Below are 285,805 nucleotides of genomic sequence, written 5' to 3'. Positions count from 1 at the left end.
AACAGGTTTTTCTTTCTTCTTCCTTTTCTTGCTGGATGGGGATTTGAAGGTGCTTGTGGTGCGCTGGAGGCGGTGCCCTTAAAAGACACTCATGCATCTCTCTCTGAGCACCAATGTTAGTCGCTGTAAATCAGGATTCTGGCACCTGCCAGGGCGACGGAGCAAAGCAAATCCTTTTTGTGTGCTTTCATTTTGTTTGATTTGGCACTTTTCTCTCTTTGTGCAATTTTCTTTTTTTGTGTGAAATTTGATCTTACAAAATGCATCAATCATGATTCTTTTCCTCCCCGTTACTATTTCCAATCCCCAAATCAGCTAATAAGTGCCGTAATGTATTTTCCTAAAATGTAAAACGTGCAAACTTGTAATAAAACGTATTCTGTTCGTGCAACGTGTCAAAACACTCTCCCGACAAAAGGTTTTTGGGAAACGCTCACTAGCTTAGCTCATGTAAACAAGTCTCACAGTAAAGGCCTATCACTGCATCACAACAGGAAGTAATCACAGGCGGGAAGGAGGGAAATATCAGCGGTAGCTTTGTGCTTACCAGAGGAATTAGAAACTGTATTTAATGTAGTGTCCTCTGGCCAATCAGGGACTTTGAAGGACAGAGATGACACCGAACTGACAAACAAACTGGGCGTGTGTGCGCTGTTTTATTTTTTTCCAACACAAATTCAGGTGAATATATCGGTTTAAGCCTCTAAAAACCATTGCTGCAAACCATACAGGCTGTGACAATGATATCTCCATCGAGGTGGATGGAATTGCTCTGACTTTTTCGAGAAGTTATGGCAACAACGACATGATTTATTGCTTTCGACACATGATGGATTCAAGTCAGCTGCCAGACTTCATCGCATTGTACGGCTGCCACACTCAGCTGGAATTCAAAAAAGGAAACTGGCCACGAAAGCAACAGATTTTGATGTTTATTCAAGGAAATGGTTCCTCTCAGAGTCCTAATGCAGCGGGCGCAGTGTTTTTGAAGTCTCCAGGATGGGGAAGCTTTGGGGGTCTAATGGCAGTATTAAGTGGGGTCACGGTGTGCAAACGTGTCCCGAGTGATCGTCCGTCAACAACAACATCTCTTGTTCTCCGAAAAACCGGCTCCTTGGCCTGATTGCGTGATCGCAAAGCCCGCAAACTCTCCAATTAGATTTCATGAAGGCCTTTGTTGTGGACGCAAGTGGAATGGGAAGTGAATTAATTTTGAGGGGGGGATTGGGTCCCACTTGAGGAGAAAAGGAAAGGGCTTCAGAGAACATCTGGCCAGTGATGGATGGAGCAAGTTTTTGGAGCGCGCTAACACAAGCGAGTGTTTTCAGTTACGCACGCTTAGTGAGGAAGTGTATGTGTGCGATGTTACTCTCAATCCACAGCTACAATTCACTGGTACTCATCTTTGCGGGAATTGCCATGCTGCATGAAATGCGCTCTTGTGCTTTCCTGGCACAGTGGCAATGTTTCCTGTGTGTCCTATACTCAGGTGAGCCGGGATGCTGCTCTTCAGAGGAGATCCAGAGAGCAGGCATCCATCCCTATAGAGACCCGGGCCAAAAAAAAGGAAGTCGCTTCGCTCCATTCTCGGTGGGCCAGTGAAGGAAAAGTACTGTAGAACAGAACAAGACATGGCAGCTTCTAATGGATGTTGAGTCCCAAAGAAAGTTCTGTTTCAACGGTATTCACAGCAAACCAATAACTTGGCTTGTAGGTCGAGCACTCATCTCCAATTTGTCTTTTTTTAAATTTACTTCATTGAAGATCCATTGTAAAAATACAAAATCACCAATTTTCCACATGGGCCATGACCTGAGAAGACTGGCTGGAACTAGACCTGGCTAGCAGTCCCAGTTGATGAGCTTGTCTCTTGCGTTTTGTTTTATGAAAGACTGTCTCCCCCTCTTTTGACAGTCCAAGTGGTGACGGATGAACAGCAGCAAACCAGACCTGACGGAGCGCTTTTGTCTTTGACTCCAAACACCTGATTGTTACTCAAATTGACAGTTTGATATCCTGAGAAAATATGTTTATTCCCTTTCTGCCGATGAGTTAGATGATAAAATTGATCTTCATGTTTCGTGTGCAGACACGAGAGCGGTATCAATCTTCTCATCGGATTTTCAGTAGCATAGCAAAATAGAGCATTTCCCAAAATGTCAAACTGTTTTATTATAGCATCAGTTTATTACCAAACTGGGCCTTGTGAAAAATATAAAAAATATGTGGAACGGAGAATATGGCTTTTGCGCTCGCCCCCCCCCCCACCCCCCACACACACCCAAACTTGTGGAACTTGAGAGTGCCGTTTGCCTTTCAATCACTTGATGCCAAGTTCTAATAACACGCTGCGACTGACTGCCCAAAGCGGCCCGTGCCAGCAAATGGCTTAACTCGCTGGAGTCATGTTGAAGTGTTATTCCAGAGTGTGTGCGAGAGGGCACGTCGTTCAGGCGGCAGTATCAAAACGCATAATGAGTTTTTGTGGTTTCATGTGGCTCTCAGGAATGTCTTATTGTGCCACACATACACACACACACGCACACACACTGCAAAGCTCTCTGATTTCATATTAGGCTGCTGTCACGCATTGATAAAGAGCTGCCAGCAGATGGCAACATTACAGCAGAGGGACAGTTCAGCAGCGATATGGCCTCTGTAGCTCCCACGGCCGTCGCAGACAGTCGCCTCTATTGTGATTGTGCAGGTGGCTGCCCTCCGTCCCCCTCTCCGTTTCCTCTGGAGCCCCTTGTGAAGGCGTTTGTTCCTCCATCATTGATTTGTCATTGGAACGCAGGGGCCTCTGGCGTCCTGTTCCTCTGATGAAGCATCTCGGGACGAGCCCCACGTGATCGAGCGCCGTTGTTTTATCTCGTTGTGTGTTCCTGGACACCAGCTCAGACTTTAGTGCGCAGCAGCCGGGGCCCTCCGCGCATCATCTGGCTCGCACATTTTCTCCCACACAGCCAATCTCGAAAACGAAGCAGCAACCTTGCAGGCGAGCCGCTCTGCCTTTTGGCTCCAGCTCATGCGTCTAGTTCTGTCTGTTCTGTTCTGCTCTGCCCCGGCCTTGACCTCAGATCCGTCCCAGGGTGGGATTGCGGCGGGATCGGACAGTGCAGGAGGGAGGAAAGAGGAAAAGGATATTGGAGGCGAAAAGGTCAAGAATGGTAGAGAAGCACAGGAACAAGACAATGGCCTGATGTATCCTTTAGTAATGAAGTCAAGTTAGAAGACAGGAGGAAAAAAGTGGAATGTTTTTTGGGAAATGAGGCCGTAAGCATTCAAGGAATTGAAGAAATAATGTAAAAAAAAAGTGACGGGTTAAAGCAAAGATGGGTAAAAAAAAGAATGCATTTGAATAACATCTTTGTAAATGACCAGAGTTAAATAAAACACAGTCAAATATATAAACCGGAGACCTGGAGAAGCATATAGGAGGAGGCGAGTGCCACGTTAGAAGATACAAAGGAAGAGCGGAAAATGAATGGAGTGATATTGATGTGGATCTAGGTGAGAGCAAGAGGAGACGGAGACGCACCCTGTCTGTCTGTAGAAACGGGAGGAGAAAAAACATATTGATGGAGTGAGAGTGGAAGAGCTGCATGAAGCGTGCACGGAGAGCAAAAGGCCAAGCAGGGGGAACGTAGAACAAAGCCGCCGGCACGGAGTTGGAAAGTAAAACATAAATATTCAGCTTCTTGGAGAAAGTGGGGAGGCAGTTCGTTCCAGATCGACTGACTTTTTGACAGGCATGAAAAACAAATACAAGACCGGTCATCTCTCCCACTGAGCTCACTCCTTTTGGGAAACGGGAGATCGGAGGTTGCATGCGAGTGCGAGAACGGTTGTGTGTAAGGACGGACGACTAAATCCAGTGGAAACATGATTGACTGGGGAGCGGCGGTGCTGGTGTCTGACAGGGTCTCCACGGACGGTTTGCGGTGAATGTTTGCGACGGCTAATGATGCTTTCTGCTAATACGGCTACAGCCAGCAGTCGATTAGCTTAGCTTAGCATAACGACTGGAAACTGGGGGATACCGATAGCCTGTTTCAAGTGGACAATTACCTCAAAATTGCACTTGAGTAAACATACATAGTCTTGTGACTGCTGTGTGTGTGTGTGTGGTGCGACCAAGGGACCATCCCCGGGCTGCTCACAGGGATTACCTCGGCCGCTGTGTTGAGCAATGACACTGCACAGATGTACAGCGGCGGTCGCAGCGCAGACATTGTGGCCCCTGTGAAGAGGCCGGGGTCTCTCCCCTTCTTAGAGGAAACCCTGATGCCTGACGAAGCTGTGTGGTCCCGGAGCGTGTTTGTGTAAAGTTTAAAGTGTATCGTAAGTGTGTTTACGCGCTATTTGTAAGAGTGTGAGGTGGAAAAGTGTGAGGTCCTGGGAAAAATAACGGCTGCTTTACATTGCGTGTAAATATACAGAGATCTGATACGGTGCAAGCTAAACTTCAGAAGTGCGTGTGACCGAGATTTGCTATAAAGCCGTGTTGATGGGTGTCAGTTCATAGTTTTGGCTGTTTGATGAGAGCTTCTTCAACCATGAAGATAACGTTTCTGGTTCATGACACTCTAGAGGTCTGAACTTGACTGTGAACTGAAAATGACCTCTCTATTTAAATGTGTATGCCCTCAAAAAGCCTGTACGGTCTTGTTATTCGTGTGCTGTGAAATGATGATCGTATGTCTGACCTCTGGAAACAATCACCCCCCCCCCCCATGAGAAAAATGCACCCGCAGGTCCCTGCGGTTTACGGCCGATGTCTCACCGTGGCGATGCATTTGAAGTGCCGCTGTGGAATTTCCGTCCCAGCATACCACTGCGTGGTGACATCTTCAACGCCGGTGTGTCTCGCTCTGCTCTAACTAGGGGGGGGGGGAAGAGTCTGAAAACTCTCAGCCCCCCCCCCCCCCCCCTGTCTCCCTGATGACAGGTATGCAGCTTGAAAAGTATTTGGCAACCGTGATCCTGGAAAAGTGCACATTTGACATTGAGCATGTCAGTCACCCCCCCCCCCCCCCACGGCTCCTCCTTCACATCAGCAGGACATACAGTAATGCCCCTTTTTTTTGTATTCTCGTGCAGTTTCTTCTCTCATCTCGCCGCGATTGGCTCCATAGCTGGAATAGTTGGGATTGTGGTGAACAGGTGGCCTGTGAAGCCACCTCGATGATATGACAGATCCTACGAAAGATCCTAAACTGTGTGTTCAGATCATTTAAGCACAGTGTTGAGAGACAGGTGGACTGACAGACAGAGGGTAAGGTGCAGGGCAGGTGAAACCTCGCGTATGCCTTACAGGTTATTGACGAGGTCTCTCGGCACACACGATCTCAGATAGTCCAGGATTGACATCTGTCGATATGTGATGCGCTGAAGGGCTCGCTGAAAGGTGTGTGTGTGTATTTGAAGCTGTGTGATCCTTCGTCACGGGATAGAATTGTCACCTTTAAAACCTAAATAACAGTTCGAGGCCTGAAGAGCCAAATCTCAAAATGTGAAGAGCAGAACATGATTTGTCTTCCCGTCTTCATCGTTAGTCATGTCGTGGCCCCTCAGATCGATCACTTGCATGGGTTCCGATCCCCAGGTTAGGAAACTAATGCTAATGATTGCTTTCATTCTTGATTCATGGAAAGTCAAAGAGCCTCTTTTGTGAAAGATATAACAGTTAAAAAAAAGGGAAAAGCAGAAGTTGATTTTATAAATTGCTGGTTTAATCTGCAATTAGTCGACCAATTGATGAATTAGCTTTTTGTTTCAGCAGTAATTAACTGTCTAATAAATGTGGCCTTTCTATCACTGTCAAATGGTTTTCAAACAGCTTTGTTTAATATGTTTTGCTGGGCAGAACTATTAAGTATTCAGCACCACTCAGCAGAAATCCTGAGTCATGCCTCAGCTAGGTCGTTTTCCCTTTTACGTCTTCGTTATTTTCACTCGAACCATCAATTTTCACTTCAGCTTTCCCTCAAAGTTTCTCTCCTCGGTTTTGAGGGTCCATTGTTTGGAATAATCCAAACATTACAGTATTTTGGTCAAAACAAAAAGTTTTTGTGAGGATCAGACGGCAACCTCTGCAGAAGTGCCGCTTAAACCTTTTACTAAATCTCTACTGGCCCTCAGGGGGCCACTCCTCTGGTTGCAAAAAGAAGTCCAACTGTCAATGAGAAAGATTCTCACTTGATTTATTACCTCGGTAAACACGAGTTTATGGTCTCAACCACCAGTTTCTAGTCGTTTTCAACACAACGTGATGTTCATTTAGTGAATTATGGACAACCGCCAAAAATGCCGTAGTCGAGACTTCAAAACTGCAGTCTGCAAACCACAGGGTGACGTCACGGTGACTACGTCCTCTTCTCATATTCAGTCTATGTGGAGGACCAGCGAACCCTTTCTCCTAAACCCAAGAAAGAACACCTCCATGTGAAACACCGGCTAACATTTGAAGTTCCTGCAGGGAAACATCTGTCTGGTCATCTGTCACACTCAATATTTCATACAACACTAACTCCAGGTGCACGCTACATCATCTCGACATCACTCGACCGAATGGATTTCAGTCAAACTTCAAGACTTCGGGACTTAATGTCACTAAAATGCAAAACAAAGTGACATAATGCCTGAACCGCACCGATGTCGACTTGTTTTCTTAATGCGGGTGGAAGATGGAATGAGGGGAGAGGCTTGCTGGATGTTTGCACTGACAAAACAATGGCGGGCTGTGTGTGTGTGCACGTTAGTACAAGGAGTGAGCGAGAGCCATTATGTGTTTTTAAGTTGGTGAAAGACGTGCGCGTGTGTGTGTCCGTGCGAGACAAGTGCGTTAGCTGACGTTGATTGGCAGGAGGGCGCAGCAGGAATGCAGCTCTCTGCGGGACCGGTACACACTTTCTATCATCGCATGAGAGGGTAATCGTTACAGGCACATCATTACATGATCAGAGGGCACAAAGTCTGTGCCAAATATGCACAGGCCTCGAGAATCTTTTTTTTTTGTTGCTGGTAAGGCCTAGTAGTGGTTGGGTGGAATGATAGAAAGAAAGACGGGTCATGATCAGAGAGAAAGAATGTATGATGCTAACAGGATGAAGATTTTAAGACGGGATTAGTTCGACGGGAGGGTGGGTAGCGGCTCGGATCAGTTTGTTCTCTGCGATCAGTGCTGGTCCGGTGGCCGGTAGCTTAGCACAGGAGCCGGAGCTGCGGGAAAGTGGCTAACCTCGACCGCAGGAGAATAAATGGGCTTCCCGGTAACGGTTTGTTTTAAATGAGTCATTTTTCATGGTTATAGGTAAATCATTTTGGATGAAGTGTAGAGATGTCTCAACCCTAACTAACACTTAAAGGCCGATTACACAGACATGAGTTCATCATCACTGTTCCAGTACCAAACATTGTCATGAAAAACTAATTCTGTCAATGGATTATCAAAGGAAAGGTGAAATAAAAAGGTTGCAATCTCAATTCAAATGTATTACGGCAAAATTGCAGAACAAATGCAATATAAGAGAGGGACGGATGTTTAGTACACATCGCGGTGATTGAACATCTACCCACAGAATGTGATGAGTCATGATCTTATCTGATCTGCAGTCTTCACACGCACTGCAGCGGACAAACGAGCCCATGTGTCCAGAAGACACAGCACGGACTGGATCATGTAAATGGTATAAAATCTGTAAAATATTGGCCAGGTGGGAGTTTTCCCACAGCACACAACATGTTAATGAGAAGCCAAAATTCCCAACAGTTGGTCGATCAATCACTTCAACATTTTGTCCGAGCACATTATCGCTCCACCTAAGTGTAACTGGCACCGGGCCTTTCCGCATAACAGGTTTGGAATTTATTGCACTTGCCCAAAGCTTACAAGATGCCAGTCTCTCACCTCGTATTGAATGATGCTCACTCACCCAGCGTTAATATCACAACGTGTGGTTGTAATTGCCGTGGCTTAATCTATGCTGACAACAAATACTTTTCCAGGGGAATATTTTCCTTCCAACCAGACTGAGCTTGCAGACCTCCAATTCATACAACAGATGTGGAATTGGGCAACGCTAACAAAACATTTCGGTTTACGGACCGCCGCGACACTGAAAGACAGCGACCCCCGATGCAACAAAGCAGGTACAGCAGAGGTATGAAGGTATTATTTGCGTGCGGCTCCAGCTGTTAAGTAACTGGATCTGCCGTCGTGTGCAGGTGTGTCAGGCTGACGCCGCCTCGGGGTGCAGCGGAGGATGTAGGTTCATGTTCAACAGTGTGTGCCAAAACTGTCTCGCTCCTCTTGAACGTATTTATTTTTTTACTTTTATCTGTGCATCCACGTGTGTCTGTAATGCAACCTGAGGTGATTCCTGCTCCAACATGCAACTCTCTTTTGGGTCGCTCCAAAAGTAAACACGCAAGTGTGAGCTTACACGTCTTATCTTTTCATTTCGTTGTCTCTGTTTCTATCTTCTTGATTTACGTCTTACGTGTTTGTGGTTATCAAGAAAGCCCAGCTAGCAGGGTAGAGGTATTGTGTTATCATAAATCCCCGTTTCATTTCCTCCGTGCTAGTCCCTGCACACTCACGGCTCAGGCTTAGCTCCACAGTGCGCTCTTGCATGCCCACCGGCTGACTCACTTAGCTCCCGCTGAGCCCTGCTCCTGAGTCTGGGAGGGTTCATCCACAGCCTCTCCCCTTTTCCTGGCTACCAGCCTACTTCAGCTCCCGGGCTTCCTGCTCCTCACAGGTCAAACGCAGTGTAGACGAGAAAGAGAGGGGAGACCGATGACGAGTGCACGAATAGGCCATAGATGCACGCCCTGTAAGGAGACCCCACCCTCTAGGTTGCCTCTTCCTCTGCGGTGCGGAGTGAAGGTGTGCATCAGGGCCACTGAGGGCAGGATGATTTCCTCGACCGCAGTGAGAGAGAGAGAAAAAGACAGAGAAACAGAAATATGGTAGTTTGCCCAGAGGTAAGCACATTCTGATGTCAGGAGAGTGAGGAGCACTCATGCTTATTTTACACCTGATTTAATAACGGTATCTGATTGGAACTCCCATCCAGGAAGGACTTTGTGACTGCCAATCGGTGTCTGACAGGTCAAAGGTTACATCCGTCGGACTGTCCCATCCAGCTGTGCAAAGTCGAGGGCATTTACTGTACGCAAGGAAGCCAGCTTTGCTGCAGGACCCTCACCTAACTTGCATGCCCAAGTTATCTGGATGACGCAAGTGAATCAGGGCAGATCCACCACTTGTGTCTCGTTAATATCAGGCACACCCAGCTGCTGTCATAATCCTACTGTGCTTCCACTCTCTCCTACTCAGTGGCAGCTTTCTGTAATATTAGAGATTCAAGATTGTTTACTTTAATTCTCTGAATAACTAGGTGATATTAACCCTGGTGCAAAGGTTCAGGCAACAACAATGCAATACAAATAATAAATAAAATACAGTGCAGTCCTGAAATAATAACGGGTTTCCCAAAGTAATAATCGTTGACAAATTCTGAAACCAGAACTAGAAAATATCACAGCTTGTGGTGCCAAACTCACTCCACAGTTTATTAAAGTCGTTTCTTTTTCCATCAGATGGAAAACATTTTATTACTCATATACTTATTGAGCTCTTGATCCAGGAGAAGGTGACCACTCAGTTTTAAATGAGTTTTCACACCATAAATGGTCTATAAACATTTCAGTTGTTGGTAGGAATGGACAAGAGAAGAGAGATAGAAATCAAAGAACTCTGCAACATCATTTTTGAGTGGACAAACGTTATGCTTTGGAAAGTATGAATGTTGCGGTTGTGTTTCCGTAGAGGCGACGTATTAGTTTCAGTAAAATTTAAGTCATTTTAGTCAAGTTATCGTCTAGTTCAGTAAGTAACATTAGCATCCGCAGCCGTGGTGGATCTATAAAGTATTCACTTTTTTAAAGCGAGTGCTTTTGGATGTTGCACTGATGACTGAAGCATCAGCAGTCATTGTGTGTGAAAGACAGATGCCAGGGCCAAGAGAAAATCGGTCTGTTACAAAAGTATGTATGCGTGTGTATGTATCTGTTTGTATATAAAGACATGTTTTAGGGATGACTGCTGCCATCCTTTGGATCCGCCACAGATCTAAAGCCATTGATAATGTCACGCTAACGTTGGCGTATCTTTTCATAAATGTTGACTTCTTATTAGGCTTATTTAGTTTTAGTCTGGTTTTCACTTTGACAAAAAGGTTGTCATCAAATAAAATTCATGCTGATGTCAGACTATTTCAGATCATATCTGCCGACTATAAAACTGATTTCAGAAAGAACATAAAGGTCACAATAGGACAGGCAGTGAAACACATTTCCCCTCTGTCATCGCTGTACTGTAGCTTGTAACGCTGCCGTCACTCACAACACCCCCCCCCCCATACTTCTCTGTCCTTTCCGTGACCCATAATTCCCTTCTTCCTGCCCACCTAACTCTTAAAGATTAACAGAGTGCTCACAACCTGTACACCTGCTAGAGGCATCGCATTTTATGGGCACCGGGGTAATCTCAGGGGTCCAGTTGGTTTTCTAATCCTTGGAAACAGAAATGGAGAGCCCGTCCAAGGGGCAGGCTGTTCTGTTATTGGAACAGCCGTTGTTCATCTTGGGAGGCCACCTGTATCAATATCAGAACTTACTGTGCCAAATGCAACTTATTGGATATCGTGTTTTTCTTGGCATTGCTGAGATGTTACCTTGATTATGGTTTGGGCTTTTGTCAAAGAGAATAGACAAACCAAAGGTTTTTGTAGAGGTTGTGCCCTCGTTCCAAAGCACAGAAGGGTGTTTGGTAGCAGCACCAGATAGCTATAAAGCTGTACTTGAAGCTTTCATTGCCCCCCCCCCCCCACTCTGACTTGAGATATACCCTCGGAATCTCTCAGTGTCACCTGGATATCTGTAGCCTATGTGAAACCCGCAGAATGCGAAGCCATCTCTGTTACACATGCCAACAACAATGGAAGGGCTGCTTGGACCACATTTTGAAGGTTTTTTGTTGCAGGGGCAATTTTGGAGCTATCAGATTGAAACTCAAGATGCCAGAGCAAGTCAATTCTGTCAGGAATTTTACAAAAAAAAACAACCTTTCATGGCCAGAGAATCTCTATCACAATGGAGTTGAGGATGCCGCGATTGGGTTTTAGCGTCTCAAATGTCTCCCGTCTTTAAAATACTTCGTGTCTAAATCTGAGGTTGCCTGTGACAAAGCTACTCCGGTATTTAGGTGGGCTGAATGTCTTTTGATAAGAAGCATGGTATTATATTTCCATAAGTAGATGAGTTGTTATGTTGGGGTGTAATACTATTCCTTTCATTTTAGAGGTACTGTTATCTGTTGTCATTGACTACGGTCCAAAACTCAATGGACCCTCTGATTTTCAGTTTTTCGGGTCTGGTGGCTACGTCTCCCTCGTGCACATTCATACTGTACTGCAGTATATTAACTTGAGATTCTCCACTTCTGACTGCGTGTAAGTAACACAGGCTGAACTAAATGATTTATGTGATACCTTCCTGTCTCTGTGTGTGTTAGCACTGTAAATCGAGCATGATCTATCTCCAAAAGAATCCTGCAGGATGGAGAGAGAGCGCAGAGTTTGCAGAAGCACTGCACACTCAGGTCATACCTGTTCCTCCCGACAATGAACCCTCGATTCAGTGCCTCAGCTTGTGTCGATTTTAGTGCTGCTGAGAGACGGCTTTCAACAACTTGGATGCTCTTATGTTTCATGCCACCAGGGGTTTGCTCTTCACTCTGGAAGGATAACTTTTCTTGCACAAGCTGAAGCCACAGCCAACAGGTTTTAAGAGACAGATCCCTCAAATCACAGGGGGAAGCTGCCTCAGCCAGCTAGCCGGTCAAGTTTGTCCGATTGAGAGTAGAACTGTAGTCGCTCTTTAGGGAAGGCATCAATATTGTAACACCATCAGGGCAGTTTCTGTCCACACAGTTCAAAAAAAGCCATCGGTAATGTTTTTTTTATCCAGTATTCATTTCAGAATACATCATGCTGTCTCCCATCAAACAAAGTTAATTGGTGCCCAATGGAGTAGGCTATGACATGATAGAAATTATATAATTCAATTTTTTTTTTAAATCTCTAGGCCTATGATGTCAAGTCAGCGTGCCCCAGAGTTATGATGGGGAACTAAAAAAGTCTTCCCATAGCTGCAACGGTGTTTTGTCAGTGCTCTTCTGTGAGCCTTGTGTGTTTATGACTCGCCTGTTTCTGAAAAGGGAAGGACACGGAGCGGGAGGCGCCCGGTGATTCTTCAGCAGGCGTGTACTGTAGCTGTGCCCGGCAGTGCCAAACCCCGCTCCCTGCTGAGATGACCCTGGGCACACGCTGCAGCTGTGCAAACACAGCCGCATTGCTGAGCACACACTCATGTTCAGGCTGAGCCAAATCCAATTATTTGCTTGCCTTGAGTTTAAAATTTCGTTTCATTTCAGTAGCGCATATTCAGCGAACTTTCCTCAGTGCGTATGAGCTGCGCTGCCAGGCTGAACAGGGCTGACAAACGCACCACTGTGGCTTTCCCCCTCTTCGATGTTTCTCTCGTGTGAACATTCCCCATGCTTGTCAGCTTAATTTCTCTGCTTTTCGCTCATTTTTTTTCTTCTGCCGTGACATTGGGTATCCCATTTAGTTTGAAGGAGAACCACCAAAGTCAACACGGAGGGGATGCGAGCCGCTCCACTGTCGGCCGGTGAGCAAAACACAGACGGCGGGCTAAAAAGTGTTTTTGTCAGGAGGGCTCAACCCATTTAAACACAAGCACCCAGCCTGTTGCGTTACCTTCAATGACCTGTTGTGCTTCAGGCCATCCTAAAATCCAAGAAATCCAAGAAGTCAGATGATCATACCATCATATCAAGTTTTAAGGAGACATTGAGGTTACTCACACACATCCTGCAGTCATGTAACAACATCAACATTCATTTGTAGTTTCTCACCTGACCTATAAAGTACAATACTCACTCTTCTTCTATTCCCGGTCTCAGAGAAGAGTTGTGATGGGGTGAAGCCAAAGCACATTCTGTAACAATGGCCAAAAACTATGAAAGTAAGAAGTGGTACTATAAACATAATTTTCCAACTTGCAACGTTGTGTAACTTCCCCTCAATCTCGAACATGTTTCCAGGTAAACCGTCTTGACACTGCACAGATTTTCCACTCTACATGATTCACCAGAACTTACAAGCTGGGAACGCTGCAGCCCCACTCAACTGATAAAATAGGTCAATTGAATCTCACTTGTGTCCAGCTTGGTGTCACTACAGGCGGCTCATTTGATCACTTGACCACGTATCTGCAGAATAAAAAGGCAGCTCCCTGCCTGCTTCGAGGAGAACAAGAGCAGGAGAAAAGTATTCGATTCCAGTTACAATGACACACACTAGAAGGCAACACGTTTTGCATGCCGTACTTATCCTCTCATGTAAAAATTACACATATTTGGAAACTGTCAGTGCACCACTGGAACAAGTCGAGCGTTATCTTAACTGACAATAGCTTGTTTAGGAAAGAATGTGTTCAATATTTTTGGGTGAGATCTGTACAGTAAACACCTACAACTCAGTCTTTCCATTCCAGATGAACTGGCGTGCCCCTCGCAGTATATATATATATATAAACTGACCGTACTAGATAGCAGGAGAAGCTACTTTTGGGTCTGCTGTTGCTTTGGAGCGAAATGATTTTCCTGAGATAACAGAGCGCTTGTTGGCTGGGCCCACAGGGAGCCCTCATGCAAAAACAAACATATGATATGCTGCCTCTCACCGTCGCTGGGCCCATATGGGAATGACCTGCCATGCATCGAATACAAACAGAAGTTCCTGGAATTTGCAAGTGTGTACATGCCAACAGAAAATCGAGGGGAAACGGAACAAACTCACAGCAAGCCTAGAAATCTCTATAAGGATATTACCATAGACACAGAGTGTAAACACGACATCATTTACATGACAGTCTCACGCATGCAGAACATAAAATTAGACAAACAGTCGTGGACCCGCACATGGTGTCAGATAAATCTCCACGGCGTGTTCAAGAGTTCAAATGGCTTTGTAATTAAGGTATTCTTGATCACAGATTTGCTGAAATACTTTTTTCCTGCTCCTTTAGTTTGTAGAGCATCTTTCAGTGTTGTTGTCCGTCAATCTTCTGGGATAATTGCACCCGCTGTAATCTCTGCATATTGACTGTCACGGGAGTTCACAGATAGGACCCAAACGCAAGACCACAGGAGACAGAAGTGAATGTTAAACAGGTTTTATTTATAGACAGGGGGGTGCAGGTGTGGAGCCCGTGGTCCGACACCCGAGTGGCAGATCGACAGTGTGATGTCCCGTGGCTCGACACTGGAGAGTTGACAGATCGACGGTGTGAGTCCCGTGGCTCGACACTGGAGGGCTGGTGAGTTGACGGCGTGAAGTCCCGTGGCTCGATACTGGAGTCGACAGAGTGTAATCCGTAGACCACAACGAGAGCAGAGCGGCGGAGCGCATCCACAAACACAAGGAGGGCAGAGCGGCGGAGTGTAATCCACAGACACAAGGAGGGCAGAGCGGCGGAGTGTAATCCACAGACACAAGGAGGGCAGAGGATGCCACGGGGTTTCAGCCGGTTAAAGACGGTACGACCTGACCCTCCCAGACTGCAGGGCCAGAGCTTATATAGTGGCAGGATACTCATTAAGGGGCCCTGAGTCTGGTGTGTCAGGCTGCAGGAGGTGATCAGCCTGAGTGTCCTCAGCCGTGCACGATTAAGGGTGCGGCCATGGGAGGTGTCTGGAGGCAGAGGACAAACACAGAGCACATGGCACACAATAACAGACAGGGGAATGACAGAGCACATGAGGAGAGGAGATCAGGGGACACACACACCGGGTCAGACAGGGATCCTGGATCCTGACAGTACCCCCCCCTTAAGGAACGGATTCCAGACGTAACACAAGACACAACACAGGGCGGGTGGAGGGGGTCCGGAGGAGGGATGTCCCCACAGCTACAAGGCCGACTAGGGTGGGCGGCGGGGGTCCGGAGGAGGGGTGACAGGATCTGACCCGCCACGGGGCCGCCGAAGAGCGTCGGCCACCGGTGCTCCGGCGGACGGCCGGGAGGGCAGAAGGGCTCCGGACACGGGTGCTCCGGCGGACGGCCGGGCGGGCGGAAGGGCTCCGGACACGGGTGCTCCGGCGGACGGCCGGGCGGGCGGAAGGGCTCCGGACACGGGTGCTCCGGCGGACGGCCGGGCGGGCGGAAGGGCTCCGGACACGGGTGCTCCGGCGGACGGCCGGGCGGGCGGAAGGGCTCTGGAGAATAGGATGCTGGTGCCGCAGTGGCAGGTACTGGAGGTCTCTGCTGCTCCGCGACGGCAGCGGGCACTGGAGGTCGCTGCTGCTCAGAGACGGCAGCGGGCACTGGAGGTCGCTGCTGCTCAGAGACGGCAGCGGGCACTGGAGGTCGCTGCCGCTCAGAGACGGCAACTGGAGGTCGTTGCGCCTCTGGGACGGCGGCCGGGTGTGGGAGAGGCTGCGGCACGGAGGCGGCGACAGGAACTGGAGCGGACTGCGGCGCTGAGGCGGCAGGAACTGGAGCGGGCTGCGGCGCTGAGGCGGCAGGAACTGAAGCGGGCTGCGGCGTAGAGGCGGCAGCGGCAGGAACTGGCGTAGAGGTGGCAGCGGCAGGAACTGGAGCTGGCGCTGCGGCGGCAGGAACTGGAGCGGGCTGCGGCGTAGAGGCGGCAGCAACTGGAGCTGGCGCTGCGGCGGCAGGAACTGGAGCGGGCTGCGGCGTAGAGGCGGCAGCAACTGGAGCTGGCGCTGCGGCGGCAGGAACTGGCGTAGAGGCGGCCGCGGCAGGAACTGGAGCTGGCGCTGCGGCGGGAACTGGGACTGCGGCGGCAGGAACTGGAGCTGCGGCGGCAGGAACTGGCGCTGCGGCGGTAGGAACTGGAGCTGCGGCGGCAGGAACTGGCGCTGGCCCTGCGGCGGCAGGAACTGGAGCTGCGGCGGCACGAACTGGAGCTGGCCCTGCGGCGGCAGGAACTGGAGCTGCGGCGGCAGGAACTGGAGCTGCGGCGGCAGGAACTGGAGCTGCGGCGGCAGGAACTGGAGCTGGCCCTGCGGCGGCAGGAACTGGAGCTAGCTGCGGCGAAGAGGTGACAGGAACAGGAGCCGGCTGCAATGCAGTCTGACTACGGGGAGCCGGAGTCGACCGGGCCACTGAGTGTTCCGCTACCCTTGCATGGCTCAGTCTCCGGCTGAGAAGGCGCTTGACCATATACTCAGAGTTCCCCAGAGGGTCAAAAACTCTCATCAGAGCAGTCACAAAGTCCACATACCCCACAGTATTAGGCTGGTCGCTGCTCACTGTGTACATGGCCCAGTCCAAAGCCCTTCCCCGCAGTAAGCAGACCACGTAAGACACCTTGGACCTGTCTGAGGCGAAAGTCAGGGGCTGTCGGTCAAACACCCGTTGGCATAGCAACAGGAAGCCTTGACACTTCCCCAGTGTTCCATCATAGGGACTCGGAGCCGGCACGGGGGATTCCCAGACCGGCGGAGCGAAGACAGGCGGGAACAGTGCGGGTGCTGGAACTGGTGGAGACTTGACTGTCCGGGCTAGTTCCTGCCCGCACCAGCCAACCCGAGAAACCTCAGCAGCGAAACGTCTCATCTCCTCCAGGGAACGTCTCGTCTCCTCCAGCAGCCTGGTAGTGCTGTACAGCGTAGCTGCTCCTGTGGTTGCTGGGTCCCCCTCAGAGACCTCAGCTTCCATGGATTGCAGGGCTTGACGCATCTTCATGAGCCTCTGCTGGTGTGCCTCCAGCTGCGTGCTATATCCGGCCAGCGTAGCTGCTCCTGTGGTTGCTGGGTCCATTATGGTCAGGTCGTTCTGTCACGGGAGTTCACAGATAGGACCCAAACGCAAGACCACAGGAGACAGAAGTGAATGTTAAACAGGTTTTATTTATAGACAGGGGGGTGCAGGTGTGGAGCCCGTGGTCCGACACCCGAGTGGCAGATCGACAGTGTGATGTCCCGTGGCTCGACACTGGAGAGTTGACAGATCGACGGTGTGAGTCCCGTGGCTCGACACTGGAGGGCTGGTGAGTTGACGGCGTGAAGTCCCGTGGCTCGATACTGGAGTCGACAGAGTGTAATCCGTAGACCACAACGAGAGCAGAGCGGCGGAGTGTAATCCACAGACACAAGGAGGGCAGAGGATGCCACGGGGTTTCAGCCGGTTAAAGACGGTACGACCTGACCCTCCCAGACTGCAGGGCCAGAGCTTATATAGTGGCAGGATACTCATTAAGGGGCCCTGAGTCTGGTGTGTCAGGCTGCAGGAGGTGATCAGCCTGAGTGTCCTCAGCCGTGCACGATTAAGGGTGCGGCCATGGGAGGTGTCTGGAGGCAGAGGACAAACACAGAGCACATGGCACACAATAACAGACAGGGGAATGACAGAGCACATGAGGAGAGGAGATCAGGGGACACACACACCGGGTCAGACAGGGATCCTGGATCCTGACATTGACAAGACAATGGACGGACAACATTAGGCTGTCAAATTATGTTGACTCTGCCATCGTAGACTGGTGGGGAAACACATCTCAGATATAGTTCCTTGGGGGGGATTGTCATATTTAAGAGGACCCTAGACAAATCGCTGGGTTTCCCCAGCTCGTCTGTCAGAGCGATGGTGATGTTGTGGTTTGTTTGGCTGCAGGAGAATGTCGAGTCAAGTGGAGATGTCTGGGAGCGTCTGCCAGACGGAGACTTGGGCTAAAAGTGAAGCATGTTATTGTCTGTATATATCTGAAACTGTTCACAGAAACATGGCACTTTTCTGGCCAAAGTTGCCTGTACATGTATCTAAGAATCTATTCCAAATTAATTGTAAAATATGTGTAAAATGTGGATTGATTGTATACAAATTTAATTAGTTGTGTTGACTTTACATACACAAGAGGCATACAGAGGCTCCTACACTGTAAGTTGTACTCTAAGTTTATCATCATTTCACTAGCTTAGGCCCCCACCTCGGCCGGAGCGAGCCTTCGTCGGTTGTTTGGAGTGTGAGGAATGGTTGATGGAGATTTGGCCTGATGTGGTTTGGGAGAGGCTTAGCTGAGGATCCACTGCGGCTCCCGGGCCTTGCAGAACCCCCAAAATAAGCCTGTGCGCTGGTCGGCAAGAACGAGTGAGGATTTGTGGGTCTAAAGATGGCGTTGGATATGGCCGAACCGATGTTGGACGGGTGTCTGCAGGAGGGCTGAACTCCTGGAATGGGAAACGAGAAAGCCATGGCGGCGTCTTTGAGCGCTGCGTGCCGGACAGCCAGAGTCGTCGGAGGCTCGTTCCCGAGCTGGGTCTGGAGCGAGCGAAGAAGGAGAGAGCTGGATTTACGTTTCCGTTGTCTACGTCAGGAGGTAGCGGGTCTCCCTCTGCCGCCGAGATGTGAGTAACAGGAGGACGGCCGTGAGTTCGTATTGTCTCAGATTCTGGCGGGTGGATGCAGCTGGTCGGCAAGGTGGAGATCACGGGTTTGGCTGCCCGGACCCTGTCGATGGCGGTTGGCGGCGTCCGTGGTGTACGTGCGTGGTGCGCGGCGTACGTGCGTGGTGTTCCGGTTGCGAGTGCAGAAAACGCGAGTGTGCCGAGGCTTAGAGTGGGTAGGTATTCATAGGAGTGTGGCCGGAAGTGGGCGAGTGGCTGAGGTGTGGTCCTGCTCCTGAAATTCAGCTAATTTTTATCTCCAATAGATATATCCTTTGCTGATGAATAAAAGATGAATAAAAATGAGGGAAGCAAACACTTAATGTCACAATCATAATTGTAGGTTTACCAGCCTAAATGCAGTGCTCACGTATCATTCTGAAACTACAGAGTATGTTGGCTTTGAAAAATGTAATCACCAAACAAATTCTCAAGGAAAATCCCCCAGAGCCATAAATCAATGACTTCTGTTCTATAATTTATAAAAAATATGGCTGCATCTCCTGAGTGTTGAAGGATGCGGTCGCTATCAAGCACACACTAAAGAGAATGCAATTCACAGAAAGTTTAGGTCTAAGTAACGGGCAGAAAACTTACTGGTTAATATCCCAAATTCTTTCCACCTTGTGCCCAGTGTGCGTTTGGCTTTTAGTAACGCAAAACACAATTTAAGAATGGAGGGTGGATGATGGAGCAGGGAGCTGGATAGTTAAAGATGCCACGCTACAGGCAGGGGCAGCATTTCATTACTTTGCCTCGCTGCCAGCCAGATGAGATCAGGGCTTGAGAATGCCACAGAATATGGAAATTAAGATCGTTCGACGGTCAGGGCAACTCCGCAAATGAGGGGCTTAATTTGGGAGCAGGAATGTAGCAGCGATTCGGCGGTAACCGCAGACGGCGCTCTGGAGAGGACCAGGGCTTTCGTGGTGCATGTTGATGTCGGCGAAAACGGTTTAGAGAACTCTGCGGAACAAATTTGCTGGCCCTCGCTGTGGTATGAGAATGGGTTCTTCACAGATAGAACTCATGCACTAGTAAAGAGTCCTTTGCAGTACCTTGCTGAACACCACCAAGGCTTAATCTTTTCGGGCCCTCAGTGATGTGCGGTCGTGATTCTGGCCAACAGCTTGCCAGGTTTGTTCTTTGTCCAGCTCAAAAGAAAACAGCGCTTTCTGGATTGGTCTTCTGGGAGGTCTGGCATGGACGGCTTTGCATGAATTTCGTGGTGGGATCCACGTTTGGGATATTGCCACTGTCAATTCTGCAGTGGCTTCCATTGGGATGTTGTATTGAATCCATGGGTCCAATTGGAGAAATTACCAGATCTTAGGATGCTACTTGATTTTGTGGCCCCTGAAAATTGTCCAAAGAGTTACCAAAATCCAGAATGTGCTGCACCACAGGTTCAGAAGACTTAGAATATTGAACAGACACATTTTTCTGACATATTGGCAATGTAGCCCAAATTTCTTGTTGTGGGATTTCCCAAATGTGTTTCAACAGACTCTTGAATAAGATACAAAAACGTGAACAGTGCACTTTTCATTTGAGATACCATTTCTGTTTATTTTTGAAATGGAAAAGTTGAGCTCCCGGGTCAGTATGAACTTCAAATGAGCTGGTTGAATGTTCTCAAACTTGTACTCCCACTCATTCACGATGAGATGTTTGTTCTTCGACTAAAAGGGCAGTTTGGTTCACAAGAATTACACTGATGCTCATCAAATAGAGCGTTATTTTGAATGCCTTATTAAAGTATAAAGTGACGGCAGTAAAAGTATATATATAGTGACATCTAAATTGTATTTTGATTGAATGGAAAGTTTTATTTTTTATATCGCCTCTCTGATGAGGGAAATGACTAAAACCTGAATGGAAAGTTAAGGAGAATTCCTGGGGCGCCTCTACAAAAAAACCCATATAAACCGTTATCATCAATCATCCAGTGACAGTCACCTTTATGTGTGAAAAATTACCCCGGTGTTTTGAATCAGTCGTGCAGCAGCACACATGCACTGAACAGTGAACTCGTTGGCCTGCTACATGTGGAACATTGTGTTGTAATTGTGCCACCCAGCTGTCAATTATAATCCTTCTACAAATTGATATGATGAAGGAGGACAGATGTTTGTATTTGTGTGTGTGTGTGCGCAGTATGCATTTATGAACAAAACTCTGAATGGAAATCCACTGCTAAGATATGTCTCTGTCCCTCTTTGTAGACGCTTTTGTCCGGGCGGGGGCGGTCTTTGTGTTTACACACAGCGTCGTTACTGATGGAATTTCGAGGTCACAGTCAATTAATGCCACTGAGAGACCCGCAGATCGGCCAATGACTCGATCGGACTATTGAAATGCTGAGATTGAGAGCTGTAACACAGCTGCTGCAGACTCCAGTCTGTCCATGTCTGATGGTTGGACTGCTGCCAGCGTTGTGTTAATGTGATAGTATGCAGCGTTCACTCTCACTATGCAGCAGGGACGGTTCTCAGTGATGCTTTCAGTTAGTTACACTACGTGTATGTGCTGGATATTGGACTGACTACTTATTTACACCAAACATACAGTATGCTTACAGATATCAACAAGAATGTCTACCGAGTTCAGTGGGATTCATCCTCTGGGGACCATGCATGTCTGATTGTCCCAAATCATCTGGTAGACATTGAGAGATTTCACTGGATGAGTGAATGTGATGACTAGCTGGAGGCTCTAGCGGAAAAGTCACGGTATTACCAAATTAATTGCGATTCATCCTTTGGGGACCATGAATTTATTTCCCCAAATTTCACGGCAATTCATCTTGTCGTTGTTGATATACTTCACTCTGAAGCCAATGCCGCGAGCATGACTGAAATGTTACTCAATGTTACTCTCGTCGGTTATATTTAATGTGCGCAATAGCTTTGACAGGTAAGGCTTTCCCTAAATAAATAGATAAGCCAAAAAGCTCTTTATATAATTTGACTTGGACTCGTTGCACCAGTTCAGGGAATTGGCCACAAACAGAAAAGCTTTATTTGATATGATCCTGTATTTATTTAGCTCAAATTTCCTCAGATAAGGTTGTTGTACTTCTCTTCATCTCTAAAACTTGTATACCTGCCCAGATGGTTTCTGGAGACCACCTATCCCTGCCCCCTCACTGTAATTGATATCATTTGTAAGCCTCTCTTTGTGGGAAACTAAAAGATGGATTTGGCCAATTTTCTTTTGAGCCTATAAGGTCTGGAAAGACAGAGGAGGTGGAGATGGATGATCTTGGGAAACTGACTCTGTCTCACCCTTTTTGAAAACGTGATTTGGACAAGATTGTCCACCCTCGCTTGCTTGAGTTTCAGACTCTTACATAACCTTCCCGCTTGCGTTACAAGCTGTAATCGGCTACAACAAAGGGCCAAGGCCATCCATCATGAGCAGAGGCAGTAGTCAGAGAAACAAGTGTTTTTTTATCTTTAAGTGGATGGAAGATGCAAACTGGGTGGATGTGATAAAGCAGAGCTATTATGTCAATCCTGAGTCCAGCTGAGGCTTTCACTCATTGGACTGCTAGCTTGGCACAGATTATGCTGGACCACAGGGAATTATCAAAGAATTTGAACCCAAAGACATGTCGTTTATTTTCGGTTATTTTATGTAGTCTTGACAAGCTACTTGTACTGTAAGTTCTCCTTCAACATCAATGTGCTGAAGCAATGAACATTACGAACATTATGTGTCTTCTCAGCCACAGAACTTCACTAAACAGCTTTTAGTCGCGCAATGACATTCCTTCTGTGAAGAACTCGCATTTTTTAAGAAACGACATGTGATGTTACCAGATCTGGTCTTCCCTTCCCTGCTCCGTCACTCTGCCCTCAACAGCATCACCATGGGAGCCTATGTGGTTCTGACAGTGATTTTTTTGTTGTTGCTGCTGTTACTGTACAACTAATGGGTTCGGTGTGTTATTCCCATCATCAGGCTCCTTTTCTTTATCTTTCAGAAGGGCCCGCTTTGACTTTGTTTGGACACAAGTAACACATCTAGTAGTCATTTCTCTGTCCAACAGCTGCGAGCCATCCAGTCTTATTTTAAAGCTGCATGAATGAGTGTTTTTGGCTACGTACTGTCGTGGCATAACTCCACAAAAAACGGATCATCACACACACATTTGATACTTTATTGACTTATGATGTTGATGAGTTGGCAAACAGTTTTGTATTCATGCACCCAGAGAAATGTAGCAACATCAGTGTTCACATGGAGTGCAGCTTTAAGAAATAAATCATTAGAAGAGAAATAACTCTGGTAAATTGTTTTTATCTGGCTACTTCATATAGAGCGCTGCGGAAATGACTCAATTATTTGGCATATTTGCACTTCAACGGATGCTTTAAATAAGGTCGGTGGTTAACACAAGCTTAAGCGATTTTAAAGTTTTGTTTTAGGATATAAAATACCCCTCTCCTGAATTTTGAAGCTTTTACATGTCTTAAAAGAGACGGTTGCTAACAAATGTCTAAATGAGAAAACATCATCACGCCAACTAGTCCGCCTGTACAGCCTTGTTGTGTACTTACTTCTGCCGATTTCATTCACGCTTCAAAAATCATACAAGTGGTGTTTATTTGAGAAGATTATTTTGCCGAACAAAACGTGTTTTAAACTTGTTTTTGCCAAAATGTTTATTTTCTGCAATGATCCAAAATCAAATCGAGAAATCCCTTTGGCTCTTTGTCGAGGGAACCAACGTGACTCCAGCGTTTCGACCAGTGAGTCTAAAATGATTCTTCATATTTGCCCGCATACCTTTTGGTTGCGTGAATATTTTCCTCATGGAGATAAATGCTGCAAATCCAGATTTGAAAGGAGGCCTCCTGTAACCACTACATCACTGACATCTGCACAGCTGCTTGACTTGTGTGTTTTTCTCTCACCAGCTCAAACATAAACACTTTCCCTATGATGCTTCTACTGTACAGAAGGATCCCACTCATGTCCCAATCCAACATTTCAGTGATATAACTGCCACTGAGGTTGCATCATGTCAGCACAGTGTCTGTGGTGTACAGTATGTAATGTATTCAGAAAAAAACACTTGGTTTCGTGGTCTTACAGTAAGGAACGCCATGCTGTTCCTTAGGCTGTCAAAGCTCTTTTGATGGCCTCATTAAAAACCTCCACATTAAATGTAATAGCAGTTGTTACCTGAGCGGAGAAACCGCACTGTGTCTGGTGCAAAGATTAATGTGAGCGGTGGAGCTATTTTTGCATTTTTGAGATGTCTCCCTGCTGGTTAATGTGTTACAAAAAGCACTGGATTTCCTAGCTCGCATCTGTTTGTATTGTAAGCCAGGAGAAGTCAGCACAGGGGTGTCCCACCACATAATTCGCCCCCCCGACTCCATGATGAGCCCTTGTGGCCCCCCCGCACAGGGTCGCTAGGTGGACTAACCTGTCTACTTAGCAGGAAACATGCTACCTGCTAATGTGGCACATTTGGACCGGTCAAGCGCTCGAGTTGCAGTCAGCTCGGGAAGTGAGGAATTGTGATTTATCGTAAGAGCACAGCCGGTGTGAGCATTACAGTATCTGGTCTCTGTTTGCGTTGCAGGCTGATATTCTGCGGTAGAGAAAGGGATTCTCTCAAAAGCCAGAGGATGGTTGAAGAAAAGAAACGGCTGGTGACAACTGTGGTATTAAATGATCGATGATGACCTCTTCAGATGACTGTTGCTTGATACAGGAAAGCCACAGGACGCAGGCAGTGGACTTAAATGTCACTTCAACCTTCTGACTGAAGGGTCTGTATCTGTAACCATCGATTGAGTTCCTTCTTATGAACTGAAGAGACGTTTACTTCACATCACAGATATGAGATGGTATGTTCTCGTCAAACTCCTTGCGAGAAAGTGATCTACGAAAGAATACTAACTTGTTCCTTGTAAAGTTCACGTCAATAATCCCACCATTCATGAATACCTAAAGCGCATTTATTAAATATGCACATTTGCAACACTTTGTGTTGCAACACTTTGTGTTGCAAATGTGAGGCTTTTAATTGTTGTCATGTGACAACAGTCAGGGTAGGCAGCATTCAATGGTGGCAGGTGTCGATGTCTTGATTCATCCTCTGCTTCCTGTCAGATGATAAACACCTAAAAGAGTAAAGCATAATAAACAGTTAGAACTTATGCAACCAAGGATTCATCATGTGGTGTTGGCTGATGTTACAGGACACAGGCTGAAGTCCAGTCAGTTGTGATAGCGGGCAGACGACGTACATAGGTTCACAAAGTACGTCACTCAGGCACCCTTGCTTACGTCTGAAGCAGGACTGTTTGCTTCTTGAAGAGCCCAATAAGACGACACTGATAACGGTGGCCATGTGAGGTTTTTACTGTTCTGCTTTGACAAGATAGTAATCGACCCGTGCAACAGACCCTGCATCAGCAACACCTCCTTTACCTTCAATCACTTTTTAGAGTCTGCAAATTATCTAAGAATTTACCAAAAGCTTTTTTTTTTGTGAGCATCTTTTTATTAGTTGGTACAAACTGTATGCAATTACCTAAGTAGGGTACAATTTAAAAAGTTAAATGACAACAATTTGAAGGTAGGCAGCAATTAAATACTTTTTTTCATCAGAATTATTGTATAGCTTCCCGGTGGACTTGAATTTGAGATTTGAAGCATTTTCTGTGACATTAATGAAGAACAGCTCTCACCTCTTTCTCCTTATTTGCTAACTCGGTCGCTGGTTTGTTGTCCAAGCGCTGTAAGTAGCCTCTAAGATCCTGGCAGGGTGGCATGTCGTCTCTGGGACCTGTCCATTGAGGATTTATGTCCATTGTCATCCTCCTGGCGTGCAGCCTGCTCCTCACAAAAGCCATCGTACCAGTCTTTGGAGCTCCTCTTCCTCACACTTTGATATTTTTGAGCCTCTTCGCCGTGTCTGTACCTGCACTGGACTGATGGGAGGCTGCGACGACGTTCAAGGGATATGACCGATCCCACTGCCATGGCTTTGAAGAAGCAGAAGTAAACGCCTCACAACCGAATGTGCTCCTGTGTCTGTTGTTCAAGCAGCACTGCACGGCCTGTCATGCAGCGTTCGAGTGTGGAGTGAAGAAACCGTGACGCTGCAAGTCAAGTGCTACGCGGTCAAAGTCTTGTGTTTATTGAGGGTATTTACACCATCAGCACTCTTATCCTCTCTGTCTCAAGTTTATAACACATCGGGCCAATGGAATTGTTGTTCGTCACATTATCTTTCTGACGTCTGTATGATCCTCTTCATTCTTCAACCATATAAGGGTGTGATGCCCCAAACATATGGGCTTACCATACTGGCCCATAACATGTCAAAATGAGTCCAAAAAGGCTGAACATTATAAAGTCTGCTGTTTGGCTCGTGTCATCCCCTTGGAAATGGATAAGGTGAGCTGCTAATTTGAACATGCCCCACTTGATCGGTGTCACATATAACTATCAATAAAAAATCCAGTCCATACTGCCATACATTATTGTTATTTTTATTATTATTTATTATTGTTATTTTTTTTGCACGAGCAACATGCTGTTTCATGGGGACTTTGAACGGCCGTGTCAAAGGACTGCACGCATCATGAGGAAGGTGCCACGCATCGTTATGAGGCATTAAAACATGAGAGTAACGGAGCGTGAACGCAAAGGGATGTGATGACAGCGGCAGGGAAATGTTTCATCTGTCAAAGGTAGGACCCCCCCCCCCCCCCCCCCCCCCCCGTCCCCTGAGGCTTTATTTCCCGTGCTGCTCAAGATGAGAAGTGGTTGGAGTTAAAGAGGGCAGCAATGAGACAGTTTGAGCTCCTTGCCACTCTTCTCCTCCTGCACAAGACTGCACTTGGGAGACGGACGTCAGTAAATCAAGTTGAGAGAAATCTGGCAGAGACATTCGGGGGAGAAGGTACATCTTCAAAGGCGGTTCGGAGGAAGAAAGTGACGACAACTACATAATCCATCAGGAATCAGAGAACGTGATGAAAGTGGTGTTTCACTTTTTTATTTGGTCTCCCAGAGAGCTTAGTCAGCTATAAAGAGCAAAGCAGTTTCCTATAAACACATTCAGCAGATATGTAGCGACATTAGCATTCATTTGGAGTTAAGTTGGAGTTAAGTTGGGTCAAATATCAAACTCAGTGCCCCATAATCCCATGGTCCCTTCATGGTGAGCGGAAACAATCCTCAAACGGATCGATTTGTGGGGGCCGCGGGACAGATATGGTCAAAAGTCCTGGGGTGAGAAAAAGGGGGCACCCTTTTTTACTATAGCTTTTGAAAGAGGAAGGGACAAGGAGGGGACACGAAGGCCACAATGTTTCCTCCTCCAAAATGTGTTAAGTGAAAGCGCGCATAAATCCCCTTGAAAGTGGATTAGCAAAAATATCTTTTCCTCTTCGGTTTCATTCAGACAGGAGCCAGTCTCGAAAAAGTGGTGTCCTTATCTAAACATTGGACGGAATCGTATTCAAAGGCAGCAGTGCACCAAACACAAGTCCAGGCTTTGGCCTAGTGCAGCATGGTAAAAGTCACTCGCTTTTCACAGTTTCCACCCAAACAGTGGACGCTGGCACCACGTTATAGGAAAGCTCAATGATAATATCAGGTTGGTGTTATTACTGTTGATTATGTGCTTTTGAAGACCTGACTTGACCCCGAGTTCACTTCCTCTCCTCTTCCCTGGTTGAGACGTGCTCTTTGAAATCGAACCCGCCTTGGAGGTTAATGAATCACCGGCCTGGTTCCCTGTTTTATTTTCAACCCTTGGCCTTTTGTCACATTGACGCACACATACGCACTCACACACTCACATTGGATTTGAGCCTGTAGTTTTGGAGATCGGGATGCCCGTCAGAGTTGGTTGTTTCAATCACCGCCGCCCTGCAAACCAGCACTGTGTGTTTTCTTAACCCCTGTCATGTTCATTTCAAAGAAACTCAAGCATTGCCTGAGTTGGTGCATGCATGTACAGAATCGAACACATTCACATTAGATCCCAGAGAGAAAAAATAATCAATGTATTGATGTTAAAGAAGGCTCCCCCATCAATCTATAGCTCACAGGACTTCAGATGACAACTGTGTCCTTTAAAAAATTACATTTTTATCATGCAACTCAGGTTTTATGATAGTTTTTCCTACAATACCTGCATTATGATTATGTTAAGTCAACGTGAACTGTTGTTTAAACCCGGACCTTTTTTTTTTTTTGCTACTTGGGGGCAGCAAACATAGCTGTAAACACAACAATGGCATATTATCAACTTATAAAGTTGTTTTTGGCTCATGTGTTAGCAAAGCAGTTTCCTATAAACACATTCAGCAGATATGTAGCGACATTAGCATTCATTTGGAGTTCTGTTCCTGGCTTCCAGGCAAATGTAAGTGTAATATTTACTCTTCTTCAACCACCAACTCCTGAGGGAAATATGAGGCTCTTTAGCAGTATAGCTAATTGGCCTTAAACGCAAAGTCTAAAACCAAAGGTTTGCTAGATGAAAAGACAAGGGATCCCCGAAGTCATGAGGATTTATCCTCTGGGGACGCCGAACGGCAATCCATTCAACAGATATTTCAGTCTGGACCAAAGCAGTGGACTTAGAGCTCGGCTGCTCGTGTTGCTATTGCAAACAGTGAAACATTTTGCAGCATTTGACCAAAACCTGTGACATTTCCCTTTACCTCCTGCCTACAATGTCTCTCTTGTACAGGAATGTCACGCTACCTGTATTGCGTATTGCGGATTTTGTCGGGGGCATCAACCCCCTGTCTTTACACGATAGTGTGACCCAGCACTTTGCACCCTCTTCTGAAATATCCAGTCCCCCTGCCGGACAGCCAGTTTAGTTTCTTTGCTTCGGGAAAAGGGTTTGGTAGATCCCCCTTTTGAGACGGCAGCGAGTGAGTGTAGCTGTCATGCACCATTAGCCTGTGGCTCAGCCTGGTTCCAGCGTATCGCACGGCCTTCAAGGAAGATGACAAGGAAATGGTTGTCAGATTTGTCTGGTGTTAAGACATTAAAAGGCTGAGAAAATCATTTCTGCAGACGGGTGTAAAAAAATCTCTTGAGAAAGAAGCAATCGGCATGTTCATCTCGACCGGGCCCCCGTTTAGCCTTGAGCGAGGACATCTGGTGACTTAAGTGGTTTTCAGCACATCTTAGCCGACACACACACGCATCAGCAAAGCTTCTCTTTAATAATTGTATGCATGACTTATGTTTGCTTTACCCCTGGCTTGTAGTTGTGCAACATTTACATTTTCAGCATCGATGGCAGAAAGGACACGCTTCAGCGGAGATCTCATATTATACTCAGGCAGCCAATAATTTGCCGTATTATGATAAAAGTTTTCCATATCACTTGTTTAGTTTCCCATGCTAAATGCATTCACGTCTGTCGGGTATATAGTTTAGAAGGTTTTAACTTCTGAGTCATTCTGAGAAACACATGCTGTCTTAAACTCCAGCAGTGTGTTTTACAAGTTTCTCACAGGTAACTTGAGTTTTTACACTCGCAGAGCCCAACACACAGCCGCTTTGCAGGTGACTAATTATAAATAGTCCAACATTACATTTGTTAAGCTGACTCTTTTATCTAAAGCAACGTCATTTTTTACTTTATGAGCTAAGTTACACTTAGCAAGTTAAACAGACAAACTAAAATGTTACGTGGTGGCCCAACAGCTGTCACATGTGCACATCCGTACCCCACAAAAGTCTGCTTGTACATTACGATCTACGTCATCTGAGGAGGCTTTTGCCCACATTTTGCTGCAGTAACTTATGTGTTGTTACAGATGCCTTACACAGTGTAAGTGACTGCAGCTAAGTGGTGCTGAGTGTTTGATTTGTCTTATTTCAGAGTCCACTCTGTGGCTCTTTCCCACACAAAGCTGCTGTAAGTTTTGCTGCAGTTTGTCCCAAAACTAAAAATCTGCAACACCCTACCATGCGAAAAACCCCTAAGTACCCCAAACCCACATCCCCTGCTCGGCTTCGCTCTGCCTTGGCAAAAGCCCGGGAGGCAGGCAGTTGACCCGGGTCATTACAGAGTGTTTATGACCCACGGAGAGCAGCTGAGGGCCTCCGCTCTGTCAATTTGTGCATCCTGGAGAATGCGGGCCCTGTTGTGCTGCTAATGGACCCTATTCCGTGATGCACCTCGACCCCCCCCCCCCCCCCCCCACCCGTCTCCCCGAAGAGCTATGTTACTTCGTCTTCTGATATCAGATCTCTTCTGCTGTGAATTCCCCCAGGGCCCGTAACGGTTCCCCTCATCAAGAAGGACGTGCAGTTGAGAGCACTAACCAAAAGAAGAAAAATAAAAACCCATAATGTTCACTCAACGATTGCAAATAGAGACATAAGTTATATTACAATATACTGACTTTCCCACCATCACCATTGCATGAAATAGCATGGTCCGGTGGAAACACTACGATATGAATAACAAAGGGCTTGTTGCATCATGGGCTTTGGTTTAGTGTATTTGGTTCCTCTTTTTTTTTTTTCCCCATATGGAAGATAGTTAAATAATAAGTGATAAAACATGGTTTGTATGTTTAAAGACCTGGTTTGTAACTTGTGTGTTGTTTTATTTTTCCGTGCACTACTTCTTTAGTTCTCACCGTGAACACCCAGCTGTCATATGCTCCTCTGGCTGCATCACACTGCCTCTGTGCCTCCGCGTATGTCTGTCGTCAAAAGGTGGCGTGTTGACCTGAAGGACGCCTCTGAAAGATTCTTTGTTTTTCAGGTTGTAGTTTGGGCCAACGATGGGGACGCAGTGTTCATCAGGGAATTCACTCTGATTCGACGAGACCACCTTGCGGAAGAGCCTCTCCATGATGCCAGCCAAAAACCAGAAGACCCCGTAAGTCCCTGTTAAAAAAAACAAAACTTCACTCATCGGTGAACTCCACCTGCTAACTTGTTCCCCCCTTTATAACTTAAATAAGAAATAAATTGAGATGTCAGCCAATGAATCTATTGCGGTGTGTTGACGTAACGCACCACACCAGAGGAGTGAAATCTCTGCCATGTTGCACCTCAGTAATGAACACAAGTGATTGATGATCGTGGGACACTGGGAGTGAAGGGCGGGCTGACGTAGCTTGATGTGAAACGTAGCTTGATGTGAAACAGGGCCGCACAGGCAAACACACGCACTTAACACATTCAAGGGTGGGGTGGCTTCTTTTTATGTGCATCGCATTACTCCCACTCTGTCATCACCTTTGATGAGACACGAGTCCCGGCCGTAGCAGTTTTCTTGAGCTAATATCTCACCCAGATGTTTTTATCTAATTAGGTGGGAGGGAGGGGTTGAGCTGCCGACGTCCGGTTGGCCCATCTCTTTGTTCCTGGTGCAGCTTGAGAGGGATCTCTGAAAGTATTATGTTGTCATCAGGAATGCTATCTTAGCATGTGTATTTGCTGTGAGGACATTATGTTGTTGACCTGGTTTACATGCACTTTCTTGCATGCAGGACGTCCTCCATCGGGTGAAAGGGGAACAAGTCCTGCTTACACACCTTTCACAAGCCTCCACGCTTGAGGATCACGAGGGCTTCCGTGAACATTCACATGTGCAGGATAGCCTTACAGATCGGCGGTGGCCAGAGGTCCTCTTCAGTTTTAAGAGGGGATCAGAGATCATTCTGGTCCTGGACTCGTTCTCTATTATTAAGTGCAATATTCATGTTAACTGTCATACCAAGTGACATATATTTGCCAGTGTTTTGTGCCATCTTTGCTTTTTACATGCCTCTTTTATATCCCCAAAGGCAGATTTAATGGAAAAAGCATTTAAAAACAATCAGAAGGCAAGAATGTAAGCGGCGTGGTACATGCTCAGAGTACTGTAGTTATAAACCACAAACGGCTGTATTTACAGCATTTGGATTTCATCTTGTAACCAAGCAGCAGTGTGATTTATGATGTGCTGACCTCGAGCAAATTTTTGAATTTGCATCAGCAAGTGGTTTTCAAACCAAACCTCTCACAAACAGACAGTTATATATCGACTTCCACGTACTGTATTCATGCCTTCCAGGCCTCAGTTGCTCTTTTTCGGGTTTCATTGTAGTGAATATGGTTGCATTATTATTTTGCCATCAACACACAGGTGCCAGAAAAGGTGCATCGGTAGCGAGAGAGTATCTCATTCACCTTTTTCTGTCAATTAAAGGAAGAGTTTACTCTTTTGGGAGATTCACTTATTTGCTTTCTTTCTAATAATAGTGTCACTTCTCCCTCAGTTAGGGTTGTCTGCAATATTCTGTCTCTGTTGAACAGGCAGAATGCTGCCCTTTGACCTTTTAAATCTGATGCCGTTATACGAAAGAAAGGACGAAGGGAGACTGGCAGTGTCGGATGTCTCTTACGGGATGAACTTTTTAAACAGGATGTAACAGCCTCCAAGTTTTATCGCACATTCATTTGTGAGACAGGTTAAAAGGTTTCTTCAACGGAATTGCCATCCTTTGCTACACGTATGATGCTAACGTGTCTTCATATGCGGACCTTGCAGACTCCCAGGAGCCATACTTGTGATTCCTCTCAGCACTCGAGTCGTTTCGGGTCTCGCCCGTGGCGCTGTTCTGTGTCGGATCTTGGTTCAATATTAAGTTTGATTCCAAGCCAAGACAAACGCAGCTTAATTAGCGAGCAACCCAGGGGGCGGATCTCAGACTCCAAAGCGTATTCGCTTTCTCCAGTTGAACTTTCATGAGCATGTGCCAGGGTCGGTTGGTGGGCAATAAGGCTGACCTCCCCAGCACCCTTTACCCCGTCCCTCAAGAGGGCCACAGATGAATTGTTCTCTCCGAAGGAAAGTGTTTTTCCTGGCAGCCTCAGCACGAGCTTGACTTCGACGGAACGGAGCCGTCGTTAACAGCTTAGGCCTAACATACCTTTGTAAATTAACCCGTATTTATTATGCGATGGCAAGCTTGTGCTGTAGAGCTTCAACGATGTCAGCGTTCATAAACAAATATCAATTATTAGGTTGAGCGGTTCCTGAATCAAAGTGCGTGGGGGGTCTGATGGCTAAAATGTTGGCCTTCGAGTTTTTTTTCTTCTTCTCCGTAACAAGACTGAATGAGTACGACCGTGAAGATAAACAGAAAAGCTGGTCATAAATCTCTCTCCGACGATTCCCACTCATTGTTTGGCCATGAATGAATGTTTCCAGCAGCTTTGAGAGCAGCAACTAACTCAAAACCTGCAAAAAAAGGTTTCAAAACGTTTTTTATTTGCGTTGTCAGATTAATTTAACTGCGGGGAACTAATCTATGACTGTTTATCTCCGTAGAACTCTTACGGTTAAAGCAGTGCTTGAAAGCCATTTATTTCAGATTTAACTTTCCGTCCCGAGGGTGATGATGATGCACAGCTAAGGTGGCAGCGACTGCCCAACCTTGGGGTGATTGAAAGCGAAAAAAAGAATGGAGGACAGAGTATGGTAAACTTCTAATCTTTGTCGGAAAGTGAAATTGAGAGTCGGGGGAAACAGCCTTTCGGAAAAAAAAGAATCGTCGATCGAGAGACGCACCACACGGTTTTCTCCTCAGCTGGCTGCTGTCTAGACGGCAAATGTGATCATACTGTCAACAGACAGCTTTAAAAGTGGGTTCCTGAAAGGTGATCCGCCATTTACCGGATGTGTGCATGTGTCAAGTTTCAAGCTGTGAAATTGAAGTTTCCCAACAGCAGCACTAACCTCCATAATCGTATTCGCCAGTTGCTAATTTAAAATATTGATTCGTGCAGCTATAAAGTAAAAGAATAACATTTGTTTTTCTCAAGAGCTTACTTGGTCTCTAATTATTATTTCTAAAAAGCTATATACCTAAAGTAAAGGAGTTGGACGTACAAACGACTGCACACAGCAGTAGAGACAGAAGTACGCAGAGTACTTCTAAGTAGTTCCTTTGCTCTGCAAGCGCTCCTAAACTCCACTGAGGGTCAGGCACTGCTTGCTGCTCTTGGTCACACGTAGTGCTATTCACACCAATGACAGCCAGGATATTATGGGTTGTGACAGTGAAGTGTTTGGTAATGACGGTCATTAGAGCCCCACTTTGCAGCAATGACTTGAGGCCCGGTGTGTGAGGACACTTCCACTTTGCCTGTCTGCGCACGTCTCATGGAATGACGGTTACATCCTTTTTGCATTGTTGTTTTATTTACTCACCTTTTTTTCTTTCTGTGAAGATGTTCGATGTTTCCTGAGGCGCGTCTTCCTCTCTCACTTCATCACATGCCAAGCAAGTCGGGCCTTAATGTTTTACCTCAGGCAGTAACCGTCTGGGGCCTTTTTTTTTTTTTTTTTTACTTTTCTTTTAAAAAACCTTCGGGGTGAACAAGTGCTGAGACGGTTCTGCCCTTCGGCAGGGTGTCAGGGTTCGGAGTAATTGAGGTCAGGCGAGTGGGGGGCCTAGGGCCAGTCGGGGTGGCAAGCAAGGGGGGGGGGCGCTCAGTGTCCGAGGGAGAGAGGCCCATCGCTCAGCTGCACGCCGTCTTGGCAGCTGTGTTTTGCGTGGAGCGCCAGGTGGAAAGGGCAATGGTCTCGCACAATTAAACACTTCATTTGTCTTCATTAAAAGGATGGGCATGTTAGTTTTGGCAGGCTGAGAGGATGTTTAGGCTTACGGGGTTTCTTTCCCCCCCACTACGTGCTGTGCCCCCTGGTGTTAACAGCACTTCAAGTTAAAGCTTTAAGAAAAATGCTTTCTTATAGCCAGTGCATGTAACCGTGATAGCCTTAAAGGTACCCAGTGGAGTTTGTGACCACTAGAAGTGCTATCGGGCAAGGTAAGAGAGAGTGAATTGTCGCTAAACGCTTACCGGCTGCTAGCTGAAGCTACATATTTACTGTACAGATGAGAGTGATATCAATCTTATCTGTCTCAAACAAGCGTATTTTCCCAAAATGTGGAACGACTCCTTTAACCTAGAAATCCTTGGATCAAGTTATTCAAGCTGTCACATACAACCATATGCAAATCTTTCTTTCTTCAAAATCGAAAAAGAAAAAAAATGGAATGCTGAAAACCCTTGTACAGATAGCATTCTCTTTGTACTGACTCCTATCTAATCAATACACTCCACGCAGGGAAACTAAGAACATGCATTAGCGAAGCAGACGAGCATTCACTGAGCATGCTGTCATGTTGCTCCCACTCATCTCTACCCGCTGTTAACAAAAAGCATATTCTCCTGTGCTCATATTTATTCATTTTTCCGAGTTGTTTTCTGTAGAGAAATCGAATCCTCTGGATCTGTCCACGTTGCATGCGTCGGACTCTGTTGTTTATGAGAAACACCTTCGCTTCCTATGCCAAGCCGCTCAGGCTGTAGCTGGATCGGAAGACCTTTGGTCCAAACAGCGAGTTAATAACTGCTTTCGTGATGCCAGTGATCAAGGAATGCCAGTGTTTGTTTTTGCATCGAAAAATACTCCATTTTGAAAACAGCATGCCGTATAGGCTGACTGGTGTTTGGCACATGCCAGTGCCGTTCGTAGGCTCGGTCCCAGCGCTCTTGAAGAAAGTGCTGAGTGCTGGTGAACGTGTTGTGTAAAGCCACGTGGCTTTGGACCGGAGATCTTTCTCTCGCTCCGGTGTTTGTTCCATCAACGCATGTGTTCAGTGCAGCCTTGGCCCTCACAGTGCCACATCGAAATGTCTCCTGTGGTGTCTTGATGTGGTGTCACACCACTGTGCTTTGGGTACTGAAGTGGTGCTGCTGAGGTAATACCACCAGGGGTAAGACCTCACCACAATACCCACATAACAAATGTGTGTGTGTGTGTGTGTGTGTGTGTGTGTCTGTTGCTGGCTACCGTTGCACGGCTTACCCTCATGTAATCTCACAGCTGTTTGTATTTGCTGACATGCGCGTGTGCCGAGCAGCACGGGAATCCATGTGCGTGTGATTTCTGCGCCTTTTTTTTTTTTCAAATTCAACACTATCGCATGTCACCTCGCTCATGCACAGAATCCAACCAAAACTATGTCTTTGATTAACGGGTGAAACCTCCTCCCACACACACACACACACACGCTCTTCTGTCCTCGCCTCCTGCAGGATCTCTGCTCCTCCTCGGCGTGTGAAGGCACGCACACGTTTTCTGGGCAAGTCATGGATTTCTAATTGTTTACGTTTCACTCCCCGTTGCAGATGTTTGTGTTCCACTCCAGGTTTCGGCAGGCGTTTTACGCAGGCCTGCACGGACACAAGCAGGGACGCACTTGTACAATGGAGACGTGTTGATGCCAATAGGTTTCATCCAGGAATGTTTGGAGGTCTTAGCACTGTGTGTTGGCACTGCATGCACTAATTGCCTCCAAGTTCCGGTTGTTGTTGCGAATAAGCCTTTTTCTTTCGTTGTTGTTTTGCTTGTGCTTGTGTTTGGGCACGTGGGCGAGATCAGTCAAGGCCTTTGCTACGAATGTGGTTTCCTTGTTGAAAAAGAGGGTCATAAAATAAATTAGATTTTGCTTCAGAATATTGCAGCCAAACAATAACATTTCAATGTAAGTCCCCCACCCAATGTAACAAGTCCCCCACCCAAACTTTTGGACTTAAAAGCTGTTAAAAAAAGATGTTTTTTACCGTGTGGTTCGTGACTTGACATAAACTGACTGCAGGGTGGCAGTTCCCAACTTTAGTGGCACTCCAATGTAAGCTTCTGTGTGAGGTGTTGGTAGAGGGCTCTTGGCTCAGGCAGCCCGCAGTATGTGGCCAATATCCAGTGTTAGCAACAGTGTTATCCTGGGATGCAGCAGTAATAAGCTGCTGCTGACGGATCCCTGCCACCCATGCGGAGCAGAGTTTAGGTTGAGCAGTGGGCAAGATGCAACCCAAAACAGATCCCGGTCTTTAATGTGGGTTCTCATGGCTGTGTGGTGGTCGTGGCATGTACACTACAGTCGCAGAACAAACACATCGCCCAGTTTTCCTATCTGGAAAGCCATGAAGTGCTGGTTTTCAGTCTCTGTCGAGTTGGCTTGCTACAGTGTGTAAATAGGAACCTATTTCATGAAACTTGTGTGTTCCACCTCACGTCGAATTGTGCACAATATCTGAAGAAATTCAAGAGTGCCTTAAAAACAGGTGTGTCGAGGAAGAAAGCCAAAGATGGCACATATATTTCAGAGCTTTTTAACGGATTGGCGGAGAACGGACCAGCAACTATTTTAGAAAATGATTCATCGTTCGTCAGTGTTGCTTAAATAAGAAATGTCTGGAACATCTGCTGGTTTGCCCCTCACAAATGCGTGTACATCCTGCTTTTCTTTGTCATATTATATGATCGTGAAATGAGTATTTTTTCGGGTTTTGAACTGTGCTTCAGACAAAAGGAATAGAACTGGCAGATCCATCGACAATAAAAGTAATCGCTAACACATTTACGTTCAGCAATCAATCAAGGGATAGTGTGTGGCGTCCAATTATTTATTTGTAAAGACAAGTCAAAATCATCTGAGAAAAAGTTTTCTCTCACTCGTTTCTGATGGCTCTCACACGGCATACGAAACATTTTCCCATGGTACAATAAATCAGGAGAATATTATCATAACGACATCAGAGAGAGGCGCTAACAGCCAGATTTATAACAAAGGGTCTTCAATTTCAAGCATTTGTCCAACAAGGCATTTTTCCAGCTTTTGCAGCGCTATGATCAGCAACAGTGTCCTTCACCTTGCTCAGGAGTCTCAGTCATCGTTTTGGACGACAGGCAGCAAAAGCTGTTTTTGAATGTAATTGTTTGTAATTTAAAACTTGTTCTCCTGCAGGGCATAAAAACGGTCTGCAAGTTGTGTATTCTTGAAGGATTTTAAGTCCCGGTGCTTAACTCGACATCTCTGGTTGCTCTCGGCACATTCAAAGAAGGTTTTGATCTGCACACTGAGAACGTGGTGGTCTCTCTCTCTCTCTCTCTCGCATGCTGAGAACTCATCACTGCAAGCCGGTGTGAGTACTCTTGAGTGTAAACATGAGAAAATCAAGACCACAAAGTCTATGTGTGCTGGCCCGCAAACACATGCAAGCTCACACCCTCCTGCACACAATCGCAGACGGTTTTTGCTCTCGGGGAGCCCTGGGAGAGAGAGAAAGTCATCTGTTCACAGACCGCAAGATTGATAAATGACCCTGACACTCTTCCAAGCTGAAGGAGTGAACGGCGCTTGCAACACGAGACGGCATGCTCACACCAAAACTTTACACAACGCGGCGGTAAGCCTTTGACTTCAAATTAGCGTGATTTAAGGATCTAGTTAGGCTGCAGGCAAAGATTCATGCGCGTCGCTCATTCGACCTCATGTTCACAGACACACACAGACGCACACAAAGCACTGGAGCTTGCCAGTCTGTAAATGGTCTTGAAGAATTTTGTGGTCCTCGGGCCGGTGCTCAACTCTGCATCCCTGGTTCCTCATTGAAAGGACACAAAAAAGGTTTTTAAAAAAATCCCATCAAAAGTCCAGTATTCACTGGTGTTTGAAGGCAAAGTTAAATAACTAGCAATCATGAGAATGAGCTCTCTGGAGAAACGTTGTGGAGCAGTTTTATTTTAGAGGAATCACTGTATTTTACGTCTCTTTGTTTTATGATTGTTTGACAAAGCTTTTATTTTGTGAGCCCGGCGAGTTAGCCAAATGTCGTTTGGCTTTACCGCACAAGAGCAGACGAAGGCCGATTGAAACAATTTAAAACAATGTGATTCACTACTAATTAACCTGAGTTTGTGTTGTTTGATTGCAAATCTACAGCTGTTCTTATCCAAAGTACATAAAGACCTCTGCCAAACAAAGTCAAAGCATCCAACGGTATAACAATGGGACAATTCCCAGCAGCACAGCAGAAGATATTCAGTCCCTTCATCAGCAGAATGCCTTTTATTACACTTTATTGTTACGCCTCTGCCCTGACAACAGCCGTGGCCGGAGGCATCTTGTTCTCAAGATGACCTGCCATTCGTCCCGTTCTTGTCCACGCGATATCTTAGGAATGCCTCGAGGGAATTTCTCAAATTTGGCTCAAACGTCCACATGGGCCCAATTCCAACCTGACTTCTGCGCCCTCCCACTCTGTGACAGAGTGAACATTTGTAGTCGCACTCACTGCTAAGTGAAGCCCCTTTATTTAAGGTGTTGGGCTTAACGAGGGAAGTTCTAATTATGACAATTTGACACAAGTGTATAACAGGATAAAAATGATGACGCAACGACATTTTGTCAGACATTGACTCAAACTACAACTTGACCTGTTGGCGGAGGCTACAACCAGTTAAAGATCTCATATAAGCAGAAGCAGCTCGTTTTTAGAAGACATGGCCTTGTGGTCTTCCACAGATGCATGTTGCCGTCTCCATTGTACAACAACTCCACTGTGGTTGTGGTGTAATCGGTGCTGCTTCTGAGTGCTGATGCGTGAGGTTTACGATTGCTCTCGGGCTGATTGTGAGGACGGCCCGTTCTCTGATTTTCGAACGCGAGCGCAGAAACCACTGAGGCTTCAAGAAACAGGGCCTTTTCTGTTCATCCGTCAGCGCGGTATTAATTCCAAAGATGCTTACCAGATGCACACACCGGACACTGACTTTGGAGAAGTTGATATTTTAAGCACAGCTAAAATAGTCAAAGCCCATGTGTGATGCCAAAGCGATTTAAAGGATCAGGATTTAAGCGTGTGTGTGTGTGTGTGTGTGTGTTTGTTTTTCCTAACCTGCTTCATGAACCGGTAAAACTTTGTGCCCTGGGCTGAGTTTTTCCAGGCTTTTCCATTTTTATTTTTCAATATTTTTCAGACAGTAGGACTTTGTAAGTCAGAAATAGAAATGGTGAGGACCTTTTCACAAACAAAAAGAAAACTCGTATCTATACGTCCTGTATCGACCAGCATCTGGCGCTTTAAAGCATGTGCATCCTCCCACAACATGGGTGCAAACTTCCTGGAATCGTTTTTTTTTTTTTTCAAATCCTGACCCAAATCACAATGAAAGGTGACCCAGCGGAGCATTAAAGCTTCCAGATTGATGAGCCTGTAGCGCACAGTGAAGGTCCCACGAGGAAAACATTGTTTGGAGGAGGCAGGGTGTTAGTTGACCAAAGACAAGTATTCAGGTTGCGTTGTCCCCCCCCCGATGAAACGTCTGCATTGTGTTGTCGTGTCCGTGAAGATAGTCCGTCCGTGATTTATGATATTAATCTTTGCATCGCTATGGAGCCAAATGTGAATGTCTGCAGTTATAATATAAAGCAATCAAGCATTTGATCAATGAAGAAATCATTAATATTGTGCAGAAAGATTTTTTTTTCAGAGTCATCATTTCCATTTCCTTCCAACTGACCCCTCCGATATTGGGCACAGCTTTATTTCCTAAGCGGAGAATGCACTGCTCACTGTTACGGTTATGATTTGTGGCGCCTCTGGTTTTACAGGTTGAACCACAAGCAAACGAGCAGCATTTCTCACAATCAGCTTCTCTGAATGACCTCACTGGGATAATGATAGGGGATGAAGTATGGTAGAGGAGCTGCTCTTCCAACACCATCTTTCACTGGCTTTCCACAGATGATGGAGTGATGGGTGGGAGGTGGGAGGTGGGAGGTGGGGATGAGGTTTTTTTTAGAGGCCTGGCGCTGTTTTTACCCTCAATTGCATGGCGGCACTCTGCAATACACACCAATTAGAGGGAGGCGTAGAGTGAAGCCCTTCTAGATGAGCTTAGCCTGTGGCTCCTGTCTGGCACAGACACTCAAACAGGCCCCCCCCTCCCCCCCGCTGCTTGTCTTGTTTTGTTTGTGTATGTCCTCGCATCTATCTTTTCAAGGATTCGATGACGACAGCAAAGCGAGAGAAAAGCGTTTGTCTTTCCAGTGATCCAGCTAATGATTTAAAATGTGTACATGTCTGCGTGATGTATGGATATGTAAGCTCGTCTATGGGCGAAACACTTATTTTGTGTCTGATGCCAGAAGGGCTTATATAAAGCTCTGCCACACTTGAGAGGGCTTGGACCACCCCAAACACTCCAGACAGGTCCCATCCTTCTTCTACGCACCTCCCATGGACTCTGTGTGTCTGCGTCTGTGTGTGTGTGTGTCCAAAGCTACTGGGAATTGAAGCCGATATTTGGAGCTCAGAGATTTGTGCTCTTTTGGAGAAACCCTACTCCTGCAATATATTATGAATGAATCTTTTCTTGGTCTGTCTTACTAAGAAATGTCTCTTTTCTCTTGCCTTCCTCTGACTCCGACCTCTCTGTAAAGAACTTGTCTGTTGGACAATGAATAACACATAAAGTATGAGCATATTCTATTCAATCAAGATGATTTGGATCCGTTGACCTGTCTTTATGACCTGTTTTGAGAAGAGCTTTAAAGGGACTTAGTTTGACTGTAGTTCTGTCTCTCAGACACAAGATGCTGCTCTTGAGCTTTGAAGGCTGTTCAGGTGTTCAGACAGTTTGGAGCTCTCTCTCTCTCTCTCTCTCTCTCTCTCTCATAATTGATTGGTAGGTCTTTGAGGTATTTCCAAACATCTTACAGAGCGTTTTCCCTGTATCTGTCCCTTTCTTATATTTTAAAATAAACAAGGAAGAAATGAGAAATCGTATCGAACCCGTGGGAAATAAAAAATAAAGTAGATCCAATTAAGGGTCAAGATAGCAAGAAATAGTGCTGGGTATTATTATTTCTTCCCCTTTCCTCTCCTCTGCCGCTGTTCGCTTTGACCGTCCGAGCGGCTGAACACCTCACTGGAGGGGAGTTCACTACGGTAGCATATTTAGACAGCTGTAAGCCCAAAAGCACAGGGTGGAGGTTTTTTTTATGTGGGAGCGGGAGGGATGAGGGGGGGGTGCACTGATCCATTGCAGCTTTCTTCCTGTGCGGTTACACTCTTCAGTCATGCATCCAAATGTTTCCCCCCCCCCCCCCCCATCACCTGGGCAAGCTTTTCTTTTCACGAGCGTGCGTTTGCCACGTTTTGTTTTGTAAACTGTGAAAGAGAAACTAGATGTGATTTCCATGTTTCAACAGAACTATAAAGGAACGTAGCCCAAAGCGAGAGAAGAGTTTTGCAATATAAACTTTTCTCAAAGTGTATTTTAGGGAATAATGGATTACTTGGCATGTTAACGTACATAGTAACATAGTCTCTCTAGCTCTTACTCACACTCACACACACACACACACACGCACACACACACACACACTCACACACACACACGCACAATACACTCAACCTATAGTCCTTTAACACCTTTATAATACATAATTTGACATTTCCCGATTCAATGACTACCCCCAGGTTTCAAGACGTGGACTTTTTTGTGATATGATGTTAGTAACATGATCATAACGTAGGCTGCATCATAAAACTGCTCACTAAATGGTAGTTTTGAACATGTATCAGCTGATTTTAACTGACTTTGTGGCCACCTGGGGGCAGCAGAAGCAAACTGTGAACACAAAATTGACACGTTGTCTTCCAAACATTAATCTATTTGCACATCCAGTAGATATCGAGCGATGTCATGTTTCCAGTCACCTGAGTCAAATTTTCACTCTCCTTTTTGCTCTGTCTTTGGTCTCCACCAACCCCTGAGGGAAATGTGACTCTTTAGCTGCTAAATGTTCCACCGTGTTCACCAGCTAGTCGCTAACTTTGACCGTCTGCTGTTTAGTGCCTGGCAGGTATGTACAAATGTCAACCTCATGTTGCGCAAGAGGAAAAGGTCAGTTGATCACAGAAATCAGTTCTAATCGCCAAAAAGAGAGAATAATCACAAAATAACCTGATAATTATGAGTGAAAACGGACATTCTTGATTTCCCCACGCAAAACCCTCAGTGCAGCATTCGTTTTGCACCGTTGGTCCTTTTTAGTTGGCCAGGATGCCGCTCCTGTTTCGCCTCTGGTTCCATACAGAGCGGTGATGTCAGCTGTTTTTGTTCGCCATTATCTTGTGGTCATACTTCTTGGATTCTCGGAAGTTCGTCGAAACTTGGCATTGCGTTGCTACATCAGCCTCGTGTCGTGTTTTTTTTTTCCCACAGCAAAGAGGAGCTTTAAAGCTCTTCTTCGCTGTCGGGCGGGAGCGCTTGACTCGTGTTTATCTTGAGGCTTTGGTGAATGACCATAATATGTATCCCGTGGGCCATATTTCCTTGTTGACCTACTAGTAAGCGCCTTGTATTTGATATGACAGTGGTTTTGGAAAAGAAGGGCAGGGCGGCGGGCGTGTGAGTGCTCCTTTTCCATATAGATCTGCAATCTGCCCAATAGGTTCCGACAGGCCGAGCTGAAATGCTATCCAGTCAATTTTCTACAAGACGGGGTGGAAAGAGAAAAGAAGAGCTGTTGGAGTGACAGTCTGAAAAAAGAGAGAAGAGTCTTAAAGGGAGCAAATGCAGATGAAAAGGAAGTGTGTCTGGTTCAAATGAGTCATTTCTTTTTCCACTCGTGTTGAGCATGTCATTCAGGATCTGTCTCTAATTTACTTTCTCGTGTCTCCCGTTCATACTGCGTCAAAAAAGAAGCAGTGAAGTCGGCACGATGTATCCATCATAACTTCACACATTCCAACGTATGGAGATGACATCATCCTCCTAACCGTGCCTTTCTGCAATTCGGTCGCATCGTCCGTGCGTTTTTCTCAGCTGATTACAGAAGCATATGGGTGAGGAATGCTTGATTGCTGAGCCTGCCCTGTGGCAGTTCTGATGGATTGTTTCCTCTCTGTGAATGGGGCCGCTGCTGCAGGACAAAGCCCAGTCGATGTGCTGAAGTGTGGGTGCTTGAACGAGCTGTCAGCACTCCCAGCACCCATGGCAAGTTATGGACAGAGAGCTGTAGTGCGTAAGAATTTATGTCCTAGTCTCAATCATCATCATTTCATTTTAAAAGCTATATTAATTAGATTGTGACGAAAATGCATCTGGGTATTTTCACGATCCAGAAACTGCTTCTCATTTATTGTTATGGGTAAGCTTGCGTTACAACTCATTTTACCACAACTGCATTGTGCTGATGTTTTATATCAGGATGGGTCCAAAACTAATCTTCTTCCTCTCAATATTTATTATAAACCATGCAGATTTGTTCTTGGCTGTCCTTTCATAACTCATCCCCCGTACAATGTATGAAACTCTTGATTGGCCCTCTCCCATCACAAGACAGCGACAGTTCTCATATTTTCAAGGGAGTTCAGGACAGGACCCAATAGCAAGACAGGATGCAGGTACAGAACAGACTTGATTTACTCTGAACAGAAGGCAGGATTGACAGTGTGGTTTCTTGTGGACCGCCACCGGAAGCAGGCAAATTACCGGTAGAAGGCATAGGGTGGGAAGCCAGTGGTAGACGGCACGGACTGACAACCCATATGGTGGATATAGTGCCAGGGTGTCAGCCTGCAGGAGGTAATTGGCTGGAGTGTCTGCAGCTGTGCACTAATCAGGGCCATGGGAGGCGTCTGTAGGCAGAGGAAAAACACAGAGCACATGGCACACAATAACAAACAGGGGAATGACAGAACACAGGAGGAGAGGAGATCAGGGGAAACAGAGGTTAACACACAACAGGTCAGACAGGGATCCTGACACATATTGTATTGTTGTCTTTGAGGACCCCTTGAAAAGAAGGTTATTGCTTGTAAAGAATTTCCAATGCATAAGGGTCCAAAAACATCTTGTGTTTGTGAAAGGATGATCAGAGATCGTTCAACGCCTGTGGTTGTATATCAACATTTGGAAACAAGTTTTTTTCAATGTGGAGCAATATTAAGATTAAAAGAAAGTCGAGTATGTAAGATACGTGCACATATCAGGGCCTGATTCTTTTCCTCACACGTGTTACTTCAGCATCATATACAGGTGTGGGAACTTTCAGTGCTGAGTTTTACACCCACTTCATCAGGAAATGAGTAATTGCTTGAGAAGTGTTTTTCTGAAAACCCAATGAATCAGTGCATTTTTGTGTTTCTCAAAGGGAATTGGAACAATGTGCTCGAGGTGTCATCCATTTTTATTTAATCATTTCCATATTGGTAGGTCAGGCGCAGGTCATAACAAGGTCCTGAAGTGCACGAGTCCCTTTGCTCAGCTCGTTTTTGCATCATTATTCAGATTTCAGAGGACGCTCCAAGGGTTAAAGCCTCCTTTGACCACTGTTATCACATTACTGTCCCTTTCTCTGATGGTCCCAGAGCCAAAGACAACACACAATACATTATCGACGATGAGAAACACATGTTTCTGATGTGACTCAATCTTGGGGTTAAAAACTGAAACCATAGCTGCACATACAAGAGATCAGACACGTCTTTTCTGCGGCTAGAAAAGCTTCGCTTCTCTTCAAGTGTAAATACGCCACACTTGCACATCATGAATAATAGGCCGCTGACACACACCAGGTGCCTTTTTCATTTGGAGTTGCTGCTTGGTGTCTCTGCTCGAAAGAATTGCTGTTGAACTGTTGTGTCTCCTTTTGCAATTATGGAGGAGGTTAACAAGAGGGCCTGTTTCATGTCTGCAAGAAGAGCTGTTTTACAGCTTTGAACTTCAGTTCTCTTAACTCTCGTGTCATCTATGCAGTAATTAGTCAGGATGTTGGTTCCAAGTCTCTCGGCATTATGATATCAACTAAAATGAGCTGTTTCAAGTTGGTAATTACATTTCCCTTGTTTTTGAGTATTTATTATACATCTAGGTTTTCCATTTTCTCCTTTCTCCGATTAACTACCTACGAATCCTGACATGACCGTGGATGTCATATTTTCAGTTCTCCAATCCTGATGGAGCCTATTGCAGCCAGAAATCTTTGGTTTCACAGGGTTGATTACCGCAAACGGCTGCAATATTTCTTCATCATGGTGCACAGTTTCCCAGACAGCCTCCTGAACAAGCTGTGAAGGGTTTGTACTTGTCAAAAGTTCCGAAACTAGTTCTAACCACCTTGGAAAGTAAGCTTGGTCCACCTTGGATAAAGTTATCAAACTTCTTCACAAAGAAAAACATTAATGAATGTTCAGAGGAGCTAGAGAGCTTTCTTAACCTGTTAAATGCTTGACGGATTTGGTCATAATCCCAATTTTGATTGCCGTCACAGTGGCTGAATGATTCAATCATTGCACCACCAATCAAAAGTGCTGCATAATGGTGAGTTTTGAACTGTTTTTAGTCCGTGTCATGACCAGCAGAATCCGTGTATTGTATCGTATTCATTTGTATTATAACAGAATATCAACAAGTGATAAATAAAGGACTCAAAGAAAAGCACCCTCTGCTTTTTAGTATCAGATAAAAAAAGAGCAAGCTGTTGATTACTGATATTCATGTTTACTGATTACATGTTATAACTGCTGCTGCCACTGACTTGTAGCTTATGTCACCAGATAGAAGCGCAGTTCAAGAGCATACTAGTAACTTCAGAGTAATTTATTTTGAAATGCATGAGGAAACCAAAACAAATGAGTCACTCAGACAGGAAGGAGTTTTTTTGGGGGAAAGGGATGACAAGGCCAGGATGCGTGTTAAATGTGAACAGCCCCAAATGGAGCAGTGATGTCTTCTGTTCAGTTTCACATGGCCAGGAGAGAGGATGTGCAGACATGGCGTTCATTCAGCAGTGTTAACTAGAAACTAAGTAACATATTTGGTTATTTTAAGAGATAATTTAACATCTGGTGCTGGCACATTTATGTGAGGTCAATTCATTTACTGAAATTCAGAATCCTTGTATCATTTATACTTCAATAACATATGATTTTTGCAAATTTCGGGATGTTAAAATTAAAGTTTAGCCAGGTTAAAGCTGCATGAGTATTTTTTTGACCACTTATGGGCAGCGCAACAAACTGAAACACAACGTCTCACATGCCGTCACCTATTGTTGTTGTGGTGTTATATTGTGATGGCTAACATGGTAGCAAACAGCTGGCTATTTAAACTCACTGCAGATGTTTTAGCAGCCTTGTCTTTCATTTGGACCCGGTTTTGGTCTTCACCAACTCCTGAGGGAAATGTGTGGTCCTTTAGCTGCTAACGCTCAGCCTTTACTAGCTAGTTGCTAACTGTTTGCCATTACGAGGCAGGTAGTTGACAGTAGGTTTTTAGAGCCTTGTGATTATTCTCTGTGGGTTGATCACTGTGAGCCACCCTTTTGACCTAAAAGTTAGTCATGTACTCCGATGTTAACGGAGAAATATTGTTTACGCCGCTTTACAGTCTGTTAGTTTTGTTGATTTGTGTTTTCAGAAAATGAAGTGCGGACTGTTGTGAAAAGCTATAAAATCCAGATGATATGGCAATATGGTCTCCATTGTGAAACACAGGGGATCAGTCAAGCTTGACGCCGGCTCGGAGTCCATAAATACGCCATGGTGCTTAGTGTCTGCCCAGATCTGGATGCGGGTCCCACGCTCCCCGTTTCCCTCCAGCCCACCTTGGCTGGCCAGTTTGGTCAACTCCAGCGGCTTTACATAGCAAATTTATACCCATCGCCTCCTGTCATAGCCTCTTTAAAAACACCACAGTGCCCGTGGTTGGGTTAAAGAGAGAGGCATTTGGGGGGGAGTGTTGGTGTGGTGGGAGTCCCTGATGGAGTTACCCTTTTCGATCACTAGAAAGCTGCTAAAACATATGAGCTCTCCTGGATGTGCGAATGGGAAAAGCTCGGTGCTGAGAACCTACGAACGCAGTTTCAGGAAGCAGTAAATGTCACTGCTGATACTTAGTTATGTGCCCCATTCCTCCTCTGCGTTGTGGGAGTTTTAGGGGCTCGCTCAGGTGGGATCAGATTGTGGTTACTGGCTCATTCAAAATGTCACCATAAAGAGCACAGTAAATTATAAAATATATACTTATTAAGTTGTATTTTTTGTTGACTTTTTGAAAAGCAGATGTGTCTTATTAACCTCTTACTTGCAAAGAAATAATTTACAATATTGGTCCACCAGTTTGGACATCAGGGAAACATCAGGTATAGGATGATTTCAATGAATTTTGAACAGAATTTCATTCTCCTCACAGGATGAATCCCAGACTTTGCTGATCCCATGACTTTTCATGTCAAAATTTCATTTTGGTTTATGATTTAAAGTCTGCAAAACGAATGACATGCCCCTTAACCTCAGCTGTACTTTGCGTTCAGTGCTAATTAGCAAACGTTAGCATGCTAACACGCTAGAATAAGATGGTGAACATGGCAAGCATAAGCATGTTAGCGTTGTAGCGGTGTACATGTTAGCATGCTGTTGTGAGTATTTAGCTAAAAAGTACCAACATGCTATTACTGTACAGCCTATTTACACACATAAAACAATTTCATTGATTTACAATGTACTGCAGCTGTTGTTAACATTGCTGTATATTCTTTGTTCTGTTTGAATAGCAGATGTAAGATACTGTACATTCCCCCATTTGAAATGTTGTAACTACCATCTGGGAGCCATCCAAAACAACGTCACCTGTTTTTCCAGGCCTATGCAAGCTGACGAGATCCTTACTCTGCAGCTGCTATTGTGAGAAACAAATCAACTTGTTTTCATTCATGCTTTAAAAGGTTCTGGGACCAATATCCAGGCAGAACAAATGTCTTCCTCTACAGAGCTGCCGGGGAGTTACAGATCTCCTGGACTGCGTCCCAGCAGAGATTGGTCCGTTTAAAGGCCAAGTTTGCGTATGTCGTTCCCTTGAGCACATCATTTATCCCTAAAATGGCCTTGCTTGCAGCACTGTTCTTCCTACCACCTCGGCCATGACACAGTATCCTCAGAAGATGTGTTTATGTCTCTGTAAATCTGTCATCTTCAGATTACCACCAAATACTGAAACCAAATATTGCTCATATAACTTGTCGACCCAGCATTTCTTTTGACCAGAGCTCCATATCAAGTATTAAACAATCGTAAATAATCACGATCAAGTAGTCCAAAAAAAGGAAGAAACACTTAATGCTAATCATTAAAGACAAAGAGAAATAAAGAAAATATTTAGGGAGTATTTGAAAGCACTACTGCTGCTTACTTTGAGTTGCTTTTTGCAGCTGACCTCCCATCTGGATTTAGCTGATTGTCAGGGAATTACATCTTTATTTAAATCCTCTGGTTTTCGGGGGACGGGAAAGTGTGGTTGATTTTCAGCTGCAGGTCGTAAAATCACTGTCCTGGTAAAACATTTTATACTGCGGCCCAGAAAGCTTTTTAAACAATGGCTTTGATGTAAATCATGCCTGGAGCACATACGCCGTTGGTGGGAGGCTGTACCATTTATACCGACCGAACCATTTAAGTCTCCTCGTGGGAGTCGAGGGTCTGGGCTCTTGAGTGTAACTTAATGTGGGTCCCTGGTAACTTTAGCTTCATTTGTCTCTCTTTCTGAGAACTCTGGGCCTGTTAACTCGGGTCATAACCTCGTAATACGGCAATCTTTTAATTTGACCCTTCATTCCTCCACATAGGAGGAGAGGAAATGATCCGTTAAACTTCTGCTGCTTGGAAAGCCTACTTGGTGACCTTTTACGAGACCTAAAAAACATTGCCTGTTTACAATGATGTTATTTTGCACGAGAGACCTTTTCTAGTGTATTTTTACCCCACTGGGAGTAAGCAATGTTGGTAAGATGGCGACATCACTGAAAAATAAGTCAGATGGGGCAAGAAACATGAGCAGCCAATCAAATATGAAGGTTTTACAGTTCCAGTAACTTATCGCTGTGATAGAAATCAGAATCGGCTTTATTGGCCATGTATGAGTATACATACAAGGAATTTGACTTTGGTCGATCCGTTGCTCTCAACGCACATACACAGTAATAGACAAATCAACCAAAAAGCAGAACAACAAAGTAGAACAAAGGTAAGCATAAACATTAAACTACTACACACAAATATAAACAAAAGTATATGTATGAACATAAAATACAACATCAATGACAATGAAATGGAGATAATAGTGCAAATGTGATCAAAGCAAATGTAACCTTCACCATATTTTTCAATAAATACATTACAATTTATGTATTACAGGTGTATTATCACACAAGACTTTCACTAGCTCTGTTCAGTGCCTGCTGAGGAAATACCATAATGAAAAGGACACTCAATGCAGTAAACACAATAAACATAATTTTATTATAAAAAAACAGTAACATCCTGTAAAACAACATGAAGGCAACAGCCAAAAGTGGTCAACTGGCAAAAAACATGCTAGCAGGTTAGCTCACTAGCAGTAGTGCTACCTCAGCTACCCCTATATGTGACCCTAACCCTTGCAGGTTGTAGCCCCCACTAGAGAGTAGGGTTGGGTACCGAAAAGCGGTGCCAATATGGCACCGGTGTTACGTGCCTACTGGTTTCTGAACCTACTGGTTTCCCTTCCGTGCGTGTGTTGTGTTCGCTTAACAGCTGCAGCGGTTTTCTGCCTCTGTCGCCTGATTCGTCACCCATTCACAAACATATTGCTGGAGATCTAAAAGACACATCTCATATCAATTGCAGGGATTATGATTATAGAAGTGAGCACGACATCACAGCCACGTATGAAGAAATACATAGAATAACATACATTTATGGAAAGATCTCAACAACCTGGATTCGAACTCTGGCGAGCAAAATAATAATAAACCCAAAGACGGTCGCGCTACGCGGTCCCCCACTTACTCTGAGAGATGCATCAGTCATTCAAGTATTTATCCATTAGCTCATACCTCGTTACTGCCCAGGGAACGTTTTGGTCTAGGGCAGGGGTGGGCAATTATTTTTCCCAAGGGGCCACATGAGAAACAGGGACTGTTGTGGAGGGCCGGACCAATAGACTGAACTCAATCCTGCTCAATACTATTGCACCTCTTTAATAAAAGCAGTATGTTGTATGGTTTTTATAAGCTGCGAGTGGTAAGAGTAAATGTTATGATCAGTGGTGGAATGTAACCAAGTATATTTGCTTAAGTACTGTACTTATGTACAAATTCAAGGTACTTTACTTGAGTATTTGTATTTTATTTAACTTTGTACTTCTACTCCACTACATCTCAGAGGGAAATATTGTACTTTTTACTCCACTACATTTGTCAAACAGCTTTCGTTACTTTGCACATTATAATTTTTCAAACCTTTCCTAACTACCCAAACTGAACAACAGAGTATAAAGGAGTTAAAATGAGCTCCACCTAAAACATCTGCAGCAGGAATAATGATCCAAACAAATATACATTTGTAGTATTCATATATAATAGTCGAACACTGACAGGGATCATGTTTTTGCAAATTTAGTCCTTGTATTACTATAACTATTACTGTACAAATGACCTTTCTGTTTTTCAGTTCAGTGCGAGAAATCTAGTCTTTGAACAAGTGCACTGAAGTCAGGCTGAATGTGTGAGGTGAGATGTGAAGGACAGCTGACAGGTGATGTCAGTGAGAGAGGATCTGGATTTGTTCAACTTCATCACAGAGAATGTTTGTTCACAGATGTAGGTAGATCCAAAGAGAACCAACAGCTTCTGAGCATGCCTCCTCATGTGTTTAAAGTTCTCTTCTTTGAGAGAAGAATAAAACTGCAGCAGTGACACTGACTTAAAGTGCTCTGCCAGTACTGCATCAGACTGCAGGTCAATGAGTTGGAGCTGAACATCACTGGGAGCATTATCCCCACTGCACGTGAAGGGAGAAGAAATCATGTTTCACTCTCAACTGTTTTGAAGTCTTGAAATGGCCTTGAAAACTCACCATGCAGTGCCCCTAACATGGATGAGTACTTGTGGAGATGTTCAACTGATGGTGTGGCTTCTTTCAGGGTTTGCAGATGGGTGAGAGTGTTACCTGCATCTGGCTTGAAAGAAACTGCAACTTTGTCATGAAAGCCTTCACCAGGCTGCATGTCATGTGCAAAGAGGCCCTTGCCTTGCAGTTTGGTATTCAGATCATTCATTACTGCAGTTCAGTGGTGGGCCGTCAGGGCCAGCTAAGCCTTCTCTGCTGGATGAAACAGAATCACAAAGTTATAGCTATTTTATAATTTCACCATTTAATAATAATAAAGATTCAGCCCCTATTTCTCTATGCTATGCTAACCTGAGGACACCGAACGTCGAACGTTCGGAACGGCGAACGTTCGGAACGGCGAACGTTCGGAACGGCGAACGTTTTGAACCCGGAACAATAACAAAAAACAGCTGGGGCCGAACGTTCCCGGCGTTCCTGGCATTCCGAACATTCCGAACATTCCCGGCGTTCGGAACGTTCGGAACGTTCCGAGAAACCAGTAGGCACGTAACACCGGTTCCTATACGTCCGGTATCTACCGGACCGAAACGCAACGCGGTGCCTGAGCCGATTGAAATACTTTTTTTACACTACTCTGATGACTCCGTCCTGGCAGCAGGACTCGGTCCTCCGCTCCTCACTCATAGTATTATTACAACGGGGTACTTAGCGCTGCCACTCATAAGCACAACAACACCGGCACGCAAAAGCTTCTTCTTCTTTGAGGTGTACTGGCGGTTGGCAAACGACGAATTGGCGCATTCCCGCCACCAACTGGTAAAATATCGTTTTTAAAAGTATCGTTTTAGCACCGGTATCGGAAAAAACCCAAACGATACCCAGCCCTACTAGAGAGTCTCCTATGCAGTGAGGGATTGTTATTTTGGTAGCTCCTCTTTCTTGCCCTGTAGGACTTTGTTGAAGTGATTTTGCCGTGTTCCCAGATTGCAGCGATTACTTAAGGGAGTACAATGTTATCGTAACCGATAGAAACGATGGCAACATCTACAAAAATAGGGTGTGAGAGCGTCTGTCTGTGGACAATCAGATCTTCTGAACCACTTGCACGCTTCCCTCATGCAACCTAATACCCGAGCCATGCCCTTGTGTAAAATAACAATGCACTCTATCGTTTTTTTTTTCTCACCTCATCGTCTTCATTGATTATTGTTTGAACTGTGAGGAGACACCTCCAGCAATGTTGTGGTAGGGAACTGGCTCCAAGTGAGTGTCAGTCAAACATGTTAATTTCCTCTTCTGGTGTTTGGTTTTCAAATCTGGGCACATCATCGGTGCCACGGTTTATTTTCTGGAGTCATACGTTTGCAAATCTGAGAAGGATTTCTTCTGAAAGCAAATATCAGAAGGTTATGGATTAAGGGTGCAAGGAGATATGATTTCTGTGTGGACCCTATGAAAACGTGCACGTCCGCTTCCCTCCCTGCTGGCATCACAAAATACACCGGTGTTAAGTGGATAGCTGAGTGTGTGTGTGTGTGTGCATGTGGATAATTCCCCAATTCACAGAAAGTACAGACATCCCCCACTACCAAGTCAAACAAGCCAAGTCCCATACTGTTAGTAGAAAGTTAAGACTTCAAGACTGGTTTGCTGTGTATAACTCGAGTATGAAAAAAAAAGTGTGTGTGTGTGTGTGTATACTGGTAAAGTGTCGAGACATCCGCTCCGATGTTGTGATTGGGGTTTGCGGACTATTTGCTCTAGAGTGCTGCACATTCCTCGCGGCCTTAATTGATACCAATTATGTGGTTTTTGATTTGGTGTTTGATTGGGAGGTGCATTTGAAGTCTTGATTTGAAGCGCACAGGGTTTTTATTGTCGTTGGAATGTCAGGATTTGAATTCCTGAATGATAGCCTGCTACCTTGTGAGTCACATCAAGGGGGCACCGTAGGGTTGGCACCGACGTTGACTGCTCTATATGTTTTTTAACTTTCTCTTTCAGCCTTTTTTTTGTTTTTGCGCCTTGCCATTTGGAAAGTTAAATCTTGAAAGTTGCTCAGCGTGTAGTATATTCCCTCTGCGCCAAGAGCTGTCCATCTTGCTGGTTGTTTTTCCCTCTATAACCAGAGGTATTGTCCCTCCAGGGGACACCTGGCTTGTTCCCCACCTCCACAGTGCAAATGTTCACTGGCTTTAACTGCCAGATGTTATGAAAGGCTCTATTGAAGTCGACCTTTGGCTCATAAAGAAATAGAAAAAAAGTCACCGTGGCTGAGAAGTCTACGCCGATAGCTTCAGTGACCAGACTATGTCATCGGATTTACACGGGGATCTCGCATGCAAGTCCTTGTAAAACAAAACACAGTCAGGAGGCGGACGTGCTCCTAAACGTGTCTATTTGTGTTTGGAGTCAGCATATCCGTGTACATTTTGGGTTTGTTTTGTCTAAAGATAATCATAAACCGACATTGTCAAACCCACATGTAAAACGTGCTAGCAGATTAGCTTGCGCCGTATGACTGAGATTTTTTGACATTTCCAAAACACATCGCTGGCAGAAGACTGAGCAATGCCTTCCAGAGCTAAAAAGAAATGAGAAACAGCGGCATGAGCGCAATAAAATGAGAGAGAGGCAAGCAGGGAGGGGAAACAGAGGGGGATACATATAAGAGGCAGAAATTTGAGTAATTAGACGAAGAAATGGAAAGAATCAAAGGGGGAAGAAAATTGGTTTACAATTGTTGTCTGTCTGCCATTATTCCAAATCTGACACACAATCACACACGCACGCACGCACGCACACACACACACACACACATACACACACACACACACACACACACACACACACACACACACACACACACACACACACACACACATGCAAACGTGTGAAGTTGTGAAGTTGCAGCTGGCCCAGCTCCTTATTTGAACTAGCACGCTTGACTGAGGCCTATTTATTGATTGAATAGTGTGCCAGACCTGAAGGACTCGCAGGGTCTCGGATCCCCCCCCCCCCATTACTCCCCCCACATTCACCCGCACAAAAACACAGACGCACACTCCAAGTCCTCCTTCCCTCCCCTTATTCCTGAGGAAGAACAGGAGCGAGTCAGAGAGGAGACGGCAGGCAGACAGACAGGACACAGGGCATCACACACTTTTACATACAAACAAACACACGCTCAGAACTGGAGTGTGTGACTCACACACTTTGAAAAGGCATGGAGCAAGATTTTTTATCTTGCAAGCTACTGGTGACAGCTCTTCTTATCCTGGTACTGTAATGTTTGCTTTTTTCCCCCGAAATGTTCATCTTGGAAAAAAAATCTACTTGTTCTGTGATATTAATTTTTTTGTCTTTTAAGCCTTAAAACTTGCCACATCAAGTAAATCATTCAGAAAGCATGTGCTCTCATAGATTGCTGTGTGTATGCATGTATTTTGTGGCATCTGCGGTACTCTCCAGATCCTGGAGTCCTTTCGGCAGTGTCTTTTAACAAGCCAGTTAGTGTGCCCTGACGTGTCTTATTTGCTCCTGCTGCTAAAAAGGCCTCCTCTGTGTGTGTGTGATCTAAGGCACAACAGTTGACTCGTCATGCAAGCTGTTTCGTCTGAGGTTAGTCCTCCTCTGTTACATTACAGTGACTGCTTTCCTTGCGGCATGGCGGCGAGTACAGTGCCGTGCAGCGTGGATCAGACGACAAGGGATTCAGCAGATGTGCAAATATCGTATGTCTTGCCGACTGAAAAGGCCATCGTATGGTTATTGACACAGTCTGCAAAAAAAAAAGGAACCAGAGTCTGGTTTCTTTCCCCTGTCGAGGAGTTTTCCATCTTCAAGGGAAAATGCCCTAAGTCTCAGCTGCTGACAGGTGACTAAAATAGAATCTGTCCATCAGAATAACACAATGTGGAGATCACGAGTCTTTTATCAGCTACTTTCCTCTCCTCCACTAGATGTGAAAACATTAAGTGGTCATATGTTTTGCTCCGTTTATGCAAACAGTAGAGAGAGCCGGAGATAAAAAATGTGTCTCAATGCTTTGTTGTGTAAATTGGTGCCGTTAACGGTGCAAATAAAACCCTGGAGGGATCAGAGCAGGAGAGGTGGGACGTGCAGCGATGGACGCCTCGGAAAGCTCCAAGTAGATATTCGAGCCTTTTGATTGTTGGATCCAAATCCCAGCAGGGCGGCCGTCCGACTTGCGGAGCCCCGTGTTCCTCCGCCTTCATTGAGAACAATAGCAGCACAGTCAGCCAAACAACCTCCTCATCTCCATTCCTCCGTCCCTTCATCCACCTCCCCTCCTCTTTCTTCACCAGCCTCGCTATGCCTCCGGCTCTCTTGGCTTCGCAACACACAGCTCCGAGCCGTAATTGAGTGTAAAATTCACTGATTGCTTTTCAAAGGAGGATTGAGGTGGTGTGCTAACCGGCTGGCCAGGGCACAGCCTGTGTTTATTTACTGTGGATCCAAACATTGGAATCGTTGGCCCGTGCAGAAAGTAGTGCCACCGGCGATATGTTTGGCCGCATGCTCCGTTGCTTGCGTGTTTAGGTCTTGCCGTTCCCCTCTGCTGTTCCTCAGGCGTCATCGGCACTGACAGCCATTTATATCAGTCCCCACGCACTTTTAAAAATGTAAACCCACCACCCTGCGTACGGCGACCCAAAGAAAATAATCAAGGCAGTATTATTACCTTGTATCTACTTTCCTCTGCAAGATCCATTCATGTTTGTACACGAGGCACAATGCCATGCTGTTGGGGAAAAGGGGCCAAAGAGGTCAAAATAACTTGGCGTATCCTGAGTTTTTCCTCTTGAATCTCAAGTCTGTGTATCTCAAGTGCAAGCTGGGACATTCACTGTAAACCCTTTGTCAGCTCAGTGGGCATAAAGAGCAGGTGTTACACATAAAGGTCGCATAGTCCCGGCCTTATTCAGGGCGTTCGGGGTAAGTGGGCTTGTTGTCCCTCACATTTCATTCCTAATCTACGGGATTTGGGATTTTTAAGTCAAAAGCTCTGCGGGATGTGCCAGCTTAAACGGCCATCGTGGTGGCGTAAAGATCCCGTGGCGGGAGGCTGTCTAAAGCGCACAAAAGCCTACGTTTTCAGGTTACTGTGGAAAAAATTATAATTTGTTCTCACATCCATCTATTCCTTTTCAATGCCATCAAAGCCTCTGTTGAGTGGCATATTATTTTCATTGAATGTTCTAGTCTTTCAAACCAAATTCTTGCTGCCATAGGAGGTGGATGATTTGTCCCAGCGTCGGTTCCAAGTCTTTTTTTCGTCTTCTCATTTTCCAGGTTTTCATCCATTCAACAGGTATAGAACCGGTTGTTTTTGCTAAGCTGCCCCTGTTCTAGACAGAAAAAGCAATCTATTTTCCTCTTTCATACAATCTGAGCCTATAACGTAGCTCTCGGACTTCATTCAGTCAGACCTGCAAAGGGCATTGAGAAGAGCTACAGGCTGCTGAGATCTATGCTGCTGAGTAAAGCCAAGACAAAGAAACATAACTCATGTGGAGCAGTAGATGATCCACATCAGATGCCAGTGCCAGCCTTACAAATAAACCCCTTGTAGGTGAGTCAGCCCAGTCAAATCTAATCTGAAAATACGAAAGGCCTTGTAGGGCAAAGAGGAGTTAAAAGAGTGTAATATAGAGGGGGTGGGGAGGACTTTACTTGTTGGCTGTCACTCTACATTTAACAGAGGGAGACGCACACACGCGAAGCACGAAGTTTAGGAGAGGACTAACAGTTCATCATATAAAGGATGACTCAGACACTTGAGATATGCAAAAGGTGAAAAGAGCTTTTGATTACTTCCCCTTGCAGGTCTTCTCATCCTGTCACATGCACTTGTGTTTCGTTTTCCGCTGCTCCTGAAATTTAGTTCAGCTTCTCAACGAGCAGTTTTGGCTTTTATTTGTGTGCTCTCTGCAAGACAATCTGTTTGAACAAAGGAGGCCGCAAGTCATAGGACTGGGGATTATGCATCCCATGGCAAAAGGGAGACGAGGAGAGCATAACTCCGTTTTATGATGTTGTACTGTTCGGTTGGGTCTCGGCAGATATTAAGACGAACGATTTAACATAAAGACAACGTAGCATTGGTTTGAATGGATGGACTGGGAACTGCACAAGGATGTCCGTGACAGATCACTCGTGTGCACAAACTCTTCACTTCCTCCTTCGCTTCTGCTCAAGTCATGTCTCCTTTCCTGGTGTGTAGAGCTCGCGGACGGCCCGTTCAGAAGAGGACAGAGACACTCTGTGGGACGCCTGGGGCTCATGGAGTGAATGCTCCCGGACCTGTGCAGGAGGCGCCTCGTACTCCCTCAGACGATGCCTCAGTTCCAAGTAAGCCACTTCTCACCCTAAAGCCTGAGACAAACTCTGTGTGACGATGTAGTGGGCAACACCATGGGTTGTGCTCGTGTTTTTCCACAGTGCGATATGAGGTACAACACATGTCCTGCTAATGCCTACAACATCGCATATTTGAGATAGGGGTGCTTATGTCAACATTGTCTGCCTTAATTATCAGTATTTAAAGTTGTAATGTGTAATATCTGACCCTTACAACATAGAACATACCATGAAGTATTCTCAGTGATTCCTTTTTTTTACTGGTAAAATTTAGAATTGTCTTCCACGAATTGCTATTATTAGAACCAGAGACACACGAAATACATTGAAATTTACGACTGCAGAACTCAAAGAATGATGCGATGTAATATTTGTCAGCGTGTGTTCAAACACTATCCGAGGTAATCGCATCTTTTAAAGAGCAAAGTCCTGACTGGGGTTGGACTGGTTTCCATTAAAGTGCCATATCATGGCTTTAAGATTCAAGAGTGGGGAGCAGGAGGGCGGGGGGGGGGGGGGGGGTAATCCCTAATAGTGTGAGTAAATCTCACCAATCGCTCCATTCCCATGGGCTGGAATGGAAGTGCTCAAAATACATGTGAATGTGAAACCGCCCTGAGGGGTCACCTGAGATCACTTGCCCATCCACCTCTCTAAAACTGTCTAGACGGCCATAAGTGCCTGAATCATGAATTCATCCGTGACAATAGGGTTCCGATTTTTTGTAACGTCGCTTAACGAATGTAAGCATAACAATCGATACATGTCACTTTCAATAAGTGTTTTCTGTGATGGACTTTGGGCTCTGCAAGCAATGAACCCACATTGGTTGGATTCCCACTGCTCATCATCTCGGCTTAAGTCTCGGGACGAACCTGGAACTTGCACTTTGGACCTCTCGGCCCTTTCATCCTGTTGCCAAAGTCGCCCGGTTGGTTAGGCTTCAAGCTAACCCTGTGGGCTTCAAGATTAAAGCTCGAAGCCAAGTGTACTGGGCAAAGTGGTCAATTACAAATGGATTTGAGGAACGAGAGAGAGAGAGAGAGAAAAAAAAAGGAGAAAGACCGAACGAGAGGGTATGTTTTCCACAGCAATGCTGTCACATTTATAGACTGGGAAATAACTGCAGGGTGACTTCACTGCATTCCTCTATTTTACAGTTCCCCGAATGCATTGCTCCTCTCACTCAAGGTAGCCAGTGAGCCAAAGTCACCTCTGTTTCACTGTATGGGGCTTCAGGGGGGGGGGGGGGGGGGGCGCTCCAGGAGCAGCCAGCGAGTTCATAAAAAACATTACAATCTGTCCAAAGACACACTGACAAAACAGGGCCGATCATACCTGAGGTCACAATGGAGATGTGCTCTGAATAACCATGACTCTGTCTGCACCAGTGCTGGGAAGCCAGGCTAAAAAGCTTCAGGCCGTCGAAACCTCAAACTCAAAGTGCCAGACCCCCCATGTGCTGCACTGTAAACATTGAGGTCAACGGCTTTTTGAGGAGTTCATTTAACGATATCAGCAGCAGGCATTACTCTCGGCTTGCCCAGAATTTTGTGGTCAGGCACACCCCAGAATGCTACTGACTGTAAAAGCAATTGACGTGTTAAGAGGTGTTTGGGGTTTGAGCTCCATTTGGGTTGTAGGCAGTGTGTGTGTGTGTGTGTGTGTGTAGAGATGCATGCTCATGTAAGTCCTGGCGGGTATGTTTACAAACTCGTACGTCCTTTGGCGGTGGCAGTAACGTATGGGCTTCTTGAGGAAATGGCAGGACTCTCCGTCCCACCTCAGCCTGCTGTTGCGTGGGAATGACAGAGCAGGAGCCGGGAACCGGGTGGCAGATCAAACGGCGCCATTAAAAAGCACAACACAAGGCCCCTTGTGTGTGTGTGTGTGTGTGTGTGTGACTCTTTGGAAAGAGAGGCTGGAAACGGGCCTGTAACACCCTCCAAACCACTCCAACTCCCTGACCTTTAAACACACGTGCACACGCTCACACACAAGTAGGGACCTGCTGCTAATGCAGAAACGCACAGGAGTTAGACAATGTCCCAAAAGGGCACATGGAGAGTACAGACGAAACACAGATCGCCCGCCCCTCATTAGTCCCTTCACTTGATCACAAGCTCCATTATCAACAACAGCATTTTGAAGCATGTGTGGACATATGGATTGAGTGTCGCGGGAAAGAGAAAGCGCCGCTCAATTGTTTTTTATGAGGCTCGTGGTTGGCAGAAACGTCTGAGTTTTTTTTTTTGTTATTTATTTTTTATAAAAAGAGGCCAGCCTTGACTTTATTTTGAACAATTGAAAAAGTCATGAACCCCATTGATAAGCGAATAAAGATAAGCAGTCCTAGGGACAAGGGACAAGTTAAGTGGAGTTGCAAATAACTTCTCACTGCTGATAAGGATGTTTTTACTCTTAATTGGGTCACTGATTAGCTGAAATTATAGGCTGTGGCATTAAATGACTGTGGCATTTTGGTGTTTCACCAAAGCCATGCCACAGCTGTGTTTAAAGTCTATCTTTAAAACTGATTTTTTTTTCTCCAAGGCAATGGCTAATTAAGTTGCTCTAATTAACTTTGGCCTGGCACCTTGATTACGTCTCCTACGTCACAGAATGGGGGACCACCCTCTGTGCAGTGCTAAAAACAGCGAGCTTCTCTACAGTGAGACTGAACCCATGTTAGAACCAGCAACAACAATCTGTGTTTGCAGAATCCAAAATCATTTTACATTTCGAAATTCAGAGGGGGCCATGTGTGTTCCAATTGTCATTCCATCGAATTACTTCTTGATGTATTTCGGCTCCAGTGAGTCAGTTCTTCACTCGGATACGTCATCTGGGATGCGGGAATTTACGTATGAAATTTTGTTCCAATCCATCTAGTGGATAAGTTCAAACTTTGATGTGCTGGTGGTGCTAGATGAAAGTTCAGAGGATCGTTGAAGCCCATAGGATTAATCCTCTGGGAACCATGGTCATATCATCCAAATTTCAATAAAATCTGGGTTAATAGTCGCCGAGACATCTCGCTGCGGACTAAAACGTTGGACTGACTGACTGACGAAGGAAAGAAGTAGACCCCTTTTCTGCTGTGGCTTCATCTTTCTCAACTTCATGTTACCTTTCTTTGATGGCCTGACTGCTCTCAATGTCCTAAATTGATCAAGAGCAGAGCTCACAGTATAAAAGCATATTTCAGCCATTACCATCTCCACATTTTCATGTGCCCGCTCGCCTCGAGTGTATCAATCTTATGGCAAAGGTTATGGACCGCTGGTTGCAATTACTTTCAATCTAACGAGAAGAGTTGATGACATATATATGGGCATTATGAGCCAAGCGAATGTCACTGCATATCCAATATTTTCAGATTTTTCATGGTTACAACAGATTTGAGTTCCTTTGTTGTCTGAGGATGTCATTGGCATGCCACATGGTCGTTTTAGGTGATGAGCAAACTCTCTGTACTGTCTTTGTGTCTTTTGTGCATACTTGGCAGTACAGAGCAGGGTCATAGCCTGTGAGTTATGTGTTGTGTGCTCGAGTCGTTTTTCCCCAACCTATGATGACGCCATGATGAATGTGTAGCCCCAGCCCTCCTTCTGCTTAGCCTCCACTTTGTAGCTTCCAAAGTCGAGAGGAAATGAAAATGGAGGTTCATTTAATTCCTTTTGCCTCTTTTTTTTTAACGTTAAAGTTTATATATAGCTCGTCCCACTGATCCAGATCTTTGGTACCTGTCTCTCAACTCTCGGTCTTTGAACGTCTCTTGTTTGGGTCCAAGCCCTATGACCTGTTTGGCTTGGCAGAAGGGACTGTCTGGGTACGTCACAGGGTCTAATGTTCTTGCCATGCCACTCACTTCACATCCACTCCCTCGGCTCGCTGGAATAATATTGTTAAAAATCCTCGAGCCCTCGTTCATCCGTGAGTCCAAACTCTGCGACGTTGCCTCCAATCATGATTCCAGATTAGCTAAGGGCCGATGACACTGGAATTCCTCTGAAGTTCCCCAAACTCAAAAGAATATCCTTTGATTAGCTCCCGCTGGGGTATTGAATAATTGCCCTATCATAGTCACCATCAATAGTTTATCATACCTCAGCATCAAAGCACAAAGGAATCCTAATTTTCAATAAGTGGTTAGCTCTATAATTTGGGGCGAAGACACTGCAGACTGTCATGCAGAGAGTCTTGATTCAAACTGCTTCAATCTGTTCAGCAGACGCAGCTCGGAGGGCCCTACTGTGTCTGCTTTACTAATGCATGTGCAGGACTGCTGGTTTATAAAGCAATGGTTTGTTTAAAGACCGATCGCAAAGACAAATGAGAGTTATTGTTGGTATTATTTTTTCCCCATTCATCTTTTTCCCCCTCCATTTCATGAAGTTTTAATTTCCCCCTGTTTTATCCAAAAGAAGAATGGCTTCATTACAGTAACCAAACCTACTTCTTCGTCATTGTAGTTTGATCTGTGATCAGATAACTCGCTTTGCATTTACGTGTCGTCACATTGTGTGATTTCATCACTGTCACAATCACTGCTCTGCAATTCCCAAAAAACGATCAGTCAACGGTTGGAATACCAGCTGCGTTGGGCAACGATTATTGGTGTGCATTGTGGTTTGTTTTTATCATTTACTACCTCACCCACATGTTCATTTTTAATCCTTCCACAGGACCTGCGAAGGGCAGAATATCAAATATCGCACATGCAGTAATGTGGTAAGTGTCAGCGAGCTCATCTTTATGTAATGGATATCAGTAGAGCTGTCATGTGTTTTTTCCAATTGAATTAAACTGAGCAAGTTGTGATTGAGAATTCCGTGTGGTGGAACTGTGCAAATATGATTTCATGTTTATGGTAAGAGGTGGAATGTGGTGATTTAGGATCCTATTGTTACAGAGCAAGTGGGGTCATTAAACTAGTTCAGCTGTAATTTAATATGATGATCACAATGTTGAGTTTCAGCAACAACGATCCTTCCACCACATCCATTTACAATAGTGCTGTGCCTCGCATTAATTGTAGAAATATGGCAAAATATTTTGTCTGACCCTCAGGATTGCCCTCCAGACGCAGGTGATTTCCGTGCCCAGCAGTGTTCAGCTCATGCGGACGTGCGATACCAGGGTCAGTACCACGAGTGGCTGCCTGTGTACAATGACCCGGACAACCCCTGCGCTCTCAAGTGCAAAGCCAAGGGCTCGGGCCTTGTGATGGAGCTGGCGCCCAAGGTGCTGGACGGGACGCGCTGTTACACCGAGTCCTTGGACATGTGTATCAGCGGAGTCTGCCAGGTAGGAGGAAGAATTCGAGAGCTTTATTGTTTATTTCTTATAATTTATCGATCACATGAAGCCAAATATAGACCCGTCGACTCAAAATATTATCGACTTAGAATAGAGAAGTAACTTACTCAGATTTCAGTGAGGGACATTTACACAACTTTTGGGGTCCCAAGACAGACTTCTCAGAAACCAATAAATGTGATTTCGATTAGTTGTTATTAAGGGAATCTGGAATACGTGTCCTCCAGATTGCAGTCTCATGCCAGTGTGTTGAGAACAGCCTCATGCTGAGATTAAACTGAATGCAGCTTTGGAGAACTCAAGAACAAATATGCTATGCATATGAAGTGTCATAAAACATCAGGCTTTTGCAGATATGATTCTTTGGATGTATCCAGTTGAATATAGAATACAAATGGATACACGTATAGAATACAAAACACTTATTTTGCCCAAAACTGTAAGCGCCAGTGAAGGAATTGGTGACTTCCAATCTCCGAATTGAGAAAATCATAGAAAATCTCGACCATATACGCCCGTAAAAGCGAATTTCTTTCTAAATTAGAATATATTTTGTTTAATAATCGACAAAACACAACGATATATTTACTGGCTCACATGTTACATACATTACAGTGTATTTGGATTCAAGATCCAAAAAGTAAATAATCCAAAAAACCTATGGAAGATTGAGTTACAACGTCATATGCCATCTGCTTTACAAATGAAGTCCCATTGAGAGTAATATTTGAGATTGGGGGGCCTTTGACTGACAGTCCAGGAAATACTTTACAATGCATTTTTTTTCCGCTTGAATGAAATTACGTCCCGAGGCGTTGTGTGTCTTTAAAGACACGCAAGGATTTGAATTGACTCTCTTGCCATGCTTAGAATCACACTGCGGTTTTGGTTTCGTCTTACCGACAGAAATCGCGGAAAACTCCATCAATCAACTAGAGGATGGTTGCAGATAATGTTTGACAAAAAACACTGGGGAACATTTTTGGAAAAACTCCCAGGGGATGCGTCATGCTATCTTAGAAATACAAAACAATAGATCTGGTATGAATCTGGAAGAACCCAGAGGTTTGCTTGGATCAATTTATTATAACATTTACTTGGTATGAAGGAATACATTTTCTTAACCTGTTAAATAAACTCAATTTTAAAGGTCTAAAGAAACCAACATGAGTACAATTTCTTTTACAATTTCTTTTTTCCTTTCATTTTTTTTTTGCAGAGCATCTTAATTTGAGTTCATTTTAAAGCTGGAAATTTGAAATCCGGTTGCTGTACAATGCTGGGGGAATGTTGATGTTCATGTATTTGTCTGTGTATTGTAGATTGTAGGATGTGATCATGAGTTGGGGAGCGCAGCAAAGGAGGACAACTGCGGTGTCTGCAATGGAGATGGCTCATCTTGCAGACTGGTGCGGGGACACTACAAATCCCAGCATGCTTCAGGAAAAAGTAAATGTTCATTCCATTTCGATCTAGTTTGTTTAAATTGAATACAGTAATGTTGTCAAGTCTGAAGAGAAAAATCCCTGATAAAGTAACAGTGATGTCATCAGTTTTTTTTTAATACATCATCAGAGAGACTCGCAAGTCCCCTGACTTGATGGCAGTGCAACGCTAAAATCACTGGAGTAATGTGATTCTTCTGTTCAAATAAATTTGCAATATTATTTGAATTAATATAAATTTGAATTACTGTATTGTGTTTTATTGACTGAGGCAAAAACAATGTCAATGACTTTATTGCATTCCTATAAGTATTGATCGATACTGTATGCTATTTTCCTCTCTTTGTCTTCCGTCTCTCCATCTGTCTCTCGGAAGCTGAGGACACAGTTGTTGCCGTCCCCTATAAGAGTCGTCATGTACGTCTAGTCCTGAAAGGCCCGGATCACTTGTGTAAGTCCTGGTAGGTCTAGGATGCCCTTCCATCCCAAACAGTTGTACATGATATTTATATTTGGCAGTGTTTTTTATTCCCAAATACCTGCACATTAAACACAAGTATTCTGAATGTGCTCTGGGAGTTTTACTGCAGGTCATGTTGTGTTTTAAAGACTTGTGATTCAACAAGAATATTACTTTTTCATTATATGTGTTATACTTGCTTGACCTTTTGTAATGAATATCTCACCCAAATAACAAACTAAAATTAACCTTTTATTCTAAAATATATTATATTTTAGGCCCTCTCATAAATACTGGCGATAAAAGTAGCTCAGGGCAGAATCAACAGAGGAGGTAGTGATGTCTCCCCTCTGCCCTGGCTCTGAGAAGGTTTAAGGCTTCCAGCAAATATCACTGATGTAAAAGTACTGGCATCAAACTCCCTACTGGATCAAATCGATAATAAAATGGTCCATCTCCCTTTACCTATCCTTTGCTCCACGTTTTAGTTGACAGATTGTTTCCCGAGCCAGGCCGAAAGAGGTTCTTTTTCTGAATGGACGAATATTTCATGAAATTTTTCCCCCGTTCTTTTTGGCCACGGTGCATTTAAATTGTAACCATCTGTCCGCACACGATGGCTGCTGCTGGTTACTGCTTGTTCCCGCGTTTCCCCCGTTCTTTTTGTTTAGATTTCCTTCGCTGACCCTGTTGGGCCAGCGAACACCAGTGAGGTCAAACAGTGGAAAAGCGTGCTTAAAAACCTACCTTATACCCTGTCGCGGTGCCAAAGAGAGTCTGTTTGACTGCAAACGCAGCAGCCAGTCCACGTTCTTTATGGATCTAGATCTGACGGCGGGTCTGTGATAAATGAAAGTCATCCTTTAAGCCTCTCGCCATTTTGATCGCATGTTCTTTTATTTAATATTTCATCCCGCGCGACACGATAATGATGAAAAATGTAGACAAGAAATTCGGACTGTCATTTACCATAGACAGATTTTGTGAATACTACACCTATCTATCGATATTGGGACTGATGTGTCCATTGTGCTCTAGCTATCTGCTTTATTTCTTCTTTAGACGTGGAGAGTAAGACTCTGCAAGGGATTAGAGATGACCTGATCTTGGATAAATCAGGGCAGTACCACCTGGAGAACACCACCTTGGACTACCAGAAACTTTCGGATAAGGAGGTCCTGAGAATCATCGGGCCCCTTGGAGCCGACTTCACAGTCAAAGTAAGAGTATAGCAACATCGATTCAAGTGACTTAAAGCTGCTCCACTCAATATTTTCATTCAGTTTACTTTGTGCAGTGTAATTTATCACCTGACTCTTCAGTTTCCCTCAGCTTAAATTTCTGAAACTTGTATTTGATTGATGGTGGAATGTCGGTCCTTCAAGAAGAATCATAACACAACATCAATTCACTTCATAAATACAGTAGTGGAGCATACGTTTTGTGTGTGTGTGTGTGTGTGTAGGCGTTACACACACGCACACACTTACATTCTCAGACCAGGGCCAGTGAGTGGATATTAAAAACGATACAGGCCGCGGATAGGGAAACGCCTGTGAAAACTTCCCCCCTCATAAACACACAAGTCACGATCGGACAATAAATGGGAATTCAGGAGACAGAAATCTGAGAGGCTATAAATGCATCATTTTCGAATCTGTTACGAGGCAAACGGCCAATTCATATCGCAGCGCTGGAAAAAATTTGGACGAATGGAAAATCACAATAAAAAGTTTCCAGACCACTGTAAACATGTGAATGAGCGGCAGCGGAGTTCGACGAATATGTGCTGACGGTATAATCTGGCTTTGGGCAATTTCTTTCAATATGGTTGAGAAGCATGACGTCAGAAGAAAAAATGTTGCTGAAATATTTAGGACGCTGTATAAAATGTCCTGAACAAAACACACACGAAACATGTGACGCGAATGGCCTAATTTCTGTCGATTTTATTTTCTTGATGCATATGGAGGCTGCATTGGCCACTAGGGGGCGGAAAGACTCCGACACAAACCCACACCAAACATGACACTATCTACATGCATATAAACCAGAAATTGCAGTTGCGTGTTAAATGTTTTATTTCCTCACCCAGTAGAAACACACAATGACACTTTAGTGCATTTCACAAAATGTGAAACGATTCGTTCAACTCATTTTGGTTGCGTTCATCCTCCTTCAGGCGTATTGTGATGAAATGAAAGCCCTGCTGAAGAGCACAGTTGTAAAAAGCTTTCGTGGTCAAACCGTGAACACTGTTTCCGTAGGTGCAGTTTGCCAGTGGAGCAGACAGCGTGGTCCAGTACATCTACTACCAGCCCATCATCCACCGCTGGAGAGAGACCGACTTCTTCCCTTGCTCCGTCACGTGTGGTGGAGGTGAGCATGGAGGTTCACTGCTCACGTTGTGGACTAAGTACCAAGAAAGCTGTGATACACTGACTTTTCTTTTGTCTGTAGGGTACCAGCTCACCTCAGCAGAGTGCTTTGACCTCAGGAGTAGCCGGGTGGTTGTGGATCAGTACTGCCATTATTACCCAGAGAACGTCAAACCTAAACCCAAACTCCAGGAGTGCAACATGGAGCCCTGCCTGGCCAGGTGAGAGACAAACCTCTTTAAAAGCAACGAAACAATTTGAACTCCGTGTTCACAAGAAGTCAACAGCAGCTTGTATAATTCAACATCCTCATTTCCATCATCGATTCTCCCGTTTAGTGACGGCTACAAGCAAATTATGCCGTATGACCTGTACCAACCCCTGCCTCGGTATGTATTCACAACTGTGAGGTGAAACACATCAACACAAATTCTAACGTTTACCAGTCCCCATGAGTGACTTCCTGACTGAGCTCTTCTGATGTCAGATGGGAGAGCAGTCCGTGGACCGCCTGCTCCACCTCCTGCGGCGGGGGCATCCAGAGTCGCTCAGTATCCTGCGTGGAGGAAGATATGCAGGGTGTCATCACCACCGCTGAGGAGTGGAAGTGTCTCTACTCCCCCAAGACGGCTATCCTGCAGCCCTGCAGCACCTTCGACTGCCCCACCTGGCTGGCACAGGAGTGGTCCCCCGTAGGTGCCCTTTTTTAAATTCTGTCTTTTGGACATTTATCTTTCGAGTATTTATGAATTCTTGTCATCGATTATTATTTTCACACAGCAAATATATGGCCAAGAAAAGGGAATTCAAAGGTCACCGGACAACCAGACCTGTGATTGTCTCGTCTCTTCGGGTATCCGTCAGCTTTTTCTAACGTGACAGGAACACTTGCAACTGCTTAAGTTCAAACACAACCTCACTGTGTGACTCTGAGTAGCACCGCTGACCTCAACTTGAGTGTCCTTCACCACCCCGAGCCCTTCAACACACCATCCAAAAATAAACAAGGCTTTCATTAAAACCCCAAAGTCAACAGCACGTATTCTGAAAACTCTTTCTTTGCCAAAAACATCCGTCTTATCGGCGTGGTGCTTCTGGATCGTCTAACACTCCTGGTTAGCTTACTTATTTGGCAGAGTTGCTGTTACATTAACCATAAATATCCCAGAGAACTTCCTCCACGGGATTTTTTTCAGCCTCGCCAGTTATCGAGGCACAAGCAGAGGCGCAAGGAGTCAAATTTGTGGCCCTCTGAAACCCCGGGATGCTGTTTACCTAGTACATTCTTCCTTGTGAACTTGCCTTTTAAATGCTTGTTTTGGCAGCGGATACACAAAGTTCACTCCTGAGCAGAGAGCTTTATGGATTTTGGAAAGGTCTCTTTCTTTACTTTCCTTGAGTCAAGGGCTTTCTGTCAAACACAAGCAAAGAGATGTAACCGTAGGAGTCCGACTTAACACTCGTGAACATTTATTCAGTGATTCATAGACTATATCTCCTGAACTGTCCTGTCACCACCAGTGCACGGTGACCTGTGGTCAGGGTCTGCGCTACAGGGTGGTGTTATGCATCGATCACAGAGGACTCCATGCTGGAGGTTGTAACCCCACTACCAAACCCCACATCAAAGAGGAGTGCCTGGTGACCGTGCCCTGTTATAAGTCCATAGGTGGGTCTAGATTGTTGCCTTTTTTGGTCAAACTTACTTATTTCTTCAGTAAACTTCCTCTTGTGATGCTCAACCTTTGATGGGGATTTCTCTTCAGATACGCTCCCAGTTGAGGCAAAACCTGTGTGGCATAAGCAGGCCATAGAGCTGGAGGAGGAGATCAGCGTTACTGAGGAACCAACGTGAGTACTATGCACCCACATGTGCATGCATGCCCACAAAAAAAAAGGATATCTGTTGGACATTAATTACTGTCAATCTGCAGGGATAGAGAAGCAAAAGTGAGATCCCAGATGCATAGTTTCAACAACAGTTTTTCACAACCCAGAGTTTAAGCAGACAGGCTCCTGGTGCTGCCATGAAACCACCACAGAGCCTTGTGGTCGTGTTCATGTCAATGGCCGTTTACAAGTCAAAATGTACTGCTGTAAGCCCCCCATTTTCTTCCCCTGGCACTTTTCAAAAATATGCACCTGGTTGAGTGCATGTCTCTTTGTACACCTGGGTATGCCAATGGCAGGACGCTTTTGTCAAGATGAGTAAAAGTTCGACGTTTGCCGCTTTGCTCCAGTGAAGGTGTGTATCATCAGATCTAAGTCATGTATGCCGTATGAGCGTTTTGGAAAGCCAGTGAACCGTTCAGTCACCGCCTACCAGCATTACCTCAGCAAGCCTCAGATGTTCCAGATGTTCTCGTCCCACATCAATTGACGAATAAAGGCTGTCCTCTGAAGGTGGACAATGTTTGGACTCTACCCAGTGTCCCGCATGACTTGTATTAGCGACCATGTTAGCCAGTTCAAAACATCTGTTACTGTGACTTATCTTTGGAGCGAGAAAGTGGGAGGGAGAGAGAGAGTCAAATGCCAAAGCATATGACTTTGCTCTGTTGAAAAAAACCCCAAAAAAAACACGCCTTTCCTCCAAAAGCACATAAATATCTGTGTATAATATGCAGTCATTCACTCGCCAACAACAATATCTGCCTACCATATGGGGCCAGGTTACGGATGTGAACGGAAAGAGAGGGAAATTCCTGTGTTTAGACTTATTGCACCTCCATTGCCAGAACTTATGCCTGCCCTGAGCCAACCGCTGTGCAACTTCGTGAGAGATTAAACCTATATGTTCCACAGCTTGGCCGAAAGAGCTTCATCTTTTTCACCTTACCGCCACCATGAGTAAAGAAGATATTTCCATTGATGCAAATTGAATTGATATGATTTAGTGTGGGGCTTTTGGCGGATATCAGAAAAAATGTGATGTTTCCGTCCGTGAATGAAATCAGGACTGTTTTTGAACAGATGCACTTTACCAACTCATTAAGATGAACATTTCTGTGGGTTCGCTTGTTGACTTTGTTCCAAGGTCGAACTGCCGGTGATTCATTTGTCCAAAACCCAACGAGTCCTTGAGCAGCCATACAGAGCTGTAGTTATGAGCTCTTCATTGAGGCATCTTATAAAACAGCAGGGTGCTCTTGTGTTGTGGTCAGACTGCTTAGCCAAGGAAGAATGCTGCTCATTGGTGCAGGCTGCCGTGTTCATAGATACCTCTCGGAGACACATGTGCACGATAATGTATGCTGGTATTACTAGCCCAGAGAACAGGTGCTGAACTGTTTGCAAAGGAGGTGCACCATGGTCTTTATATCAGCATATTCCACGATGAGAATACTCCCACTGCTGCATATGAACACAAGGACGAAATGGTACAGGGTCTATGATCTTTCAAATTTTATCTTAACATCGCTGAATCATCAGAACTACGCTTTTTATTTTGGCGAACCCCGAAGATCAAGAGGGATTCAAACATCTCTCTGTCTCACACTTTCCAGTTTTATTATGTCTTGAAACTCTCCCAGAGCCACGGAGAGGTGACGGTTCAGTTTCTGGGCTCGAACTCACATCCAGCCTTGAATGGCCTTCAGGCAATTCATGAACGCCAATGATCTACAAGTATTTCCTTCTCTGATCCATTCTTTGGGATGAAGAAGGATGAGCATGAAAGCCGTTTATCCAAGAACGACTGATCCTAATGCTTCACAGCTGTACAATTCACCACAGCGGGACAGGATTTCATAAATACTCTGTGGGTTTATGAATGTAGCAGTAAATGACAAAAATCTGTAAAGAGGAGGAATGCACAATAAACCTGTGACTTTCTATTTTAATACTTTCAAGTCGCCACTGCTGGTTTGGAAACAGTCCTTTTCAATCCAAAATGTAAATGCCTTTCCATGCCGTCTTGCGTAGGCATGTGACGCAAACTAACGGAATAAACAGCATTTTGTTCATCTGTTTTTTTGTGTGGGAATAATCATCCCGTTAATGTTTTCTCAAACCCGTTGCCTCTCTTCTCCAGCTTCATCCCTGGTCCCTGGCAGGCCTGCAGCAGGACGTGCGGCGCCGGGACCCAGCGACGGCGGGTCAAGTGCCAGGTCTTGCTCTCCTTCTCACAAACGGTTGCTGACCTGCCGGATGACGAGTGTGAGAGGGTGAAGCATGCCACGAGTCAGCCATGCTACCGCACTCCCTGCTCTGGTGTTTTGGGCCAAGGAAAAGAAAGCGCAAAGGAGGAGGAGGAGGAGGAGGAGGAGGGGGGGAAGGGGGAGACACCCGAAAGAGAGGAACTGCACGACTGGGAGTATGAGGGGTTGACGGAGTGCTCAGAGAGTTGTGGTGGAGGTATGGATCATAATTGCCCTTTGTAATATGAGAGAGTAAATATGTAGTATAAGAAATGACGGGAATGCAAACGAGATTAACAGTCTATAACATACGAGCAGCTCTGTGAGTCTGTACTAAGGCACAGTGGTGCCTTGAGCTAAACGCTAACAATGATATTTAATGTATAAATACAGAAAATAAATGATATCGCTTACAGTTAGTGTAGATCCTGAAGGCAAACCACACTCCGTCAGTGTCACTGAGTTTGTCCCAGTCGCTGCATTAAACAGAAATGTCTCGGCAGTGGTGACCTTATGTCAGTGGATGACAGAAGCCATGCCAGTATGTGCTTTGAAGTGGAAGTAAGTTCTATAGTATTTTATGATAATGGGCGGTTTTAACTCTAAAGGTCATACGTCACCGACTCTCAGTGTGTACCGTGCCAGACAGAGATATCTTTCCCAAACATCCAGCCAACATTCGTTGATCCCCACTTTAATCTCCCCACCTCCACATCTAAGCCTGCGTGTTAACGTCTAAAGTGTGCAAGTGTAACTTCATTTCTGCACATGGGCGTAGGCTTTTGTGAAAGTCTGTGTGTGTGTGTGTGTGTACGCTCACCCAAACCCAAACAAACTCCCATTCGGCGATGATTACAGAGTGGGATCAGATGTCACATACACACCCTGAGGGCTGCGCTCCTGTGGACCATCACACCGCTGTGGCATTTGCAGTGCCTGCTTCACTGTTATTGTCCCCAATGTTCGGAGCAGACTCAGTGATTTATGTTACGTTGCTTTCAACGTGACCTGACATCACACCCTGAATTAAAAGTTAAGCAGCCAGCTGTTCTGTTTTGATGCTCGTTTTGCTTGCTTTCAGCATCAATATGTAAGCGATGCCGAACAAGAACATGATGTGTTCGCGAACCCTTTTTGGGCATTCTTTTTAAGAAGATATGGTACAGCGATTATATTAAAATATAAAAGCACTTCTGATCGAACCCTGCACATCAGGTGGTTCTTTCATTGTTCTTTCAACATCCCTTGTGATTGCTTGTTGCCGCCTAATCCCAGGTGTGCAGGAGGCTGTGGTCATCTGCCTGAACAAGCAGACCAGGGAGGCAGCGGACCAGAGCCTGTGTGTGAGCTCCAGCCGGCCCCCGCAACTCCTGCAGGACTGCAAAACTCAGCCCTGCCCACCCAGGTATGGTAAAACACAGACTTACTGTCCATCATTATCGTTCAGACATTGTTTTCAAATAGTTAGTGCATGGACATTCAAATACGCTTGATTGATGGATGCTGTGAAAATGAGGAGGAATTGTGTTTTGGGAAAAAATAGGTTTGGCTGCAGTCAAGAAGAAAATATGAATTAAAAACAGGACTGAAATCTGGCTCTGCTGTTGATTCGTCTGCCAAGACTGTAACCCAGCAAAATATGCAATAAAGGGAGTTGGGACATTAATGTGTCATTTTCCAGCGCTGTGATGCACCCCTGGCTTCTACACCTGGAACTGCTTAACTTTCAGACGATCAAAAAAACACACATCGCACTTGTTGAAGCAATTCATCTCTATTAATCACCGGTTGTGTTTTAAAACGATTCAAATCCTTCTAATCCACGACATTATCCGTCTCAGTTTAAATCACTTGGGCCAATTAAATCCAAATTTAGGCCACTTGGGTTTAAGCGATACTGAAGCAGAGCGACGGAGATGGATGGGTTGTATAATCGAAAGCAGGAAATGAAGCCAGAGGGACAGCTGGTGGAACCCGGTCACAATCAGGCACAAAATATGGCTGACATGTGAAATTGTCCTCGGAGAGGTTTTTTTTTTTTTTCACTGGTTGTTTTAGCTCAGAAATGTAGGATGCCTCTGCTGCTGTGGTTAGCATACTATTTTGAGAAGCTATCCTAACAAAAAGCTTCTACTTTTGTTTTGTCACAGCATGAGGTTTTAAGAATGAATAGATGTAGAGTACACTTTTCAAGTTTTAGTCCCAAGTGTTACAGTTTCTTCTCGTTTTATCCAGCTATCATCCAGTGGGCATCAATTTAGAATAGAGTGGATAAACAATGAGCACACAAAATTCACCAAAATGAAACGCCTGAAAGGTCAAACAGCATAACGGCGTGATGTTTGATGTTACTAAACCGTGGCTAAACGGTGAGTGGGTTTTGTGGTAGGCCACACGTTTAAAGTTAACACCGTGCGCAGTGTCGGTGTTCCACCACTCACACTCTTGTCAGAAAACCCAGAGGCTTGCAGCCTGCCCTTGTCTGTTTTTCCAGGCCTTGAGTCTTGTTTTCAGGCACAACAAACGCTGTATTGGACTTGTTTCCTTTGGCCCTTTACTCCCTCCCTGAGGCCTCCTCACCCTCCCATATTAAGCTACGCTCTTTGGATACTGTTCCCTCGGAAGGGAAACGGCCAGCGGATCTGGCTTTGAGTACAGTACCGGTCCAGGAACCAGCTTCATTTCCAATTCGCCCTCAGTCCCTTGACCCTTGAGTAAATATGAATAGCTTTTAAAATATCACATAATTTGTCAAGCAAGAAGTAAAATCGCTGCCATCTTGGTCAAAAGCCAAAGCTTTAAGATGCTTTTAAAGGTATAGCGATGAGTTGGACACATGACACAGCAGTTTCAAGATTGGAATAAAAGTGCTTTGAAAAAGTTGGATTTATTGCCCTGTGTGAAATTGTGTTGGTCAACTAAATGAATATTGGTACACGTGATGCATGTGAAGAAGTAACGCCATCGGGATATCTCCAATATCAATCAATTCAGTGGGAGATTTAATGTTCCTTTGCCAGGATCTTACCCCGTGAATCACCCTTTTCGTTTCCACTCGTATTCACTTTCATGAATTTTACTTTGATGAATTTACACATTCATAAGTCTGCACGAGTGTCCTCTCATGGGCTCAAGTACAAACATCAAGCACTCTGACTGAACTCCTTCTGACTGCACTCAGGTTAGGAGTTGGGGGGGGGGGGGGGGCGGGAAGCTAAGTTATGATCCTTTCCTTTTAATATTCAAAACTTACATGTGTGTAGTTAACGAGCAAATAGAGGTGAAAATCACAATAAAGAAAGTAACCTGATAGCCAGCTGGTTCAAGTCAATGTTGCAGATTGTTGGCCATGACTTACAGTAATTTGATGATGAACATTTTATTTACAGGTGGGAAACAGGGGAGTGGAGTTCATGCTCTGCTACCTGTGGGGTTGGTCTGATGACCCGCACCGTGGCATGCACTCACCGGCCTTCTCGGGACAGCAACCGTACTGAGGTTTTGAGGGATGAAGACTGTCAGAGCCCCAAGCCCCGCCCTGTCCAAGCGTGCAACCGCTTTGACTGCCCTCCTATGTGGGACACACGTGACTGGGGACAGGTAAAGGATCCCATTCAGGAAGTTCACCAGCATAAACGCTTGGCCCCGCACATATTGCTGATGTAAACCCTGGCGCCTCTGTATTTTTGTAGTGCTCCCGGAGCTGTGGTGGTGGATTTCAAAGGAGGCAGGTCCTGTGCAAACAGCGGTTGGCAGATGGCAGCATCCTGGAGCTGCCGGACACCTTTTGCCCTTCCAAGAGCCCTGCAAACCAGCAGCCCTGTGCCAAGCGAGAGTGCCCTCCTCAATGGGTGACAACTGACTGGTCCCAGGTCGGCACCAAACTACCTTTTTAAAGTTTTGAAAATCAAAATGTAATGCCATATGCACATTATAAAGGGTCTGTTCATCTTCATATCTTATAATATCATTCATTTGCCCAGTGTTCAGTGACTTGTGGAAATGGAATACAGAGACTACAGGTAGTCTGCAGAAAACAAGGGGAGGACAGGGGACATTGGACCGTAGACCCGGAGAATTGTTCCCCGATGGCCCGGCCCACCAGAATCCGGCCATGCTCCCTCAGGCTCTGTGACAGTAAGAGACCCTCTGTTTGGCTTTATTTGATCCATTTGTACTGATTTATTGTTTGGAGCTAAGTTGTATCAATGGAAATTACTTGAAAATGACAAATGCACAGAAGTATGGACAACACCGACTAATTATCTCATTCACTTGTTCATTTGATCACAGACTCTGTCAAGCCCAATCCCAGCATACTGGCCCAGAGAAAAGTGTATATCCAGTGGAGGAAGGGCAAAAAGTTACAGTTGGTAGTGGGAGGCTATGCCTACCTGCTCCCCTGGACAACTGTGGTCCTTCGCTGCCCAACCCGCTTCTTCCGTAAGGGCCACATCCGATGGCTGAAGGAAGGAAGGCCTTTGGTCGGCCTCCCACACCTCTCCGTAACATCACCAGGATACATAAAGATCCAGCAGCTTCGTGCGTCTGATGCCGGTATATACACATGTGTCGCAGGTCAGGCACAAGAACATTTTGTCCTCCAGATCATTGGCAGCAAGCAGAAGCTCTCTGTTCCAGAGTCATGGCGCCTTGCAGGTGGCCAACAAACGGTTGGGCAGTCAGACGCGGCCTCAACCGAGGTGAGGTTTCAGGAGCTCGCCATCTCGCTCAACCAATATGACAACATTGTTGAGCATTTGCTCGAACTCAAAGGCTCTCTCCAAAGTAAAAAACACACTGCTGATAAAATACACTCCAGTGAAAAGAACAGGTCGACCCTGGAGGATGACAGAGCAAGCTCAGAACTTTCAAGCCTGCTCGTACTTATCGCCGATACCCACAGGCTAGATGAGATCATGCCAAGCCTCTCGGAAGGCCTCGGAGGGCCATTGGGGGAACAGCTCATCGTGCAGTTGCTCAGTGACCTCACTATGACACGAGGCGAAACCAACGAGTCCACGCTTTATCCCCCGGAAAGTGCGGAATCCTCCACGCAAGGGCCCCTCCTTTATAATCCAAACATCAAAGCCCACACGTCCAGGCCAAGAAGCCTGGTGATAATCCAACGCCCCAGAAAGGCTGGAGTGGTCCCGTCATCTGAAATGATAGTTCATGTGGGAGTGCCAGTTTTGCTGCAGAAAGCCGTTGCTAGTTTGGAGCTGAGGTGCGAGGCACTGGGGAACCCTGAACCATCCCTGACATGGACAAGGAATAGAAAAGAGTTGCATTACAACAGCAGGTAAGAACGACCCTTTAATGTGATCTTCTGTGCAAAAGGCTTGAACAAAACTGCAGGTTTTGTTGTGTCAACGTAGCTGACTCAGTGGTTGCGTTGTCTTTGTGTTGGCAGAGTAAGCCTGTTGTCCACCGGCTCACTGAGGATCCAGTATCCAAGCAAGGTGGATGAGGGTCTGTATACATGCACCGCCAGGAACCGTCTCGGATCTACATCTCTTTCATCTTGGCTGCAGAGTACAGGTAAGATCCAAAAAGGCAGCATCTTGTTGAATGTTTGGATAAATGTTCAGTTGTGTGAATGAGATTTGTCCAAACACTCACAACTTTATTTTTAAGTTATGGTCCCAAGGTTTTGAAAATATCATACATGAAAATAAAACGAAGCACAAGACATCTAGAACTTTCCTTCAGGGTTAAGAAGTAGAGAAATAGCAGCTTTGATCTAAATATTGTTCTCAATTTAACTTCAACATTTTGGGAAATACGTTAATTTGCTTTCTTGTTGAGAGTTAAATGAGAAAATCGATTGCACTCTCATCTGTACAGTATGACGATACAAAGATTAGAGTCTGTGTTCACCTCATGTCAAATTGAGTTTGTCCTAATATGCTCTCACGTAGTCCAGTTCACCATAGACACAGATGTATAGTAAGCCTTTACATACCCTGGTGGCTCATTTGGCTGAGTCATTGATGGGGAATATCCGGAGCGTGCCACAACTCGGGTCGTCTCCGAGCGCCGCTGTCGTTCTTCTCCTCTGAGCGTGATCAGTCGTGACCTCGCTGCATTCTCATCAAAGCACCGCCACTCCCGGGTTTCCTGACACTCCGGCGCTTTTCCTCCCCATACGACAACAATTAGAGGTTCCAGGCAACGTTTCAAGGAAGATTAAGTGGCTGCACCCCATTCGCCTAATCTAGACGGGGGATAAAGGGGCTTAAAGGTGCTGAAAAATGTCCAAACTGCATTTTGTCATATTTTTAATTCACACTCAGTTTAAGTTCGTGTCTAATAGATGCACTAGAGAAATCTTAATGCAACCGCAAATACTGTGAATGCCTTTACAGGGAAATTGAACTTGAAAATATAATTCTTGGAAAGTAGAGTATTATTTCCGAACTAGGAGAGTCCCCGAACTAGAGTACAGGGATTTATGCATCTCGTATCATGCATAACTTTTGTGGATCGTAACATAACAGGTAGGAAATGAATCTGCAGATGCTCAAGTCAGCATTTCCCACAGGAGTTTGCTGACTGACCCTTTGAAGGCTCTAGTGGCGTAGAGTCGCCGTGTACAGCTCTGGTAGCAGCAGCGACCTGTCAATCACAGTAAGCCCGCCCTAAAGCATACTCTGCTTTAAGGTTCTTTTTTACTCGAAATGGGACCATAATTTACTCAATGAACATCATGCTGTTTTGACTTGAAACTGGCGATTGAGACCAAAAACTCATGTTTACGATGTAAACAAGTTATAAATCAAGTGAGAAGTAGGCTCATTTTCTCATAGACTTCCGTACAATTAAGCTCTTTTTGCAATCAGAGGAGTTGCCGCCTGCTGGTCAGCAGAGAGAATGCAAGTTTTAAGACACTTCCGCATTGCTTTACTCATCAGAACCGGAGGTTGCCGCCTGTTCAAGTCATACATGATCCCAAAGAACATCAGGCTCATGGTTCCAGTAGTATGCAAGATTAGCCGTGGACAGACTGGCTGAGAAAACAGGCGCACGCAACATCATCAACTTCACGCCTGAGAATAATGACCCTCATGATAATGGGATCTGTGGGATGTTTCTTACCTCATGCACCTTTTAACTCTGTATTTTAATCTCTTTTTATCTGAAGTGTGAAAACCTCACACATTAACAGAGAGGACACTGTTACTATTATCAGGAATATACAGTACAGATTCTGCTCTCTGCAATATCCAAGACCACAATAATATTGGTTTGTTTTGTTTTTCAGGTGGCAAAGGGAGAAACTGTCTCCAAGGTAATGGTATGGGAGCAAATGGCCCTATTTGTTCCGAGAGGAATAACAGCAGTCAGTCGGTCGAGGTGTGCCATGGACAAGCCTGCCCCCTCAGGTATCTTGCTCCTACTACATGCTTGTCATGTTAAATAAGATCAGTTGCCACAAATTCTACATGGGATTCACTCAAATGTTCCATTATCCTAAAGTGCTGTGTCATGTCTGCATCCAGGACTCAACACGGAGAAACTTTAGTGCCGAGTACTTCTGGGCCCAGAATGATTAATACTTTAGAAATGATTGTCCCCTTTTCCTCTGTGGTTTTTGGATTAGGTGGCGAATGGATCCTTGGTCTCCATGCTCAGCCAATTGCGGAGGTGGGTCCCAGACCAGGAGGGTCCGCTGCATGAAGGGTGCTGAGGGCCGGTCAAGAGAGGCGGAGGGCAAGCACTGCCTTGGCACAGGGAGAAGACCCTCTGACACCAGGCTATGCAACCTACTGCCCTGTGCCAGATGGGCCACTACCCACTGGGGAGCAGTGAGTCTTCTTACATTGACCACACAAACACATCTCGACACGTCTACATGGACCGTGTCCAGGCTGTTTATTTGGGCAAAACAAAATCGACCTCACAAGCTTTTGTGTCGGTTAAGTATAAGGTAGTTAAACAGTTGAAGACTGCAGAATAACTGGCACTTTTTAGTGTTTGTTTTCCAAACTATTGAAGGGGAAAGCACCCTGATAATCCTTCCTTATCTGTTAGAAACCACATATTTGTTGTAGTTTGGGAATTCCCCTTTTTCTGTGTATTATGAGAATTTCCCAGTCTTGCATAATATTTTTGAAAATGAGTTCCCATTTTAAAAAGAGATTAAATATTTTTATTATGGGACATGGTTTCACTCTCAGTGAGCTTGAATATGCCAAAACCACAGGAGTGTTCAGTTGGTACTAGCAGGGAAGTATTTTCTAACTAAAAGCTGAACTTGCTTTGTAATTCCTCTTTTAGTGTCACGGTCAATGCGTTGGTCCCAGTTTGGCCACACAGCAACGGCATGTTTACTGTCAACACACAAATGCCACCAAAGTCCCCTACAGGATGTGCAGTGGACTCCACAGGTAAATATGGATGTCATCAAATGAATGTACTGCATATCAACAGTTGATACATGATGTCGATGTACACCGATGCCTCATGTGTCAGTGAAAAAGACACTCGCGTGGAGAAAAAGGGTCAAAACGTTGTCAGAAATACTCTGGTGTTTGTATTTCGTAGGCCCAGTTCCCTGAGGAATTGCTCCACAGAGGCCTGTGCCCTTCACTGGCGTGTCGGGCCGTGGACGCAGTGCACTGCCACCTGCGGACGCCACGGGTTCCAGTCACGCCAGGTGACCTGCGCGCACCATCAAACTGGAAAGGCCACACGTGAACATCACTGCACGTGGAGGCCTCGCCCTGCCAGCTGGCAACGATGCAATATTTTGTCCTGTGGCAAAGGTGAGAAAAAAAAGAAGCGCTGATGGCAAAATGGAGACAAGTGGTTTCTTAATTGGGATCGAATCTACATGATAAATGATCCTGGATTTTGTTTATGTACCTATGGCATATTCAATATGGTATCACTGCAAATTTTGATGGTTCAATTTCCTCTGATCAATTTTAGAGGTACAGTACTAGCTGCTTACTGTCAGTCCCAGCCTATGTAATGAGCACATTGATGGCATGATTCTGAGGTCTGCTCCTAAACGAACTAATGGACGAATAACTTCAATTGGAACTAAAATTTGCTAACACGATGATAAACGTTATTGTCAGGATAATTTGTGCAAAAGCTCCATCGTGGCACATTCCAGTCCATTCATGGGTCCGGCCCATCGTGCACAGCGTTTCGGTTTCATGTGCTGAGGTTTGGAAGCACCGGTTTCTAAACTTTTAGCTGGCACCTTAATACAAAACCAGTGAAAGGAATTTGGCGTATTGGTACACACACTGACATTCCCTATAAAAGAAGTTTACATTCGAGATATTATCTATGTGAGGACTTTCTGACGTTATTTGAAATTTCACGAGTGCTTTGAAAAGCACTTGTGAAATTCCACTAACCTCCGCTGTATTTGAACGATGGAAGATTCAGAAGTTGGTATCTTGAATCTGCATTGCTAGATACTTAATTTATTTTCTATCTTGTAGAGATGCTTAAAGTGAGTATGTGTAGTAAACTGTGACGTCCGTGTACTCCAGCAGGAGAGTGTCGAGACAGCACGAGGTACTGCGAGAAGGTTCGACAGCTGGAGCTTTGTCCGCTGCCCCAGTTTAAGAGCCGCTGCTGTCATTCCTGTCGAAACACCTGAGGCGGGCACATAAGACGAGGGCCGTGGACGACCTGGACAGGTTGGGGAAGATGCTCAGACAGCCAACCAGAGACTTGAAACCTCTACGCCCCCATACGTTAACCCCATAACTGTCGTCAATGATCAGTCTTGGATGGGGATTCCTGAGTGTGGAGGAATGCTTGGATGGTCATACCTAGAATGGTTGTGATCTACTTTCCTCACAGAAATCATGTGTGCGTTTAAATTAGAAAGTTTTGAGTGGAGTCACAGGTCTGTTAATGAAAGCTTCACTTCTTTGGGGGGAAAAAACGTCATGAAGCTTTCCTAAATTATGCAAACGTAACGTCAGATATATTTTCAATATGAGTGATAGAAACTTGTGGTGACTGTGTGGTTCCATAAAGGGGAACTCATAAAGGACAACCTGGCCACATTTTACATATCTGGTGTATGTTTATTTTTTAAACGGTGCTGCACCACCACGTTCAATTGTAGCACCATCACTTCATCTCCAAAATAGGATGCATATTGTCGTGCAATTTAGCTTACAATACTCAAATATGCAATTAAAAAACTTTTCTTTTCAATGATTGACTTCGTACCCAGGGATTCTGGGTAGACCCCTGAGCTCGTTATAACCACTGGATAGTTGTGTGGTCAAGTCCTTTGAAGAGGAAAGGAATTAGGATTGCAGGCGCTGTCACTGCATTTTTTTATTGGAGGAATAAAAAGTCGGACATGATAAAGATGTATCTTGCATGGGTTGCACTATGGAGGTGTATGACAGTAGCAAGTACATTTTTGGAAAAAAGACAAAAAGATTTTGCACTCAACTCATCCAAGTCTTTGTTAAGAACATGGCTTGTAGAGTTTTTTTTTTTGAATTTGTAAAGTTACATTTGTTTATATATATTTTGTTTTGTGATTTTGTTGTTTCTTGGAAAAAGATATTTGTTCAAATGTCCCTTTAACCACTTTGTGACATTTAAACATGAGAGTACCTGCTCATCCTTTCCACCAAATTAAATTTCAGTGTGACATTTTATGAAAGCAGTCCTTGTGTAACTCCTCGTCAGTGTCAGTGGAACTTAAATAATATGAACTCTGTGTTACATTTGGATCAAACAGGAAACCTTTTTTAAAGATCATCATTAATGCACCATACTCGTTCTAGATATGCAGGGTTTGCACACGTTATGTTCAATAGGAGTTCCACGATGCTTCATCATCAAGTGCAACAGACCTTCGCAGGTAACGTGGCCTTTCTAGGTGTGATTGCTTGACTTCGTCAAAGGAAAACATAATTAACATATTACTTCTGCTCTTAAGTTCTGTAGATATTTGTTTTGTCCTTTCAACTATTTATTTCATGTGTGTTCTTGTGCATAGTTTTGTAAATAATTACAGGGGTAGGTTTTAAGTATTCATTTCCCTACAGGTTCTTTTTGGTATTTGATGTGCATGCAATGGGGGACCTCTGCTGGTAAATTGATGTTGCTTTCTGCTCGTGCCTGGTGTATTATTAAATAAAACCGAATACATTCCTTTTATAATCTGTTGTGGTTCTGACTGCAGTATCTTGTCAAAGTGTATTAGGCAAGGGAAGGCAAGTTTATTTGTACAGCACATTTCAACAACAAGGTAATTCAAAGTGCTTCACATAAAACCATAAAAAGCATCAAAACATAAGGCAAAAGAAAAGGAGATTTAAAAACAATTAAACAAACAGTGTAAGACATTAAAGGAGATTTAAAACATACATTGAAACAATCATTGATGTCTCCCTGAGACATTGCGCTGCACGCAATCAACCATACACTGCCGCAATTCTGCAATTACTCGCACACAAACCACGTCTGGAAAAGATCTCTGCCGATCTGCGTTTTATAGTGTACGCCTTGCACGAACTCGGTCCCGGAGGAAATGGCGACATATTGTGCAGTCCTTTTAAAACCATTAAAAGCATCAAAACATAAGGCAAAAGAAAAGGAGATTTAACAGCAATTAAGAACAGTGTAAGAAATAAAATACAGTAGTAAAATGCAGAAATGCAGGAAATTGATTAATTAATTAATTAATTAGAGTATAATTAATATAGAGTAATTAATTATGAGAGTATATTAAAGTGGATCTATGAGACAACTGCTGGAATTCATGTCGAACCATTACACCAATCCATGGACTTCAACTCACTCACAACACAGAACAAAAACCACCGTGACGGGAGGTTCTACCATTAACAGGAAGAGCAAGTAATTCAAGTCTGGTGCAATTAATACACAGCTCTGTCATCGACACTTGGTGTCACAGGGAAAAAGCTTTCCTCTTTCTGACATACAGTTCACATCCTACTTCTCAGCCTTTGAAGAGGGACATGCGTTCACAGGACTCCTCTAAATGATGAGGGGAAATTGCTTAACATGAACCAAGACGCTACCATTCAAATTAGCACCGTCGGCAGATGATTTGCTGAGGATTATTTCAGGTTAGTGATGGTGGAAAACGATGGTTGTAATTCTTGTTTGACCGCACTCGGGGCTCTGCGAGTTTCCCTCGTTGACGAACTGGAAGGACGGATCGACTCTCTGCTGGAGATCTTAGTATGTCGAGAAGTGTTCACTCGTGATGACCGTGAGGAGGTGTTGTGTCAGTTGGGGCCTCGGGCCAGAGTGAGAAAGGTGTTGGATATCCTGACGTGTAAAGGCGAGGAAGCAGCTAAGGTTTTTCTCTCAATCAGCAGTCATCAGCAAGAGGCACAGACACACTCCCATGAAGGCAACACAGATCAGCCTCAGTCCGTAGGTATGCAATTCATTGGTACATTTTAAGATGACAAGAATGCCATGAGTGAAACACTTGTTACAGCATTGCTTTGTTCATATATACAGTGCATTCTGTGGCTTTCATGAAGCATTGTTCAATGTGTTCGTCAGTTGTCATAAAGGACAAATCACATGAATCTTATCTTCTTCTGCAGAGTATAACAAAGTCAAACAAAAGCATAAAGATGTCCTCACCCGCCGGAGTGAGAGCATGCTCTTCTACAACACGCGTCACGGAGAGAAAATCCTTTTTTCCGAACACTATGTCAACCTGTTGCTGGCCGACGGACACCAGGGCTTAGAGATTAAAAGACACGAGGTGCTGACGTTTGGACAGAAGCGGCTATCTATGCAGCAGAAGTCAGTGGTGCAAAGGAAAATCGCACCAGCCGAACTCTTTTCACGAGTAAATGGAAACCGTCCAGTCAAGAAGGTTCTGGTGTCGGGGGTGGCCGGCATCGGAAAAACCATCCTGGTGCAGAAAATGCTGTTCGATTTTGGTGGAAACCGGGACCATCTCGGATTTGACTTCATCGTTCACATGACCTTCAGAGACCTGAATCTGATCGACAAACCGACAAACTTCCGGGAGCTGGTCTTGCGTAAAAACCGGCACCTTGCTAAGGAACTGGACAACATTTTAGCGAATGACGACAAACTGCTGATCATCTTAGACGGCTTTGATGAGTTCAGACACTACAGGAGCTGCGATGTAGACGCATTTGTGACTGAGCCAGATGAAGATGCAGAGGTGGTGGAGGTCTTCGGCAGTCTGATGCAAGGTGAACTGCTTCCCAACGCTTCTGTCATGCTCACAAGTCGCCCAGCAGCCATCAACTACATCCCCGTGGGCTGTATCGACCGCTTTGTGCTCATCGCTGGCTTCTCCTTGACCGAAGTTCAAGACTTCTTCTTCCGTTATTTCCAGGACAGCGTAATTTCTGAGTGCATGTTCGCGGTGGTGTCAGCGAATGAGCTAATGCTGACGCTGTGCTACATACCTGCATTTTGCTACATTGTGTGCTGCATCCTCAAAGAAAGCGAAGACCTCTGTGGCGAGAGCCCCGAGACCATGACGGACATTTATGTGCAGTACCTGGTGGCCTTGCTTCGCTCTCACACTCAAGCGAGAGCCGAAACCTTTCGCCAAGAGCGAGAAGCAGGGACCGTCCAGCCGCTGTCCGATATCGTGCTGAAGCTGGGACGCCTGGCCTTCCAAAAGCTGATGGAGCATCAAACTCTCTTCTACGGCAGCGACCGAGACGTTGCAGCGTTAGAGGGATGCAGCCTTGTTAGTACCTTTCTTGACAAGACAGTGGCACAAGAGCCTGGCTGCACTGAGGAGGTTTACTCCTTTGCGCACCTTACTGTTCAAGAGTTCTTTGCTGCAGTTTATTGCGCAATGACGGATCACCCTTTACCTGATGCACTTCAGCACGGTGCAGGTGTTGCAGAGGGGTCCAACAACGGCCATTTGGACCTCTTCAACCGCTTCCTTTCTGGAATCCTCTCTGAACGCAATGCTAATCTCCTATCGAGGCAGGTAGGGCTGTGTTGCCATAAGGACAAAGTGGACAACTATCGTCAGAGGCTCATCGGAGAGCTTACAATGCGCTGTGAAAGCGGGGCCCATATCCTCAACCATTTACACTGCCTGTTTGAGCAACAGGACCCGTCTCTGGCCCTCGCTGTGCAACCAGAGAGGCTGCAAGTGAACGTCAGTGATGAAACACTCTCCCAAATGGATTACAATGCCATCAAGTACTTCCTGGACCTCACAAAGGGCCAGATAGCAGAGCTGGATTTGACAGGGACAGGAGTAAGCTGTGAGGCACTTAGAGACATTCAGCACCTGCTGCTCAGATGTAACAGACTTTGGTGAGTTCCTCAGAAAATGCGGTTTGCAGCGTCTCATTCTCTGACTTATTGTTCAATCTTTGCAGTTCCATGTGGGTGATGAATATATCGCTCTGCACGCATCAAGAACCATGTTGAGGAATATATAATTAGATTCATGCACTAATTCCACTTTTTCATTTTTAAGGCTTGGCGAAAACAACATCGATATGAAAACAGCTCAAGTCATTGCGGATCTCCTGCAAGTGTCAGACAGTATAACCCACCTCGGGTAAGATGACAATTCATTTTACAGGCTTTTGTCAACACTGAGAAAACCAATATGTATCGAAGCACGATGTGGATATAAAGAGTACACTCATTATTTGAGAATGAAGAATCACCCAGACATGTTTCACACTTCTCATTTTAGTCTTGGATGGTCAGACATCGGTGATGATGAACTACTGGCTCTTTCTAGTGCCATTCGGGTGAAAAGGAACCTACAAGAGCTGTGGTAAGAGTCACGATATGCCACATTGTCATATTTTTGGGGAAATGAAAGTCTTTCCAGAATTGTGGTTGTCTGAATCATGGATCACTTAAAAGCTGACAAGGGTGAAATTATGAAGAAAATACTGCTTTCTGATTATTTTTGCCAACTGTTGTCATCAATAACCATCCAACATATATATTCCAAATAAATGTTCTGTATCTGGAGTCAACAATAATTTGTTGCTGTTGGGTAGCTGACTAGATGGTTACATACAAAAATGTTATGGCCATTTTCTGTCAAAGATTATCATATCATAAGGGATAAAGATGCTGAGTAAAGTTTCATATTTGTAAACATATTTATTTTGCAGATTTATTCACGTGTAAAACATTCAACAGATAATTCAGGACATGTTACTCATACATACGTGCCTTCACAGGATGGAGGGAAACCGAGTGAGCTACAAAGGTTTGCTGTCACTCAGTGACTTGACCCCAAACCCTCTGAAAAAAGTTGTGTGAGTGTGACTTGTTTCAACAAATCATTCTAACACATATTTCAACAATATCCATTTTCTTACGCTTATTTTCATTCCCTCTTCATACAGAGCCATATGGAATGACCTGACTGACACAGATACAGAGTTGTTTTGCATCCAAGAAAGCATAACTGTGAGCTTCTCAGATGATGAAATGTGGGGAGCGTGGGGCGAATGGGTCTTCAAAAGGTGCGAGGTCAGCAGCAACGAGAAGTTAGTGACGGTACTCCACAAAGTGTGCAACATATCGGTCCACTGCTTAGCGACCCAGTGGGCGAAGACTTTCTACAAGCAACTATCACAGCTCATCAAACACAGGATTGAGTGCTGCACTGAGGAGGACATGAGCAAAAAGCTCAAAAGGTTTGAAAGGATATTGAACCACATACAGTAAAAGTACTACACTAAGCCAGAACATACAGAAGATTATTTAATGTTGAATGCTTTGCGTAACACTAATTGAAAGTGGAAGGCAATTGGCGGGTTAAAGAAAACCTCATGGCCAGTACGGGTATCGAACCCGCGACCTTGGCGTTATTAGCACCACGCTCTAACCAACTGAGCTAACCGGCCACAGACGACGAATCTCAATCACTTATGCTACACACACGTTGAGTAGATCTTAGACGTGTGCGTGTGTGTGTGTGTTCTTTTGTTTTTTTTGGGGGGGCGGGGGCGCTCTTCAAAATAAAAGCACAAACAATGTCACATGCAAGTGAAACATTTTTTACACTATTAGATCATTACTAAAATACCTATTTAAAAACGTTTATTAATGGGACACTTTATTTCTAGTACTATGTATTATCATGTTTTCTATTTATTTAACAAATTATATTTAAATTTGAAATGCACTACTCCTGTGTGTATGAAATATTATATATATTTTTTTAATCTCATCAGATTCATTGTAACTTGTGTACAATTGTCAATAAAATGTTGAAACTTCAAATGCATTTGTTATATTTTATTTTGGACTACTTCACCGGAAGTTGTTTAAACTGCTCACCGGAAGTTGCTTAAACTGTTTACCCTGATTCCTATCTGACGAATATATTCTGCGACATCTCGCTGAACGAAGTAAATCGTTCATATGACGTTAATCAGCGAGCTAATCCGGTTTTTGTTATTTTCGTGCATGCAGTTTCCTCATCTCAAATAAGGTGAGTTATCGTAATTAGTAAGGCAGTTCAATGCTACGTGAGGGGTTGACGTGTTTTGAAATGGAGTGGGCACGACGATACCATTTTAAAAATGTCGCTACCCGCGAACTGACATACAACTGCTAGCGATAGCTAACACACAATTGGCTAGCTAAGCAGACCCAACACTTAAGTAGCGTTACGTGTGCATGTTGCTGATCTGTGTTATAGTCTCACCCGCAGGATGATTGACACAGAGAGGGAAGCTGCGCACGCAGAAGCCAGCAGTAAGAACAAGGAGATCGAAAAAAAGAAGAGGTCGCGTGTGAAACAGCTGCTGGGTGATGTGAAGAGGCAAGTGGACTTCTGGTTCGGAGACGTCAACCTTCATAAGGACCGTTTTCTTAAAAAACTCATCGATGACTCAGAGGATGGATGTAAGGATTGGTCAATATCAATATTACACTACATTTATATTGAATCATTTAGTGCATGTAATGACACAAAAACATTGGTTTAGTCTGAAAAGTTGTACCAAATATGTAATTTGTTTTTAGATGTTGATATATCTGTGTTGGCGAGCTTCAATCGAATGAAGAAGCTGACAAGTGACACCAAGCTGATTGCCAGAGCGATAAAAAATTCATCTGTAGTTGAGGTAACTATGAAGTGTGTGTTCTTTTTTTTAGGATGTCTTCTTAATGTTTTTTGTTTGTGCATGGCTCCAAACTAATGTCCAATGAATGCGATGAAAACACATGTTCTACCGTTTTGTTTCAGGTTAACCTAGAGGGAGATAAAGTAAGGCGTCAGCTTCCTATTGGAGATGTACCGAATGATGTCGACGATCGCACAGTCTATGTGGTAAAACAAAGTACCGTAGTTTTATGCATAGGAAATACACCTTACACTGAGCTCTTATTATACTCATGTGCTGGCTATTTTGACGAGTGTTCTGCCTGCTGGTATTAACAAAACTGTTGCATCATAAGATAATACTTTTCTTTTTTTCACAAGGAACTCTTGCCCAAAGATGTGACGCACAGCTGGATAGAGAGAGTGTTCACTAAATGCGGGAATGTGGTTTACGTTAGCATCCCGAGATACAAGACCACTGGCGACCCCAAGGGTTTCGCCTTTATCGAGTTTGAGACAGAGGGACAAGCACAGAAAGCCATAGAGGTGATGCCTTCAATACAATCAATATCATGTCATTGTTTCCTAAAATGTGTGATGGGTCAGTCAGCCCCATGTTTGATTTTGGCAGGAACAAAACTCACGGACATTTTTTACCTTTTGAAACAGATGCTGAACAACCCCCCTGAAGATGCTCCCTGGAAGCCAGGGATTTTCCCCAAGACGAAAAATGGGAAGCCCATCCCTCTACCAGCCGACAATCCACCATCAGGTACAATGAATTACAATCACTTCATTCACATCACTTCTTCTTTCTACCGCCCATAAACCGAAAAAACCCTGACTCATTCGAAATCTCAGGCATAATATCAAGAAAAGGGTTTTTAATTCAATTTGTATTGATCCGCATGTCTTGACAGGTGAAGAAGAGGATAAGAAAAAGAGGAAGAGGAAGAAAAAGAAAGAAGGCGCCACACTACAGTCTTCTGTGGAAGAATCCAAAGAGCGAGAGAAGGAAACCGGACCGTCGGAGCTGAAGAGGAAGCGCTCGGCGGCGGGGGATTTTGAATCGGATGTCGCCGCCACTCTGAAGACCCCGGACAAACTGTCGGAGAAAAAAAGACGACGGTCCCAGACGGCAGAGGGATCCGAAAGTGACGTGCCGTCTAAGATGAGGAGGACGAGTGAAAGTGAAGCTGGAGAGAAGGAGAAAGATTTAGCAAAGCCTCGTAAGTGAACACAGTATCTGCCGTTCCTTAAGCCGGAAACAACAAAGAGGAAAAAACAAGTCAAGATACAAACGTCTTTACTTTCCCCCCTTCCTCTCTTTGCTTTTGCTTTTATTTCCTGAAAATGTGAAAATAGATGGAAGTATGATGAGATTTTACAACAATGAAACCACGAGTTAGTTGTTGTGTTAACTGTGTTGTTCCCCTTTTTTAGATACGCCCATTAAAAGTGACGCGGAGAGAGGTGTTGAAGAAGGGAAAGAAAACCGAGATGATTCAGCAGTTAAAGCAAAGAGGAAGAGAAAAAAGAAACACAAGGAAAAACTGAAGATAGGGGAAGAAGTCATCCCACTCCGGGTTCTGTCCAAGTAAGATCCCTCTTCCGTTCGTCCTCATGTGTCAACAGGAAGTACTTAATAAGTGAAACCGCCGACAGAAGCACATTGACTGAAACAAGCTGATGATGATCTTTTGGCCGCATTAGGAAAGAGTGGCTCGAGCTGAAGGACGAGTATCTGACGTTGCAGAAGCGCAGCATGAAGTCCTTGAAGAAGTGCATCATTAAGATCGATCACAAGGAGCACAAGAGTGTCATGGAGACGGACCGGGATCCTCAAGACGGTGAGACGCAGTTCTGTCTCCAATTACCTTCGTCAACCCATTTTGATATCCCCAAAACAAAATCAGTTTCTTGTGGGAAAGATATGTTTTCTTTCCAACTATTTCATAATTTTCACCAAAACTGGTACATTTTAGTGCTTAACTGTTGGCTGCTAAGGTCATTGAAGATGACATGACAGTCAATCCTGTCCTCAACAGTACCGACGTCAAGGTATTACTCCAAAAACATCAAATGTTGGTTTTCTGTCTTCTAGTTGAGAAGAGTACGAAAAGTGAGAAAGAGACGACCCAAGGCCCTCAGTTCACCAGCGGCGTCATCATGAAGATTACAGACGGCAAGCCGCTGCCAGCGAGGAAGTTCATCAAGGTACAGTGTAACTCGTCAGCCCTCCTGGCAATCATCCATATCGTCTATATTTTGATATTCAGGAGAGTTATGATCAGCAACAAGCTTTGCTGTGTGAGTCGAGGTAAAGGTAGTCACACAGGTTCACCTTTACCAAGTGAGGCATTTGTGCACAAGACAATTAAATCTCATTAAACATAGGTCTGTAAGATTATTAACCAACGTTTGTGGGGTTTTTTTTGGATTTTATGTAGGATGCTCTGTGCAAAATATCCCCAGTAGCTTACATTGACACCTTGGACGGAGACACTGAGGGTCACATCCGCTTTCACACCCCTGAAGACGCGAAAGCCGTCAGCGACGCCAGAGCAGAGCTGCAGAAAGAGCACAGCTGGAAGGTCGAGATCCTCGCAGGTATGCTTTTTTTATTTCCTCCGTTCAAGGTGCAGTTATTTGTGCACAGCTCCCAGGGTGCTTTTCACGACGCGTCACTGTTATGACTCGCGTCTTAGTCTCGCCCACGGGATGTCCAGCCAGTTAACAGAACGCGGCCTCGGAGTCGTCGCTTTACAAGCAATGTCGATTCAATGTGAGCGACACAATGAGACATGAACGCACAGAAGATGCCTTTATGTATTTTATTGTGTGAAGCACTACAAATGTTCTTATGAACATTCTTCTGTCTATCTATATGACTAATGAATGTAAACACCACGTCACAGTTACATCAGTTGAACAGGAAGTAGCCTATACTCAACGGTAACAACACAAGTAACATCAAGGTGACATGTCATGAAGGAGCAGAGAGTTTGATCCTCGTAACGAACGACCCCTCGTGAGTTCAAAAGTCATCATGGCTGAATGGACTTCAGCAGAAGGATACGCCGGTGTTTCCTCGCTCTCAGCTCCTTCGGGAAGCCTCATCGCTCATCGTGTCCTCGGGGTGGCATATCAAGGGGTTGAAAGATCCTCCGTGATGGCGGAGGAGGAGCGACGTCCTCGAGAGGACGCATGAGTTAGCGTCATGAAAAGCACCCACGCGGTACATTCATCGCTAACCCTCTCCGGTTGAGAAGAGGACTCGGATGACTGAGCTGTTTTTTTTTGTTTTTAAATAATTGATTATGGTGAAAATAATTTATCGGGACGGCGCCCATCAGCTCGTCTTCAGGTCTGTGTTTTCAACGGTTTCTTATCAATTGTTGATTGCATTTTTTGAGCCGCGGGTAATGTTATTAGCTTAATGAATCTCCATTCTATGACTTTTTTTAAAGGGGACCATGAACAACGGTACTGGCAGAAGATCCTCGTGGACCGCCAAGTCAAGCTCAATCGCCCGAGGGAAAAGAAGAGAGGCACAGAGAAGGTGAGGTCAAGATGGACACGGTTTCATATGGTAATATTCAAAATGGACAGGGTTATGATGCATATTTTATCTTATTTATCCTGAATCCATTCATGGATATGTGTTAATATCTGGAATAATATTCCACCGTTAAAGCAGTGTGTATCTCTCTTTTTTTTTGTTTTTATTTGCTGTCACGTCTAATTTCTTATTTTCTTTTCACACTTCAGCTCATATCCAAAGCCGAAAAAATCATCTTGGCCCGGGCCAGAGAGGCCCATAAGCACATCCGTTTCCAAGAAGACTGACGGCTGCTGACAGCCGTACATGTTTAACTCTGTGGACTTTACATGACGTGCTTAGAAAGGGGACAGTAGATGTTAATGCGTCGCTAACTGGAAGAGAACTGAATGTGTGACGAGTTCAAATGTCCCCTCATTATTTGTTTGCACTGGAGCTGCTCTGCATATAGACAGTTTGGCAACAGTTTGTTATTTTTAATTGCTAGTTTTTATTAAACAGAAAGATTCTGTGTATGATATGAATATGATTGGAGAGTTCTCCCGGTAAAGACGTGTCCAAGTCACGGAATTTCCTTTTGAGGATATTTGCCTTTTTGTTTTTTAATAAAATGCCGTTCTTTGATTATTACAGCATTTATTGTTTTGGTATTTATAACACTGTTTTCTGTAGTTTGTGTGTAAAAGGAACTCAACTATCACCATAAGTCACTGTCGTTTGGACGGAGTGTTCATCCGAGATGGACAGTTAAACTGGTCACAGTTTTATTTACACACCATTCAGTCATTGCTGTGATGGACCACGTCTAGCTGTTCAACTTGTGCAAACTTGTTTCCCAAACGGAATATTAAGCCTTCAATTCAGTAGATTACATAACACTCAAAATGAGTTGTGCTGAGGAGTATCAGTGAGCTGCTTAGTGGTATAAAAATAGCTGCTGTTACGTAATCTCAGTTGCGTTTATGGTTTTTATTGTTGTCATCAGCCTGGTCTCTGGGGAAGCTTAGCTTCTGCTAGAAACCATGCGGCCGGTTATTTGGGGCTCCTCACAAATTCGACTATCGGCAAAAGTCACCCCTCTGTCCAAAGAGCTGGTCCAGTACATCCTGGACTCTTGAGTCCCAGGGGAGCTGCGTTCCAAGTTGGAAAGTGCTCCATCCTCAGCAGGACGGTGAGTTCCCTTGGTGGCATTGCAGCTGGCTGCTTTCTCATTCCATTTGAGATGATGGCGAAATGGCTTTCGAGTTGTTTTGCGGCCCTCAGCAGGCTTAGGCGTGCACAGTGGAGAGGTCGTTTTCTCGGGCCAGGCCAGCTCTTTACGGATGGAGGGGAAGCGCTGCGGCATGTCCCAAGATTTGTAATCCTCCTTCATGGTCGTCGTTCCCCAAAAGCGCCCCTTGCTCGTCTCTCCGGTTTGCTTCGACGGCAGGACTGGTTTGGCACGCCGGCACTTGTGTTCCGTGTAGTCTGCACGTGTTGTGGAGAGGACGTTGCAGTGGTCTGCCGGTGGACTTGATTCTTTGCCTTTGCCTTTGCCGTGGAACTTGTTTTCAAGGGACCAGGTCTTGAACTCCCGAAACAATGCACTGGCTTCGTCAAAAATGTCCTGGTTTACCGCCCAAGCCACCTTTGGCTTCGAAGACGCAGCAGGCTGAGATAGCAGACCTTTGGTGTGGTGCGCGGGCTTCTCCCGGCACGTGGGCTGCACCGGGTGGGTGACGTAGTCAGATCTGTAGCTGGTGATGCTTTCAAAAGGTTGTGGGACTGGTTTAGAGTTGGCTGCAACTTGAACAGAATTTTTCTGGAAGCCGCTTTTGGAGGGATGGTCTGTGGCAACTAATCCTCGGTTGACCGTCAAGCTGTCGGTTAGCTTATATGGCAGGCGCCTCTTCACTTTCCATGCTTGGAAATCATCTGAAAATAAGAGACAGCGAGAGTGAATTTGAATCGGGGGTGTGTGTATATTTCTTGTTTTTATATTCCCGCAAAGAACGACTCTACTGATGGTCACATTACTTACTTGTGTACACTGATGTGTAGTCCACCGTGGATGCCATCTGGTTCGCTTCAAAGCGCAGAGGATTGTGTGCGAAGCTGATGCATCTCCGGTGGCCTTCGGGTGGCACAGATGGTTGTTTTGTCCATTTGTCGGTCACGTAGATTGATCTAAAACACATGTGAATTTGCCTCTTTTATTTTTTTATACAAGTAGAGTTTCAAAACGTCCAATTCTCCCTGTGCTCTGTAAATAATGTGCCAACCAAATTGCTCCAAAGCGCTGCGTCTTGCTCAACTCCAGTTTCCTACATTTCCCAGAGTGACTTTCACCACCACACCTCGGGCAGCCTGGACATGAGGCACCCAGGTGGGCAAAGAGGCAGATGCACTGCGCCATTGGTCAATTGGCCCTCACAAGTGGGGAGACATTGGCATCAATCTGCCTCACCCACCAGGAACATAACATGAGAGCAACGCTTCACAGCTTAGTTCCACTAAGATGTGTCCAGACAGAAACTTTAGATACCTGCAAGTGGTCATTTCGGGCACTCGTCCCCTTCAGTGGAGGGTAAGGGTCTCTGTGTTGAGCAACATACGATGGTCTTGGTGCAGCGTGGGGGGAAGGAACCTTACCTGGTACTCTGTGGTGAGAGAGGCCCGTGTCTGGGCTCTCTGAGGGCCGAAGTGCTTCCTGGACCTCAAGTTTACACTTTCATCATCAAGGCAACTGTGCCATAATCTGCATGAGGCATTAAGACGAAGTATAAAAGAAACACAAGGCCAAATAAAAAGGCTTAGCAACATAAATAACGGGTAAAATGAAATGTTTGTGTTCCCTGAGTTAGAACAGCTCATAGATAATCAAATAGTTTAGTTGATGTTGTAAGCCTGTCAGCATGAAACCCTTGCAGGAGTAAACCCATCACTCATTTTGTAGACCTCAAAAAGAAAGAAATCGTTCAACTGTATACAGGTCAGATAATTCCATTACAAATAAAGGACATTTTGCAAAAACACAAGAAGGTCACCAACCAGTATTTTGTGTTTTCTTCATGACGGCACAACCACAATTGCGATGTTTCCATAAATACAACATGAATAGATCACCTCACCTCGTAGATGTGGCCTGTTTGTCGTTTTGCTGCATATTTTGCTGCCTCGCAGTGTTTTTGCTCATCGCTCGTCGGGCGGTGCGCTTTTTGTTTTGGCGTCCTGTGTCTCGGAGTTGCGGCGTCCTGTGTCGGAGTTGTTGCAGCCCGCTCTGTGACTGTGCTGCTGCAGGCCTACATATGAATTATTGACCGGAGGAACATTGGTGTGTGTGTGTGTGTGTGTGTGTGTTGAACGAGAGTAGCACGCATCGCGGCTGAGAGCATCTAAAAATAAACACCAGTGGATTACTGTGATGCAGGCCGGTTGTCAAGGCGAGGACGCTGCGAGGGATGATGCGCTTTTTGGCGCGTAAAGAGGATTTCCAAACACCCCTGTAGTCGTTGCATAAAGTGGAGGAGACACTTTAGAAAAATATACAAAGTAGTTTATCAGCCCCGCGAGGTTATGTGGCTTTTTACCGTGTTTTATACTGCGAGTTATTTTTAATGCGGAACATGCAGAGAGAGCTGCTGAGTCATGCGTTTTGCAACGTGCCCTTGTCGCAGGACTCCATCTGTCACTTTGTAGTGATGCCCAAAAAAAAAAAAAAAAAGAGAGCGCGAGAGATGGGATATAAGCACGTAGATGCAACTGAGAGTAGGGGAAATGTTGACCTCGTGAACTGCTGATTTCGCACACGGATGATGTCATGGGGATTTCACCACGCACAGATGTTAAACGATGGATTATGGAATCTGCAACATCAAGGACGTTTCTGTGTTTGTCCAGTAGATGGCGTCCAAAGCTTTAATATCTACATATGGAGAGAGCACCTGACCCACATTATGTTATAACCTGCTTCTCTATTGTGTTTGGCAAAACAAAAAAATGGAAGGCGGATAATATTTTGAAATAGACTGCATACTCTAGACAGCCTTTTAACAAAACAGATATTGCGATCTGGGATCAGATGAGAATATAGTTGTGAGAGAATGAGTAAAAACACATATTTTATGAGTTACGACGATGGTTGTTTTTATTCGGCTTTCCAACAGCATAAACCAGAACAGAGATTTAACAGATGTGACGGGAGACGTCAGAACGCAATAAACCTTTGGTAATCCAACGGAGCAGCACTTAATATATAAAACATGATTTAGCATGTACAGATATAAATATCTACAAATACAAAAATGTGAAAGGATACATTGTTTAGACATGATTAATTAAATGTGATGAATTACATTTTCAGAAGACAAACTCTTGATCATTTGTACTTTTTTACACGTTTTTACAGCATGATTTCTGAGGAAATACTGGCCATGTCTGTTTTTAATTTAAAAAAAGGAAAGTGAAGATGGTTTTAACCTGTTATCGATATTTTTAGACTGATTTTGTATACGTGTCTGAAGCAGCATTTAGACATATCAGCCGCTCTCATCGATTTTCAGTTGCGGGGGAAATGGTGCTACATTAACCTTGTAAATGACTTCACGAATAAGTGATTAAAAACAAAACACAGCTGAACAAATGCAGTTAATGAACTGTGCAAATAGCACATGGTCAAAGTACCTGCATGTCAAATGCACTTCAGTAACTCCATTGGGTCACACATTAGTTGACACACACACCGGGGCACAGGTGTTTTCAGTTATTCAGGCTGATTTGACCTCTGCTCAGGTTGAAGTTGGCAACAGGTGGAGCAAAGCCAACAGGAGAGTGAGGGCGATGTTCATCAAGCAGTCTTTCACCAGGTTCACTCATCAGGTAATCAAAATCACTCTCTTGGATTTTTTTCCTCATTATATGAAGTATGATGACAAATACGTGTTGCACTCCCAAGTCTGCAGATTGTGCAACAAAACAATAACACCAGTGTCTTGCTATCATTGCAAACTAATGAATCTAAAGTGCTTTAGGATTGCTTATGTTAATTAGCTTCTGACGCCGTGCAAAAAAACCCATTAATTGAATGGATATGTTTACTTTTATGTAGTAGGAGTAGTTGTTCTGATTTGCATGCCAGAGAGATGCTGATTTGAATGCACTGGCATAAGACATGACCCATGAGATGGCACATACTTGAAATATGAATATAATAGGAATGTAGAACTTCTCAGAGCTAATTTATGAATCCAATTATTGTAGAATACACTTGATTATTTGGGAACACAAAGAAGACAAAAACTGCCCTGATAAGTAAAATCCACATTGATTCTCATTCATTCTCACCGAGTGGTTTTACTTTCACAGAGAAACTTTAAAATGCAAACAGGCTGGGAAGAGGAACTTGAGAATAGGAAGTCAGGAGTCTGGGGAGGTTTATGGATATTTGAAGTCCTTTCTGATCATACATTTCTGACTGCATGTGAAAAAGGACTTCTCGATTCAGTGTCACTCAAAACATATTTTGGTATCTTGAAACGGTTGAACAGTGTGTAGGGATAGATGCTGATCTAGCGGTTCAGTAAATATAGCTCTAATAGCTCAAATGAAGAATCTGCCCATTGAATTCCAATGTCAGCCCTCTGCGTTTATGCATTGACAGAGGGAACACTTATTGTATTGATACTTATGCAAGCTGAGTAAATGCATTCGATTTGTATTGTTGTGCCATTCACACAAAGTGTTCAGTTATGAACGTGGATTATATATTTTGATGCAAAGTGCAGAAATATTTAAGTAATTCTTCACTTTTGTCAGTTTGTTCGATGAGCAGGAATTTCTCAGAAGGATTTTGACCCCCAATCTCCAGTTCTTCCCAGTATCATGTAATGTTAATCACTGATGATTTGCGTGCATTATCTGCTTCAGTCTTGATGGATATTAACTGATATCTGATCAGAATTCATGGCAGCACAGTACAGAGTGGTCACAGGCTGTGGGTTCGCTTAACGCCAGCATCCCCGCTAGAGCGCTGCAGGGCTCCGTGGCTCTCTTATGTCTGCATGGTGTCTGTTGAACACCAGCAATCAATAAGATGTGCTATTTGAACAGTTCAGTGAGCGCCTCTATCCACCCGAATACCCTCAGGAAGAGAGCTTTTAGGCTTTTCGTGCGTTTTTACGCAGCGCCATGGCCAAAAAAAACCCCAAAAACGTTTCCATATATTGGCTGCAGAGAATGTAACCTTTCAAGTTTAGACAACACTAGAATCCCATGACTGATTCATTGTGTACACGTTTTTGCTATCTTACCAAAACAACATTTTCTACGAAAAATAATTGCATTTTTACGCAGCGTTCCGTTGGATAACTGGAGATCTGACAGAAACACAATAAAAGAGCTCGAAAGGAGCGGGTCAATAAATTATGTTAATCAGTCAGAACAGATTGGAGGCGTGCTGTAGCCGTAATGAGGGGGCGCATTCCTGCGCCGCGCTGGAAAAAGCTCCGAGTAGTAACGCCGTCTCCACTACATGCGCGCTGCCTTCGATTTCCCCAGCCTCTCTTTCTACTTTATTGTGCATAATAGCAATTTCCTCTGCAGCAGACTACTGTGCAGCGGGCTCGGTGCAACAAGTTAGCAGGAGCCGTCAGTGCAGGTTGACTTGACTTGCCTTGGCTTGGCTGGAGCAGAGTGGTGCTCCACTCCTCTCATCTATCTGTCGCTGCCCACACGAAGTCACTGTCCGTGAACGCCGCGTCGCAGGCAAGCAGGCACATTCACACGCGCAAAACGGTGTGCCACAAATCCGTGACCCCGCGCCAGATGCAGTTTGCGCCCAACAAGCGCGTGCAGTTGTAGTTAAATGGAGATCGCGGAGGCAAGAGGAGCATCTAAGTGCGTGGAAAAGATGGAGAAAGAAGTGGCCCCTCAGAAGCGACAATATTGCCGCACGACAGTGCTGAACGTAATCTCGTCTTTATGCTCAGTGGCGTCCATCGCCTTTTGCATTATTCTGAGCATTAACTCAGCTGATGTTAAGAACCGGGTTGTGGACTTGGAGGGGGGGAATGGCGAGCACAGCTTAATCCGTGCTCCTGGCTACTCCATGGATGATTTTAATTCATTGATTGAACACAGAGTGGGTGAGCTGCTCTCTCAGGTAACGTTGGCTCTTTCATTTGCTCTTGTTAATTGTTTGTGCGCTTTTACTTGCCCTTAAAGTGACAATCCTGCCAGTTAGATTTTATTGAAAGCATTATGTGCAAATTAATGAAAATTGTATTTTTTATTTTTATTTTTTTTACAGCGCTCCTATGAACATTTTGTCAAGATTCGGACTGCACGAGAAGCATCACCTGAATGCAACTGCCCTCCAGGTAAATACAACTTACTCCCCCCCCATGTATTCTGGTCACGTGGGTATCTGCCGGTGTGCTGGCTTTGAAACATGTTTGCGACTCAGTCCAGAGTCAACGTGAGCTTTCTGAACAGGTCGTTTTGGTTTATTTCATTGAAACCGAGGACACATGACAGTTTGCCTGGATAGTGTTGATAGTTTGTTGACGTCTGCTGTGAAGGACGCAGACAGCTGACTGGCCATTACACTTCGCATAAAGAACGGTATTTAACAGCAGTCTATACATAGAAGTGCTGAGAGGTTGTCTGACTTGTGTTGTTTTGTCTGCTCACTTGTCCTGTTGGAAAAGAGATGTTGAAGTTCACATTTGCCACCAGCAGATGGAAACATTACTTCTTTCAGTGAGTGGGGGGGGGGGGGGGTCAACATTCTGATCGTTTGGGGATGGAGTCGAGGTTATCCTTCAGTGCCGCTCACGGATGTTGGAGGGAAAGCTGCACAGTTTTGGGCCGGAACATCACATCTGTTTTTTTTCTGACTTTTAAATCCTACCGTGCGTCGTTGTGAGACGTCACAATGCGTGTTCCTCAATATGTGCTCCAGTAAGAATGAGAAAAAGAAGAAAAAAAATGTTATATATATATGTAAGATAAACCTGCAGGTGTTTTCTGACTGGATACAGAATTGCCATCTCCATCGGCTAGAGTCCAGTTCTAATGTGAAGGTCAGATGGTTGTGCATTTAATATTTCAATAAGCCCATTAAGAATGTTTTCCATCTGTTGTGCATTGATGGTTGTGGATATAACCGATTTTTAAAGTCTTGAACATCCATTTGTTGTCTCTGAAAGCATGTTTTTTTTCAATCTGGTGCAGGTCAAAGGAATAGAATATAGTCTTGGTTCAATGAAAACCATGTATCTCCAAAATCTGTCAGATAAACTGAAAAATTGAGTGCTCCTTTTAATGGATTGATTTAAACTTCTTAAGCTAAATTCACCATTTAAAAAACCCATTGGATGAAAAATGCATTGCTACCAAACTGAAAACAGGAATGTTTTAGACATCTTGGAGATATATGGTTTCCTTTTAGGACTGTGAGGACATGTGAATTTCTTTTGGATTCCACCAGACGTACATTTGAAGCGTTGGCTCATAGCATTTTATTACGACTCAAACATATCTCCAAGCTCACTGCCAAGCATTCAGAACACCAACGTTTGGTCAAACGGCATCCTCAGCCCCTCTTAATCGGGGTAAAAGGAGTCCCTGAAATCCGAACTAATGTGAATGAAAGCTCACTGCGTGGTGGTAACGCATGCTCTCAATGAGGCACATATGAGCGTTACGCTCGTGTCTGGCAGACTGCTGTCTGTTTTAGCTATATACACAGCAGTGGGTCGACTACATGCTACATGTGACATTGTTCAGAGTCGCTCTATCGTGGTTTGGATTTTTGGATGGACAATCCAGGTGTTGGAAAGAATCAGTCTTGCAGGATTGAAGTGTCCTTGGGGCAGGATGCTGAATCCTTACTAAAGCAAGGGACTGTTCTGTTCTCTGACCTCTCCATTGAGGGGGGAGACAAAAAGATTCTCTCACAGATTCATGCAGCAACACAAAAGGATATTAACGTCGATCATAATCACACATAGGTGAAAGAAGAAATGAGGCCGGTGAAAGCAATAATCCACGATGAATGAGCCACTTTTTGTTTTTTTTCTCCCTTTTTGCAAGTGGTTTATCAATTGTGAATGAGTCATCAGCTGAGTGGAAATGCCTGAATTAATGAGCCACAAGTACTGGAAGTATTAACCATAATGAGACAATCACGCTGCTCTTCTGTTCTCAATCCCTATCGTATGTCTGCTCTTTATTTTCTCCCACCACATCACTATGCGGGGCAGAAATAAAACAATGAAAACATTTCACATCAAATGAAGCGTGGCGACCCAAAAGCCAAGGCGGCACCGAGCTCCATCTTGGAAACTGGCACTCTCATTACATTCTTTCATGTCCAGTTTTTTTTTTTTCTTTTTCTTTTGGAACGCTGGTCACTTAAAAATACATTTATCAACAGCATACTTTTGAAGAGTCTTGTGTATTTAATATTGCAGTGCAAGTGCATTACACATGTTGATGCTTCGGGGTGACCCCTTTCAGGCCAAATATCTTTTATATGAATGCTGAATGCGTTCACTCAATAGTGATCCTCTCTTGTGTCTGGGAGACAGCCCGTGGCTCAGATGTGGCTTTTTCTGTTCCTTTTTTTTTTTTTTAAGGGGAAGGACCGTAATGTGCTTTTCACAGTCTTCACTTTATTGCTGTCAAAGAAGATGGAGTGGTTTGCAAAGACAGAGCAATGGTCCATAGCTTCAGGATATTTTATAGGTTGTTTCTGAATCCTAGGAAGTTCGTACCATCTTTATCAGAGAGAGTCTGTCGTGAACGTAAAGTAAATTGAATTCATGCTGATTTAATTCTTGCTTCATGAAGGTGAAGCTTCTTTTCTTTCTGGGGCCATCCTAACAGTGCCTGGTACTGCTGTCAGTTATTAGCTTCTGAGTGACTAAAACACTATCGCTGTGATTGGGTCTGGCCTTGAGATTGGTTCTGACCACACTAGCATCATGGCTGCATACTTTGGTCCAGACTGAAATATCTCAACGAGTATTAGATAGATGGCCGTGGAACTTAGTAGATAAATTCATGGGCTTTTGGCGATCCCCTGACTTGTACTCTAGAGCAACTAAGAGGTTGACATTTGTCATATATCTCGACAATTTTTGGATTTATTACCATGAAATTTGGCTTGGACATTCATGTTCCCCTCAAGCTTTAACAGTAGCCACTTTGCTGATCCTTTTAACTTCTACTACTAGTACTATCATCAGGTCAAAATATCAGACTGTCCTCTGCTTTATAACCATGTTATAGCTGCAGTGTCAGTTTGAAAATGATAATAATCTGGTGATTTCACCAGACCTCTGTAGCCTGCTCCTCGTCTCTGCTCGAGGCAGAATGCGTGGATTGAAAAGAGGCAACTTTGGTTCTGCTGCATTGATTTTGACACTTCTTTTCACAAGCCCGATGATGCTATAGAAGGACAGTGCTACATTTGTGGGGTACTCCTTTTAAGTAACCGTTTTCTCACCATACATTTGGTGTAAATAGTTTTGGTTCTATGGGGAGAAGCAAATCCATCAGACCAAGTTGGTGTGAATTGTCTGAAGTCACACCCACTCAGGGTGCCACACCGTGAAGTATCCCTCTAATAATTGTTTCAGCATTGGCGGCTGGTTTTAGTTTTTCATCTTTCTCTCCTCCCCTGGGACCAAGCAGAGCATGCTGTTTAATGGGACCATAATAAAATGTGCAGTCAGCAAGCACTGGTGCTTTGCTCCTTCCCCGTTTACTTACCCATACATCTCCAATCCCCCTTTCCCACTCTGCAGCATTTCTCGCTTCAAAAAGCCTGCCAGCTAAACACCGGCTAAAGTGCTCGTGAGAAAACATACAACACGTAATGTGCTGGACTTTGTTTGTTGTTGTCCCCCCCCCCCCCCCCCCCCCCCCACACACACACACACACACACACACACACACACACAGGCAAGGTGCAGAAGGGGGTCAAATCAGATGGCTGTTATGTCACAATAAAAACAGAAGCAGATGCAGAGATATCTGTCTGGCTTGTTTTGTTATGTCCAGATTTGATTCACTCCAGCAGAGGCAAACGTCCACACACACACCACACAGCCCACAAAATCCTCCGCCTAATCACTCCTTGTGGCCAAGCTGGGCTCCACGCCCCCCTTCTGCCCGACAAAGTGTGTAATCCCAGTGGCCTGATGCAGTTACAGTTGTGCCAATCCCCTCAGATAGCCTCAACCCAATGGGCAACTGGTAATTAATCACTGACAGCTTTTGAATTGGGCCCTCTGTGTGGTTTGGTGCTGGGAGGTGCCCTAATGGCCATGTAATTACTGAGTGCAAGGTAAAGCTAAGCAGACCTCCAGGTAGCCACTGCGGCCAGCTGCTTTTGGTTAGGTGACTCAGGTTAAGCTGCCTTTTGTGAGCAAGTGAGGCCGGAGATGAAAGCTGGGGCCTGGGAAGCCTTAACTGGAGGCAACGATGACTGGGCAATTATTGCTTAAAACGGTATCTACATGTAAATCAAGAGCAGAATGTTCTCCGCCCGGCGAATAACGACTCATTCGGCTCCGATTTGACACCAGTCCCTATAAATTAACATGACGTGATTTATCACGATTGAATCATCAGAAGTGGTGCATTCGCTGTAATTTTCAATTCTCAAACAAGGTTTATTATAAAGGGCAAGTCGCTGGAAATAGCACAGATGGTCTCTTTATACCTTTTTTGACGCAGCAAGGTTTTATGGGAAGTGATGAGGCATGCCAGTTGAAAGCTCTGGTAATGAGTATGACTGTGGGGTTTGAAAGGGTCGCACACTTTTTTTCCTTTTTACTGTACATTAACCTGAGGGGACGCTATGAGTGGACATGATTTTTATATGAGCTGTGATGGATGGATGGCTGGATGGACAACAGCACTCCGCTGGAGGTTGAAGTACCTCAGGCTGGGAGAATGGGGGACGGGACCAAAGGAATGGCGCAGAATCAAAACGCTCGGGCTTAATGGGTCGTCTCATGTGTCCTTGGACATTTCCTGGCAGTGAACCTCCGATCGTCATTTTTGTGTGGAATAGCGTAGGAAGCATGGAGATCCTGTCTTGGCTGCTCCTAGGGTTACCATTTGGAGTTGAATGAAGGGGTTTCCATCACCACAACATACACACCCCACAAAATGAATCAAATAATTGTCTCCCGTTTTTTATTTTACATGCATCTGCTCCAAACATAGGCTTGCGATTGTAAGGGAATGAATGTTTTCCCCCTTTCGGGTTGATTGCACATTCGGCATCATCAAAGCAGTTGGACGATGAGATTCAAACTGTTCGAGGTGGAGCAAAAATGATGTGTAGTTTGGTTCCTTTTTAAGATAGTTCTTTGGTAAGCTCTTTGTCAATGGCTGTTTTGAGTGTCTGCACCTTTTTAAGGTTGACTTTAGTGGTGTGGGGGGGGGCGATACATCACCCGCCCTTCCATTGCCTTGTAACCTCCAGTGCAGTGGGGGGGAATCCCTGCTGTCAGTTGCCTTTTGATGCTCTTGCTCCCAGGATCCAGTGCTCCTCTGTCAGAGCTGGGTGGCAAAACCCTCCACAAAAGATGACTCACAAACTCTCTGCCTCATCTGCTGGGTGCCCCCTGACACTGGATTCAAAGTTCTACTGAAGTCTCCTTTGTGATGGCTTAAGTTCACCCTTCCCTTCCCTCACCCACATACTATCCCTCACCGATATTCAAAGAGACTTTAATAGCCGAGGGGAACTTCTTCCTATGTGGCATCCTTGTGGAACAGCTGGTCTACTGTTCAATACGGTGATAGTTCTGTGACTGCGATGGCCACTGAATGTCTCATCTGAAAAGGTTTCCTGTGAAGTCTTTGACCTCTATCGTCGTGCTATGGAGCTGTTTTTCTATGAGTGGGTCCCTGTTTTCTTGATCTTGTGCGGGTGATGTGCTGCACATAGCTGCCCATGGTTTCACATGATTCCACTGACCTAGGTGCTAGCTCGTGAACACGATTGTAATAGATGTAAGAATTAAAATAATAAAAAAAAGGCCATTCAAACGTAACTCGTTCGTTTCCAAGAAAACCCCACAGGGCACTTTTTAAATATATTGTATTTCTGTAACCAGGTTGTTTTATGAAAGGTCCACCGATGAAACATTTTGATAGAATCTATAGTCAGTATTTCCTATTCGTGAAGCATTATTGGCATCCCAGCAAACTACATTGTACACGCTCTCTGATTCAGAACGCAATTAAGCCCCCGATGCTAGTCTCCGTGAAACGATTCTTATTTCCTTCTTTTTCACCGTAAGAATGATTTTCCAGTGTCTGTCATCAATTTCAAATCACGAGTAAAGCACGACGATGCCAGCGTTCACTCGTGTCATGGAAATTCTGGGCTCCACACGGGAACGAGGAACCCCTGAGGGGCTTCCCACATGCTCTCACACACACACCCCTCCCTCCCCACCGCCTGTGGCTTTGTGCCCCAGGCCTCTCAGCCCTAGCAGACATGGAGGATGGGGGGTTAGGGGCACAGATGCTGCTGCTCTGTGCCGCATCAGCCTAATAGAAACAGGCACGACAAAAAAAAAGACTGGTGTGTAAAAAAACAAACGCATGGCAGGAAGCTGTAATTTTGCCAACTGCGCCTGGCATGCAAACTATGGTTAGTACGGTCTCGCCATGAAAACAATGCGTGGATGGCGTTTGCGGAGTCTGTTTATTTTAAATGTGTGTATGCATCATTAACTGTAAGTCCACATGGACTAAGGGCAGCATTAGCTTAGAGCTGCTTCATATTATGTTCAGTTCTTAAGTTCAAGAGTGGCTTACCTTGACGCCAAGTCGTTTTTCATTCTGGGTCTAATCCTGGAAGGCACTGTCGGGAAATTTATTTTTCATTTTATAGGAGAGTGTGATTGGAACCTTATATTTCATGTTTTAGAAAGTCAAGACCCTCCACTATTTTCATTTTATTCTCCCCCTTACAATTTTACCATTCTGCTCTTTTATAATCATCCATGTGTGCTGTGCCCTCAAAATGAGCATTAATTAATAAGTCTGTTTAATATAATCTCTGCTTCCGTTCCTCTGATTTCATGTGTTTTTATGTTCCATCTTTAATCCTTTCTAAATAAATGTAATTTGACAGGCTGAACACCCATGTGCCGTCCTCTTTGTTTACCTTTTTTTATTTTATTTTTTTTTTTTTTTACGTTTCGCTTCCACTGGTAACCCCATGTTGTCACCTTGCTATGAATTGTGGGCAATTCCCTTGGGCAATGTCTGCAGAAATGTGGATTTACGGAAAGGGTTCATAAAGGGCACATAGGCCTCATCCCGATGGCCGGACTCAGACTTTGAGGCGTGCGTAAGGGTTTAAGGCTTGACCCACTGTCAGAGTGTTTGAGGGCTCTCTCATAGACATTATGAGCCCTTTATGTACCCTTTACAAAAACCAGCAGACTTTGCCCAAGGGAATTACCCACAATTCATAGCAATGTCACGATAAACACGGCGTTACCAGTGGAAGCCCGGAGACGTACAATTAAAAAGAGGACGGCACATTGGTGTTGAGCCTAGCAAAATTACATTTACATTCTTAAAGATGGACTGCAAGCAGCGACGACATCCCACAGATTTATTTATCCAACATTTCATTTAGTCATTGAAGCTGCTTTTACAAAAACGAGTAAATAGATTATTTAAAATGGCCTTTCATCTTGTCAGGAAAGAGCCCGGAAGATGACCAAAGTGCTGTCCCTTTCGTATTTACACCATTTCAAGCCCTTGCAGTCTCTCTTACGTAACCATTTACCAGGTGATGTCAGTAAGTCCCTGAGGGTTCAGGGTTTAAGGCTTTAGGATTGGGCCTAAATGTCTGTGACAGAGCCCTCACACACCTGATGATTTGACAGTGGGACAGCCCGAAACCCTCAGCGTGCCTGAAAGTCTGTGAGTGTGGAAATTGGGCCATCCTCTTCATTCACATTTCTGATTTTAAAATAGAAATTCTAGTATTGTCTTTAGTTTAATGTCCAGGGTTTAAAGCAAGACATATCGGTCTACACCTAAGGCAGCACTGGCAGAGTTCCTTTTGGGAGTATTTATTCATGGTGGTTGCAAACGTGTATTACAGCTAACATTTTGGTCTGCCCTCTTTTCAATTTTCAAACCATTTAGTCTCAGAAAAAACAAGCAAGCAATCCCTCAAGCGCTCCAAAGACAGCAGGGATTTCTCAAAGTGGAAAAAGTGATGGAGGCACGGCTTGCCCAGCGGCTGGCTGGCCAGATGATGTACGCTCCCAGACTCCCTTGGGGCGCCACCAACATGTTGGACTCAAAGAAAACCAAACGTTCCAAATGGTTGGGTCAGACTGTTGGTGTCCATGGTGTTTGTCAGTTCAAGGGACCGTCTTGCTCTCGCCCCCCCCCCCCTTTCCCTGTCCTCTTCCATGATAGAAGTCTTGCCGGAGGTCTTGTGGGCTTGTTCAGTGCCCCCCTCCTCACCACCACTCACCAGGCGACTTGTCCTTTGCCAGCCGTCTCTGCCTTCTCGAAGCTGTGCTAAATGTGACATGAAATATGAGTCATGCCGTAAGATCTGAGAGGGTAATAAACACTTGAGCCCATGTGCACTCACAAACACGCTGTCGCACACCCGCGGACACAACTGTGTCACAGAATGTGCACACTCGCGGCGGAGGCCACTCGCACGTAGAGACGGTTCCACAGCAACATGCAGCCATGCGTGAGTGTCCTTCAGTGCAGCTTTTGAAAGTTGATCTATTACAAGTGGCAAAGGTTCTTTGATGCTATTGTGGTTTGGTTAATTCTATTTTCTGAATTATGACGGGGGGGGGGGGAATAAATGGATTGAAGACATTCATTCTCAATTTTCTCAACAAGCTGTGATGTTAACGATGTGGTTTCCTAATCAAGGCTTATTTAAAGGTATTTTTCCTCAAAATGTATGAAGCCTTTTTTTACCCCCCCCTTTAGCATGCGATTAGATCATTTAGCTCAAACAACCAACACAGTGCCCGGGGAAGTGGCAACTTGCCAATTTAACATACCTGGGAACGTACATGCATGTCAGTAAAGATGAATCGATATGCAGAGAGTTGCCTCATGGTCTGGTTGTATCACAGACTGTCTTGCTTCCAGGGTCCCCTCCCCTTGTATCTGATGAAGAAGAGGGTAGAAACAGCTGTGTCAGCCACAGTTAAGGCCTGGAAAACCCAGCGGTGAGACGGACAACCCTATGCACTCTAATTTAATTGAGCGGTCATTTGATATGGCCCGAGCAGGCTAGACGGCGAGTTATGTTGTAATTTTTGACAGCTTGATAAACGGCGCTGATCCACTGTAGCTGCCTGAAAACAGGTTGTCTAATTTCTAGTTTTTGTTTGGGACCCTGTGGCATAATAACTCCATCAACTGTGCTTGTCGACATACATCATTCTCTTGCTCTTTTGTGGACCGGGTTTGATTTGTGAGACCTTTTTTATGAATTATTGAACATATTTTTTTGGCCTCTCCTTACTTTGATCAGTGGCTATTATGTTAGTTATGTAAAGGGCATGCGTTGGTGGGAGTAGGTGATATAATTCATCAGTGCAGATTGTGCAATCATAGCTGAGCAACAGTAACTAGGCTCAGCAGGCCCGTCAAGGTTTGTATTTCTTTCCGATGTTTGATATTTCAAGACTTAAGAGGGGTGTGGCTTATTTTCTACAAATGAAACTGAGAGGAATAGATGAAACAGTTTTTTGGCAATAACTTAATGTTACGACAAGGAACTGTTACCTGGTCATGAAACGGTCTCAATGTAATAGTGCTGCCTCTATATGACCCATATCTTTTTATTTCCATCCGACTCATTTGAATTGAAAAAAGGCCTTAAATATGCACGTAATTGCTCCATACAACAAGACACACAAACGGATTACCAATACACAGCTTAGATCTATTGTTAGTATTGTCTTACAGCATGTTTCGTTTTCACAGAAAAGGCTTTTAGCATGTGGACAGTGTGAAATCAGAGACCTGTTGTCTGAATAATTACCATGAATTTCAAATGGTAAATCTGCCAACATGGTCATTGAAGCTGAAACCGAAAGCTTGACAGGCGTAGCCACGAGAAAGGTCCAGTGAACCTGCAAAAGCGCTTTATGCTGAATTCAAGTACCGGTAAGTGTGTGTAGTCCCAATAATTTAAATACTTCTACCGATTTAAAGTTAGCTGTGCTTTCCCCCTGTTGCAGAGCGCACTGTTGAAGACAGATTGTCTCCGTTGATGATGCCATTCATCTGGATTCATGCTGTTCACTCTGAGGTCGACGAGTTGTTTGTGTGCAGTCATGCACTGCTGTGTATTAGGTTTTAATGAATCAAGCACACCGAGTGGAAATGTTACCATATTGTAAATCAGAACACCTCATACATATTTTATACATTTGCCCCGCAAACATAACAACACAATGATCATTCATGCTGAATGTGACATCCAAATGATGCACGCACTGAAGAAAAGTCAGCAAAGTTGCCATTAAAGTGTTCTACATTCTAGTACTTGCATGAATGCACATTTATATTTATACACTTCACAGGCCGTGACCCAAATTCCCTACTGTGGAAACACAGATTACTTGTTTTCGTATGGGTTTTATCTCAACCATGGGCTTTCTTTGTGACGATACATCTTCTCCAGTGTCCTATCAAAGTTACAGCAAAGTTTAGAGCACCGTTTGAGAAGTGTGTGAGTCATGTCTGTTTCTTCCGATCTGTCGTATTACTGATGTAGCTTATATTTAGCGTCGAGCAAATAGTGACTGACATTGTACTTCAGGTAGTAGAGCAGGGTATCCATTAACCACCCGCCAATTGAATGTAATGCAATGTTGACAATGCGCTGAAACATCTTGAAATCAGTTGTCCTCTGTTGGATATCCTCTTTGTTTCCGTACCGATCAGCATGACGTCCTGCAAGGCTTTGTCTGGATCCAGGTTAAGGAGCCACCTCCCATGAGCTGTGCTACTATCTCAAGCGGTTTCACAACTCGTGGGGTAGTTGTCACTGAAATGCAAAACTCCTTTAAACATTGGCAGTGTCGGTATGCTGGAAGTGCCATTCATTTCATGCAGAGCATTGCACTTACCACCTGCTGTGTCAGCTGCAGGGGAGCTTCAGGTAGAGCATGCACCGGATAAATTCAACACATGCTGGAAATTCTACACATATACTTGACTGGAAGTGTTGAAATATGTCAAATGTAGCCAAGTATATTTGGTTGTTCTATTCTTGGTAGTATGCTCTGCTGTCTATTTTTTTGTTTCCTTAAGTGCACATACATTGATTTGGTCACGGTTTAGCTTCGGAAGTGGAATTTTAAAGGCTGAAATTATGACGATAGTTTGGAGCAGGAAAAAGCAGATTGCAGATCAATCGGGCAAATTTGAGTAATAAACACCCAAACAAAAATATGAGTGTGAATGAGCATCAAAGTATTGAATACCTAAAGAAATCAATCTTGATCACTGAACTTCATCTTGTTTAGATTGTGAACTCGGCGACCATATTGCCCTCCATGGCACCTGTCGAAGGCCAACGATAAATTGTGCCAAGTCAGTTGCTTTTAATTAATTGGAGCCGTCGCGGCTCCTTAAATTTGAATGCACTGTAAATGTCTATTGTCTCATAAGTACGCCCCCCCCCCCACGTGTTTTCACTGGTAGTGTACAAACTAATGGATCGTCGGAAGCAGCAGCAGATTAAGATGACCAAACCCACTGAAACCTGCACACCACAGTGAGAGTCGGTGGGAATATTGACCGACTTGTCTTCTTGTGAGGACACCACTGGGAGATTCTGACTTAATCTAGAAGCATTTGTAGTCGAGGTTAAACACTTATTGTTTGTCGGTGATTCTTCGCAGTTAATACTGTCAGCATGACTCATTTAAAGTGCTTCAGGTAGAGATTATCTCGTTCTTGGTGCTAAACGGCCAAAGATGAGTAGGAATCCATCACCGTGCCCTTGACCTTCGAAACAAATTACCTTCCCAGCGTTCTCTCTGCTGCCACTGTTCAGCATTAGAGCCTTTCTTTAATAGCCGTAAGGGAAAAAAATGAGAGAGAAGAGACGTGACTTTACATGACGTGCGTTTCAGCTGATTAAATGCGACGCGACGGGCCAGCAGTTTGAAGTTGCCACAGTACTTTTGCTGCCCAGGGAGAGATGGTGACCAGATTAGTTCAATATCCCCGTCGTGCCAAATGCATGTGTAATATCAATTTCAGGAGTATAGAACATTTTATAAACATACTGACACCCAAATTGACTGTTGGATTTCAGCCTCTGCGTGCATTCGCCATCTGCTTCGACATGCTGTTCCCTTTCATGTGATAAAATAAATGAGAGGGAAAGTCTTGCACACGTGGAGGTTTTTGCCGTCCGATCCCCCAGCGTAATGGACTCGATCGCGTACTTGTTATTCTTAAAGCGGTTATTTATGCACTGTTGGCTATCCCACCTATGAACTCGGAGTCACTTATTGAGGTGGAGGTCAGCTGGCAGAAGCATGTGCATTACTGCAAAATGTCAGGTCCCGGTAATGCGAGGGTGTAGGGTTCGTCTGCGTGAGGACGGGGAATAACACGACGTAACTCAAGATTTAAACCAAAGAAATACAGAGTCCCAAAAGAGGCAAGGCGCTCCTGCTTGTGAATGTCATACCCATAAATCTACATCTTCCCAGCCCTAAAGCCAGTTGCAGGCTAGGACTATGCTGCTGAAATGATATAGTTATTATAGCCAGTCCCTGCTGAAGGGGATATCAAGGAAAGTGTAATCCTTTTGGCTTTTCATCATGGAGTGAATACACGAAGATGGCTGAAACTCATCACAGCCCTTTCCAGTCTTCACCTCTGCGTTGTGTTTGTGCTGGCGCTGGCATGACCAAGTCAGGGCCCGGCAATGAAGCACGCCTGAGGCTGGGCGCAGTGCTGACCAGAGGTCAGAGCGGCAGAGTTTTAGGTTGCAAACTGCCCCGCTGCATTGGCCGTAATGTTTCGCAGGCTTTGCCGAATGCATTGGTTTTTGAAGACGCCTGCATAGCCTGTGTACATTCAGTCGTTCTATTCGGTGAGCTGGATGGAGATCAGCGGTTCGGTATTTGACAGTTTTTTGGATACCTTTTTTATTGGTGGTTACGTGCTGGCTTGTGAGACTAGCACACTGTGAGGCTAAGATGTACTGCAAGTGCAAAGGGGGAAAGTTCAAGGGCTTTACAGGGAGAAGAAAAATGGATTCGTACTACATTTCTTTTACAGTTTGCTGACACTCTATTCCAGGTAGAGTGCTCCCCTCCGGCCTGTTCTCCGATTAGCGTGTGCTGGCCAAAGTCAACACGGGAGGAAGTGGAGAAATGACTTCCCTCATTCGCACCAAGACTGCTAATGCCTCGCCAGATCTGGTGTCGGAGCCGTCAATTTGAGATGTATGGTTTGCCCTCAACGTAACACAAATTTCAAACCTGAGGAAAGAATTTATTTAATTATATATTCCTGTTGGTGTTGAACTTGTAATTCCAAAGGTAACATGTAGACAAAGAGGCTCTTAGGGACACAAATGCTGATGAGGCAATCGTGGGCAAAACCATCCAGCTGAGGTCAACTGGACAGCAGATCTATTCCTAAAATGTTGAACTATTACTTTAGAGTGCCCTATGAACGAATGGACAATGGACAGTATGTGCTTTTAAAATGTAATCCATTACGTTACATGTTACTGAAAAATCTTGTTCCTGTACAATTAACCCTCTAATTGTCCTACAAATATCAATAAAACTACAGTTGGGGAAGAAAATAAAAATCATGTCTATCTCTGTGTAGGAAACTTGTAATAGCGTTCAGAGTTTTACGTCCACACTGCCAAAACGGAAGGGTAATAAGACTGAAAATGAGGCAAATTGCTTGTAAAACAGGTTACGCAAAAGTCACCAAAAACATCATCGAGGCACTGCTTGCCACCACTTGATGTCAAAATTGGGTCATGTTCAAGGCCCTTCCCAACCCACCCGTGTTTAATTGCCATGTGCTGAAGAATTTCCCATGTGCACACGAAACCAGTCAAGTTTGGTGCGGCCTAATAATTGTTCGCTTAAATCGCCTCTTTGTGTTGCCGTCTGCACCCGGGCTGCCAGGATTTTGTTTTTTTTCTTCCCCTTTCTGCACTCTTAAAATGAGATCTCCCCACGCTTGCAATGATGGCTCAGAAGTAGCCATTAAAAAAAAAAATCCTCTAATTGACGAGGGTTCTCTGCTCAAACAGCCACTGCGCAGAAGACCTGTCCAGCTGTTTGATTACAACGAGGAGCAAAGCTGTCTTTCACAAGCAATGTCTGACTCACAGGGACATTTATCCTCCTCTGCTCCGTCCAATCCCCTCTTTATCCTGCTCAAAGGTTCTCTGCAGTCAATGAGAGGAGCAAGAGGAAGCAAGCTGTTTGGGGTCTACAGCTTTTGGCTCGATTTATTGACGGGGCGAGATGAAAAAAAGTGACAAATTTATCAGCAATGACAAAACGGAAACGGACTGAAAAAACCCACTTTGCTTTTTAGCGGAGCAGACCGTGTGTGCGCTGCTGATATGGATCCCTCATGAGAAGTTTCAGGTCACTAAATCCCTCCTCAAACAGGCCTCAGAAAAAAAGATTTACTGAGGGGTTTTTTTTTGCTTCAAAGTTGGAAGAAAAAAAGGGAAACAAAGCAGGTTTTTAGCATCCTCCCCGCAATATGGTTTTCTGTGAAGCTCCAGAATGATAAATTATATCAATGTCTTTGGAGGCCACATTAAATGGTGGATGAAAACAGCATTCCCTCTGAGAGTTGTGCCGTCTCTGTATAAGCATGCTTTGATGATGGTAAATGGGACACAGTTTTTACTGCTGTGACAAAATGTCAAAGTCCTGCAAATGGACAATTTGCAATTGTCCCTGTGTTGGTGCGTTACCTCACCAGTGAGCACGGCAGTGTACCAGTGTGACTTTTAATGTTCGGTATTGTCTCGCTGGGATTTTACCTGTACTCGACACATCCATTAGAAGCTTCTGAAACTCTAAACTGCCGCAGAGATGAAGCAGGTCAGGTTTTGCCCATTATTGATGTCCTAAAACATTGAATATGTCAGTTGGGTCTCGCAGCTTGTTTGGCTGTTGTGCGTGTCGGTGTGTGGGTAAAGAAATTCAAGCTCATTTTAGACAGACTGTTGGCATGGCTCCTAGTTCTCACCAAGAAAGCAGCCCCTGTCAGACTCTCAAGAACCCTGGGCCGGAGATGAAACGGAGAGAAGAGTGTGTGTTTGTGTCTATATGTAATGCAGTGTGTACAGTATGTGTGCACCCACGATGCCTTTGCGTCACACTGACATTTCCAACTGGTGCCGGTGTAAATAAGACCGCCAACCACAGCAGGTGTGGGGAGCAGGCCTGGGAGCAGGCCTGGGAGCAGTGGAGGTCTGCATCCCTTCAACCCCAGGCCACGCAGTGAGAGATCGTCCGGGGTGAAGTCAATATTTGCACTCTGTATCAAAGCCAGCCCTGTTTTTGTATCAAAAACCAGACTACAGAAGCAAGCTTGTCCCTGAATGTAGGAGATGTCTGGGATGCAACAGTTGCACTGGCGTTTTTACACATGTCATGTTTTGTGAAATTAGCATAAACCTTTTATTGGCTGTGTATGTAGCACAACTTGGTTGTTTTGTGTCCTTTCAATGTGATTTGAATATTGGGGCAAGTCGCGCGAGTCCAACCACATTATCGCCTTATTTGATTTCTGAAAACATTAGTGAACAGGCGTTTACAGCTGCTCTAATCAATATCTTTTACGTAAACAATGGGTCGAATGATGTGGATTAAGACAGATGGTTTGTCCCGTCTGTCTGGCATTATGGTGATGTTGCACACACTCATTTCTTGGCAGTTATGAGACAAGTTTTTACACAACTGAAATAAATGAAAACCAAAACTTCCAAATGAATGCATCGGCCGAAACGCAATCGCTGAACCTGGCAATGATATCGCTTTTTATTGGTTTAAAAAAAATGTGCTTCTAAACTGGCTACTTGTGAAACAATCCAGTCACAGACGTCCTTTCAACTCTAACTTAGAGCAGCGCATGGAAGACGAGGTCTTGTACTTTGGCCACAATGGAACCCCACAAATACAGCCCCTTGCCCCCAGAGGCTTAACGTTGTTCAGACGTATTTTTCGTCAATCTTCAACCAATATCAATCTATCCTTATTTTCAAAGGCAATGCTCTGTTCGTAGCACCTCTTCTCTTGACCTATTTGCTGCGAGAAATCCCACGTCTCCCTTTTTGTAAACAGAGCACACATTTTTAAATTCAACCAGACTGCACTGGTGTCTGGATTCATCCCTCCCCGGCTCTTGAAAGTGTGTGGAAAAACACTTGCACAGTTTTGCTTTGATTTGCAGTGTGTGCACAGGGGTTTCCATCAGAGCCTCTCTCATGTGGTCCGCTACTCCTGCCCCTGTCTGCTCATTGAAACCATCCTCTCACGGGGCTCCAAGACGAGACTGTGTCTTGACTCTATCACAGACCATTGGATTTTATTTTTCTTCGGGTTTACACAACCTCAGTTGGAGTGAGGGAACTTCTGTAAATGTACTAAAGGAGGCACAGATTGGTAATATGCCTCCAGTAAAACAAAGAGACACTTAGAAAAGGATTACAAGTCTGGGATAAAAGATTAGAGCATGTTGGAAAATGTAGCAGCACACAAGATTCCTAAAGTCAACAAACTCTCGAAGGCCATTCTACAATTGTGAACAGATGATGTGTCACAGGCTTAGGTTAACACTTGACGAGACACAGCGAGGTCCAGATTAAAATTTGGCCCACATTGGTTTTCGCACCACCTTGCATGTGAGGCAAATCCGCCACACTTAGCTCGCCCGACTCTCCTCCGTTGCAGTCTTTTTTTTTTAGTGTCCTTTTATAGCCTCCTTCCTTCCTCCTCACACTCCAGTCTTCCGAGAGGCCGTGCAAGCACACTGGGGAGTAAAGGAAGTCAGCATGCTTCATTAGGAGAATGCGGCGCACCACGCATGTCAATGAACACAACGGAGGCTCTGTTCAGCAAAGAAATGACACTTTAGAAATAACAGTGAGCCAGAAGCTTCCTTTAAGGACTGGCCGATGGTTACGAGGCCTCCAACTGTGGTTCACAGATTTTTATTTTATGTTAGCAAGCTGGAAATGTTGAAAAAGGCCAATTTCTTTTCATGGAGCTCCTTCACTATAGCTAAGGCATTGAATTGTACAGCATTTGTAGGTGTTGTGTTCTAATTAAGTTAACTTTATATGGTCCATACCCAAACTTGAACACTTTTAATTATATTCCTATTCAGTGTGTAACTTCCTGATATGGTCAAGATAAGGTTTGTCCGGCACATAATTCTATCAAATCATACAGTTAATTTAGCGTTCCAATCTGAATTTTGGTCTGTTGGGTCATGTATCCGCAAATATTTGAAGAAGAATACAAGATCTGCCTGAAGAACAGGACAAACCTAAGCAGTCATTAACTAGAGGATTAGCGTGGCACTTGTCCAATGTATCTATATGGCTGCCAAGATGGAGGATTAACACCCTTTCCATACAGTTAGGTGGTGGTGGGGATAGACGTCCACTAAGCTGACACAAGCCCACGGCTCGTACTTGAGATGTAGTCTGGCTGTAAAAAGTTGTCTTTCAAACTGGGTTCATGTATTGGACACTATAATTATCAGAGCTCCAGTGTGCATCGACTTTCTTGTCAACTCAAATTGAGTGGGGCTGTGCATTAGTTCATTTACAGAAAATGAAGCTCCCACAATTTTGACAAACTATAGTTTCAGAGGTTTTGTCTGCATTCTTACCGAGGTTCTCACAAAGTGATAACCAATGCTGCAAGTCCTTGCAGCTATTATTCGTTGAACGGGTACAGAAATAATCCCACATTCACAGATTGTATCCATGTTTTATGAAGAGTTATTCTGTCAGAACAGGGCGACGCTTGGCGAACAGATTAAATCAAGGTTTAGGTGTCTAATGTACGGACAAGACTGAATGAATCCCCACAGACGGGTGCAGGTCTGCGGCACCTCCAGGGTGGCTGTGCTGGGGAGGATTAGAGAAGGTGAGAGTGTCTGAGCTCTGCCGCAAGGCCTGAACCGGCTGCTGCTGTTTAGCCAAGACAGCGCCAACGAAACAGAAAACAGATGAGGAGGGGGGGGGGGGGGGGGGCCGAAAAGGCTGGCTCGTGTGTTCCTTCTGTTCTTTGTCTGTGTTTACCCTCGAGGGGTGTCAATAGGATATGGCTACCATATTGTGCATGACATTGCCCGTGTTGCGGCATGGCGTGGTTCCTCCATTTGTCCTGCTTTGCTAGTGTTATTGTATCATCAGTCATTCCCAATACATGCTGTAAAATCCAATAATGACTCAATGCCCACTTGTGTCAAAACATGCTCAAAGCACCCCTCTCTGTTCAGATGCATTTAAAACCTGCTGTAGCACTTTTTTTATTTGTGTCCTTGTGAAACTAGAGATTGAAGTTTATCGAACACCTCAGAGAATGAAATCCTCAGTCTATACTGTGTAGATATTCTAGTTCATCTTCTTGTTGTACAATCATGCCTGTGCTGACTCAGGACATTTTGACAGTCCACCTGCCTTGCAGCTGTGCAGTGGTCCATGTCAAAAGTGGCTTTGGCAAAGCCTGACAGCCTCAATTAGAACTTCTGTGCCACCTCAACTTTTGCACTGGCTAAACTGGTTCCTTCCCTAATCTTGCAGGATCATGTTGTGTTTTCTCGGGGTTTTCTCTGGATTTTGCAAATTATTTCACATCATGGTAATTTATTTTGCTGCCCTAAAGCCATGAGCCTAATCTCCATATCCTTGGAGGTTCTACTCCACTAGCTACAGGATATTGTCTGGGTGTTTTTCTTTCACCAGCCTGAAACAGCATTGAGTGAGTGATACCCAGGTTTGTGCCTTGTGAGTTTTGGCAGCTATTGTGGATTTGGACACAAAAGAGAGTACTGCTCCATGATATCTTTAATAAAAAAATGTCAACTTTTTACAATATTTTTCATGGTAACAAATGAAGTCAAACAGTTAAACTTTGTTTATTTGCGTAAATTTGAAATACATTACTGCAGATTTACCCTAAAATACTGTTCATCCAAAATGTTTAAAATTTGACAATCATCAGTGATTGTAGTATTTCTATTCATAGGAAATGTGCTGTAAATAATGTACTTTAATGAGCAAAGTGTTCCAGATTTTTAATTGGTGCTGCTGTTTGAAATTTTGGACTAGTGCAACAATGACTCCAGGCTGATGGCTGAGCTCCAGGTTGCACTACCCTTAGGTCACCAAACACTTCTATACAGCACCGTGCCATCACGTCAGCGTTGACAAGATTTGCACAAATCTGGACATGTGCACGGGTGGGTGGGTGGGCAGACAGGCAGACTCTACTGTCTGGCACAGGCAAGGCTCAGAGAGACTGCCAAGCCACGTTTGATGACTCCTGAAGCTCATCTATCAATCGCCACCTTTCTGAACACTCGAGGCTCTTTGGAGATGCCACGGATACCGCGTTCTGACGTCGGAGCAGACAAAATAAAGGGGAAGTTGGGAAATGGCAACTCTCTTGTTTATGGTCTGGTGCCATCAGAGTGGACAAGGCCTTTGACCTGCGAGAGCTCTCGTCAGAATTGTGAGGCAGGCAGCAGAACAACACTTGAGACTAAAATAGTAACCGGGGGGGGGGCGGGGGGGAGAAACATGAGATTTCTGGCCATCTGTTGCGATGCTTAAGTCCCAAAGAGATGGTGCCGAAAGAAATTGTACGATACTATTTGCAGTATCTCTATTGTAATACACTGTATCAGATGCATTCGCACTGTACAGTAAAAAACAGATAGTAACTCCTGTGCTTGTTAAAAGTGACTGCTGACTGACACATGAACAGGTCAAAGTTACTGGAAGGAGCCCACACACTGTAGTCACTGCTCCCAAAATCTATCAACTATCCACACCAGGTCATTTCAGTAAACATCAATGTCAAATTTGTACCTTTACAACTGCGTTGAATAAACTGACTCTACGTACATTTTGAATTGTTCTGGCTGGTGCACGCAAATGGCCTTAAATAAGCAAACTGCTACAAAATGCCAGTGTTTCTGTCTCCGTCAAGAAATGCCAAGAGACATAAGTGTCATGGGTTATGTAGAAGATGAAATGTTTCGTTTTTTTGCCCAAAGCCAAAATAGAACGTTTGCCTTCTTTGGAGCATATTTTCTTTTGCGTATGTGGTACAAACCTTGGCCTCAAACACATTTAGTAAATTTTGTGGAACCAGTTCATGTGCTGTGCCTTGTAGCTGCAGGGGCATGGATTCTCTTCCTCCAGCCGTTCCACCTCCATCCTCTTTTCTCTCGCTCTTAAGTTGCTTGCACCGTCGGGCCAAAACAAACTCTTGTACCATGGGATTGATGGGTGCCAACGGTTGCCGCGTCTTCTGGGAAACATCCCCTTGAATAAAGGCTTGTGTTGAAATGTTTACAATGTGGGAACTATTAGCAACCTTCAGGGAGAAACAACCCAGCATGCTGTAATCAATACTTCTTTTGTTTGTCGAAACCCACACACTCAAACCCAGAGTTTTCAGCTTCCTGACTATATGGCCCATGTTAAAATGTTGCAGTGAGCCTGCTGTTTGTATATCTGATGTAGTGGAGTGTAAATCTAGAGTTTTAAGGACATGTAAATGGGCTTACTCATGGTGTCTAGCTTAGCGCTGAGAACACGACTAACTTTGGAATGTACTAATCTGGTTCTTGTTACTAGCACCAGGCTAACCAGGAAGACGAACCAGAAAGAGAGTAACGTATTAAAGCTTCGAGGTCTATAATTGCTTTGCTTTCCCCGGAGGTCGACTTTGTGCAAATCTATCCTCTGCGATATATGCCAGCAGAGAATACTGGTGATAATGCGGGAGATCATTGAGAAAGCTCGTGCAGACTGTGTGCATTGGTACCCTAAGTTGAGCATGGGTATTTCTGTATCCATCCCCATTTGCAACAGCTGTACATGTGTACAACATGCTCATTTCCGTGTGGTAAATGTGTCATGTGGTAAAGACCCACAAAACCCTGGATACCGAGCCATTCAGCAACACCTGCTATTGGAATTTGAGGATCAACACACAGTCCTAGCAGCTGATTCCCCCTTTTTGCTCAAATCCCAAATGTATCGGGATGATTGATGAGTTGAACACGTGCAGAGTAATTGTTTATCTCAGGCATCATCTCACACCTCCTTTCAAATTAGTCTCTAATGTACCTTTGTTGTATTTAGCTTAAAGCAGGCATCTAGAGTAAGAAAGTGCTGTGCACCTGTTCCCACTCTGGCTCCCTCCAAAGTCCACAATAACTGGGCTCAATGCCGAAATCATTGGGACCGACCTGAGATCAGTTTGCCAATGGATTCCCCGCAGGTTTCCCTACCAAATATCCCTCTGCAGTGTATTTTCATCCACCTGTGAAACCTTTCAGGACCAAGCCTGTGACATGCGTAGTTGGATTCCTCTCATTTGATTTCACAAACTGAACTGAAATGCGGCCTTTTCGCTGCGAGGATGAGGAAATAACCTCAAAAGGTGTGAAAGAAGCAATTTCACGGAAAGTTACGGATATGCACCTGCTGTTAGGTTTTCAGATGACTTCAAAGCAGGCAGATGGGTTATGTTTAATGCGGGTATTAATTGATTTATTCTGGCAGGAAGGTTACCTGCCTAGTTAGAGCAGTACAATTACTCAGAACATGATTTTATTTATTCATTCATTCATTCTCAATGAAATAATTGTGGCAAGGTGTGCTTCGGGTGTAAAACACTACATATTTGTGTGTGTGTGTGTGTGTGTGTGTGTGTGTGTGTGTATATGTGTACACATACACATACATATATACATATATATATATATATATATATATATATATATACACACACACATAGGGCTTTCTACTCATAGGTAATCCTGTTTGTATAACATGAATAACCCTAATAATTGTAAATAATAAGTTAGATTTCAGAAAGATGCCTGGAGAAGCTGCTGTCAAGTTTTCAGATGTGGGAGGGCACGGTGATGTCTGCCAACTAGACACGGACAGCTGTGAACACGAGAGCCAAAACAGTAGCTGTGTACCTTTTTTTCCTTTTTTCTTTTTTAGCAAACCTACAGTCATGTCTGTGTATTGAGTATGAATTACAGCCCAATATTTCGTGACATTTTACATGGTCATCCAAGTGTAGCTGTGATCTGATTATATTGGCTGTTAATTTGACAATTGTGTTCCAGTCAATTTTATATAGAAATCAATAAGTACCGGTACATGTGTTTTAAAGGTGCACAGACATATTTGCACTGTAGTATGATACTATACAGCACAATACTTGATTCATGTGATTCGTTCTTTATCAAAACAATGGAACAAAAACCTGCTTTGTTTAAAATGATTCAAATGCCTGTCGAATTTTTTATTTAATGTGTTTAATGTGCAAAAAATGTTACTGTCACAACTGACCATGCATGCCAAATGTGATTATTGTTGTTTCTCTAACATTTAATCTGTGCTTTGACAATGTGTCATTTTTACAGAATTTTCATTTGACAATATTACTATTCCCCCAATATTGTCACCTTACAGTTTGATTTTCCCCACATGATATTGTTTTATTTACATGCACTTAACAGCCGCACTCCCCACGGCAGCAGTCAGTTACGGAACAATGTGCACTAATAATTAAAAACTGGGTTTGTGTCTGAACTGTGCACGACTGCCAAATCAATCTCCTGGCAGTTTACAACAACTTGCAGCTGTTGACAGTTTGTTGGCAGGTGTATGAATGACATTTAAAAATGACAAAGGGCTTGTGCTTAATCCCCCAAATAAAAAAGATAAGTCTACCACTTTGTTCTAGACACAACAAATGTACAGTATATCACCAATACAAGAGGATACTGTCAACTGTGAACCAGAGAAACACGCATTTGTATTCTGGTCCATCTTGCATATCCTACCATAAAATCCCCAGGTTAAGCATGCCGTGTAATGCAAATATTGATATTTCATGAGAGGGTTTTACATTTTTCTTTCGGGAACTCTAAGCACAATGTAAACAAGGTCAATCCGGCCGGTTAGTGAATAAACATAGTCGCAGCCTTTCGTCATCATGACATAAGATCGACGCCGATGGTATTAGTCAGCCCTGTCTGCAAACACTGGTGCTCCGGGACTGGACGAAGCTACGCTCCGACTCTTGAACCAGCTTGGTGTTGTGCTTGGATTTGAAGTAGTATACCAGAGGCAACTCGAGAGAAAGTGCCCGCTGTCTATGACTACATTGCACACTTAAATACCTCCACCCTTTCTCAGAACACGACCTCATACTGTACGCTGCTGCCAGCCAGCGCTGATTCTGTGCAATGCATACAGCCTGTTGGTTTCTTTATTCTACCAAATGCATCAGTCGTAACAAATAAATATTTGTTAAACCCTTTCTCAGAACACTTGTGTCAGATACTTAAAAGAACAAGTCAACTTTTTGGAAATCACACAATACAGCAGTGGTTGTAAATCTGTACAAAACCCAAGTTCTGGATTCACGAACTGGTTTATTTGTCATGTAATTCTCGGTAGTGTTGGTGACAGAGCCCGGCTAGCTGTTTTTGGTGTTAATGTGAAGCTAAGCTAATGGTTTGCTGGTTGTTGAAATGTGGTATCAATCTCCCACAGAAAAGTGACTATGCGTATCTCCCAAAAATATTGATCCATTGCTTTAAGTTTCTCAGTGTTTACCAGCCTCTGTCAAAGATTCGATACATTTCAACTTCACAACTGAAACGCATAAAAACATCCGAGTAGTGGCAAGAGTCTTAACTGGGATCTGGATCAGGGATGCCTCAAAGCTCACTCTTCCACTCATTTCAAGACTTTGCCAAGAAATAAAATCTAACGTAGGTTAGACAGTGTTTCATCATTCAAGATCAATGTTGACAGTAACCTGTCCATCTTAATGAGACGTCTGAGGGCTTTCCAAGCCAAGAGACAAAGCGAATGCTTCTGAGAAATGTACGGGTCACACTGGACTTGCCGGTCATCTCTTTTGGGAGCCCAGTGACATTCAATTTCTATTAGAGTAAATTATTTAATACCACTAGTTCCTAATCACACACTAATAAACATATTTTATCTGAAAACACCGCTGCAACTCCAGAAAGTGCTGGTTGGAAACGTATTCTAGTATCACATTCTCATGAGGCACTCAATGCGGTCTTTGTGTGGCATTTCAAATCGTAGAGACTTAATCGTGGTAAGGTCGGGCACCAGGCTGCAAGGTTAGAAATAGTGCCCCAGGGACAGCACCGAGTTAGAACTTGGCGTTGATCAGATGGGGCTCAGGTTACTACCAGCTGCCCACCCAGATTTGCTGGCAGGTTAAAGTGTCCAAAACCAAATTCCTGCCAACAGTGAGCTCAAGCCCAAGCCCTGAGGAGAGTATTGTGTCTCTGGCACAAGCTGATGTTCAACTGCAGCAAATGTCTTAATGGAGGGGAGCTGAGCGTTCATATACTATGCCTAGGTTAGGAAATCCACAAATCAAAGGTACTCCGCCCCTGGAAAGAGATGCCCCATAAAATGCTGGAAAATGTGTGTATGCAAAATCAAATATAAACCATGATGGAGAGTGCTTTCTTTAAAGACGCCTAAGGGATGTTGGAACTTTAAAAAAAACATGCATGTCTTTCTATAGTTTGTACAGTGTGTGCAGCTTAGTTGGTCCTCTTATTGGTGCTTGCTGCATTAGACACTACACACTCCAGTAGCTGTACTGATTTCACAAAAGATGTGTGAACAGCTTTGTTGAACCTGGAGAGTTCTGGAATTGCCAGGCACAGTCTGCCTGCACACTGACACTTTTGTGGGAAATGATCTTGGTGGACCAAGAAGCAAACCTTTTCTGATTTTAGAATTCCAGTTTGAGTCTTCCATTAGCTTGTAGTTAATCGCGCTTGAAATTAAACATCACAACTGCAAGGGAACTGTTTTCTTCTTTCATGATCTTTAGCCTTTCTTCTGCATCTTTACTTTCATTGCCTTCCCCTCCTCATGCAGCTGTTACACAACAACCCCTGCACCGCCTCTGTCCTTTATCGCAATCATTTCATTCGGGGTTCATCGAGTACATTTTTATTTCATTTTGAGTCTGGTCAATGGCCTTATGATAGGCCACATGTTGGGCATTGCTCGTTTTGTATTTTTTAGCGTCATAACAACGAGTTGGGGCTCAGAGTACAGTGGGGGCGTGTGTTGGGTGGACTTTGGAAGAACCCATGCCCGTTCAATGAAAGGCCAACATTGTTAGCATCCCAAAGATCCCTTTTGTGTGCGGATGTGTTTGATGAGGACCTTGTCATCTTCATGAGACAGCATGTTTGTTCACTCACGATGGGTGGCCTTTGTGAGGGCCGGTCCCTGCGAACGGCAGTTTGCTCCAGTGCCAACACTGTCTTTTACAGTATCTCACTATAGTGATGTTTTTATCCATGCTACTGGCATGGCTCCATGGACAGCAATGTCTGTTTGCCTACCACTTTGGTACAGGCTGAAAAATCAAACGGTGAATCGGCACGACATTTTGTACAGACATTCATGGTCCTCAGAGGACGAATCGCAAAGACTTTGGTGACCACCTTCATGTCAACATTTTAGTTTTACAATGCTTTGGTTTATGATAGCTGCAAAACCAATGAGATTCCCATCAGCCTTAGCTGTATATTTTGTAGTAGACTCTTAGTCTAGTTAAATTGTCAGACTGTATAATTGTCCTTTATCAGCATTGCTATTCTTTCTGAAACATCCCCTTTCATAATAATCCAATGGAGATTTTTGTGTGAAATTTGACATCTGCCAACTGCACTTTCGCCAGCTTTTCTTCAGCCTAAGAAAAGCTTGTTGTACTCTAATACTGAGAACGCTTAATTTAAGATGGGGATTAAATTGCTGTCGAGGCATATTATCAAATTGAAAGAGGAGCCGACCCTTAAAGAGGCGCCGCAGCCGACAGTCTGTCTCAAATCCTGTCGTCTGGAGATGCTGTGCTGAGCGTGAACAAGTGGCCACAGTGGACTTGGGGGTCTGCTGGAATCACTCGAAACTTTGGTGGAGTTATTTGTGTCTTCCCTGATCCACTTTATTCACAGCTCATGGTATCAAGTGTTGTGAGTGTGTGTGTATATGTGGGTGTCGGGAGGATTTGATAGGGAAGTTGAGATTTGGTGCATGTCTTTGCAGGGGGAGTTGGTCGTCGTTGAGGTACGAGAGCAGCTGGTAACTCCACTCTCAGTCAGGACTCCAGCCATTCATTCCCAGTGAGAGCAAACACAACCAGGTCAATATCTGCTGTCATGGTCACTACACTTTTTTTTGACCCGTGGTTCTGTCTAGTTTGGCAGTACAATATTTCTTGCTGAGACTAAGGCTGCCCAAAGAGTGGCCTCTGGGACAAATTTGGCTCTCAACTGAAGTTTTTGTTGGCGCTCTAACAAGTTGCAAAAAAGTAATATCGTTTTCTTTATTTGCTCGATAGTTAAATCTAATTTAGCAATATCTGAGGTGTGTTTTGATTTCCTCAGGCATATTAAGAAGCATTTCGGAGACCAAGGAAAATATTCATACTTTTGCATTTCAACATCAGTGAGGAGTTGAGTTTTAGGCCAGTGACCATATTTATATTATATATTTTTTCCCATATCCCTGCATGTAAAGCTCTGGCTTCTCTGCTTTAATAATTTAAGTTAATTGCAGTGTTGGTATTTGTCCTATTGTTGCATGGTTTACAATGAAGCAGAGTGAGAATAGTAAAAAATGTAGAAAGTCGACCTGCATCCACTGGAGAGAACGACTGAAGTTGAAATGGATCGGTGAGAGTCTTCCCATCTGTCTGCTGTGACTAATGGAAATTAGCCCTTTTGACTGAATACATTGAAATATCCCGATCGACTGAGGGCAGCGCAGAAGGCCCTTATCTAGTTTGTCTTGTGTCACACGGTAAATGAGGCAATTAATGGAAGAGCCACATTGCTTGTCCAGCTGAAATCTGCCCGAATTAAACTCTGTTCCCTCTTTTCAAGGCATTTCCTCAAGACTCCGTGTGACTCAGTATGTTAGTAAGATAAGTTAATGTAAAATGATTTCATATGTAATGTGTCATTTGGATTTATGCAAGCGCACTCCTGTGTGAGGCCCAAGATATTACAGGATTTTGTGAGATGCTAAAAGTGCCTTGGCGCTGAAACGGCCTTAAAATGAGCACAGAGAAATCCCTTCTCTTGGTTCACCCAAAACATTCACGAAAAGGTCGTTTTGAAAATAAAATAAAGCAACAAGCCACGACTACTTTGCGCCATCAACCTTCAGGCCAAGTGTGGGATTGACTGACGAGGTTTTCAATTTCAGACTCAAAGCTGTCAACATCAAGCCTCAACTGCAAATTGATGACCACATGGCCTGTTCGTAAGCACAGACGCATTTCTTCTTCAGACCACAAACATTACCTTGCTGTGTTGAGTCCCTTTTGTGGTCCAAACTGCTGCTCATATAGGGGTCAGGGGGGGCTCATCCCGGGATGTTCGAAATCTGACACTGGAGCAGTTGTTTTAGAAGATCCCTTCTCTTTACAAATCTGCGCCACCTCACCAAAAAAAACCCCGACTAAATCCCTGCAGTGCCTCATCTTGTCCTAACCACCTTGCTCTGGATAACCCAAACTCACAGGACGGGGCCATTGCTCACAAGTGTCAAAGAAACTGAGCCCAGGTCACAAACGTATGTCAACTGAGCATGAGTGACACTCTGCCCGGCATCAGGATGCCAGAGATCCTGATCGTTTTCATCACTGTCACTGCTGACACAAACGGCTAACAGTCCTCACGAGAACTGCCCCGTTTGATTGATGGCCAAGTGATTCTGTTACCTTGACTATGTCTGCAGCATGTATTTACTCTTCAAGTGCTGTTGCTGGATCTACATCAGAGGATAGAGTTTGGGAATAGATTAGGGAAGATGCTTCATGGTGAGTCAGCCAGCATTCACACCTGTTATTTAGTACCATATTAAATTCTTAATCCTCTGTATACCATCATTATACAACATACCAAAATAAATCCCTGCATAGGTTGTTGATCCTGTCGCCAAAGGACAAATACCAATACAGATAGAAAGATTTGTACGTTAGACATAAATTATGTCACCCAAATATCTTCTTAAATTCTGGTTCATCAAGCCGTTTTTCATTAAATGATCAATATGTAATTGCAGAAAGCGCGTTTCTTTCTTACACAACAGCGTTTGCGGTGCCTTTCCCTTGTGACATGCAGTGGACAGATGGTGAGAGCGAGTATAAATGACAGTCAAGGTTCCCATGTGCCAACCCAGACGTTATTATGCCAGTGACCGACAAGGAGATGGTGCTATATTTTATGGTGAGGTGCCATATCTGAACCGACAGCTGACCCAGCCCTTTAGTTTCGTGTGTGTTGTGAACACACGTCTGGAGCGCAGACGGCTCTCACCGTATATCTGTGAATGACAGAAGGTTGTTATCACCAAAACAAAGCAGTCATTCACAAGTTTCACCTGTGGTAGATGTCTGTGCGTGCATGGCCATGAATCCATAGCTAGTGGTCCTAACATCTTGCCATTTTTTGCCCCGTGATGTGCCACCGTGAAAGGGTTACGAACATATTATTTTTTGACCACCGTTAAACAGGAGCGGTAAAAATCGTTCTGTGTAGTTTTTTGTATTTAGTTGGGGTGCTTGAAACAATTCATATTCCTGCAAAAAATAGTTGATTAATTGACTCAGGAAAATGAATCTGCAATTATTTCACCATAAGATTGTTTCAGTCATGTTTTATGGACAAATGCCAAATATTTACTAGCTCCAGTTCCTCAAGTGTGATTGTGAATGTGATTTTCTGCTTTTACCTTCTTTTTTTTCTCTGCTGTATTTCAGTAAACCGGTAATATCTGTGTAATGACTGTGACTTTAGGTTTTAGGACACAGATGGTTATCCAATTATGTTATGCCAAATGTTTTATTTTTTGTTTTGGCTTGCTTACCATAGCATAGTATGATGTACATGTTTAACATCTAAAGTACGGAACCCATAATGTTCCAAATTGTATCGCGTTAAGAGCTATCGCTAGAAGGCGCTCTTAGAGGGCCATGCCTCTACTCGTAGTCTCGGGTTACAACATGTAACGAATGTTTTGTTATAAATGATTTGGGCCAGTCAAAATGTGGTTCTCAACTTTGATAAGTTTAGTGCACAGAGAGAGGATACCAGCCACGCTATCTATGTGCTGCTACCTCGTCATATAAAAGGCTGATGAGGAGGTTTACTGCCTTGTGTACCAGAAAAAAACCAGGTAAATCAAAAAAAGGAAATCATTAGCAATCCTTCCACAAACACACACACACCATCCAATTTCCTCAGCCAGTGTATTCACAGAGAGTGCAGTATTTCCTCTATATATTTCTCAGTATTTATTGAAAAGCACAGCATGAGTGCATTTCATTTTGTCTAGCAACTGAAATGTTTGCAACTGAGAGACTTCTCTGCAAGAAACGACTAATGCTGTGTGACAAGATGCTGAGCTTCTTTGCATCTCTGGAGGGGAAATGATTTGAGTCAAGACTTTCTTTTCAATTTCAGTTATTGATAGCCGTCATAATTCACGGTACTTGTTGGCAACTACCAAGTCTTGAGCACCTAATGCCCTTCATGAACTGCTCAATCACGCTTGGTTTATTTCACTTGCCAGAGGAAACTGCAGTATCTTTCCTCCACTATCTTGGCAAGAACATTACGGTATATTGTCTCATTTCCTTCCTTTTTTTTACCGCCAGTTTTTCTTACTGTGATCTTTAGCGCTGCAAATGAGAAGAAAGTAGACTGAAGTCAATACAAGCCAAGTCCTTGAATGCCTTGTGCTCATGGAACAGTTTCCACAGGAGTAGGTAGCAGCGCGTCTCCTCTGATTAAGTGTGATGATTATGACGTTACCGCATAAAAAACAATATCTGCCACCCAAGTGAAACGTAATGAAAACATTTATTGAGAGTATACCCTCAGGGAAGCATATCAATTCATATCAGGAAACCAATTTATTTTATACCGTCAATACTTTCTTCAAGTTATACCTTCTGGGCCACATGCTTTTTGTAGTCTGTGTGTTATATGATAATATCAACAGCAATGTCACCGGTGTTCATTGCAGAGGTGGTTCCGAAATGTGCACAAAGATTAGAAGCAGCGAGACAGCTTTGCTCCATCATAGATGCCTACCAACTGCTCCAAAGAGGCCTTATTTACCCATTGCATGCTGTTTATTTAGCACATGTAGAAATCCAAATGGACATGCTGTTTAACAAGCAGCAATTAGCGTTCACATTGGACCAGCTAAACAAGCTGTAAGCACAACATTGAGACATAACTTTACACAGTGGTAATTGTGAATGTGTTAAACGATTCTCTCTCTCTCGCTCTCGCTCTCTCCCTCCAACGCTTCACCAAATATCTGTCTCTCTCTTTAGCCGCTAAGTGCTCCCCTATGTCTGCTTTTGTTTGTGCGGGGCAGGTAGTGTACGGTAGGTTTATTGGGTTTTTTTTGTTGCTGAAAATAGTTGCCAGCTGGAAATGAGGTTGATAAGTTAGACTTTTGTCGGCTGGAAACTCAAAACAACAAGCTGAGGAGAAGTGAAAAGGTGGCAATTTTCTATGGGTTCATCACTGAGCGACCTCTTCCACATTACACATGCGGTCGTCATTTGACCACTCTCGGTTAAGGCAGGTTTTTTTGGTCTTTTATCTATAAGGATGCAAGAGAGCATTTATACGTACTTTTAGCTTGAATAAATCCTTAATCAAGTGCTAAAAGTCTGGTCAAAAGTATCGCATGCAATGATACAGTGCATCACAAGCACTTATTCACTGCTCCACTGGGAGCTCATTAGTGGGAAGGAAGAGACGGAGTCGGAATGCTTGCCATAAACTTGTAAAGCAAAAAAAAAAGGTGTCAACATTCTGCAGTGCTATTTATTTAGAAGATGGAGGAAGCCACTTGCCAAGGTTTCCTTGAAGACACTTGTTTATTTTGACAAACCCAGAAGGCACCGAGAGCCACACAAGTGGATCCTTGACGAGCAATAGAAAGATGATGATGACAATATCGAAACCTTGCAGGGAAACTTGTCCGTAGGCGAAATATTTCAATGTATATGACATTTTAAATATTTTATCATTGAAATTCACAATTAATAGAATGGCGTATTTTGAAGACTTAAGATCAGATAAGAAAACTACAGGCTACATGCAGTCTGCCTTAACACGTCTTGAATGATCATTGTGTGTTTGAATGATCATTGTGTGTGTGTGTGCGCGCATCTCGCCTCAGTTTGTGATGTAATGTTGTGTGTATCTTAAAGACAGCATTCCTGCTTCAATCTATTCAGCAGAACTGAGCTCTCACCTCATTTGGATTTTCTTCACAATCTGTAAGGAAAACCTGGGCTGCAGTGTCTCAGTTCAGCAACAAGGCCACATGCAGCATCCTATTGTGACCAAAAAAAAATGCATAAAAACAGCTGGATGAAGGTAGAGCTTGAAATCAATATGTAAAATCCAAATCAATGTGACAACCATCCACCACATAAAGAATAACGGAAAGCTGATCACCCTTCATGGGTAAATTGGGGCATTTCTGCAGTGAAAAGCAAACTCCATTGAAATGCCAAAAGCAACTATAAGATCAAGCTGTAATCTAGTGAGCACCAGTCAGTTTATATGAATTTAGAAATAGATTAATTAAAAAAATGTACACATATTTGCTCCACACCAATTGCTTTATAGCGCATGTGTTCAGAAACGGATATTAACAAGTTAGAAACTTAACTTTGTGTATAATGCATGTTGCAACCATGTGGGTACCATAAATAAAGAAAAAGTAAGAAGAACCCGTCGGCATTTGTGGTCAAACAAAGACAATGGATAGTACACTTTCTTTGACAATGGTGAAGTCGTGGATAACTCTATCTGCAGTGCCAGGGCTCTTGTATAAAACAACAATATGGTTCCCAAATGTAATTCAACCTACTGGTATTTGTATTTAGCATCCTTTTCCTACAAAGCATCAAAAATAATTGGGCCTTATCAACTGTGCTGATAAAGCAGTGAAGTCATTTAGCAACTGCTCAAAGTGTGACCATACACTCATAGTTTTGCTTTGACATCCTTCAGGAACTCCTCCTGCACGCGCTTCCCGAGGTTTCTGCCTCATCCCAGATGCACGGGGCCTTTGTCTGCACCGTGCAGATGAAAGGTCCGCGGTGAAGCGGCAAACCGCGTGGAAACAAAAGGATTCTTTCTCTTGCGCTCGCACATTGGAGCAATCTCAAAGACAGCTGTAACCCCTCCCGGGTGTCCCAAAATCTCTGACTTGATTTCTCTCAAATGTAGCAAGCTCCAGCAACCACAAACAAGATCACATCGTATTAATGATGCTTTTAAACTCCAGCTCTGCATAACATTTTGTATTTAATCAGTGTTTTTTTTGTTTTTGCATTAGTTGAATTCCTGGATCTCATGCCTTTTTATATGAGTAAGACAAAGGACCAGGAGAAATCAGGTCACAGTCGGGCTTTGACCTGGCAGCTCACCACAAACCAGCGCAACACTAAATGGAGATGGAGTGGAGAGCCGCTTGCACCCTGGAGCTTGGAAAAAGCGCCGGCCTCTTCAGCAAATCCAGAGCGAGACAGGTTTACTAGTCATAAACGCAAGAAAATATTAGAAATCCAAACACGGGATTTATAGTACTTCTTAAGGGCATCTGGCACAGTTGAACTTTATATGAAATGTGTAAACACTTACGCATAGCTCAAGTACCTCTGCAGTTAGTTGGTCTGTGCTAAATTGAAAAGTGCATGGTTTTTCTTTTCACTGTATCTGCCCCTTGAAAGCATAACTCATCTGATCCCAACCCATAAATCCAAACGCAGGGTTGGAAAGGGCTGAAATTTGATCTCTTTCTTTAAAAGTTAAATTAAATAGGCCTACCTGTATATCTTGCTTGACTGTATAAAACCTCAAGTGTCACGAATGAGGTCTCAGATCCTTCTGCAAACCACTGTTCAATGTTAAACATGGGTCACTAAAATACCGTAAAAGAACTCTACAATTTATTAGTAGAGGAGGGTTGCAAGTTCAGGGAACCTGGGGCTGAATTCACAAAGACACTAAAAGCAACTTTTACTAAGGAACCGAGAGTCCTCATAAACTAAGGGAAGGGATGATGTTGCAATGAACGTCTTGTGTATACAGTGACCCGTCTGTGTCAGTGACTGGGGAATAATGTATTCATCAATACACGGAGTGTGACGGGGAACATGGATAGATTGAATAAATCTGACAGATGTTCCAATAAACTGTTCCAGTTTTGCCACCACTTGCAGATGTCACCTTCACTGGTTTCTTCGCAAATGTTGCCAATCTCTTAACAACCAACTGACAGGGACATACCACGGGCTTTAGCCCGGGACTCGTGCACAGAAAAACATCTTCACGGTGGCATGTCTAGATTATAAATCAGTGTGTAGGCTGCTGGCTGCTGCAGACAGCCCACAGATTCATGATGGCGCAGCAGCAGCATGAGGATCGATCGGCTTGCTCAGAGCGCACTGCGTGATTTCAGGAAATACTCCAGCTCATCATTTATTGCAAGCATGCTTTGCCTTTTAAGAACAAACACAGACAAAACAATTAGGGCTAAATAGGGCGGAATAAGTTGTAAATTAGGCGTAAATGCACCAAATGAGCAAATGTTCAAGGAGTGTAACAATTTGCCATGAAGCTGTTGTCGTGAGGACACACACACACACACACACACACACTTGCACACTCTGTGAGACAGGTAATGAGCAGAAAGTCGAGTCTAGTCCATCACTCCGGTCCCAGCAGGACTCAGCTGAGAGGAACCTGTTGCCCCTGAACAGAGAGATCATGTGATTATGGAAGACACCGTCTGCGCCCTCCACGTGTGTCCAGCACTTATCAGATGGGAACTTGGGATTGTATGCGTTTAGCCAATATCCCATGTATTCATGCACGCTGTCAACAGCGCGGCTACAAGGCCTAAAAACAAATGCATGCGGATAGTTTTTTCAGTCAGGTAATATATCTCCAAGTCGACACCCCACCACGTTCCTCCGCCTCCTCCCCCCCCCCCCCCCAAGTGTTTGCGTATTCATGCTGTGGCGGAGAGCGAACCCGATATTTAACGTGGACGGCTCAGTGTCCTTATCCGTTGTGACCGCATTCAGAAAATGTCAAAATGAGATAAATTGAAGGAGAAGAAAACAAGTGATGAACAATGGTCAAAAGATGAAGTCATGTGTTTTCCATTTAGCTTTGGTGAATCCTGTCTTTCTCTCTTTTTGGGAATGAATCTGAGAAGACGTAGTTTTGACTCGGGGGTGTTTTTAGACCAGTTGCTTCAAATAGCATCTTGTAGAAGGACAATGTGTCCCTATCTGTACTTGAACCTGACAGCTGAAGAATGTTGCGTCTATGTTTAACTGACATGTTGTTGCGGTCACCGGTCTGACTTGAAGACGTGAACTTTAAAGTGACATTAAAGTTGCTTCCCCGTGAAATAAGCTCACTGAACCTTGTAAAAAATACTAAATGTTCTCTTTCGCTTTCTTTTCATCCCCTTTGGCTGGAAAACCAACCGCTTGCCTTGAACGACTTCAGGTATGTAAAAATCCCTTAATACCACGACTACAGTATCCCGCCTTTATCTATAAAATGGTTGCACGATGAAGCAACAAATTGATATATTATGCAGAAGATGAGGTTCAGATGTGGAAATGTTGTAGTACCATGAGTCAAACTTAGCAGAAATGTAAGCCAGCATGTTGTGCAAAAGGTATGCTGTCTTCTCATTGCAGCAATGAGGAGTCTAAGTCCCCCTTGAGCTCTTCAATTCAATTTATTTTTGTATTGCCTAAAATCACAAATTACAAATTTGCCTCAGAAGTCTTGTGTTCTGTATCTCTGTATTGCGTAAACCGGCAATTTTGCTCCCCAGTTTTCAACCAGAGAACAAACGCGGCGAGGCATTGTTTGCAACCAAACTCTCGGTTTGCGTCCCCCCACAGTGCAGGAATGTTTTTGTCAATAAAAGACCCGATTTGTGCAACAACACAGAGATGGCAAGCAGAGAAAGTCTCTGTTATATTGGATCCCCAGCGTCTTTGCACATATTTTCCTTTGCAGTGTTTCACTTTGCAATGTAATAATAACCTGTATTCCTTGTTTAGCGCTACAGGGATAGGATAGGAAAAGAAAAACATTTGGCTGCAAAGTCAAGTTAAGAAACCCCACAATGAATAATGTCCATATTTTGGAGGGGGGTTTGTTTTAATGCTGACTAAAGGGACTGTGGGATCAAAAACATGATTGTAAGGGTATTGGTTCCTTTCAAACATATCAAATCTACAAAACAGAACCACAGGTTTGTGGCGCACATGCCAAAGCGACGACTCATTTGTGTTTGGTTCGAGCAATTAGCAGACGGAGCCGTTATCCTTCCCTCCACACACTCACCATCATCTCTTCCCTGATTTAACCTTTTTCTTTACATCAAAACATTCAAAACATTCCCTACCTCATGCTGCCGCATCCTTTCCTCTCATCAATCATCTTTTCTACAATGTCCCCTTTGTCTCTTTGCCCATTTCCCTGTCTGACTTTCACGTCATTTCTGGCCCCCTTTCTTATCTAGCTCACTATAAATAATGCCACCTGTTGGGCTGAGGTCTTCATTACGCTGGTGTAATGGTAAATCAGTGAGGAGGAGGGCCAGTGAGGGTGCCCTATACAGGCTAGGCAAGTCATACCACTGGCACTGAGAGCTATGCCTGGCACCCACTGACGAATGCATTCGCTAGTGGGGCCGAAGGGATGATAACTGGCGCAATGAGGCCAAGGTTAAAACAAACCCTGGTTCTCTGCAGAGAGGGGATTTAAGATGGAAACCTAAGATGGTTCATGATAATGAATATTGGCTCAATATTTTGGACACGAAGACCAACATGACCTCAGTGTTTTTAGAATGCCGATATGTGCAGCATGTTGTAAGTGGGATGAAGCTGCAATCCAATATTGCTTCTCAAAGATCTCCGAAGCAGCAGCGATGCTCGGCGGAGGAATTGGGTAATCGATACACGTTTCGCATTGAACGCCGAGGGCACAGTGCAAGGGTGAGAGGGTCGAGCACTTGAAAGCACGCACAGTGGGATGTGATCAGGGTGTGGGTGATGAGGTCAGAGGCCGACTCTCTCAAATAGCCTCGATGAGTACAACGGGCCTTCGGCTCCTTTGGCTTTGAAATGGGAGGCGGCGCTGGCAGCTTTCCCATGCTGGACCAGCTTTCTGCATACCACGGCCCCGCCATCAAACACAGTTGTCGTGTCAGGTGTCTTCCTGGGTCTGGGTTATTTTTAAGATGATGGAGGAGGGATTTTACACGTGCGTGTGACGATCAAATTCTGTATTTGATGTACAATCAGCAAATTAACAGCACAGTAAAGGGTATGAATATTGATTTGAGCTTGTAGTGATTCCAATCCCGCAGTACTACAGCAACACGCTAACGCGACACAAACGTACTGTACTTGCTGAGGATCATTTCTACAAATCATCAGGCATGCAAATGTGACAGCTGTGACTTTGGTGGCTGGTAAATCATTTGAGTTACGAGCTCGGAGGAAGATACGCGTTTGGTTAATTAGCTACTTTACTTCCGAAAAGAACAAAATGCCAAATGGCTCCAAATGACAGAAAATCCCAGTTTCCTCATGGCATCTGTCTTGGGGGCACTTTTTCTTCATGTAGCTAATTGCTGACTGATATGTCTGCAAGGAACAAAACCGCTTCCCTTTCTCCTTCAAAGGGACACCATGTCAGCCTGTTCTGTACTCTAGATGAATTAGTCATCAAAAGTCCCTCGGAGAAGAACCGTTGACATTTATCTCCATCAATGTTTCATTAGTCTACCCCCCCCCCCCCCCCCCCCCCCCTTGCCAGGGCCTCATTTTTCTCCCTTGCTGAAATAGAAGCAGGGCTTGTGGGGGTTAATGTAAATAAAAGCATAAATGCGGTCATTAGTATTCTCTTTGTCCTCTCAGATGCGTTGTGTCGGAAGCAGTTCAGAGGACAAAAAATGTTTTAATGAATGTCTCTGAGGCCACTTGCCTTTCTGGATTATTCAGAGAAAAAGAGATCATGCTGCTGATTGTTTACTTGCCGTACGATCACCGAAAGTAACACCCTACCACAAATGTTTTTTTGCCTCATTCTTGCCAAGTCGGATACACGGACAAATGAATTCTCCATGCTGGGCCCTGAAGAAGCAATAAATAATTCCGAAAAAGGTTTTTCTCACACTGACATGCAATTCAAACAGACCATTGTGGTTTGTAAGAGCAGTCGGTGTCGGGAAGCACAAGCAACAGACTAAACAGAGGAGTAGAGATGTCTTAGCTCATCACTTGGGGAAAGAAAGCGTTGTGAATAGTTGTCATGAATGTGGAGCATCTTTTCAAAGAAAATATGGTTATTTTACTTCTCAGATCTGTCCATTAATTATGACAATAAAGCCAGGAGACTTTCAGCTTGTCTTAGCTTGTAGACTGGAAGCAGGGGTTAACAGTTGGAGCTAAAGGTAATTCATGATTATTTTACATCTCAGTTAAATCCATACAAAGTATAAAAAAATATGTTTATGGTAAGCTCCAGGCTGTAGCGTCACATTTCAAAGATGGATATGAAAGTGGTGTTGATGTGGTGTCAAAATATTTCTTCAAAGAAATACCATATACTTCCATTAACTTCAGATATAGTAATACTAGGAATTGAAATACAATCTTTATTTATGACTTTGGTAAGAATTTAAAAAACAATAACTCTCAATCAGTCTTTTGATTAGTTTTCAATCAATTGATTGATTATGTTCATACACATAAATGTAAACAAAGACATTTTAGATTCTGGCATTTCTTGTTTTGTCCAACAAACATTCACTTCACAATTATATTTTTAATTAGCAAAAAGCAAATAAAGCTTCACATTTGAGAAATTGAAACCAGAGAAAAATTCCGGTCAATAGACGAGGTAATCAATTCAATGGTCTCATCACTAAGATCAGATAAGATCAGATTTGCCTTTATTTTCTCCCTTTGGAGAACTTTGTCCTGTGCATTCAAGAGAAGACAGGTGACGTAGCAACACGCAGCCTCTCCATGTACTCACAATATATCTACAACCACACCACAGTAAATGTTCAGTAACGCACACTGATCCATATACACCAGAACATACACTCAAGCACATTGTACAGATGCACGACTTCAAAGTATTGCACATTCCAAGCCACAACAATAATATTTCAATTGGTTTACTTTCTGTCTTTGGAGATACACTGTCATAAAAATGTGAAAGCAGATTTTTGATACACATTCACACACAAATAAGATAAGATGTCGCTTGTAAGCACAGCTCGCGTCGACCTTTATCACTCCAAACATTAAGCTGGAGCACATTAACAAAGCTGTCACCTCCTGTTGCCAGTACGCCTTTCTACCTCACGACCTCTTAATTAGATCCTGAGACGGTTGACGGCTAGGTGGGAACTCCTGCTGGTTGTATTTCCCCCATACTCACAAAGCCCATTCTGCACTATCTGCCTGCCTGTTGTGCCCCTGTCCCACTCCATTAGGAAAGCTGTAACAGCCGGCACAAGCGACCGCTCCACAGAGCAGGAACAGGAGGACTGTCTTCTTCTTCTCTGTGTCTAGCAAACAACTTGTTGGGGGTATATGTCACGCAGACAGACTGCAGCTGGCTGTGCCTCAGCTCATCTAATCACAACCCGGCTCTCCCAGCTTCAGCACAGGCATGTCCTTATTTCCTATAGGGCTTCTCTCCATGCCTGAAACCACTTATAGTTGACATATGACAGGGTAATATGGGTGCAAGTTGGAGTCATTCATTCTGGCATTGTCAGCACCCACATAACAAGCTAAGCCTGTTGAAACCAGTGGAGAAACGGTGCCAGTTCTAGACAATCAGTGAGGAGCAACTGTTGGAGTTAAGTTCTCCTTGTGAAAGGTTTTTCGAAATCCCTAAAATGTATTGTAAGAGTAGGGCTATTTCTACATTTACCTTCAAGGAAATGATTCGTGTCTGTATGAATCCAAACTCCTCGGCCGTTCGGAAGGACTTTAAATGGAAAACATAACATGTTGAGGTTCTGTAAAGCTGCACATGGAATTCATTGTGATGATGAAACAAATGCCATTGTTTTGCAGTTCGTCTGAGTGCATTCTTACCTGGCTTGCCCAATACTAGCTTTGCTGTCTTTATTTCCTTTTTGTAGAATAGATTCTTGGTTCAAGTAGCTCCTCAATTTTTGTTGAGACAGAAATGTCCATGGACTTCATTGCAACATGAAGCCATTGAATTCAGTTGAAGTACATCTCATTTTGCAGTTTTTCTGTTGTGAACATATTGCATAATCAAAACATGGCCAGAACGTATCCAATACCAGGGTCCAAGGACAGAGGATGTTGTATGTGCTTTACAGATTGTAAAGCCCTCTGAGGCATATTTGTGATATTAGGCGATACAAATAGAATTTAATGGGAAAAAAAGCAGCAAATGGAATTCATGCAATAGCAAGACTTCATCTCTGCCTCCTCTCAACTCACAGATTATAGGTCAAAAAACAAAACGTTGAGGTCCTCTCCTCCCCCACAGTCTTTTCTGAAGAAAACTTGTTTCATTTCAAAAGTAAGACCTTTCATGTCTCTTGGTGTCTTCCTTCAGAATGTCCCGCTCAACTCTTCTCTTAAAGATCACGGTGGGGTCAAAAATGGGCAAAGTTGAAAAATGTTTTTGCCCTGTATTTTTTTTTTCCCCCTCCTCTCTTCCTCGTTATCTTGGGTTTTGGTCCTGCTCCGACTCATTAGCAGCGCCACAATTTGCCAGTGAGAGGGGCAGTCATGCAGACGGGCAAAGGTTCAAACTGACGGGGCTCTGTCACCTCACATTAATCCAGCTGAAGATGATTAGAAGGAATACGCCGCCCCAAAATTCCTAATGATTGGAATGCTCATCTTGATGAGAAAAGCCACTGCAGATGGTCTTGCTTGCTTTCCCTTTTTGTTGCGATTGAAGCCTCTTCCCAGAAGAAATGTATGGCATTCATGAAATACCCCTGGCAACAACACAGGCAGGGAAATAACTGTGGTCTAGTACTAGACAGGATGAATGAATGGGACCTTACAGTGAATCCCCAGTCACAGAGTAATGACAGCACTTTTGATAGTCACTGCCAACAGTTCAGAGTTTTTGATATATTCATACTGTTATGTGACACAACCCATGTCACGCTTACTCTCTGTGCAAGGGCACAGTTTTGTTCCTGTGACAGACGGATCACACAGTGTTCTCGTCTACCACTCTACATCTCTTTATTTCATCTCTAAAAACGACTGTACATGGAAGAGTCCTTACATTCATTGTTCACTGTCAGCCAATTGGCCACTTCCAGAACAAAGGCCATCCATTTTTAAAGACACTTCTATGTGGCATGCTTGCACAAACGAGGTACAGTCTGTTCAATAATTGTTTGCTTCCAGCACAGGCCTGTCGGCAAGTTTTGTGTTTCCCCCGAAAGGTTTAGGATGTTGCATCTTGCAGGGGTCCATACTTGACTGATATACACTGACTAATATTTGAGTAAATACTGATGTCCTTCATTAAAATGAAGCCGTCTTCATCGCTAGCGGTCAGTTAATTGCATTTAGACTAAACTGCTCATTAGGAAGAGCCGTCACGGTTCTGTTAGCAGCGAGACGCTCTGACATTAATTGTCTCCTAAGAATATTGTGTTGGTGGAACGTCCCCTTCGGATTGAGTTGTAAATGATTCCCACAGTGCAATGAAGCTCAAACATGTCCGTCTTGTGAAGTTGCTTCATGCATTCTTGCAGGTTGTACTCTTTGTGGGTTTCACAGCTCCTGAGGGGGGTAGGCTTTTTGTTTCTTTGTATAGCCGGGCAAATAAGTGACGCTTATGAATATGAACTGCTGCAGTGCTCACGCTGATAACGACAGCTACGGAGAAGATAATGGAACAAATATATGGTACTGGTGTAAATGGTTACTGGAAGAACTGCGAATCATCGTCGGCCTAGTCAGCCTGTCATTTGGGGTTCATGAACGCGGTGTGTGGATGATCAGTGGTGGGGAGCCAGTTCAGTGGGGTGCCATCAAGGACCCGTCTGCTCTTATTTGAAGCAACCCCAAGTGATTCATTAAATGATATTGGTGACCCAAGGAGATTTTTGGGAAGGAAACCAAAACCGCAGGCATTCACACCATCCATTCCCACCATCCATTCCCACCATCCATTCCCACCATCCATTCCTGCTTGGAGATGAGAAAGCAAGTACTCTTGCTGGAGACGTGCTTCAGTGGCTTTCCCCACTTCATTTTCTCCCTGTGTGCTGAAATCGTGCTAAAATCCATTGCAAAAAGTTTGCAGCTTCCCACAGAAAACCAAAGCCAACGATCTGTCTAATAAGACAGTGAGAATTATGTAAACTCGTTACCAGATTTGTCTTCTATCCAGGGATAAGTTTGTGCTTTTCATGTACCTTTTAGAAGTAGAGGCTGCATCGGACCGTGAAAAACCCCACCAGCAAAGTGGCAAAGCTGCTACCAGTCCCAGACTCTAATCTAGTCGTAACCCAATCCCTGCACAGGGCTTTTTGTGTACAAACGAGGCCTCTCAGTCACTTCAGCCCTGGAGCTTGTGGTCTGCATACCGCCTGTCGTAGACACAAGCTGTCTAAATAAATGCTCGCCGATGCCTCTTTATTCTGGTGGCAGCTTGTGTTCGGGCGGCCTCTGGCGCTTTCATGCCAACATCCATGCTGCACACATGCTCGTGAACATCCGCAGACCAAAACAGTGGCATGCTACCAGGCTAACGCAAACGGCACACAGCAGACACCAGCTGGGGACCTGTTAACAGCCAAATAGCATTGGTCTGTCAGTGAACAGCTTCACGCTGCCTGTTCATTCTTGTGTTGAGCTGCTTCGCCTGCAGCAGTGCAAAAGCTTTCAGTTGGCACTCATGGCTGCCATCACATGTGCTAAGTGTCAGATCCAGACACTATAGCCTTGTGCATTCTACTCAGGCTATACAATTAGACTGGTGGCTCAGGCTTCTAAGTCCGCAGACACCATCTGCTCGGCTCCACCATGGCTAAAATGGTCCCATAGTTTGTCTATGAGGAATCCCGTTTTAGTTTGTTGAACAACTTATTTTGGAGTTTGTAAATGAGTTAAACCTGATCACTCTTTTGAATGCTGCTGGGTCAAAGAATAAGGCTTCATTCATTCAAAGCTGCGCTGTTGTTCTGAGCCCCGATATTCTGGAAATGTATTTCTGATGAATTTGAGTTGCTTGCCTGTAAATCAATCCTCTCTTCGCCTAATAACCTCCGCCTTCACACTTTCTCGTGTGTGGTCCCTCTTGTAACATCCGAGAGACTCTACCGAATGCCAACACATGTCAAAGAAGCGAAAAGGCTTGTGACAGGAAAGCATTTAATTTCATCAGCAATAATTGTACTGTATTCAAGAAGAGAGGAGACCTTCATCCCTCTTATAATGAAATCATGACTGGGGGAAAAAACAGGCGCGCTGAGCCATCCAAGAGACACTGGATGTGATTTTTTACAGATGTTCAGATTTTAAAGTAGAGTTGATGATACTCTTCTTGAAATTCATCTTTAAAAGGAAACTGGTTTGTAATCATTGCTTGGTTAAAGCTACTTTATAAAAATGATATTAGAATGCAAAATTCTAATATCTCCTGATTAGGTCAGGGGGGAATTTACCTCATGACATGACGAATGTGACTGGTGGTTTTTTCCTGGTCCAAGAATCAGCCGTGGATGTATGAAATGTAAGGATTTATAGTTTATTAATAGAATGATCCATAAGCAGTCTTCAGTGACTTGACTGTATGATTTAACATTTTCTATCCGTGAGATATTATGGTTTCTTTATTGCATCACTCTTAATAACACACACACTTGATCGCGTCTTGTTGGCAAGCTGCAATGTCTCCACTTTGATTAGATGGCTGGGTAATAAGTGACACCCAGAATGCACCTTCAGCTCCTCACCACGCTGCTGGCGTTTATAGCAATGTGTAAATACCCATTCAACAGAATCACAAAATTTGCTGGCATCGGGAAAACACCCCCACTTTGGTTGTATATGTGTCAGTTTAGGCTTTCTCAGCTTAAATTATTAGTGTACATTTTGTGTCTTTGACCTTCTTGGTCAGCATAGATGCAGCATATGGAAGTTGAGACTTTCTTTGGAACCTTAAGAGTGTAATTCTTTTTAATTTGCCTGCAAAAAGAGCGCCAGCAAGTGTGTTGACTTGGAATCGCCGTCCTGTGTCGAGCTACAGAAAGAGCCAAAGCTTTGGTGAATCAAAAGCACAACTTGACCCTGTTCCATCGCTTGTCATCGAGTCTCATTAAAGGCTTGGTTTGGTTTTTGAGGCCACAAGCATCTGGATTTAAAAATAGGACTCTAAATTGCCTTGTTGTATCCCCATTTTGGTTTGTTTATTTATTTCAAATACTCATGCAAAGCATTTTCTTGGCTGCCTTTTTGTTCATTACATTTGTTTGCACATTGTTTCACATTGGTGCAAATACCTTTGATGAATCAAGCCCAGATGTCTGGGTTTGAATGCCAGAGGTAGGCCTTGGCATGCGGCTCCCTGGCCACCCCTCTGCTCAAATAAACTTTGAGCATGTAAATAATTTCTGCCTCTGTGGCCAGAGTCAACTGTGCACTGTCCAGCAATTACATATTTCTAAATTAATTTTATTACAAATCTTGACAGGGAAAATAAAATGGTAATAGTGCTGAGTTTTAAATGTGGCTTCTAATGACTTGTACAAGCAGTCGCTTCACAAACTGACCCGCCCCCATGGCAGCAACGTTTCACCAAATTCAGCAAATATCTTTTTATGACAATCATTGCCATGAAGTCGCCACAAGGTCCAACAAGCTCCAGTGATACTGTCAAGTGTCGGAGATGGAAACTTGGATCCACCTTTACTCGCTCTCTCACATACACATTAATGTCTGATGTCTTTGGCGTGGATCGTAGAACCCAACGGCTGACGATGAGGTCGTGTTGGGTAATAACAAATGCAAATTTAGAATTTTTTTTTTCAGATGCGAGTCGTGAGTTGTTTCACTTTGTGCTTGTAAAAATGGTTGCCAGGGTGGTTTTGTGATACCAAGCATTGTGCTTTGTGGGAAATATTTATAATGGAAAAGAATTTAGTTTGACGCACAAATTCGAACAATAGATTTTATGTAATTGCTGGAGAATGTCTCCAAATTTGTTGGCTTTTAAACAAGACATGCTTTTCCTCTGATTGTATAGGCCAAAGAGACATCCGACAATTCATTTAATTTACTTTTACTCCGCTTCCTTCCCTGATTGTGCATTTGGATCATGCATAGTCTACTACACATGAAGAAAGCAAAGTCATACAGTTAAAAAAAGCCACAAACTGACTTATTTAGTTCAGTACCACTGCATGGTGGAAATCCCAAAGCTTTTGCTTTCCTGCATCACCAAAGTTTCACATTAATGTACTTTTTTTCCTCGTCATTTGCTTGAGCAAAGCTGTTTTTGCTTGTGTTGTCCATCGACTTTTTACACACGGCCCTTCTTTAGTCTTTTAAATGTTCAAGGTGGAGGTTTTCACCCGAGACCTGCTGAAGCTGCTTTGCAAACCATATTGGAGATCTGAGTTGGAATTTATAGCTGCTTGCTGCAACCTCCCCGTGCATATCTTTTTATGCATCAGCAGTCTGATTTTAAAAAGGGTCAAAGCTGGCTTGCCTCTTATGTCAAACACATTTCCCCAATCTTGCTTGCCTGTCTGATCTTGGCTGCATTTTATTCAGCTCAGCATTTCTTCAAGAAAACGTGATACAAAATGCTCATGACTGTTTTCAGGACTTTCAACTCCAGACTCCTGCCCAACATACATGCAGGAGGCATATTACATGTACAACAGCATCCTGAGTACATAGATTCATGGACAGACTTACAGATTTATTGCAATTACAGGCATTGGCTGAATGTAAGAATAATTGTTGCAGCCTGTCCAGGGGTCACAGAGCTCACCACAGAGTGATTTGAGGGTTACGCACCAAACCTGGCTCCTTGCTGCTAATGCCAGTCAGGTTAACAATAGCCCACTTATTTGGTAATTGTAGAAAGTGTAACCTGTAAACAATGCAAGGTCAAAGTATGAAGAGTAGGAATGCACAAGTGGCTCCTTGGTTTAGTAACAGATTACAGTTTGTCAGTCATGTTGGCTTTTATCATTTGAAGGACAATGTTGGTGATTGTTGTTGTTGTTCTTTTTATAATTAATCTGTAATTACACCTTTATTAATACCTCTTTTTTTTAAATACAATAATTATGGTGTCAAATGAAGTGTAAAATTATCTGGCAACCTAGCTGACCTAGAAAAATACAATGTTTAAGTTTGTCAGCATTTTTGGGCAGTTTCTTCCTGGGTAATTGGGTATGCTGAGACTAATAATATGTACACTGATGCAGCATACAAAATATACAAAGCACATTTTACTATTCTGCATCATCTGTATAGTACACATCTACAACTTGATTTAATTCATGATAGATTCAATCTCTCCCGTGGTGATGAGGTGACTTATTATGCAGCAAACTGGAACACTGGAGTGGATTTGCAAATGCCCAATTTAAATTGGAATATTCCACAAGTGCTCATTTGGTCCTAGTTACCATTTGTACAGACGGATACATTCACGCTTCCTCTCACTTGTCCATGCATAGTTACTCAAGACTATTACCTTAATGATCTGCAAACTGAATTTAAAGTGGACACCCTTTGCAGTCCCTGGGCCAGAGACTGAGTGCTCAAGGGCAATCTGCACTCCAGCAGACCTGCCTGTCGATAATTTCCCAATCCCCTTCTCACTTTACAAAGCAAACATACGTCAGCCCTCCAATTAACTACTGCAGTTCCCTGAGTGTTATTGGTGTGTGAGTAAATGATGGCTACAATAATTCAGTGCACTTCAGTATGCGCCGCACAGCCTCGCAGTGCAATAAAATCTTTCCTTTGTGCAATTGTCACGCTGGAGCAACGAGCAAATTAGGATCTTTTGCCCAATTAACCTCGTTTGGGTTCACCCGTCTGGCTCCAAATGTGTTTGTAGAACCTTTAATATACTCTTTGAAGGAATTAACAAGGTCCAGCCTCCAGGAATACTTGGAGCCTCTTAGCAGTGGCTTTCTAAGTAATGTTTTTGTCTATTCCCAGTTCAATGTGAGCAAAGCTGATGGTACAGTTTTAAGGGGCAGGTGAAGTGGAATTACCGGAGTAGCTCATCAGGAAAAGTAAGAGGCAACAGGAGGTTGTAATTAGCAAATTAGTTTGTTTTTCAGAGGGAAATGGTCATTAATGTGGTGCTTTGTCAGACCCGTTTCCTCTGTCTGTAGTGCTCTGTCCAGATTTATAGCCCTCCTGCTTTTTCTCTCTCTGCCTCCTTCTGTCTCTCTATCTTTTTACTCGGATACAGACGCAAAAACACAAAGTCCGCCATGTTATTGTGTTGTTGAAGACATCACCATGGTCAGGTTGTTCTCATTCAGTCTTTGTACATATACCAAAATGATGTAGTAAGTAAGTCATGCACTGTAACTCTAATTTTTCCCACATAATCATGAGCAAGTAACGTAACAACTTTTGGCTAATTAACTATTTGGGTTGTTTGTTAAAACCTTTGCTATTATGACATTTTTCGAAAAGAATTCTGTACATTTAACTCAAATCTCAGGTTTAGTGTTGTCTCTCAATCTTTCGAGAATTGGAAAAGGGCCGTTGTGTTGCTGTGAACCTGAGAACCTCTTGTCTTCTGGATATCTTCTTTCTCTCCTTTCTCCCATCCACTCATCCATCCTGCGTGTCATCAGCAGCATCTTCCTCTCAGCAGAAGGTCCCACTTATCATCACTGGCTAATCAGCATCGCCTCTGACCCCCTTGTTTACCCGTCCTCTTCTTTGGTTGGTAATGATTTTCCCCCCTCTGAAGCTGCTCCTCTCAAATCTCCCGTTTGTTGTGGGCGGCGGGCTCAGGGAGCGCTCAAGCTTTTCTATCACATGATAAATTAACAAACAATTACTGCCCCAATGACCATTTACATCACGTTAACAACAGTTTTTGGGATTACTGCACTTTCAATACGTTGTCTCTTGCTTTTCTGAAGTATCTGGTTCATGAAAAGTCTCAATGGAAAAAGTGCACTTCTAAATGCCCAAACCTTTTTTTTATTGAAGCAAAGCTGTAATTTGAAGCACACCCATAGCTTTGAACAAAGACAACTATGTTCTCTTCTACTGCACCGACTTGCCAATCATCACTGTTGAAGACGCTGCCTCATTTCCTCTTATTTCTCTCAATTTGTAATTCTGATGAAAGGCAGGGGTTGCTGGTCCAAATGTGGGAGAACGTCTTTGGTGGTTTTCCCTCACTGTAATTGATACACATTCGTATGCCTGGATTTAATCAAGCCTGCAATATCAGTGTTAACACAACACTAATTAGCTTCCTGTACAGTAGACAGAATAGCCTCAATCTTTGCTGGCAATCAACATTTGCCAGACATTATAAAAGTCAGCGCTAATAGACAGTGACAACTAAAATCAACTGACAAAGGTGTCTGCCGGGTTTCTGTTATTTTAAAAAACATTCGGAGCTGTTGTAACTGTAGAAAATGGATGGAGGTTCCTTTATGGTGAATACGACGAAATACTGTTTTTGTGATACGTTTTTTTGACCTCAAGCCCCAGGCACATTGCATGCTGATATTACAAGTTAATTTGAGTACAGCTTACAAATGCACTTGATGGAACACATAGTAAATACTGTTCTACATTACTGGCTGTACTGCATACTGCACTGTTCATATTTATGGGTTGTTTGCATATCACATTCAACCTGTCCAAGTCTCGCATGGCATTCTCGACTCTCTGTTTCACAAACGTGTATCCAACTCGCCCTTTTTCAATGAGGTAGTCTATGTGCACTGTGAATGCTCTGCCAACACTCCTGATGCTCATATAGCATTCATAGGTAAGCTCCCTCTGGTGACCAGATCTTATGGATTTATTCCACTGAAATGCCAAGGAAGTACCACTACTTCACCAAACATAGCTTTGCCGCTTGTGCTGTCTTGAAAATCAGGGATTACTGTCTTCACTTAGTAAGGTAAAGTAAATTAATTCATATCATTTTAAAATGTTTAGTAGCAAGGCAAATACAAGCACTTTACATAAAACATCCAAAGCAGGTGGATGGTGCATTACATTCAACACAGTGCAAAATACAAGACATGATTTGAAAATAGAAACATATTGAAATTTACAATCAATTATAAAAATATGGTAATTAAAAGCAGTCATTAAAAATCGAAGGGAATAGAAAATAAAAAAGGCAGCAGCAACCTTGATTTAAAAGAGGTCAGATTTCTGGGAGTTTGTTCCAATATATGGTGCATTAAAACCTGAATGCTGCTTCTCCATGTTTAATTTGACTCTATGGACAGATAGCAGGCCTGTTCCATATGACCTGCGAGGTCTGGAGGGTTTATGATGTAACACGACCAGCAATGTATTTTGGCCCAAAACAATTCAGTGCTTTTATAAACCAACAGCAGTATTTTGAAGTCCGTTCTTGGACAGACAGGAAGACAGACACCAGAACTGGAGTGATGTGATCCACTTTCTTGGTCTTAGTGAGGACTCATAGTAGCAGTGTTCTGAATCAGCAACAGCTGTCTAATATATTTATTTTGGCTGAACTGTAAAGACACCGTTACAGTAGTCCAGATTTATGAAGGTAAATGCACGGACAAGTTTTTCCAAATAATAAGACAAAAGTATTTTAATTGTTGAAACGTTCTCCAGGTGATAGTAGGCAAACTTGATACGTTTTTTGAACGTTGGCTGTTGAATTTCAAGTCCATGACTACACCAAGCATTTCTGGCTTTGTCTGTGTTCTTTACAATGTTCTTTACATTGCTGATTGAAGTTGAGCGCTGACTTTTATGACTCATAAAACCTCAGTTTTGTCTTTGTTTATTTGAAGAAAATTCTGCCGCATCTGGCGATTTGTTTAATGCACTTACTCAGTGCATGCATGTGTGCCCATAGTCCTTTGGCAACTCCTCGGTAGCTTTACACCAGTGAGAAACACTTAATGAAATGCATAATGTTTTAGTAGTGTCTCAGGTAGGCTTGTGGTACATGGTAAATGAACTGTGGTAAACACAGATGGCAGCATATATGCCATGCAAAGTCATTGGAGCAAATTGGGTTTTCAGTGTCTTGTTCAAGGACACTTTGACATTTAGATATAGGATTTTGCCAACTCTGCGATTAGTTGTCGATTTACTTCTCGTGCCGGTGGCTGCTATACGTTTTTTGGCCATTATGCTGCTTAATGAAGTCTGTTTCCACAGTGGGTAAATATGCATTTGTGTTTGTACTTAGCTGCAGGCGGAATAGTTTTTTCCTATTGTGGTGACGTTGCTGTTGTTTAGGAGGGGGAGATTTCATATTGGTGCACTGTATTTAGGTTTATTGTTGATACATCTTGTTGTATATTGGCTTTATAGATGTAAACACAGCTGTTCTCCTGTACACATTCATCTTACATTGTTTTTCATACTGACTTCATGGAAATCACAGTCACACCATAGGATTTAGTTGCAGTAACATTTTCCAAACACATGTTAAGTGAAATACGATAAAAATATTTCTCAAAATGCGTTCAGGTAGTAACCTTCTTTCCTCAACATCCTCATAAGGAAGAAATGTGTTTGCTTTTGATTTAAGCATGCATAGGTAAATGATTATGTGCCGCATTGATCACATTTTATAGCCTGCTGCTGCATAACAGGTGGGTTGCTGGGCATAGATTTGTGCACCATGGTTCATAAGATGTCATATTACCCCCAGCAAATGGAGTTGTTCTGTCAGGTTTATATCAGGTATATCCACAAAACAAGCAAGTCCATCTGAATAAGCCTTTGCCCCATGTGTGCTGTTTGGCTGAAGAAGACCACTTAGTCCTTGTATGTATTGCGGGGGAAAAAGATCAAATTAAATACCTCATCTTTATTGTGCTCCAGAGAGTTCATAGCTGCTTCAAATTCATTGCTGTCAACGGTATAATGTACAACCTCAGTCGAACGTCATCTTAAGTGTAGGTCTCTTTTGTTGCATTGGAAAGGATGGATGATTTGGCATGTTATTACCTTGGCTAGGAAAGATCATGCCTTATCTCTGCAAAAGGCTACGACAAGACACAGCAATTACCCTGGAGAATTGAAATGTCAAGACAGGTTTAGCATTTCCAGCAATAGAAATTGGATTTCAGTCGTAGCCTACTTCCAAACTTTGATAAAGTAAGACATTGAAGTCTATATTCTCCAGTGGAAATGCGGCATTTGCGACTGCATTGCCGTGTTAAGAAACCCCTTGCTCATAAATAGATGTTTCTAACCGTCTATGCTTGGTGAAACCAACGTTTACGCTTAGTTTACGGCAGGTTAATGTCTTATAGTTGATTGCAATTCATAGGCTTGCTTCTGAATGACCTGATGAAACTTAAACGACCGAAGCTTAGTAGTTAGTGCGTAGACTTCTATCAACTTCCTTTTAATTAGTTATCAAAGCTTTGGTTACGGTGGGTGAAAAGGGCTGAGAGACTGGGGATTAATTCATTTCGAAGGTCTTTTCCTTGCTATTTTAGTGGGTCAGCTATAATTACGTTAGTAGCTGTGGCAAGTAATTCCATTAAAATTGTCCATGGTTCAGGAACTCTCCGTGTTTGAGAATAAAGATACTCCTAAAAATCAGACAAGAGCAAACTTGTTATTTCATTTCGGTAGGGGTAGCGGCGGGGTTTGGGGATGATGGTAGGGACGTAAGGTATGAGAAATGAAAAGGAAGAAATCGGACATGTGTGTGAATAATTAGATGAAGCCGAGAACCAAGAAAAGGAGCGAGGGTGAAGATTATCATCTCATGTGCGACCGCTCTTGTCTAAAAGTTTGTGTTCGCCCACCCTCTCCCTCTGAGAGATTTGAGACCAAGTCCAAACCCCTTTTTTGCTTACATGCAGCTGTCACCACCTGCCAAAGACTTCAGAAAAGCAGAGTGGTAAAGTCAAAACAGTCTGTGACCTTGTCTGAAGCATCTAACCCCTCTCCAGGTCTCCGGTGTTCTGCATTTTGCACCATGGGAAGCACCTGTCTCCCCAACTTCCCCTGAATACTCTCAGGACATCACCCACTGCTGTTAAATTGCAGAAGCAGGGCGCTTGGAGAGGTTTCTGTCTATCCATTTGGCATATGCTGAACCATTAGTGGACAAGACAGGAACAAAGCATATTCAGGGGGGAAAACGTAAAGGGTAAAGGGAAATGTCTCTGGTGTGGGGAAAAGTCAGCTGTGTGACATCTGCTTTCATGAATGTGTCAGCAGAGGGCTTACTGACTGAATAGGGACATTCAGAAAAATGAGTCGCATATCTTACAAATATATAATTCCACTGAAATCCTTTTTTATTTTTTGGGATTTTAGAATGTAATGAATTCATACTTTCTCTGATGAAGTTTCCCTCAGAGAACAAGAAGAGCCTTCCCAAGAGGTCGCCAGTCTGCCGTGATAAAAGACAGATCCCCTTACATCCTCTCCTGTCTCTCCGCATTGACTCCACAACCCCACTCTCTTGTCATTTGGGGCGAACATTGAGTAAAGACAGGTTGCTAAGGCTGGAGACTCATGTGGAGCTCTGAATTCCCACACCCTTCTTCTGGACACACTGCTTTTTCCTTTGCATCATATGCCTGTCTGGCACAGGCACAACCTACAGCAGGGCCCATGATCTAACCCCAGCTCCCCACTTCACAAATCACACAACAACAACGGGCGAAGGGGCTTTTTATGCCGGGGGTGTACTCTTACCCTCTGTGGTAAAGCTTCACATGCGTAATGTCTTCTGGCAACGTCACACTCATGTCCTCCGTCTTGTAATGTGACAGGATAACAACTGATATGCATTGTTTCATATTCAAAATCGTAGAAGTACACACACTCGCACACAGTACAATGAGGTAAACCTTGGCAAAGCCCACCAAGCGCTACTTATTAGCCTGGTCCTGCCCATAAAGGCCCATTCAATCAAAAGTTATGTGGAAACCGTTGTTGCAGGATTATTGTAGTGTGGCTGTAAATTGTGTGTCAGGCTCATTATCAAAGGGGCCTCCCTGGCAGAGCTTTGGCACAGGGGAGCCCAACAAGCCGGGGTCTCACCGTCTGTAACTGGGGTGTGGGGGTGGGGACCTTGTGCTTCCACTGTGTACATGCATTGGAGAACGTTTCTCTTGGGCGAAGGCCAAAGCGCAACAAAGTTTCCCAAGCTTTATTGGAAATGGTAAAACCTTTGAATATAGACTCAGCTGCAGGGAGAAGTGATACCAGTTAAGCAGCAGAACGAGGCATACGGTAGATCTGCAGTGGTGAGAATTCAAGACTAGTTTCCCCAAAGGGTCAGTTAGGTGTGGTGTATATATTTGATGTTTTGATGCTAAATGTTTTTTTTATTATTTCCAGAGTTTTAAGTAAAAATGTCTCCTTGTACTACATTTTACTACAATACAAATAAAATAAATGCTGTCTGTGTGGTCAAGCTGTTGCGATTTGAACATTTTGTTGTATGACATAAAATACATGAATATATAACCTGTTCCTGAATTGTAAGGTCCCAGTGGCTTTTTGTGGAGGGAAACCAGTGCGATGCTCTCTATTTCAGCTTATTAGCGCTAGCAAAATATTATGTCTCCGATAGATTTGTGTCCATTTGGACGGACAAACCCACGACTACAAGTAAATTTAAAAACAAATGTAATGGACAGAAATACCTTTCCCTACATTTGTTGTTTGTTGCGATGGAGCAATGTGGCCGGGGCCCTAATACATCTATTCTTCAGCTGACGCCCAGCTATATTAGCCCAGAAAAGATTTCTGTCTGTTAAGTTTGTTTTTAAAGTTGAACCTGTAATTGTGGGGTTGCCACTGCACTTTTCTCAGCTGTAAAGTTAGTGTCTGCCTCCACTTTTTTTCAAATACTTACTTCAGAAACAAAGGACACAACGCAATTTCCTGTAATTCATCACTTTAGCTTCACAGGGCACGTCATTGGCTGGCTTACTGTCCCCGGAGACATTGCCACAGTGTGTGTGCTGTGCATCATAACATTGGCCAAACTAATTCATGATGAAATTTATATGAAATTGTATTCATGCAGTGGGTTCTGGCTGCAGCGGCAGCAAGGCAGAACATGTAGAAAACGCTCATGTTTGCTAAAGCTGTCTGCGGGTGAAAAGGGCAATCGGAGACTCTCCTCAAGTGCTGCAATCTGGATATATCATCACTGAAAGATTTCAAACTCACCCCTTGGGCCCTGTCTTGTTATTATCTACCTGTCTGTTGTAAAGAATTGGTTAATAATAAGAACAATGAGCATATTCGACTTTGAAGCACAGAGACATGTGCATTTGTCATGGTGAGTGCGTGGAAGCCTGACAAAACCATTCAAAGGACTGATAACGCTGTCCAGACAGATTTATCGACTTGCAAGAAGCCTGTTGACAACCAGCAGTGAATGGCATGATTAGGTACAGAGATAAAAACAAGATATAGCTGTCGTGTTCGGATTTTCTAATACGGAAACGTCTGCATCCATTCAGCTTTGATTCCCTCCCAGCGTTGTCATATTTCAAGCTGACTGAATCAATGCAGCTGTATTGCTTCAAGCCGGCTGTATTAGTATGATTGGGTAAATGGTTGCACTCTCTGTAAATGGCTGAAGTTATCAAGGTGTCCGTCTTCCCTCCAGGTTTTGAATCACATGCTAATCTAACTATTTTCTCATCAAATTATTATAGCAGAATTGTTAACAGAGAAACAGCCCCAAAGGCTTTTTCGTAAATGTGATTGTATGTGCGCAATTTTTACTTTTGAAGGAATAGTTATATGATATTCTTATTCCTTTTTTTGCTGCAAGTTAGATGAGAAGATGGATACTATCTTATCCATCTGCTAAATGCTGTATATGGCTATTAGCAGCTAGTTAGCTTGGCTTAGCAAAAGGACTAATGTGATAAACTATATTGCATAATAATTACAGAATGTAAATACATTCAATGGCTGTTGCAGAAGAAACCATGAATATATTATCGCATGACAATCTTTAATATAACTTTAAATGATCATGGTTTTGTTAACCACCCATCTAATCTCATAAACATCAAGGAGTTTTGCAAACACGATTTTAAAAGCGTTTGACTTATTCTGACCCGATCCCAGATTTGTACATATTTTCAAAATAAAATGACAAACTCTGATAAAATGATGTACAGTATAAGTGTTTGATCTTTGAATTACATGACATCATTCTAAATACCGTAAACCTTCAAGTTCAAATAGATTAAAAAGCGTCATGACCTGTTTTTGATAATGCCCATCTGTAAGTGTTCAGTGTTTACGTAAATCACAACTGCCTTAGCATGCAAAACCGATCCACCAGAAGGACTTCTGAGGGCCTTTGTTCGAGCACTTTTCCAGGGATGATTGATGCAGTGGATCTTATGGAAAATACAGCCTGCCAGGGTAGGTGTGATATGTAAAACATCACAGGAAGTTAACCAGACGGCACATGACGGCACTGCTCAGGCCCAAGCAGTTGTTGTGTATGAGGAGCGCTGTGAGAACTGGGCACGTTGGCTGCAGCATCCCATCGTTTCAGAGGCTGATAGATTTCAGAGAGACTTGTCAAGGATGACTTGGTGCTGAATTTGGACCAGAACATCTTCACATGCAGGCTATGAATAATTGAACCTCTCTTTAAGAGTACAGTAACACATTGCCTCGCCTTTCATCTGCTTGCCACCAGTGCAAGTCATTGACAAGTTCTCATGGAACATACGCAGCAATAAACTGCATAACATGGCGATCGTAATGCGGACAGCATGCTGCCACTCGAACGAGTAATCGACTTCAGCATTCCCACAATCAGTGCCCTGTTTGTAGAAACTCCTTTCTCGTAAGACGGTCCAATATTAGGACAAAGGTTGGCTTTTCATCCTCTGCACTAGAATCGACCTAAAGGCAGGGCGATTTGATCTCAGTCGAACAATACAAATTGTGTCTTTTTTTAAAATCTGCATAGTTTTATATAGAACAAGATGAAAGCCGTCAACACAAACCATAGTCCAAATGTATTTCCTCCGCTTCAAAGAGCAGCGATCAAAAAGAGTAATCTGTTATCATAGCATCTCTGAGGATGTCCCGCTCTATTCAAATGCTCAAAGCAAATGGCCTTTTGCTTTCTGTGAGTGGAAAGTGCGTGCATGTCTCGTGTGTGGTCCACTTTATGTTCCAGCAGTCGCCTACTGTAAATAAGGAAACATGCATATGCTTCTGTCTCATGCCATTTTCATTAGCGTTTGGAAATTGGAACTGACTCGAAAAGAGATGCCAGTTAATGCAGCGTATGAGCCGCTTCAGGAGAAAAACCACTTGTGTTTCTTCATATTCTGTTTGTGTAGCGGCTCGTTATGCCATGGAGGTAATCCATAACAGAATGCGTTCTCGTATCCTTGTGGACACACACGAGCTCGAAATAAGAATAGATTTTATCGCCGCCCCATCCAGGAACTCAATAGCCGCATTGTTTGCTGTATTCTACTTTGGCTTGGACTAGAACAAATGGGTGGCCTGAAAATGGCATCCAGGTTCTGCTCATAAGCCGTTTAGCCATCCGCTGCACTGCTGGTTTTGTTCACTGTTTATCTAATAACAATCTTGACTCCTTTCTTTTCGGGCATGGATATTAGTTTGTTTGCCATTCACTGGTACAGCCTACCTCCTCAAATCTCTTTTGTAAATACTTCTCATTCTGAGCTCGGGGGTATTTGGTTGGTTTGCAATTTCCGTGCTGCCAAGGTTAAGCGAGCAGGGCGAATTGAATCCTGCATGTCTTGTTATGATTTATGGTGGAACAGAATAGATTCAGGGGCCTGATCTCCTATAATCTCTCTCATTACAGGAGATGTAAGAGGCGATGATTGTCCTGGGTAATTTAAGACCTCTGCAAATTTCACTTTGATTCTGAAACTGTCTCTCATTTGTGCACAACCGATTGTTCTGTGCGTTGGCCAGCTGGACCCTGTACCACATAAGGTGTGCACCCCGAACTTTAAAAGCTCTTTAATTCACAAGCTCATTAAAATGCTGCAGTTTACCAGAGAGCCTGTAGTTGTTTTAGTGTAAAACACAATCACAAGGGACAACCGCTAGAGTGGAGATCAATTAAAGGGAAAATGTATTTTTCTCATGTTATCTAGTTTTCCATGTCCTGATGTACACAGAGTCCTCTTAATACAGGCGGTAGGTGACTCTCACAAACACCAAGTCAGTTACATAAATATATATATATGATCCAGACAGAGAGCGCCAATGACCATGCTCACCCTTTGTCCGCAACTTGTCTGCTTTGCGGTCTCACCTATACTCTCGCCCAGTAAAACCACAGTCCTTTATCAGGCTCCTGAGGAGCTCCACTGGAGCAGTCGGGGGTTACACACACAACTGTAAACCTCGTATGTAAGATATAAAAAAGAGAGAATGTTTATTCTAAGGCAGCCAATACCATGGCTCAGAGCTGACGAGTTGTTAGCACAGTGGTATTTGCGGCTTCTTAGCCGAAACCCTTAAAGATCAAACCCCTAATAAGAACAATGTGTACCAGTGAAGAACCGGGAACACGCTTTACTGTGGCCCTCCAACCACCTGAAACTACAGGTCAGGATTACAAATTGTCCCAGGAGGATGAACTTCCCCCTCCTCCTCCTTTAACCTTTGACTTGGTCAGTTTGACTGACACACGGGGAGGAAACATGATGCAGAGGTACCTTGCCTGCATGCTATCAAAACACTCCTTTTTAGCAGAACTTCAAGGGATCGTGAAAGAGTCAGTGGCATTGTGTTACCGTGTCTGGTGAATGACAGAAGAAGTCCTCCAGACCCCGATTGTCACATTAATTCATGTGTTCTTTTGTTGTTGTTTTACACAAGCTTGTTACTTTGGTATCGTACAGTCCTAGTCCCAAATATCTTGGTAAATACAATTACACGAATGCTTTTTCAAAATGTTTCGATTACATTTGCATGGTGGCGTGTGCCCTGCGTTTAGTGTTTCTCAGAGCATGAAAGCGGCTGACGCTGAGGTTTACCGATGGTTTTACTTCCACATATTCCCTTTCTTGTAGGGTCAGAGAAAAGATTGATACAGCTCTTGTAAGTCTGTTAAATATACAGTCAAACAGCAGTGGGGGCATATTTAGCTCCTGTAACATGATATTTTTACAAAATGAAAGGTAAAAAAAACCACTACAAGTTGTTTTATGGCCTGGTGTATTGACTTTTTTCAGTCTTCTTTATGGTTGCCAATTTGTCACAACCAAATAAGGGACAAAGGTGCAACAGAATATACACACAAAAAACAAAACTACATTATATGCAGAGGGTGGAGGCTAATCTTCGGAGTCCCACAGCCTGAGGAAAGAAGCTGCTCTGAAGTCTGGTGGTACGGCAGCTGATGCTTCTGTAATGCTTGCCAGATGGCAACAGGCTGTTTTTTAATATCGTTTTCTATCTTCGCAGGCACCTCTTGTCACCGATATCACTGATGCTCAGTACATGGGTACCAATGAGGTTCTGTGTGGTTTTAGTTACCTGCTGTAGAGCCCTGCCGTCCTGGGCCATGCACTTCCCATGCCAGTTTGTAATGTCTCCAGTCGGGATGCATTCTATTGCTCCTCTTTCAAAGTTAACAAGAATTTGGCACAGGAAATTTACCTTCAAAAGTTTCCTTTAGAGGTACAGCAATTTATGAACTTTTTCTCCCTCGGATGGAGATGTGTGAGGCACCTAGCTTTAAGTATCATTGTGTAAGCCTTTGTGGATAAAACCTAAAAATGAATGATCAAATAAATCACAATTTGGTCCTTCACTGCAAAAAATGCAATAAATACTGCAAATGCAAAAGTGGAAAAGAGGGGCATCATGACTCGCCAAGTCTTTTTCCATGGATGGTTTTGCTGCTCTTGACTGATTCAAGCAGTCCTTTGTCCTTTTGGAAAGCCAGAAAGAACATGATATAGATCTTTATGTAGGGCAATTAGATTTCAGAATGTCATTGTTGGCACTGCTCAATACATCGTGAACACAGTGGTGTTTTCCAAAGTTGACATGAGCATTATCTGTTGCATATGCTGCGATGTGTCTAATATCCAGTTCATGCTTTTCCAGGCGGTTCATCAGAGCTTGATGTTTGCCATTTGCAGTTTTGCTCACTGGCTTCATAAAAGTCAAGGAACTTGCGCCACACTCGATCAGACACGGAGAACAGTTTTTCTATTGACCTTGTTTGAGGCATCGGTGGCAACTAATAAATACACAGGCTCGCCTTCGGTCTGGGACAGATCATTCAGTATATCCCACACAGTCTTTGCTCCGAAAACATTCATTGTAATCATCTCAGCCAAGTGCCATCTTTTCCTTAACATTCCCAGTCTTAACCCCGTCTCATATTTTTAGCAGGTTAACACATATTTAGACATTTTTTGGCAGGAATTGGGGTATTTAGGTCGTACACTACTGATGCGCATAATGGGGCCTGTGATTAAATGACTGGTGATTGCACCTGTGATGTGATCAACGCACGATCTGAATGTGCCGTTGGCTGATCTGAGTAGAGTAGCTCCCAATACGGGACAAGAGACGTCCCCTATGGGACAAACCAATTTGGCCCAATACATGTGACGAGTTGTCACCTTTTGCAACCAGGCAACTAGGGGTGACTCGATGTAGTTTCGTCGCTGTGCCTGTCCAAGAAATGGTCTCTAAGAATATTAAGATTAAGAGGTTCTGGGAGATGGATTGTTTTTTTTTTTTTTTACTTTGGAGAAAGCCGGGCTGTTTTTCCTCTATTTCCAGTCTTTATGCAAAGCTTAGCTAAGCAGCTGCAAGCTGTAGATTCACATTCATTTACATCCGAGTTTGAGAAGGAAAGCGAAAAAGAACATTCCAGTAAATGTAAAACTATTCCTTTAATGGTGATTTGCCTGGAGTGGGGAAAGAGGGAAAGTACTGCATAAACCAACAACCGGTGGTCTCATACTTTCTGTGTAAATCCTTTCGTACTTGACCTTCAGCTTGAGCAGTAATGTGTGTACGATTGGGCAATTTCCGTGGAACAACTCGCTGCATAAATGTTTCATCAACAAGGTAAGAGGATGGAATTACCTTTTATTCCTTTTTATAAGGCTCCCCTGACTGAATGCAGCACAATTGCTTTTACATCATGTCCTGCAGTAAAAATGAACTCTGTGTATATAAAGCCTGTTGTTATCGGCAATGACTCAGCTCCGGAGGAAGGTCCTGCTTGAAACTGTGATTGCTTTGTGAAAAAACATGCCCTCATTAAGCGGAATTAATGGCTCACAAAAGTAAGTGAAGTTGCAGTAGTTTGTGTGTTTTCTTTCGAAAGGAAACATTGACAGAGGTTAGAAAATCAGGAGCCTTGTTCATTTGCAGCGCTTTTCCTACCAATTTATTTCGACTCAGAATTGCACTCCAGCTTTTGTGTTCTTGATGTATCTACGTATATTTACATCATTACAAGTCCATAGTGGCAAGATTGGCATACTTTGTGGTCTGTAATAATTTCTTATAATAGTGTTTAGTTGTTTTGGGGATGACTTTTGGAAACTAAAGAAGAGATTCACATCCCGGAGAGCCTTGGAGAGGGGTTTCCTGGGTTGGGAAAATAAATTGGGGGCTGGCTGAGTCTTCCGATGATGATGCTCTAATTTGGTTTCCACTCGGGACCCATGAAGTGCACTTTCGGCGTTATCACAGGGCTCATCTGCGCTGTTTTTATTTTATTTAGGACAATCAGGGAAGTCATGAAATGATGTCGTCAGTAGCTAAGTTTATGGGGAATTGGTTTGAAGAACCGGAGGGTTGCCGGTTCAAGTCCCCACTTGGACTGGTAGCAGAGAATAAATATCACTGTTTGCTGTGGTGTACTGATGCTTTTGTCATAAATAATCACACAGAATGCAAAGATTACATTGCCTTTATTCGCACTACTATATTGTACAACAACAGAGAGGCTACTTAGTTGGAACTCTGTAGACCTTTCTTTTCTTTATTACTATTTTCAACTTTGACAAAGGCAGCGCATACCAGATTGACTCATTCTGTTCTTACCTACACAATAAAAGCCCTAGACATATACACTGCGTAACTGTTTACCAGAGAGAACTCAAAATCAGACAGCTCTGGCTCAAGAGGACATCAACCTTCCATCTCAGTCTGTCAGTACCCGCTGGTCTGGTGAGATGAGGCCTCCCTGCATTCTTAGGCTGGACTTTATACTTACAGATAATACCATAGCTGATGTGACATACTGCACTATTATTCTATTCACTGGAGTGCTAAATGGAAAGATTGGATTGTACTTTTTGCAGCCTGTGCTAAGCAGAGGGCTTAATTGGCACTCGTCTTTAGTGAAGGCAGTTTTGAGAGTTCAGTGGAGCATTTTCAGTTTGATGAAATTCTAGTTTCAGACTTCAATTACATCATTCTTTCATTTGAAATGAGAAAAAGATCCCTTCGCTGTCGTTTCACGTCCATCGTACATTGCTAAAGTGTAACAACCATAACATCTGCCCTGACTGAAGAGTTTCATTTGAGCAGTGAATTCAACAACTTCACGCAGCAGACTTAACACTCTGCTCCAGACTCTGCTTTCCATTTTGCTCCTAAATCTTTCATCCCTCTATTCTACTAAGAGACCTCCTTCCCAGCTTATTTTCCGCCCCGCCCCCCCTCATCGCAGCCTCTCTCTCATACATTTTCCTTTGCTGTTGACAAGATAGGGTATCTATGACATAAGAGCCTGTCCCCGTCACGCTTGCATGCTCAAACTGTTGCAGGAATAATCCAACATAGGTCATGCAATGCTCAAGTAAACACCAGCCTCAGACCACCAAGGCTGGCTGATAAGTTGAAGGATAGTGAAAATGAAGCCCTTTAAAGCTGTGGGGATGAAATATAGTTAAGTGTGGAGAAAAAAATGATATTGCACTCACAACCATAATGGGAAGATCAAAGGGGATGGAAACCCTCGTGAAATTGCAGGTTAGTACCAGTATTACTTTTGATCAAAGGTCTTTCTAAAGGCTTTTGTGGTGTTTTAACATGCGGATGCTTGAGGTTTGTAATAACATCAAATATTCATGACGAATTCTGCAAATGTTGAAGTTAAAAGAAAAATCATCCTTTGTCACTATTACCAGCAGCAACAGCTACGCTGGTATTATTGTCACCCTGTGAGATTGACTGAGTCATCACGGCAAAATGTGTTACTGGAGACACCCACTGTGTAGCGGGAACTACCACAGAGGAGGTTTTTGAGTACTTTGCCAGGTGTTCTATATATGTCTGCCTGTCTGTGGCGTGGCAGCTGTGCAAGATGCAGCCACACAACTTTACAGGTATGTCGTTGAGATCAGATTGAAGGCAGACTGGGAAGATGTTTCTGGTCCGAGCAAAGACGCCGCAAGTAGGAAGGTATAAGTAGTGGGGGAAGGCTTCTCCCCGATTAATGCCCCATACCCAGATTTGGTGACGCAGCTGGTGCGATCGCATCGAAAAATGGTCGCTGATTCATTGAGAGTTTAACACTTTAAAACTCTGCTTCATTTGGACTGTGTGGTGGTGGTTTGATCAGATTTGATTGACAATAGTTGTGTCTGAAATCACTTCCTCGTTCATTTACTTCTCCTTATAGACACTTAAAATAACGCCAACACTATCTCCAGGCCAAAATACCATTTTTATTTTTGTCCGTAATTGAGTTAAACGGACCCTTTAATTACTTAGAATTTATATTTCAATGAGGGAAAAGATCTTGCAATGCAAACATGAACAACTTGGAATATGTTGCACACTTATATACTGCATGAATGGAAAAATGTACAGGAAATACATAAAGAACGTATATGATACTATATAAAAGCACATATTTGTTCTGCATAATCCCAAAGAATCCCATATATGATGCAAATATTTAAAAGAAAACTTTACTTTAGGTGCACAACCAGTGTGCGGAGAGTGGGCCTATTGTGTGCCAGTCTGTTGAAATAGTTAAATCAGTGTCATACCATTTTTCAATAGCACGCAGTCTGCTTTCCCCCAGTGACTTCATCCTGGTTGAGGAGCTGCAATGACTGTCCTCGAGCAGTTTGGGGCCCTGTGGTCCATGTTATATGGCTCTGCTTCTCTAAATCCATCCGCACACGCACCACAGACACAGACGCACACAGCACATACTGGCTCACACATCCCTGGTGATAAGGTCAGCCAGCAGTCGTGTCATTCGTTAGCAGCAGGTATAGGGTTACACATGATTTCAATGTGATATCCAATAGCCACAGGAGTCTTAAACACAGATAAAGCATTTCATTTGAACTTGAACAAGAGAGGGATCATTTGATGCTAACCATGCACTGTATGTCCCATTTGCCTTTTGGCATCTTGGTTGCCAATTTCATTCCAGTGACCAGAAATGCTCTTGCAGCTATTTCAGCAGCCCAAGCGCACACACACACACACATCTATGTGATACTGCACATATCGCCATCAGTATGCTTGGTACAATATTTGCCAAACACACCCTTCGGTCAGCTTCAAAAGCAACTGATACCAAGGAAGGAGTCACTTTGCCACGTGTCCATGTGCTCATCTGGATGCCATCGGTTCACTTTTCAAAAGGATAAATCCGGATTCTACCTGCTGGAATGATCAAATTACAGTAGTTTATCTTAAAGTACTAACAATAAGCACAGTAGGTTAATTTGCTTGCATCTGCATCTCAGTATTTCAAGGTCTAATAAGGGCTATTGATTGACTAACGGGGTACTCGGGTCGGAAGCTTAAATCAGTCACTGACTGTAGCTAATCAATGCTAGGTTAGGCTGAGGTTGCTTTCCCCTCTGCGTGCCTCTGCTGAGTGGATAAATTAACTTCTAGTCTTGGCCCTTCCTCAGTGTTTAATACATGTGCAAATCAGATTCCACAAGTCACACCTGTGAGACCTTTTGTCCTGAAGCCATTGACTGCTGATGTTTCTGTTAACATGCTTCCAACACCTTGTGGTTTTCTTGCAAGCTGAGACCCCTCTCGAAGGCCCTGCTTCCTCCTCAGGAGCGTTCCAGCCTTGACACTGAACCGAAGGAAAAACCTAGATGATCCATGCGTGCCTGCCAGCTATAGCTGTACTCATGTCATTTGTCTTTCACGAGTGTGTGTGTGTGTGTGTGTTTGACGAAGAACTAGAGAAGAGCTGCTTGTTCGAATGATTTTCAGTCCTTGAAACGGTTTGTTCAGAGTGTACGAGTGTGTGTGTGTGTGTGTGTGTGTCTTTATTTTGGTGTTGGGTGTAAATGTCCACTGCAGGACTGTAACTGCTCAATCAATGCAGAGACTCAAGTGAAAAAGCAGTTAAATTGTCTGCAATCAGTGTAGCACTGCAAGTCTATTTTACTGTGGCGGTGTGGGGAGAGAGATGCATTTTTAATACGAGTTCAATCTGCCTGACGCAGTGTTAATGGGCCCTGCAGCGACAGACACATTCCTTGCATCATAATGGATTGACTCTGGGTTTAATGAACTGATAACTGGCATCTGGACAAACACAGCGCAGGACCCAACCGACACACGCACAAACTCACACACACACACAGGCACGAAATTGGCATATCTATCAGGGATGGGTGTAGAAATGAATTCATTTCAAGTTGATAGCATCCTCTGACCACTACTGAGTGTACACACACATCGACACGCTCGCAGAAAGTACGCATCATTCATTTATTTTTTAATCAGTTGCTGCACTCTGCGTCATAATGAACGCTGCTTTATATAATTAGTTTCAGATTCGTGTCGGGGCGATGTCCTGGGACTGTCTGACATTAACAAGTGTCCTGTTGGTACTGTGAATTAGTTTCAACTTTAACACAATGACAACACTGACATGGACTCTTGATTATATCACAACTGTGTGTTTTCATGATGTCTTGTAATTGAAAACTGCAGAAGCGAGTTTCATTAGAGTTTGTGGAGCAGGCATCATTGTTCATTCGCCGTCACGACTGTTTGTTCAGTGAGAGGTCTTGCTTTACGGCCGTTGTATAAATCAAACTGTAAATTCACAGCTAACAAATCACACTCTTGAGTAGCAATGTAAACAGATGTTGAATTACACATAATTAATGCAGGTAAATACAAAGAAAGTGGTAGAATCTGTTACAGCCCTGTTATACTTTATTCCAAAAATGGAAAATCTGCATTTAAACTGTGTAGACACACTGTGTGTGTGTGTGTGTGTGTGTGTGTGCACGCACACATGCACTATTTAGAATACTATACAAGATATTATGTGGTGACAAAATAAGTGCACCAAAAGAGTATAATGAGTAAATGTAAAAATCAGACACAATGGTCTCTTTACTGGGCAACAGATTAAATCCTATTTGGAAGAACTATTAAGGAAATGGCTATAATCATCATATGTATTCAGGAAATGGTTGCATTAGAGTTAAGTGCAGTTGGAAATAAGGATAATGAAGATACATATGCCACTGAATCAGGAAATGATGTGAAATATCCGTTTCGGACATTGTTTTTCGAGGTCAGGTTGAGATTCAAATGTGTGTCTTTGGAACATTTAAATAACCTGAATTCTCCTGCAGAATTTGGTGTTCATATCGAGTTGCCAAAACCCCTATAGAGAACATGTCGGATCTCTTGATTTAACATTATAGCGTAGTACCGGTAGCTTAGCCCACTCAAAATGGTTAACAAACTATTCTACTGTTCTGTATTATAATCCACGGTTTATATTTTGCTTGCAAGAAAAATAATCCAAACAGCATGGCTCCTATTGGCTGAAGAACCACTGGCATTAAGAGAGGTTGACGGTAGGGTTGCTCTTTGAAATTGAATGGCATTACATGCTAACCATGCTGTAGCCTGATATCTGGAATGTGGAAAGTTACGTCTAATTTCCAGGAGTTGAACTTCCATTGACACAATGTGCAGCTGACTTTAAGTGAATCGCAAACATCCATAAATCTCATGTTTGCTTTCGGAAAAAAATCCAACCGGGGGCGAATGTCTGTGTTATGAACAGCTCTTGTGTGCTTTTGTATGAACCTTCAGATTACCTTTTTCAAAGCTGTGACGCCCATTAAAGAGTTGTTTGATTCTGTTATGTGGAGAAGCACATATGGCTTAACAGGATCAGGTGAACAACCAGTCATGCTACGAACATTTAGAGAGCAACAAGTTCCTGCAGCCATGCACAGGACTGAAAACTAATTCATAAGAAACGTTGTTCTGCTTTCTGTCTCTTCATCTCTCCTAAATGGTTTGAGGAAATGAAGGGATTAGTACAAGTAGTTATGAAGGTCATTCGGAGTACAACAAGGGCTTCCTTTCCGGAGTGAGTTTGCTGGGTCACAAGTTCAAGGGGACCTTTTCTATTTCTCTCAACAATGCCCATGACTGATGACCTCAAGAGGAGTTAGAATCTGGTGGAGACTCAGTCCAGATCTTCATCTCGTCCTTCTGTTATCTGCTGACTTTGTTCGACTTCCTTGAGTTTTGAATCAGTGGTTTGGCCGGAGACACACAGGTGCAGTTCAACTGTAAAGTTTAACTTTTGTAACCTGAGAGGTCAGAGCAGTTCGATAAACTACACATGTGATGAGTTCAGGAGCACACGACTTCACACAACTTGTTGAGTGCATACAGAGAGTAATAAACGACTGTGGGGATTTCTAACCACGGGTACTTGCACCCAGGTGGCAACAACTGGTTCTGAAAAGTGAAGCCAATGCCAAAGTGCCCAAAACTTGCATTCTTTCTAATGGCTATCTGGCATCTCCTCTGGTTGTAAGAAGTCTGGTTGACAGACGATGCTTGTAGCCCTGGGGGATTGTCTGCAGTTGTTTTTTTGCAAAGGGGAGCGATTGTGAAGTAGCTCAACTACCGGTAATTGTTTGGATAAAAATGTATGATTGGAGTCAGCTGTAATACCTGAACACCACCTGTTGAGAGCGCATAAAACTAGACTGCAAGCAAGCAGAAAAGTGAAAACATTTAGTTGTGTGATGGATAAATGGTTGAAATAGTTCAAAGTAATTGGTAAGTTGTTAAGATAGAGAGATGAGTAATGCATGGGTGGTTTAAATTAATGGTGGGTTCAAGGATGGAGTACTTGAGTTTCTGATATGACAGAGTTGTGGGCGTACGTCTGACAAAAAACGTAACAAACTGCTGAATACACACAAATTCTTAGTATTTAAAAGTGATCTTCGCTATTGTCTGTGAGGTTTCACCGAGAGCTCTTGAGGGGAGTGAATTGCAGAATATTTTCTCGACGTAGTTCTGTTGAAAACGTGCACATATTCCAAAGTCATTGTGCGGGACAGGCTCTGCGTGTTCGCTGTTTTATTTTACAAATCGCATTTTGACAACAATGCACATCCTGTTTCAGATGACGAGAGCAGTGACATTTAAAGATGAGGCCGATTGTGAAATTGTGGTCCAATTTTAATTTTTTTCCCTTGGACAGTGGACCCAGTGTTCCATGAATTATCCTTTTATGTGTTGATTTATTCATCGTCATGCAGAGTAATAAGGATGTTGGATCAAAATTGTTGTCCTCTTTGCCAGACGTTTCCACAAAAATGTACTTGTAAAGTAACAAATGATTGTACGGTAGAAAGCCAGGTTTTGTGTAGCTTTAGTTCCGTTGACCTGGATACCCGATAGTTGCCAGGATTAATAAACTTATCCATCCATGTTGTGGGTTTAAATGGACTATATTAAAGTCCATTTCGACAAAATCTTCTTAAATCCTTGGAATGCTTGTAAAGACATTGATCATCAGATTTTCTTTTTGAAATATTCTGAACATTTTCATTCAACCACAGCTCCAAGTTTAAGTACCTTGAGATGGCCCAATATACTGTATCCTTGGATTCTGATACAGACGGACAGTGATGAAATTGAAGAGACATTTTCCAAATGTTTTCAATGTTTTTTCAAATATATTGAACTGTTTGCCAACACAATGACGCAGACATAACTTTTACACCGTCAACTGGAAATTGAAGTGTAGCGTTCATACGATTGCGTAGTTGTTGTTTTTTGGAGAACCAAACCATTCAAAGACACCGGGTGTCAAAGTCACGCCAGCAAAACAACGGCAGGTCAGTTTCTTAAAACGTTGGCACTGGAATTAATGTATTACCATGAAATTTCCTTCTGGACATTTTATTTTTATGACTCGTAATTAAACAGTGAGGTCAGCATGCGGCACTTTATGTATCCAGGGAAAATAGTTTTAAAAGGAATCATGGAAAATGTGTAGGGAATCAAACTCTGTGTTTGGCAGTAAGTTCTCAATAAGCAGGTGTTTGTTGCACGGCTAGTAGGAAGTGCAGCGTCTTAATGTCTGTTGTCTTATTTGAATCATTACTCAACAAACAACAACAAATGAGTGCAGATGATGTTTTAACATGGGACAATGCAAATTATATCTCAAACATGTTGAGAAGTCTAAAGCCAATTCCCTGCAAACTTTGGAGGTTGCAGCTGGTACCCAGTTTGCTATTTTTGGCTTAACTTTGAGTCTGAGGAATGGCTGTGTTGCTTTGCGAGAGAACCATCGAGTGGTCTGATTCTGTGCATCAAGCTCTGAAACAATGCTGGTATTGTTAATGAGTCAGTTCAGGGCTGGTCCACTTGAAACTGATTGATTCGGAGGAAAAGAGAAACGGAGCAGCGCTGCCGTTCTGTTCGCTGTTCAGAGCAAATCAACATTGTAAGGATGAAGGGTAGTATTAAAACGCAATCGTGTCTCAAATGTATGAAATATAAACAAGACGTTTATTATGTCAGGCAATCCGTAGCTTTGAAATAATGTTGTGATGAACTCAAACAATACAGCCATGGCTTGAAACAGCATGTTTCACAATACTGCCAATTACACGGGATTCTTTTCTGCCAAATTGCATTAAAATGGCAACTTCTATCAATATTTGGGATTGTAAACAATCTTGTGTTGTTTTACTGTTCCTAAAAAAAAAACTGAATATGAATGAGACTTGAAAACATTGTGCTAATGATTCCATGCTGTGATGTGCAGAATGACAATCTTGAATATTCACTCGTCAATATTCCAATTTCCTGAAAGTTTATCACCGTGTTTTTCAGCGTCTAGTGTCATATTTAGCTGTTAGCTGTGTTGATTTGGAGTTGTTAAAATGTGACGATGTAGACAAACTATTTGTTTAATTATGACAAATATTATATTTGTATTTTTAACATAGTAGATTTGAGTTGCCTGATATTTGTGTTTCAGACTAAAACAGCCATGCTGGCAGCTAATGAGGCTGTACTCGGTCTTTGGAGTGTTAGCATGCTATCATTTGCTAATTTGCATTGAACACAAAGTTCATATGAGGCTGATGGGAATGTCAGTAGTTTTCAGGGTTTTTTTGGGAAAGTTTTGGTCAAATTAGAATTTTGAAGTGATGCTGTAAGTAGTCGAGGCATTCATGTATCACCAAAGTTACAATTCACCCTTGGGGGGGGGGGGGGCAATGCATGTCTGAATCAAATTTCATGGCAATCCATCCAATTTCAGTCAAAACCACAAATGTAAATATTGTGGCGGCGGAAAAGGAAAAGAAAGTTGGACTGGTCCTCCGGGGACCCGGATGTCTGTACACGGCTTCTTGACGATGCAACCAATAGTTGTCGAGGACGGTATATCTGGAACACAGTTGTGGACTGACTTGACATCGCCATCCATAGAAGCCACACCAGCAGCACGGCCTAATGTGAAGCTAAATAGCACTGATAATGTGGCTTTCTGCTCCTTGCTTCCTAAAAAGCAAGACCCCAACACAATGTAAAAACACAATACACGGGGGGCCATTTTGATTTGTCCGACCACAAACTCTGTCCGACCAAACCATTTGAATGAACGACAAGTTCCACTTTGATTTATTTCCCCTTTAGACTCGAAAGCTGTTGAAAAGGTTGAAAAGGTTTCAACAGTTCCTAGTGTTCATAGTTGTTGACCCTCATCATAAAATTCCCTGCCACATTTTTTTCTGAAACCACTGTTCCATGACAGTACTTGGGACGCTGTGAGAAAATAGCAGGCCAAATACAATGTTTTTGAGCATGAATAACGTTTTTCCTTGACAGGCAGCTTTTTTTTTTATTGATGACCAGAGGATTCACAAAAATTCTCTTTTTTTGTCTTAATTGATTTAAGAACATGTGAGAACTGCCTTTGACTGGTCCTGAACTTTAAGTTATTCTTTCTCCCGTGTTTCATACACTGAAACGTTATAGCATTTTTCTTGGCATATTTCTACAAAGTTTTAAATGTTACTGGTACAGTTGCTTGGTATCTCTCGTTACGGTCTATAATCGGAAAATAAAAATATTGCGACGAATAAAGTAACTCACGATGATATCTGAAAATAATGTTGGGTATTTTGTCTTGACCACTGACTCCCATGTGGGGAGTGTTTTCTCTGCAGCTGTCAAAAATACACCACCAAAATCAGGAGGATGTCGTATCGACACACAACAAAAATCCTCTGAGGTGTCGAGTGTCATTTCAAAGTCAGCAATAATGAAGTGACTGCCAAGTGCAGTAAACCCCCTTCTGTTTCTTTTAAAACCTTGAAAAACAAACCTATGGAGAAAGCGGGGTTGATGTGAATCATGGTAAAGTGAGAGTCAAACTCCACCTGTGGTTACATACTTTAAACTGAGCCTGGACCCTTCGCTGGCAGCGCCTGACATTATCCTGGAAACGGTCCAATAGGAGCGGAGTTGGAGGCTGAAGTGGAGCCAACCAGTGGGATCAAATTGAGGACTAAGAGTTGCGCAATATAATCCTGTATTTTGCACCCCAGTAATCTGGAGTGTCCTAAAAGGCAGTGTTCTGATTTATTTAACTCTTCACTTTGTTGCTTTCATTCCACTTCCATGTAGAGGGAATCCTTCCGAGGTAGCAGGAATGTTTATTGGATGACGTGCTGAAAAATAAAGAGGTTTATGCACAGGCTGGGGGGGGGGGGGGGGGGGTTGGAGGTAATTAGTACGGTTGTTTTGTACTCTTAGTCCTGTTTTTTTTTTTAGCTGACGATAAAAGCCCCATGTCATCGTTTGGAGCAACTTTAGACACCCAGGCAATTATTGCCGAGCTTCGCAGTCTGGTCAAAAACTTTCACCGACCTTATTACACTACTGTAATTATCTTGAACCTTAACATAGCCACAAAATGTTATTTTATTATATATATTTGTTCATTCTTGCCTCAGCTGTCATATATTTGTTATTTTATTATATATATTTGTTTTTGGGGGGGCAGAGAGCAAACAAAATGCCAATGCCTGACATTTTATTTCCAGCTGCCAACCTCAGGAAAAGCCTGCATTGCTGGGAGGAATGGATCATTTTGGGGAGAGATGCTCCCACTTTCCAAACTGAGAACTAAACCTTCATACAATACGACCCAGTCAAGTCTTCAACATGTAAAACCTGGCAAGGCGTGTAATTATTTTACTCCTCCAGCCTGCGCTTTAGCAGATTGATGGCACTGACAGAAAAATGGCAAACAGGAAAACACTGTCTAGGTAAACAAATTAAAAGCCAGGGCGTCCGTGCTGAAAGGGGGAGAAAAAGGATAAAGAAACACGGTTGACAGCATGAAACACAGTGTGCGTTTCCTTTTTTCCACCTCAGGTTATGTATAAATACAGCCTAAATACGTAATGAACCTTGAGATGCTGAGGTGTCGTCCAAAGGCAATATATTTTAGTGGCTCTCTCTCTCCTCCTGCTGTGAGAACACTTGAAGAATATGAAACTGATATGAAACAAAAAGACAATTAAATCACTAAAATGTATCACAGCCTTCTTTTTTTTTGCAGGACCTCCGGGAAAACGAGGAAGAAGAGGCCGCAATGGAGAGCCTGGTATGTGCATTTGTGTTTGTGTGTGTGTGTGTGTGCGTTTCTGTCTCTGTGAATGTGTGTGGCCAAAGATCACTTGACGTCTCAATCCAGAAACATTCAAGGAGTAATTCAGGAGGACATCAGCAAATCATACTGCAGTTACAAGTACTCTGTATATGTTTGGAGGCCAAAATAGGTTATAGATGTGTACTTTGTGGGCTGGTGGTTTCAGTGTTCACTCGGATTGTTTTAGCTTCAGTCGCTATAGAAACCGTGTGAGACAGTGATGCCCGAACTTGTTGGAGCGGATGATGATCCTACTTCGAAGTAGTTCTCGCTCTCTCGCTCTCTCGCTCTCTCGCTCTCTCGCTCTCTCGCTCTCTCGCTCTCTCTCGCTCTCTCGCTCTCTCGCTCTCTCGCTCTCTCGCTCTCTCGCTCTCTCTCTCTCTCGCTCTCCCTCTCCCTCTCCCTCTCCCTCTCTCCTCTGAGCTGACTCGACAAACTTGCCGAGGCCTCGGGTATCCAGGGAGCAGGACATGTTTTGTGGCGACGCTCCCACAAGATGTGTCGCAACAAATTGAATTCACAGCGAGACCATGCACTTGGCGAGGAGCTGCATCCACACTCCGTTCACCTGATAGTAAAAGTGATAATGGGCTCCGGAGTGTGGCAGTGTTCCTGTATCGAGAGCAGCCAAAGCTTTGGAACAAAAGTCCTGCCCTTGTGAAAAAGAAATTACAGACACAGGGCAAAGTAAGGTCCCAATTTTAAGTGAGATCGAGTAATAAGGGAGCGGTTTGGATTCACAGCTGGAGAAACAAACACTGTCGGGGGAGAATAAAAATCTGCTGGTTTTACCACCAAATCCAGCTGCTACTTTTTTAACGTCCCAGGAGTTAAATCGAATGAGCGGTTATTTGAGTATCAAAGATTCTATTTCTTCCGTAATTTTTGATTTTGTCAAATTAGTTTTGAATCCCATTGTGGCCATGTTGAGATGTGAATCAGTGTGGTGGGGCTCTCTGCCTTTTCTTTTTTTTCTGAGTTACATAATACTCAAGTAATCCAGTGCATGACTTGAAAGCCAAGGGAGATGAGAACAAAAAAATAGATATCAATTGACAGAGAGACAACAGTTCAATGTTCTGGTTGGCTGCAGATCTGTAATACCGCCGGTCTTTGTTAATACAGCGTTTAACTTTTCAAATAAACATCCATCATGTCAGCATATTTCAAATGGCACTGTTGTGCGAAGACGGTTCTTTCTCTCCCTGGTCAACCAGAGCAAATGTGGAGAACGTGAACCGCTTCCTCCACGACAAATCAATTGGAAACAAGCACGCAATCATAACCCAATCACAATGTCTGGACTTGAGAGGCAGAGTGGGAACAATTGGGAACAATTGGGACGACGGTCCTTATTTCTCTCTGTGTAACAGCCCAAATTACAGGACTAAACAAGGCCGAGGTACGCTGTCAAATCAGAGTGACGGGACTACCTGAACGAGTTTCATTAATGTCAGCGATGCAGTGTTCACAGCAGCTTTTTTTATCTGTACTGGTTATGCTCAGCGTCGACAAAAACATTCATGTAAATGGCTTTACGAAAAAAAATGCTTTCAAAGTCCTTGTACAGAGAATGTCATTTTTAATTTGGCCGCTTTAAATGGCCGAAAGGTGATTCTGCATATTAGCATGCAACTATCGCTCAGTTATTTCTGCTGCATTTACTGTTTAGATATGTGTAGCAGGCATAAAAAAGCAAGAATCTGAGCAGAACTCTCAGAAGCATTTAAAAGAAAATATGATGGCACCATGCTGCATTATTGGAGCTCAGTGTCAAACTAGGTCTACACCTTTAAAAAAAAAAAAAAGATTATTTTGGAGACATTATTTATACGACGTTGACGGGGACCGGCGCGCGGCATTCTGCACTGTGGAGCCTTCTGCAAATCCAATTTCCCTCTTTTTAAAAGTTCACAACACACTGGTTGATGTTGAAGGAAAGCATATTTAATTCATGATTCGCTTTAACCAAAAGTAAGTAAGCCGCAGCAAGTTTCCCACAAATTCAGGGTGAGTTGTTTTTGCAGTTTACTCCTCTACAAAGGCGAGGGGAATGCTCTCGCCCAGACTTGGCTGCAACCGACAGAGAGAACAAATAGGAAAAGGACACGGTGATATTTACCGATGCATAAAGAATGAATGGGATACTTCATTGAGATCTCTTGTTTGTCTACCCGTAACACATGGAAAGGAAAAGTGTGGCATGACGGTTTAGGATGAAAACATTTTTGTAGCAGTGAAAGCAACGCTCTCAGACTGTTCCAGCAGGTGGCCGACGCTGGAAAGTGTAGAAAGTTCCCTCCCATATGTTCCCTATATGAATAATAGGCACTTTTTACTGATGACCTTGCCTTCACAAAAGGAGGAATTGATGCTCAACGTGAGCCGGTTGAGCAATTTAAGCATATACAGTGGTGCATCAGTGTCAAGCGTGAAGAAAAGCGCCTCTTTCTTTGCAACAAAAGCCTGACTTTTCTTTTACAAAGTGAGTTAGAAAGCCCCATTGCATCCCGTCTTTAACCTTTACGTTATGTTGGAGCAAAACAACTTTCACCCGCCGCGGTGTAAGCAATCACACATTTGACAAGCTGTGGAGGAAATTGACTCGGGGTGCCAGTGTGGGAACAGAAAGTGAAACTCACTATTTCATTTTACATGGATTATATTTCATCAAATAATGTTTTTGGTCTCAGGCCATCAAATTTAAGAATGCATACCTTTTTTGAGGTGGCTATTATGTGCTCTGCAGCATATTGCACGTTTTTATCACACAATTTCTTTGATTTCCCTGTAATTGCTCGTTGAAAACGTTGTGCCATTCGACACAGTGGGACAGGTTTATTAAAAGCTAAGTGGTCTACTGTAACTCAACGATCCATTAAACCTCGCTACAGAAGTGCAGCCCAGCGAGCCTCAAACATACGAAGTGCAGCCCAGCGAGCCTCAAACATACGGCTCCTTAAATGCTCCAGCTGTTGGAATAATTTCGACTTTCCCCTGGTCACGAAGAAGAACAGTTCAAGGACATAGGGCTTGTAAAGAAAAAAAGAATCCTTTTTTTTTTAGGATTAAAGCAGCTGGGTACCTTTTTTAATAAGAACCTAAAGACCCTAAATGATTTTACAGGGCCCTGAAGTGCGTTGGCACACAGTCCTTTGAGCAGCAGTAATTGGGGGAAAAGACGAGTGTCACCTCACAAGAACGTGGGAGCATTTTTTAACAAGCGTGCAACCCCATGTAGTAGTGAAATTAAAGTCACCTACGAATGTAAAATGCGATCACCAGGCCTGGTGGCTATTGTTCCGACTGTATGGAAAATAGATTGGAATCTTTTGTCATGGTGCCGTTGTTGTAAACCATGCTTCAGGTAGAAGTGGGATGTCCTGAAGTAGAATGTCTTGTGTGTTCTGCATAGCCAGTGAACGCATCACTGAAGAGACGCATCTTTATCGAATGTTCCTTCACCAAAGAACTAAATCTCTGCAAGAGCCTGATTTCCCATCTGAGTTATTTGGATGTGTGGTTTCAGTGGAACATTGATGATCTGAGTCTGTTTGATCGCTGATTGAAAACACACTAAAGTACTTTTTTTTTTCCTTCTTTCTCTTTCAGGACCTCCTGTAAGTATGCCTGCCTCACATCTTCCCCAACTGTGTGACGGTAAAAACAGTCAAACACAACTGCAGGATGCACTTCAGCGTATGCTTCTTCACTGTTTTTGAAGTCAGGAACAATTGACATGAAAGGGAAATATTTGCATAAAACCATAATGTGGTACATTTTGGGCCTCCCTTGCCGTAACCATTAGGTTGCCAGGTAACCAGTGGAGACAAATTGGGATTTTTGTCCAGCTTAAACAAACGAGATGTAACATTTTCATAAGTGAGCTATAGACTTTGTACTTGGTGGATGTTAAAAAAGTATAAAACTATGTTTTTACAATTGATGTAAAAGACATCCGACTATGACAAATGTGCTGAGAAATCTCCGTTGTACCACACAGTAAGCCTCTATTATTAAATGAATCTCTTTATCCCTGCCTTTGCCCAAATGACAGGGACGGGGGTCCCCATTAGGTGGTCTGGTTTGTAATATTCTTGCTGCCATCCCTGCCAGATCCCTGCACCCGAACAGATTATCTCACCTCATTACACTGCCGGGGTGATCACAGATCCACTCCCCTTAACAGATGGAAAACTTCAGAGTTCCCCCCCCCCCCCAAAGATGAAGACAAACCCATACTTACATAAGCACCGAGGATTGTGACAGTTCGCTGTATAACCGGGTCAAGCGGGCACTGTATGCGTGTGCGCCGTTAACATTATTTATAGTCCAGAGGCATGTGTGATTGAATAGGTATAATAGCGTGTGCCGACTGAGCTGTAAAAGTTGTAAGTTAATCCTCAGAGCCTTCTGAGACACCCGCTCCTGGGGTTCTGGGACGTAAGTAAGTGCAGGTGGTCTCACTTCTCCGGCTCTCTCGCCAGGCCGTACATCTGACATACACAATCATACTGTGAGATGTCTCAAAGAGCCTGCAAAGTATTCTCTCTGAAAGGTTGGATTTGCCTGTAAATGTATGGGCTGACTGTTTTGTTTGGTACCTGGAGGATTGTTCCTTACGTAGTAAATCCAGTGCACAAACAGTAGGTACCTGACGATGCTCCAGTTGTGGCCAGCAAATCACACTCTGATGAAGTTGTTATAGGAGGCAGAAGGAGCTGTAAATGTTTGGGCTCCTTTTTATTTCCTGGAGGAAAAGCAACCATCTTTAAGCGGAACCTCTGCTGCACCGAGCAAAAAGGTTATAATGTGCAGTACAGAGCAAAAAAAAAACCTGAAGGCTGACTCCATTTCGAAAGACAGACTTCAAAAACAGTCTTAAAAAATTGCAATGATCTGACAATGACTCACCCAATGGTCACCAAATCTGTTTCCAAACAAAAAAAAAAGAACTTTCTTCAAAAAGAGACAGTAGCAAGTGACCTCATGCGGCCCCTCATTTGGTTTGCCCACCCAGGGGATGGCAGAGGACACGTGTCTATGAATATTCAACAGCTCCCTCTATAACTCTGGTAACACTGTGTAAATTGTACACAGCCCCAAAAAACAACCACCGCTGAGGTCATTACAGATCTCTGCGGCTTAAATCGTCACTCGGCCGCCGATGAATGGACGGGGACCTGCAGTTGCAGTGACAGAAGGAGAGATCAGATCTCCTCGATCAAAGCTGATCAGGACAGATCTTCATTCGTGGCTCGCGAGCGGCGTTAAGACACGGAAAAGTGATTTGCTTTCATGGAATTTGGGGTCAGTTGTCAAGTGATGTTGAGTTGGATATCTCTTGTCTTTCAGACACATTGGCAAACTATTACTGGAGACATGTTACAGATATGGGTCGAGGGGATTTTCAACTTTTGCAGCATTTACAAGAAGAGTATTTTGCCTCCTCTTGCTACTGAAACCAAAAGAGTGTTTACATAAAAGTTAAAGTCTGTGACATGACAGCTGAGGCAAGAATGATCATGTCTTTGCTTCTTATTTTAAAAAGAATCGTCTTTTCTCATATTTCTCTCGTCAAGACCGGCCCGTGTCAAAACATCAACCGCTGTGTGTGTGTGTGTGTGTGTGTGTGTGTGTGTGTGTGTGTGTGTGTGTGTGTGTGTGTGTGTGTGTGTGTGTGTGTGTGTGTGTGTGTGTGTGTGTGTGTGTGTGTGTGTGTGTGTGTGTGTGTGTGTACACCATTTAGCGCCAATCAAGCATAAAACTCCATCTCTGGGGCTGCACAAGAGTACCCACCAACACCACCCGCCGACTGTACTTTTTTTTTTTTTAGCACAGACTGTACGCCATACTGAACAAAAATTCGATGGAAGGGGAAATATTTGAAAACGATACAATGTTGGAATAGCGAACCCACTTCAGCATGCCTCTGCACCACACTGGACTCTCAAGCCAGGCCAGTTACAAGTCGGTCATGTTAGCCATGAGGTCAGTAAAGCTGGGTGCGTCTGTATCTGTATTTGACAAGTAGTTTCCACCTGCCTGCTTCACAAGCCGAGATTCCAGAGACGCAGGTTGAGTGTGAACTGTCACAGCGTATGAATTATGCAGCTGTGCTACAGGGATTACAGGCAATGTGGGGGTGAAGCAGAGGAGCCCAGACGCCGTCCACCTTTCATCCTTCATCTGCTATGCGTCGCAGCGCCACACCTGTTAATACAACATATTCCAGCTGGACTTTGATCACTTTTTCTCTACAGAAGTGGAGAAGGCGTCAGTTTTCGAAATTGAAAGTGAGACTCTCGTTAGAGTTATGGGAGGCTCTGCATGCTCTGATGTTGTGATCATTTAGACTTATTACTCTGCCCATTGACGGTTTCACATCAGAGCACGGACGCAGAATGGAGACACACAGAGGCTTTGGCGTGTGAGAGGCTCGCCAAGAGCTGCGAGTGGATCTGTCTGACGTGGTTGTTCATTTGGGCTCATGGAGGCAGCGGTGCCTGAGGAGGCCTACCGGCACTGGACGTGACAACCTTAAGAGTTTGACCTTTTTTATACGTCAGTTCTCTGCTCATGCTGTGCCCATCAGCAGCACTCGGCTGTCAGCAAGTGACAGGAGGCAGCACTCAGGCCAACCGAGAGCTTGACTTCACAGTGATTTGAAGACGATAAGTAGTGCACGTTGGCTGGCTGAGCAGGCTGAATACTCACAGGGGAGACTGTCGTTATCTTGTCGTGGTAAGAGAATGAGCACAGTATGACTGCGATGCTTGCAGTTTTAAGCTGGGAAAACAGTTGACGTGTGCTGAGGATGCATGCAGGTGAGTTCTCCGTCTAATCTCTCTTCAAGTCCTCTGCTTTTCACCAGTATTCTACAAATACCAAATCCATGCTTGCCCTTAGTCCCGCCTCTTCTTTTAGCATTTCAAATGGCGAAAAGCTACACCAATATCGCATTCTCTTTGAAAGTGCTGCACTCCAGCCTTACGAAAAGGCTTTTTGATTGAGAGGAATTTTCCATCAAATGATGAAAAATGTGGAGCTGCCACTATGTGGTTCTAATTGAATCAACAGAAGAAGCAAAATAAATCTATTTTCAACTGGGACATTGTCCCTTAGTCAACATTTCATATCCAGGAGAAGAATTTTGTGGGTCAGAAATTTTTATGGATACAATTAGGTTAAAGCTGTTTAAATGTTTCCCCTCCTCAGGAATAACGAGACCTTCCCTTATTGAGATTGTGAATTTGTGTCTCCTCCATGTTTGATTTGCACCCTGACACTGTTCCCACACAACAGACACCAACAACCAGTCACACCATCAGTTTCAGTTGCTTCAGTTCACAGCGTCCCTGCTCCCACAGGAACATCATACACATAACAACTAGCACACACACACACACACAATCACAAACGCATACGCACACATTAAAGTAATTTTATGCCGGCTAATTGTGATACACTGTGAATATGGGAACCAGATGCCATTCCCAAGTCAGTTTTCCAGTGTGGTTTTCCTATCCCTGCCTAACCTCTGCGTCCAGATTCCCCCCGACGAGCACCAGTAACTTGTGGTTGTCCTCTTCTGCCCATTCTGTTCTGATTACTCACATCCCTGTGTTAGATAGAAGAAGAACAAAAGTCCCCCCCAGGGCCTATGCAGCGCTAACAAATGGAAGTGTACATGTAGATATTTGTTTTTACTGGATGTGTTTTACTCAGTTCCAGATTTGTGCATGTTTAAAATTGAGTAGATTTCACTTCCAATGATGCCCACAGTAGGTTTTAAGCTGCAAACAGCTAAATGTGCATTTTGCAGTTAACGTACCACTATTTGCATTGGTGCAATTGATCAAATCTGTGTATCCAAATGGGATATTTCAACTTTGCTGGGTAGAGAGGTGATGGGAAATGTTGAGAGAATGAAGGCTACATTACTTTCTTTCCAGTGAATCACTCTTCAAAACACCTCATTGCGGGTAGATTGTAATCTTTGAAAGAAGAGTTCAGCATTTTTGGCAAGCAAATTTTATTTCGATTGCACTCACAAACAGATTTTTTTCAAATTTAAAACAGCCAGGTTGAACTCAACCCAGATTGTTGTGAAATCTAGAACTCTCAGCTTCAATGTTTGGCAAACACGATGCATCACTTAACCGAGTGAAGTGCGTAAGTCGGGGGTTTAGTCTTCTCAAACCCTTTACTATGGCCCTGCTCCCACTGTTGTGGTGAGCAGCACTCCTCACCTGCCCCCCCCCATTCCCTGTCAACACTTGGTGCCTGGAGATTTGCTTTGCTTAACTTCCTGTGTACACACATGTTTATTAATATTGTGTAGCTGTGTGAGAAAACCGCCTGCCGTAAAGAAAAGGTTGTAAAAGCGGTAGTTGTTGGCCTGCGCTCTCAGAGATGCCAGTGCTCCAGGGTGAGATGATTGGATCCATGTGGCCGGCAGTTCGGGCTACAGCAACCGCTGCCAGCCCCGTTGGCCCAGGTTCTGCAGCGAGGATATGAGCTCTGTTTTGATTGATCAGTTTTCTGGACCTCGATACATTTAACAGGTCAGTGTGATGCAAAACGAATACACCCGAGTCCAGACGGAGGTTACATGCAGATCCCCTGGTTCCTGACTTTTTGGATCTAGTTGGATTAGGTAGATTGCGGCAACGAGATTGTACCAGCAACTTGCAGCCAAACCCACGAGAATTACTTCGCGAGCCAGCCTTTCGACCTTGCACTGCACAATGAGCCTCGCACTGTCAAGCTTTCATTCATCATGTTTTAGTAAATTACGGAAGAGTAGGAATGTGAATAATGGATATCCAGTGTCGTCCCTTCTATGTGAGTTATTGTGAAATTAGGCTGACCGGAGTTTTACCTCGTGAGTTAGTGGACTTTGCCTGGAAATGTATTTTGTGATAGATGAGAAATTTCACTTTGTTGGTAACAGGCCTTTGAATTGATTTGATTGTAATCTCCTTATTTTATTATTTCCTTGGCATTTCCTCTGTCAAAGTCAACTCCTTACAGCTGAATACCATCACCGAGACACTAACATCTGCATAAATTGAGCAAGAAAGTGAATTCCTTTCCTTGAAAATATTTTATATTGGTAAGAAAAAAGAAATGTTTTGCACTCGGTAAACATTGCTCCGGGCACATTGTCACGCTTCTTTGCAGTTTACAACAACCACATTTTGCATCAGCAGAATAGCGTGAAACAGGCGTGAGGAAATTGTGTGGCATGGCCTGTGTACTCTCGTGCATTCGCCTCCTTGTGCATGTATGACACAAACAAAACTTCACTATGTGGGGCTGGTCAAATACTATAAATCATTCATATAATACCTTTAATAATAAATAATATACCTTAATACCAGTAAGGTTTAACTTTTTCGCTGCTTCCATACTTTGGTCATGGGATGAGATACCTCATCTAAGTGATCTGAGAGTGTACTAATACATAAGAAATGTAAATGCAGAGGAATCTTGGATGCACATAGATAATTAGTTTGACATAGAATATGAAACTAAGAGAAACCGCATCATCATGAAATAAGGATGAAATCAAGATCAATTCGAATCCTTCTTCTCCAGTCGAGGACAGACCAACACGGAACACATGGATATCTAGTTGTGCAATATTTTCACATCTCGATCTTCCGCATTGCAGGAGCCACATATGAAAAGTACCTCGGTGCCAGGATCATTTTATTGAACATCATTTACTCTTTATATGAAGTGAAGTAACTTGCATTGACAGATTTGAATGGCAATGTTCATGTCGCTTGCGGGTTTGGCCCCAGCTCCCTTAGCGTTTTTAAATTTCTCTGCAGACCTTTCCATATTTCTCCCCTACTCTGTTTTAAAGGTGGCAGTGGTTCTTACTCTTCTTTTTCATATACCAACAGCTCATTTGGGTCATTGGAGCCAGTGGTCATGGTTTGGCTTAGACTGGGAGGGCTAGTCGTGTATATGGATAGAAAAAAAACTGAATCCTGATCCAGTGGTCCACCAAAAAACTTGTATCATGCACACAGGATGCTCTGTTACAAATCATCTCATGATGGAAGTTTGACATAAGTTTGGTCAGCGTTAAGCTGCAGAAGATGTGAGTCTTTAGATCGACGTGATATGTGTCATTTCCAATAAGGGCTTTGGGGGTGTTTACATTCTGTTTATCACCACACATATGACAGACAGATATTATTTTTCAGCACCCTTACACGGACAAATCTTTGAAAGAGGCTTTCTGCGAAATAATTCTTCCAGCCCCCGGCAGTAACAGTGAAATAATGTCTGTACACCAAATCCAAGATGCACATGTTTAAAACGATAATATTCTTAGCTTTTCATGAGAAGATCTATGTAACCGTGAAGCTACAGCAAGCAGGCAGTTAGCTTAGCTTAGCTTAGCATAATGACTGGAAACAGAGCGAGAGAGCTAGCCTGGCTCTGTCCAAAAGTCCAGCAAGGACCGCGAAAGCTCACCAATCAACACGTTGTATTTTATTGGTTTAATCTGTACAAGAGCAAAGTGTAAAAACTTGCCCTGGCAAGTCATGCTAACTGGTTCACCGTTTTCTCATTATTATGCTAAGCTAAGGTGCTCGACAGCCAGCCGTTGAACATTAATTGTATACTTCAAAATGGCTTAACTATTGGTTTAACAAGCCTCATAAATTAGTTTTTTAGATATGTGGCCATTAAAGAATCGAGTGTGATCTGAATGTAAAGGTGTCAAAGGCACTGTAGGGTTAACCATCTTTAACAAAGTAACGCACAGTGAGCAAGTTTGATCAAACAGAAGCAGCCTGATGAGCCATGGAGCACCTGCTGGAGGGCTGCTTTTGAAAAAGAACCAGCGCAGAAGCAGTAAAAAAAGATATAAAAAGCATACACAGGGGCTGATTGGAAACCTTCCTTAAGGGCGACTGAACCCACAAAGCTGCAGAGACTGCTCGACAAGTAGACACCCGCTGCAGATGCACTGTAGCACAGTATCGCTCCTTTTGGAATGGTCCTTGCAGGAGAGCTGTTTAATAGTCTCTATAAAAGACTGTACTGGCTAAAACAGTTTGGAAAAGCTCCAGCGGGTGCTGTCTGTCCATGTGATGTGCAAATGATGGGCCGTTTAATGAGCAGGTGCAGACTGTGTTTCGAAATCCTTTGCACACATGCTTTACGACCAGATGGAAGCTAAATGAACATGTTTTTTTTGTGCAAGATATGGTTAGGTGTGTTAAAAGCAGCATTGCACTTGCGAAGGTTACATCTTCCACTGAATGCAGCTGAGGGAAGTTTTAATTGAATCGCTAGAATTCAGCAACCATTACGCGTATTCAAAATGTTCAGTTTCAAAAAGAGAACATGTCTAATCGTCATATGAAGACTCAAATGTCTGATAGCGTTACTTAGCTCCCTGATTACCAACCAGGGGGTATGTCAGTTACTTTGAGGTACGTGGGAAGATTCATTTGATAATATAAATTACAATTTGATTGCGGTTAGAACTTTGAAAACACTGTTACAAAGTGTTTTACATTAAAAACAAACTAATTTAAAACACAATGAAAATAACATCAACTAAAAGTACAAAGTAAACACAAAAAAACTGAGAAAAATGAACTAAGATATCATAAAAGACAAATTCTAACACAGCAAAGCAATTCTAAAAGAGTGGGGTTTTCGAAAGTGATATAGAAGATGAAACAGAGTTAGCAGCCCTGATCTCCTCATGGAGGCCATTCCACAGAAGCCCTGACTGCAATCTGGACCTTGGTAAAAAGGGCTTTGTATGTCATCAATAATATCTTAAAATCAATTCATAAAGCGACAGGTTGCCAATGTAAGCGAGCCAGGATGGGACAGATGTGATCATGTTTCATGGTCCAAGTCAAAATCATGAGCAAGTGAAGTTAAAACAGTTTGCTGATGAATGGATGAACAGAAGAGTCAGCTAAAAGTAATTGACAAACAGTTGAAGTAGTTGAACATCAAACAGGTTGCTGGCTTAGTTAATCAAGCCGGGAATATCTACTGTAGAAACACCAGTGGTCTCATGTATTCCTCACCAAAAAAACCAACCCATGTATTTTTTACCCTGTTATGGAGGTTCAACATGTATTTGATCAAGTTTCACTACGTTGCTGTACTAACAATCTGGATTTATTGAAATGATAAATCATATAAAGCAGAGTTTTAATTTCTTTCCACAAACTAACCCAGTCATGTAGCCCGGTAATCTTGTGTGCCAACTATGTGTAGTTTTCAGTGCCAGATGCAATACGTAAAGCAGGCTTGTGCAAAAAGCTGCAGTGGGTATATTTATGTATTTCTTTGTCGCAGATGTACATATGTTTGCAGTAACAGCTTGTCAATAGCCTATTGTCCAAAGGCAATTTTCCTCCACATTAGAAAGCCTGCACTGCCTTCCATTTTTTAGGAACATGCTGGAAACGTATTTAGCCTCTCTGGACTGCATCTACATCATCGTAAAAGTCACATTTGCTTCCAATTTGTCTCCCGTTATTCCCCCCTTGGGAACTGCAATCGGAAACATTGTTTTCATAATGGCGCATTTTGTATTTACAAGTGTGTTGTTGCTCTTTGTATGGCCAGACAAGTAAGCAGCAGGACCACCTCCTTAGATATGTTTGTATCAAAGCTGCAATTCCCATCAGCTTTTGTCTGGGATTGTTGAAGTGAATGCCTCATATTTGAATAAATGGGACCATGCGCTACACAAGCTTGCTATACAGGTTCTTATTGCATGACCAAAAGCTAATTGGGCCTAGAATGGATCCAGTTGGGAACACATGCACAACTATAGATCGACATGAAGCTATACGGATAGTTAACTGTGCATTAAAAAAATCATGTCCAAAGACACAGGGTAGGCTACATCCCTCTTCCCCCAGAGCAGTGTGGGAAATTGGCAGAGGAAAACTGTTGGACTACCTCTGGAGCGTTTCAGTTTTCAACTGTGCTATTGTGTGCCAGTGCAGTGGAAGCCTGTCTGTCTATGCAAAACCTGCTGTTCTGGGTCACTGGAGGTTGTTCCTGTGAGTCTTTGGACCAAACGCAGGTCTTCTACTAATGGCATCAATCTATGGATTAGTGTCAGCAGACTTTTCTCTGTGAGTCTTGATATCTTCGGAAGCAAACCACGTTTGACCGGTATTAGCCTGGAAAAGTAACCGCCGCAGGGCTATTACCATAGTTGTGTTGGTGACAGCTGAACAGCTTGTTCCTTCGACCTGAGGACATACGTGACATTTTTTTGGCAGTTGCAAAAGAGACGCACAATTGCCCAAATTTTGGCAATCACCAAATAAAGTTGCTTTCCTTTTTGAAAAATATATCTGAAGGATAGCCTTTCATGTGAAATACAGACTAGCATCAGAGTACATGGCACGGCGGTCAGTTAGTCACTCTGCTGTGCTGACACTGATCTAAAACTGACTTTTCCAATGCTAGCTTATTCCAAAAGTTCGACATCAGAGGAAGAAAGAGAGCCCTGCATACTGGCCTTCATCCTTCCACATAAATGTTACAAATAGTGTTTTGAGCACAAGCTCATTCGTCTCCAGCGTATGGATGCACACCTCATTGTCAGATCCTCTACTTCAGTGATGATCCTTTAGAGAGCCCACCCAGGAGCCCCCTGCTCGCTGATTGACAAAAGTTGGATGCAAAAGCTGCTGTGTGTTCAGGGCACATTTGTATAATGTGCTTGCCAATACTTGGTTGCAGATTGCTGGATTTTGATCCTATAAGTAAACATGGACTTGATTTGGGCCTGTTTTTGGTTTTAATTGTATGTTTGTGTCAGCCCCGCCGTCTATAATACATAATGTACCGTGTTCCCACTGTGACAGGGCATTTTAATCAAATGCTGAAAAATATGTCAAAAAGTGCACCATGTTAGTTTCATCAAAACTCAATCAATTAAGTTCATCTTTTGATTTTCGTCTTCTCCCTCTTAGGTTTTTGATGTTCAAACTATGTTAAGTAGCTCTGTTTGTTTGTTTGGAAAACATGATTGGTCACCGTGGTTTTACAGATGCTTTAGAATCACAATCGGAACCATTTATTGCCACGGTATGTTGCACATACAAGGAATTTGACATGACAGGTTGTGCATAACATTAAACAATCAACAACAATCCACAGTGCAAAAAGGGGAAACATGTAAAAATTTACAGTAAAATATCAAATAAAGTGCACAAATGAACAGATAACAGGACTGTAAACAAGTGAGATGTACAGTAATGTACAATGTAAAAGTGTATTGTGTCTTACCACAGTGTGCCATGGCATCAGAGTGATTACAAATAACTGACATGGATCATAATTTGTCCTTTTCTTAGTCTGTATGTGATGTAAACAAGTTTGATAATCATTGTTCTTCTTTTCGTAGGGCTCTCCGGGTACCAAGGGTGAAAAGGTGAGTAATTCTATGTTCAGTTTGATGCATTAACTGGTAAACTGTTGATCTACTCCGTTATTCTGTTCCACTGCGTAAAGCAGTATAGTTCCAGATTTTGGGGAGTCAGCTTATACTCTTTCTTCCTGAGAGTTTGAACGACATTTATATCTGTAGGCTAAGCTAAAGGCTGCAGCCGGCTAGCTTAGCACAAAGACTGGAAGCAGGAGAAACGGCCAGCCTGGTTTTAGCAAAACCAGATTTAAATGATTTTCGAGCATCCGCTATGACAGTGGTGAATAACCCAGTCCTGCTGATTAGATGCATGTTCATGTCTCTCATGTGAACTACTGCAACTGCAGTTTAATGAAATTAAAAACAACTCTGTGCATTCCTCCCGCCCAAGACGAATACAGCACTACCGGTTTTTCCTCCGTTAAATCCGGTTTTGGAACGACTGCCCAATGAAAAATGACAAATATCCCGAGACCTGTTTTATTTGAAATTGCTATGGCGTTGCATTTACGTTTGTTTGAGAAAAATTACCCCCCATCCATGTGTGATAAGTTGTCCGGCTCATTTTTAATGCTGTGGCTGACTTGTAACTCAGCCAACAGGAGGGCGGAGAGCAGATGAGATGGTTTAAGGTTGTTCAGTTGTACGATTCGAGGCGGATTACGGCTATATTTCAGCGTCCAACATTCGGTCTTCCTTCAGTTGTTTCAAACAAAAGTGCGCTTTTGGTTCGGTTTCACTCTAATGTGATAAACCCACAGTATTCACCATGCAGGTTGATCCGAAACCAAACTCCTTCAGGATTGTGCTCCGTCCACAGAGATCTACCCCAAATGAAGGCAGGAAGCCAGAATTCTCTGGGGCATAAAATCTGGCCTGGCAATGCAGCTCGCCCACACTCAGCCCCTCCTCACCAAACCCACCAAACCTCACACCACTGCTGTCTTGCGTTCTCTCTCTCTCTCTCGCTCTCTCTCGTACCTAATTCATGTCCGTCCATGTTATCATAAGTGATTTTATTCTCAACCACAACGAATAGTTGAGGGTTCCTATTATTTTCGTGATCAATGTGTTCTAAATTATGCCTCAGTGATGTTGGTGTGACTCTCTTGCTTATTATTAGCATTGTGCGTGTGTGTGTGTGTGTGTGTGTGTGTGTGTGTGTGTGTGTGTGTGTGTGTGTGTGTGTGTTTGACCCTTGCATTTCAAGGGCTGTTTCAAAACTCTTTTCTTTTTCCTTCTGCAGGGGGATCAAGGCGACCAGGGACCACGGGTATGCGGTTTACTCTGACTTCTTGTGATTAGATGTGTGTGTGTGTGTGTGTCCCAGCAGAATTGTGGGCAAAAAGGTTTGAGATGCATGAAATTCCTGGGATAGTGTTCTTCCCATCTGGCCAAATACAACAAGCATTTCAGCGCCGCTCATTTCTACATCAAGAATGGTGCTGGAGCACGTGCAAGATACCCCCGGGGTGATGTACTTCTTCAGACACAAAGACATTCTCTTTACCTCTTGTTTTTCAAATTGAACAAGAGTGCACACTTTTGCCCGTCAGCAGAAGATATCTGCTCAATATCAGCTATAATCAAAAGCTAACTAGCTCCCTCTCGATAATTGCTCGTGATTCACTTCAAATCCTCGGCAAGACCCGGTGTATTCAGAGCTTTAATCATTTCCAGCTCTCGTAGTTTGACATTTCTATAAAAGTGCAGCTTCTAAATGATGATGATGTGAGTGCTTTTCCGTGCTTGAATGACTCTGAAATGAGTTACTCCCATCTCCAACTAGCGCGCCCTTATTTTTCTCAAATAATGTTTAAAAAATGAGGCCTCTTTGAAAAGCAGACTGCAACTGCACAGGTTTGTTTAAAGTAGATTGCATTAACTGGGGTTCACATGTGCATAAAGCACACTTTTCACGTTCTCTGTATCTGCTGTCAACATCAGGAGTCGGTCACTTTAAATGCCTGTAATTGATTTCCATAAGGGGACAAGAGAACATAACAAAACAGAGGTTTGTCTTGTCATCAGAACACCAGCCATCTCCAAAGTGGATCTGATCCAAATTCTGTGTTGGCGCCCAACCAGACGTTAGTAGTTTGCCAATTATCTTTGTCAGCTCACCTCCAGGCCAGTTCTGCGCGCCAAAGCACCACAATTCTTATGATTTGGAAGTCAATACCAATGACCTTCTCTGCGAAATTCGATTAGAGGTCCCAAAGCGATGCATCTGGGGCACCACTCCTCAAATGGACAGCCAAGGTCGCAGAGATTGTGGATCTCTGAGTGGTTTCACACTTTAATACAATCTACACGTACACTTCCAGCTTTGTGATATCCTTAGTTCATTTTGAATGATATGAAAAGTATTGGATAATCATGATAGTTGCAAAGACTGACCCACTGCAACCGGGCACAAAGGAAATATCTTTGTAAACTATCGTCGCTTGGATAGAATTGCTTGGGTTTTGGTCATAATTTGTACCCTTTTAACCTAGGAAATGGAGTCATCTGTCTCGATCGGTGAAGTGATTTACAATTTTAAAACAGCAGTGTGGCTGACAGAGTTGTAACAGGGACCAGCCAGGCCCTATTTGTCTTGTAGAGTAAATACATAAACTGTCCACTTCAAGAATGCATTTCGTTAACTTCCAATTACAGCAAAATTGTCCCCTAACAGGTACAAATGAACACACAGTCACATATGAAGGACGACAGGGGCACGAAAGCAGGCTCGGTCACCAGCAAATTACATTACCTCCCCAGAATGGGATATTGACTTTACACAGACTATTTGTGTTTGCTTGCTGATACAATAAGTGTTAGTCTTTGACCAAAGACAGTGTGAGAATCGCCACATGGTCTCACAGTCGCATACTTCCTCTGCCTGTTCCCCACATGTCGGGGTCAGACATTTGTCGGCCCTTAAAAGTCAAAGGCCGCATCCAAACACCAAAGGTTAAAACAAGCAACAAATAATAAACTGGCCAGTTTTGACAAACGTGGCTGGGCAAACTGGTGGGATATATTTAACAGGAGTTACTGGCTCTGTGTGTCACCAAGAAAAGGTGTGTGTGGTCTTTTTGTGAAGGATGGCACAAGCTACAGGTGTCAGGCAAAGGTTGGTTAATTCCTGTGTTAGCTCGAGGAAACATTCCTCTGTTTCTCCAGGACTTTACTCTTCACATTATGGGATTTGACCAATTTTCAATGTTCTCCCAAAATAAAGAGACTGTGATTATGTCATTTCCAGGATTTTACTTTTCAGACGTGAACAGAAACAGTCGGACTGTTTGCACATGAAATAGGAGGACTTAAAATTAATTTCACTTGAGATATATTTGATGAACCACATTGATGCCAAATCTGAGGTTTTAAAATGAATGTATCGTTCCTCTCCTAAATGTATTAAAGCCATCTGTGCACAGAACTGGTAATCCACTCCACATATAGCTGTTCAGAAAATGCCTCAGCCTGCATTTGGTTGGGATGTTTTGTGTGTTTGGTGTGGTCGTGGAGATGCTGGTTCTGGCCAGCGTCCGATGACGGCTGTTGCTGATTGTCCTCATATCTGGCTTTTTGTTTACTACAGTTGAAGTCATCTCGCTGCAGGCAAATATTTAGCAATAGAGCGCCTCGCCAAATAACCAACATCCACTTTTGAGAGAGGGAAGCAAAACAAAGCAATATGTGAATGGTTAGGATTCTCTGTCAACCGCCGTGTCATTATCATTCTCACACAGAGACATCAGCGCAGAGGCAATGCAGTAACACACACACACACCTAGTCCAGCCTTTCTCTGCTTTACTCTAATCTTCTGCACGGAAAGATCAAACTATGTTTTTTTTTGTGGTCCGATAATTACAGATTTATCTTTTTACACATTTCAAACACACATTAGTCAGTGGGGTTGCTTCTCGTCAGTGTCTGCCCAGGCTTATGTATTGAAGTCATTGCAAAAGCCAAAAAAGATACAAGCCAGAGGGCATTCATGTGTGCACATGCACCACACTACATTTTCCTGTCTAAACTGTCTGTTTCCCCCCTGACCATAATCCCGTTTGTGTTTTCCTTCTTTGTCCTCAAGATATTTGAGGCTGTAAATAACTTGGGAAATATTTGCGCTTCAATCCCAGTTACACACACAGCATGGCTATTGTCTCCAGTGTGAGCGTATTGCTCTGCTCTGCTGCAGGGTTGAATTAAATCTGCCTGCCTTGAAAGCCATATTCTTAATGAGCCATGCTTTTTGAATTAGCTTTGGAAAACCAGAGGGATGGCACCAAAGTCATGTTTGGATAGGCCCGATTTTATCTTAAACTTGAATATGGAGGGTGATTGGTCTCTTACAGGGCATGTTTATACTGGTGTGCCAGTCTTTGAGAAATACTGTTCATTTGGGGTTGGTTATTGATGGTGACGCAAAACCTGCAGTCTAAAGATAAACAAGAGAATATGTAATCACCACTGCAGTACGATATTTACATGTTCTATAGACTTAGCATTAAAGGTAAAAACATCGACATTTAAGCGTTCGTCGTCATGCTTTCCCTTTTTGCACAGCAATTTATGAAGCAATAAGGCCTCTGTTGTGTTTTTAGTTTTGGAAAGGCTGGAAAAAAGACAACATCCAAACTGCAGTGTCACTCTAATTACAGCCCCATGAACACAACCTCAGCTTGTTATAAAACCCGAAGCTGGACAGCTCTTGGGCTTTGACTTGACAAGTGGCGTTTGTGGGAGGGGCTTTACAAACTGTCAATTCATGTCATCAGTGGACATTAATACTGCAACATGCCTGTAAAAGACGTGTCACTATCAAAGACCAGCTTGCACGGCAGTGCAAGTATGGACAATATACCCTTAAAGAACGATTTATGACCGTCAATAAAGCTCAACAAAGTGGATTTATTTGAGTGTAACATTCTCAACCATGTTTGGCTGACAATATGTCAGTGTTTCTGGATTCAGATTAAAGTTAGCATCCAGCTATACGCCCTTGTCTCCTCTTAACAAGAAAGAGGCCAGATACCGTCGTCTTTTGTTCAGTTTTCATGAGTGGATCACATCCGTCATGTCTGTTGTTGACCAGGGAATTGGAAACCGTTTGATTGAATTTGCCAGTGAACGTCTCAATCCCTTGATGTTCCCCAGACATTCTGCAAGCAATACAGCTCCTCCATTTACCAGCATGATATAGTTCAAAGTCTGTTATGAGATAATCCTCTGGCCAAATGTTCTGTCTGTATATTTGGAAGAAAACAACAGGAAGCGGTTCCTTTAGCAATGACAATGTAGCATGCATTCTACTCCGCCTACACATGGTGAATGTTGAAAATATAATGTTGGTCTGAAATGTCTGGTCCTCAAAACAAATAGTTTGACAGTTGAATTTGCTGTTAGCCAGTTTCAAGTAAGACCCTTGAATACATGTTAAAGTATTTCACTGCTCGTATACAAATTTGTGAGAATATTTCGAAGTAGGATGCATCTTCTTCCTGCTTTTAACTGTTTTTGTTCACCCAGTGTTTGAATGTCATGCATGTGTTGTGCCATGTTCTGCTGTTTGTCCCTTTTAGGGATTGCCTGGTCTCCCTACGCTGGCTGCTTTGCACAGCAATCAGATCCTGACTGTCAAGGTTTGTCGGTGGTGGTGCGGCCCAGCTGCTCAGTCCGACCCCTCAGCAGCACACACTTGGGAGTAAATGAATCTCTGTCGGCTGCTTTGCCTCAAAGCCTGACGATGGACTAGGCAAAGGAAAAAACCCCATCTAATTAATCACAGCCAGTCAATCGTTATCCTCTTCCCCCACTGCCGCTACCAGTCAGTCACTCACGATCTCTGTTCCATGCCTAATGCCAGGTTCCCCGTTTAAAGCAAAGGTGGCCTTTTACAACCAAGAAATATGTAGCTGACTGGAGCAAGACGATGTGGTCTGGCTCGTGGCCATTGATGCGAAAATAAATGGAAGGAACTCCAAGAGGAATACTCGACGATGAACCAAAGTGGCAAAATGTTTTCTTAAAGCTCATGCCCATGGTTCGCCACAAATCCTTCAATCCACCAGTTTGGCATTGGGGATTTGGGATTCTTTCAGCGATGGATGAAGCCACTTAATACCAATGGACACTAGCAGAATAATGCACGCATTGAAAGCAACAAGGTTGGAAATCAACCTCAACTCAGAAAGTCGGCCACGCTGGTTTCAGTGTGTGCAGCTCCCGGGGTCTGACTTAGCAGCAGGATGATGACAGCGCTTTCACAGAGGAGGAGAAATTCCCATTTTTCCGGGGTCTGCGAGCCCACTGTGGCGCCCTCACACCCCTGAGGTGGTAATTACGGGTCCTGGCTCCAAGAGAAGAAGCCTAGACTTCCGAAGCAAACCACCTCCGTGCTGGAAAAGTGTGGATTTCTCCCCCCATTTGTAAAGGCGCTGGACCGGGGTTCATGAACACAGGCCTTTCTAACCAAATCTGTTTCTTTTTGCATTTGCCTTCCTCCTCCTCCTTCTGGGACCTCATCCTTCTTCAACCTTATCTCACCTCTGACCTTCGACTTCTTGACCTCACACACCTGCTCAGATGGTCTTCCCTAAGATCAGTCATGGCTTTCTTTCTGCTGACCAGCAGCTCATAAAGCGACGGCTCATTAAGGTAGTGGCTGTGTCCTCTTCTCCTCTCTCTCTGTCGTGCCAAGTCTCACCCAATCACTTCTCTCTGGGCATTCTTCAGTTTGCATGCGGACCTTCAGAAAGAACTGTCATAAGCACTCTGTCCTTCTATTATTGTTAAAGCTAAATATGGAAATCTCTTTTTAGAAAACAAGGTTTCATTAAGGTAAAATGAATTACTGTCCTGGCACTACTTTCAGCACTTTCCTTACAAGTTGGATTGTTGAATGTTTTCTTAGGGTTTTTAATAATCCAGTAGAATAAAGGGCCACATATGTTCAGTGTATTTTCGCCCTGATTATTGGTGCCTAATGTATAACTCCTATTCAACTCATTAAGTCCATTTAGGAATGCATAGATTTTAGGGGATTACTGTTCCAGCTGTAAATCAGATTCAGCTCCATCTTGTCTGCTAGTTTCATCCATGAGATCCAAAATGCCAACTCTCCTCCATGTTATGAATGGAGGGAGCCCATAGCCACCCACGAGATAATTCCACTACTCTCTCTTCATTATCATTTAACTGCAGTGGCTCCAGTCTCAGTGGATCCAACAATATCACAGAATACTGATGCTTAAATGTGCTTTTTTGCCGCACAGGGAGATCAAGGGCAAGCTGGACCACCTGGGCCACCTGGTCCACCGGGACCTCCTGGGCCGAGGGGGCCTCCAGGGGACACTGGGAAAGATGGACCCAGAGGTGTACCCGGTTTGGCGGTGAGTATTGATTTATACCTGAGATCTGAGGAAGTCTGGATAAACTGAGCAAAGATTTGCAGTCGGTGTATTATTAAAATGACATTGGACCAGTACAAATTCTGGGGATTTTCCCTCTAAAAAGTACTGCATTGTTTCCATTAAGAGTAAAAGAAGTTCAGCTCTTTATGTACTCTTATTCAATTTGACTGTAGCCCAGTGCTGGGAGGGTTTATCCCCATGAAAAGCTTTCTGATGAAGACGAGACAAACTACATTGCAGTTCATTGCCCTGATGTGTTTAGCTAAACATGAATATGCTCCCAAGAGAGTGTATGGATTTACGTTTGATTGTTTTTCATTATAAGGTAACATTTTCCATGTCTTTAAGCCTGTCACTGGCATCACATTCATTTATGTGATCTCTGCCTGTGAGAGAAAGAAGAAACGGAAAAGGCCTGTCAATTATGTTCCAGCCATAAAACCTTATGGAGGGCTCCGGCTGATCTTTATTGTCTTGGCTGAGTTCACACTGGGAGTGCAAACATATAAAGTGTTGTTTATCTGATTCGTTCCAAGTTTTTGACGATGATTGTTTTCAGTTCTTCCAGTTGCAGTTGCAATAGTTGTTTAACATTCTCTTGCCGGGGCGCTTCTCCCGTGATTTGTTTCTCCTACCGCAAATGCCACAGAAGGAGGGGAGTAAAAATTGCCCCGTAAACGTCAAACGCGGGAAAAAAATGGAATAATGTTCAAGCGTGACTAGAACACGGTTTTTGGACAGAGACGGTGAAGGCTACAGGTGCCACAGCATGATGAAATGCCTCAAAGCCAACTCGGTATATGAGCAGAACAATGCTGAGCTCTACTTGGCAACCTGGCCCCGTTGCACCGTAGCGGCTGTTAAAACACGAAAAATAACGGGGAACTCCACTAGATTGTGGAAAATGCAGTATTTTTTTCATCGTAATATATGTCTCGTTTAACTCAGAATGCTGTTTATGATCTTTTTAAAACGCCATGCGTGTTCTCAACTTCTCAGAGAAGACTTGGCCCACTGCGCCTCCATTAACTGGCTGTTTTGTATTTGTATAGGGTGATCCAGGGCTGTCTGGAGAAACAGGAATCATGGTAAGCACAAACTTCTTTCTGTTTGTGTTGTTTTTATGCTTCAGCTTGTGTCCGGATGAAACAAATGAGATGTGTGTTTGTGTTAATTAGAAAGCTTTAGAGGTGCTGGTAGGCAGATTGCTACTTTTGGAGCGGGTCAGGCTCGCTGTTTCCCTCCGTTTCCAGTCTTTATGCTAAGCTAAGCTAACAGCCTGTTGGAGGTAGCTTCATTTTAACCATGCGGACATGAGAATGGTATCAGTCTTCTTGTTTTCTTGTTTTCCTTCTTTTTCATCATGAATATCCTCAACTTCATACAACATTGAATGCAAAAAGAATCAAGCGATACCAACACTTTCCAAAAGGGCAGCTTGCTTTGATTAATAAGTTGATCAATAATTCTTTGGCTTTTTCATTTAAACCTATTTTTCTGCTGCTCACTTTGTTACACTGACAAATTAGTACTATCATGTATTGTCATTTTTTTTTTGTTGGACGTGTTTAATTTGCTAACAAATCAACTGTGACGTTATCAAAAATAGACTACATCTATTTGGATTTTGAGTTTATTCATTTAGCCTTTGGTCTTTTACTGACAAAGCAATAGTGCCACTTAGGATTTTTTTCATATGTGCATTTAATTTACGAGATATTCTTAAGGTTTTTGGGTAATATGGTGAATATTAATACCACATTTTAAGATACCCTGCAAAAGTGTTTGTTTTCTCCAAGAAGAACTCCTTATACAGTAGGGACAAGCTGTTCCAGTTAACAGCAACTGGATACCACTTGTGGTGTTCAGCAAATGAAGCATTTGATTAAAGTCTCCTCATAAAAGCGACATCGAATAGGGCAAGCCAAATTCCTGAGAAAACAAAGACGGAAAACGTGACATGAGAAAAGTCGGTTTTCACGACTGCAGGGGAGAGTAAGTAAAGCTGACAGAGGAGGTGTTATCAAGCGCTTTCATCTCTGATTCCATCGCTGACCCTTTCCATGGTGTGGAAAAAGTTGGTGGATTTTGAAATAAATGGACAGAGAAAATGAAGGATGGTGAGTGGCTCGAGAGATGCATTAACCAGAGAGTAAGAGGAGTTTAAAGCTGGAAATGCGAATCATTCTTCACTCTTTTCCCTCTTTCTGCTTTCATGTCGCTGCAGTTTTCAGCTTTTGTTGGCTTTAATTATACATCGTTACCCATTATCCTCCCTTGTGCTCATCGCTGTGTAAGCAGCGTGTTTATTTAGTGTCATGAATGTCCAATTTGCAGCAGATTTCTCAGTAGTCCCAGGTGTGCAACCATGAGTCTCCGGTGCTTATACAACCTCTCACGACAGCAGCTGGAGTATTCCTCCAAAAGATGAATGCTGAGTCCCTCCCGCAGAGCTTTGAATAACAAATATGCGCCGTTCTCTGTATTTTTTTGAAATAAGGCGTACTATTTCAGGAGTATACAGCATGACACTAATGTACTTTTAACGAGGAGTAATGCCATCATTTAGGAATCATTCCCCCCGTAAAGCAGCGTGAGATGAGCACGTCTCGGAGGTTGTCGAGAGATGTGATGTGACATGGCCGGTGGAGTTTCCTAGCTTCTGTTTCCAGCCAGCGGCAGTTTGTCTTGCTATGATAAGACAATGGATTAGAGCGAGACTTTCTGGCAAATGATAGTTTGGGTTGTTAAACCTCTGGAGAGGGAATAAAAAGAAATTCTCCATCCAGAAACGAAACTCCAGTCCACACCCTTGATCGGCCTTTGGAAATCAATATGAATTAGAGACCGATAGGCTCCAGTTTGTACAGCAAGCTTACAGGATAATCTTTGATCGGCCCTTTTAGATCTGCACAAGTCAACTGGAGGTAGGGATTTTGAGGTTGGTCCTTCACCAACTTTTGCTTCTTTTATGGTGCTCTAGTTGGCTATAGTGCCCACTTGACACAGCTCAGCGTTTTTGATGTATATGCTATTGTTAAAGAGGCAAAAGTAGATTCCAGAGTTTTCCAGCAGCCTTCAGACATATGGTGCTGGTTAGAAGGATTAAGCCCTTGTGGAGCAACAAGGAGGAGGAGGAGGAGGAGGGGGGGGGAGGTGGGAGGAAGAAAAAGGAAATATTTTCAGGACTCGATTCAAAACCATCAGTGCCACAAGGTAAATTAAGGGGGTCTTCATCTCTCTAAAGGTGGCTTGAAGCCTCGCACACAGTTTTCATTTGGGACTTGATTTTGCTTCAAAAAGACTAAATAAGAAAACCAGTTGTGTATTGTATGTGGTGTCAGTGGGAAAAAAAACTCCCCTATCTGCATTTTGGTGTTATTTTTCAATTTTGCTGCTCCTCTTTTACATCCTTTTCATTCCATAACCACCCAACATGCGCCAGTGGCTCACATGATTTGTTTAAAAGCACAATGACATGCATGCAGGGATTTAATTGACTGAATATGCCTGTGTAATGAAGGCATAAAGGACATTTCTTTTTTACAACCTAGCTATATTTGTCACTTATCGACATAGTTTTCGACCAAAGCCTCCTTACATTCTCTTGTCAGTTTTCCCAAGTTGATTTTTTTTTGCTTTTCTCTGTTGTCTTTGGACTGTTGGTAAGACTTTAAAATAGAGCAAACGATGTATCTAGAGTGCCAAGTATGTGACTCTGGTGGAAAATACTCAATCCCAAGTCAGTATTTCGTCTAAAATATATCAGAATCAGCTTTAAAAAACTAAAACGAAAAAATGTTATGAATCAGAGCCCTAGATGGATTACCAACGAAAATACCACAGAGACCTTAATGGCAATTGCAACCCATAAAGGTCAGCATAATACAGTAGTCAACACTGTCATTTTAGATAAAATAGACACGCACTCTACTGGAAACTGGAATCCAATGAGAAGCAAGGGGATACAATGCATTTCAGAGCTGCTTCTTGGTCAACATTGCGGTTGATTGGATGGTCTATATGTGCCATATTCTTGCTACATTACACCTTAGGATAACAATAAGGTTGTCAAAAAATATAAAGCTGAAAGTTCTTTAGGTTAATGTACTCAGCTGTGCTGTATTGCAAAGCTTTTTCAATCATCTTTGAACAGAAAGCTCCAACATGAAGCTCTTCTGTGCTTTGATCAGCCGACATAGTTTCCCTGTGAACGCTAGCGAGAGATGCACACTCTGGTAGTTCTTCAAGCGGCTGAGGGTTCAAACTGCAGTCTGAGTGTGGGAAGGGACCTGCCATTTGCTTAATTGTTTGTCATTTCCGAGTCATGAATGAAAGCGGTGAACATTCAGCGCTTTGTATTTGTGCTCGGATGCTCGACTTCAATGGGCGTCCTGTTGATTTTGCATATTTGCGTAATTTTTTTTCTTTCATGCATTTTAAATGAGGCAGCTGAGGGTGCTGTATCCTGAGCATGTGCTGTCATGATGAATACTTTTAGTTGAAAAAAAATTCTCCTTTTGAATGAAAATGTTTGGATTGTTCCCCAATTTTTATTTCCTAGGGCCAAAAGTCGAGAAAAAATGTGCCAGGACCAAGACTTCCTCAAGGGCCCTTGACTTTGTGAAAAATCTCCTTTTCAGCCAGTAGCTCCTGAGTGCTCTCAGATGTAGCCAAGCTAATTAGTGCTCAGGCTAGTGGCACATGCTCTGACATACCTAGTGGGTCATAAAGATGTTTACCAAACCCTACTGTGGCCGGCCAACAAAGACTTTTAAAGGCAAGCGGGAGGAAAACCTTTTTCTTGGTCGGCTGGGATAATGAAAGTTGTTCATTGAGGTTTTTGTTGTAAGTGCAGCTGGAATGCACTTTAAATGAGCTGTAACTGTGTGAGCCATTTCTGTAAATGTGAGAACTCGAAATGGAAATTTAGAATGGGAAAGTTTCGAGCTTCAGTTACTTGGTGGTCGCCTTGTTTCATCAACAAACAAACAAGAGAACGAACAAACCGTTTATTCTCAGAAAGATTTGCCATTATTATGGTCCGTTTTGCTGAGCCAAAGCATCCGTTGGTGCTTTGGACACAAGGCATTGGCCACCACCAACCTTCATGTCTTCTTCAAAAACAATGTGCACTGACTTTAAAACGTTTCAATCAGAATGTGTCCTCATTGGCTACTTTCAAATACAGGCACACAAACCTTTTTACACTCATCAGTGGACCAAGTCTTTGCCAATTATGCTGTATCAGCATGAATCAAGCGAGGAAAGCTGTTGTAGAGTGGTGGTGGGGTATACGGTCTGCTTGGCCTTGGCTCAACTGAGAGTGATGAGCCAAATAACACCATTCGCTGTAGATCCTGAGGCGACCCGGGAGGAAAATGTTGGCCACCATGAAGTGTCATCACAGCCAGGTGTAAAGGTGTTGAACTGCTGTGGGTACTGCAATAGTTCTGGGACTTCTGAAGCCAAAATGGAAGAACCTAACTTTCAGCTTGGTTTCTCATTTAGGTCATAAAGCAGTCCTGCAGACAGGTTCTAGTGGAGGAGCGTGGCGGTCCAACATGGCCTCCGGTTTAACTTATTAGCTTTGTAAGGCTTTCCAACTATTGGCCTCTTTAGGTAATGAACCTCTCTGTGTGTTGGACTGTAGGCTTCGATTGTGGAACAGCCAAACAAGTTTTAACAGTTGCTAAAATGAATAAAGAAAGAGCTCGACATGAAAGATAAAACCGTAAAAGATTTTGTTATTCATGGTCTCGTTCGAGATTCATGTTTCGGGTGAAGCTCAATGAAAAGAAGGCACGGGGTGATTTTCAGAGTAAAACAAGGGATCGATTGTGATTCGGTTCTGCCCGAAGGGTGTGTGCTCACTGTATGGAATCCGAGCAGAAAGCCTTGCCAGTCTCTCTGCTGTGTCCGTGTTGGCTGTGGAAATCATATTATTTCATCTGACATGGACTTTTTTTTGTCCTGTTTCTCCTCAACTCTCTCTCTCTCTCTTTGTCTCGCTTCTCATTTATAGGGACCTGAAGGGCCACAAGGGGCGAAGGTAAGTCCAGAGAATCATTTCTTGTTCCACTGACATTTTTTGCTTTTCTTTTAATTTAAATAAAATCGGATTATCTGACTAAGTTATTCACTCAATGACTGAATGAATGAATGAATGAATGAATGAAATTCACATAAACCAAGGGAGGATTTCTTTAGCAGTCGAGTAATGTTTGGGATTTGATAGTAACTGTGCACAAGTTGCACAAATGGCTGTAAAAACACGTGCTGAATGTTGAATACGTTTACTTGGAGATTAGTGAGGCAGGGCCACAGTTGGGGCAAATAAATGGACAAGAGGAGAGTTAAGGCTTGAACAACACTAGGAGGGAGACAGAGAACAGAGAACCTGGAGCTAAGCGCTGCGATACAGGCCCCGGCTCCCTGGCGGTGCTAATGTGGGGAACAGATGTAAGCCATATCCAGCCATCAGGTAGCTGCCAGTGTTTGTTCAGAGTAACCCAATCAGACACTTCCTGTCTGCGCTGTCATCTGTCGGCAAGGCCTCCCGTCGGCGTAGGAGGGGGTGTGTGGAGGGGTCAATGATGACACACCACCATGTTAATGACTCATAAGCCAGGACCAGAGGCTACTCAGTCAGATCTGCTGCTGGTGTAGCGCTGTGTTTAGCAGTTATTCAAGTTTCATCACCTTGTTGATTGATTTGACGTCACAACATGATACAGAGTGTGGATCATATATTTATACATATACTATTAAAGTATTATCTGCTTTCACTCTGTAATGCGATCCATTCTCCTTCATCCCATGTTATAGTTTGATTATAAAGTAAAACAAATGATAAAAAATACATCACTTCATTACTTCAAGTCGATGCACCATTGTTTCACTCATCTCTGATTCATGTATAAATGTGACCACGGTAACAGTAATTCATTTTTATTACGAAGAAGCACAAATAGCCAACATAAGCAAACCGCTATGCAAAGAGAGTTCATTAAAGCATGCGTGGTACAACCTCAGAGTCTCAATCATCTGCTTTAAGTAAGTTAAAGGAGCACATGCAAACACAAGAGCTACAGTATGTATGTAACACGGTCACTGACTTTCTCCTCTCTCACAGCAGAGTCACTCTTGCCCTCTCCCTGTGACATCCATAACATGTCGGATTTAAAAAATATGACATGCAATATTTATTCTGGCAAGGTTTTTGTAAGATCAGCACACATTGTAGTGGGTATGGGAACAATAGACAGGTCTGCTTTTAATCCAACGTCTGTGTGTTCCTGTAAATGTTTGATGGTACCGTGGCATAGTTCAGTTCGTGACTATTCTTTGAGCCGCAAAAGTACATTGCCGTTCATATGTTTTAATGTTTGATAACCATAACTTTGCAACGTCCATTTTCTTTTCAACGCCTTTTGTGTGTTATTTCTCAGGGTTTCCTCGGGCCTCCGGGCAACCCAGGTGTTGATGGACTGAAGGTGAGGTCATTCATATAAAGAGATATGCAAATAATACAGTTGATGATTGGGGTACACATTGCTTTACTGGTAGTTTAGACTCGTTTTCTTAATCTCCTTCAGTTGTCTTGTTCAGATGGATAGTTTTTATGCGAAATTGAACAGCCCCACATCATTTTGCCTGAACATGGGAAAACGCTTCAGTCACAAAATAATACACGTCCAAAAAAAAAGTTAACTTTTATCCACACCTGAAAGTATTTTATGTTCAAAAGATTGACTTTAACATGCTTAGAGTTTTTCATGAGCCCTTTTGGCCATGTGTTGCACTTTTCATATTAAAGACGTTCTGCCATGCATTCTGACAATTTCAAACCGCTATCCTATTTGGGAGAAATCCCCCCTTTGGGCTGCATCCTCGAGTCTTAACCACAAAGCACGGCTGCCTCTGAATCTGCTCACACTCTCAGCTCATTTCTGCATTTCATTCTCAAACCGAATAAAGAAGACACATTGCAGGTGTTTTACAGCAGGGGGGTGGGGGGGAAGGCAAAGCATGTTTATTCCAGAACAAACGAGAGTGAATGGGGAGATGATTTAAGAGGCGCCATCTTCCTAATCTCAAGCATGCATTTCTATGATATGAGCGGAGAGGCACGCATGGCTGTAATAGAAACCAGAGTGGAAGCCAATACTGACTATGGAGACAGCAAAAGCTGAAGGCATAATTTCATACTTGTGTAAGGAGTCTGGTTTGCCAGCATGAAATAGAACGCCAATGCTGTGCAATGCAGTTATAAAAGAGAATCTGTTATGGTATGTAACCGTCACTCATGCAGAAAGTTGAAGTCCAAAGCAAAAACGGCTGCTCCGTCAGCATTGGCAGGTTGACTGGCAGACATCATATTGATCTGACATAGATATCTACCAAAAGGGGGATGATTACTAATGCAAACCTTATCAGCCCGTTTAGGAGGTTTTAATCAGACTCCATCATCATTTTGGCAATGTATCATCATCATTACGTCAATGACTTCCATATGCGGGCTGATAGATGATACATGATTCCAGTATTTGTGATAAGTTTCGCCACTAGTGTGTAGCTGAGGGGACACTCCCTATACACAGATCATGCATGATGCTTCATGAAAACAAAGCATTGTGGGGAAAAAATGAAAACAATAAGGCACTGAGAAAGAAAAACAAGCGCAGTTTGTTACCAAAATGAAAGTGCTTTCAACAACCCAGTTTTCCCGACAATAAGACCAGTATTGAGCAGCCCATTGACATGTATTTTGAATTAAATGACAGATTTTCCTGTTGTCGTCTTTGGTTTGATAAATAGCTGCTATGTGAAAGGCGAATGATGTGGTAGGTTTACAAAGGTCACAAGGTTAATTGTTTTTGGCAACAGATGGACTGAGGTTCTCAGTGACATCCGCAGCAAACTTGGCATAAATCAGACGGACTTTGCTTTCGTCTTTTGCTCATGTTCAGAACCAGACCAGAGATAATGAAGCTTTTAATCAGCCTGTTTATCTTCCCTACATTCAGATTTATTTTGCGGCTTCTTTAGTTTATACTCTGGTACTTTTTGTTGGAGAATTTTATGGAATTTATTCAGCTGTAGCTGTACAGCACAATACAATGAAGTACAAATACACCATCTATCCTATCTGCTGCTATGTTATCAACGATCCTGCAAATGCATAACACCTGTCCAGTGACGACACAAGTTTAAGCTCTGTTAAGGTTAGAAGTAATCTCTATACAACGAACAAAATGTGAAGTTTTTTTGTATCTCCTGACCTTAAATCAGAGTTCATACTGCTGAGACAGCACACTGAATACAGCCACTGTGTGTATGTTATGCTGTCCATAGGGGGATGTTGGCATCCCAGGATTGGACGGTGTCCCCGGAGCCAAGGTCTGGTGCACATTGTGTGTGCTCTTATTCTTGTAAATTCACGACGATCATTTTTCTGAAAAACTTTTTTGGGTTTTTGAAGTAAAAAATATGTAATCTTTCATCCTTTGCCATCAAAGAAACATTCTCCTTTTTTATTTATTTTTTAACTTTTGGACATCTTTTTTTATGCCATTCTTTTCATCACAATTTGATTTTTTTTAATTTAATTTTTAGTTATTATTTAGAAAACATTCATATTCATTCAAGACATTTCATCTTTGTTAGATCAAGTTCACAGAAAATGGGTTTAGATTAATTGGAATTGTGGTGAAAAATAGTATTCTAGCCACTTAATATTCACAAATTTTAATAATACTCATCTGCCGATACTCGGGAGAGGGGGGGGGGGGGGGGTCTGTCTAGGGAAAAAGCAGCCATAACACAGGAGAATTTCCTTAATCTAACCCCAGATACTATCTGACCCTGAATGTCTGCAGTAATTCCCCAACTAAACATAACTCCCCCCCGAGCTTCTCTGTGTTTAATACTGTGTTTAATACTGCTTTCTTTCCCAACAGGGTGAAATGGGAGAGCACGGTGAAAAGGTAAAGTGCTAATTCAGATCACCAACCATTATTTGTATGGCATCAGTGTTGATATCATAGCAAATGTAAGAACAGCCGTCATGACGGCAGCTCTGCCTTTAATTCCCACAACTCCACCTCGTTTTTCTCAAAGGTAACACCCATCTGAGATTTGGCCACCAGTGAGTCAATGATTCAGTGAGTCACAAAATGACTCCAGGCCTCGGAGAAGACCAAAAAACTGAACCCACACAATAGGCCCATTCTCTCCATTCCCTAATTCGAATAGTGCCATTATTCGCTGTTGTTGGACAGCAGTGGGTGGGGTGGGGGGGTTAACACGGACCGCGTCAATGGTGAGACAGGACGGGGAGGGAGGTGATGACTCACTGTTCTTCATCGACCACAAAACTGGCCTTCAAGCTCTCGTTCTCAGTTGTTGTTCTGAGTTTTTCTTCAAGCCGGAGACTTATTCCCCACCGTTAACACATTGGATTCACTGTAATGATGAGGCAACCACTGATCACAGCATCACTGGTGTTCTGTGGAGATCGGGTGCAAACAATGGCTCAATGTACACTTCGAGAAACTGCATCTAGGAGGTGGCTTTGGCGTGAGTTCAGGTCAATCGGGTAAATATGAAGCCATGTCGTCATTCCTCGGTGTTGTCACGAGTTGTGAGCAATCCGACCAAAGGTCGATGTTCCCGTTCAAGATTGATTCATTTGAAGAGGTTTTACAAGCAGGAAAAGGGAAAACTGTCCATTACTTCGTTGTGGAAAAGCTAATATTGGACAGAAAACAACTGTATTTCCAAACTTCGTAATCACATCGAGTCCCTTCTCTCAGGCTGGGAATTACAGACTTAAAATACTACACGTTTTTCAGATTTGTTAACATAAAATGCTGTTTTTGGCTTTGTTAGTGATGTAAAGAGCCAGCCTGGAATGTTTTTTTCAAATTCCGACTCCCTGTTAGTCGTCATTTTAACCTCTAACCTATAGATGGATAAAAAAATAGCAATGCATCTAAACTGATGAACGCCTGATGTCAAGTTTAGTGCCTCTTACAGTAAGCTAACTTTCAATATTTTTAAATGTTTTCCACAAAGACAGACCCTTGTGATTTCAAATTCTTGGAATTGTATGATTCACCATCGATTAGGCTATAATTTAAAACCATGTGGATTTATGAAATGTGAAGGACAGTCAGAAGGCTGCCAAAGACCGCACTGAAATTCACTCCAAAGTCCTATGAGCCAAATGTGTCAACATAAACTGTTGTTTTTGGCTTTAGTTGCCAACTAAAGAGCCAGAAGGCAAATTCAACAAAGCAGTTTCAAAATTCAACGGATTGTTTGAGAAGCACAGAGCTTATTTCAGGAGGCTCATTCTCTTGAACTTCTGACATGAGTACAATATCCTCCACAAGGACACAACCCTTTATTTTAAATCCATGGATTTGCTCACCTTCAAATTTAGAACATGATAAGCTTCAATGTTTTTGATATGAAAGCAACCGGATTTAAAGCCGTGCAATGATAACTCGTGTACCAGCAAGAGCTCTGAGCTAACATCAGCATGCTAAGAAGCAGGTATAATACTGTTCAGCGTCTTAGTTCAGCGTGTAAGCACAGTAGAATGAGCTCCTTCAGACCAGTTGTCTGGAAACCATCCATTGTTGAGATATTTCAGTGTGGACCAAACCGACAGTGCCATGCCGCTATAGCGTGGCTAAAAACAGCCCTGACATTCACTCTATTTCATACAGCTAAGATTGAAAAATTGTGGGTTTAGAAGTGAAGTTCTTCACAGTTAATGTCAGGAGTTTAGGACCTATTACGTCACCTACAATCATATATGAACCATGTGCGATGACTCAGTTAGTGACCAAATTCAACATGTACAATGTACTTGGCTTTTTTCTCCAAGCATCCATAACGCTGTTTTACACGGCAGTCAATCACAGAAGTCCTCCCGTGTGTTATGCATGTTTAAACAATCTGGTGGTCATGTTTAATATCTTTTTCGATAAATTTTCCGTTCTCAGCCGTTATTTATTTCGGCATTGACACATTCTTGCGATCAATGGACTGGTGTTTGATTACCTCTGTGTGATTTCATCGCAGGGCGATATGGGTGAAGATGGACCAAAAGGTGATATCGGGGAGAAGGTATGTACATTCCACTTTAACTTTCCTTCTCTGTGTTCATGTGTTGGATCCTGCACAGAGAAACAGCAGAGTCTGGTTGTGGCTGTAACACATAAAACATAAGTTCATGTTACCCATCTGAGAGGAGACCTGTGGAGAGCAGCAGCTGAGGTCAGGTCCCATCACCTGTAGTCAAGGCTGCACAACAGCAATCATCCTGGCACTTGATCTGCCCTCTTTGCTTAATATGGACTTAATTGCTATACTATGCTGACGCTGCATTTTCTGGTCGGGTGGCTCCTGCATTCATTTGGGATCATTTATCATTGAGACAGCTTGTGTCGAGTTGGGATCCAGTTCCAACAAAAGGCAGAGTGGAGCTCTGTGGCTAAAGTAACACATTCATGTTTGTTTTGTTTCCGTGCATTGACATCATGTCCTGAGTCAGATTATGCATCCAATCTCGGACTTTTCACGCTGGCTTTGCTGTTATTATTTTTGTTATAGCAGCATTTATGAAAATAGGTCACGGTTTATATTTGTTTTGGGGCGACCTCACAAGATTTGGGCCTCTTTACCTATCACATTTGTTTTCAAGCATTTCAGAAAACCAAATAATTATATTGGAATCGACAATTCTTTGAAAATGTGGATTCAGCCGACGCAAAAACCTGCTCACACTGCTGGGAAAGGATAAAGAGTCCTCCCAAAAGTTGCCCAAAAATGATAACAGGGTTGCTCAGAAAAGACAGCTGACACAAAAGAATTGTGATTCTTTTATTCACAGGAGATGCTGCTTTTTCGCTAGAGATGCAGAGTTAGGTACGACAACAAAATACAACTGAAAGACCAGCATAGGACTAGAAGCAGTGTACTCAAAATGTCACTGCCAATTTATTGCTCTTCAGCGGAGAACAACTTTGATAACTTCTCCCTTTATGGGTACTCAGTTTTTTAAAAGACTGCTGAACACGGCTGCCAAAAAAGACACCATTTGAGGGAAACAGATGCAGGATATCGTCTGTGGAAAATGAGTGAACAGAAAGGAAAGTGGAGGGCGATAAAACTTTGCAGCTCTCGGCCCGCTTTGATCTGGTCTACCTCAACGCAGTAAAAGCAAAAAAAAATCAAAAAAAAAGATGGCTTTTTCGCTGCAGGGATGAAAAATAAAAAGTGGAATTGAGCACCAAGGGAATTCAGACTTCTGTAGCCAGTCACCTGCCATTCGTTCTTCAAGAGCATACAGTGCTGTATTCAGCAATAAAAAGAGACAGAACATAGTGTAAAGACTTGGAAACAGAGGGGTTTCTTTATCATTAGTTTGGATTGCCTCATCTTCTCAGCTCGTCAATGTCAGGATGTAAAAGTGAGCATAGTGCACAACATATGGTCGGAATAATTGTTTTTCAATCAAGATGTGACTCGGTATACGGATGAGTTTAACACATGTCGGATACACCAAGGATTGATTGATGTTCTAGTGCAAGTAAAGAGAAAACGTCTCCTGCATGCTTATGTATACACAGGACACAGGATCAGCTCGAGGAAACAAACTGAGCCTTCTGTCACCAGAGTAGTGTGTCGGATCAATCGCTCCACCCGATATTATTGTTCCACAGACGGAGGAGCAAACCAGAGAGTAGAGGGGACAGAGGAGGGGAGGGGAGGGGAGGGGAGGGGAGAGCATCCTTCGTCTTCCCCGCTGATGATGCCAAGGTTAACAATACACAGCACGCACTGCGGGGAAAATGTGGTTACGCGGGGTGAGAGGTGAGGCAGTGAGAGTTTCGGTATGGTGAGCAGAGAGACCTGAGGGAGTGCAGAGCGGGGAGAGGAATGGCAGCGCAAGCAGTCGGACCGGGCTTTGAGATTGTTTTGACGGCGGGGGATCTGCAGACTGGGAAAGAGACTAACTGACAGGACATATATGCTCAGTGATATGCACGTTTATTCTTTCCCTCACAACCTAGAACATACAATCTGTTACACTCTAAATCTCTCTGAATGACAAAACTGAAGTTTTATGCTTTTGATCAGAATACACCCACAGTATGACACTGTTCATCATTGGATGTTGAGTGCATTTGTAGTCCGTGGTCGAGGAAGTACCTCAGATCCTTTACTTAAGTAATACCACAGTGTAAAAGTACTCTACTCTAAGTAGAATACTTTTTTCGGTAAAAGTACATATTATCTAAATCTTCTACTGGATCAAACCATAGACGATAAGAAGTAGACATAGTCACCGTGACGTCACCCATTGGTTTGTGGTCGGCATTTTGGCCTCCGCCATCTTGGTTTTTGGCTGTGGCCATCTTCTTTTTTTTCAAGGGGAAGTGACACGGTAGGGTGGACCTAAATATAACGCTAAATATGGCCCTTTTTAACAATTTCAAGAACTGAAAACTCAACATGAAAGGGTTAAAGTTGTAAGATGAAAACACAGGCAACTCCCAGACCCAACAATGTTGTGGTATTGACCTGTCAATCACAAGGTAGCCACGCCCTAAAGCTTATTGTCTGTTTTACTCTAAATGGGACCATAACGTACAAAATGAACACCATGCCGGATTGAAAAAAGACTTGAAACTAGCTATTGAGACCATAACTGATGTTTACAATGTTTACTGAGGTAATAAATCACTATTTCTTGGCCAGGACCAGTAACGTCCAAGCCACATGGTGCATATTCTGAAATAAAGTTGTGTTGAATTAAACTGCCACACAGAAAACCTATAGGTCAGGTGTAATAGGTGCTCAACAACAAGGTATTTAACTTATATTAAGATAATAATGTAAATGTAAAAGTAGCAAGTTGCAGGTATCTTACAATTGTACTTAAGTTCAGTATTTGAGTAAATACAATGTAACTTTCCACCACTCTTTGAAGAATACGGTGCTTTCATAAGCAATCATCAACTATGGCGAGAAATATTTTCAACATCCTCTGCATGTCCATTACTGACCTCAGTTAAAAGCTTTAGTTCTAAACCACTTACCTCTGCTGCATTCTGCCTCAGTGTTTAACTAGGTGTGAAATGAACTGTGACTCCTCTTGTTGAGAAAGTTAAACTTCAGAGATGGGCACAATCTTCAAAGGTTTAAAAGAAAAATAAACCCAAGTAAACCCTTGAATTGGTTTTGGGAACTTCCAGGCTGAGCACTTGGCTCTGGCCGGTGTGGCACAGGGGTTGGTATCATTTTTGAATGCTAAAATCCGGTCCAAGCTCTTATGAACTGGCCGTGTTTCAACTGTTTGGCGGGGCCTCTCCGCCCTGGGAGCGATATTCAGCTGGTCATCTTTACTAATGACCATAATTTGAGTAGGAGTCATGTTTATAGGGCTGTGGTGACATGTAATGGGTTAAATTTGTCACAACTTTGTTCTCTGGCTTCATTGCTCGCCGATTTAATTCTCTCCATCTCATTGCCTCTCTCACAGGCAAACAGCTGGAGAATGGCCTGATTAACCAAGTACACATTATGAGATCTCCATGCTATTATCTTTAAATATCAATATGCAGCAACAGCTCTGGGTCCCTATAATGAAGGGGAGCTGTGGTGACAGTTCTCGGTCCTGCTCGGCTCTGCGGTTGAATCACAGGCTTGTAGCCTCGCCATGGTAATTGGGACATTTCAGCACTGTGCGCCACACCTCAGCTCACCTCCCAATTCCACCACTTTTTCCATCATTTGGAAAAGATTAAACTCGTTAAAACTCTCACTTGGTCCTTGGGCTATGTGTCACTTGTGTCTGTCTTGTCAAAAAAATTGGCTCAATCAGTTTAGCAGCAGGGGAGTGAAGTGTTAATTGCGTGTGTGGCATCCTCCAACACTTGTGTTCACATATCTTATGGCGGCTTTTTAATTAAAAGTGTCTCAAATGCGTTGTAAATTAATATTTTCTGCAAAATTAGCTCCTTGTGGTCTCATCTTGCTGAGATTAACAATGGGGGACAAAATGAATCATGCTTTCACATATAGCTTGATTATGTAGGTTCGTTTCTGTATAAGGTGTAACAGTTAAGTCCAGATGTGAGGCATTCTTAGATATCTATCCCTACCAAAAAGCAACAGGTGTGCACCAGCTCTGACTTTGATGTTTGTTTTGTTGAAACACTTACTCAAAACAATCTGAATAATGGGCCCTCTCTCTGCATACAGTTTCCTGTTTTATTATAATTTTTTAGGGTAATCCCCACATTACATCCATGTAGTTTTTGACCAAAAACATTTAACTTCATCATGTGAAAGCCTTTCATTCATCTTCAATAATGTAATATGAGGAGCCTGTATGCACAGCCAACTGGCAAAAGTTCATTCTCTTGGATCCTTTGTACCCTCCATAAAATATCTATATGAAAATGCCCTTCTAAAAACTGGAATGATCACTTTTAAAATATGAAGGCACACTATGCGACAAAGCCCAGCTGTAAACAGTATACAGTTTATTGTCTGCAAAAAAAAAGGCTGCAATTGAACATGCCTTGTGTGCTATATGCATCGTAATGACTCCCGTAAAAAGCTGAGGGTCGAGAGGCATTCCTTCAGCAACTTCTGAAACCACAGAGTCCACACCAGCGCTGAAGACCCAGGTCTCCTTCTCCCTGCTCCCTTTTCCCACCAACCGCCCATAATTACGCTGATTGGCCCCTTGTTTTACGTGTTTTTACTGTGCACTGCAGGAGTAATGCAGTGCACAGAAAGGAACCTCTGCATGTTTGGATGACTTTGCTGGGAAAACAAATGTGGTATCGGTGTCTACTTCTAGTTCAGTAGCCTACCTGAAGAGATGCAATGAAAATGGTTGTCGTTAGTACAGCTTTTTAAGCCCCTTACCTCCTGTACTGTTGGGGATTTCTTCACACTGTTAGTTTTCATGTCGTCACCAGTATGCAGCTGCACTCTTGACGGTGTAAAAACAATGAAATGATTCACGACAATAGTTTTAAAAAGGCCGTCTCGAACTTCTGTGAACACCGCTCTCTAATTGGATTTCACACAATTTCACCCAGACAACTCAGGACGGCAACGCAGTTGTCAAATTATGTTCTGCATTGTTCAGTAAAAATAGGCTTCTTTTCTATTTTTATGTGACCGTAATTGCAGAATAATGTTTGTCCCTGTGCAGAAAGACTCATCCAATCTTGTAATTACCTCTGTGACTTTTCCATGTTGTACCTTTTCTCATATTTTGATCTTTCTCTTAGGGAGATGCAGGCTCCTCTGCAGCGGGCATCAAGGTGAGGGCTAAGCTAAGTCAAATGTTTTTCCATGTCCTCCAATTAGGTGTGGGTTGAACCAGCTGTTTGTGTGTTGCTGAGGGTGATTTTAAAGTCTCACCGAAATAGAAGGTTGCACTACACAAGCTAACTATTTCTTACACAGGCAAAGGTTATTAGTTATACCTGGAATTAGCTTGCTGATATATGTAGAGCAATGTGGTCGACATTTCTGATCTGATACTTGGTCAGAATGCAGAAAAGAAAACCCTTTGCATGTATTTCAGGGTGAACCTGGAGAGCCTGGACGAAGTGGACTAAAGGTAATAATTGCACTTTGCTACACTTTAGATAGCAGTAAATTGAAGTAGATGTGAAAAAAGTGAATACACACACATCCAAACAAGCTTGAATGTGAAAGGTGTCTGTTGTGCAAGATTTAGTTTGGGTCAGAGCATTCCGAGCTCAGTTGAACCTCGCTGTTTCAAGTGTAAAATGGATGATTGCACTTGGGTACAACTTGAACTTTAGTACATCACAGTGCTCCGACTCATCTTACATTTACTTTGGCTTGATACTTGTTTTGAGCCAGCATTAGATCCCAGGTATCGTACTATAACCTCTGGATATACCAAGTCTTTGCTGATGTTTTTGCTCCATTTCCTGTTGTTAAAATGATTGTCTAAAACCACCAGGCAATCCCACCACTTTGCTTTGCATCAGTCCTGTAGAAGTTTTTGAAGCAGCGTCTGTCAGCCAGTTTTTATTCTTCATTCTGGTGTTTTACACTTTCCAAGAATATTGTTCAGGAAACAGTTGCGGATGAGAAACTAATAAAACAGGCATGCAGCAGAAGAGGAGCTATTTTCCGACGAAATAAAACTTGTCCTTTGACCAGACTGAAAAAATGTCTTTTTTTTTTTTTTTGCTGCTGTGGTGCAACTGCAACATTTGTGGCCGGTACTAATTTTTTTAACTGCTTTATCTTATCTCTCATTTTACAGCCGTTCTGCTTGTGCTGACACACTTACAAATTATACTTCTCATCAAAATGGCCATCAGAGGATTGAGTTGTGGTTCCCCATTTAATATTACCATTGGATGGCATTCAAGTGTTGGTGAAGTCCACAAAAAGAGACTTTTATTCATTAGTTTTCCGTTGCTTTCATTAGCCACAGTGGAAATGTACAGCCCTCTTTCTGATCCCCCGAGGGATGTTACAGTTGATCGGTCTCGTGCTGCGCTGATCATTTATTTTCATATGCCATAAATGCAATGGTCTTAATCGAGCGTTAAACGATCCAGAGTCAGACGTTTTGTTTTGAAAGTCTTGCGGACGCCTCACCAGAGACTTGACCTCTGATTTTTCCACAGTTGAATCAAATGTGCATTTTTGTCAAACTCTCATGTAATGGGAGTTTGGAGTTCTCAACTTGACAATGACCCGACCTCGGTAACCGACTCTTGACTTCCAGCGCCGCCAAACTCTAACGACGTCGAAGCCACGGCATCTCTCTCAAACAGCTTTTCGCTAATTTAATCCAAAGTATCTGACAGTTTTTGCTTCCAGGAACCATAACTTTTCACACCTGCCCAAACCAATAAAATCATGAAAATAAAACTCAATTGCACTTTGTGAAAGGTTGAGTGTTATAACGAGCACTAATCCCGCTGTCAAGCCATGGCTGCATGACTTGGTTTGCAAGTGCATGTGCAGTACCTTCTTCTAATGCTTACCGCAAGCAAACGAAAGGCCGCTTTTCAGAATCACAGCAGCTTGATCGCCAGAGAAAACACAAATAGAAGATAAAGTGCAGGGCTACTAGAACCCCGAAGAGCCCACAAATGAGGCTTGACTCAGCTTAGCTTGGCTTGGCTGTAACATGTCACACTCTTCCTGTGTAGGGAGAGCCAGGACTTCCAGGGCTGCCTGGACTCCCGGGGATAAAGGTAAATGCTTCGCTGTTTTTACCCCCAGTCATTCCCCCCGGTGTTGTCCCTGTCCATCCTCTTCAGCCCATCTGTGGCAGAGCTCAGAGCAAAACTCCGCCGAACCCATCGTCGTGCTTAAGGGCTCATCGTCTCGCTTTTCCTGCTGTGTGGTGATTTGTACCTAGAGTGCAAGGTTCCATCTGCCTAAGTGGCAGACGCACAGTAATAGCTGTATGTTCAGTGCAGTGCAGAGTAAATGGCTCAGGCATACCGACAAGGCCAAATAGTCCATTCTTTTGATTTGAACATGCCAGAGGAAAACGGTCTCATTCAGGTTCAGTCTATGAATTAATTATTTGAACAATGCATCGCTGGCAACAACTCCATTCTACTTCCTGCAAGTGGCATCAAGAGACTCGGGGGCAAAAATGTGTCAAAACTATTGCTCGCTATGTTCTAGTTCTATTTGATTATTTCGAATTATTTCGAATTAGGCTTTTCTTGGTTTAGTTGAAGTGCTCGCTTGTTGACCATAAAAAACAAACAGCAGATGGGGAAACAAGAGGCACATAATAATTCGCTGCCATCTTTTGCTCAAAGAATACCAACCACCTCAGTGTTTCTCAGGATCATGAGCTTGAAATATAATGTGAATGCAAGGAATGCTCACACGGGGATGATGAGATGATGCTTGTTGCTGTTTTGGTTTTCTCCTTTTACATGCTTATGTGCTGACCTTATTAAAAAAAAAGCCTTTTCATTTGACATTTAATATACTCCTGTTTTTACTGAAGAGGCCTGAATGCTTGATGGATTCTAACAATATTTTTGCTAACGCAGCACTCTCGGTTTCTGAGCTCCGCTTGCACTTTGTTCTGCTCTGCATTTTTGGCTCTTTATCCAATCAATGTTTAAAAGTTTGAGAGGCAAGTGTCCATTACCTCTCCAAAGGCTCCCAGAGCGCCTCCGCTACAGTCGGTGGGAGCTCTGGTTGCAGACGGTAGAGCAATAAAGTTATTTCCCAATCAAATGCAATGCAAATCAAACACCACACCTGATTTTTGCACACCGCTTAAAGCAGAACGCTTCCTGTGCCCTGATGAGTTTCTAACAAGGTCATTCGTAGCGTCTATTCAGGCTCATAAGAGGGAGTCATTGACGGAAGTGAAACCAGGGGATGAATTAACAAGCCGGTGATGATTTGTGTCTGTGTGTGATTCATGCATGTGTCCCTGAGCGTGTGTGTTTGTGTGAGCAGTAAGGTGCATGCCTGTCGTTTTGCATATGTTTGGCCATTCATCTTGTGTACTGTATGTGTTCAGTTCTCATTAACGGCGGGTGTGCAGGTAACGCTAGACCAAAAATGCCTTGTGGGAAAATAAGTGATGTCTGTTTTTTGTTTTTTTTTCAGGGTGAGACTGGGTTCCTCGGCCCCCAGGGAGAGCCAGGGCTTCCAGGACTTCCAGGAACGAAGGTGGGTGACTTTTGCTTGATTACAATAAGCTTGTTCACAGTGCATATTTCAGCTTTGACAGCTTTTTGTTATCACATCCTGTCAGCAGTGAAATCAGCAGTTCCTCTGGGTTTAATGGTCTCATTATCCGTTGTTATCAGTTTGCCGGGGTGATTAAGCCCCTGTTTCTTCAAAATGTCACTTGGAAGTGGTCAGAATGAGCTAATCCCCTCCGCTCCCTTTTGAGTCGTGACATTATCACACTGTGGAGTCAGCGGTGATAATCCAGTCACACCATACAATTAATGTTGTCATTGTCCTTTTGCGTCAGGCTGTTTGCAGCGCATCGATAATCATTGTCATCTGGCATATTGCTCCCTCAAATGTCAGGGTAGAGCTGAAAAAGGAGGGAGCATTGCGGCACATATTTCCTCTGATGGTTTTTCCTTATGTTTGAGACAACTTGGGGTTCATCCAATTTTTCAGAGGGTACTGCTGAGTTTTGTTTTTTTCCCCAGAGAGTTTGCAGATTTATTTCTGCCATTAAGTTATCATTAGTAAGCAGTTCTTTGAAGAGAAAATAAAGCCTAATTGAATTGATGGTGGAGTCCCAATTGGTTTCAAGTATCATAAATAAGTAATAGAGAGTATGGGCTTTAATTTACACCACACACCCCTCTACTGGCTATTTTAAATCACTTTACAATGAGAGAAAATGCACAAAACCATACAACAAAGGATTTGCATTTTTCTTCAAATATCCACCTTATATTCACATCAGGACAAAGAGGGCTTGATGCAGATGTTTTTTTTTTTTTAAATAACATTTCACCTTCACAATCAGTAAGCCGATTGTGCTGACTCAACATAAGTATCTACGATTCACCATGTAAATCTGCCGAGTAAGCAAACTCGCGAGAAGGGCGTGGAGCTTTTTTTGATCGATCCCTCAACCACGTCAATACTGCCGAACATTAAGCAAATTGAAGTTCATGCCAGATGTTCTGTCAGAAGATGCATCGCGGCTCTTCTGCCGACGAGAAAAAGGAACTGGGCCCCGATCAGCACTTCTCCATGACGAACACAGGTTGCAGAGGTAACTTGACTTTGTTTGGTGTTTTTGTCTGTATAGGGAGAGAGAGGCGACCACGGGCCGCAAGGAAAGGGTGAAAGAGGAGAACTTGGACCCCTTGGACCAAAGGTCAGTTATTCAACAGCATGTGTGCAATGCAGAGACAAATTGCATTAAAAAAAGAAAGTGGCTCATTCAGCAGTATGTATTTAAAAGCATTCTGCTTCACAACAGTCTCTTCACCCATGAAAGTCATAGATTGTTGCTGCCATCTAGAGCCAAGCGGATTTAAGCACACGCCATAAAGTTCCCAGAGTTTTGAATAAGAACAAGTAGAACGCATCCACAAGCAAGAGCTCATTCAATCCCTCAAATAGTCTGCTATCTTAACAAAAAGAGCTGGCTAAGCCATTACAGCTGTAATGGGTTCATTCCCTGGAGTCTGCGTAGAGTAAACCAAATATAAATGAGTTTACCATTGTTTATGTCTGGCACTGAGCCAGCAGGTAGCTTAAGCTCCAGTCTAAACTGAGACGACCCTCGGTTCTGTTTCACATCCTATTAGAACCCCCAAAAGTGAAAGCCCTTCTTTATCCATGCCAGAGTTCAAATAAACACGTTCTCCATTGTATGGAATATTGAAAGCCGGGCATGTCAGGGGAAGCCGACGGTGTCGCTCTCTCGGGAGGAGCACAAGAAGTTGATGATATTCCTTTTGTGAGATATGCATTTTAAATTGTTTTTTTGTGAGGAATTTAGATTGAACTCATGAATAGAGTGTTTATCAATTTCATGTTTATATCTCAAGAAATGAGTTTTTTTTTTTTTTAAAGTGTCCCTCATGACTCATGTTCGCCATCTATTTTTTTCTTACTCACGGCAGGGTTCACAAGGAGAGTCTGGTACACCCGGTCTGAAGGGCTCAAAGGTGAGCATGGCAGATGTGTTTTCTTTTCATTTGGTGACCACGGCCCCTTAATTAGCTGATCCTTTAGTTCGATGTCACAGGTGATTCCGATCTTGGATTTCCACCGTTCGATGTTCACAGTTTTTACTATTTTTGACTCACTGCTGTTGTGTTGAAAGCATGTACTGCTTTCTGCAAAGGAGAATGTTCTAAGATTAATAATAATACAGATTCTTTCATCATTTTTGTTTGTTTTCTCACAATAGGGGGAGACTGGAAACGAAGGAGAAATTGGATCTTTTGGCCCAAAGGTAAGCAATTATATTGCCTCTATTCTCTGCTGTCTCGGATGATTTCATGACTCTCTCAAGTAACATTAAATGCTTTAATTTCCCATGACATGCAGCATCTCACGTTGATTACCAACAGGGGGCAGCAGTCTACCCACAGCAGTTTTTTTTTACTGATATTGGTCTTAAATGCAGGAAATGATGTTGTGTTTAAGTTGGGAGTGCAGTATGAAAGAACATGAGTTAAAATGTGTTTCTTGATGGCAATAACGTGCAGGGCCCCCCTGGACAGAAAGGAGACCAAGGATCCACTGAAATCATTGACTACAACGGAAACATTCAGGAGGCTTTACAGGTCAGACAAGTATTTCACTCACCACATTTCTGTCATATCTGTTGCTTCAGAAAGACCGTCTGCAAGACATATTGTTTGGTTCTGGGAACTCAACTCGCAAGTCTGTAGCAGTGGCTTTGCATAGGCTCAATACAGGTCTGTTTTACAATGCGAAAGGCGAATTATACATTGAGGTGTGACCTCTTACGGGTCTGGTCTGGGCTCTCTTTGCACCACACCAAAAGGTTTCCCTAACAGAGGTTTGTTAATTGATAGAAAATAGTTTCCGTCTGTACAGAGGATGCTGAGAAAGACGGGACTGGAAGGAATCCACAAAGACATTAAAATGAACACGAAGTAATATGACATGAAAGAATGAGGAAAGAAATCATGAATTACTCTTAAAAGGAAGAGATCAACTTATCATCAAATGAATTCTGAGTAAAGCGGACACTATTCAGGGTACATCCTCTACAGACTCTAATAAATAGTACATTTTGAAGGTGTATCTGTGCCGAAATGTGCTGACACAAAGGTTTCTTTCCTGTGTGACCTCTGCAATCTTATCTCCTGCCTCCTGCCCATAACCGCTCCTTTGGCCTACTGCAGAAGATTACCACAATTACAGTAATGGTAATTCGGCTCTGTGTAATCTTTGTGTTGTGTCGTCTCCATCAGTGATTCATCTCCGTCCTTGCATGGGCCACACCAAGTCCCAACCCTGGTTTGCATTGCCTTGTTATTCTTGTGCCGCCTCGCCCAGCTAGTGTTTGCTTAACAATGAATGACAACATTAGTCAGCGCTGCGTTTATGCTTCTGTGCGATTGAACCGATTGAACCGGCTGGCCGAGTTGCTGGTTGTCACCTTGAATGTTGGTAAAAGATCATTTCAAAACAACCTCATGAGCAAATATTTGAAAAGGTGTTTTTTTTTTCCAAAACTTGAGGCGAGATTGCCAAGTAGGCAAAGTATGTTGATGCAACTGAACATTTGTTTGGGAATATGCACCAAGCTTAATATTGATTGATGTGATCTGATGACGACCATTACATTGGGTCCTGCTTCATCACCTAATATTCAGGCCCTATCTTGAACAGGGTCTCTGTTCGAACTCTAGTTTGTAGACCTTAGTGTTGAAGTTATGCCAAGTGTAGCTATAAGTATATGAGTACGTCAGGTGGGTGACTCGGTTGCCCACTCATCTGATTATGATTGCTGTTCATCTGTATGCTGTAGCTAACGTGTTTTTGAGTTTTGGCATGTGTCTTTCAGTTGAGCGTCATTGTTCATCACTGATTGCTAACATGTTTTTGTCATGTCATTGTGATGGTGTGTTCCACTGATGTGTATTTCCTCCGTTGAGGAGAAATGTAATTGAAACTCCTCCTGCTTGTCTCTCTGTGTGGTCAGGGTCCTCCTGGACCTCCTGGGCCGATCGGACCGGCGGGCATCAAGGTGAACTCTATTTTTCCGGCACATTGTGCTTCTGCCGAACAATCATTTTGAATGTTTTCCTCACATGTGCAAAGCTCATATACAAAGCAAAATCACAGCGCATTACTGTCCTGCGTAGGAATCCAACCGGTAACATCTGCATTTTGATTTCAAACGTCTATTTGTCCTTTCCCAGGGAGATCGTGGTATGCCTGGTCTGCCTGGACTCGATGGAGAAAGAGTGAGTTCATTATCCAGAATCACTTCTTTCAATTTTGAATTGTATTATTGATGCGGCTATTGACTGAGGATTATCTCAGAGGAGTAAACAGACCGAGATTTCAGACCTTTTATCCATCTTAATGTGTATTTCCATATAGTATACAAAAAATACATTTGCATTAATGTCCACAGGGTGAATAATTGACGTACGATAGCTCCTTTTCATTGTCTGTCTACGTGTTTCCCCTTCCTTCTCAGGGCTACAAAGGTTCCAAGGGAGACATGGGAATGCCTGGCGCTTCAGGAGAGAAAGGAACAACCGGTTTACTCGGCCTACCTGTAAGAATCTACATATATATTCTAAGACTAAGCCTGCACAATCTTTGTTTATGGTCATCAGAATACTTCAAACATCGTATTAGATGGAAACCAAACATGTCTCATGAAGCATTTGCTCCACAGGGTGGCAATGGGGTAAAAGGGGACAGGGGAGATTCAGGTCTGTCTGGTCCTCAAGGTTCTTCAGTAAGTCACATTCAAGATTTTTTTTATTTTGACTCGCCATAAACAAACTCGAGTAGTTTTTATAAAAGATGTTGTTCATTGCAAACTTCACAGATCGTCGGCACTCCAGGGTCACCAGGGCCCCATGGACTCCCGGGACCCATGGTGAGTGTTTCTAAAAGCTCTCGTCAGTGGACGCTCTGTTGTACTTCTCGTTTAGGAACAAGTTATGCTTAAACGTGCACGTTATACTGTACATCCTCCCTTTCCATACTAGCTGCAGGTAAATCTGTATAATTCCACAGCGGTGTTTGTTTCTGTAAAGTCGCCTCTCGAAATACAAAAAAGGGAAAACACAGGGCTGAGGATTTGGCAATGCTTGTCTGTGGAAAACGTCACAGTACTGCACGTGTTTCCATCCCGTCTGCACCAAAAACAAAAACTTGGTTCAGTTGTATAGAATGTGAAATAATTATGGATTGTGAGGCCAATCACAAACTAATATTTTTTTGCAATGTTTTCAGGGCCCCCATGGTTTCTCTGGACCAAAGGTAAATTTCAACAAGAAAGTTTGATCGTGCACGACTCACATTCAGGGCATTACGACTGTAATGAAACCATGACGGCCACTATTTATTAGTTGTTCTCACCATATTAAATATGTGCTTGTGTACGTCCATTCAAAAGTGCAACATGTATTAACCCTAAAAAGAGCAACCTCTAGAGGAGTGTGAATCTCCATAAAACAAGCCAATTGTACTTTCTGTCACCGATGCATCGTCACTATTTCTTGTAGAAACCGCAGGAGCGAGCCTCGATTTATTTAGCGGACGCTTTTGCAAGTACATCAACTTCGTCAAATATGACACAAGAGAGACGGGCGCAGGTGCAGAAACTTTGTCATGTTTGCCTGCTTCCCTTGTTTCCTTTGTCTGTTTTTTTAGGGGGAACCTGGTTTGCATGGTGTGAAGGGTATTCGAGGAGAATTGGGACACAAAGGGGATCGTGGACCATTGGGTCTCCCGGTAAGTACAGCCGTGCACCGTGGGACATCTGCAACCGCAAAGCCCTGTCTTTGATTCCCTTAGACATCCATAGAAATGTCTCATTTGTATTTTAGCCCTGTCTGTTTTCTTATTGTACACATTACTGCACCCATTTGAGTGTGTGTGTGTGTGTGTGTGTGTGTGTGTGTGTGTGTGTGTGTGTGTGTGTGCGTGTGTCTATATGGCCCTCTCCATTTTCTGTCTTCATTTTCATTTGCCTGTGCTGACTCCCTGTAACGCACAGTGTAATGTAGTTGTTGTAAGCCCTGCCATCAACCTGTCCTAATAACAGTGTTCATCTGGTACTAATCCCGCCTTGTTCATGTCACTCATACCTCCATAACCACGCAGGGAGCCTCCGGCTTGGACGGCAAGCCCGGAATTAGGGTGAGTGTCAAGTGACCAAGAGGCTTCACCAACCAACGTCTGCCTACTTTTCTCCCTCTCACCCTCCATACAGTCCCCCCACCACACACACACTTACCCCGAAATGTGTTTCCACTTTCACCCCATTTTATTGTATTTCACTGTGAAGAGAAAGTTCCATGAACCATCTGTCAAATGTTTACATCCTAGCTAGGTGCCATGAGTTGAATTAAGCCACAGCAATCATACAGAACAGCAGGCATTTCAAGGCTCCCCTTTTGTCCCGTGTTGCATTAACTCAGCATTAACACACACTCATACATTAACTGTGTCGGCAGTGTTGTACATGTCCTTTTGAAGCCAATGCACGTGTCCCAGCAGCAGTTCTGTGCGCTGCTTGCAGGTCAAACCTGCACGGGAATATTGTGCAAATGCGGACGCTCGACATAATCTTTGCTTTCCATCTGGTGTTTGTTTGGAAAATCAACTTTATTTTGAAATACCTGCGATGAGTGCAATGACGTAAACTCAACGCGACAACGCTACTCTTTGCAGGGCACGGATGGGCCTACGGGTCTGGCCGGTCCAGCTGGGCCAAAGGGTGACATAGTAAGATTAACATTTCATTTAGAACTTATGTCTGGCTCATGATACAGTACGTTTGGACTTTCTTTATCGGTGTTGTTTTAGTTTCACGTGATTGCAACGCTGGTTCATTTGTATTAGGGTGAGAGAGGAGCATCAGGTGAACCAGGACCAAGGGGACCTTATGGACTTCCTGTAAGTACGATGAAGATATCACCATGTTGTTTTAGAAGCATTATCTTTATACAGGGCAGCAGCCATGTGAGAGCTTATGCATGATACCCCTATATATATATATATATAACAGGCACAGTTGTTTGATTTCCCACATGTATTGAACATGGTATGATGTGTATATTTGTGCAGGCTTTCAGTGAGAGCGTTAGATGCATGTTAGCATTTTGTGAAAGTCTACTCCGTAATGATGGTGCAGCTGATGTTCTTTATTTGCAGGGAGCTGCTGGAACACCTGGCTTGGACGTACGTATCTTTAACTTTGTCCGTTCAGTTTTCCCCGAAGGCTTAGGTGACGGTGAATGCATCTTAAAGTATAGGGCTGCTTGGCAAGTAAGCTTTTAAAAATAGGGAAAAAAACAAACATAAAAAAAGCTTTTTTATGATTCTCAAAAACCAAGCTTCATGCGATTTGACCTCTATCATCAGTCATTGTCTAATTCGCACCAGGTGTATACTTCATATACACGGACACTCGATGCACAACTTATTCTATGCAACAGCTCAGTTTATCATTTGATTTTAAACCCCATCCAACCAGTATTACATCATTTGCCCATGCTCTAAAGTAACTATCTAACTATGCTGGTTTGCACATTCTCACAATCCAACTGATTCAGTAATAGTGTGATAAAAGTTCTACAAAATGCACAAATCCGAAATAACAATATCCTAGCATTTGTCAAGTTGCTTCATCACTTCATAATCAACATATAGTACACATGATGGTTGACTTTATGTGAGTTGTATGGTGCTCCAGAAGATTGTCCCTACTCAAGCATTTTAACATCGAAACTTTACTGTTCAATATCGCATGCCAACTAGTTAGTATAGTTAGTTGTATGACGTAAAATCAAGTATGTTGTGCGTTCCAACTGCATAGTATGTGGCTTTTGTTTCGGCTAGAAATACCTAGATGTATACTTTGTTTACTAGCTATACTAGATTAGCAAGAATGTCTGAGTGTGAGACGTGAGGCAGATGGTTTCAATAATTAACTGGTTCGATCAAATAATTACCAATGATGGTGAGCGACAATAAGGCACAGCTCCGGTGTCAAATTGCGTTCAGCTTGTTTTTATTTTTTCTGTGGACATGTCACTGCAAATGATTCGGATGAATTTCGGCTTTTCTTTTTCTATACTTCAAAAGCCTGCCACGTATTGTACATAATCTATTCTTGTTGCACATCCCTCCACTTTCTCTCTTCCTTTTGTTTGATCCCGATGTCTTTCCTGCAGCTTTGTCAGGACAAGAAGCCGCTCTCTTGTCTTTGCATATAGTAAAGCCAGTGTAATTAAGTGGAGCTGCACTTTTACAGGGGTTGCAGGGCTTAAGGGGAGAGAAAGGCGACGTTGGGGAAAGAGGAGATAAGGTAGATGTAGATAGGACATAATGACATATGAGGACTGATGTCAATGGACAGTGACAGAAGCTGCAGAGGTATTTTACTTTGTCGTTTTCTCCTAATCTGTACTTCACAGATCAGAGTGTATATGGTTGTTGGAAGGAATAGTGGTTGACAGGAATTTTGAATTAAAATGTATAAAAAGTATGTATATTTATGCCTTTTAATGAACTTATGCTTGAGATAAATATCGTTTTTACTTTCTTAAGACAGTAACTCGTCAAAGATTTGTAACAACTCCATACTATACAACGTATGTCCTTTGCATAAAATATCATCCCCAGTTCTCTCAAACCTTTGTTCTCCACTTTTGAATGATTTTTGTCATCTCATTTCACAAAATCAACAAGTCCAATCTCATTCTGAGGCGTCAAAAGAAAGTGACTTCAACATGATCGACCACGCAAGTCCATTGACAACAGCCTCTTAAGATTCACATTTGTTTTCATGCATGAACATACTCAAAACATGTCACTTCCATGAGCACTGGAGCCTGTCGATAACCTCCTCCTCGTTTGTGTGTACAGTAGTTTACTGCATATTTTTCAGTGCTTAATCTGTATGTTTCCACGATTACTAACACTTCTAATGTGTTTCCTAGTTGTTTGACGTGTTTGAGAAACTGTATCCCATTCCTAATAATAGATAACCCACGATTTGCATTTGGCGGTCTCGCACGTCTCTGTGAATCTCTGTTTTGTAACACAAAATAGATCCCAGCGCTGCTTCTGTTCCATTTGTTGCTGAACACCCGGAGCAGAATCAGTGCTGGGATGTATTTTTTTGCGTTGGAAAAAGGTCGCCAAATATGGTCAATTCTGAATTTGAAAGGTTGTGGATGACAGAATTTGAATGACGATCAACAGAGATGCAATAATTATTCCCTCATGCATGTTCTGAATGAAAAAAGAAAACTTCACTTCCCAAACTTTGAGGGATACAGTTTCAACTTTTCCAGTGTGTAGTGGATTCAATTCTGTCCTCCTGGAGGTTTTTTCCCCCTGCTTCTCTTTCTCATCCTTCCTGCCCTTGACACCCCTTTTGGCGATCAGCTCTGTTTTTTACTCCTTCCTATTGTAATGTTCCCCTTTTCCGTCCTCTTCCTGCCCTAAGGAATGCTTTTGGAATACCCATTACTGTCTGGTATCCCCTAACGTTGACCATGTGTCTTTCTCCTTTTGTGAGCCATAGACTCCCTTTATAATCACACCCCTTCTAATATCAGTGCTGTCCCAAATGTAAAAAATAAAAAAATAAAAAATAAAATGATGCTAACTTGACCAAAACGTTGTATCCACAGGGGGAGAAGGGAAAGAAGGGCAAAAAAGGGCCTAAGGGCGAGAAAGGAGAACAGGGTGCCCCTGGATTAGATGCACCCTGCCCATTGGTATGTCCCAAGCTGGAAATCGCCTCCCCAGCCGTGTAGAACAGTCGTCTCCAAACAAGGATGAGCGCCCTGTGGCTGAACAGATACCCAGCGTCCACCAGACCACAGCAACCTGACACACAGAGTCCATTACTCTCTTGTAACTCTGCCATTCAGACACACAAACATGGCATTAAATGCAGAAAAACATATAATCGGGCTGGATTGTGGTATCAGCAAGCTCACAGGGCAGCTCCTCCCTCGTCCCCCCCCCCCCCCCCCCCCCCTTGTGTCCGGATGCAGGGGTTAAGGGTCATGCACCTCTCTCCCAGTAACACTCCTAGGTCATCTTTGCAAACAGGGTTTCCGGGGATTTAAGGGTGAAAAGGGGGAACCAGGTCAGCCAGGTCTGGACGGGCTGGATGCCCCGTGCCAATTGGTACAGTATTTCTCTTCTTCCTCCACCTCTTACCCATGCATGCCGCTCACCTTCAGTCAAAGGAAACCATGCATGACTTCAGAGCTTGACAGGCACGAACACACCTTATTTTCATCACAACTACATTTTCCATCTATTGTCAAACAAAACAAAAAAAACATGCACCAACATTGACCTTAATATACTAACTTTTTGACCGCAAGCAGCCTCTTTTAGACAATACACATCATTACCAGTGAAATACACAAAATAAACTTATCATTATTGATATACTTGATGCTTAAATCTATCCTTCTAACTGAATCCTTCCATTCCCTTGATTAAAACTGGAACAAAAAAAAAAATCCTGTTTCCTTCCTGCTGATTCCCTTCATGGACTAGTTACCTTTTAACCTGATGCTAACACAGATTCCTTTACTAGTCCCCATGGACCACTCTTCTACTCCCCCTTTCCCCTTCCTCTAGTTGTACCAATTGGGCCAGACCGTGACGACAAGGGGTCAGAATGTGACAACAAGGGAACAACAACAGATTAAACTGATTATCAAGATGACCACATTTTAAGAAATGTCTTGCTTTTTATGATGCTTTTGTGTTTCTGAAACAATGACGTGTAATGCATGGAAGTTCTTACATTATGGGTGGAACTATTGGTGGTTGAAGTATACCAACTCATTTTAAAAGTAGTGATTGTGTACTGTGTGGAGACAAGGAAATGTAGTAGGCAAGAAACCATCTCGTATCACAAATGTCGTCTCGTTGAATTACATCTACACCAGCTGCAATCACTTTATTTTAAGATAAATCCCCTGATTTTGTCATGTTGTCCTCAAATCCGGCTCGTTGTGGTTTTGCAACTCAACTGAGAGGCGACTATAATAAAATCCGAGGGCAGAAGCATCGACATATAGATGTGCATGGGCTATATTTTGCTGTGTGTTACGCGCATGAATAAGAATCGACTTTTGCAGATGTCATTGCATGCAAATATGATTTTATCACAACGCTCAGAGAAAATGTGTCGTCTGCGTTCATGATTAAGACGACACGCAAGACAAGCAGCGTCGTATTGACAGTGTTGTAGCTCCAGGATGCTACAGTATTACTGGAGGTTAAGTTCCTGTTACGTAAAGATGCTATGAAGAGGTTCATTTCAGTTTGCGTGCGGTGTCGTCCATGTGTGATTTTGGGCTTATTGTTTGGATGCTTCTGTGAACAGCAAACCTCCCATTCCTCCTTCAGTCCTCATGTTGTTTTCTTTCCTCCCTGCTCCTTTCTCTAAACAGGGCCCAGATGGATTACCAATGCCTGGATGCTGGCAGAAGGTAAGACTACATTTGAGTAATATGACACATTTCAGGAGGTTACCTTCACATTTACGGAGTGAACTCTATATAAGGCTGAAGTTGCAGTAAAAGGAGCATTTTCAGACCTTTTGTTGATGGGATTCAGTTCCTCTTTCCTGTTAATTTGACATGAACAGTGCTCCTCGTGTTTAGTTCACACTGTTATTTTTCGGGCTTCTCTATGTTTGCATGGGTTTTCTGTGAAAGACGTCGTAACAACGTTTGACTGTTGTGTGAAAAATCTGGCTGTGTCAAACCAGCTTGTACAACTCGGTCATGAAACGATGTGAAAACATGTCCACATGTCCACCAACATGTCGTTCTCTCTCCTGTGTTTTTTCTTGCAGTGATCACTCTAATCTGAAACGCATGGAGTTTGTAAATAATGCTTCTTTTATGGTATTTATAGTTTTTTTTAATGGGAAAAAAAAAATGTGGAAAAGAAAAGAAGTCTATGTGTACAATGAAACAAAAAGAGATAACCGTCTCACGCTCTAAGCTGCTTCTACTCACATCACCGTGTGGAAAACAAACAAAAAAAAAAGACGTGTGTCCGCTTTCTCACATCGTGGTGAAGTTCACATCCTTGGCTGGCGGCAGAACTTGTCTCTGTAGTCTTTGCATGGCTCGGACTGGAGCGTCGCGGCCCGGCCAGATTCACAAAGGGTGAAAGGAGACGAGGAAGGAGGAGGAGGAGGAGGAGGAGGAGGAGGAGGAGGAGGAGGAGGAGGATGAGGAGGGAGGGATCTGGACTGGCTCTCTAACACCAAACGCTAGGTGTTCTGTGTTGTTTGGTGTCAACAAGCTCACCGCTCTCATTCATGCAGCACCATTTTCTAAAAGACAAAAAAAGAAAACTGTGGCAAACAGAACATTGCAACCCTGACCCTGCAAAAAGCATGAGTAGTACTGAAACTATATTTATATGTATTGTACATACATGTCACTGTTTTGTGGTTGCATCACGGCTTCTGCAGAGAAGAAAAACAACACTAACATAAAAAAAAAAAAACAACCCCAGAGCTCTAAATTAGTAAATTCTGCTTTCCTTTAATCTTCCCAAGGGAGTCACGCCATGGCTGGTAGCCTGAAAAGCCCCCAGAAAGTAAAGCTGTTGGTTATTGTTGCTTTATTGTGGTGATGCCTGCAGAGGGTATGATATCAGCAGGTCTTCACTGTTGCACTCATGTGGCTGAGCATCGTCATCGTCATCATCATCATCGGTGTTGGGCCTCCCACACCCACGTGTCTCCGGACAAGAGGGGAGAACTTAGCAGGCTCGCTGCCCTGTTGGGGAAAACAAATCAGGCTCGCACGGATTTGAGACTGGACAGGCCTGCCATGGACCCTCTCGGGGGCCGCCAATGGATTCTGCAGGAGAGTCGCTATAGAGTCTCGTCGATCTCCATGGAGATCAGCCGGGAGCGTCTGCCTCGGCAAACAGGCAGCTTCACGATCTACTGAGAGCGTTAACAGAATGCAGATCATGTTTATTTCTTTCTTTTTTTCTCTCCCTTTGCTCTCATTCTTTAACGTTTGTGTTTTGTGTATGATAGCCTTTGGTGCCTCAAGCTTTTATTCATTCCTTTATCAGAAATGTACAACTTTATATCATATTTTCAATTGTTGGAATGATGTTTATTTCAGGAGGGTATAAGCTAAGTTTGGTTTAAAAAAGAAAAAAGGAAAAAAAAGTGAGTTGAGAGTATTGAAAGGACAGACGTCACGCACTGTTTTTCATTTGAATCATTTTTACACAATGTTGAAATAGCATGACAGCGTTGTAACAAATGTGCTAACTTGTTCATTCTGGACTTGTATGGAATGACAGTTGTACAGTGTTGTCAGTTCACTGCATGTACACCATTTATTACTCATGGATTTCTTCAATATTGAAAACCAAGTATTGATTTGAGCGAGTGTTAAAGAAAGCGTTGACCATTGTTTCAGCGTTGGGGGTTCATTTAGCTCGAACTCAGCAACAACCGGATTAAGCCGAACATGTTGCTGGTATTTTATGAGGCAGATCATGTTGAACAGAACTGTTTCGGTTGTGTTACACTGCTCTTTTACACCTCATGTATTGTCTTAAAAACAAATGGAAAACATGTATCACAGTGCAAAAAACAAAAAAGCTCAATTTGACAGTTAATTGGTCAACTACCATTAATACACCGCAGTCTAACTGGTGGCCATTTATGTCACATTCCATATCAGATGGAGCAAGAAACGCAGCAATAGGTTTATTTTGTCAACATAGTTTATCCATCTTTTCATATTTCTTCTGACACAGTAGGTGCTATGCCAGGTGATACTCGCAGTACTTCTTTTCTTCAACGTTAGAAAGATGCACGGGTGAGTTGCTGCAAGGGCAGATGTCAAACGCCAACGTGTTTGTTGTGACGTAGCAGCAGCCACAGGTGGATTCAAGAGGATTTATTCCCGTGTGGTTTCTGTTTGATTGTACAGTTCATCTCATCGTTCTAAAGATTGGATGCACATTATTATAACGGTGCTGTCTGATAGCAGGTCAACAGCGGCTCAGTTGATGCGCTCTACCAGTGGCAAGAACTACCCGACAGGTTTCTTTATTGTTGTTGGGGTTTTATGTGTGCAACAGGTGTTTCTGTGCATACATTAGTGTATTTGTCTCAATATTTTACTTGCAGGTAATTATTTATTTTTGTATAACTTCCTAAATGAAGGCATTTTGGTTCTAAACGGCATTCCTTTCAGTTGTTTTTGGCTTTTGGCGTCAGTTCCCGCCGTGTCCCTCTTGACGTTATGAAGAATTTTGGATCGTCCGAAGGCATCGCGTAATAGTTTTGCAAATGGGCCGGTGTGAAGGAAGTTGGGTCATTTACAAAAAAGCAACAGACCAGTGTGTGTTCACTGTGCATTTAATTCAGATTATAGGCCTTACAGTGGGTATTTAATTTAATTTTGTGTGTCAAAAAGCTCATTATGACAACAAAGTACTGACGGCCTGAGTGTTGACAGGCCCAGCCAATGCACCGGCGCAAAGTTCAATACCACAGCTTTTTCTCACGCTTCCTCTTCTCTCTCTTTCTCTCTCTCTCTCTCTCTCTCTCTCTCTCTCTCGCGCTCTCTCTCTCTTTGCATTGAATGTAGTTTGATATATGTATAGTGGATTATTAATGTACTGTTAAACTGTGTGCTCATTTGACAACAAGTGCAATTTATACTTATATACCAGAAGACAAAGAAACAAATGTAAACATGGACCTTTCAGTAAATCTACATTTTTGATTGGTTTAAATATTTCCTCAAATTCTGTTTCCTCACTCGTGTTTCAAAGTGTTACTTCCATTACTTAATATCTACTAAATCTTTGCAATGTGTTTATTTTTTTTTTTAACTTTCTGTTTTGATTTCCAGCCTTTTGTTACAGTGTTTGTTCTCACAAATCGCTGTACCTTTAGCATGTGCAGCTAATTTTCTATTGATTTTTTTAATTTTGTTTGTTTGATTGTTGTCTTTCCTTGTTAACTATTAAAATTGAGTTTATTCTGCTCATCGCAGATGTGCCAAAATATGACATTTATTTCCATATTAGCAGAGCTGAGGAGGGGCTCTAACATGACTCCCTGAAAGCCGTGTGTGTGTGTGTGTGTGTGTGTGTGTGTGTGTGTGTGTGTGTGTGTGTGTGTGTGTGTGTGTGTGTGTGTGTGTGTGTGTGTGTGTGTGTGTGTGTGTGTGTGTGTGTGTGTGTGTGTGTGTGCGCTCTTAGATTGTCTGAGGATAATTGTCACATCCATTATTCTGAAAGATAATTATCAGAAACTCTTACAGATTTGTACCCTCCATTACACCACAGCATTACTGAAATAAGTGTTTTGCCACATACTCTCCAAAAGAAAATGCAGTCCTGGTGCCGGAGTAAAATAACGACGCAAATTTCACCCGAATGGCTTTTTGTTAAAACTGCATTTTTTTTGGTTGTGGCATTTGTTCACTTTGTGTTCTTTGTTTGTATTACTCTTCTTTTTTTTACCCACTTGATTGACATTTCTTTAAAGACCCTGGTGTTCACACGCTACTATATTTCAAGATGACATTTCATATGACTGTACTGTTGGAGCCAAATAAACAGTCTTTCAGTTACATCAAACAATATAGTTGCTTTTATGTTAATCCCTACTGTCCCTTTAAGTGTCTTGTCAATTACTATTATTATTGTGACGTTCTCCATATGAGTAATTGCCGCTAATAACCAGAAAATGTAATGTATTGCCCATACTAACTGAAGAAAATGTATGCACCTTTATCGATGCTACAACACCCGTCAGTGGTGTATGATCACTTTATTATTGGATTATTATTATACTCTGGAAGCCGGTTTTAATAATGGAGCTGGTCGACGTATTATCTACAATGATAATTTGGTTTTAAAATATAATTTTTGTCGAGTAAGCCGTAAATCAACAATGTGAGGTAAAAAAAAGTACAATATGTCCCAGTAAAGTGTAGAGGAGTGGAAGAAAATGGAAACACTAAAGTAAAGTACAGCTGATTCAATTGATAAATGAAGTGGTGTAAAACGTGCAATATCTGCTTCTGAAATGTAGTTAAGTATAAAGTCGAATAAAATGGAAAAAGAAAAGCATACACTCCGCCTTTACGCTTTTTCTTTTCAACCAGCTGTGGAACAGGTGTTTGTTCAAACCGCCTGAGCGCTCCTGGTGGGGTAGCGATACGTCACTGTCTTGGAGGCACGGGTCAGCTGTGACACTGCTGCTAGGTGGCAGCAGCACGACAGAGCTGCGCGAGCTGCGGCTTGTGTGTGTGTGTGTGTGTGTGTGTGTGTGCGTGTGTTTGTGTACGTGCGGCTGTGTCTCTTTCTGCCTGTACGCGCGCGCACGTGAGCGTAGCACATCCCCTTGACTATAGGTACAGCTGTCTTTATTTGTGCTCGAGCAGATGTTGCTGATCTTCGTGTCAGTGAGGGGGAAAGAGTGCGTCCTCCTCTAGCTCGACAAACAGCAGGATGTCTTCGGAAATAATTGTGAAACAGAAGACGATAGACCTGAGGAAGAAGCACATTGGGTAAGATCATTGACGGTCTGCAGTTATGTTGCTCAACAACCTTTTCAATACAGATGTTTTTCAGGCTAGTTACTGTGACAGACTTCTAGAAGTGCGGCATGAAATAGTTAATAACTTTTTTTTACACTAGAATTTCAAGAATTTGTTTGCCAATAAATTGAAGAAATGAATTGTATTCATGAATTAGGTGGTATATTTGTAGCTAAGCAGTAGGTCATTTGTATGCATTACATTGTATTAATTCAATTCAATTTATTTTTGTATAGCCCAAAATCACAAATTACAAATTTGCCTCAGAGTGCTTTACAATATGTACACATTTGACATCCTCTTGTCCCGGGACCCTCACATCAGAACAGGACAAACTCCCCAAAAAACCCTTTAACGGGGAGGAAAGAGGAAGAAACCTGTGGGAGAGCAATAGAGGAGGGATCCCTCTCCCAGGATGGACAGAAGTGCAATGATGTCATGTGTAGAACAGGATAGTGAATTACAACACATTCAATGTAATTACAGCACATTCAATGTAAGGACATTTAATTCTCAATGTCCTTAAGTGAAAAACCTTAGTAACGAAGAGCTGTTGCCTTGTTTGTATCCTAACCTTCGGGTCAGATGTTCCGACCAGCCGACAGCGTAAATTACATTCAAAACATGCAAATCACCAAAACTTTGGGTGACAGCCTATTTAGTTCTGTTGTGCCCTTTCCACACAGTATGACAATGTCTTAACCACTGTACAACATAAGAACCTGCTAAATCAGAGTGAAGGGCACATTTTGCACATCTGGACATGTCAATAGTTGCTCCTCTGCAGGCCGTCTTGTAAGATTTTCTTCAGCCATGACCCCATCAAGATTGTGCGAGCCAAAGGCCAGTACATGTATGATGAGAAAGGTCTCCGCTACCTGGATTGCATCAACAATGTGGCTCACGGTAAACACGCACAAACACACACTCAAATACAACCAGATATATTTTTATATCACTTTTATGTCCCAACAGAAACCGCAGAGCATAAGAGGGTTGTTCTCTCTTACATACATGTGTTACATACGTGTTAGGCTGGCGTTCAAATGTGCCTTCACAGCTACAGGTGTTATATGAATGAATGAATATGAATGAAATGTATTTATAGAGCGCTTTTCACAGACATAACATCACAAAGTGCTAAACAGAGCAGACATTTAAAAGCATAAAAAACACAATGTGACCCTAGGGTCAATAAATTCAAATAAAAATGTAAAACATATTTTAAGAGCAGGTCTAGGACATGGGTTTTTACTCAAACGCCAGCCGAAAAAGGTGGGTTTTGAGCTGGTGCTTAAAAGTATCCACAGTATCTGCGAGGCGTAGAGTTGCAGGCAGAGCATTCCACAGCCTCGGGGCCACTGCCTCAAAGGCTCGGTCACCACGGCTCTTAAATCGTGTGCGTGGGACTGACAGAAGACCTAGAGCGTTTGACTCATATAAGAGGACTGCACACAGACTCCCCCCCAACTGATCTGCTCTGCAAAGTTGTCACGTGAGGTACACCTCATTGTCCTGAACGTGAGGGCCGGTTCTAATCCCGTGTGCATCGTTTGCTTCCATTCCCCAGTGGGCCACTGTCACCCGGATGTAGTGAAGGCAGGAGCTCAGCAGATGGAACTGCTCAACACCAACGCGCGATTCCTGCACGACAACCTTGTACTGTACGCCCAGCGGCTGCAGGCCACACTGCCCGACAAGCTTTCCGTGTGCTACTTTGTCAACTCGGGGTATGTGGGGAAATTGATTGACTGATACAATTGTCATTTATTCATATCTTGTCTCACGCTCGGCTTAAATTACTCGAACTGTAGCCTGAGAGACTATCCCGATCCTGTAAAGATAGAAGGGTATAATCCAGACATGTATGAGTTAACTGCAAACAAGAGGGAACAACATACGTGAGGGAGTAAACCGGTTGTGGCAGATCCCTCTTGTGACCTTTTTGAGGACGCTTACATCATAAATAATGGGAGTGAACTTTTCAGGTCTAGCTTGCTCAGACGTGACACAGACGATCTTAATCATCAAACTGGACCATTCTGGTCTGGTTACTTATTTACACCACTTGCTGGAGTTCCGCAGTGTGAACAGGAGTTACCTGTTGAGAGCGAGAGAGAGTTATGAAACAGTTATGCAACAGAGATCTGAAGTCGTCATCGCAGCAGGTCAAAAGTGTGCAATCAGATTGTACACTGAAGACAAGGGGACAAAGATAACTTATAATATGTCGCATATGGGCTTCAGGGAAATGCCACAGCCAATATTGTGGCAAAAATGTTTGGGGACCCCTTTCTTGTGTCAACATGACAATGCCCCCCGGGATAGTTTTCCGAGGTTTGGTGTGAAAGAACCTGATTGGCCTGCAAAGAGACCTGACCGTAACCCCATCTAACACATGGGTATGAGAGGGAACACCTCACTCCTGCTCTTGTGGTTGAATAGGAGCAAAACCTTGCAGCCAGGTTCCAGAATCACATTGTATTAACAGCTGTCGCAGTTGTTCTGCAATGTGATTCCATTTCCACTGCCTTTTTAATTACATGTTATAATACAACAACATAGGGCAGGGCAAAGGCGCCAGAACGGGATTCATTCTCGTACGAATCAGTCGCCAGTTCATGCAGAGAATACGCATTTATGGAAATTAAGTTACATTATTTTGACTATCACAAAGTTAAAAAAACAAAAAAGTGTTTCGGGGTAGAAATAGCTTCAATATCTCACTCAGATATTAAAGCATAATTACCCTTTATACTCTGCTACCAAAATTGGATAGGTGTCACTTCATGCGCCCTTACAGTACCTGCTGGTGACATCCACGGCTTCTCTTGTGTATTCTGTGGTGACTGAGTAACTGAAAGTAACCCTTGCCCCTTTGAACTTCAGCTCTGAAGCCAACGACCTGGCCCTGCGACTAGCATGGCAGTACACCGGCCACAAAGATATCATCACGTTGGAAAAGTAAGTGTTTTCTGCCTCGTCATTGCTCAAAACCACCTGGCACAGTGCCATATGCCCAAAAAATGAACGTATACAGTAAAACACAGTGAAAATAGTTCTGTGTAAAAAAAAAATAGGCCTGCATGCTTTGTTTGCAGTGCGTATCACGGCCATGTCTCATCGCTCATTGACATCAGTCCCTACAAGTTCCACCACCGGTCAGATGCTGAGCACAATCAGTCGGTCCATGTGGTGAGTGCTTTTTCTTTCCCCCGTCTTGCCTGACCTGCCTGCACACGATTCAAACACCATGACTCAACTTCACTTCTTCTGCTGGGCTTTCCAAGAAGCTTCAATAAACATTTCAGTTATTTAACCAGTTATATAACTGTGTAATTGTCGAGCGTAAACATGATGAACGCCACCTGTGCGTCAAAACAGCGCGTGTTGAGAATTGTAAATTGACATAACTAACGCCCCGATTATACCATATAAGGCTACGCCTCCTGCCCCATATGCCCAGAAGTGCGCACTCGTTCACCCTTGCGAGTCTGTGCGTGTGCCATCGGGGAAAATTGTGGTTCTGGAGATGCCGACGTTGAGAACGTTACCGGACAAACTTGCACAACAAGATCAGAAGGATCGTTGAGTTCAAAATGACAGCTCAAACAAGGACCTCGCCCATAGTTCCTAGAAATGTATTTGACAGCTCTCCCGCATGCTACGCCTGTTTACAGCATGTGCTCACATTCAGATGAACACAAGCTGGAGCGGATCGTATCGTATCGTGCAGCCAAATGCTTCGACATGTTGGATCAAAAATGTGTCCCACTTGAAACTGTAACAAAAACAAACACGTTTACTCTTGTCGTGGTTGTTTTGCAAGATGTCAGCGGAGTAGTCCTGCCCTGCCCCTTTTATTAATTACACTTTCCTTTTCCCAGCCTGAGGAGCTCTTCTATTTGCTGCAAAGCACTTTGTAAACTCTGTTTTTAAAGGTGCTACATAAATAAAGTTCTTGTTATTGTTATTAGGACGCAGCCGTTGCCGATGAATCGGCTCCAGTAACCGTCTCGTCCCTTACACAGGCTCCCAGCCCAGATGTGTACAGAGGCCAATACAGAGCAGATCACCCTGACCCTGCCTCCGCATATGCGGATGAAGTCAAAGATATGATACACGGAGTCCACGAAAAAGGAGGCAAGGTACAGTTTGTGTTCGATACCCGCTGAGTGAGCGGAAGTCGCTGCGGAAATATGGCAACACGTGTTCTTTGCTGGATGTTTGCATTTTTACATGATGACTCTTTTTTTCTTCAAGGGACATGGCCCTGAATAACAAAAAATGTCTTATGCAATGTCAATGTACCTTGAGTATGAAAACAACATGGCACATTACCCCCCCCCCCCCCTTTATTTACGCATGCATATTTACTACTTTTTCCTTTTTCTCTTTTCTTTTCCTTTTTCTTTTTTCTCAGGTTCAGGCCGAGCACTCTGGCGTGCGCGTGCAGTCAAATTCGAGTTCACAAGATCATGTGTAGTGAACTCTTATTATCCAAGGTTGTTGGCCCTTAAATCGTATGTTGAACAAGCTCAAGCCAACCCTGCTTCCACCGGCGAGAGGGACGGAATGTCTGCCCGGGGGGGATTTTACCGAATGTTTCTAACGGCTGTTTGTGCAGACATGCGTCTACAGCAGGAACCCGACGACAGGAGTACAATAACCCCCATGTGATACTGGAGAGATACATGTATGTGATTAAATGTTTGTACACAACTGTGTACTGTGTCCAAGTGAATGCACAGCCAGCGGGGGGTTTGTCTTGTTTTACTCCACAGGTCCACAGGTCAAAGACGCCTGAGCTGCTCCTCTTCTCCAGTTGATCAGTCTGGCTTTAGATGGATAGGCCTGATGGTTTTCTCTTGTACAGATTGCCGCTTTTATTGCGGAGTCATTGCAGAGTTGTGGCGGGCAGGTCATCCCCCCGATGGGCTATTTCCAGCAAGTGGCACAGTATGTACCCAAGTTACTGCAGAGATGAGTCAATATGTGTGCTCGGTCCTCTTTCTATGTTTTGTTTTTGTTTGCTTTGCAAATGTGTCGACATACTTTGCACTCTTATTCTTAAAGTAATGAAGACATATACACCCGGAAAGACATTTCGCAGCTGCACCTGAACACATATTTCAGAGTTTATTAGGAATATTCTCCTTTGACAGTGCTGCAGTATCAAAGAAACTGTCTTGTATCTTGTTGCTTGTATGAGTTTGTGCCTTATTGAGAGAATGAGTAACTAATTGGAGTTTACCGACCATACTAAAGGATATTTGTGCCACTCTACAGGCATGTCCGCAAGGCAGGGGGCATTTTCATCGCCGACGAAGTCCAAGTGGGCTTTGGTCGTGTCGGCACCCACTTCTGGGCCTTCCAGCTCCAGGGGGAGGACTTTGTGCCTGACATTGTCACGATGGGGAAGCCTATTGGCAACGGCCACCCGATGTCATGTGTGGTCACCACCAAAGAGGTGGCAGAGTCCTTCTTCTCATCTGGAATGGAGTATTTCAACACTGTAAGAGCATGATGAAGACTTGTGCCAGTGATATTGTGTTTTTTAAATGTTCAACAGCTGGTTTTAAGCAATGTGGTTGTTAAGCTCTACAAAGAAGTACAAAGGCAGATTGCAGGGAACACACAAGTTGACCTAAAATGGCGCTGACCCGACCTCGTCCTTGAACCATGTTCTTGTTTGTATTTGCCGAGCGTATCAACACGTCTGTCCACATTATGGGGGAACATACATTCTGTCCCAGCTCGTTGTTTTTTTTTCCACTGACTGCTTCAGATTACAGTTACTTCCTGTGAAACAACAATAGTTTAGTCACAAATGTAAGAGAATGCGATGCATCAAATTGCCTTGCGGTTCTGTCACCAGCATACAGATTCTCATGACGATCAAGCTGCTGATTTTCCAAGGTGGTGTGAGTGTATACCGCGGTGTAATCTTTCCTCTCGTGTGTGTGTGTGTGTGTGTGGGTGGGTTTTTAATTTCTCAGTTTGGCGGCAACCCAGTGTCGTGTGCCATCGGCATGGCCGTCCTGGACGTGATTGTGAAAGAGGATCTCCAGGGTAATGCACTGCGTGTGGGGAGATACCTGACCAACCTGCTGGAAAAGCAGAAAGAGAAGCATCCACTGGTTGGTGATATCAGGTAAGCACACACACAGTGTGCAACAGTTGATCCAGGACACAGCTGAGTTATATCTGACTCAATGAATGCTTTGGCGTTTGTAACACCAGAATATTTGTCATGTTTTGAACATTTAATTCAACGATTTACCAGCTGCCATTGTGTTCTAACGATGGACAGAGTGGTAGATTATAACTTTAAAGGTTTAATTTGGGTTACATTACTTTGATCCAAAACATGTTTTGGGAGAGAAAGCCGGTCAAAGGACTTTCTGTGCAAGAATTTCATAATAGAGTTCAGAGATCACTCAACCAAACGGCGTCACATCCTGCAGGGGTCGAGGCCTCTTTGCCGGGATGGAGCTTGTGAAGGACAGATTGAAGCTGACTCCTGCCACAGCGGAAGCCCAGGCAGTTATATATCAGTAAGTGTGAGAACGCGGGTGATGGCATGTTAATAATAAAATAAATATGGATGCAGCAAAGAGGCTGCTTGATACTGCTCTTGCAGCGTATTCTCTGCTGAGACCAACGGCACCCGTGAAAAGTTCCACCAGTGTTACGACAGCTTTCGTGCACTGTGAAGAACACGTATCACACGGAAGGCTTATCAATACATCTGCTGTTAAAGCGGCTTTTTTAAATGACTCAGCCACTTAGTTTCAATGTGTAAAATTGATGCAGTGTGGAGAGAATAATTCATATCCCCCCCCCCCTCGCCAGGCTAAAGGAACAGCACATCCTTCTTAGTGCTGACGGACCTCATCGCAATGTGCTCAAATTCAAGCCCCCCATGTGCTTCACCGAGGAGGACGCTGACCTGGTGGTGGAGAAAATCGACCACATTCTCACAGGTACATGCTGTTCCCGAGTCGTCTTTCTGGTTTGTGCATCATTTAAAAAGGATCAAGGTTTGTAGAGGTGGCCTACAATCACTGAACGAGCCCTCATTGTGTGCAATTATTGTGTTTCCAGAGCTTGAACATGCATTGGGCTTGAAGATGCACAATGCATTGGGTGAAGAGAATAAAAGCAGCAAAAGGAAGGTAAGTGTGACTCTGCTTATTTTAAATGCCCTTCGTGCCTAAAAGGAACCTTAAGATATTTGGACAAAAGATTTAGGCTGTTGAATCTTGCATAAAGAAGACACGTTTAATGGGCAACCACAACAGATGTCGACATTTTCAATTCAACTTCATCTCGTCATTGGTTTTATCTCAAGCTGCCAACGGATGAAAATGGACACCAGTGTCACAGTGGGTTAGCACACGACACGGGGAGCAGTCGAGGATTCCCTCAACAAACCAAACGCCTCAGGACATAACGCTGCCAACAAACGGAGTCAGACCTGTGAAGCGACAACACTTTATCTTTTACCGAGTTTAAAAGCTGAGTTCGGACATAATAAACTTTAGAGGTGACAAAATGCTGGGGGGGGGGAATAAAGTGCCTTTGCATGTAACCTGATTAACAATGTTTTTACATTGTTAATACAGTATATCTCTGAGATGGCAGTGTCTTCTCGGGTACTGTTTCTTTTTATTTGATTACACTTAGGAATCAAGCCACTTGTCCCCATAACAACATGTCTATTATGGGTTTTTTTTTTGGTGCAAAGAATTACCTTAATTATGAAAGCTACACAACCGGTGTACTCTTGATTTTAATATCCGCCAACATTCACTTGATCATGATTTTCAGGGAAGTCAGATGTTAATAAATCATAAGTAAATAAATCAAAAGGTAATATGTCAAATAATCCAATGGTGTCCTCGTGTCTTAAGCATTCATTTACAGCTTTCACAGATTTATAAGCATGACTCACTTTTGTTGAAATGTGTGCAATAGATGTTTAGACCATTGCACATTGTGTGGCGATCAATCTGTTTTGAATAAAACACTGTACGTGATACTCTGTTAATAAATGGTGGAAAGTCTGACCCTGACCGCTGCCTTAAATCAAATGCATGTATTTGATTCAATCTGACCACCCACGAGCCACCGGGCACAAAGTATCAGATGAATGCAGAGAGACAAAATGCAGGAAGAGACGAGGGAGTAAGGCACTTTATGACTGCGGAGTATGTCCTCTTTTATTAGTTCCAATATGTAGATCCATTATAGATTTGACCTCCTGAGTACATTAGGCAATTTTTTACCATCAGTTTCATCTGCCGAGTATCCTTTGTACAGTATTTGGACTTGGGGGGGAAGTACAGCTGTGAACTGCATTTCCCATGTGTACTTGCATGACAGCACAGGTGTGGTGTGTTTGATGTGATCATAAGATCTGGGATTTCCTTTTTTATCAAATATCTGATGTAATGAGGTCCTAGTGACCAACAGCTTCACATTGTCATGAAATTCTTGCAAATTGAAAATGTAAATCTCATTATTTGTGGCCTTCTGGAGCCGTAGCATTGCGTCAGGAGGTGGACGGTGACTATAAAACTGCCTTGGATGGTTTGAAGCATAGCCTGTAGTAGAACCAGAGAAAACAGAAATTTGCTGAAACGGCAATAACCGTGAGCAGTCGTGTCATATCAAGGCATAAATTAGAATTTTCAACACAAGTTTTGTTTAGTGCGCGTCCCCACACAGATGGAAAACAAAGCTTTATCACCATTTACAATGCAGGAAGTTATTCCCCTCTCTGCAAAAACAGGTTGAAGAGGAGCTACAACCAATTACCTATTGTCAACAGATGGCGCTTTAGCAGACTCGGCAACTCGCAGTGTAATGGGGCGTGTATTTCATGCACTGCTGAACCAAATGGTAACAACTAGAACTGTGAGGTGGATCTGATTTGAATCGGAGGTGTACATTAAAGACAAAAACAGTCCTTGATTTATTTATCTCAGGATGGATAACCACCACTGACACATCTCTATGAAATCACATTGGTGTCAAAATTCTCAGAACTGAAGTCACATCACTGTCTTGATACTGGAGGTTTCGCCTCAGTACAAACGTGGCAACGGCCAGGAAACACTTCTGCCTGGTAGACCTCTGACGCCATCTTCTGGAGGCCAAATTACAATTCTCGTGCTGACGTTTCGTGTGCAAACAGGCCACAAAATGTATATAAATTAATCTTTGCCCTTCGGTGCCGCTCTTGACACGATGTAGCAAATAACTAAATGCGTTTATATAAACGGTACATACATATGACGACTGCAAGGAGCTCTGAAAAGAAGATTTATTTCACATACTTGTACAAAAATGCAACTGTGACAAGTCATAGGCCGTTACGATTTCTTTCCAAAAACATTAATCCGCCCTTTTAAATTATTCATATAGTGCTAATCCCAATTCCAAAACTGTGGCTCCATGCAAACAGTGTTCAGTAACTTCCTCTCCTTTTTCTACACCAGTGACTACGGTATTCACCTGCTGCATGGCACTACTAGCTCATTTCTTGAGTTTGCAGCAGATGCACTACACTGGATATCATCATGGATATCATGACCAAGAAGGTCATAATGACGTCGCTGTGACACATGCATGTGATCCTCTGCTGCATCACTTTGTTTAGAGAAAGGGAAGAAAGTGAAAGAACACCAATGAGACAGAGCCCGTGCGAGACCGTCAGTGCAGCCAGGTCTAATTTCTTGAGCAGGGTCAGTGCTTTCAGTCCTCAATGGTTGATTATAGAAAGAGTTGCGTTTATCCATGTTTTAGTTCGGCACCTATGCGTTGATGTCCTCCGTCCATCCAAATCATTTTAAGCGTGCTCCTTTTGTCTTTAGCCCATGAGGTATCCTCTGAAAAGACAAATTATTCATTTGTTAAGACATTGTGACGCAACAAATGCAAGTTCAGGGCAGGATTGGTGCGTTACAATAAGAACTATTACAGGTGTAGACTTACGGCAGCTTCATGCGCATGAATACTCTGGCCATGAAGAAGCTGAGGAGAACGCTGACAAAACCGATGAAGAGCAACAGGAAGCGGTTGAGTTTGGGAATGTTTGGCGCGTTTGAGCGGTCCAGGATTATAAAGCCCAGGCCCCCCATCGTGAAAAGGAAACTGGAAGCCAGTCCTTCCATAATGTACTGTCCGTTTACTCTGAAAAACAAGTGTACTTACATTGGTTGTGCATTATTTACTGTGGCTTAAACATGGCGTGGCCATCACCCACTGGCTCCAGGTGCTCACAATGCTTTTACTGACGTACCTGTACGCCAAGAAGGCCACTGGTCGCTGGTGTCCATGCTCATCAGTCATTGAACCCACACTTGGTGGCTCCACAATAACATCGTAGATGATACCTAGAATGGGAATCAATCACATCGTAAAACAACTTGCCGAAGTTAGAGCAACGTTAAAGCGCCTTTATCAGCAAGTTAAACAAACAGAGCTACTAAACCTGATTGAAAACGTGACATTTCCACTACTAACGTCATAGCTGGACCATAATAATCACAGAGAAGATGCATTCTTGTGCTAGCTCAAAGTTAGCTTAACGTACTCCCTCGTTCATTATGTTAACTGCGTTAAAGCTAGCAAGCTGCTTTATCAATGCAACCACAGGCTATAACCTGGCTTTATTTAAACCGCACATGAATTAAATGTTCATGACAAGCCCAGACAAAGTATAACGTACTCGTCGCTAACACGCTAGCATTAACGTTAGCTTAGCACATGCATTTCACCTCCAGTGATGAGAAAGTAGGACACGATAACGATCGCATACACAGTCATGGCCGACGGCATGTGCAGCCACGACGGCTTCTTCAGCTTTACATTCGGGCATTCCAGCAACGCAAACGGCATACTGTACAATGTCTCCATGGCTTGAACAGAAATTCCCTCTGACTGCAGAATAGATGCCCTCGGTGACCGATATCCGTCTGCGAGGAGACTATGTTGACGTGTCCCGGAAGTACATGCTCTGTACAAAGCGTATGCACACAGGTTTAATTAGGCGATTTGAGTGTACTGCACCCCGTCCAGACAAAAATATTTCCCAAATAGTTATGATATAGTAAATGCTTTAAGAATTGTGCAATTCAGCTACATTTAAATAGCTTTTAACTCGTCTTCTTTCAAATGTGCCGGTCAACACAATGTGTTGTGGCCTCATTCATAAATTTCGTAAATGAATTGACTTTGTAGTATGTAAATGTTTTTTAACTGTAGATAATGCACATTTTCAAGTAGCTTGTTCATGGATATATGCTTCACTATTGGCAAAAGTATAATCTCTTATTTACTAAATACTGAATTCACTGTAAATCAAATCAATTTTTCAGTCTTAACAAAATCACTGCATACAAATATTTGGGTTATAGGATGGTGCACCAGGGAATCAGTGTAATCCCGTTGCCCCTTCAGGCCAACTTTCAAACTTGGACAAATATAACTGTACATTTAAAAAGATGGCTGTTTGTTATTAAATGTCAGAAATCTTTGCCATGTTTTCATTTATCACTGTCAAAAATAATCTATGAAACGAGTTCATATTTCATCGTATACTGCATTTTATTTGTGTAGATAAAATGAACATTTTAAAATGGTAGTTTTAGCATTTGTTTAAATACACCGAGTAAATCACAACAGAAAATGGATTTGTTTGTAATTTTTTATTGTGGCAATACAAATTTTACTTAGATTTCTGGCTCTGTGCCTGTGCCTTCAGCACCTTGACGACGATCTTCTGCTCCTCAATCAGGAAAGCACGCTTTATCCTGAGAATGGAAGCAAAACAGACAATTTAGAAATAATGCATGAGCCATTCATGTAATCGGAGAGTGGACTCATTTGTTTCCATGTTGTCGATTAAAGTAACTGTTCCAAGTAGTAGAGGGGACAACTTATTAAGTCTTAAATCAAGACAAATGCATCACTCCAGCTTCTCAGCAATAAAGTAAGTAACTTATTTTACCTGTCACGCACACACTTTGCACACATGGAGCCTCCGTAGGCCCTGCTGACGTGCTTCTTGGTCTTTGAGAGCCTCATCAGAACCTGAGGTCTAACAGCCCGGATCTACAAGACAGAACAGATCCACAATGAGACAGACACCAATACCAGGGGAAAGTTTTCCCCAAATATATTCAAAAGGCAGTGATGAATGAAAACAAGTTTCTGCTTGAAAACAACCAAACTCCCTACGGTAGGCTACTCGATAGAAATGTTTCCAGGCATCCTGAAAGACGGCGGATTTGAACAGTGCGCTCAAAAGAATAGAAGGTGTAACTTTAAACTGTGCACCAAGTTGTTAATACCATCGTCATAAATGCAATACCTGTAAGTTTTCTTAGAATTCAGTGTGCAATTAGTTATATTCCTGAATACCACTGCTTGATTGATATCTCAAGAAAAGATATTGCTTGTTTGTGTGCTTTTTTGCTTACAGGTGTAAAATACGATTGTAACTTTGGATTTGGGAATGAACCTGCATTTCCTCCATCCTTCCTGAATACTAACATGACCGTAAAAGAAACACTCGCACAAACGCACTAGAGGATGTATCCACATATTTGAGGTAAGAGAACCAGTCCACAATAATGCTAATTTCAACAGTTTCAGAGATCTCTCTCTCTCTCGCACAAACTACGCAAGGCACTGATTACATTAAGACAGCTCGTCTTTAGGTTTACCAATGTCATAGATGAACAAACAGTTCATCACAAAATATCTCTTCTGTATACCTCCAGCCTCAATTTAGTCTCAGCCGTGCACCACATTTTTGCTCACTGAGTGCATGTTCAGACAGTGTAAATATTGTACATTTTCAGAAAGTACCAGTCCAGGTCAATTGTTATTAATGTGAACAAATTAACTAGCACTATTTCTACCAATATCTATCAGTTTTATATGAAAAAGTAGATAACTGCCATGATGTTTGCAGAACATGAAGCTATGTTAACATCACTTGGACAATTTTCAGCACATTACTCTAGACTTAAACGTTCACAATGCAAAGCGAGAGACATGACATCTGATAAATGACTTGCATCTGTGGCAGCTTGTGTTAGTAATGCAGTTTAAGTCTTAACCTCAAGCTCAAGATTGTTTTCATGGACATCACACAAACAAGATTTGTAGCATGATGCATACTGGAGAAGTCGAGCATGTAGAAGACTGACAACTACTGCTGATTTTTTTTAATTGATTGACAGTATATGAAGCCCCACGTGGGCCATAGAGACCTCAAGTGCATGCACCCCTTTAGGGATGGGTAAAGGAAAAGAGCCGTCACTATAACAATGGATGTACTTACTCCACGCAGTCTTCCTGGGCAGATGCCACATGCCGACTTGGGAGCTTTGCCGACTTTCTTGGTGTACAGGTACACGATACGGTTACCAGGAGTCCGGGAACTGCAACACAACAACGATTAGATGTAGCATTTACACAGCAGGACATGGCTGAATATGCTATGGTGTTTGTTAGCTTTTCAATCCACTTACAGTCTGGTTTTGTTGGAGGCGGTGTTGTAGGACAACCTACGGCGGTAAGTCAGGCGCTGCACCATCTTGAGACTAAAAACAAAGTAAAATAAGTCAGTGAATTTTTGAACGTGGTGCTAGTATGCTAACACCGGTAGCCGTGTTGCCGATGTTCGGGCACAAACTGTTGGTTACACCAGTTTACATTACTTGGGGCATTCAAAACATTGGCCAAATTTAAAAGGCAGTCTGGTTTGAGAATATTTTTAAATAATCCAATTCAGTATGAAAACATATTTGAGTGTCGTTGCTAGCCGCGGCCACTCTAACATTACCGCATACAACTCAATCTATAGATATCGGCCTCAGAGACCCAGACACGGCATCACTAAAATGTCTCGCAGAAAACCTCAAAGTAAGATAATGGTCACATCGCTAGAAACTAAGACTTGTTTATCATATAATCTTTAGTTGGCATCAACCACATTTTCTCCTAAAACGTAGGATTACAGTGGATTTTGAAATTATTATGTTCCAGAGTAAAGCAGGGGGCCGCCATACCTGCTGTCGCCTTAACCGGAAGAGGAAGGAGCAAAGCGGGTGTTACAGTTTAAAGTTCCTCCGCTATTTCAAGTCTATTCCCTGTTATTGTGCTCCTTGCTGGTGTTTGGTTATTACTACACACGTAGATGAGTTTATAACAAATGATGTGTTTATTAAATTATAGAACGATAAAGTTAATGGAATTTATTTAAAATTGCACCAGCCAATTGAAGAAAAAACAACTATATGTTTGTAATTGTATGTATGTATCGATAACAGCCTCTTGCATTTTGTTAAAATGTATAAAAATAAACTCTCCATATCTGATTTCGACAAGTACTTTATTATTTTATTTATTATGGGTGATCAATTGACACAATTACATAATTCGCTCTAGCAAACTGTTTCAATATATCCACGAAAATCTCAAAGAAACACTCTTGGCTGAGGGGCTGTGTTGAAGACCACTTGATTTAAACCTTTGGGCCATTCCACCGTTTATTTTGACATGTCTGTGTGCAGGATAAGCACATGTTTAACCAATAATTTTAACGATTGCTGCCGACAATTTACATTTTCTAGTTCCTGCTATTGTCCTCACTTGCCTGCTGACATGGCTTACTGGCACACCTGGAGCCTAATTCAAGTGATTAGTTGCACCTGTGTTTTTCCTGCTTGACAAAACGTTTGCCATGTCAAAAGGCTCATCGAGAGTTGGTTCCTCCACGTCCTAAAGGGGACTTTACACAAACAAGGAGCAAAGTAAGTGGCTGTAAACCAAAAGGAGTACATTTTAGTTTTTTAATTCAATGCATAGATTGTCCAGTAGATGGCAGCAGTGGTATGCTAGTTGAAGATACCTGACCGTTTTGGTTGGCATTGAGAAGAATCGTATGCATGCACATAACCAATTTAGTTTCAACAAAGTCCCTTAAACTAAAATCTAATATTATCAAAATTCAAATGAGCAAAGGTATCATACATAGCAATAGTAAATATTTTGCTTTCCATTTACCCTGATATGATCAAATAAAGTAAAGACGATGAGTTGTTTAAAGTGCCACAAACATTTTAAACATTCTTCTAAACTGAATTTTAAAGTCCTTTTAATGTACATGCCATGCACACTGCCAACCAATATACTAGAAAATCTGCAACACGCTCCGTTGCTCTAAATATGAGAGAAATGGCCCAAAATGGCTCCTTATCAAAGAGGTGTTGTGTCACAAAGCAGACATTTACCAAGCACAGCCGACAGATGGTGAGCTTGGCATCTTTTAAGACGAAATAATTGGCAGAGGCAAAGTTCAGTGACAACGCAAGGCTCTGTACAGAGGGTGGGCGTTTTAAGGCCATGCAACTAACTGTCTGACACTTAACTCAGTCAGAAATCCATATGGGCTGGAAGTTCATTGTTGTGCACTGTTGTTTGGAGATTAAGCAAATGGTAATTGAACACTTACAATGTCGTCTCTTCCAATTGGTGCATTAACTTGAGCCAGCCAGGAGCAGTATTAACATTTCTATTTTGTATTGTGGGAGAGACATTTATTATCAGTTGCCAAGTTTGTTCTTTGGAAATGTTGAGTTACACACATTAGTAGCAAGATTTCATTTTTCCACCACATTGTCACTGCACCCATTGTTTTTTGATTGGAAACTTTGTATTACCGATGACCTCTCGAGGTTGAAGTTTGTTGTTCTGATCAGGGATTGATTTGATTAAATCCAGATGTGATGCGACCTGGGGATTAATCAGTTCTTCACGAGAATCAAGGGCCCAATCCCAATCTCCCCCCTTTACGGACTCACGGATTTTGAGGCACGCTCCCGCGAAGTCCGTGAGGGTTTAGGGATGTCCCACTGTCAAATCATCGAGTGTTTGGGGGCTCTCTGGCAGACATCTTGAGCCCTTTATGAACCCTTACCATCAATCAGCATAGGATGCTGACTTAGCCTCAAGGAATTACCCACAAATCATTGCAATGTGACGTTAAACACGGGGTATCCAGTGGACGCATGGAGACGTAAAAACAAAGAGGAAGGCTCACGTGTGTTCAGCCTGTCTTATTCAATTTACTCAGAAACATTAAGGGTTAAAGGTGGAACCAATCAATTGTCCCATTCCTATTTACACCATTTCAAGCCCTCGCAGTCTCTCACACTCAACCACTTACCAGGTGACGTCAGTAAGTCCTTGAGGGTTCAGGGTTTGAGGCTTTAGGGGGGACATTGGGATCGGGCCATGGTCTTTCACAAAGGGTGCCAAGGAGATTTGCGCTGACTCCAAGAGACACTGCGACACGCATGCACACGTCCAAATAATTAGTAACATCTGCAGGCACTCTGTCTTAATCTTGTCCGAAGTAATTATTCTAAGACCTCTCAATGGAATATTTAATTTAGATCTTACAACAAAATGTCAATAAATGAACGACGGTCAGATCATTTACATTTTATTTACTGTGGAGCCATCTGAATTTGCTCCTCTTACATTTGGAGGAGTCCCCTGTCACCCGTGGGCCCTCACTTCTCAAGGGGTCCTGACTTGTCAAAGATTGAACCATATCACCGTAAGTGCACTTGATGATGCAAGTCTCTCTCTCTCCCCCCCCTTTCATATCTCCTTGGGCCTTCTGTGTAATCTGCTGAGATTTAAACCTGCTGCTCCTGTTTAACAAATCCACGGCGATTAAAATAGGATTACAGCTCTGCTTTCGCCTTCATAATGTCATCAGAGCATGAAACATTTTAAAACTTATTTTCAGTTGTCGGATTGTTGCCCGAGTTCACTGTCCTTTTTTCGTAACCAGACAGACAGCAACGGTTTTTATTAATGTGCACCGTCCCTTATCAAATAAACCAATGATATCAGACTTCTCAATGACAGATAGCCAAAGAAAAGATGCTCCAGTCCAGAATAGTGTTGTTTGTTTGAACCTTGAAACCCTCACATGAAGTCGGTACAATCTGATCTTTGTAGCCACATCTCATGGATGTTTAGCCATGAAATACTGAGCGCCATATTCAGCTGTGTCATGAAGTGACAGTGCACATGTTGTCCCTCCTGCTTTTCAGAATGTGAAATGAAATACGACTCGTTTGTCCTGTGTGTCCTGCAATGGTTAAATTCTGTGAGGTCACAAAAGGCAAAGATTGATTGGATTTTGACAACGGGTAAACTCATGACCCCATGCAGAGAAATCGATTTAAGATTATGTATTTTACTTCAACACATAATGTAGCTTACAGTCAAATGTAAAATGTCAGGTTTTTCAGATTGTAGCCTGTGGACAAACAGTTAAATGACATAACCAAGGTCAAATTTTAGATCTCTTCAAAATGATCTGGGCTGCACCATGTGTTTAAGTGGACCACCAGTAAAAGTAAGGTCTCACTTTCACACCGTGGGCTCGTGTATATAATCAGCCCCAGCACTTAGTGATCAGTCCTGCCCGTGGATTATCAATTCATTAATCTCTTCAGAGCTACTGCTGCTCAAATGCATATTCCCATCCACCCCTGATTTTCAGTTAAAATGGTCTCACCCGCTTTATCTTTGAACAATCTTGCTTTTTTGTCTTTTAACTCCGTGGCAGTGCATTTGTCTTTTGGAATACATTTACTCAGCTGTTTTTAAGAGCCTCTTTGATTCACTATTTACTATCTGAGCATCCCATTGGTGCCTGTGCCCATTTTGTTTTGCTGACCGCATTTTCCTAAGGGGCAGGTGGTCTGTCCAAGCCTCTTTGTACAGACTTGTGCTGGTGGTGGGGGGGTGCTAATATGAGGCTTTCAACATCTAATCCGGAGCAAGTCTCTGAGAAAAAGCTTATCTTGGGACTCTCCAATTTCCCTGCTTTCCTCATCTGCAGGACCAAACTGCTCTTGGCGTTAGTTATGAACAAATATGACGTGTTTAATGGAGCTAAGTCAATCCCTTGTTTCAGTCAATTGTTCTCCCCTCTTCACCGGAATAACTTGCTTGGTTATCATCACCCTGTCTACCCCCCACTGCCCCTGCCCCATTGCTGACAAATCCACACAACTATGTGGGACACAAAGGCTCGGATTTAGCTGCCGGGCCAAAGCGAGGGTGGACCGGGTGGGGGGGCAGGGCCAGCATGGAAATTTCTGTTGTTTTTGTCACAGCACAGATTTCAGCCAAATCAAAACAACTGGCACCATCACCTTCCTCCCCCGCCACAAGCCACATGACCTGTGGCCAGTCATCACTTTTAGGCTGGAAAGGCATTGTTGGAAAAAGAGCTGACGAATGGGATCTCATTTGATAAGCAACAATATTGAGAGATCCAATTTTGAAGAACTAGGGTCACAGGCGCAAAGTGCACTTTGTGATTATGTCTACCGGTCTGCATGCTCATACAGCGAAACAGAACATTTTAAACAAATGGTGCAGCTATTGTGACAGCGTTTTAGGATTCAGACCACCTTCTTTGGTGGTGACGTTGTTGAATATTGTGTCCGACCAACAGTCCAGCCGAGCAGTTACATCCTGCATGTACGCCTTTTAGTTTGGACCAAGCTTCCAACTGCAATCAGACCCTTCTTGCCCTCTAAAATCCTACTTCTTTCAAACACCAAAACCTCCAGTTTGTTATGCAGGTTTCCTGTCAAACATTTCAAGGCCAAAGCCACAGGCCGAGTAAAATCCTCATCGTGACGAGGATTGTGAAATCGGTGGAATGACCCTTGATTTTCCAGATTGACAGTTGGTTCGGCTACAAAATCGCTTATCTCAAAGCCCGGTACGATCATCTCAACCATCTAAACTGGTTGATGATGTAGCTTACTTATGTGCCACCAGTTTGCTTGCTAAAAAAGTTAATCATGGTAATAACAGAGGTGTATTATTTGATTACATATCAGAGGACATTCAATGTTTGTTTTGAAAGGTTGTAATACGAAATCAGCTCATCAAGCGTTGGACTCTGGACCAACGCGAACCGCAACGGATAGTCGTCACAAAACATCTGACTGTTGATAATCTGAGGGAACTCAAGTCAATGCTCTGGGCCTCTGTGTTTCCTGTTAGGTAACAGGAGGCAGCTACAGCTGGGAGGAGATGAGAGCAGAGGAGAGGGTGCAATCAATGAGGTCAGTGAATCATGATTTATTATACAGCAGCAGGCCATTAGTGTCGCACATACTTTGTCACACTGTGTAGACGAGAGATTGCGTGTCTGCGTCTATCAAACAGTGCGTGGCCTGTCGACTAATGCCAAGTGGTTTGGGGGGGGGGCTTTCTGTGACACGAGGGGGAAACAGGGCGACCCAGGGGGCTGTAGGCATGAAGGTTATGTCAGATGAGGGCTTGGGTATTGGCTGACATATTCAAAATTAGGCAAACTGGCATATGAAGCATGTGTTACCTTTTTAATGAATGTACAATCTCACATTTGGTAATGGAACAAAAATGTTTTAAATAATAAATCAAGATATTAAAGGGAATGTTCAACAATTTGGGAATTGCCCGGAGGTAGATGAGAAGATCGATCTTACATCCGTTTGCCCAATATGAAGCTGAAGCCAGCCGTCGGTTAGCTTAGCTTAGCATGAGGATGGGGAAACTTCTAGCCTGGCTTGGTCAAATGGTAACAAAATCCACCGATACCACCTCTAAAGTTCCCAGATGTACACATTGCATCTGGTTTGTTTATTCTGCAGGAACAACACTGTGGTAGACGCCAGGAAGTCACTACATCCAACCAAGAAATAGTCCCTCACACCACCCAAACCCAGAAAATGTCCTTTTAACACGAGCAACGAGTTACAATTAAGTGCTGGAAGAGAGATGTTGTTATACTCCAGACAGAGCCAGTCTATGCCATAAAATAATCGGCTGCTGACTGCATCTTCAGATTGAGATTATGGCAAGAAAAAAAACTAATATGCAAATTACCAACGAGTAAAAAACAAAAACCCCTTTAAAATGAAATGTTATACTCTATCGTGAGTGAGAAGAACAGTCATTTGTGGGATCCACCCTCTGCATATAACCTTGAAATGACGTCAGTCATCGCCTGCACGTCACTCTGAAACGGAGCTGAAGCACATCCACCTGTTCCGTCATCAGATGAACAATAATAATGAAAAAAAACAAAAAAAGATAAACCAGTGTAAATACTGGCTTTGCTGTGTAACCACGGCAACTCCTCCCCCAAAATGCAACATCACCGACGCCCCCACCCGCGTGAAGCGAGCAGGAAAGGATGCGCCGTCTGCCGCTTACCTGGCTTTATTAACAATAAAGCAAAAGGTGCACGTGGGCAGCCCAGCACACTATTCTGCGACATTAGCAAGGTATTTTCGACCGGGTATTTATTTATTTATTTCCTCCTCTCATCCGGAGAAGGGCTGCTGCTGCTGCTGCTGCTGCTGCTTTTGTGACGGAGAGAGGTGAGCGCAGTTGGACAAAGCACCCCCCCGCCACCCCACCACCCCTCTCCTCCAAAGCTCCTCCTCTGTCGTCGGAGAGCAGAGAGCGGTCACACATTGCTCAATGAGAGCAAGAGGGCACCGTAGAGGATTTAATTCCAACCTGCTGCTGTGCCGTGCGGCTGTTTTCCTCGCCTCTGACAAAGGTAAGGCATGCCACCGTGCTGCAGCCGCTGCACGCGCGTCATGCGCCACACGCCAGGGGAGCTCGTGTCGGACTCTTTTGGTGGAAGATGATGCTCCAGCTGAAAGGGCGAGGGCATTATTGAAGGGCAGACAGGGGGGGAAGAGTTGTCAGTGGAACTGCCGTCTCTGACAAGCCGTTCGGGCTTAAAGGCGGCAGGCTGTGCATCGTTGAAAAGTCAAACAGGACAGGATGTGCGTGTGTGTGCGCTTTCACCTGAGCAGGCATCGTAGCGTTCACCGTTTTCACTGAACCGCCGGCCTTCATGTTTCGTGATATGTTCACAGGGAAAAAAAACAGCAGGTTTTCGATTTTTTTTTTTTCAAATGCAAGTTGTCACAATTAAAAATGAAATCGTGAAAGCAGCAGAATCATGAAGCTGAAGTTGTTCTCTGTGTGTAGCTGCATCTTGCGCTTTGAATGTGTTGAAATTGTGAATTGCTGCATGTAAATCACTGAGTACACTTGATGGGATGCAGGTAATGCAAGTGTACTCAGGCCACATGATTTCAATTGCGAGTGAATGTTCAAACTTCTTGTAAATCCTCGATGAATTTGAGGGCAGTAAGAGAATACCGTGGGGTGGTTTTAACATTCAAGATAATGCATTTTAAGCTGAGTAGGCCTATTTCAAGTCTGTATAACCTTGTAACTGGGGATTTCCTGTTCGATTTCATTTCTGAATATCTACACGTAGCTTTTTTTTGGTAGTCATCAGGAGTATTCGCCCTGATTTATAGCCGACTTCTCCACAGCAACAATGATCATTGGTTAATGTTGTCCATTACATTTGTTTAAACTCGTATAAAGAAAGGCATGAATTAATTGGCCATCACACATTTCCAGTTATTGCATTTACAATTTAACATAAAAAGAGAATATCAGCAGCAGTGCTTATTTGAGACTCTGATGATTGACTAATCAATGAATCAAATAATTGTTTCGTTGTCTGTCTCGTTTTACTTTGTACAGCATCAAACTGTTTAAACGGACAAAACGGAGTCTTCAGAATATACCTTGTTTACTGAATAATTACCTTTTTTTAATTTGATTGTATTTTAAAGTAAATGTTACACTCTTAACTCTCTTTCCTGGTTCAATTATTCATTTTCTTCATTCTGTTGACATTTTTCCAGCAGAGGCTAATATGAAGACATCATTTGGCAAACCAGACCCTGGAAAGCACCTACAATCTATTTAACTCATTTGAAACTGGTGACAACACCATGCATTGTCTCCTCATGCGCTCTCCCCTCATCCGACCCAGCCATTGAGAGTGAGGACACCACAAGCTGCACAGACATGGGTTCAGACCAACCCTGCATGGATTCCCTCGAGAGAAGGCCCACGTTGAGTGCCGCCTGTAAGCGGCAGGCCTACCGGTGTCTGCGGAAAAAGCTGAGGCCATTGCGAATCGTAGGGTTTGCCCTCAGCCTGGTGGCCTTAAGTGCAGTGTCCTTCAGTGCCTTGACCTGGAGCTCAGGGGGTTTCAGTGAGCCAGTGCTCCCCCAGGAGAGTCTCCACCAGTCGGCCCCCCACAGGACTCTACTTTTCACCCAACTGCAGAGGGACCCCAATGTGTCAGCCGACATGCCAATAGCCATGAGATCTTCAGCACATGGCAACGAAAGCCAGGGGGCGTACCCATCAGACCTTTTCACCCTCGAGGAGCGACGCAAAGGAGCAGTGGTCCTCCACATGTTTGGCATGATCTACATGTTCATTGCCTTAGCCATAGTGTGTGACGAGTTCTTCGTCCCAGCGCTGACGGTCATCACAGAGAAGCTGACCATTTCGGACGACGTAGCGGGTGCCACCTTCATGGCGGCAGGAGGCTCAGCCCCGGAGCTCTTCACCTCCATCATCGGCGTCTTCATCTCGCACAGCAACGTGGGCATCGGCACCATCGTGGGCTCGGCCGTCTTCAACATCCTCTTCGTGATTGGGATGTGTGCCATCTTCTCCAGGGAAATCCTCAACCTAACATGGTGGCCACTCTTCCGCGACGTCTCCTTCTACATCCTGGATCTGATCATGCTCATCATCTTCTTCCTGGATAACGTCATCACCATGTGGGAAAGTATCACGCTGCTCTCGGCCTACGCCGCCTACGTGATCTTCATGAAGTGCAACAGCAGTGTTGAGGGCTTCGTCAAAAGTTGCATGAACAGGAACCAAGTGGTAGAAGTAGAAGTACAGCCCAAGGTGAGTTGGCTTCTTGATCCATATTACTTTTCTCTCACTTCCCTTCACCGCCATCTCCTCTGAAAATACAGTTTTATATGAAATGTCCGACTATGAGGAAGTTAGGTGTGAAGTAATGAGTTTTGGTACTTTGGCTGATAGGTTCTTCTTCATGTACAGTCTCTCGGTGCAATGTTTTACTTTTCGATCTGTAACATGAACAGTGAATAATCCATCGACAAAAAAACAACCGAGAAATCATTGTTTTACTTCACATAACATTCGCCACCCTCAATGACACTTGAGGGCAAAAGACACCGCAGTGCAATTTGATACCAGTGTCGAGATTATCCAGACGGATTTAGATTTCTTTGTGACATGAGATGGAAATGAAATTGTGTGAAAGTTGCATTGTCAAGCTTTAATTAAGTCTGGATTTATTCTAAGTACAGAAAGGATATTTCAACGGCAGGTTTCACAATGCCGGGGGGAGAAACTCTCAAAGAAGCCAACATCGCCATTTGTATTTCAGTGTGTCAAACCAAATGCTAAAGTGAATGCCTCTCTTCATTTAAAAAGCAAGCGTGACAATAGATATTTTCTTTAGCTCCTATTCTGCCGTGACTAATTTGACTGAGGGCTTCTGTGCAAGAAAAGACTGAGAACTGAGGTGCACCAGAGAACACTCTGGTGACCTTGAGCTGCAATGGATTCTGGGTACTTTGGCCAACAGAGCCGCTTGTGTGCGTATTAAAAAACAACAACTTTTGATGGGGGGGAGGAGAAAAAGTGAGAGACAGATGAGTCGATCAAATCCCACCGTCATGTCTCGTCTCCTACGACACGTGCAGCGGCTTTAGCCTCTCCTTTCTCTTGCATTGTGGGTAACAAGCTCATGACTGCACCTTTCAGCACCCTGCTCTGAACATATACAACATACATTACATTTAAAAAAATGAATTAGATAATGTACAAAATAACAGTCTTAAGCTTTTATTTACTAAACCTAGATTGTCAGTGAACCTCTTTTATTTTGTAGTCATGGGTCTACTGGGTTAATAGAACTACAAAGGTGCAAATATGATTAGAATGTAATCTAAACACCTTTTTCTTAATAAAGCTTTGAGACTTTGGGGACCTGTGTATTTTAAGACGCATGTTATTTTGTGTGTAAATTCATACATGAATAGTGAAGAGTCAAACAGGAGAGCACCTGCACAATATGATTTGAGGGTCTGGTGTTCTGCTGTTGTCTTTCTATTTGTTTGGGTGACATTCACTACGATGGACTGAGCTGCTGTTTTATAAGTTAATCATTTAACTGTCGTGGCTGAGCTCCAAGGTGTCCTTAATCCTCCATGCAGTGCCGTTCAGGTGCAAAGTATTGCATCGTAAGGACAATAGGCCCTTGAACTAGACTCTTGATTCCTGAGATTATTTCATGCGTGATGATATTGGGACGTCCCCGTTGTGTGTTACATTGCTGCCATAGACAGACACACAGGCAGTCTGCAGCAACAGAGAAGTGGTGTTATCCTGTCACCATAAGGATGAAGAGTGTAGGTTGCTTGGTTGGTAATTGGCAGTTGGCCATCAATAATGCTATAAATACCATCTAAAATTCAATTCTGAGAGTAACATGGACAGCAGTGTGATGTTCTGCATTTAGCACTCGTCTGTCTGCAACCGCTGCCTTTCATCTCACTACAGAACTGCTCGTACTGCGTTCTCGCTCTTTTTTTTGATGGACATGAGAAGTTTCTTTTGCGAAACTTGCTTGTTCTTCTCCCCGTAACATAAAAATAGCTGGCTTTGATGCTCTTATTTTCTCCAAGAACAATGCCTTCGCTTCCAGGCAGAGCGTGAAATGGCGAGAGGCGGGGCATGCTTTTCCATCATTTGACAGATCAGAGGAGCCATTCTTTTTTTTTTTTTTAGCCCAGGGATCAGGTGTAACATTATCAATACAACGCAAAAAGAACTGTCACATCTCAGTGCGGATACTAGGTCTGTTTAAAACCATTGTTTTACATCACTTCAATGGTCGGCCTCATCAAATTGTAATCTGCAATAATCTCTCAATCCAGTTAACACAACCATGAATGCTCCATAATGCCATGCACTTAGACTGACCTTGTAATTACAGCAAAATAGGATGGGAAAAGGGAAAAGGCTTTTTGCTTTCAGTACATTAAGTGTTAGACAGATGGGAGGAACACTTCACATAGTTTGGGGGTGTGGCATGTGGATTCTTTCACGCTTTTCCCATAAATCTTAGTTGTGCCTGCAGTTTTAAAATCCTCATGAAATTGTACGCCCTTACCACTGATGATGACAACTTGACACATCGTTGCAGAACCTCAGCTCTCATTCGTCGGAGGTGGAAAATGATCTTGCACCCCTAAAAAGAAAATTGCCACTTACACCTGCATTCCCTGGTTTTTCTTTTTTTGGCCACTTGGGGGCAGCGGAAAGGAGCTCTCGACACAACATTGACACATCACTTCAACAACATTCAGAGCATTAATGTAGCAGCAAACAACGATTATCTATTGCAAGATATCGTGGAATAATGTCAACCGAGCAGAGAGCGAGGTCACCCGCGCTCTGTGTGTGCGTTTATGTCTTCAGTTGGGATGATATTTGAGGCTGTTTGTCAGTTTTAGGTGTGTTTGACTGCATATGTAGCATGCTACTGTTATTCTGACACCTCTGTCATGTCGGTACCCCCTCGGGATTAGTGCCAAAGGGTGACTACAGTGTCACACATATTGGCCCTGTGATCTGCAAGGGTTCTGAAGTCAACAATGACTCATTTTACTCTATCACTGCTTTTAATTGCTGCGTGTTATCTTGTTATCATGGTCTGTGTTGTCCGTGACTAAACGGGACAGGGGTAGACTTGGACCCGTGCACAAAGGATTGATTACTGATCACTAGTCTGTGCAGTACACTCTCTAATTATTTACCTGACAAACTGACTTGCTGCTTTTGAAAATACTGGCTTCGAAAGATCAGGGTAAGCCAGCACGTTGTGCAGTTCGGTTTTTATGAAAGGCAGAGGAGTGACGGCCCCCTTTCCACTTGTTACTATCATCGTGACACACCAACAGTCAGTTTGTCAGGGATGGTAATGATGTAATTTTAGCGCGGCCACATCTGACAACGCATCCGGAACAGCTGGTTGTCGAACAGCGAATAGCATCTCTGAATGTATGTGCGACAGCATAAAAATGAGCCAATGAAATGCAAGCAAATCGAACTGGAGCAAAAAGTCTCGTATACTTGTTTCAATTAAATCGAGCTTGACATTTCTAATTGTGGTAAGATTTCACATCCAACCAGAATATCGGATGCCTACGACCGTCGGTGTGTATCGAGGCAGATGTTGGTTCTGCTGAGATGGAAGGTGCGACCTCTGATGTATTACCGAGCTATAAATAGCGTCACAGAGGCGAGATCTTCCATCAGGGTTCGCTTCAAAGATCCCTTTACAGAGCGGGTTCTGTGCAGGGAGCACGACTGTTTGCGTTTCCTCCCTGTGGATTTGGGCATCCGGGCACCAGGGCTGATGCTGTACACCTTCTGTATATTCATACATGAAACCTGGTGTTTTATGCTGCACAGTGTGCTCTATCTTTTTTCATTTCATCCAGTCCAAACTGAGTGAATTACCTCCTCGCGCACTATAATACCAGGCTGCACTGCATGAACTCCGTCACGAGCTGTTTATTTTAGTCCCGGGTGATGCGTTCATGGGATTATCTCCCATTATGACGGATGTCTACCTAATTTTCAGCAAAATCCAGATGTGCACTGCTGAACTCCTTCCAAATAATAAACTGCATCCGTTTCAGATTGCCTCTTTGGGCTTGAATGGATATTGCTGTTATGAAAGCAGTTGTCGAGCTCATTTTTTTAGAAAGTGCTGTTGAACAGCAAAAGTATGGTTTGTACACCACCACAAACACTACCCTCACTTTTCTTTGTACAGATTGAGAGCTACCGTGGTTGAACTGAAAATGAATTTCTTTTTGCAGTGTCGTTTTCTATGGCACGTGTCCTTGTCCTGTATTTGAACTGTGCACTTCTGTGAAAGCGGTGAGAGTAGTCATGTTTGTATCCTTTTTAAAAGGAAAGTTGTAGATGTGACATTGAGTAAAACTGCATGAAAAATAGGTAGATGACGATGATGCTTGTGTGTGCACTCGACAGTGAATACATAAGCATCGTTTAACTTGTCAGAAAGTAGAGGAAAATAGATTTATTGATCATTTGATGCAACGTTTAACTGTAAAATAGCTAACCTGAGCCGTCTTGGTTTATGCGGTTATCGGTGTAGTTTTACGGTCATATATGCACATGATTCTGCAGACACCTGTGCAAGCACCCTCGGTATACACCTACTCACAGGGGGGGGGGGGGGCTCGATTTGGCGCTTGAGTTCAGCCAGCGACAACAGAGCCCCCGTCCAACGATTTAAAAATAGAAAGCCTGCGACTTTGATCCCACCAGGAACGATGAGGAGTCCAAGTTTTATCTTCCGTTCCAGCTGTGGCTCCGTCTCTAAAGAGAGCCAGTAATTCGTTTTCCTGTTTTGGAGGTTTTCCCTGTACTGTTGGGAGGTTAGACCAGTATATGGCGATAAAAGTAATGGCCTAATCAAAACACACGGTGTCGGGTTTTCGAAAAACGAAGGTAGAGGGCTATTGAGCCAGAGTCTCTTCTTTTACCGCCTCTCGTCTGTTGTTCTGGGAGCTCTCTTTGCCAGTGTTGTCCCTCACCGGCGCCCTGCTTTTGTCCAAACTCAATAAAATTGCATTCAATGGTAATAATTGTGAAAGCGAAGTTCCCATTTGCATCAGAGGTGCTGATGGCTGTGCGATTGGTTGTTGGACAATTTGGCTTTTCCCCTCCATTCTGATCAGAGTAGAGAGTGGCTCTTCACTGCCTCCTCAGTGCCGTGAAGGGTTAGAAGGTCACCCTGTCACTTATTACAGTGTCTCTGTTATTATCAGAAACACAATGTAGTCTGCTAGAAAAACAAAACAATAAAGCTTCTTATTGGTTTCCCTAAAAATATCATTGTACATGCAAAGTAGAGCCATTGTGAGTCGGTTCCCTTCAGAGATGTTTACACAACAAAAATAAATGTGTACTTGCCCCTTGATATCAATGTCTGCCAAGTTCATGTGCAAAAATACTTTGTTTTATCTTATCATGTATCAATCCTGCTCTCACTAAACCCACTTAATGAGACATGTGGAATGAAGCGGCTATTTTCATATCTGCCTGTACTACAGTGCTTTAAATGCCATGATACCGCTGGCGTTAGTTGACGAGTGTGTATTGTCGATGCAGAGATTTTCCTCAAAAAAGTGCAACATTTCCTGGTTTTATTGAGCAATTAATCAAGAAACAAATCTGCAGATTATTCAATAAGGAAAGTTAGTTTCAGCTGTCCTTTCATGTACATGGTGTTCAAGAAAAAGCAGGTTGTGAGTGAAACCTCACCCTCAAATCTTCCCCTGGTGATTGTGCATGTATGTAAAATGTAGTGGTGTCAATTTAAACCATTGCTCTTGGCTTCAAGTAATTCACGATTAGCTCATGAAAATAAGTCATAATCTCTAGTAAGCATAATGCGATCTGGTGTAAAAAGCCAACTCTATCACACCCTTGTTGCCAGTCTTCATTTGTGTTTCTTTGTTCAGTCTTTGGTAACCAATTTAAGTCAGTAGTTCCAGGTGATGAAGGTTAAGGCGTACGTGTTTCCAGATGTGATTCTTGCTTTTCCCCGGACACAGAGAAACTCTGGAAAACTTGAAATGAGAGATTGCTGTTTTTTTTCCATTTTTCATTCAAGGGAGTGCCTGAAGGTGAAACGTCGAGGCTTGCAAGAAACTAAAAGCCTTATCGATCAAGGGCTATTTTTGAAAGCAGGGTCAAATTAGCTATTGTAACAGCACTGTAAAAGCATCACGTGAAGGACACCAAGATCCCTATCTCGTGTGGTGTGTGACACACAACCCAGCAAGATGGAAGCCGTGCGTATAGGGTTGGGGGTGGCCGAGGACTGCCAGGCCTGACACACTCCTTCCTTGGGGGGATTTTTGACCCTCAGCATCCGCCTCGCTAAGCTGCAGCAGCAGAACGTTACATCAGCACATATGTAATACCCATCATTTGTGAAATCCAGGGAGAGTGCCAGTGTAAAGGTCTCACAGTTGCAGACAGACTTGACATCACACAGATAACTACAGACAATTTTAAAACCAGATATAGGAGAGTAAACTCTTAACATGGAAGTGATTGCAATCGGACTGTCTCTAATGAGCAAATGAGCAAATGCTCAGAGAATCTGCTGAAAGCCTCTTGGTTAAGAGGGCTGCCACGTGTTATGTCAATCACTGACGGACATATGATGCATGGCCCTCAACCCAACCCCACCCCGACTCAAGCCCACCAAGGTGACCTGAAAAAGCTCTGTCAGCATATTACCCCATCTGCAAATGTGACTGGCTGACCTGACTGGCGAGCGGCAAGCTTCTTCTGCACACGTTCACCTCCGCCTCCTCTTCCGAAGAAGGGTCTTCTGTGTGCGCCCTTGGCCTCAGATGGGAGGTAACTGACTGCTGATCTGCTTTTCCCACGAAAAAAAACAAAAAACGAAAAAGGAATTAATGTATCCAAGGCCTGATATCTTATTTCTTTGTGCTATAGCGATCCATTGTTGTCTAAAACAGTCAAAAAACAAACATATTATTGAGTCACGCCGCTGGGTGAAATGTTCCCTTATTACGATGAACATGGACACTGTCGTTTATTATGACTCAATCCCACATACACCGTCCTGCTGTCGCAACGTTTCACACCAAATGTGTTATATATCCGCAGCTGATAATAGTGGCCAACAAATTTACTCCTATTTACTCCTGTTTGAGTAATGTTTGCTCAGAACTACAGCAGCAAGCTGGTTTAGGTTTATTACTGAGCCTTTTATTTGTAAGTCATTTTCAAAGGAAAGTATTGAGTGACGGACAAACTGTTGGTATTCTTCTAGTTTGAGCAGCATCATCCTTTAAAATATGACTAAATCAAAACTGATCAATAAGCTGAATCTTTGGACTTAAAGTATTATTTAAAATGACTCTCGTCAGATGTCAAAAGTAAATGTGGCCGGTAAGCAGGTCGACTGGTTGGAGAATACACACTTTACAGTGAAACTCCACTGTACATTTTGTGCATGTCAAGCCCAGTGAGTGCATTTAAAGTGCACGCTTCCTGGTTCCGTTTGTATTGACAGAGAAATCAGCTGTTCAGAGATCTTGTCACACAGCGCCTACAGTATGCAATGCATCACAGTATGCAATGCATCATAGCACCCAGCTATGATGCATTGCATATCAGGTTTGGGAAGTGTCAAAACTAGCTCAGGATGCAGATCAAGCATGTTTCCTTGATCTCCGTTACGGTTGAGCTCTGACACTGGTGCCGTTGACAACAATCTCAGAATCCAGGCCAACTTAATACGGCATAGCACTGTATTTTGATTTCAGTTTACATTGGTGGGCAACTGGAGCACAGATGGCTCTACTTATCAGCTCCTAGCTTTTATTTTCTGGGAAGTGCTCTGGATGCTACAGTGTACCTGTTATCTCTACAACCAATACCTGCCCAGTGGGCTCACGGAAACTAGATGTGGACCTCTGTCAGTGATTGAGTTAGTCTGGTTGCCCCCTGTTAGGCATTTTCCAGAGAGATGAAGTTCCTTTCAGCATCAGGAGCTGACAAGACAGTAGCACCAGTGCTGATTATAGCTGAACCCAAACAAAAGACAAGAAATAACTTCATCAACAACTCTCAGGTCATGCAGATAAACAGGAGAGGCCATGCTCCAAAAAAGTAAATCTAGGGCAGACGGTGCAGCAGCAGGAGCACAGTAGACACGCTGCAGAATATAAATGCAAGAACATTGAGTTCAGTGTTTGCTACAATCTCAAAAACAAACAACCTTGCCTCAGCCTTTCATTGTTTACTGCATCTTCAGATCAAAACCAGCTCGAATCCGACTGGAACAACAATCTTCCTATTTGATCAGGTTTGCAGGAGGTCATTATTCTACCTCAGCTACAACATGACGTTGCACATGTGCAATCTAAATTGAATCTGGTGAGTATTAACTAAAGAAAAACTGACTGTACAATACATGTACATGGAGTTCCGCTATGGGAAATTATGTCTCCCCAAAGCCTGAGTCTGATTGGCTCATGTGAGGGGGGGGGGGGGGGGGTGTAAGAGGAAGCAATTTTGCCTTAGTCCTGGTGAGCATTGCCTTGTGGGAAATCAGCGTCGTGGCAGCTCCTGTAATTAGTTCTGCTTGTTGGAAAAATGAAGGGGTTACTAATTAGCAAGTGGATGGCTTCTTGACTTGTTGTGCATCTTTTCCCTCCTTTCCTTGAAGATCATCATTATCGTCTCCAGGCAAACTAGTGAGAGAGAGAGAGAGAGAGAGAGAGAGAGAGATTCAGCTCAGTCGTGCTGCTCAACAGTGAAGCTCACACACAATGAATCTAGATGGACAAATCTCCTTGCTCTTACAGACAGGTTGCCTACTGTAAGCCCGGAGCTGTGCAAGATTTCACTTTGCAAATTTGCTCAACAAGCAGTGTGGTTGTCAAACATCTTTACATGCATCGTGGCACAAGTGTTGTTTTCTCCTGGTTTCAAAGGCTGCATTACAGTAAAGTGATGTCATTTGCCGAGTTTACCAGACTGCTCTAGCTGTTCTATGATTTATCTTTGGCCAGTTAGTCATTATATCCACATTACTGATGATTAATTATCAAAAATCTCATTTGTGAACCCTATTTTTTTGCAATATACTGTAGATATCAAGGTATAACGTAATTTGATTTTAGTGAAAGTAGCTTTCTATTTAGCATACAGATTTGAGAGCGTTAATTAAAAAAAAGCAAATAAGCATATTTCCCAAATTGTCAAGGCATTCCTTCTGACGTTTGTGTTGATTTCCACAGTGTCGTGGTTTGGAAGCTGTATGCATTCAGCCAGTCTTTGTAGCTAAAGTGCTACATTTAAGTTCAGAGTTGGTCTTGTATGAACTGAAATGAGACGGTGTATGAACAGTTAGTGTTAGTAGATACGTTTCTTGATTCCACATCACAGTCAGTGATTTTCCAACCTTCTCACTGTAATCATGAGGTGATTCACTCATTGCAGTACTTATGAGTGTCCGAAATACATTTCTATGATGCTACTTGAGGCTTGAAGGGTCCAATGTATTGCTTTAGAAACGACAGTAAATGGTGTATTGTAATGACGGTAGAACCAAGTGGAACATTTAGAAGCAGCACCTCCAATGATGGTCCCATGCCTTCATATCATCCACCTTTTAGATTTAGAAATTTGATTCCATAAAAAAATGTCAGACAACCAAGTAGCGCTAAAATAACAAGAATAAGTGGAAGACGTGATGTGGAAAGTTCCTCATAATATTTATAAACTGCAATGCTGATTGCTGTTATCAGCATTCATTTCATACGTCGGGTATATTCAGGATTTTAAAGATCAAGCGCAGAGCTGTGACGAAATCAAACTCCACCATTTGAAATCTAGAAAGTGTGGGGAAAAAAAGCTATTCTTCTCCTGTGTGTAATTTGGCTTGGAAAACGGAAGCATAAAGGAAATGCAAATCAAATTCATCCAGAAATAGATCCCCTTTTGTGCACCCAGATTGCGTATGAGAAGACCTATCAGCCGCCACTGATGTTTGAAAGTCGGCAGTTACAGCTCTTTGCTTTCAGCATTTCACAGATTCCTACGAAAGGATGATCCTAAAGTGACATTACGTGAGAGCTGGAAGGCAGAGCTGCCGGTATTAGAGGACACACAAACTCCAGAGAACATACTAATCTCCCGATGTGGTTATTAGTCATGATATTTAACGCTGGCTTAATGAGCGACCCACGGCGTAATCTCTATCTGGCACATTCACCTGTTCTCTCTGAACCATCCTGACGTTGCCTTTGAGTGATAGGGAGTTAAATAGAGTTAAATAGAATAATTACACCTCGAGAGTAAGATATGAAATGGGGGGGGGGGGGAATAGGTTACAGTTGAATAACTCTGTGGGAAATCTCAGGATTAGCTCAGCTTCTGCTCCATTTTTTTTTGGCAAATGTTTAATTTCAGCTCCCTCATTTCTGTAATTCTTCTGCAGCTATGCAGAGGAAAACCTAATGTATGGTAAATGATGGGCCGTTAAACAGACACGGTGGGACACGGTGGGTATACTGACACTCACAATGACTGCAGTGGTGAATAAAAATAACTAGCCCAGGATGATCACGTAAAGGGGGATTTTAGAGTTTACTGAGTTCAGAATTTTGTGAAAATCAACGAAAGAAAAACGATAAAGTACATTGTGTGGTTAAGCTTTCGCCTCATGAACCACTCCTTCATCGTTATCAAAAGATTTGAGATTCAATGCAGTGCAGCATCATTTGGCTTGCGAATGAATCACTGGCTTGACGAGCACGAAGGACCCGTCTTGAGATGTGCACGTTTGCCCTGAAACAGTCTTTTGATCAAACTTGACCGTTCTTTTTGCATTTCATTTGGCATTGTGCACTTTGTCAGCCCACAAAAGTGCCTTCACATTTCATTTCAACATTTTGTTTTTTTTGTCTGAACACTGTGTAGGCTGTGAAACAAAGCCTTGATATGCTAAGATCTGAACAAAAGCTTTGTGTTTGTTCCTTGAAACGGAGGCCTGAAGCGACACACTCGCACAAACACGGTTTCTTTGGAGATGAAGTGAGTGCAGCTCAGTCAGGCACTCTGTGAAAAGCTTTTTGTTTCAAAAATAGATGTTACAGTATCCTGCAAAATGCCAAATAGCCCCGCTGAGAATGATGGCAGAGAATTGAGTGATTGTGAAAAGACTGGAGTCACTTTGGCATGATCTGACACATGCCCACTCTCAGAAGCATCACATTCAGACTGCACTGGACCTGCAGGAAAAAGTTTTAGAGTTTTTAGACCATTCAGATCAAAGCTCCATAGACATCATAGGAGCAATCTTCTCAGCTTGCTGGTGGCAAGAATGTGAAGTGTATCTCCCTTTTACAGTGAGTACCAATATACAGCGTGAATTTCTGATAAGAGTTGACGTCCCTCACTCGCATGAGTGAAAATGAAATTACGTTTTTGACGGAATTTCAAGGAAATTCGAATGGACAATGTAATCTTGCTCAGCTTGCGACTGCCACAGTAGGCAGGCACAGCAGTGGGGAGGAATCTGTCCCTCAAGTCGTGTCTACTTGCATCACAGTCGGTCATCACCCTCAGTGTAACTGTGCTCTAATGTCTCTCACTGTCGTCTTTTCATCTCGTCTGTGTGGTTGTGTGCGGCATGCTTCACACCTTTGTCCTGTTTTCTCTTTCTCTCCCCCTTTTACTTCTACTTCTCTCTGTGTTGGATGAGAAGGCAATTCCTGCGACCCCAGAAGATGACGGGAAGTTGTCGGTAGGTCCTGTCTGATTGACACTCTTTCCAGTCTGCTTCTGTGTTTGTCCCCGTTGTGTTTGTCCCCGTAACTTGTGTTTCTCCCACCGTACTGTGACGACGTGTACACTGTTGTCTCTAACCGTCAGCCTCCCTGTGTGCAGAGAGTAGCTCCCATCTGTTTTCCGAAGCCTTTTCTCCACAGTTAGAGATAAGATAAGATAATCCTTTATTAGTCCCTCAGTGGGGAAATTACAGGATTACAGCAGCATTGCTCACAAGTAATAAAATAAAAGATACAAATCAAGTAATATAATAAACTAAACAGTAAACAGGAATAAAATAAGACAGTAAAGAAGAGTATCAAATATACCATTATATACAGGCGGATCAGGTAAATACTTAAACGTATTGGATATTGCACGGACTAGATAAGATATTGCACCAGGTGAATGAATTAAAGTGTTCAGAGTGTTCAAAGTGTTCGTGTTCAAGTGTCCGTGGTCTACCGAGAGCAGTTTGTTGTGCAGCCTGACAGCAGCGGGGAGAAAGGACTTGCGGTACCTCTCCCTCAGACACCGGGGGTGAATCAGCCGGTGACTGAAGGAGCTGTGCAGAGCTGCCAGAGTGTCCTGCATGTCCTGCAAGGAGCGTGTGCTTAGAAGACATCCGACTCTTTTAATGCTTTTATTCTTTCGAACAAGCACGCCGGAGTGTTCGGTTTTCATCCGGATTGTAAATGAAGCAGGTGAAACAGAGCAGCAGAAGGAGAGTCTTCAGGGTAGCACCGAGACGCCACATCTTACACAAGCCCTGCCAGTCTACGTGCCCCCCCCCCCCCCCCCGCCTCCCGCTCGCACCCATATGGGCCTGTGAATTAGCACCTGACACCTCCTGTGCCCACGCGTCACCTCCGTGGGCAGCCAAAGGAGGACGCATTCCAAACAGCTGCCGCCTGCAACGGTGCGAGGGTGGTTTTGGGAGAAGGAGCTCGTGTGCCACTTCAATTGTGAACGCCCGTCTCAACCCATGGGGCTTATATTTTTCAGATGCAGAGGCACTTTATGAGAGTTTCACTGGGTTGCAGGTTCCACTGAGGGGTTTTATGCAAAAGCGGATTAGGGAATCATATTCCAAACAGCTTGGATTAGAAATGGCGCTGGTAAAGTGCTTACAATTGATAGACTGGTGTTAAAATCGGCATATGTGCTTTATGACAGCAATAAGAGTTGGAACAAGGTGTACTGTATCTCTTTTGCTCGTAGGAAATGTGTCGTAGTTAAAAAAATATATTCAAAATATATTTGTTTGACATCTTGTTTCTCCTCTCACAGGCCAGGCCTCGACTTCAGAGGGGAGGTAGTTCCGCCTCCCTGCACAACAGCTTGATGAGGAACAGCATTTTCCAGCTGATGATTCACACATTGGATCCTTTAAGTGAAGGTAAGAGGGTCTGCACGTAGAAAACACAACTCTTAAGTCTTTGACTCAGTCAAAGAAGAAAAAGCATCCGTGCTGTATATCCTGTGTGTTTGAGACTAATTGTCCATTTTCAGGTTGATGTTGCCTTGAATTTGTCATCATTCTTGTCTTTTTCACTTAAAATGACCTAAATCCTGCTTTCAGGTGTTTCAGAAATGTATGGAAGCCATGACAGATGTTCATATCCTGAACTTGAGCTCAAATTCTTGGCTATGAAAAACAGCTCAGAGAGCAATATGGTGTTTTTAATTCATTCCTCAGTCCAAATAAAAAAGTACTGGCTTTTCATGCATACACAAGTCTCCGTCATTAACATTTAGAATGTACTCCCAGCCCCGATGTGCCTGGAGTGAATTGATCCCTTTTTAAAAATAGTCCGTACGAGACGAGGCAAAGTTCTGTGTCAAAGCTCAGCTAATGTGGATGATCATTTCCCTCTAATCCAAGATCAAGGCCAAAGCAAATGTAAAACGGCGGTGTCAGTGCTCGACGCAGGGGATGAATATGTTAATACACCGGGGGAGGAGGTGCAGTTTGAGGAATGTCATTCGAGGTTTTTTTGGCTTTCATGGAAGGTCTTTAAATTGGACGCAGCATCTTATGATGTGATGAATCCGAACCCTAAAAAACAATGATTATGTTGACTGCTAATTCCTGTGTTTTTTTATTCCCCCTTGTATCTACAGTGTAGGTTGTTTGATTAAAAGCATCAGTGCCAGTGTTGCCGTAGACAAAGATACCACATAGGACAAGGCCAAAGAGCCATTTCTAATCCTGAACAATGATTCGGCAACATATTTTCCCAATGGATGGACGTGACCACATTAGCAGATGTCTGCTCTGTACTGAGGAGGCATTTCAGCTTTCTCCGAAAATGACTTTACATCCCTTGAAAGCCAAACATAGAATGAGTCAGCTCAGGAAAGATTAATAAGCTCTGCCCAGACGGCCTTAAGTGCCCATTAACATGCATCAAGTCGTTGTCGTACACTAAATCCAAGGTGTACGGTTTCCGAGTGTATCCATCTTCCCATCGCAATGATTAGACTGTAAATCACAGGAAGTCTGTATGGCCAGGCGTATATGTCCAAGCCAAAGTTCTACACACTCCACCCTGCTGCTCCTGAGATGCATTTATCATTTTGGTCCTTTTAAGGAGCAACTAACATGCACTGATGATGAAATATTTACTGCTTGTTGGACTGCATGAAGATTAATGGACTGGCAAACATATGTTAAAGACACTTGTTTGTGTTTGGGTCTCAATCATTACCAAGCATCTAAAAGGCAATGTCGGAATGAGTGACGATGTTAATACTCTGTGTTTATGAATATGTTTTTTTTCTCAATAGTGGATTGAAATGGTCAAACAGTGAAGTTCTGCTTCAAATATGAATGCAGCAGAAATGCGAGGGATGTTCGTCCAGATTTGACTGATGAGTCTTTTGGCAAATTACTGACTGGAAATGAATGCACTGAAGCAACAACTACAGTGTGACACGACACGAGGATTTAATTCATTGCCAGAGAGAACAAAAGCAACACTTTGGGTTGATTGTTTTGTAATTTCCATGTCCCACGTTGGACGTTTTCACACATCCAGCAACATTTAACGATGACATTGGCCTTGAGTACATTGTAGAATGCCCTCATCACATGCCTTCTTCGTTTAGTGCATGAAATGATTCATTTGATCCATTACCGTCCATGTTCATTGCACATTTACTGATCTCAGTAATGCAAAGGAGCGTCTTGTTGGTGATCTAGCGGCGCGGAGAGAGACGAGCAGGTGCATCCATCAAAGGCGGAGGTTGTGCTGCTTGTCCTTGCGTGCTCTTCGGCTTTAAGTGTAGCTCAGCGGAAGCCGGAGGGAGCCGCCGGGACTCGATCCATACATTTTTTATCGACATTTCTGAAAATAAAGTTGCCTGCTCTTCCGAGGCAAAGGAAAAATCTGAGGTTGTTTTGCTCGTGCTGGGAACTGGTTATGTTTCACTTGTTGGACTTTCAGAGTGGGGGGTAGTTTGTGTCCCTGGAGTTGTTCCTGGCTTAAACACTCGGACTCTTTGCTACTTTAACCGTCGTCAAAATCAATTAAAATGCCAGCTGTGATGTCACTGGGTGAAAAGCAAAATCAGTGACGCATTTAAGGAGGTTTCATTTCTGTAAACACTGGCAGATTTTGGTTCAGGTAACATCATACTAAATGCTTATTGCAGGAAAAACCTTGGTTGCTGTTTGTGGGTGTCTTGTCAGTATGTGTGCGGGTATGCATGTGTGTGTCCCTTAAAGAAATGGACATTTTGAGAAATATGCTTGTGCACTTTCTTCCAGAGAGTTGGATAAGTGGATTTACACCACTGTCATACCTGTCATACCTACTGGGAAGAAGGGGGGAAAGGCAAAATATAGCCGAATGGACCTTTGACTCTCATCTTGGAAGAATATCAGTGATCTAATGTACGCTCACTGAATATATCACCTGGATTTATCTTTTCTCTGTTTGTCTTCCTATCTCTCTTTCTACTGTCCCCTCAGAATTTGCTGACTCTGGTGAGTTACTACTCTAATTTATGTATCTCCCACCCCTCCCCCAAAACAATGTTTGTTCTCATTCCAACAGCCTGGAGGCAGCTCTGTTGCCCAACGTGTCCCCTATGTATACATCTCCCCAGTGCCGCTGTGCTGTATATGTCAATCCTGTACTGTCCATCCTTGCAGACTCTCTCTCCTTCAAATGTCTCATTCTCTTCTGTGGATGTATTCTCCTTGGAAACCCTTTGTGACCATTTCTGCATTGTTTTCCCCATTGTCCCCAATCCTCTCTCTCCTCTTATGAACTCCCTTTTAGTCCTGGTTTTGTATTATTGCTCTCCGTGAGACGGGGAAACGACCTTTGTTTTTCCTGTTGTGTTGTCTTTAAACTCCTGGTTTGTGAAGGTCCGTTACCTTGCAGGCATTTAGCCAAACATGGCAGTGGTGTAGCAAGAAGATGGAGATTTCATGTGGTAGGGGTCTCAACTTGACAACGTTGTGCTTGGCTCGTGAATTTGGTTTCTGGGCAGACGGAGACAAGTTGTGAGCTGTTTTCTCAGTCCTCACATGCCCTTCATCAGGATTCAGAGTCAATAAGAGCTGGACAGAGCAATTAATTGCAGTGGACTTAAATTTGTTTCCCTCTTTTGCAATTAGCTGTTCCCACCAAACTGTTATCGATTTAAGTATTCACATGCATGTCCTTCAGTTCAATAATAGACCTTTAATCCGGCCTGTTATTCATTGGAGAGAACATAGTAATAGTCTGGTACACTTAGTTCCCGGCACAAGTGCCCACATCTCTGTTTTTTTTCCATCAGTGTGGAGCTACAAACAATATCACTTAAGAGTAGCATCAAATATTGAACTACAAAGAGAGATTGGGAGGGAGACGGGCAGAGTGGCTGTCTGAGCTCTCAGTAGATGGCTGGAACAAGCCTCTCAAAACAGCACTCAGAATTCAGACTGCGTCTGAATTCTGCATGCCTTTGGCTCAGGGCCCTCAATAAGATGTATCACCCTGAGATATGAACTCTATGGTGAGTCTATGCATAACCATAGCTGAGGTTGACCTCGGTACGGAAGAAGATGGGCGCTTGCATACGACCACAAACCATACAGTACCAATAATATACCAGAAATAAGATATAGAACGAATAATTGGCCTTGTCGACTATTTCAAGTACCTGACAATCTCCCACGAGTTCCATAATCTGTGACCATGTAGTGCAGTACAGGGGTAGAAATATAGCAGCACAGACTAGCTATCAGATGCTTTCCTGCAGATCATTGTCTAACTGACATCGACTGGATAGATCGCTCACAAAACCAATGTGGCCTCGGACATTTTTGTTGAAGTGAGGCCGTTTTTATTGAGCAGACGTCGAGGGCCTCCACAGAGCATAGAAAAGGACACGTCGTTTGGGTAAACTGTGATACACCCATGTCGGCAGACACTACGCTCATTGGGTAAACTGTGATACACCCATGTCGGCAGACACTACGCTCATTGGGTAAACTGGTGCGACACAAGAGGGCTGGTGTTGGATGGAGGCAAGCAAGGAAACCAGTCGCACCAGCAGCAAACAAGGTTTGTGTATACATCATTTTGTGAGGGTGTAACTTACACCCAAAAATGAATTTGTGAACAAAGAAACAAAGGTTTTTTTGGATGATTTTTCTGTTCTGTGACTTTACTTATTTTTTTTAACAGCCGTTAATTATGAGAGGTTCATTTATTCGTCGAGCCAACATTTCCAGTTTCGCCCCATACTGCTGCTCCCACTGCCTGCAGCGTTGTCTGTGTGGTGACCCCAGGGCCCCATTGATCACATGGTTCAATAAAGCTGTCGCTGACCCGACACCCCTTGTGCAATGGAAATATATTTACGATTCGTGCCGTATAATATTGACATCCTGCTGTAAGGTTTTTAATTATTTGTTTGAACGTAACTGCCTCTTTAGCACCAGATTACATTGAACACCAACTTCAACATCACAAAGGCACATGTTTGAAACGGTATTTTCACGTGTGTCGAAAAATGCAATAAATAATAGACTGTTGCAATATAATGAGGCATTAATGTGATATTTTGTCGTATATTATTAAAGCACACCTCTTTATTTTAAGTTTAGCATTCATATTTGAATTCAGAAAAAACAGGTGATGTACAGTCATAGTTGTACTTCCAGTATGTTATGTAACGGAGACCAGTCAACCCATCATCCCTCTGACTTGCACACATGTCACACACACCCCCCCCCCCCCCCCCCCCCACCCGCACCCTGTGAGCTCACCATGCGCGGGGGCGGGTGAAAGAATCAATGTTAAAAGCCTTTTTGCTTCGGCACAGACTGTGAATTTCCCTGACACCCCAACCCCCCCAGCAGACGGAGCGGGATGCACTCGCACTCTCTTGCGCACAGCTCACTAGAGGTTTAGCGGTCACACCGCAAGGACAAGAGGGCCCCTGGTAAACAACAACAAGCCTCCCTCAGACCAGTGTGCGGGCAGTGATTGTCGTCGAGGGTTAATTGCCCCCGGAGCAACCTCGGTTAGAGGCCAGCCCAACAGTGATGCTGCACTTCCAACCCAAATCGCCTAATCATATGGGATTGAGGCACTTGTCTGTGAGTGCAGCAGATGGGCAAGACACTCTGCAATAGGATGTGTTTTCATCTCATTAGATTGTGTTTTCAGGGCTGCCAAGTCTCACATTTGGCATGCGGTTCTCATCATAATCCTCTCACATGTGAGTGGAGTGGTCGGTGCCCACTGTTGGATATTAGTGTGTATGCATGTGGGTTTGTGGGCACGAGCGTATACTCTACTTACTCTACTACACACCTACATGTCGACAATCTGTGCTTGTGAAGAGAGTAAATGGGTCAGTTTACCCACGGTACAAAAGCATATTTTATTTACATAACCTTTGATAGAAGCAGGAAGTCTCTTCATAAATCGTTCACAAGAGCAGTCTGGCTAAAGTGGCACTGCAATACAGTTAACATGGTGGTAAAATGATTTACTCGTCATATATAGCTCAATAACATGAGGCGTATAAGGGACATAGCGTGGCTATTTAAAATAGGTCTAATAGAGGCTTTAAATAAGAGACAGTACGTATGCTGGAAGTAACTAAGAATGGCTTTAAAAATGAAAAGTTACATTTTAATCTTCCTCCATATTTTCATCGAGGTCCATCCAGTTGGCAACCATGAATTACAGTGATGAGTTCATGCTGTTAGCATGCAGAAACGGGCAGAGCAGCTCCAAAACCAAGCGCAGTGCGGGAGGTAGAGCCTTATGGTCCGGTGTCTTCTTTTTTCCGCCGCTTCACGTTCAGCTTTTTGCTGCATGTTTCAATTCCCGGCTAATCCATCATGCAGATGTGCTGACCGCCTATTTACAGTAGCACCGAAGAACTGCTACAGTAAGGGAATCAAATAAATTGTTTGGGTTTCTTTGTGGGGGGGGGGGGGGGGGAATGCAGAATCATCAAGCCTTTGAATGAGCTTGCGTGCAGAGGAGAGGAGGACTCATCTTTTTTTTGTTGCATGTTGACCCAGTTCTCTTCTGACTGTCCTGTTCTGTTTTTATTATTATTTTATATACACATCATTGTATGAACCTGTTGTGTTTTCTAGTACATTGACAGCCCCTCCCCCCCCCCCCCCTCCCTTTCTTTCGCAAATCTTCTCTAATAGCTGTCCAACCTGTGCCATTGGCAGGCTATTTATCAGCCTGACTTACTGTAAAGCTGTGATGTATTTGATTTGTAATTCAACCCTTGCCGCTTTGCTTTGCCCTTCTGCAGTGATGACTCTGAGAGACTTTGTCTTTCTGTCTGTCACGCCTTGTGCCCGTGTGAGTGTTTGTAAAGAACGTGATGTAGAACCAGCGGACCTGTCTTGTTCTGTCATGTTCACTCTTTTCCTTTTCTCTGTGTGTTCGTTGCCTTACCCTTGTCTTTTGCTGTGATGTTGTAGAGCTTGGGACTTATGGGAAACTAAAATATTATCACTCAATGACTGAGGAAGGTAAGCCTGAAAGTTTTCACTTCATTCCTTGAGTCAGCTTCTGTCATCCCTCTTCCCGTTTCTCCATCTTCATTACGTAACCTCCAATTCCATTTTTTGTTTGCTTGCGACATGACACACAGTTTTGTTTTCAGTTTGACAACCTCTCTGAGATTTCACTGACAAAGTGCAAATCACGGTAGCCATGTCATTTTATCATTTACTTATTATCCTCATTTTGTATTTAATTTCATTTTTGTCTTCCCAGAGATTATGTACAAACATATTGTGTATTACTGTGTGTAATGCTTTTATGGATTTGATTCTATTGTCGTCATATGTTTGAATTTGTGAGAAAGCCACTGCTTTTCTGAATTATTGGTCAGATTTTGTTATGATGCAAATAAAACTACACACACAAATGCACCACACAGCATCCCCTGAAAACACGAGGGTTTCCTTTTTCTTTTTTAAAATCTTTGGCCCTGTTACCCATCCGCATTATTGAGAAATACATCATCCATGCCTCAGCACTCACTTGGAGGTTCCACTGGTACCAGCAGCAGGTGCACACATGTGAGACGTACGTTGCTGACTCATCCACCCAGTAGTTGCGCAACAAACAGAGCTGACAGGGAAAATGAGCGGCTGTGTAACGAAGAGCTAGGGATGGGCTGGACTTGGTTATTCTCAAAGACTTGCAATTTGGAACTGTCATATTTCTTTGTTGTTTGCCCTTAGAGCTATAGCGACCCAAAGGCAACATGCAGGAGTAACATTATTTATGACATTAGTTTAAAAATAATTCAACTTTATCAAGTGAAAGGTAGCTGGGGAGACAGGCTGCCCTTAGCTGTAGCTAGAATTACTTGATTCTTTTCCTAGCTGTTGACTTTAAGGGAAAAATCTATTTTGATCAATGGACATCTTGATAATTCAGTTAGTTAGTTCCTCTTAGGAACTACTGCTCTCTGCCTTCATAGGTCTTTGGCATTAGGTTTCAGTATCAGTTCACTGAAAGTGGTTTTCTTCAACATTCAAGAATTTCCTTTGAAACTCATCAAGAAAGCCCAACCCTGCTACTTTGTAGTCCCACGCAGAGGCCGTGATCTCACGCCCACATCTGTACAAACGAAACACGCGCATACACAGCCCACTGACAATGACCGCCTAAGGTGAGTGATGTCAAGGCAGTGGAATGCGTGATGCCGTTTTGTGAAAATGTACAGTTATACGGTGTGCGTATATGTCTTCCGTGACAACAGAATGAGAGAAAGATTGGCGTTTGACAAAACACGGAGGAGCGAGAAAAAACAGGAGCGATGGAGAGCTGTGGAATTAGACAGAGGAGACGGGAGGAAGGCCGGGGGTGACTTAGGGTGGTTAATGATTTTGCCAGAAGGTCACAGACAGCATTGACATGGTCGGGTGGAGAATGTATCGACGCGTCACTGTGTCAAGCACTGACAAATCAGCCGTGCCCTCTTGAAATGAAGAAAAAACAAATCTTTCACATTGATTACAATGGGCTGATTGGGAGTAGGTAGGACATGCATGCAAATACTGACACGCAGAGGAAGTCAGTGAACACGGATACTCGACGCACAAGAGGTTTTACACAAAACCAAGACAGAGGAGACAGAATCTCTGACAACAGCCATTAAATATTAACATCTAATGTGTGTTACATGGGAACATAAAAACGTACACGACCTAAGTTTTGTGCCTTTGCTGTCAAATTTGTTGTTGTTGATGTGTTGGGGGGGATTCCAGTCATCGCTCGTCATTATAACATGGGCAGAATTGCCTTGCGTGAGCCCGCAGCTTATGCAAGCCTCGAGGTCATGTTGTTCAATTGATGACTGGTTTCAATTCAGTCTCGTGCGTCACAGCATCATCTTTCCAGTGTTATTGGGTCAATAAATGTTATCAGCAACGATATCCCCATCAGTGATTTGTTTTAATGTTGATCAAATTCTCCAACAAGCAGATGTCTCTTGCATGCTACAGTCTCTTTGTCTGAGGATTCACACGCAGCTTTACCTGAATTTAGGAGGAACTATAATAGATTGCTGCAGGAATAAGTCCTAAAATCTGGAAATTAGTTGGCATTTTTGCACTTCCTGTTCGCTCTTCACTGGGTTTTTGGTTAAATGCTTGAAATGAGATCTATGACGAACACAAGCTGAAGAGATTTGAATGTTTTGTTCTTCACTATAAAATACGTCGGTTCATATTTTTGTGAGTTTTGAAGCATTTATGTCTTAAAAGAGGTTACTGACAAGTGGCTAAATGCCACTACAAAACGTCATCACGTCAACTTGTCTGCCGTCACTCGTGCTCATGTGACGGGTTTTTTTCACTTCTGCCGATTGTATTCATGCTTTCAAAATCAAAAGTAGTGTTAATTTATGAATATTATCTTGCTGAACAAAATCAGTAAGTATTATAAACTTGTGTTTGCCACAGTTTACTTTCTGCAATAATCCAAAATCCAATAGAAAAATCAAATTGGCTTTTTGTCAAGGGCACCAGTGTGATGCTAACTTCCCGAGGTTTTTATATCCCTGCAGCACCCAATACGAGCAACGCTACAATAGAAGCACTATATTAATGGTAAAATCAGGTGCTTCCTGTTTGAATATTGCAATACCAAGTTTTTGAACCAGATGTGTCACTTCTGATGATGCTGTCCTCAGCTCAGTCTTTGGTTGCTTTTCGTTCCCAGCGAGCCTCTGACCTCTCTTGTGAGTTTCTGATCTGATATGAGAACTGGTGTACAGGAGTGAATCTGAGCTCCAGAAGGCAGATATCTTCACAAGAGATTCTCCCCCCTGCTGGCTTTGCCTCCACCAAGGACCAGGACATTGCAGGGTCATCAGTATATGATATGCTATGTCATATTGACTCTCTATGTTGTTTAAACAGCAGTTCTGTGGGAAGACACCGCCCTGTATGCACTGTGCTTTTGAAATGTGACCCATCTGGGGTCAAAGGTGACCACGACGGAGCTCTGACTGGGAAGAGGACGAGAGGCCTTGAAGATGCTGCGGTGTGCAGCCCTCTGCTCCATCTTTAACCACTGTGGCTATTCTGTTGCAGGTAAATTCCGAGAGAAGGCATCCATCCTTCATAAGATCGCTAAAAAGAAATGCCAAGTGGAGGACAGTGAGAAGGCCAATGGAGTAGCAAGCCGTTCAGGTAAAAAGCTCTTTGATCAATCAATCAAAATGTATTTGTATAGCACATTCTGAAATAAATATAAAATGCAAGGTTGCCCAAAGTGCTGCACACACAGTAGATGAGCAGTCACACAATCAAAGACGGGATTAATAACAGTAAGTGACATTAAAATCAAGACAAACTGACACAAATCACACGAAAGTGCCATTTGATGTTCCGAAAGGAATAGTTCGACATTTTGCGTGAATACATTTGTTCACTTTTTTTTGCTGAGGTAAGGGTAAGATGAGAAGGTTGATACCACTCTCATGTCCAACGCTAAATATGAAGCTACCACCAGCAGCTGGTTAGCTTAGCTTAGCTTAGCATAAAAACTGGAAACAGGGTCCAAAGGTAGCATGTGCACCTTTTTTAAATCTCATCAATCAACATGTTCCAGCAAATGTCATGTAATCCTTAAATAAACTGAAGTGTAAGAACAACATGTTGTCGTTGTACAGATTTAAGTCTCAATGCTAAGCTATGAGACGTATCAATCTTCTCATCAAACTCTGGGCAAGAAAAGAAAATAAGTGCATTCCTCCAAATGTCACACGATTCCTTTCCTTCGATGTCGGCTGATTGTTCACAAAGACTCCTTTGCCGTTGCTAAAACGTCATGAATAGCCGTTACCCGGCGTAATATTCCTTATGAGTCATCGGGAACGTCCACTGACATAGTTAATGAGCGTCACATCCGATGTTAAACAAGCATGACATTATCAAAAAACTGCCAAATTGATTGCAAGTGTTGTCTTCAAGCTGTATTTAAATCAATCACAGTCACTGCCAAGTGTAATTTATGTGGGGGGTGTTTTTTTCACTTCAAAGAGCATCGGAGCAAAGGATGAACAGGAGGCAAGAGGATGCCCTTTCATGGCCACAGTGTAGTCAGAGCAGCAGCATCAAAGCGAGGCATAGATGCTTATCAACGAGGCAAATTATGCTAACAGCGCCACATTAACATCTTACCATCTTAATCAAAATGCATGACTGGTCATCGCAGCATACTTTTCGAGCCTCTCATATCTTAAATTGGTGTCTGAAGTCAAAGAAGATTTACTGTCTGTTTAGTTCATGTGATTAGATCCACATGCCATCTTTCTATCTGTGACATCACAGATAGCATCCGAGCTAGGGAGTGATGTCATGTGCTGGACGACAGTGGCATCAAGTCACTTTATCTGTCTGAGAATCTCTCTGATTGTGTCACAACCACACTTGAATTAAAGCAATTTCCACAGCAATTATGCCGTGTTATCATCCGATTACATGGCTTTCGGCTCTTTGTATTTCAATAAGGGCTGGTAAGTAAATATGGCCTCAAATTAAATGGAGTCGTATCAGCCACCAGGATGTGATGAGGGAGACGGATGTTCGTGACAGCCACAGACATGCACATATACTTGTACGTACACAGAAGGATGCTTAAGGTGAACAAACATTTACTGGTTCCTGCTTATTGAAGTAGCGATAGCTGTCAAATAAATGTAGTGGATTCAAAAGTACGGAGGGGAAGAAGTATAAACACTCTGGTGCCAATTTGAGGCAATGCCAGCTTTAGTTCCTCTACATGCTTCTGACTGTAATTATTCGTCAAACTTCCCACAGATAAGAACCTTCCAAACAGCTCCAGCGTGGAAGTGGAAGTGACACCACCCATGAACGGAACAGCCGGTCAAGAGGGGGAGACGGTAAGGGATGACAGCAACTGCACCAAACTCGGTTATCCCCCCCCAAAAAAAAAATATGCGAAATCAAACTAATGACGTCATGCTCTGATAGGGCAGCAAAACTGAGAGACAGATTTCAAAGTTGGAGAGACATTTGCGGATGTTTTATGCCTCTCATCTGTGTCTGTGTAACACCTTGAGCGTGATTGATGCAAAGGTTGGATTGACCATGGCACAAGCCAGTACTGCTGATACTTTCCCAGCATGCACTCGGGCGAGTCCCTCCATCTTCAGCCAGAGCTGCCAAAGACCCGCCTCGTCCCACTGAGTTCTGTAATCACACTCCTCACTCACCCGCTGCTCGCCCGCCGCTGGGTGCTCGAAATGAACACACTCGCACGCATGCCTCGACAGACGCACACACACACACACACACACACAGTCTTAGACGTGCGGCCAGGCACAAAGAGCCTCCTCATGGCTCCTGCAGCAGTTGTGCCGGCATGAGCGATGATGGTGGGACGCAGCGACCCGCCGGGCCAGCAGACGGTCCTGGGGTAAAAGGGCAGCTATTCAAAGTCGTCCACTGAGAGGGAGGCACGCAGAGGAGACGGGCGTGTCGGTCATCCTGCTGGCTTCTCGATTGTTTCACTGACCAAGAGTAACCCCAAGACAGACTGAATCCTGCTTCCATTAAATGAGCAAAAAGTATGGTTTTCAACTTGGTTCTGGGGGCTGAATATTTTTGTTTCAGGTAAATAACTTTCTCTCGAATAATTGCTTTCGAATATCAGTTACACACCACATTTTCCGAATATTGTTATGCAACAGCCGTGGCCGGAGACATTGTGTTTCGGGTTCTCCATCCGGTCCCATCTCATAAACACGGTATAGAAATGCCTGCAGGGAATTTAGATTAGCTTTAGCTCGAGTTGTAAAAACGAAATGATTCCAAAAAAAGTATCACACTGACATACAGCAATCCTCCAAAGCAAGATACAGCAGTCTGACTGGTGTGGAAGCACATGGGAAGCTCTCAGAATAGACTGCTTAAGATGAGCCCTGATTTGCAACATGAGCATGTGCGTATTGATCTATTCTCCTGCACCAAGTTCTTCTCAGATTGATATCTCACTCTTGGGTTAATAATAGCCTTTGCAGATAAAACTGTCATCACTCCCCTGAAGCGAACAATATTTGTGCCTAAAAATGGAGCCTGGGTAAGAACGAAGAACTTTAGATTCACCTCAAAACGTATCTTCTTGAGGTAAAGGCAGAAAACCTGATATATGATTGTAGAATAGGTGGCGATTCACTGAATTTGTGAGATCTGGGCGCTTATTGGCATTCTTGCTTCCCACATGCTGCTATTTGGAGATGTCTGTCCCACAGCGCAGCTGTCCGTGTAAACCAGGGAGTCGCTGGAAACGGCTCATACCTTCACATGCTGCCAGAGGCTCCGTCATGCTAATGATTCAATTCCTCCCGGATGCTTTGGCAACCAAGATTGGGGAATGAGGGCATAGTTAAGGTCAAAATTCAAATCTGCAGCAGACTTCCAGAACAATTTCCTGACTCTCTTTATCGTCATTAAAAGACAGGAAATGATCACATGCTGCAATGTTTCCTCCATCTCAACTAAAATGATTTGGGGAAAAAGAAATAAACATTGTCTGTGATGTGTGTATCATGTGTGTATCATGTGTGTATCATGTGTGTATCATGGGTCTCAGGGAGGAAGTAGCATCAGATTTGAATGTCTGTTCGCTTTACCTTTTGGGCAAGATAATATGAGAATATGCACAGATGCCGATATTCACACAGCAGCAGCTGTTATCCTCCAAACAAAGATGAATCGTCTGAGGGAACAATGCAAGACGTTTGACAGTCGAGCTACGAAAAGAAATTCGTGTTGTTTTTTTTGCTTTGTCAGATTTCACCTGTGCTGCGTGATTACCATAAACATATTCAGAAAGAGGACCGGTGTCAGAGAAGACGAAAGTAATTCAGACAGATGGCTGCACTCCACGATACTAAAAGTTTGATCAAGCAAGTGATGCATCAGCGTGCAGCCTTTTTGCAGCTGTGCTTATGTGCTTATACTCTTTTTGTTTTCTGACCGTTTCAACTCTTGTAGCTTTGTTGCAACACACTAGGTGCCGGCGCACACGCTTCCACCCCCGGGGGAAGAAAAGAAAAAAAAGAGCAAATGTCAACGCCTCCCCCTCGCAGCTCTGTGGTGCCGGGTAAAAGTCAGTGCCTTTAAGCTCAGAGTTGTCAGTGTTGCCAACTGAGCCACCACGGGGCAGGAAAGGCCCCCAAGGGGCTGGCATTTGGGAGCCAACTCAGAGAAGGGAGCTGTGGGGTGCTGAAGCAGAGAAAGCAAGTAAAGTATAAATACACAAATGACGGACGAACAGAGTGCAGTGTCAGCCAGAAACAGTCGCCTGCATGAAGCCAACATATCCATGAAAGAGCTGCAGGGCAAACTGCGATATGAAGTGGCTGTTTTTGCTGTTCTAATCCTGCAAACACTGTAGTGGCCGTGATGGAAACCTCTCATTTCTTTACATCTGGGAAAAGGCGAGTTTGGTTCAGAATTGATCTGAAGGTTTTAGGCCTTCTAACAGACAACAATGCAGCCATCTGGATATGGAGAGGAGGAGAAATCAGAATGCTGAGCATAAGTGTGATGCAAGCGCTGCCTTTTGTTTGGCAGCTCTGATTACCAAGGTTACCAGGCAATACTCAACAGCAGTGTTCTGTCACAGCAGGATACGCTTCGTATGATTCATGATTCGTGCAGTAGCCATCTTCAAACATTTCTGCGTCGCTCTCTGGGCATGCTTTGGCTCATGTGATTAAGACTTAAATGATTGTCTTGAGAAAATGATGATCGACTGAGCAACATCTGTTCTCAACATCTGCCCTGTTGTGTGTTCTAGGTCATCAGTGTGTTCTGCTCAGATCTGCATGTGTGGACCTGTTCTCTGCAGCTCCCCACGGCTCCATTGCATCCTCTTTAATTGGATACAAAGGGAGCCAAGACATGTTTTCCGCTCTCAGAAGGCTTTGTTGTTGTGCCGTTAAAGTTCGAATGTTCACTTGAGAGTCTGCTTTTGCGGCGGTAGGCACAAAAGCGTAGCCGCTATGGATGAAAAGATGATTTAGTTGTCTTTAATGCCGGGGCTTCAGTGTGCCATCTTCAGACTCTGACAGCCTATTTGATGCTGATCTGCAGAGAGGTGGCAGTCTTTGGCTCACTTGGCATTCCAGTGGCAGGTCCAATCAGACCCCGGGAGGGCGGGGGGGGGTCTGCAGTGCAGCCGGCATCAGCAGCCAGCAGTGATGAGGCCCTGATGACTGGAGTGGCTGAGCCCGTCAGGCTCGGTGTAATCTCCCAAATCACAGTCATCAGACTCCTCTGTCTTTCGGTCACCGCAGCGCAAACGCACACTTCCAGGTCCGGCCGTCAATTTCTGCAGACCTCTGTGTTGTCTTTTCCCTCTTCAAGTGCTTGTGTTGCAAGAGTGCTGCCCTCTCTGGATCGTTGCTGTGGAGAGGTGTATCTCAATGAGACAAAAGACACTTGGATCATAATGATTTAGGAAAATGAACAAAGCATGACTCAACTCGATGTGCTATTTGCCTCATATTGACCCGATATTATTAGTTAAACACGAAGTGATTATGGTATTTATTTATGGAGTGGTATTTTAATGTTTTACGTGGTATTACCCGTTCTGTTTTGTCATCTATATCTCCTTTCCCTCTTTCTGGTCTATGGTGTCTCCTTTCAGGCTGAGGACGAAGAGGAGGATGACCAGCCTCTGAGCCTGTCCTGGCCCGAGTCCAACCGCAAGCGCCTCACCTACCTCTTGATCATACCCATCGTCCTCCCCCTGTGGATAACGCTGCCCGACGTCAGGAAGGCGGTGTGTGAGACGGGGTTCTCCTTCGCAAAAGCGTTTCACACATGAACGGTGTCTGTCCGGGAGTCCTTATTTGTGCGTTTGCTGCTAAACTCGCTCTTCTCGCTCTTGTTGTTCTTTTGCCTTTCAGACATCAAAGAGGTTCTTCCCCGTCACCTTCCTGGGCGCCATCACCTGGATTGCAATCTTCTCCTACCTAATGGTGTGGTGGGCTCACCAGGTACACAATGACGTTGCAAAAATGAAGTGGGTGTCATGTGATCGCGACAGCAGGCCCAGAACATTGTAAAATCCTAACATAAGCGTAATCCTTGTCAAAAAACAAACAAAGGCAAGATGCAGTCGTCTTTTCTCTCCAGTTCCCATCCTTGACATTTAAAATGAAACTATATTCTATAATCCACCCACTCCTTAATAATCACAGCTGTCTTATTCAAAACAAAGAGATTGTCAGAGCTGCAGTCTTGTCACCTCCATGAGCTTCCCGAGCATCACTAGGACATTAAAAATAGCTCGAACAAAAGATTAGGTTTTATTTATCCCAAAGCTTAGTCTCCTTTTTTCTTCGTCTTTTTTTTTTTTTTGTTCCAGGTCGGACAGACCATTGGGATTACAGAGGAGATTATGGGCCTGACTATATTAGCAGCTGGAACCTCCATCCCTGACCTCATCACCAGTGTCATTGTGGCACGCAAGGGGCTGGGGGATATGGCTGTATCCAGCTCCGTGGGCTCCAACATCTTCGACATTACCGTTGGGTACGCCATCTGAGCATGTGCACGCTCTTGCTCTGTCTAAATCCCTATTATGCAGCATGCCATAATATAACTATGAATTCTGAAGCCTCTTACAAGTGTTTGATGGATAAATCAGGTTTTGTTTTCCTCAAGTGTTTTGTTCGTCTTGACGTTTTCTTTTTAATGTTAACGTTACACTCTTTGATGCACGTATGTATGTGTTATTTTTAAAGTAAATAAAAGGTATACCAACACCTGTGCATGCTGCTGCTTACATCACTGCAGCAAGGTGAGAGGGGAAAACTGTAGGTCAGCAAAAAAAACCTTTTTCAGCTGCTGCCAAGTTGCACCTTGATTTTGTTCTGTCTGAGTTACAGACTCATTGTCGTCACATTGTGCCGTGTCATATGATACGTGCACATTATGTTGTGCTCTGCTGAGTGTGAGCAACCTGATATTGACCGGAAAAGAAGAAAAAGAATTGTCTCAAAAACATGTTGCCTTACAAACTTGCTTCATATTCTCGTCTTCTGATACAGAAGGCATCCTTTTTAGTCGGGATATCGTTTGAACTTGGTTTGAATGTTTAATCGCATGAAGCGTCTTTGCTAAATGACTGTGACGTGTGTGTGTGTTCGCAGACTGCCGTTCCCCTGGCTCATGTGGTCCTTCATCAACGGCATGCAGCCGGTGCAAGTCAGCTCCAACGGCCTCTTCTGCGCCATCGTGCTCCTCTTCATCATGCTCCTCTTCGTCATCATCTCCATCGCCGCCTGCAAGTGGCGCATGAGCAAGCTGCTCGGCTTCATCATGTTCATGCTGTATTTCGTCTTCCTGGTGGTCAGCGTCATGCTGGAGGACAAGGTCATCACCTGTCCCGTGTCCATCTGAGGACGTTTCGAGGACCCTCTTCCTCCCCCTCGTCACCACCACCACCACCAACACGACCATCCTTCTTGTCTGCCATCGCTCTTACCAGACCCTTGTGATCCTTTACCCCAGGAACAGAAGAAGAATGAGGAGGACCGGACAAGAGAATAATATGGAATCTACCGATCATTTTCGGCCAGCGAGGGGTGGTGGGGAGGGGATAAACCAACAAGGGCACAAGACTTTGGCTTGGCTGGTTTAGCGTAGGACTAACCTGAGTGGATTTCTATTTATTGTTATTATTTAATTGGCAGGCGAGGGGGGGGGGGGTTATGGGTGTACAAGCCAAATATAGAAGCATTATGCATGCCATTTAGTGTCACTGAGATGACCTGGACTCAAGACCACGCCTGGTAGGTTGAGGAGAGTGACCTCCTGTGAACTTTGGGGAGAAGAACAAGAGATGCGCTGTGTAAAACTCCTCATGTTAAATGCAGTGGCTGAGCTGAAATTGTGAAGCATATTTGAACACACATTTTTTAACAGACTAAGAAGCCGTCGCCAAGAGTGAATCAGAGTTTGCGGATGAGGAAATTACATGTGTGTGTGTGGGGGGGGAAATGCGTTTCCCGTCTGACGGTCTTGAGCGAAAAGACTCCCCACTGTGGGCTTTGCACCCGAGCAACAAGGGATGGAACACTCTTGCTGGGCAGACAAACTTCTCCGGTGTCACTTCTTATTTGCAAATTCATCGTGCGCTCAGCCTGAATGACGAGTTTAAGCTTCCCCTCTCCCCTGCCGGATGTCATTCTTCACCACTGAATGTCTTTTTTTTTGTTTTTTTTATTCATTTTCATGAAATATAAGAAGTAGCATTAGATGTACTGTAGCATAATTAGTTAATGTGGAGCCATCTCGACAATTTTCTCCTCTTTTTTTTTTCTTTTTGCCGCTGAACACACGTTCTGATTGTACAGAACTTTTCATGCTTCACACGCACCGACTGACAAAGGCAAGAACAACAAAAAAAGGCCTAATTTGAAGTTTAGCCTCCTAATATATGCTAGCCTTCAATATCTTTCACTGGTTGAAAAAAAAAAAGGAAAAAAAAGGCATGAGTACTTTAGGCTCAATAACGAAGTCAATGTCAAAATAATACATTTGAAAAAAAAAGAACTTAACAGTGTTTAAGTGTAATGGTTGATTTAGATTAGTCAATGTGTAGTGCTTTGTTCACAGTAGAACTGGGCTCAACTCACCGGCTAGTCAAACTCCTGGGGTAGTAGTTTCAAGGAGTCAACTGCATGTAAAAATAGACACTCGGAGGTGAATAATACCAATCAACATTTAAGAAGTTGTATACCAAAATGTATACTTTTTCAGACATGTTTCATAACTCCTTAATGCTCAGTCTCTATGTAGAAAGTGTCGACATGTATGGTCAATGATATCTCTCGAACTTGTGCAATTTCTTTTCTAATCAAAGGTGCTTTCGTGTGCATGTGTGCAATCTGCATTTGACGTCATCACACAATGACCATTCCCTATATTTATCTATGAATAGAGGTTATACCACCAGTATTTTGCGACTGACTGCAAAAAAAAGAAGAAAAAGAAAAACCACCAAACGTGTGTTTTATACTGAAAATAGAAATCATAATCACGATCTCTCCTTTAAGCTACATAGAATGTGGAAATCACAAATTTAACAGCAATATACGGTGTGTGTCGTCGTTGAGAACTGCAACACCCCCCCCCCCCATGCGCGTCTGTCCCTCGCTGTCCTTCCTGCCCGACGTGGTCCCAACACCCCACAAGAAAAAACTGGGCGACCATTTCTCCCAAAAACCGCCCCCACCCTGTTAGAGCTGGCCAGAAACGCCCGCTTTACCTCAACACGGCCTCTGTACAGCAGCGTAGTAACTGTAAAATACGGGAAATAGATTCTCTGAATGTGTGAGGGAAAAAATGCATGCAAGGAATTTGGGCTGGTTACCCACTGACTGTACAGCTGAGCTTAGACCAACTATATCTGTTCACTTTTATGCATCCATTCAGAAAGAAACACCAAGAACTTATTGGTTATGCTTTGTAAATATACATTTCTGTTTTTTGCAAGAACAAAATGGTTCACACGTGTATTATATATATATATATATATATATATATATATATATATATATATTTTTTTTTTTATATATATATATATATATATATATATATATATATATATATATTTTTTTTTTTTTTTTTTTTTTGTAACAGTGGATGGAAAAGGTCAATGATATGCTGGAGGCTCTAAAGTACCACAGTGTTATTAAGCAAAAAGACAACTCAAAAGCATTTATTTTTAGACTACTCAACATCTCATTAGCATATTTTACACTGTAAAACATGTCTGTTCAGGTACAGGTAAGAAAACGTGGGTTTTAAATTCCCTATTGCTTCCTAGAGTTCAACAACAGTCGGACTTTGTGACGCCGCCACTATATTTTCTGACATTTGTTGTCAAAGATAAAGGTAATAGAAAAGTATGAACCCTGCATCAACCAAACTCATGTGTTAAACTGTCGTATGGTATATCTCCGAGAACATTTCCAGAACCCAGATTTAAAAAGACAATTTCAGGCCTCCATGGTGACTCATTTACTTTGTGACATTCTCCTGCACACCAACATGATCACACCTCACCATTAGTTTCCCTTTCTCTTCAAAAGAAGAGTTGGACATTTTGGGAAATGCGATTTCTTTGCTTTTGTGCCGAGAGTTAGATAAGAAGACGGGACGCCACTTTCATTTCAGTCGGGTAAACACAAAGCTAGAACCAGCACCCGCTTAGCTTATCTTAGTACAAAAACAATATATCTTGTTTGTTTAATCCA

At 43.3% G+C, this 285,805-nt stretch overlaps 8 protein-coding genes across 17 annotated transcripts; 6 read left to right on the top strand and 2 right to left on the bottom strand.

Moving 5' to 3' along the window:
• The first annotated feature begins 54,472 nt into the window (after window positions 1-54,472).
• Window positions 54,473-82,613, top strand: adamtsl3 (ADAMTS-like 3). Of its 2 annotated transcripts, none has more exons than XM_079295304.1 (25): window positions 54,473-54,614; window positions 57,582-57,709; window positions 62,407-62,452; window positions 62,792-63,028; window positions 64,363-64,489; window positions 64,862-64,936; window positions 66,008-66,165; window positions 67,213-67,324; window positions 67,406-67,544; window positions 67,662-67,712; window positions 67,811-68,015; window positions 68,845-68,992; window positions 69,090-69,174; window positions 71,357-71,679; window positions 72,738-72,867; window positions 74,852-75,062; window positions 75,155-75,334; window positions 75,446-75,599; window positions 75,756-76,764; window positions 76,876-77,003; window positions 78,727-78,847; window positions 79,066-79,270; window positions 79,743-79,852; window positions 80,010-80,230; window positions 80,978-82,613. In XM_079295304.1, the coding sequence occupies exons 1-25, from the start codon at window positions 54,561-54,563 to the stop codon at window positions 81,082-81,084; spliced, it is 4,464 nt and encodes a 1,487-aa protein (XP_079151430.1). In that variant the 5' UTR covers window positions 54,473-54,560; the 3' UTR covers window positions 81,085-82,613. The 2 variants fall into 2 exon arrangements, with proteins under 2 accessions (XP_079151430.1, XP_079151429.1); XM_079295303.1 differs by having other exon boundaries at window positions 80,975-82,613.
• Window positions 82,614-83,558: 945 nt separating this feature from the next.
• LOC306796818 (NACHT, LRR and PYD domains-containing protein 3-like) lies at window positions 83,559-87,152 on the top strand (the record flags this gene model as incomplete). Its single annotated transcript, XM_079295883.1, has 6 exons — window positions 83,559-83,868; window positions 84,044-85,766; window positions 85,933-86,016; window positions 86,158-86,241; window positions 86,660-86,737; window positions 86,828-87,152. 6 exons carry the CDS (start codon window positions 83,559-83,561, stop codon window positions 87,150-87,152), a joined length of 2,604 nt encoding a protein of 867 aa, XP_079152009.1.
• A 644-nt stretch (window positions 87,153-87,796) lies between these two features.
• larp7 (La ribonucleoprotein 7, transcriptional regulator) lies at window positions 87,797-92,733 on the top strand. 3 transcript variants are annotated; one of them, XM_079295224.1, is made up of 13 exons: window positions 87,797-87,921; window positions 88,132-88,337; window positions 88,458-88,558; window positions 88,681-88,764; window positions 88,918-89,082; window positions 89,206-89,308; window positions 89,457-89,765; window positions 89,980-90,133; window positions 90,250-90,386; window positions 90,641-90,753; window positions 90,987-91,146; window positions 92,007-92,098; window positions 92,308-92,733. In XM_079295224.1, the coding sequence occupies exons 2-13, from the start codon at window positions 88,145-88,147 to the stop codon at window positions 92,383-92,385; spliced, it is 1,689 nt and encodes a 562-aa protein (XP_079151350.1). In that variant the 5' UTR covers window positions 87,797-87,921; window positions 88,132-88,144; the 3' UTR covers window positions 92,386-92,733. The 3 variants fall into 3 exon arrangements, with proteins under 3 accessions (XP_079151350.1, XP_079151351.1, XP_079151352.1); XM_079295225.1 differs by having other exon boundaries at window positions 87,798-87,921; window positions 88,144-88,337; XM_079295226.1 differs by having other exon boundaries at window positions 87,824-87,838; window positions 88,144-88,337.
• A 6,206-nt stretch (window positions 92,734-98,939) lies between these two features.
• Window positions 98,940-229,405, top strand: col25a1 (collagen type XXV alpha 1 chain; the record flags this gene model as incomplete). 6 transcript variants are annotated; one of them, XM_079296014.1, is made up of 38 exons in its annotated part: window positions 98,940-99,236; window positions 99,384-99,453; window positions 170,699-170,763; window positions 185,217-185,243; window positions 186,484-186,510; window positions 191,821-191,892; window positions 192,510-192,626; window positions 193,700-193,735; window positions 198,673-198,699; window positions 200,099-200,143; window positions 202,005-202,049; window positions 202,610-202,636; window positions 204,744-204,788; window positions 209,978-210,010; window positions 210,277-210,312; window positions 211,895-211,939; window positions 213,333-213,395; window positions 214,507-214,575; window positions 215,330-215,374; window positions 215,620-215,664; window positions 215,921-215,998; window positions 216,587-216,610; window positions 217,390-217,434; window positions 217,610-217,654; window positions 217,894-217,974; window positions 218,098-218,160; window positions 218,254-218,304; window positions 218,664-218,690; window positions 219,084-219,164; window positions 219,537-219,572; window positions 220,107-220,160; window positions 220,278-220,331; window positions 220,590-220,616; window positions 221,692-221,745; window positions 223,079-223,165; window positions 223,506-223,583; window positions 224,870-224,908; window positions 225,994-229,405. In XM_079296014.1, 38 exons carry the CDS (start codon window positions 98,940-98,942, stop codon window positions 226,018-226,020), a joined length of 2,187 nt encoding a protein of 728 aa, XP_079152140.1. In that variant the 3' UTR covers window positions 226,021-229,405. The 6 variants fall into 6 exon arrangements, with proteins under 6 accessions (XP_079152140.1, XP_079152137.1, XP_079152136.1 ...); XM_079296011.1 differs by lacking the exons at window positions 98,940-99,236; window positions 99,384-99,453; window positions 170,699-170,763; ... (2 more) ...; window positions 221,692-221,745; window positions 223,079-223,165; XM_079296010.1 differs by lacking the exons at window positions 98,940-99,236; window positions 99,384-99,453; window positions 170,699-170,763; ... (2 more) ...; window positions 221,692-221,745; window positions 223,506-223,583.
• Window positions 229,406-229,875: 470 nt separating this feature from the next.
• On the top strand, window positions 229,876-238,098 carry etnppl (ethanolamine-phosphate phospho-lyase). 2 transcript variants are annotated; one of them, XM_079295265.1, is made up of 13 exons: window positions 229,876-229,996; window positions 230,814-230,932; window positions 231,597-231,756; window positions 232,916-232,990; window positions 233,128-233,221; window positions 234,058-234,174; window positions 234,903-234,985; window positions 235,316-235,541; window positions 236,026-236,180; window positions 236,494-236,583; window positions 236,882-237,012; window positions 237,134-237,204; window positions 237,381-238,098. In XM_079295265.1, exons 1-13 carry the CDS (start codon window positions 229,938-229,940, stop codon window positions 237,480-237,482), a joined length of 1,482 nt encoding a protein of 493 aa, XP_079151391.1. In that variant the 5' UTR covers window positions 229,876-229,937; the 3' UTR covers window positions 237,483-238,098. The 2 variants fall into 2 exon arrangements, with proteins under 2 accessions (XP_079151391.1, XP_079151390.1); XM_079295264.1 differs by having other exon boundaries at window positions 233,107-233,221.
• Window positions 238,099-239,337: 1,239 nt separating this feature from the next.
• On the bottom strand, window positions 239,338-241,012 carry ostc (oligosaccharyltransferase complex subunit). The gene is made up of 4 exons (XM_079295774.1): window positions 240,814-241,012; window positions 240,336-240,429; window positions 240,029-240,226; window positions 239,338-239,922 (listed from the first exon to the last, which is right to left on the bottom strand). The coding sequence occupies exons 1-4, from the start codon at window positions 240,950-240,952 to the stop codon at window positions 239,904-239,906; spliced, it is 450 nt and encodes a 149-aa protein (XP_079151900.1). The 5' UTR covers window positions 240,953-241,012; the 3' UTR covers window positions 239,338-239,903.
• A 716-nt stretch (window positions 241,013-241,728) lies between these two features.
• Window positions 241,729-244,156, bottom strand: rpl34 (ribosomal protein L34). Its single transcript, XM_079295041.1, has 5 exons — window positions 244,117-244,156; window positions 243,577-243,648; window positions 243,387-243,486; window positions 242,046-242,149; window positions 241,729-241,848 (listed from the first exon to the last, which is right to left on the bottom strand). Exons 2-5 carry the CDS (start codon window positions 243,639-243,641, stop codon window positions 241,764-241,766), a joined length of 354 nt encoding a protein of 117 aa, XP_079151167.1. The 5' UTR covers window positions 243,642-243,648; window positions 244,117-244,156; the 3' UTR covers window positions 241,729-241,763.
• Window positions 244,157-252,043: 7,887 nt separating this feature from the next.
• Window positions 252,044-282,944, top strand: slc24a2 (solute carrier family 24 member 2; the record flags this gene model as incomplete). The annotated part of the gene is made up of 11 exons (XM_079295542.1): window positions 252,044-252,946; window positions 264,426-264,473; window positions 265,787-265,895; window positions 268,473-268,487; window positions 272,460-272,510; window positions 275,592-275,690; window positions 277,323-277,405; window positions 281,185-281,319; window positions 281,447-281,536; window positions 281,908-282,074; window positions 282,695-282,944. 11 exons carry the CDS (start codon window positions 252,044-252,046, stop codon window positions 282,942-282,944), a joined length of 1,950 nt encoding a protein of 649 aa, XP_079151668.1.
• Window positions 282,945-285,805: the final 2,861 nt, after the last annotated feature.

This window comes from Melanostigma gelatinosum (genome assembly GCF_949748355.1).
Source record: "Melanostigma gelatinosum genome assembly, chromosome: 23".
In the NCBI taxonomy this organism is placed as follows: Eukaryota; Metazoa; Chordata; class Actinopteri; order Perciformes; family Zoarcidae; genus Melanostigma; species Melanostigma gelatinosum.
Note: the sequence above shows the minus strand (reverse complement) of the source record. Positions and strands in the feature narration are given on the sequence as shown.

Bases quoted from the DNA above. Each gene is read 5' to 3' on its own strand.
- adamtsl3 (XM_079295303.1), top strand. From the start codon at position 54,561: ATGGAGCAAGATTTTTTATCTTGCAAGCTACTGGTGACAGCTCTTCTT. The intron at 54,615-57,581 runs GTACTGTAATGT...CCTGGTGTGTAG, and splicing joins TGACAGCTCTTCTTATCCTG to AGCTCGCGGACGGCCCGTTC. The intron at 67,325-67,405 runs GTGAGCATGGAG...TTTTGTCTGTAG, and splicing joins CTCCGTCACGTGTGGTGGAG to GGTACCAGCTCACCTCAGCA.
- larp7 (XM_079295224.1), top strand. From the start codon at position 88,145: ATGATTGACACAGAGAGGGAAGCTGCGCACGCAGAAGCCAGCAGTAAG. The intron at 88,338-88,457 runs GTAAGGATTGGT...ATTTGTTTTTAG, and splicing joins CGATGACTCAGAGGATGGAT to ATGTTGATATATCTGTGTTG. The intron at 91,147-92,006 runs GTATGCTTTTTT...CTTTTTTTAAAG, and splicing joins GAAGGTCGAGATCCTCGCAG to GGGACCATGAACAACGGTAC.
- etnppl (XM_079295264.1), top strand. From the start codon at position 229,938: ATGTCTTCGGAAATAATTGTGAAACAGAAGACGATAGACCTGAGGAAG. The intron at 231,757-232,915 runs GTATGTGGGGAA...TTTGAACTTCAG, and splicing joins TGCTACTTTGTCAACTCGGG to CTCTGAAGCCAACGACCTGG. The intron at 237,013-237,133 runs GTACATGCTGTT...TTGTGTTTCCAG, and splicing joins AATCGACCACATTCTCACAG to AGCTTGAACATGCATTGGGC.
- ostc (XM_079295774.1), bottom strand. From the start codon at position 240,952: ATGGAGACATTGTACAGTATGCCGTTTGCGTTGCTGGAATGCCCGAAT. The intron at 240,430-240,813 runs GTGAAATGCATG...TTCCCATTCTAG, and splicing joins CTACTTTCTCATCACTGGAG to GTATCATCTACGATGTTATT. The intron at 240,227-240,335 runs GTACGTCAGTAA...CTTGTTTTTCAG, and splicing joins GTGGCCTTCTTGGCGTACAG to AGTAAACGGACAGTACATTA.
- rpl34 (XM_079295041.1), bottom strand. From the start codon at position 243,641: ATGGTGCAGCGCCTGACTTACCGCCGTAGGTTGTCCTACAACACCGCC. The intron at 243,487-243,576 runs GTAAGTGGATTG...GTTGTGTTGCAG, and splicing joins GCCTCCAACAAAACCAGACT to TTCCCGGACTCCTGGTAACC. The intron at 242,150-243,386 runs GTAAGTACATCC...TCTGTCTTGTAG, and splicing joins GCCCAGGAAGACTGCGTGGA to ATCCGGGCTGTTAGACCTCA.